Source organism: Takifugu flavidus, chromosome 11, assembly GCF_003711565.1.
Source record: "Takifugu flavidus isolate HTHZ2018 chromosome 11, ASM371156v2, whole genome shotgun sequence".
Classification (NCBI taxonomy): domain Eukaryota; kingdom Metazoa; phylum Chordata; class Actinopteri; order Tetraodontiformes; family Tetraodontidae; genus Takifugu; species Takifugu flavidus.
This window is the reverse complement of record NC_079530.1, coordinates 13,738,568-13,995,376: the sequence shown is the minus strand read 5'-3', so window position 1 is coordinate 13,995,376 and position 256,809 is coordinate 13,738,568. Positions and strand designations below refer to the sequence as shown.

The window sequence follows — 256,809 nt, the reverse complement described above, 5'->3', positions numbered from 1 at the left end:
ACAATCGTAGAATACCTGTGATTTTGGTGCCACAAACAACAAAAATAGAACGTTGGAGTAATTATCCGGCCTAGGGTTTACCCTGAAATGGCAACAGAATCAAACCTCTTGGATATAAACACATCATCCATCACCAGAGGAAGCGACGTGATTTATCACGGCCCCAATCGTTCGATTATTGAAATGAACAAATTGAGTGCAGCATGTATTAAAGGGAGACTTTCTCCATAATGACTGCAATGAAAAGAAAACTTGTCGAAGTAATTTCAATTAAGCACAGACCCTTCTTGGAAGGGAGGGTGATTTATATCGCCTTGATGAATGGGTTTGTCAGATTAAAGATGAAAAAAGTTCTGCGGTGATCTAATAAAGTGGTTGTTTTTAGAAGTCACGCACTGTGCTGTTGTCTTTCGAATCCGCGACAAAGTCTGAGTCACAGTTACAGCTCAATGGGGAAGGAGAAGTGATGGATATTAAGTGTGGAGAAGGTAAAAATAATAATCTTAAATCTATCCAACACCCACTTCCTTCCTGTCACGCACACCTTCTTTTCCTTGTCAGTGTAACTCCTGTTCTGTGGAGGAGGACTCCTCATCTTGTCAAATAAGCTTGGAAGCGATGCTTCTTTCTCATGCCTGGCTTAATACAAAAGATAAAATTGCTCTTACACTCCTTCAAAAATGCTTCTTGGGTATCATCCCAAGTACAACTGTCAAATCAGTCAGATTAAATACTGAGTCACGTAAAACATGAAACCAGGCACATTTTATCACCTTATTATCTCCTAACATGACAACTATTAGTCCAAGGTCACCCAGGAAATCACACCCCAAAGATCCAGGCCAATCCAATCGACAAACTACACAGGACCCGAGGGAGGGGTGGAGGAGGAAGATATTAAAATTAATATTAATGCAGATACTGCTCCCCAGCCCCAAATGTTTCCACTGCATCCCAGAACCAGCAAACATGCCTGACCACAAACCATGATTTTTTTTTTCATTAAAGCCATCGCTGCAATTTCAAATCAGATTTGCAATATAAATGTCTAAATCCAGCTCTGATTTCATATCAAACCTCGACTAGAATAGCATACAGTGCTCACCTGTGGAGAGGACGAGGCCCTTAAGACACCAGGGTTTATAAACTGGGGGGCTGATGAGGGCGATTCAGGACTTGCAGTTTGAGGTCCAACCGGTAGGTGTCGCCAAACCATTCATGTGGTTCTTAGCGCGGTATCTCGACCTACGTTTTATAATATCACGGTCAAACTTTTATTTTAATCGAAGCTAATTTCATGTAAGCACTACTGCAGATTTGTAAAGGCTTTAACCCGTTTTTATTTTATTTTTAACCCGATTAGAATACAAAACTGCCAGGAAATGCAAAGACAAAATCTTAGCTTAACTTTAGCATTAGCACTACACTGGATGTTTTTAGCGGCGGAAATCAAAACATAAACAAAACCAGAACGCTCAGACCTCAGACATGCATGGAGGGCTACATGTCTGCGTGCCTTCAAAGTTAAATAATAACGTTTATTTTCACAAATGTACCTTATATAGAGAATACTGATTACCCGCAAACTTCTCTCGCTAGATAGTCCAGACTCCAGACAGTAAGAAATTTTCGTCAGAAGATGTCAACATTGTCCCCTTTTTTAAAAATTAAACGTTCACGAATTCAAAGTAATTCCGAATAAATAGATCATGTTTTAACTCTTTTTTAAAATGTACTTATTAGTAGTTGCTGTCGCTTTAAGACTTTGCACCTGTGCCTGGAACGGGCTAACGTTCGTGACGTCAGAACAACAACTTCATAGAATTAAATTTTGAAAGTCGCGCTGCGGGGGGGCACAACAGACGAGGACAAACCAAGACGCACTAGTTGCTTTCCAGACAGCATATCACATGGAGCTGAGTAAGAGAAACAACGGGCTGCAGACTGGGAGGTGGCTGGGTTCCTCTCACAAGATAATGCAGATCTTGGGAGAAGGCGCCTATGCGGTTGTTATGAAGTGCCACAATTTTCGACTGAACAAATCGGAAGCTGTGAAAATGTACAAGCAGCACAACAATATTATGGGTGTGGCAATAATGGAAATTGACATCCTGGAACGGCTGAGATGCCTGTATTCGTACAGGTGCAACATCATCAGATGGGATGGCTATTTCTTCACCCAGAGCTCCATCTGCCTCAGCTTCGAGCTGCTGGACATAGATCTGGGCCGCTACGTTAGTGGCCGCTCCCGGACCAGGTGCCTCACTGTGGCTGAGGTGAGACCCATCCTGCACCAGGTGACCACGGCCCTTTTCCACCTCAAATCCCTGGGAATCATTCATTGCGACGTGAAACCCGAAAACATCCTGTGCGTAGACCGCCGCCAGCAGCCGCTCCAAGTCAAGCTGGCTGACTTTGGCCTGGCCCGGGTGGCGTACAATTTCAATCCTGCTATCCCTGCTCAGACTCTCTGCTACCGGGCTCCCGAGGTTTTAGTGGGCCACAATTATAATGAGGCCATAGACATGTGGTCTCTTGGAGCAACAGCCGCAGGACTGGTCTTGGGGTCGCCCCTCTACCTGGTGAAAAACGAGTACGATGCGCTGAGAGCCATCATCAAAACACAGGGGCAACTTTCAGATCAGCTGCTGGACCAGGGCAGCTTAACAGAGTACTATTTTGTAAAGAACGCAAACAGTTCGCAGAAATGGACGCTCCAGACACGAGAGGTCCATGAGCGTCAGACAGGGTGTCGCCCAGTGCAAAAACTAATCACGCTTAACGTCCTTGACGATATCTGTGACATAATGGACATCATGTATGGAAAACAGCGTGATCATGTCCTGTTTGTGGACCTGGTTAAGAAGATGTTACACCTGGATCCCAAAGAGCGAGTTGAACCGCTGCAGGCGTTGCTCCATGGATTCTTCACTGAGGACACCCCTTCGGGTCCAGACCCCTCGACACCACTAGGCAAGGACTGAGGGATGTGTCCAGGAGGACATTCCTGGACATCCCCACATGGAAAACTATTTCAAACAAGATATCCAAGGAACTGTACACATGCACTTCTGCCTGAGATGCTTGGACACTCTCGAATGGGGCGCTATGGAAACGTCCAACAGGCAGTTCTTTTAAGAGGACACAGACTTTTTAGAGAACACTGGAAACATTTGAATAAAGACATGAGGACACCTTTCTTACTTCCATTAAATATGATGTATTATTATTATTACTGTTATTACTATTATTATTATTACGCTACATCATTAAGGCCTGCTGACCTCAGTCCAAAGTGCCGGAATAATAACAGGAAAAGTCTGAAAAGCCCAACACGCTGATGCAGCTCCATGAACTCGTTCTGCCAAAGCTACGCTGCTGCACAAATTAGTCTCCAGATAAGTCTCCTTATATCCTCTGATCTTCTCCACCTCCTCATTTGGAAAAGACTACCTGATCAGACCTGCTCCCGTCTCCTCTGCGACCCACAGGAGATCATTACTGCCACTGTCAGCCTCTCCACCATTCTCCTCTGCTCCACCTTTGGTTCGGTTAGATTGGCCACCGGCTGACCTTTGGACCCGTTCTTTTTAGTTTTCCAGGCAGATTTTAATGATGTGGCGTCATGCGCCGTATGACCGTTACCGCTGTTGGATTGTGCTGTGTTTCGATGCTTGAGAGAACTTTAGATGTTTGTCCTGTGGCCTGTGGTCGGCTCGCGCTGTAATGAATGTGGGCTGTAATGTCGGATTCCTACCCAGGGAGCTAATTTATCAAGGAAAGGCTACAAGTGCCAACCCGTTTCCTCTAGGGAGAAAGACACAAAGTGAATGAATCAGTGAGGCTGAAATGTGCACGTGGAGCCGTCGTCTCTTCACCAGCCACGTGTGGGGTCACTGAGGTCGAACAACTGAGTCAAGCATGTACAGGCCTGCAGGGAGGAGGATATATCAATTACCATCAAGGAATGCATTAATAACATCTAGATTACAGTTAAGTGATCGGTCAGCTGGTATTTTACCATGACAACGGATTAATTTGTTGGTTATTAATGATGAAAATGCAAAGCTGGAGTGACATTTTATCTTTTTTTTTTACAACAAAACAGCACAATTAACTAAAAGAGTGACAATGAGCACAGTCATTCATTCAATTTAGCATTTATTATCCTGGATTATTCATTTATTGTATTGTGACACTTGAGTCAACAGGACTTCAATAAATATTAATGAAAATTCTTGTGGAATATTTTACTAAGTTGATATCTTGGAAGGAGTAATCAAACTTTTACATCTATCCCAACTGCTGCTATCATTTTAGTCTATGTTTTTGCCTTTAGAATATGGTCAGAGCAGTGCGAGCTGACAAAGGTCAGTTTTGTCTCGCAGCTGCACATTTTAAATCGTAACTCCTCTCATCGCAGCGGCTCACCCAGAAGGTCATTTACATTTAAAAAAAAAAAAAAGATTCTCAAGTCATCATTACCATCTGGCCGTGTCTGGTAAGAACAGAACACCTTGTAGATTTCTTTATCTCACTTTCTCTGGTTAGGGTTAGGGTTAGGGTTAGGGTTAGGGTTAGATCTTATACATGAACATGAGCTGACATCACACAACAGCCCGCTCACCCTCCGCTGAACTGCTGATGTCAGCCATGATGGAGCTTCTCTGAGCCACAGACAAGCAGACAGCAGATCCCGGAGCGGTCCCATGAAGTGGAACTGGAATGGACGCATCTCCCGTCACAGCACTGGATTTTCACACCCCCACTGCTGGTCATCTGGGGTCGACTCACGTGTCCTGTGGACGAGACAGGGTGAGATTATCTCCACCAAACCACCCTGTGGGGCAGACATGCGGTACAGAGACGAGTCCCTTATGGCTAAAATGTATCCCCTGACATATAAAGTCTAATCTGACTGCTGATATTAGGAATCAGCTGCATACTTTTTTAATGTTTGCTCAAAGAATCAGGCTTAAAGTCACGCCAGATGTTTGAACATAACGTCCACTTAACTGTCGCAGCAGGAGGAGCGACGACTCAGCCGTATGTGGGGGGAAACAGCTGTTAATGTGTATGAGAGCTATTGTTAACCTCTATAAAAGGCGCTTGAGGCAACTGCTGAAAACACAAACACACAAATCCAAAAACCAAAGAGTTCTAATGATGTGACCAGATAGTTTAATTTAACAGCTCATTGTTCTCAGAGATCCTCATTACAGGCTCGCTGTGGATGGTTTGTTGCTTCTCTGCTGGTGCGAGTGGTGCCCTGGTGAGACATAGCCAACAACCTTTACGTATAAATATGAGAGTCTGGTGCAGGGAAATGACAGCTTCCAGGTTTCCCTGGAGGCGAAACAGTTACATTGGGCCAAAATGTCTCCGTGCGTTCAAAAATGACACGACGAGGCGGATATTTTTACAGATGAAGTTCATCTCTGCAGCAATTAATCTTGATCCTGACACAGAGACCGGAGGGAGATGAGACTCAGTGGAAATCAGAGGGCATTATGGGTGGAGGGCCCCCTTGATTCCATTCATCGCTGATTATTAAATTGGCAGATGGGTGAAACCTGTAGCAAACGGAGGAGGAAGCTCAGGCTGCAACCTTTCTTTGATCTTTCACACGAGCGAGGGTGTGCGCGCTCCAAGCCGGTGACTCATGCACGTTTCTTCAGGCATTAAACAGTCAGGGCATTGAGTTGCATCGCCAGTAGTTGTCAAAATCCCAGAGGAGGCACTGGTGTGACAGCCAGCTGAGGGACTCTTTTGGAGGCGTTTAAAAAGTTCCCTCGCAACAACAGCGATGGCGCGACCTCTTTCATCTCGATGACGTCGGCGCCTGCAGAACCAGACTCCGTGCGTGTGCTGCCAACGTGTGGCCACAAGCTGTATTGCAGCAAAGTTGCATAAAAGCTTTTGAATGTTCCTCAAAACACAAAGAGCAGAATGAGAGAGACAAACAGAGCTCTCATAACAGCAGCAGAGCGAGCAGAAAGCCAGGGGCCATGAATCTGATTAATAGTACGATATGAGAGCTAATGCCCCTTGTGCTGAGAGCTAGCGCATGGATCATTGAGATACGACAGTCGCAAATTGGCTATTAGGCCTATCAAATCAGCTGAACAGATGATCTGTAATGAATGGTGGTGCCTCGGGTGTTGCAGCATCGCTGAGGGCATTGACTGAGTTTCGGGTCTATTTCACTTCTGCCTTTCTCTGATAATGTTAAACAGCAACTTTCTTCACCTATTTTTACCATCAACGCCATTTAGATTTGCTTCCTGTTCCTGGTCTTTTTTGTTGTTGTTGTTGTTGCTGTGAATGAGCCAGTCATTCATCTGTTTGTCTTCTTAATGAAGCCCAAAGCTTTTCCTTCTCTGCATCATCTCTCAGGGACCAAACGATAGAACAGCCATCTATCATGATTTGTCACTCCATGTGTGGATAGAGTCATTCCACCAGCCAGTGTCGCTACGAGATATATGTGTTTCGATGCGAAGATGTAACCTTGCTTGAAATTTATTTATCACAGTAATGGATTCGATAGGTTTGATGAATGAATATTTAATCAGTTTGAATGATAAAGCTCCCAAGAGATAAATGTGTGTTAAGGAAATAAAATCCTAAGAAAAGCAATGATAATGTTGCTGTTTTGTCACTTCAGTTGCAGCAGTTCGCTCTTGGACACAGCTGCAACTTTCATTTGACACACAGATACACATGCGGCAACCATCCAGCGCCCAATCCTCCAAATCCAGCCGCTATTGGTTGTCTTTCCTGCACCGTGAAAAAAGCAAATCTTCCATGCCTCCACTCCTTCTTTTTAGCATTTCAACTTCTAGACTAAACACCCTTCGATGGTGTGTATTTTAGTCCAATTCTGTCTGAAGGCAACATATTGAATCCATATTTGTTATCAACACAGACACAGAGACATAATACAGAATAAGTACATAAACACAGACACACAAACAAATGTGCAGCCACACTCTTTCAGCACATCTTAAAACACACAGAATTCTTAAACACATGAATGTAACATAAAGAACAGTTTAAAGGGGAGATTTAGGAACCATCCAGATATTTCTTCAGGTGGCAAAGAACTGGAAACAATAAAGAAGAATCTGAGGAGAAAAGCTTTACCACGGAACATGCAGAGTTTATGATTAAACCCTCGTTGTTTGAATTCAAAGTTGGGAAAGAAAAACTAAATAACTATTAGGAGCATTCCTTAATAGTACTTTAAGTGGAGATTCACAGGCACAAGCACTGACAGCAAGGTTTACTAGATGAATCTGGGATGGAAAGCAGGAACAGTAACAGTCACAAGCTTTAATAGAGGTTTAGTGAAAGATTAAAGCCTTGTGACGCTCGACGGTCATGTGATCATTAAGTCATTAGATAATATTTTCTTTGGATTAGAGTTAAATTTATTAGACTCAGACTTCCAAAAATAACAATAGAAAAATATACTATATATTCTACATTACTCTAGGGGACAATTAAGAAATTTTATTTAATCATTATTCGAACTATGTGATTTCTCGAGACTTGTTGCAGGTAAGGCTCGATTCTGCCACCTCCTGGGCAATAGCGGGACTTACACCCTAATGTAGCAAGATTACAGTAGGAGAGATTATTGAATAAAGTATGCTATTTGACTGCATCATATGTTGCCACGAGAACAACCAAAGGCCTGTGAAGCAGAGAGACAAACAGTGGATAATTGATTTGATTATGTGATTGGTATCACAAGCTTGGCCTGTAATTGATTTTGTATTTTTAAATATAGAAACGCTACTGATTACCATAAACAACTCGAATTGCTTTCAACAGGATGTACCAAGAATTAATTGGCATAAACAGTTCCTGTAATGGACAGAACCTGGGGGAAAGGGTAAGACAATGTAACATTTAATTTAACAATTTGTCTATGCTCATCCAGAGCTGAACTTCTCGTCCTGCAAACACATCTGTAGTATGGAGCAGAATGATATTTAATGATGATATACACTCTTTTCACAGCATCATGCCAGAGACAATACTCATTCAATTCTCAGCGTTAAATAGGAATCTTGCCTTAAAATCTGTGAAATCTGGTTCCCATGGTTATATGGCACATGTACCTTGCAGTCATCACCTAAAGTTTAAACTGGATTGAGCACAACTCTTCTTTTGTCCCATTCTTGGCATTATTTTCTACTTGTCTGCTGTAAGTTGTAAAATGTGTGTTCAGTGGAGTGTCACATGCAACAATGCAAAATACCGAAGCACAGTCAGGCACAGAGCACAACAATCGAGTTAATGGTGAAAGTTCATCAGCTCTTACCCTGCAGGTACTCTATAAAGTGCAGACTGTTTAAAGTTAGCAAAAAGAATTGCTATACACATTGAAATATAGTTCAAAGGGTTTTGAGAGCTGCATTTGTGACATTCCTGGAAACATAATACTAAATGGCTTTTTCATAACAGTATAAAGTCACACATAACACTTTTTTGTTTTTACCTACTTACGGTAAAAACTAGTAAAAGTTTAATCAACATACATTTTTGATGTGTTATATATTCTACTATACTTACAATATAGTGTATCGTTTTTATTCTAAACTGTTTTTATACAAGTAAAGCTATCTTTTTTTATGAGGGGGGACTATTACGTGAAAATGTAAAGAGGTACAACTCTGTTCACTATAAACGAGCTTTGTCGACTGTAGCTGAACGGCCAACTGCAGCCTAAAGTGCGAGGAGGTAGTAGCTCATCTGTCATTCAGGAAACGATCTTTGCTGCCGGTTTTCCCCCTCCCCTTATGTAAATTCCGTCGGCATCCGGAAATTAACGATCCCGTGATGTCAGGCGAGTATTAGCATAGCATCGGAATGACTCAAGCGTCCTTTAACGGTCGGCCATAAAACCTTTCCGCCGTTTACTGTCAGTCAGCTCTTTAGGAACGCGGTTGCCGACCGACATGGGGTTAACAAGTCTGAAGACTTTCGGAGGGAGTACCGTTCCGTGGGAGCTTTAACAGCGGGAGGAATACAGCGATAAAGCCCGAGGGGATGCCCCTCGATTAGCTTACCTGGAGGCAGTGGCCAGATATGTCCCACTCAAGCTAGTTAATTCGTTCTGCCAGGATAATAATACAACCGAGGCTGCATTCCGCTGCAAGGGCTGGCATCAAGGACTAATGGCGCGGCTGTTTTTGGAGAAAATATCAGATTTCGGAGATTATACTGGCGGCCAGGAGCTAACGGAGTTTTTCCAAGTGACCAGTGACGATCTAAAGGACACGCTGTCATGTGTCCGCCTGAGTCCAGAAGGACGTCACGTCCACGTTATCCAGAGCAAGCCCAAGGTCGGTCTTGTGACTTTTGACAAGTGTGAAAGACCTCTGCTTCTCCAGAACCAGAAGAAGTTGGATTTAGTTTCGAAACGAACTGTGCCTGTGGTGGATGTCTTGTATCTGGGCGACGATGGCGGCGGCCGGGACGCACCGGCGGTGGCGGTGGTGTATGAGGATGGGAAGGCTGAATTTTGGAAGCACCTTCCGTGTAAAAACGGCTGGCATCTCCTGCAAACGTCAGACCTGTGCATCAGTCCTCGAGCCAGAATAGTGTCTGTCTGTGCCTCGTCTAATCTCCTGGTTTGGTGCGAGGAGAGGCCACCCTCCGAGAGCTCCCCTGCCCTCAGCTCCTCGAGGAACAACCTGAGATATTGCGTTTGCAGGCGCGACTTTGAGGTGGACGATGGGACTGTCACCCTCAGGGGAGTGAAAATCATCCTGCACAACAACCCCAAATTCACCGTGGTCAGCTCGGGAGAATGCGTGCATTTTCTCCCTGACATTCGAGCGAGGACCCTCTGGAGCGTCTCCGGGTTTTTTCTCACTTGGTCCCCTCACCGTGACTCCTTTGCTGTCGGCACCCTCTGTAAGAACACCCCCCTAAAAAGGCTTCCGGCCAATGACTCCGATTTTCAGAAACTGGTGATGGACTGTTTGGGCTTTTTGTCCACCCTCAAACTGCCTGAGATCTACAACTACGCACCGTCGTGCCACGGAGGTCTGCTGCTGCTCTTCAACACGGGCTGCGTGTCTCTTCTGCAGAAAGATGGGACATTTCGGCGGTTGTGCACAGTGGCGGACAACAGGTTGATGACGCGCGGTACGCACACCAGCCTCTGCTTGTACGAGGAAACCCTGGCGCTAATAATAGGGCAGAACCTGCATCTAATCGACGTGAGATGTGGCAGAGAGCTGGAAAAGATCCCGATGAAGAGAGAGGGGCTGTTATACATGAACCAGGCCAAAAGATGCACACCTCACCTACTCTTCAAAAATGGGCTTTTTAATGTCGTGAAGAAAGATTGCACTTCTAAAATGAAGCATTCTGGTTCGGAACATTTCCAACCCGGAGCTCTCTTGGTCGAGGCCGTATTCGAGGAAGCCTGTAAGTACTATCAGCAGAGGAGCTTGAGCAGCACGCAGCTGACGGTGGACATGCTAAAGAAAGGAGGCATGTTCCAGGCGCCCATCACTTTAGCCTCCATCCTCAGGAACTATCTCAGCACGGTGGCGAAGCACAAAAGGACCGAGCTCTCTCAGGACAGAGACGTCGAGCTGACAACGGGACAGGCCAAGCTGATGAGCTCTTTGGAGGCTGAGCTGGAGGCCCTGGTCTCCCTGGAGGAGGTGAAGAGCAGTTTAGTGAAGGGTAGCGTGAAGGAGGTGGAGGCGCTGTGTGAGAGCCTGGTTGAGAAGGAGGTCGCCAGGCTGCTGTCGTCTCCAGGGCTGGATAAAGAGGCTCTGCTTTACCTCAATCACATCTTCAGTATGTTTCCATGCCAGGTGTGGAAGGCTACGCAGGCTACCCTTCAGCTACACTACAATGGGGAGGGGTCTCTGAGCAGCAGGGCTCCTCCAGATGTTTGGAAAACTATTCTCGGTCCGGCTGTGACCCCCAGCACGACGACTTCTGTCCCCGTCTCTAACGGGAGGCCCGAACACGCTCGTCGAAATAAAAGTGAGACGGTCGCCAACGGTGCAGCCAAAGCTACGACCGCTCCTCCTCCCGCCGTCCTGCCTGTGTTTGAGCTCCTCTGCCGCTCGGTTTTCCACTTCCAGCCCGGTTGGTTGCCCGGGTTTCTGGAGCTGGCCCAGCAGCAGCAGGGCTCCGCCGGCCTGGGTCTGAGCCTGGCCTCCTCCGCCTGGAGCTTCCCCCGCGGGCGCGGCGGCGACGCCGGAGACGGCAACGTGCCGCTTTACAAACGGGCCCTGTGCGTGGTGTCCGGCCTGACCCGGGACAGAGAGCAGCAGCAGGAGCTGGAGGTGGAGCTGCTGCTGGTCAGCGGCCGCCCCAACGCCGTCCTGCAGGCGTTGAGGATCCTCATGGCCAAGCAGCAGTGGGAGAGGGTGATCCAGGTGGCCCAGGAGTTCTGCACCAAGAGTCCCCTGCTCAACAAAGAGATTTTCACCACTCTGCTGTGTGAAGTGACCCAGCACAGGGACCTGGACCCCTACCTGGACCTGCTGTGGGCGCTGTGCCCCGATGACCTCACTGTCACCACTATCCTGAACTTAGTTCTGAACAACCTCAGCTCCCCTAATAGCTCCCCGTCCTCCCTCCCCTCCTCTTCGGTCTGCTTCCTGTCCACCTCGTCTTCGCGCCCCGCTCCTTTTGTGGACCCCCAGAGTAGCCAGCTGACCGTCGGGCTGTTGAAGCCCCTGCTGAGGAAAGTCCTGCAGAGGGAGGCTAAGCCTAGCCAGCACTACGCCGACATCCTGCAGTCCCCTTCATTCCCACCCCCCGCGCCTCCCCGCCAGCCCACGGAGCCGCCCAGGACCGTCGCAGACCCCAACACGGAGGCGCTCCCGAGCACCAACGGCGTCTCCTCTGAACAACAGTCGGCGGCCCACACCTGACCCAGCAGGAGTCTCCGACCACCCGGGCTCTGTGTGGAGCCAGAGGACATTCAAGTCCTGGCAGTAGCTGATCAGTGCTGAACCACGGGGGGCGTCAGACGGAGGTGCAACTACCAGGAACTAGACTACTGAAGATCTTAGCAGTGTAAATATCCCAGATGATTTTAAGTATTCCTGTGTTATTTATGTCTTAAATGCATGTGGATGATGCCACCATCAGAATAATCAGTGTTCACCTCACCAGACCGAAACAAAGCCACCAACTCCCGTTGGAGTTTATCTTACTGTACGTGTGATAACAGTCGGACTTGCAGCCTTTGTGCAAATCCAGACGCAGGTAAAGGATCATGCTACTGATTTTGTTTCTCGTTTCCAGCGGCTTGTGAAAACTCTTCCTCCTGTAGTTCAGTCCGTCTGTCGGAACTCCGTCTCGGCCTCCCTGCTGTCTTAGAATCCATCCAGAGGACATTCCGGGCTGAACGCAGCACAAGTCCTTCCAGAGTGTCGAAATTAAATTTGGAAGTAACTCTGTTAGGGCTTGTGCACAAATTGGCCACGTTGTGACTAACTTGTGCCCCCGGCTGCTGCTTACAGGAAATCCTCCCGCACTGGTGATGGTTATTACAGTGAGGTTATTACAGTGAGGTTATTACACTTCTGTTTGCACTTTTACACCCAGTATTTATTGGTCTGTTTTTTTCGGGCTGTTTCCTGATCAACTGCTGTAATAAGCTTATTGAAGTGCCTGTTGTCTCTAAATGTAACAGGCCAGGATCTGCCTGGCCGGGACTGACAATCGGACTCTAAAATGCTGCGGAACAATCGGAGGGCGTTCCACCGGAGCTGCCTTTCATTTACAGGGGACTGTTGAATTCCTGCCGCGCGGGGCGAGCGGAGCGGGCAGAGTCGGGGAGTTGGCTTGTTTTGGTTTCGTCTTTTTAAGGACTTTACAGTTTTCAGTCTCTGGTGGTCTTCTCGGCGTAACACTCGGCAACAAGCGTGACCTAACCGTTGCTTTTCAGCTGCTCTTAACAAATTCCAGGATTTGCCCAAAGTTTAACACTCCTGATTTTTGAAAGAAAAACGATGTATTTGAAGTATTTATGAACAAACGCCATGTCATTAAAGCCAATAACAAGCTCATATTTGCTGTCCTGGGGGGGGTTTCCCATCACATTTGCAGATGTTCAGCATAAAATGTCTGTTTCGCTGTCTATGCAGGTTCCACAGGAGGACGTAAACGCCGTGCAACACACGGTAAAAGTCCAGCAAGTCCCTCCGATTTTAGCAGAAGCAGTTCAGACCGGATTCTCTTTTTCAGCCTCATCAGGGTCACGCTGCAATGCTATCGATTCACCGCTCCTAATAATAGACGACATCCTGTTGAAAGAGCGCAGGCTGGTTGGCCTGCTGCACCGTCCTCTGCACGTCTGAACAGCCCGACTGACTGGCAGCGTAAAGGGGAATACACTAAAAAAAAAAAAAGCACCCAGGCGGGAGATTTGGTCCAATTTACCGTCTGTCAGGACAAGCTGTTAAACTTGTCTTGTCATGATCCAGTGAACAAGGAAGGAGTAGAATCAAAACAAATCACCAACCACACACACACCTAAACCCAGTCAGGTGATGCATTTTACCACTCTCTCTCTCACACACATACACGCCTTCATACATACATGGGTATGACCCGTGGGTACACGGGGTCAAACCACCATTCAGCAGAGGTGCTCGCACCAGCAACTGCAGGGTTTAGGGAAGCTTGTCCGTTTCTTAAAGAGCCGCCCTCAGTTATTTCGACCACAGCGCCGTGCGACAGGCTGTCATTAGACCACATGACCAGCCACATTCCTCACGTTACAGAAAACGCACAGCAGCCTCGGTGGAGTGAAACAGTTGGGTGTTTTTAAAACTTATGGCAGGTTTTTCAATGTTCACAATCTTTGAATCGAGCAGGCAAACCATGTAAAGTGCTGTGTGACATACTGGTGATACAAAAGTTTGCAATGTTGAATCCCAAAATCAATACTTATGAAAAAATATATATATGAAAAATGTTCCACCCAGTCGCAGCTAAAACATTCATTCTCTGATTTTCACACAAAATAGTGTTGAAAAGTTCTAGTGCATTTATAATTACATTTCCCAAACAGAGAGGATGGCATGTCCCTCATGCCCGTTGGCACGGTAACACATGGCTGCGATCTCTGGAAAAATGCCAACATGAGCATTTTAGTCAGCGCCGACGGCGCCCAGCAGCTGCTCGCAGTTCAGCGAAATACATCAAATGAATCATCTTTACAATACAGAACATGTAAAACAAGAAATGAAGCTTCCCCTGAGGTCAAATCAACAGCGTGTGAAATGTAGAACCACGGTTGTGCTCCGTTCCCAGCGAAGAATCACCGCGAAGGAGTGGTTTCAGTGTTTCTCTTCTTATTTGAGAGGCGGCTGAGCTCGAGGGATGTGATTCAGATACATCACGTCACTGAAAATACAGACGATTAAATGTAGCCGCCGTGGCGTGAACGTGCTGTGTGGCTCTGGGACTCACTCGCAGATATCCGCATACTTCATCTTCCTGTAGTATTTGGCCAGTTTGATAGAGAAGATGATGCTGGGGATGAAGAAGATCAGGCACCAGCCGAGGCCGAACCAGAACGCGTTCTAAAGGGGGTTAGAACACAGCAGGAAAGGGGACGGATCAACATTCTTTTTAACTTCAGATGTTTGGGTGGATGAAGCGAGTCAAAGGGTCGTTGCTCACCAGAGAATCCACCATCTGTGAGCACAAAATAACCGCGGCAGAATCCACGGTTCCAGCCATCGGCCCACAGTGGCCCACCTGCTCTGTGATCTGGGGGAGAACACGCGGGTCAAAGGTCAGGCACGTGCACAGACACGGGGTTGTGAAGGCCTTACCGTCAGGTTGGCCCAGTCCGCGTACTGGGTGAAGTAACCCGTCTGACAGTCCAAATACCTTCGGCTTTCCTGGAATCAGAACAGAGACGAGAGTGAGACTTCCACACTTTTTCACCCAGCTTTGCAGGCAAAGTCCTGAGGACTCAGCTTCATGGCCAGCCACGCTAGCAAGTGGAATTCTGGGAAAATCCTCTCAAGTGACCCTGAAATAACTGGAACAGCATTAAGAATGCAGGGGATGAGACTTTTCACATTCATAGATCAGATTTCGGCTTACAAATGTAACAACAGTGAATGCATAGTGCCTGGGACAGGAACTGAAGACTGGCATTAACAGGAGACATACAAAATATACATTTAATATAATTGTAGTATGTCCACAGTCTCTCACCCCCCATTTTTTTTAAAAGAACTACCCGTAATTACAAGTAAAATGTAAAAACAACAGGGCATTATCGGCACATAATGTCAATTATGTGGAACCGACAAGCGCGCAGTTTTAATGTCAAGCAACAAACCACCCGACCTCCCCCAGCGCCTGCAGCCAGAAGCCTGAGCGACCCAGAGCCTAATCAGATGAAAAGGGCACCCCTCCCCGTTCCGTCTCATGTGACTACACTACACTCACGGTCTTGACGATCAGAGTCGAGTTTGCGTCGAGGAAGTCTTGTGTTGCTCCCACGCGGTTCAGGACCTCCCCCACAGTGTTCTGGAGGAGCCAGAGAGAAGCAGAATGAGCCTCAGGGAGCTGAAACTGACTGACTCCTGTCCCTCACGGGCCTCTGTACTCACGTTCATTTTCTCCACGGTGGCTCGAAGGCCTGCGATGGCGGAGGTGATGACTTCCTGAGGACGACATCAGCAGATGTTGGTGTAAAAATGAGTGAAACGGGAGAAAAGAACAAGGAAAAAGCAGAGATCAGGAATGGCGAATGACCAGCTGCGGGTCGATCGTTGCTTCTATCTCGGACTGGATCTTCCTCAGGTCCCTGGCTTCGTTCCGGAGCGCCTCCTGAACGGGGACATTTGTCTAAAAATAAACCAACAGCTGATTGTTGAATTCACGGCACAAAATCCCAACGTCTGTCCCGCTAAGACTCACCTGCAGTTGAGCGAGTTGATCAAGTTTATCCGCCGTCGTGGTCAGGTTGATGCTGGAGAGGTTGCTCACCTGACCGAGGAGACCAGGAGCCGTTAGAACTCAACTCCTGCTAATTTACCGGGAGCCGTGCCTAAATCCCAACCAACCTGCTGCGTGACGTCATTGAAGTTGACATCTTTGGTGGTGTCAGAGAAACTCTGGAGGCGTCTTTTGTCCTCGGGGCCCAGGAGGGTGATGTTGGACAGAGAGATGTTGCTGTTCTCAAAGTTCCTCTCGATCTCCTCGCTGTACTGTGACAGAGAGAGAAAATAAAGCTACGCTTCGGCGGCGCTGTTGAATGTGCGGATAACGTATCTGACGCTCACTTTGGTCACATTTAGCAGCTCGTCCAGGTCTATGACCTCATACAGGCGGAGTGTTGTCCACAGGCTTTTGTCCTCTTTACAGCCACTGTAAACATGGTTGTAAGGACCTTAAACAACACTGGTGCATATAAATTCAGTATAGTGACTAAAGAACACGTGCATATTCCCCCTCCTCCAGGGAGAATTGGACTGCTGTCACTCACTTGTATATTTCAGAAATAGTTAGGTTGCTTTTCAGTCCCAAAGACGGACCTATTTCCAGCCCTGGAATTACACCTGGAGTGTCAATGAACTGAGGAGACAAGAGGCGGAAAAATGAAACCAGTTCTTACTATTAAAGAAAAGTACATCCTGAGTTTGTGTTGATACCTGTAGCAGCTCTCCGGTCTTCCAGGGCTCACAGATCAGAGTGTAAACGTTCCCCCCCAGCAGGAAGAGCAGCAGCACAATTATCATGAACAGCCAGGAGAAGAGGAAGCTGAAACCGGCGCCCCTGCAACCACAACCGGGGTCAGGAGATCCGAACAGAGGGTAAAACCAGCAGTGCAGGGCTGCACTCACATCATGAAGAAGGTGCCGCCGCAGTCGGCCGTACAGGAGCGATCTGTGGGTTGTGAATTTGGGCGCAGACCCAGGGGCCCCAGGACCAGGCCCAGGAGGTTACACAGCACCACCAAGAGAACCACGCAGGACACGATCAGAAATATTGCCCATCTGGACAAGCACACGTTGGGAATCATCAAAAATGTCTGGATTTTCTGTATTGTTCACATCCAGATGTTTCACCTGATGTTCTCGACCTTCTCCACCTCTGGTGTGAATGTCAAGATGTCCTTATGCACTTGCTCCAGAGTCCTCAAAGTGTCGTTTAGCGTAGATAAAGGGAGGTCTTTCTCAAACTGGGAGATCTCTGTTCTCAAGTCCTCCAAGACCTTCTTGCTGTCTAGAAGATGAAAGTTAAATCGCTTTAATTTGGTAGAATAAACCAACCAAAGAGCTGGATAAGGGTGAGAGTAATGGAAGAGGCTCACTCTGAACCACATCCCTGGTGTCGTTGGTCACCGTCTGAGGGATGCTGTTTAAATCGTCCTTCACCTAAAAGCCAGGCGAGCAGACGTTGAGCCACATTCTTACTGTCAGACATTTGCTAAGAAAAAACGATGTGACTGCAGGCAACAAGCAGTTTCTCTCTGGCTGCACGCAAAGCCGGCACATATCTTCACGCTCTTCCTTCTAAGTTTACGCTCACTGGAAAATGTCAAACACGAGCGATTGATGTCAGATAAAGCAAAAAGCCCTCAGTACTTCAGACAGAGTGGCAGATGAAAAAAGTTAAAATCTTGTTTTTATTCCGGGTTTCGCATGAGCATGCGTGGTTTCTCTATCACATAAGGATCTAAAGGTGGCTCTGTGTGACTGACACTCACTTCATTGATTTTGGACGTGAGATTTGTTCTGATGATGTCATTCAGTTCATTCTGAAACTCATTCAAACCGGCGCTCTGGGAGAGAGAGAGAGAGAGGAGAGAGAGAGAGAGAGAGAGAGAGAGAGAGAGAGAGGAGAGAGAGAGAGAGAGAGTTGACCATTGTGACCAGATCACAACGACACAAGGGCGAAATACTTAAATCAAACAGCAGGTGGCAGCAGACGCCACAATTGATCAAGAATTAGAGGAACTCTTTCAGCTTTTTCTTACGGTTGCCATGACAGAGATGATGTGCGATGTATTAATAGCCCTTCACAGACTTATTTGACTGGCATGACACGTGCAGTCACGTGAAACCAGGACTTACAGAGATGGAGGTGTCCAGTATCAAGTTCTGGAGCTCGGGACGCAGCCCATCGCAGTCTATGCAGTTTGCATTCGATAAAGTCTGGTTGATGCGGTTTCTGATGGCAGTGACGTTGTCCTGAAGGAGGTTCAGGCTGGACTGCAACCGGGACAGGGATGACTTCAGGTTGTTCAGCTGATCGCTGGTCACTGTGGTATCTGCTCACAAAAAAAAACACAGACGCAACCTTGGGATGGTTTTCTCCAAATCCGTTGCAGGAACTTGGCAACAAAATAAAGAGCAAATATTTGATTATTAATGGAAAATATCATCCACCTGTTTTTATTACCACAATATTTCCATATTGCTAGGCAAATCATGTGCGTTGATCTGATAATGGCAGTGTTTATTACAGGACGGAAAATCAAATGACATCATCTGGAGGTGTTTCCAGGGGCGAGGGCCATCCTGTGTACAGGTTCCTCTTATCAAGCGTGTGGACTGAGACTGCAGCTCGCTGGTGCTTCATACCGTCATTCAGAGTTGTGACTGAGGTCAGAGTCAAGACCAGCGCTTCTTCCAGTGGCCTCTGGATCTCTGCTCCCAACTGAGGCCCAATGTCTGGTTTGGAAGGGGAGAAACACACGGAGGTGGGGAGGAGGGGGGTTATGACAAACACTGCAGCTAAGAGCACACAAGAGATGTTTCATTCCTCCCCGCCCTCACCGTCTAGGTTTCCTTCCACTTCCCGGATGGTTCTGTAGCTCTCGTCCACCACATGGTTGAATTGCTGGAGACAAAGATCAGGCTTAGTGTTCCAAATCTGCTGTGCTTTAGCAAACAGAGCGCAAGAAACGAGCCCTCTGTTGGAGCGGCGCATTGACTCAGCAGAGTGCAGGGCTGCTCATTAACTGGCAAAGTCGGAAGGTGTGTTTGCGTTTCACACAATTGATGTCAACACGCTTGGCCTCAATGCCAGCAAAAATGGATGGGTTTGTTTATTCTGTGACTCCTACCACTTGAAGAAAAGGCCACAGGAAACCAGTATGGATGGAGGGACCCCAGACATTCGCTCCCTTACCTGAGGGACGGAGCTGAGGAAGGTGCGGATGTTGTTTATAGTCCTGTTGAGATTCAGCGGACCCTGGTCTATGTTCTCGTTGAGGGCTTTGTTGCTTTGGAACATGCAGATGTTCCCGATGCTGCACAGGGATAATGTTGTCAGACCGCCGTAGATGCATGCTATAGTGTGTGTGTGTGTGTGTGTGTGTGTGTTTGAAACACTCACAGGATGACGATTGTGGTGAGGAACAAACTCCAGTACAGCGTTCTCCTGCGACAGTGGACGGACGACGTCTGCTTCTGGTACATCTTCCCGCCGCAGTTGCCGCAACAGCGACAGCACGCGAGGAAGAACCCGACTAGGGGCATGAGGACGATGTAGAGGATGCCGATGACTACACATACCAGGAATCCAACTTGGTAGACCAGGGCCTGAAAATGGAAAAACACCCAATAAATAACACAGATATCAATTTCAGGGCGACGACGGCAGGAGAGAGGCTGATCTTTTGTTTGGACATCAAACACATGAGGGCTCATTAGACTGAGGCTTTACGCTATTGTAGTGGCCTCTACCCTGGATGAAAGAGTAACTTTAGGAAGGATGAACGCACACAAGGCTGTTCCAGCCTTCTCATGTTACCAGCTCAGGAGCGCACCAAAGAGGGTGTGCCTTGTTGTTGTTCCCATACTTCATACGGACATTATATGTTAATAAAATAAACTAAAAGCTCTACTCACCTCTTTGATGAGTGCTTGATTCAGCTGCCGGTTGCCATTCGGAATTAGTTTCACGATCAGGTCTAGAGAGAAAGGGAGAAAGAGCTTTTGAAGTTAGACTTCTAGGCTAATTTGTTGCCACCTCATGCTTCTCTACCAGTGGACAAAAGCCCGGCGAGTGGACACGATGTGCCCTGTGGTCCCCGCAAACATTTTAATCTTACTTTGGAGAATTGGAAACCCTATACCTTCATTTGGAAACAAAAGAGCTTTCAGGGCTTGGGAATTTCAGCACCTACACACACAAACACACACACACACCCACACACACCCACACATGCATACAGAGCACCCTTGTTCTGCTTCAAAACTACCTTAATGTAGCCATTATTCACAAAATAAGGGCAAAGACATTTGAGAAGTGGGGAAACCTAAACATTCCTAGGTTAGTGTGTCCTGTCTACTTTAAAATGCTTCATTTGGTGTGTGATAAGGGAAGGGGTGATTTTGCATTGTGTCATTTCGTTTTATCATCTTCAAAAGCACTGATGTAGTTTCTGGGTTACCAGATTAGGAGCCCAGATTAGAAGTCTTGCAGCTGGTGGTTCTGTATTCATCGATTGAGTGAGCCTGTTGTTTGCTTGCTGGGGGGTGGTCAGATTAAAACATTGCTCATTTACCTGCAAACCTTTATTGCCTTGCTGTTAGCAACTTACCGGCACTGTAAAGTGGAGACCAACAGTTACGCCATTTGCCTTATCGCAGCATGTACTTTCAGTGTAATGAAACCGACCGGCTTAAGGGAACAGACTGCAGATACTGCTTATGAACCATCCCAGAATTTACGCTACTAACAGCACCGAATCAGATATGATGACAGCGATGGGGCCTTTCAGATAAACACATATGCTACCTTCTCCATTGGTCTTAAAAAACTGGTACCATGAAGGAAACCACTTATTGATGTTGGCAACACAGTCAGGTGCTACACGGGCGTGAGTATCAGGAAATGCTGCCCACAGGGGAGGTACACAGAGGGTAAATATTAACCAACGAACAAACAGTAATTTCCCTTAGTTTACTGGTTAACCAGTCCTGTTTGGTCTGTAATACTGGAATGATTGGAGTGGATGAGTGACCTTTCCCCTCTGACATGAGGAAATCTGAACCACTCAGATCATGTGAAAGCCAGATGATAGATTACACATAGTTTATGATTCAGGGCCACAGGACCTCTTTGATTCCAGGAAAATAGCCTTGACACTGACCTTGAGGAAATGGATTAGGCTGGACTGTGTTGAGGAACGACTGGACGAAAGCTGTCACGAACCCCGCGACGCCGTCCCCCGTCGTGTTTTGGTAATGAGGCTGGCTGAGGTTCTGGGGGACCACAGCTGGAGGACAGGCAGCATTGGTGGAGGCAGGCTGAAGCAGGCTGAGCAGCAGCAGCCCTCCCAGACCGTAACCCTGCCAACTCCGGCCCACCATTGTTGCACACAAGCTCATGCCTGTACGTGACATCGCTGGGTAAATTCAGGAGAAAATAGGTGTGTGTCTGGGGAGGGGGGGGATCCCCTCAAAGCACAAAATCCACACGATACTCTAGAAACAAGACATAAAAGGATAAGTGCAATTGCAGAGTCATGATGACACATTAACGTGAGTCACAGGAGGAAAGGTTACAGCTCAAAGTAAATGGAAAGAGACAGAACGTCACAGTGGGGCTGTTATAGATGAGCAACCAGAAAGAAAGAGGAAGACTGTTACTTCTTATAAATCTTTCATGTCCTCCTGGCAACATACAGAACATAAAAGGCTTCTGGCACATGAGAGGTTATTGTAGAAATCCGGCCTTTCAGCCGGCGTCACGGTTTAAACAGAAAAGCCGTCTCCTCAGATACCTTCATAACCCCCTGTTTATCCCTACTCACGCAGCAAGTTCAACAGCTTCAACACCAGCCTGCCTAAGATTTGGATATCAACCTCAAAAGCTGTGCCTGAGATCACCTGCTTCCTTCTGTGGTGGAAGAAAGTTGTCAAATTCTGATTTGTATGCGGATAAAAAGCGAAGTGACATTTTGACATTGATGTTTCCTTTAACAGTACCAGCCCTAGTGTGTTTACACTACACACTAGGAACACACTCAGCAGCTCATGTAGACAGGTCCTGGCAGTTACTGGTGAAATTGCCAACAAGTTGAAACCAAAGAAGCGAGTTTAAAGTGAAAAAAAAGCAGCAACAGGAATGCCGAAGGGAAGTCAGTGGAAAAACAGGACAGCGGAGCAAACATTTGGCACTTCTCTCTCAGTCCACTCACCTCCTTTGCTCAGGGAGTGACGGCTTCTCCTGCCAAAAAAGAACGCCTGTAATTCTAAAGCGGCCCCTGCTGAAATGTCACGCACGCGCCAGAGTGAGGAACACGGGCTCTAAGAACAGAAAGACGGATAGAGGAGAGACCAGAGGAGAGGAAGAGGGAGTGTCTTTACGGGGATGAACAGGAAAAGAGGGAGGGAGTAACGTGGGAAGCTGCAGGATGACTTTCCCCTAAAGTGTGTGTTCTCTGGAGTTTGTGACTACAATACTGGGGGCAGAGGTTGCGCAATCTTTGGCTACAACAGCAATAAGTGCAAAGTGCTTTTTTCAGCAGTCTGTATATCGTGTCTAGAAATGCTTCTCTAACTTGCTCTCTAAATGCTTCTCTCAATATTTCATTCCTTGTGCATCTGCTTTAACGTGGGACCGTAAGCAGACTGTGCCCACAGATGCAATGGTTGTCTGCTCTGTGGTACAAAATCTGAAAAATGCACTGAACTTTTGCACCACAGGGAGGTTTGCTCACAGGGCAGCTGTCCAACTTCCCTTTCTTCTTGCAAATCAAGGGGAAGTACTGTTTAAAAAAAAGCAGAAGTTGTGTTTCCATTCAGGTGCCACACCACTTTGTCATTGCTCAGTGTACCTCTATAGATAGTCATCAATTACAGGTTGATCCTTTAATCTTCTACCTACAGGATGATGCCTAAGTGGCTTTAACTTGTGAAGATTTATCAAGCCTGTATCCCCATGTTGTGATAGAGCTTGGTCATAACAAGAGATCTAACCATGAACATGTCCTTGCAACAAATTCCTGCAAGTAGGTCTATCGTTGATAGAAGTGTGTTGTTTTTGATGGGATTAAAGCACCAATGCAGAGGATGATGCTGAAGGGGCAGGTGTAGAACTCTTGCCTTGGACTCTGTGCGCCATATCTCAGTCTTTTTTAGCTGCGATTACTACAATCAAAAGATTTGGGAGAGAAACGTGATCCTACTTTCCTAATTAGGTGCTAATTTAAGCAGCTTCCATCAAGTCACAAAACAAGAGACAGAATGTCCTGCAGACGTCAATAAACCATTAGATCAGTCATCGAGAAGTTTGCCATTAAACTTTGTTATGACCTCCCTGACCAATCACGCCATTAAATAAATATCAATGTCTGGCACAAATTATTTAAATTGAAAAGAAAAAGCACGATTTGCTCTAAAGATCTAACTTCAAAAATCTCAAAATAACAGTTTGGGTTTTTTTTTACACCGCTGGTCTTACAGTGTTAAATCTTACACTCAAAATTAGCAGCGTGCACCAATAATAAAACATAATGTATCAATATTGTTCAAATTACAGAATGAAATAGTATCAAATATGGCTAATTGAAAAATGTTAAATTTTACTGCAGGTTTTGGGGTATTCTATCTTCTTTTATGATCGTACACGACCGATGACTAGAGAGCAATACCGCCCTCTGTTGTGCGGCAGTGTTATTGCATTAATATGGAGCGTCATATGCGCCATATGCCAAGGAAACGGGATTTTTGCCGTAGTCATGGCTGGATTTTGCAGTATACACCGTTGCATGCTCATCAATAGATGTTGTCACTCACAATCAGGACAGAGAGAGACATTAGAATAGAGCCAAAGGTAGCTCAGTCTGTTGGGAACTGGGCTGTGAAACAGAGGGTTCTTAGTTTGAGCCCCAGTTCAGACAAAACATGGTGTCCTGGCAGGAGGGGAAGGTGGTAGAACACCTTCAGGGCACACCTTGAGCAAGGTCCCAGACCATAAATGCTCAAAAGGCCCTGTGATGAACTAGACCCGGCCCATTGTGAACCCTCCCTGTGGCCGCAAGAGGAATAAAGCAGTCAAGAATAGGGCCAGAGTTCAACCAGTCCCTGAGCAATTTGGGACTCAAATGGGAACATTTTTAATGCCAAACTGCTAATTTTTTTAAAATCATTTTAATGTCCAGTGAGTAGAACTTACCGTTAAAGTTTTCAAATTCATTTAATTATATGCAATTAAGTAGCTGTTTACAAAAAAGGGCTGTGAATCAATTCTCAGCAGTGCCTTTCAGAGGTTGTGCTATGGTTCCTGGATAGCTACAACATGAAGCCACAACAGAGAAGCTGGATATTAAATACTTCTTTAATGTGAACATACTGAACACTTGCAATAAACAGGCTGGAATAAACTAAGATCTGTGTGTCAAAGTTATGAAATTACTTCCGCCATCATTGACCACTCACAAACCCCTCCAATATCATGAGAATATCATGAGTATTTTACAAGTGGCTCGGACCTAAACACGGTGTCAGTACATAGAAAAATAAATACAGTTTGCTAAAATGAGGGCAAAATGCTTTTATCAGTGATTGTACAATTAAAAATCACATTTTAAAAAAATTTAAGAGGCTTTTCATCTCTTTACATTAGATTGAGTTTCTCATTGTTCTAGGAAGGAATACGTAGAATAACTTTTACAGAAATTACTACCTAAAATATACAAGCACAGACACAAACATGAGGAGTAAAGCCAACAAAATGAACTTGGTAGAACATAAAACAGCACATTAAAATCAATATCTTAAGAATTTTTACAGTTAGCTCCTTGGTCTGCAGCTTTTTTTTTTTTTTCCTTTTTAAACCGTGATAAAAACATTTCTGGGAGACTTCGTACAAAAGTCTTTTTTTTTTTTTTTAATCATCATTATTTTACAATCCTGTCAAAAGTTGCTTTAAAATATTTTTGAGTAGCAAATTTGAGAAGTTTTCTTGTTACTTTGTTCTCTGAAGAGAGGAACCCCAGATACGGATTTTGAGACAAAGAAAAGCGTCCCCGTAACGACAGGTCGACGGATCCAAACCAGGCGCTCGATGGAAATTTAGGAGGAAGTGGTGTCCGGACAGTGGACCGCACCGGACTCCCACCAGGCGTGTTGCAGCACGTTATTTAAGCAGCAACACTCTGTCCTCCCCCGTCTGAAGCTAAACATCCTGGCGACAGCGTGATGACACAGATGGAGGACGCATCGAGCACAAACGGACATGAAAGTTATTACCCTCACAAGAATGATCTAACAGCAATACTTATACATTAATATACTGCAGGTTTCAGATGTATTACAGCTCGTACATTAGCAAGAATAGAAAATAAAGAAATTACACCATCAATTCATAAGAAAAATAGATTGGAGTTAAGAGTGGAAAACAGTGCAAAGAATATTCTGGGGTGTTTTTGTTTGCTTGCTTGTCTGTTTATTTTTTAGAAATCGTTTACAAAAAAAAAAAATCAAATCAAGTCTAAAACATAGAAAATAAAACACTTCTGTAGAGTCTGGAGCTCTGGTCCAGACATGCTGCGTACCACCTCTCTTCAGTACCTCAAAGTTTTCTGCTGCAGGCGAGTGTGTGTGTGTGTGTGTGTGTGTCATGTATGCACTGGTATGTAGGTGTGTGAGTGAGTGTGAATGTGTGTATTTGAGCAGTGTGTTTGAGACATTAAGCGTAGTGGTTCTCAACTCCGGTCCTCAAGCTCCGGCACTGTACAGGTTTTTGTTCCAACCAGGTCCTACAAAAACAAATGAGTTTCTTTTTTAAAAAAAATCGAACTTTGAATTTTGATACTCAACGTGCACACAAATTTTTCTGCAGCCTGCAAACAAAAAAGTTACATATGAGCATTTCCTCCCCATGACATGAGCAAAACAGAAACACCCGAGATGCGGCTTCAAGGAAACTGCACGCATGAGAGACCCGAGGTTGGAACAAGAACCCACTGGCGTGGTTGCCATGGCGAGCACTCGGACGACAGGATGCTGAAGATGGGGAGTTTTACGTAGATGCACGCGCACGCCGCAACCCTGCCAGCCTCACCCCGTCACTGGGGGAGCCGACTGAGGCCGAGTGGACGAGGGCCAAGGCTGAGCACCACTGGGCATGTGCAACAATGTGAGCGCGCACGTGGGATTCTGCTGACACGGGCGCTACAACAATCTGACCATCGGATATTGTCTCCTTCCCAATCTGCTCTCTTGACTTCAAAATGTAACAAAAACTATTTAAAATTATATATTAAAAAAAAAAAAAAAAAAAATCAAACTTAACAAAAGTGCTTGAGGCCTGTCTGATTCACCAGCGTGTCGGTGCGTCCCGCTAGATCATACGAGCTTTGAAAAAGTAGTCGGCTGGGACCATTGTGCTCTACTGGGAAGACTGGGAGCTGTCATTCTTGCTCTCCTGACTGGAGCGAGCCTTGTTGTTCCAGGGCGAATGTGCTCCCAGTGCAGGCGAGCTGTTGAAACTGTCCTCATCCTCCAGGCCATTCGCCCCATCGAACTGCGTGTTCTCCAGTCGTGTGATCAGACGCTCGTCTTCGTCACCAAACTCCCCTCCCATCAGAGTGGGCTCTCCCACCATCATCACGTCCTAAAGGGGACAGCAAGGGCCGGTACATATTATCCCCATAATAAAGGGGCGGACTGACTGGCTGTATGGGCGAGTTGTTAAAATAGGTGCAATCTAATTTGAATTCAAACTGATTAAATGCATTGAATTGAATTGAAGGGGTCACGGGACCCTGGATATCACATTCTTGAGATATAAAGCATTAATCTGGACTCGGTCACAACACGACAACGTGTCATCGAGAGCCAAGACGAAGGGGCTCTGCAGGGGCTCAGCAGCCCTAAACCCCGAGTGCTGCATGGGGAGGAGGGGGAGGGGGTCATTCCACCTCGGGTCTCATTCGGGCAACAAAGACAGCAGTGCTGCGTGATACATGTGCTCCGATGAGCATAACCACAACCGATATAAAGAGAAACACAGTTCCACTGACCAAGGCGCCGCTACCACGTGGGCCCGCGTAAATTACTTTTAAACCCATCCAGATAAACCTGTGGCCCTAGAGGACCAGGGAATGCCCATTACTCTCACAGTGGGGTCTACCAACTAGTCCTAAGACCGGATGCGTCTACCCCAGAACACCAGATATTAACCCCCACACCCAAAACTCTCCTCTAACCTCATTAATCAGACCTCTCCGTCCGGCCTTAACTCTGCTGGGGCACATAAAGTTAAATAGATGTAATGCTTACAGGTACCTGGCTGGAGAGGGAAAAGCTGTTGGCTGGACTCTTCTTTTTGCTGTTGCTGTTGTTATTGCTGCTTCCGCCAGAGCTCACGGTGCTCCCTCCAGACACCTTCCTTTTCCGTCGCTTGTTTGGAGCTTGTCTCGCCGGTTCAGCTACAAAAAGTCAAAGTGGGCAGTGGAAGCGTTATAACCAAGTTGTTCCCAAGTCTCGACTATCAGATAGCTGGATTCCAAATGCTTGTTTTACCTGGAGGCGCTACCATTCTTTGCCACTTCTGGAAGAGGCAGGTCTTCAGGCAGTCTCTGGGGCTCAGACTGTACGTCTTATGTCTGGACATCAGCTCCTGCATGGGCTCCAATATCACACAAAGCTATGGGGACGATAAAAGGTGAGACAAAGGTTAATGTCGGGCAAATGAATTCAAAGACAAAAGTCCAATTTTGCTTACACGGAGGTAGTTGAGTGTGGAGTTGGACAGCCCACATCTGGTGATGTTTTTGGCCAGCTGATCCAGCATCTGGGGATCCTGCTTGATTTGATTAAAGGGATGAGAGTGTTGCTTTTTGTTTGTATAAATGAGTGAAAAATGGCGATTTGAGTCTGGAACTCACGTGCATAGCCAAGATGCTCCTCGGTAGGATTTCTCTATGTTGTCTGATGCTGAAGTGCCACGTCTTGATCCTCATCATGTCGTCAAACATGAACTCTAGGTACAGGCGGCCCTCCACACACACCTGCTCATTACATACATGACATAACTATTACAACCCAACAGCGAATTCCTGGCGACGCCGTCATGCTATGCAGCGTGAACAGCACCTGCGTGAACATGGGTTTGCCATTCTGGGTCACCATGGTGCACTGGTCGCAGTCGAGTGACACAAAGTTACTGTGGAACGACTCCTTTGGGTGCTTCAGAACGTAGAACAGCTCAGTGGCGCCCCCTTCGAAAATACTCCGAAAGTATCTGGGAATCAGCGTCCTGCCAATGGCTGCAGATGCACACGAGTGTATCGATCGCGTTAGTACATGATGATCAGCGAGCCTCATTCGAAACCACCCAGACACAAACAGAAACATTGTTTTTTTTATTATTGAAAAATTCTTACTGTATCGTTTGGGTCCGTCTTCCAGACAGAAGGTGACGGTGAGCATGGCGTCATCCTCAAAAAACTCTGTGGTGAACGCGTCCCACCACAGATTGTCACAATCCTGGCGGAGGGAGGACGCGAGCAGCGAGTGGAAACAAATGATTTGCAAATTTGAAACCGTAAAAACATAAGAACGATTCTAAACAATGGAGGCATTTGTCACGTGAATACATTCCCAATAATCTCTTTGCTTTTCTTATTCTGTAACAAAATTCTATTTTTTTATAAATCCATAATGCTCCTCTCTGGAGGTTCCTGTGCGTGTTTGCAACCACAGGCAGATTGACAGTGACACAGAGAGAATACGGTTGCCACCAAAGACTCCAGGGGTGGATCAATAATCCTATTATGGCTCCGAATGTTAATGAAATCAGTGAGGGCAATGGCCTCTGTCAACCATTCACTGCTACCCCCAACACGGCAAACGCAAAGCAAAACATTAAATGACGCCTTTAGTGTAGGTTGGTGTCATTCTGAAGGACTGATGGCCTGACTCTCACCTCGGTCCAGTTCTGTAGTCTCTTGTTCAGCTCATATATCCTGTAATCTGTCTGGTTCCCATATGGTGTGGGTCTCCTGAAAGAGAAAACCAGGCGTCACCCCTCTGCAGTCTCGCCGACAAAAGGTGGACATACAGAATAGGAATTAGTCGATAATGAGCTCCAGGTTTTAAAGTGCACTCACCCCATTCCAGGCTCCATGTATGACGGGGGGTACATGGGTGTGGGCCTAAAAAGAACGATGAATGTTTAAAAGGATCTGCAAAAGTTGCTCACGGAAGCAAATCCTCAAAAGTTCCCTCTGTGGTATTACGGTATATATATCACAGAAGTGTACTTTTAACTATTATAACATCCCTTTTTTGATTCTCGAGCCAAAAACCATTATTTATCTAGAGAGATTTAATGTCATCGTTGAATTTTGGTGAAATAAAAATTGGTAACTAAAAAGAAATGAAAAGTGACAGTTTTTTCCAAATACTAGTTAATTGCCCTTGTAGCAATTATGCCACAATAAAAGAGTAAAACAAGTCAAATGGAGGCACTGGAAATGGAAGCTTTAATTATTTAAGAATGACATTGAGGTAAATCTTAACACATCTCTGAAAAGAGCAGCCCAGACCTACCCCACATCCCGGTCCAGCATAGCGCCTGGGTGGAAGGGGGGGAAGCTGCCGCCGTTAGGAGGCTCCTTAGGAGAGTACAGTTTGAACGACTTTGACGAACAGCCTGCGCAGAGCAGAGGAGGGGAGGAAGGGGGATTCGGAGGTTTAGAGGAGATTTAGATTACTTTAGATTTAGCTCATTCAAACTGAGGAATCGAACGATGAGTGATTTTGTCGAGATTAAAAAAAAAAGTCATCCGAAACAATGTCCCGCTGCTTTCATTATCTAATGCATCTTCAATCTGCTAAATGGACAAGGAGGGGGAAAAAAAGCATTTGAGGAGAAATGAAAACCACCGTATACGTATATTAGCCTGAAGACGCGTCAGAAAGCATCTGAAGGAACGGGCTACTGTGTTCTCCCTCATCTGGTACCATCAATACAACTCCAGGCAGCCCTCCTCTCTCCATACGGCCCCCCGAGATCCAAACCACGCACTGCGCTCGTGTGTTTCCCCCTTTAGCCGCCTCATCTACCCATCCCCCCTTTCCTACGCTGGCTGTTGTTAACCCTTGTCTGGCCAAATCAACCATTCATGCTTAAGCAATCCAGGAAGCTAAAAAAAACACCCACACATTTATTCAGTACTTCTCCTTGAGAAGACCCCACACACACGGCTGCTGAGCGTAATTAGGTCTGGGAACGATGAGTTGAACCACCGCTGGAAAATTACGAGAATCGCCCACCACTACGACCCAACAGTTGCCCTACTTTTGGGAGGATGTAGGAAAATGCAGATTTTTTTTGATGATGGATAAACTGTGAGAACAGATTATTAGTGGTATTTTTCCCCTTGGTAACACTGTTTACAGGCATCGCGTCTTCCTGTTTGTACAGACAGCTTTCTGACTGCAAACTGTCACTTTTTTTCCTTTTTGCATGGTTGGCGAGTGTTTCCTGCTCCAAATTTAACCATCTTTTCTCTGTTAATGTTCCAATAGCTTTTTCCACCAGCAGAATCAAGACTCCAAATGAAAAAATAAGGATCACTCGTGGGTTCATGTTAAGTACATCTCTTTTTTTTTTACTCCTTTCATTAAGTAAACACAGCCACCACAAAGGTCACCTCATCCGTTCCTCTAGGAACTGGATGAACATGCCCGGTCGGACCCAAGAATGGCTCCATTTGCATTTGGCCTTTGACCCGCAGGCAAATTTCCCCAAAACGCGCAGCCATTAGTTTGACAGAAACCCCCGTATCCTGTTTGATGCTCTTGGTGCAGAACAAATGACATTGCAAGCCTCAGCCCTGCAGCCTGGTAGGAAACCGTTGATAAAAATGACATTTATGCCTTTATGAAGAACCAAGAGCCTCATATAACCTGAAAAACCTCGAATGGTATGACCCCTAAACTGGTTTAAAAGATGGTCCAGAGAGGGGAAGCCGAGGGGACGGGGGGAGCCCCCACTTGCAGAACCATTTAACAAAGACTACGCTCAATTTCAGAGACTTTGGTGCAGTTTAGTCGGCCTGAAACGTCCAGAGAAAACAATAGAGCTGCAACAAGCGCCCCCCCCCTCCAACATCTAACGCTACGGAGATGGCTATTTGGACCGAGTAATGGCCCAAGTCAGCATGCACGGTAGATGTTAACTTCTTGGAAAGGTTCCCTTAATTACAGCGCAGCACCGGGCGAGGAGAGAGCCGCAGGGCCGCTGTGGATGATGGGGGCCATTGCTAAACTATCAGCCTAGCTGGCTGCTAACCTGCTAAACGCCAGCACTTAGCCACAATCCCCTCGCCGGAGAAGCACCGAGAGGAGCAGCGTGGGTGCAGCTTGACAGTTACCTGCAGAGAAATGTCCACCGATACGCGGTGTCGCTCGGCGCTTCTCGCCGCCTAGCTTAGCCTCGCTGCTAGCCGGAGCGGCGGGATGGGGAAGGCTCCAGCTCCGGCCGCTGACAACGCAGGCTGCCTCGCGGAACGAGGCGGTAAATGGAGGGTTAAGCCGAACCTCCGGATGGTGCCCGGGTTCCTCTCCGGACTGCAAGGGCAGGTGGTGCGTTTAAAATGTCATTTGCTTGAGCGGGACGGTGCTACCCGTCTACTTCTACTCCAGGACCCTTTGTTCCTTCAGTGCCAGCCGGGATCCGAACAAACAAAGGCCCCGCCTCCTCCGGGCTCCTCCGCCCCTCCGAGCTCGCTGACCGGACAAACACGGGCTTTCCTTCCGTACTTTGTCTCGCCCGAAACCCAAACGTGCGCCGGCAGTGGCCCCCCCACAGTGGGACATGGTGGGGCCACCCTGAAATGTAGAGCCATTACCCCATTTTTGGTTCACATTGAGGCTGTTGAGTGTAAAAACATCTCACAGGCTCGACTAATCACTGACTATTCTTAGTGTAAACGTTGTAAAAAGGCATATGAGCTAAATAAATGTGTTTATGGGAGGGGAGGCACAGCCCAAAGAGGAACCGAGGTGACCTTCAGAGTCCCATAGGTCGGTTTGGACCACAGTCCGCTGTGGTAGTCCAAACAATTTCCAGCCACCCTCCCCAGACTGAGCTTTACAGCACATCTTTCCTGTCGTACTTGAGGTTGTTGCTAGGATGCCTTTGCTCACTGGGCGACTTGATAGCACTCTCACCACTGCTCAGGAGCTGTGGAAAATAACCCCCCCCAAATAAAACGTTAGATCAGAGATACAGCAGCTGAAACGTGTTCAGAGATAGGGTAAGGAGAATTAGAACCCTCCCCATACAGAGAAACAGAATCTTTCACTTTTCTATCCGGAAGCTGCCTCTGATCATCTGCTGCATCATTTGATTTTATTTTTTAAAATGAATCAATAGACTCTATGTTTACAAGCAACGTATTTGACAGCAAGGAACATTTTGTGGTCTCAGATTGCCCCTCGGTGATCAATTTGCCGGCTTTCACTTTGGTTGCCAGTCAGTTTATGGAGTTACATAATGCAGAGGGAGATGGGAGGAAAATCCAGCTCACTGACGATGTCAGTGCCCCTCACCAGGCCCTCACACAGCTCGCATACAGCCTGAATTTAGGCTAGATTCTGTCATAGCTTAATGTTTCACATCATGCTATCTGTTACACTACCCTTCTGTTGTGGATGTACAGGTACAATAATACTGATCAGAGGTCAGATCTGACAGAACAGCACCTCCCTCTGCTGGCACATGATACAAATCTCCTGCCATCATGGCTTTGAGCTGCGTCCAGTCATTCTGTAGCCATCAGCAATTTAATATTTCCACTAGTTTGGGATGTTTTCTTTCTGAAGCATCAAAAAAAGGAGGATATATCTCCAGATCTGCTCAGCGGTGCACTTGTTATTCAGGGATGTGACTTTTTTAAAGGAGAAATTTTTCAAAAATAGACTTCACCAAACAGAATCAAAACAAAATCTACAGGCTTGTGAATTTTCACAGCTCCTCTGGGAGATAAAGTAGGTTCAATTTCACATTTACTTCCTTCAATGTGTCTGTAAATATATGATCTACGCACATTTTATGCATACAGATCTATCTGCTGCTCATCCCAGCGTTAAAGCGCACCAGAAGACCGCAGTGACCAACGATATTTAGAGTTTAATTTTAGAGCCGCAGAGTGTGAATAATGAATCAACCTTGACATATTGCTTAGCTTCACTGGAATATTGCCTGTTTGTCCTACATTCAACTGGCACTTCCTTTAATGTCACATCTGAAACACGCCAGCCTGGTAATCAGCCTTCATTTCCGAGCAGAACAACCGGAACAACTCCGCCTCTGCCATCGCTTCACGTCTCCATGTGCAGCATAAATAATAAATAGCCTCAAATCTATCAATTCATCTTTGACGCCCATTCAAATGAGATGGTTAACTCGGCACAAAAGATTCCATCGACCACTTGAAAGATGGTTATGGTTTGCGAGGTATATCGAACCTAAGACGGCTTTGATAAGCTTCTGAGCAACTCTGCATCTGCCTTTTCTCCAGTCCAGACTGACATCAGCATCTCTGCCAGCAGCAGCTCAGCATCCATGTTTGATAGACGCTGCAGCGTCCACAAATAAAGCAGCAGCTTTGTATTGGGGGGGAAATAAACCATTTCATCGTGCATTTACTTTTCTCCCCTAGCCCTCTGCCCTCATCCGTGTGGCACATGCCAGCATCCTGTCGGCTTACAGCAGATGTGACATCACTACAGCTCATCTCCCATTCATAACCCCCCCCCCCCCCCCCGCGGACACAAACACCTCCCCATCTCTGTCTCCCCAGCATCACCGTCTCCCACGCATTCCTTCATTCTCTTTGCCTCTGCACACACAGCCATTTTGATTTAGCAAACAACATCTGAGAGACTCTCTGAGGTAAAGAGAGGGCAGAACAAGGAGAACGGAAATGTCCAGTGAAAAATATGCTTCCAGTGCCGGCGGAGACACCCAAACCTTTTCTTATATAATGACCGCAATCGCAATAAAAAGCCCTTGCTGTTCGGCTGCCATCTTGGCTCGGCTTTAAGTCACTTTTCTCCCAACAGGAGCCATATGACTTTCTGCATGAGGTAACACCAGGGTTACTGCAAAGAGACACCGGGCGAGGGATGCAGAGTGACAGAGGGGGAGGGAAAGAGGGAGAGGGGGTGAGTAAGATGAGGACAGGAGAGAGGGAGGGTATCAGAGAGAGGTGGGTGAGAGACGGAGAAAGTGCCGAGAAGAGGGGAGCACGTACTTGAGTGGGCGCATGAGAGTGTGTGTGCGTGCGTGCGTGTGTGTGAGGCGGTGGTTTCAGCTCAGAGGCGATCTATTTTTACCACTTAGCCTGAACAAAGGATGCGATTGGCTCCTCCGTATTCGTACGGATCTCCAACATGGGGGACGACGAAACGGCCGATCGCAGCAAAGTCACTGAGGGATCAGAACATCAGAACTTTTCCGACCTCAGACAGCAGAATTTTGCGTTTTATCGCGCGGGAGTAACCTTTCAGATTCCTCCACGCTGAAAACACCCTGACCTTGGACGAAAACAACAATTTGCGTGCGCGCGTTTGCTTCCCAGATTCTCACAGAGGGGATGGGAAAGTTCTTCCATCCACCATCGGGGAAGAATGTAAACAAACCAGCCCGCAAATATAATGACTTGCAGCCCCGGCCCAGAGAGGGAGAGAGGAACTTCATTTCATATTAATGCTGAACCGCGGTTATCTGAGGGAACCACCGGCCTGAACTTGTCTTATCAGGCTCTGGATGAAGCCTGCACGCAGGCCTGCATGTGCAAACCCGCACAAGACGGCGCCTAATGTGCATATAGGAGCGTTCCCTGCTCAGACCTTTTCTCTCCTTCATCCTTGGAGCACATGTGGATGCCATTAGAAGTTTCTGCTCCACATTAAAGTCTGTTAACGCAGGGAGCAGAGGAGGAGGTAGAGATACTCAGGAAGAACGAGAGGAGAGGAGAGATAGGGGAAAAGAGAGGAGATCTGAGGAGAAAAACATCAAGCAGCGGTCGCTCTAATTTTATTCCGACTGATAGCCGACTACCAATGAATCAGAACAGCCCCATTAAAATGATACCGACACCCTAATTTAATCTGTCCTCTCCGAGATCCCCTTAAGCAGATTCCATGATTCAATTTGTATCTGTAACTTGCTTCCTTTTGCTGCATGAGGCTCATCCCCTGACGCTGTCCCTCTCACAGGAGAAATTCTCCCAAACAACACGAATCTAACATGAAATACTGGCGTGTGGAAAATGGGTACAAAGACAGGATGAATCCTGTCTGATAATGATAAAATGCTGCTTACGGTCAGACATCGGCTGAGCTGCTGCGAACTTGTCTCATCAGGACGGAGCCTGAAGGGTCAGAGAGTCACAGACAAATACGGCCAAAAACCCAGCAGTGATAAAGCTGGAATAAGCGATTAGACCTCCGTTGATCCGCTACGCCGCAAAGGTGGCATGACTAAGGGTCTGCCGAACGACTCGGCCCTGTGGGGCTGCACCGTCAGTCCATGTTCACGTTCGAGGACATGTGTCGAGCGCACATGCATGCACGTACTTAACTCACACAGCTGTCCCCGGGCAGCTTTGCTGCACTTTTACATAAGTCATCGCTCTGACAGCAACAACGCAGTGGGGGGTGTGGGGGTTAGACGAGAGACGGGGGAGAGAAAGAGTGAGGCACTTACCGGGACAAGCACAACCTCCAACAGACATCTTCTCACATGTTGGGCTCTACTTGGAGAGAAACGGCTGCACTCAGTCCACACACCGCTTGCATGGGCTAACTGCGAGGGAAAACAACACAGACAAAGGGGAGGAGAGCTTAGAGGGAGTGGTACGAAGCAGGGCATGTACACTATAACTACATTCCTCTCTCTCTGTCAGGAGCAGGAAGTTGGCAGCGCTGTGCGCTCGAGCTGCATCATTAATGGCCATATTGCAACACGAGTGGGAGGGAAAATGAGACATGAGTGAAATAGGAAGAAAGAACCTTTATAATGTGGAATAAGTGTGTGTGTCGGTGTGTGTCTGTGTGTCAGTGTGTAGACGAGAGAATACAGGAGGGAGGCAATTAGACCAAAGGAGGAGAAAAGGAGAAACTGTGTGTGTCCGTGCGTGTACATGTGTGTGCATGCGTGTGTGTGTGTGTGATGCATCGTCCATTTTTTTTTGCCTTGTGCTGCTGTGGGAGATAAACAGCCCAGAGGCACAGGGTCATTACCGCCAAACACACACATGCACTCACACGCGCGCACACACGTGCACAATCCCTCTCTCACGTATGACAGTTTTCCATCCCTCCCCGTCTTCTTTTGCTACTTCCTTCTGTTTCACTGCTGCCAAGAAAAGACTGGCGTTAATCACTACAGACAGTATCGATTAAAAATGCAAAGCCCACCTGGAGTGCAGGGACACTGGAGGCCCATGGGAGGCAGGAAGAGTGTGCGCACACCTACGTGCACACGCTCACATCTGACAGGAGCTGCATGTAAACAGTGCAACTGCAGACTGTTTGCCCAGCAGCTCATCTCTCCCTCCCTCCCTCTGTCTGCTTGTGCACTTTTCCCAGTATTTAATCTCACTTCACTGTGTCAGTCTTGACTTTGACCTTTCCCTAGTTTTAAATCATGTGATGTGATCCGGTTTCGTTTTTCAGTTTCCCAACTCACTTACGCCGTGCCTCCCTTTGCTTTGAGCAAAACCAACCTCCCAACAAGTCATCGTAGAATCCCAAACATTGCCGACCCTCTTAAACTGGATGCCTTTTTGCCTATGAGGTCGAACAGTCAACTAAAATGGCTGAAAAATGAGCAAATAGAAGTGGCGATTTGATAAAAGCTTAAGCTATGAACGCTGCATGCAGCTGCTGGGGGCTAATGTGCTGTTTAATGAGTAATCTTCACATGTTCGCTCAACAAACATCACGCCAAAGTGAGTCGACGGCGTGTTCGGCGAAGAGCGCGTCATTGTTGTCTGTCACACACACGACAAACATACGCTATAAAAAGACAAACAAGTGTCTCCGGGAGAAACTATAGCTGACAGGAACAGCACCCGCACATCACAGTGGAAGCATCGCGGCTGGATGTCACGCACTGTGTCAGACATTAGGCAACAATGATTTTACCCAACAGGTTTGCACATTATTCCTTTCCTTCACTCTCATTCCCTTGTTTTCCCTCCATCCTGGCATCCTCTCGTCTCATGACACCGCAGCTCTGCCTTATCCTACAAAATGCATGTACAAAACATCCTGCAACTTAATAAAATGGTGAACTCTGGACAACCCATGCTGCAAGAGAGAGAGAGAGCGAGAGAAGGATGGAAATAGATGACGGGTTCACGAATGTGATTTAGGAAATGGCTTCTGTTTCCAGAAGCGATTAGGCTTTGTAGCTGTGCTTTTCATCAGCGCCTGCACCATCAGCCATGCTCTCACTCTTCTCTTTTCCTCCCATCTTCCCATCACCCATGGCTCAAAAAGCTCGCTGTGGATGACTTAGTTCGCCCTTGTTTGCCTCCAGCAGCAGTTCCGTGGCATGTGACAAAGTACCTGCCACAGCGCCTTGTTTAATGTCCCACATACAGCACTTATTATCGTGGTAACAGATGCTCGCACCCGCCAAAGGCATTTATTTGTCATAAGCTTCACGAGTGTTTTAAATGCTCTTGCTAGCCCGCTAGATGCCTCAGGTGAGTTCCCCCATCAATGCATATGCCTCATTCTTTTGTCTCCTAACTGGTCTGCAGCACCACATCTTTTTTCTCTCCTCCTTTTCTCACCTTTGCTCACAGTCTCGCTTAAATATCCATCTCTGCACTTACCTTTGTCTCTCTTCTGAGCCCACGCTCGTTCTAGAAAGTCTGCCTGGGTCAACCACGCACGGAAAACAAACTGCGCCAGCAGAGAGAGCGAGAGAGAGAGGGAGGGAGGAGAGAGAGGAAGTGTGATGAACAGATGCAGATGCAGACACAAATGCAGGGAGATCTGGCAGTGTGCAAATTAGAGGATGAGAGAGAAGAGCGGAGGAGAAAGAAGGGGAAAAGGGGAGGGGGGCAACTCTAAGCTGCACTGGTATGAAGATGACGCAGGGGCAGTATAGCCAGGACCACCTCTTCTCTCCAGCCCCATCCCTCCATATCCACCAGCAGGAGGAGGGGGGGGAGAAAGGGCACTGTATCCATGGCAACGGCAGAACAGCGGTGGGTAGCAGTCAGGAAGCACGCTGAGGCACAGTGACATGTTCCTCTCTTTCTCTGTCTGGCTCTCAGACATTTGAGCTCATCTGTCTGCTGATTGCACCGACATGTTGCAGCCTGTGATGTGTGGGAGGACCAGCGAGACAAAAGCACAACTGGCCACAACACTCATCACAATGAAGTTGTCTGTTCTTGGTTTTTCAGGAAGGTAAAATCAACCAGCAGGCTGGCAGCAGCAGATAAAGGGAGCACAAAACTAGTGGACGTCAACCAAAGATCATCGTATATGTACTTCTCAAAGCTACATTTAAAACCTTCAGACAAAACCATTTGGGTGATGTTGCCTCAGTGACAGCTACGGTATATTCCACATTTTTGATATAGGTTCCATAAATAATTACTGTCGCCATTGTGAAACTCCAGTAAGGAGCAATAATCTATTGAATGCAATATTTTTTTGGTTTATAAATGTTTGTTTTGATTAATTCACATCATATGATAGATGTTTGGTCACACGTCTTGAGGGATACAAATGTCTTTCTCACTTAAAATAAAAGGTGAAATGTTCTTTATGTCCTTTCAGCGGTTCGTGCATCTTTGGAATGTACAGCGTGTAACATTTAGTGGAGTGATGTTCATTCAACCCCTGACTGCATGTCTGCAGTGCGCAGATAAAAGCGTGTTTCCAAAGAGAGAACTGAAAAGAATAAAACAGAGGAATAAATAGTTAACGTAAATCTTTTAACAGGGCCCTCTTGTGGAGAAATGAAGCATTACAAGAGTGAAAGAAGACGCTGTCAGTGTCTCGTTAAGACATTAAAATTTAGGGCGCCACAAACAAGTGCAAACAGCGGCTTTTAAATAATAATTACGTTAAAGCAGATTCCTAACCTGACTATCACGGTAACTGAAATTTTATGAAGTACATTAAAAAAAATAAAAATAAATGTGTTTGCTTTCAAAATAGGATCACACCAGCTCCAGTAAATTATAATGTACAGCACTTTATTTCATATATGTATATTTCGAGAGTGAATCAGTCATACTAATAAATGTGAGAACAGAAATGCGACAGGTTACATCTCCACGTTTATCGGTGTTAAAGTTATTCTATTATGAACCATGTCTTTATTTTAAAAGAACGGATCCAGCAGCTAAAAATAGGAAGGAAAGTGATAAAGTCTTCTTTTCTGGTCTCAGATGAAATATTTCTGACCACTGCACCAGGTCTATTTATAGTTTATTTATTTGCACATTGCACATCATATTGTTGTTATTTTTGAAACGGATCTTGAGACCTAACAACTTCATCACCAGTGCTTCCTGCTGTAATTATTGTGCAAATGAAAATAGCTAAATCTGGCAGCTTGTGATAAGCAGTTAATTATTACTACTCATTACATCTTTCATTCATGATTAGCACGTTTAAAGCATAAACTATATTGAAACTAGAAAGTCTTCATTGCTAATTAATGTTAACAAGGATTTTGCAGTAAAACAAACATCAAGGTTACAAATTTAAGTTTTGTGTGATGTGTTGCCAGTAATGAGGTGTTTTGCACGGCTGTCAGGATAGTTTTATACCAGTCAAAACGTTGCTCCCCCCCCCAAAATCACAATGGCCTGACACAGGCTGAACAAACAACAAAGATAAAGCCGTAAAATGTATATATTTCTCAGCTAAAACCTTGAATGAGCAGCTCTTGTGGATCTTGGGTTATAATGAGTCAGTTTCCGCCCTACGGATGATCAAACGTATAAAGGGAACCGACCCTCCACCTCGAGGCCCCCTCTGCGTCATTTTTGCCGGGAATGTAAGACCACGTGTCTTTTGCCGGTACGCCATTCCGACCAATCAGCGCCTCCGTTCTTCTCATTCGGAAGCCAGTCCGGAGCTGGAGTACACAAGATGGCGGCGCGGTGGGGCGCAGGCGAAGAGACTTTAACTGCGTGCAATATGGATTTATTTCAGCTGGACAAATTAGATGGGGTAAAGTAGAGGTGTTACCATATTATACGTCGTATGTTCTCGCTGTTAACAGTTTTCCGGGCGTTTATCGAAGCCGAAGGCGGCGTGTTGTGTGTTCGGGCTGTGGACCGCACATGGAAAAGTGACACGTGGATGCGTCTGAAGTATCATTAGTTAGACTTAATAAGAAATTCTTGAGGTTTTGTAGAGCTGTTGTCTTGGAAACCCTTTAATCGTGACTTTATTGAGTAATGCGTAGTGATTAATTCAGAAAGTTGTGTGCATTTGTACGTCTACGTTAACTGATGACTCGGTCTGGCTTGACGTGAACGGCATTTCCTCTCGGCTTTACAAGTAAATGGTGACGTGACAGTCTTGTATTTGAATAATAGTTGGCTTTGTTAATTTTCCCTTTGTATATTGAATAAAATGGATGCGTATTTAAGCCATTTTCCTTGGTTAAGGTGTAAAAGTACGGGGTGTACTCTGAATTTGCACGTGGTAACAATCCCTTCAACATGCTAGCCACCCTGCTCTTGTCGTTGTGGCATATCTTTGTCATGGTGCACATTGACAGGTGCATTGCTGTAACGAGCACGTGTCTGTTGATGTCCCTCACACCTATACGAGTTTTAATCCCCCCCACCGACTCACTAGCACGTTATTCATTCTATTCTATTCATTCAAACTGTGTATACCCACATGTGGCTCGATGAATCACATGTCGGCTTCATTCACACATGCGCAGTTTGTTTTTTTGTTTTTTGCGTCAAGCACGTTTAAATTTCAGTCGACACCCTTGCATGACGCCTCCAGACGGCCTGCTCGTTTTAAATTACTAATATAACAAATTCAACTCTGGTCGTGACATGCTGATTAGACAAATGTCGATCTGGTGCGGAAGGAGAACCCCCCGTTGCATTTGTTGTAGTGTAACACGTGGGTTTTGGATCGTGCGTGTGGAGGGACTGAGGTAAGGCCCAAACACGTCTGCGCACGGGGTGCATGTGTTGGTAGATACACGTGGGGCTGCAGGCAGAGAAAGCTGCGTGATGTTTGCAGATGTGTTGTGTTGCAGGGGACCTGTGTTAGTGAACATTCCAGGGGATCTGACTGATCATGGCACAGTCGCTAGATCTGTGAGGGATCACTAGAACTTGTAACATTTGATTGTTTTCAATGTTCACTTCACCATTCACCCTAGCTTTAAATGCCACACCTGACAGTGTTTTTCTGTACAAACTTTGACAAGTCTTTACAAAATATTTTACTCTTAAATCATTTTCTACAGTTCACGATACCGGTTTAGTTATGTTGGAACATTTTCCTGAGTAAAGTCATGGGAAACTTCACATGCCTTTTTTTTAGATATAGTAAATAGATCAAATGAGATATTTAAATATTTAGAAAAGTTGTATTTGATGTAAGTGCATGTCAACTACAATGATTACAGCAGATCTCTAAAAAATTCTGAGGACCTTAATTTAAATTTACAATGATTAAAATGTGAAGCTCGGTCTCATAAATTTACTTGACTGCAAGTATCTGGATAAATAACTTGCTCCATGTATTGTTGGGTTAGGTCTTCTAGCCTTAACTTTTACATGACTCACGTTCTACTTTTCCAAAAGTTACAAATGATTTTTCTTTTCCTTCTAGACTTCTACTTTGAGTTCTGAGGAAACGCTGGAGGCTCTCCAAAACTGCATAGACCCCTCTATCCTTTCGATCTTTGAGGACGCACCAACAATAGAGGTAAGACTTGTTTCGCGACTAATTTTATGGTGGCTCGTGTCAGCCCTCTAATGTAAATATTGTGCCATTCATTATATTCTGAATTCTTTCTGTGCAGACTAAAGGACTAGATGAAGAGAATGAAGCTACGCTGCTAACAGCCTTGACGGAGATTCTTGATAATGTGGATGATGAGAACTTGTCCCCGTTTGACACACTCCCTGATTCAGACCTGCTGTCGGGTCAGAAGGCAAGGGAACACTCGCCGGTGGGTTTCCAGCTCTCAGAAATAAGTCTACATATGCCTCTCAAATCCCTGCCCCCCCCAATCAGGCCTTAGCAAAGAATGAACGGGGCTGGAAGAAGAAAAAAAAACTGCTGACACATGTGGTTCTTTTTAAGTAGGAGGTATTACTGACTGTTACTCTTTCCGTGTTTTGTCTGCAGTTTAGAAGACTGCTCTGTCTGTCTCGTTCACCCCCAGAAAAAGAAACACTATGTAATGGAAGACCCTCATTAACTGGAAAGGTAGTTTTGTTTTTTCGTGTGCATTATAGACACTTGTTAAGCAGATACATTTTCAGGATTGATTTAGTCTTGTCTTACTTTCTGCAGAGCCTTCCAAGGATAAAAACAGACACTCTCCAGAGGAGTGATGGGGAAGATGAGGAAGATGGTTCCCTCACTTTGAGTCCAATAGGGCACAGTTTACTGCCTGATAATAAACTCCCAGACTGGGAGGGTCTGGCCATCCCATTTCCTGTTAACTTTGAGCAAGAGGGTCAAGATGGTGTTTCAGTCAGTCTGGGAGACCTGGTCCGGCAAATGCACCCATACTGTATGACAATTTCTGTAGAGAATGAGGAGGGGGAACAGATCTTGCCCGAAGGAGGCATCTTACTTGAAGTCGTGGATCAGGGTGAAAATGGAGAACCGATTTTGGCGATCCCGGACATGGATCTTCCAGTCTCTCTTCCGTGTAAAGAACAGTCAAAAAATGAGAAGCTTTCGGATGAAACCTCAAACAGTTCAGAGCGTGTTGTCGATGATAATGGAATCCACAGTAAGGCCCCGGCAAACATTGCATCCCCTTTAGAACCAGTTACTTCAGATACAAAAGCTGAGATGGTAATTCCAAGACGGGAGGGGATTAAAGAGAAAAGCCCCTCTCGGAGGAAAAAGAAGAAGAAGAAGAAGACAAAGACAAAGTGCCAACCAAAACCTGTGGGAGGGAATAACCTGCAGGTACAGCCCACAGAGCCTGAGGATAGCTTGGTAAAAGAAGGGATGAAAGACAATGTGGCGAAGGTGCTCCCTGAACCAGCATTGCCTTTACCTGTGGAACCAAATACAATCCCAAATGTGCCATTCACTGAGCCTGAAATAAACGAGCAGATTCAAACACCTGCATTACCGAGACTCCAGAAAACAGCTTCAAATGCACCACCTGATACGAGTGGGTCCATCACAGTGGCGTGCTCGCAGCAGTCCAGTGAAAGGCCTGGACATCTGGATCCAGTCTCTGAGGAAATGGAAGGCTCATTAGCAGCACCTCTGATGTCCTCAGACACTCCCAGGTCTCCTTCCCAACCTATCTCACCAGATGTGAGCGATAGTCCTCCCCCCGTGGCTCCTTCGTTTACCGAACCAAAGCCTAAATCGCTTAGTTTAGCCGAGTACCGCCAACTCAGACAGCAGAAGAAGCCGACTCCGGTGGAAAAGATGGATGGTAACAACAGCTCAAAGTGGCCCAGCCTTCCAGTACTTCCTAAGGAGCTTCCACCTATTCCTTGCCTTCCCAACCTAAGCACTAGAGATCCAAGGCGCACTAACCCTCATACTGGAAGGAGGGTAGAGGAGGACGTCAAACCAGCTTGGCAGCCAAGGGGCCCATGTGCACCACCCACCCCTGAGGCACTGTTGGTGCCTCCAGCTTACATGGTTTCCTCGACAAGCAAGGTTCCTGCTGTTGAACCCCAGAAGACACTCGAAACTTCAAAATCACCTATTTCCCAAACCTCTCCACATCTCACTGCTAATTCCATTGATAATGTGGCCGTAGAGCAGCACATCACTACAGTCCCATCCGCTCCTTCACATCCTTTAAAATCTGAGAAACCTTACAAATCACCCACACCAGGTGGGGAAAGTCGCCCTGCACTTTTAGAAGGGAATGCCGGGTTTAATCAAAGGGTTTTACGGCTCCAAACCCGTTCTAGAACCACTACAGAGGAAGTTGAATCTGCTGCTGCCTCATCTGCTAACTTGGAAGAGCGTGGTGCTTTGTTCATGAAAGGTCAGGAGATCAGTGTTAGCACCGTGACTGATGAAGCCACTGCAGTGTCTGAAAATAAAGATAACCCTCGTACAGTAGGAAAAGCCCAAAAGCCAAAGACCTCCACACAGGAGCTTATCGAGGCTTTTACCAGTGAAATAGGTGGGTTAGGTTTTAACATCATACTTAAATTTGTGTTCCACATTTGAGCAGGTTTTGTTATAACACCTCCTTTTTTGCCTTAATAATTAAAAATTGTCTTTTCATGTTATTATAGGTATTGAAGCTGCTGATTTGACCAGCTTGTTAGAGCAGTTTGAAGAAACCCAAGGTAATCATTAATTAATTCAACTTTATTTTCTTGCTGAAGTACAAGTGAGGAGATTTTTTAATTTAAAGTTATGTTGGTGCCATGTTGGGCTGCTAGTGTCATTTCTGAGGTTACTGTTACTTGCAACAGGGCATAGAGAAGACCAAATGCTCTCAGCGAGGCTCTGTGCTCCTCCATTTTTAAACTTTATCTGAGCCTCCGCAAGAAATATTTAGACTACTGGAAATATTGGCAGTTTCATTTTTAAAAAAAAATCTAAATAGAAACATCGCCTTTTTAATAAAAGCTCACTGCTGTAGAGTAGGCGCTTTGTATTCATCTGCTCTGCTGGTGGAATTCTGCTCTGTCGGCAAATCCATTTAACTCTCACCCTGCTGTTTTGGTGAATGTTTATGCCCCGAACAAGTGACTTAACTCCATGCTATTATCCATGTCAGTGGACTGTGTAATGATTTGTTATTTTAGCCACATGCTCACCATTTTCAGAATCTTTAAACCAATAACGGTGCACAAGTGATTATATGCATAGTTGGTTCTGCTGGTTAAAACTATATTTATGAAAGTAAAATTATTCCTTTTCCCTTTTCTCATCAGCCAAAGAGGAACAATGTGTGCTGGGGGTCTCTGGTAGAGCAGCAGCTGTAGGAAACTCTGGGTGAGTTACCCTACAGCACTAATGCTGCTCTTGGAGTGATGGAGTTCTGTTTTGCCAAGACCTACCACAAACTGTGATTATTTCAGGAATGGCTGTGTTGTGGTGATAAAGTCTGCTGGGAGCAGAGTTGTATTTATAAGCTTTTTTTACCACCTTTGCAGCTTTGATGCAGTTCCTGAGAAAACTGTTGTGGAACGTGTGAGAGTGAATGACCTTTCAAGCACCGCAGGTAATTTAACATTTTCCTCTTTAACCCAGTTTAACTTTACCAAACTCGGATAATTCCATGAATAAAATTGTGGCACGCGTTTGCTTCAGCTCTGACCCCTCCAGCTACTCCTCCACATCAGATGTGGAAACCACTGGCCCCTGTGGCCTTGCTGGGGAAGGGCAAAGCCACCGAGGTCTTCAAGTCCAGCCCATCTAAGGTTATCCAGATAGAGGCACGGCCTCTACCCTCTTTTAGGTCCCGCAGCAGACCCACTCCCGTTGCTGCACACACTGTCGCCCCAGAAGTGGCATGCATGGATCATGACTATTGCCTCTACAACAAAAGCACAGGAGAAACAAGCAAGCGCTGGAATGTCAAACAACAATCTGTCATCACTATTAAACCCATCAAGCCCACAACGACCACTGTACAGACTCCTCCAGCTGCTCCAGTCTCGTCGGCCCCTCTGATTCCAAATGCAACCAAAGCAGAAAGTGTTCTGGTGACAGCTGCCCCGGATCACAGAACTGATCGGATGGAAAACAGCTCCGTTTTGGAGTCTCCTGATGCTTCACCTACACAGCAGGAGACTTTCACGGAGGAAAATTCCAGGAAAGGCCCATTTGGGAGATCCTACCGTCAGCATGTGGCTTCTCACTCTCTTGAACCTAAACAGACAACCCGCAGCCGCTCGAGAAAAAGATCCCATCGTTCCCCCAGCCCCTTATCCAGCAGTTCAGATTCAGATTCCTCTAGATCTCGGTCCAGATCAAGTTCACCCTCCAAGAAAAGGTGAGGATGCTTAAAGTCTTTTGCTAATGTGTAATCTGTTGTTCAGCGCTAATGTTGTGTCTCTCCTCTCCAGATATCGTCGCCATCACTCCAACAGGAGCTCCAGCTCGTCATCTCATTCTAGCTCTGTGTCCCAGTCACCACCCAGGAGGAGGAGGTACTCGTACTCCTCCTCACGTTCTGGCTCCTGGAGTCGCTCTAGGTCACGTTCTGTATCCCCTGAGAGACGAGTAAAACAGAGCAGAAGGTTGTATAGGTATGTCTTTGGGAGTCGGGCTCATTTAGCTTCTTCTTATCATTTGTCTTGTAGTTATACAAAGGTTTTTAACTAAATACAATTTGTCTTCCTCAGACCCTCATTGAGACCTGGCTTTGTTCAGAGTGCAAAGACAAATTTGGAAATGGTGAAGAAAACTAAAGAGAGAGCAATTGTAAGTTATCGTGGTATCAAAAGAAAATTGGTGAATTTTTAAATGTCAGTGATGTGATTTCGCTGTGTTGCTCTGTTAGGAAGAGCGTCGGGTTGTTTACGTTGGTCGAATAAGGGGAACAATGACGCAAAAAGAACTTAAAGAGCGCTTCTCTTTATTTGGAGAGATCGAAGACTGCACCCTGCACTTTAGGAATCATGGGTAAATACAAAATCACTTTACTTTTGAAATCATGAATTCCTGCATCTACTCTTATGAGCTGTATAATGTGAGCACACTGCACTGTCTTTGAACCTGACCGGTCCTGTCGGTGACCTCTTAGGCCAAGCGACAGTGCTACATGAAATCCAAACTTGTTCATAACTGGGGCAACCTGACAACAATCTCATGTTGCTCTTTTAAAAGCAAGTCACATCTAAATTCCATACACGCTTGACCTCTGACCTTCAGGCCGTGACAATCTGGATATGAATAAAGTGTCCCTCCCCCCCTTCATCTGTCATAGGGACAACTATGGGTTTGTGACATATTACGACACCAAGGATGCTTTTGCTGCTATTGAGAATGGATTCAAGCTACGCAAACCCGATGAGCTGCCATTTGATCTCTGTTTTGGTGGAAGAAGACAGTTCTGCCAGACCAGCTATGCTGACCTAGGTATTCCAAATAGCACCTTCTAGCCATGAAATGAGGTGTTTTGCCAGATTAAAAATACCACAACAAATGGTAAAATGAGCTATGGGGATAATAAAAGTAGAAACTGACATCCAGGAACGCTAAACTAGTTGTATATCAGCTGTAAATGGGGCCTTTGTCTTCCATCATTGGCTTGCAAGGGATCATTCATTTAATCATTGATTTTTGGCTTTGAAATTTTCTGTGACTTGACCTGGTTCACTGACCTGTTCAGTTAAACACAAACATGACATTATTGTGGATCAGAAGCAATTTAATAAATGGTTCAGCAGGATGTAAAAGTGGTCTTACTACAGTATGAAATTTACATAAAATCCTGTCTTGTGTTTCTTGTCCCTCCGTAGATTCAAGTACAGAGTACGAACCATACCCTGCAAAGGGCAAGTTTCATGCACTAGACTTTGACACTTTACTAAAGCAGGCCCAGCAGAATCTGAAGAGGTAACGGGAGGCCTGCAGGAGGAAGCAGCTGACACTTACCTCAGAGCCAATCAATGGCTCCCAGACTGCAACACTGTCTTGACCTTTTAGTTGTTGCATTACTTGTGTTTGTTTTCCCTTTTTTGTTGTTTCTGCAAGCTAACACCTTCTATTGAAGTGAAGATTTGTAATGAAAGTAGCAAAAGAAAAAAAATGGAATAAGTAAAATTAAATAATTTTTTTAAACATTTATTTAAATGTAAAATTCAATTTGAATTGTATTGAGAAACATTTTTAAAAGTGGAATGGGGTAAGTGGAATGGGGCTCCCTAATGACTGGGAGTAGGTGGTAACACAAACCTAAATAAAAAAAACATTGAATGCTGTGTTTTTGCTGATTTATTTTTTTAAGAGTTTATGCATCAAGCACATTATGATTCATTAAAAGAATAGAAAAAGCTGATAGGGTGACAGTCATGTATAAGGGGCACGTTTTAGTTGGAAAACTATCTCCCCCAAAGGAAGAGGTTCTGTGACTGTTATGGAATTTAATGAAATTGTCATTGATCATAAAGCAATGCAACCTACAATTAGATGACCTTGTGTTATTACTGCTATTCTGTGGTGAAATGATGTGCTTTGTGGAGGTCTGCTCTGTATTTTTTTCTAATTGGTCTCAAGGTAAAATGTATTAAACTAAAAGATGTTTGAAAAATATATAGTTGCCATATTATGGCAAGCAGGTTTCAAGGCCTCACTGCTCCTACAGTAGATCTTTAGAAAGATTTCCTACGTTGGGGGTATTCTCCATTTGAATTTATGGTAAATACTTAGTTTCGATGCTACTCTCATGACAATAGTAAAACCTTTAAATAATTTTAAGCCTTTGTGGTTAGTTTAGGTCTTACTGAATGTGTATTCTATTGACTGCATATGCACTAGCGTTGGACGAAATCGCGGCATAAATTTAGCCAAGCTTTATAAAAATATTGAAGCGATAACGGGCCCGTTCTTATGCGCAGCGTGGTTAAAAAAGGGCCATCTATCTCTTTAAATCGGTGACATGTTGGCTGGTGATTGTCACGCAGATCCAGATCTGACTGGTTTGATCCGGTTTCGTGAGCATGCGCACTCGGTGTAAACAGGAAGAACGAACGAAAACTGGGGCAAATCTACTGTCGGGAGATGAACATGAAGCAGGAAAAAAACAACAGTCGTCGTATCCGTTAATATACAAAACAACATTTTTTTAAAAAGTCGCGTTGTTTAGAAGCAAATGCTAATCATTTAATCAGGTTTTTATTACCCACGACGGTTTGATCTTTTTCATTTGTCTGCTAAAGCGCGTTGAACAACCAGCAATACCTGATTTCAGTGGGTTATTTATTGGCGCTAGCAATACGATTTTTAAGCAATGGTTCAAAACGACAAGACGACGGAGGCTCCTCCATTAGGCGGTGAGCAGAGCCCCAACCCAGTCTCCGGAGAGGTTTGTGCCGAGGCCCCCGGCCCGGTGGAAGAGCCCGGCATTGCAGTCGAAACGACGGGCCTTAGAAAATTCACAAGTGGAGTCGTTGAAGGTAAGTTGCATCCAATAAAATACTTTCTTTCATAAGGCTCACGACAAACGATTGAACGGAGATATATATCGTCTTAGAAGTAGGTGGGTATTAATTTGACGCATTTAGTCAGTCGTTATCAGTCTGCTTACTACATATTTGGACAGTAACAATATTTAAGTGACGGCGTCAAAGAAGCCGAGTCACTACAAGTGCATCACAATTTCGATCTAGTGATCTACAGTCAAAGTTGTTAAACCTAAATTCGCTCACATGATAGCTAAAACGAGCTTAATTTAGCTAACATGTCAGCTAAATTAGCTTAGCAGTTATTGGCTCGTTTTGGACCAGAACACTGAAAATGCTATTTTCCACTGCAGGTTTTTACGGTCGCCCATGGACAATGGAGCAGAGAAAAGAGCTCTTCAGACGGTATGAGTAACCATGGACAGTATCTGTAACGTGGTTACGCGTTGTAAGGTGCTATAGTGACATTAAACATTGTATTAAACAGGCAACAGAAATGGGGACTGAACACATACCTTTATGCACCCAAAGATGATTACAAGCACAGGATGTTCTGGAGAGAGCTCTACTCAGTAGAGGAAGCAGGTGATTACAGTTACATTTCTTTGCACAATTTGTCTTGAGGCAGAACTACAAACCTAGAGGTGAAAACCTGTCTTCAGATAAGTCTTTATAATTGCACAGATTTGACTCTTTCCACATTTATCTTGTAGAGCAACTCATGACCTTAATTAGCGCCGCTAAAGAACATGCAATAGAGTTCATATATGCCATTTCTCCTGGACTGGACATAACCTTTTCCAATCAAAAAGAGGTATCTGCACTTAAGAGGAAGCTTGATCAGGTATTGAAACATTAGTGATTCTGTAAATGTGCATTGTATAATATACATCTTTCCATCTACTGTAATAACTATTTATTTCACCACTCCTCAGGTTACTCACTTTGGCTGTAAATCATTTGCCTTACTTTTTGATGACATTGATCACAACATGTGCCCAGCCGATAAAGAGGTGTTCAGCTCATTTGCGCAGGCTCAGGTTTCAATTACCAATGAGATCTACCAATACCTAGGAGAGCCAGAAACCTTCCTTTTCTGCCCAACAGGTACCTGTGAAGTGCATCAAAATCATTTGCATGTTTTCACAGCTTTTTCATGTAACCATGATTTCTGTTGTTCAAATCCAGAGTACTGTGGAACTCTTTGCTACCCAAATGTCGCTCAGTCTCCCTACCTCCGTACAGTAGGAGAAAAGCTACTGCCTGGTATTGATGTGCTGTGGACGGGTGAGTTTAAAACCACTTCCACCTCATGCCCCTTGTAAAAAAAATACCAAATTTTTACCCACATTATTATACTCTTAATGAGGAAACATGGGACAATTCTGAATATATTGCATGAGCTCTGGACACCAAACTTGGTTGAGATATTTTTAATATTATTCAAGAGAGCAAGGCCACGTTTTCTTTGTTCAGTAGAACAAATCTCTTATTCATAGCCTTATGCAAAATTGTTCCCATTAGTCGACTGTGTATCATAGTGAGAACTGTTTGTTTCCTTCTCTGTAGGACCAAAAGTGGTGTCCAAAGATATCTCAGTGGAGTCTATTGAGGAAGTATCAAAAATCCTGAGAAGAGCCCCTGTCATCTGGGACAACATTCATGCCAATGACTATGATCAGAAGAGACTGTTCTTGGGCCCATATAAGGGCCGCTCCACAGAGCTCATTCCAAGGCTGAAGGGAGTCCTCACCAACCCAAACTGTGAATTTGAGTCCAACTTTGTAGCGATCCACACTCTGGCCACCTGGTACAAATCTAATATGAACGGAGTACGCAAGGATGTGGTGATGAGTAAGTGTTAAAATTGCATACAAATACACTGTGTATGTCAGTCAATAATATTCTTTCCCTTTACCAGCTGATGGTGAGGACAGCACAGTGTCTATCCAGATTAAGTTAGAAAATGAGGGCAGCGATGAAGAATTGGAGACAGATATGCTCTATAGCCCACAGCTCGCTCTGAAGCTGGCCCTTACAGAATGGCTTGGGGAATTTTGTGTTCCTCGTCAATACAACAGTAAGCCAAGTATCATTCTATCACACCCTTCTTTAGAAATTGCTTCTGAAGAAGTTACATTTGAGCATAACTAATATTATTGATGCATTTATAATAATCATGCAATTTAACAACATAATACTGAAGCTCAACTTTTTATTTCAGGCAATCAGGTGTCTCAGGGTGGTATCAAAGGCACAGCCATTGATGTCTCATCCATGCCTCCTCCCTCTCTCTGCTCTTCCACAACAGTCACCACGGTATTCCAGCAGCCCATTATGTCTCCGGCCATACCGCCTCTCTGTCTGGATCAACTTCCACACCCTATGGCAAAAGTTCCTCAGGAGGAAGAGGAGGTAAGCTGAACAATAAAGTTCCATTTCCTCTCTACCGTGAATTAATTGGGACAATGCTCGTTATTTTTTTATTTGGCCTAAATAGTTTGCCAATTTTGGTAATGCATTACCTTCAGTTTATAGGTCATAGTTTTTAATCATTTTTATGTGTTTGCAGGTGGAAGTGGAGAAGAAGGACTCAGATGAAGAGCCCATGGAAATGGTGGTTGAGAAGATGACGGATGATCCTGAAGTGGAGAAGCACGTTGGTGTTATCCTAACTGAAAAAATGGCCGAGGACCTGAAGCCCATGGATTTAGACAAAGAGAATTTAGCAGAGTCAAAGTGCCCTGAAGAGATCCTTCAGGAGGACTCTGGGAGCGACATCGCCCCCATGCAGACAGATGACCAGGTCAAACAGGTGCATGAAACATTTGTCTCTTTCCTCCTCTGTATGTATGAAACAAAAATATAATGTTAAAATACCTTAAAAAACTTTATTTTTTAGGATATGTTTGTACCTGGGCCAGATGAAAAGCCTCTCTTCACAGCAGAACCAATCACAATTGAAGACTTGAACCTGTTGGCAGAGCTCTTTTATCTGCCTTATGAACACGGCAACAAGGCTGTGCAGATGCTGCGGGAGTTTAACTGGCTACGAGCTAACAGCAGCGTCGTCAGTGTCAACTGCAAGCGCAAGGAATCTGACAAGGTTGGTTGCTTTGGTTTAAAAATGGCTGTAAAAACAGAAAATAGGTTCTCCATTAACATTTGTCTGGAGTATGTGGTTGCTGGAAACAAAATGGTGGACATGTGTTATCATCTTTGTCCACTGGGTGGTGCAGTTTGTCAAGAAAGTTGTTATAGCGGGTAGTTGTGTCAACTACAGCTTCGCTGGCTTTAATATCTCAAAGAAAGCACAGGTTCTAATAGTACAATCTTGAAACTTAGCACCTGTATAAATTATTTTCACACATAATGTTAAAAGAAATAAGTGTGCTTCTCTTGAAATACCAAATAAAATCCATAAAATTTGAGTATTATGATTTAACTTTTTTTAAATACAGGCAGCAGAATGGCAAGCAAGAGCTGAGAAGTTTGAGGAGATGTGCTGTTCAGTCATCCAGATGTTTGCACGGCTATCGAATTCAGCCAACCGCACCATCCTCTACGACCTGTACCCCTATATCTGGGACATTAAGAGCATCATTTCTATGGTCAAGTCTTTTGTTCAGTGGTTAGGTATGTATGATTGGGACTGTAACACACTTCCTCTGTTGAGCATAAGCAATAATGAGTTTTTTATGCTTATTATTCTCAGAGACTCTGCTTAGTGGAAGAAGTGCACAAATAAGTCAGATATAAATTACAAAAAAAATTATCACTTAGCTGCATGGTTTATATTGTATTTCAATTAGATATTGGTTTATTGAACCAATTTACTGTGCAATTAAATGAATAATTTCTAGTTCAGAGTTTTTGGGCACCACCTTTAAAAAGGTGAAATGTAGTAGTGTCGCGTCCTACATGGAGACAGTTAATCAGTGAACCTAGAATAGGTCTCTTCAAGCTCTTAATAGTTAGAGTTGATCATTTGGTGTTTTCTTTTATTTTGTTCCACGCAATGAATGCTTTCTTTATTTACCAGACTAAATGCCACTTGCACTGGTTCCATCCTCATTTTTATTACGACTGGACCTGTGAAATCTAAATTTGTGGCAAACATCCCAGCAGGGTTATTGCTGCTTGCTGTGTCTCCAGAAACATCACCACTGCGTTCTCTCACAGACACACTTGCTTCCATCTCTCTGTCTCTGGGAAGGGCGAGACCCCCTCCTTCCTCCATGCCCTAGCGCGCTCGCGAGCTTGGAGAGCAAGTTGACTGACTGACTGTGGAAGGCCATTCTGATGCATAAAAACTGAATCTCAAATATGAGAATTGATCTATTTGATATGTGGATTCGAAGGATGGTTACAAGTTGTGGCCAAAATGGTGGATCTAAAATCATTTGCTCATACTCCATCATAGTGAACACTCCTCTCTCTCCTGTTCTCACTCTTTCTTCTTCTCTCTTTCTCACTTCTCTTTTCAAATCCTAATCTTCCAAATAGTACACTGTGATGCAGAATGAGTGAAAATCTGCCCCCTGAGAACCATTCCATCTCTTTTGGGGTGTTTTTTTCAATAGTCTGAAGCACCAGCATGGCCCGTAGGTTACGTTGTAACCCAGTTTCATTCACAGGTTTCTCCCCTGTCCAGCTGGTAAAGCTGAGGATTCTAGTACACAGCAGGCAGCATCTCCATGCTGGCAAAGCCACACCTGAATTCACACTCGCAATTCCCAGAAAGTGACTTGTCTCTGAAACATCTTTGAGAGTGTTGTCCTCCGTTACCCCTAAATTTGATATCCTGAGGTGCCTAAACATCGACTTCTGTCGTATCTACTCAATTGGCTCCTTGTTTTACTGTGAACAGAAGCTGTGCAGCTGGCACCTAGTCACAACCTCCATGGTTATTGCTCTGAGAACACTTACTAATGACTATTTTCTATTGTTTTCTCCCTTCGCTGTGTACAGATGGAAGAATCCACAGTACAAGTTTCTACTGCTATTGGATCGACAGTGGCCGATGTATGCAGTGTTGGCGTTGTCTTTTTCCTCTGTTCGTGTTTAAACAAATTTGTCGTTCTTTTGTAAAGTAGATTTCTAAATTTTTAAATGGATTTGGAGGAAAGGAAGCAGTCTTCCGGATGAAGTCACATTTTGCGCAGCGATATAGCTTTGAAACGATAACTTCCAAATTTCTCCTTGGCAGCAACACTCTAACTTGTTTTTTTGTTTGTTTTTATCAGTAGGGTAATAAAATGGCCCAGACTAGCCGGATGCACCTACTAAAGGGAACTGGCCCTTGCTTATTCCATCCTCTGAACTTTAACCAATCACAAATATCTTTTTCAGTGTGTAGCAATGACAAATGTGCTGAATTTTGGCATTCAGAATTTTGAGGGCTTTGGGGGCTTTTTAAAATTTGAATATGAGAGTTTGGAGTTCCTCCCGTGGGTGCATCTGTTTGCTGTCTTGGGTTGGTTAATCAAAGGAATTTTAGGTTTCAGGGCGAGGTATCCTTTCCACGCGCTGCAATTGTCTAGTCACATGATAAAGCTGTTCATCAACCAGCTAGTCTGCTAGCGCCAGTGCTACTGTTTTTAGAATCGGGGTCCCTTTGAGCTTTAGCTGTAATGTATGGCTCTCCTTATACTTTATACCTGCGGTTGAATTTCATCGGTGGTCCATCTGTTCTGAGTTGAAAGGCCATTGTTTTTGGGAGGTGTTGATGCGGAGGCGTTTTATCCTCCTGGTTTGATGACTCCGTTCCCTGTCATGTGACGAGGCAGACGAGAGAATGTGACTTCACACGGGAGTCTTCGTGGGGTGATGGTAGCTGAAGCTTACTTTGTAGCTGGTTGGAGATTTGTGTTGCAGCTTAAGTTGTCTCTCAACAGAATGGTACCCGAGTCCATCGTCTCTTGTCCTTTTGAGAACATGTGCCTTTCTACTGCATGATGTGACTAATTTTGGAGTCTATAATACGTTTTGAACCAGATTGATATTGAGAGTTTATGCTGTGGAGCACAAAACCTTTTTGAATAATGATTAAAAAGCGAGACTCTAGTAACAGATTTCTTCTTGCAAACATGTAAGCTTTAGTTGCTTGAGCCCCGTTTATATTAGAAAATCGACCGTAAGCGTATAATGACTATATCCTAAGTTGAGTCCTTTTGTGTTTTGATTAGTGGGGAATCATTTATCAATATGACGTATGCCATTAGATACATATGACTCCCTTCTTCCATATCTCCCCACCTGCTTTATCTGTGTCAGAGAGCCCCATCCTTTGGTAACAATGTCCGCTTGGCTCTGCTCCTAACAGGGTGTCGTAGTCAGTCCTCAGCACAATTCCTTAAAGGAGACCAAGAGCCCTGGGCCTTTAGGGGAGGTCTAGCAGGAGAGTTCCAGGTATTCTGATGCACTAAATCTACAGCGATCAAAATGAAAAACAAAATGTCATTGGTAAAGAAGACAAATGGTACATTAGGTAAAGGGGGCTTTGGTCTGGCAAAGGTCAGCTGATTGTCGTGTGCTAGATGTCACAACATCCAGTTTCCCAGGATGCACATGTCTTGTTATTAGTTTGAGACATTGAAGGGACAATTGGTGAATCCCCAGCTTGAAACACCAGCTTAGAGCCAGTTTTGGCAAAGCAGTGACTGATTAATTTGAATTTCTTTCAGCAACTGCCCAAGGAGATGCTGCTTTTCCCTAGCGCATGCAGCGCACGCGAGCACGGCTAGGCTTTCATGACGTCTTATTTCTTTGCAGGGAAGCACAGTGCACTAATTGCCAAGCCTTTGCAAGCGCAAGCGTTGCAGCACAAGCGTATGTTGTGAGAAAACTCCATGATCAAAGACACCTGTCAAGCCAGAAAGAAGAAAAACAATACTCATGATGGCAATTGACATAAAATGACTAAGTTAGCTCGTGTTTATTGGTCAACTGGTAGTTTTTTTCCTGGAGTTCTCTCTGTCTCTGCGCACGCATCACTTTTCTCAACAGGAGCGCAGCGATATGTGGCAAAGGGGGGAAAAAAAGCATCTCCTTCAGCCAGTAAAGCCTTAGTCAGACCAAACCACGACCCTTTTTTGTAACATTTGGAAATGCGTGTGGCTTTGTTGTGGTATGTTCCTTTGTCAATAATGTAAAAATGAGACTGTTGCCAGTGTTGACTGCTGTCAGATCAATAAGGAAAGTAGTTTACCAGTTCTACTATTAGTATTAAGAGCTTTAAATTCAGAAAAACTCTCTTCGCTGTTTCCTTTTGGTTTGATAGTGGTTAAGTGTAGCAAATACACAGCCAGCAGGAAACAGCCTGGTCTCAGTGAAACTGATCGCTCTTCTCGATGCCCACAGAGATTGTTGCCAATAGACGGAGCAAACGATCTTTTCTACCAACCTCCACCTTCAATGCCAACATCCAAACTCTATTCCATAAGACCTTACTTTCCCAAAGATGAGGTGAGATATGCTCATTGTTGCCCAGTGGTTTGTACTGGATGGTGCTCTGCTTTACTGGTCCTCAGGCTGCTGCATATTTGTGCTGAACGCTGCCGTTGTTTTTGTCTTCACTGTTTTCTGTAGCTGTACACATCTATTACTGTCCCCCACAGTAACAACAGTTGGTCTCTGATTGCAGGCGGCTGTTTATAAAATCTGTAAAGAAATGTACTGTGAGGGAATGGAGGATATACCTGTTGTTGAAGAACCTGACCTCATCGGTGACAGGTAAAACACTCTTCAGTCTGGTCCTGATCTGGAATGGACCACTGTGGTTTCCTGCTTAGCGCTTGACTGCTGTTGTCCACAGGTTAGTGGGAGGTCTGCTGACACTGAGTTCAGAGTACGGCTTTGTGCTTGAGGATGAGGAGGGGATCTGTGGCTACGCCCTGGGCACAGTGGATGTCAAGCCATTCATCAAAAAATGTCAGATGAACTGGATTCCTTTCATGCAGGAGAAATACAACAAGCCTGATGATCAGAAGGATCTCACCGAGGCAGAGGTGGGTCCACCCTGCAGTTGATTACATCATCACGATTATTTTTGGTGTAGTTAGACAATAGACAGCATCTAATACCAGGATGTGTGAGGTAAATGTCTTTCCACTAAATATGAATATTTAGAGTCGCTTTTCTAAAAAATCCTTATAGAAGATGATGCTGAGTTTCCATGAAGAGGAGGAAGGACTTCCAGAATCTTTCCTCTCCAAATTCCCCTCGCTCATCAAGGTTGACATTCACGCCAAGGTCACAGACCCAAGTGTGGCCAAAAGCATGATGGGATGTCTCCTGTCTTCTCTCAAGGCCAACGGTGAGTGACAGCAGTCTGACGGTAACCTAACAGATTCAATAAACCCAACATGTTCAAGATGACTTTTTTTTTTTCCACTTTCAGGGTCTCTGGGTGCCTTCTGTAAGGTTCATCAGGCTGATAAGAGAATGTTGGACTTCTATGGTAAACTGGGATGTTTTGAAGTGGCCAAAATGGAGGGCTTTCCCAAGGATTTTATCATAATGGGACGCAGTCTGTGAAGAAGGACCGTGCTACAGTAACCAGTGGGGGTGTTTACTGTCTTGATAAGGATTTTTGTACTTTGTTACTCATCGGGCCACATCGTGGACCCTTTGATCCAGTACGTTCATGCATAGAGGTACAGTCATCACAGATGTGCTGTGCTGCTCCCTCATATTAGCCCATCTAGAATCAAGACCCACAGGGAAGAGTTACACCCCAGCTTGGGTGTCCCGCATCCCATTCATATAGGAGGTTGTAACTCAACCTACAGGCTCATTCTGTTCCGGTCCAATACACGGATTCTGCCTGCATGTCTGAGCACAAAGTGCGTATCTGAAAAGGATGCAGAGCGAAGAGTAAAAAAGAGAGAGCCCTGTCCAGGGTTCCTCTTGTGATCACCTCATCCTGCTTTTCCAGGTTGTCAAGTGCTACATGAGAGCTTTTCCTGACCAAATAAACGACAACACCACAGCAACATGTGAGAAACACGAGAAGAAATGTGAAAGATGTCTGTACATATCCGGAGGAAAATGTAGCTTTGGGGGTTCGGAAGTCAGACTTAAAAGGAGACAACTTTCTAGAGGCTGAAAGTCTCACAAGTATATACCTGAGTTTCTGTTCAAGAATGCAGGACAAACCATCGGTTTACAAACATGGCCCACAGCCTATTTTTGTTCACCTTTTTTGCTTGTTGCCATTTTCTTTTACATATATATTTTTTGTTCTCCCTTTATTTAGGGGGTATTTTTTTCCTCTATGATGCCTTTTTGGTTCATTGCCTTCTGGTTTTGGCTTCATATAACATCAGACAACTTATTTGCGTACACTCAATTTGACATTAGGTTTATTGCTTGTTTTCCGCTCCAGAAAATTACAAAACATTAAGTCATTGACTGATCAGAGTCTCAGAAACCTGCAATAGCAATGCATTTGTCTGCTATAGATCCAATCAGTAAAAACCTACCAAGACTTGGCATCTCATACCAGGCAGTGGTCTTCATTATTGATTTGAGACGTGGCTCGGACTAGGACTGTTCTAAAAATAACCCTTATGCTTCACCACTATTAGATACTCATCTAAGTTTGCTTCTGCCGTATTTTTCAGCTTGTGACGCGGCGTCTTTTCAAATGAATGTCTTATAAGTTGAGCCTTGGTGTCACCACAGTGACTCCTACACTGCTGAATTACAGCTCTTCATTTTTTTTAGGTTCTCCTCGGTCTATTGAATGTTAATTGTATATACTTAACATTAGGAAGCTTGCTTATGCTGTTCAAAATGTGCATGAGGAGTTTGGATTGCTTTGAGAGTAATGTTACACATACGAGGTTTGAACCATGAGCACAATACTGTAAATGTTTGGCTGTAATCAGTGTTTATTATTTTTTGTATGATATGTGCGGCCATCTTATGTTCCCTCTCTACTATGGCCTCATTACGCTGTCTTACGCTGAGCTCTTATCTTGTCTGGTTGTAATTCCGCTATGTTTGAAAACTCCCCTACACAACCACCGGTTTTTACATGTATGGCATTTTATCGGTGTCCCGAACCAACAGGGTTCAATACAAATGGGCTGTGACTGAGAACGGGCTCCAATTATGCAGAGGGGTGATTGAACAGGATTTTTTTTTTTTTTCTGGAGGGGAGGAGGAATCATGCAATTAACCGTTTACTATGTAGATTTGTATGTAAGATAAGGCTACAAAGTAATAAATCATTATAATTTACATTGTCTTCATCCGTTATTGAGTCCTTGCATGAATATTTTATTTTAAACTAATAACCCTATGTGGGGGGGGGGGGGGGTTCTATCTGAAAAACAGATAATTTTGATTGTAATTTCATTTTTTTAATCGAAAATCGATCAGTATTTGCGTTATTTATTAACTATCGGCGCATGGTGATGACGTAAAATGACGTATATAGTCTGCGACCTGCTTGTTTCTTCGTTTGACGGGTTCATTTGCCTCCGGATAACATCAAACCGAGATTTAGTTGTCCAACAGAATGTTTTTCCAGGATGAAGAATCGTCGGAAATCGGGCGGCCAGCTCAAACAAAGTTGGAGAGCTTCCTGTTCAGTAAGATCAATTTAAACATTCTATCGCTCCGCCACTGGTGGCTCACACGTGGGGCTCTTCTATGATGGTCCCACAGTGAAGATCCCGCTTTGGTATTTTTTAAAATCCCCTGATCTTTGTTTATTTGTGTTCATAAAATCGTGAATTTAGGTTTTTCTGTGTTTCTATATTCCAGGCTGTGAACTGTCCTCTAAAGTGCCTTTCTACACTTTCCAAGGAGATGAGGAGGAGGACCTGGAGCATTTCCTTGAGCTCAGAACAGTATGTACATTTACTGTAACTGTCGAGTTTTCAAAAGAGCATTCGCTGCATCGTGTCTGTCAAACTACCGACGCATTTAGGCTACACGCAGCGTAGAAAGATGTTTGATGCTGTTTTGTAGATTTGCCTGGGAGAAGGAGCAAAGGAGGAGAGTAATGTTGTGGAGGTGACGGCCATGAACCACCAGGGAAAGACCATTTCAGTGCCAATCGCCAACCTTCATGTCAGCTGTCTGCCTATGGTACCAACACCCGTTTTTTTTTTTTTTTTTTTTTAACTTGCTTGTTTAAAGGTGATTTTAATGTATCCCCATCCTCCAGGTGAGTCTGGGAGAGTTTGAGCTGAAAGCCCCTGTGACCATAAGGCTGAAGGCTGGGGTAGGACCAGTTAGTGTCAGCGGGTTGCACCTCATAGGTAAGGAACACTGCTGTCTCACACCACCAGTCAAAGGCTCAGACACACCTTGTCAGTTAATGGTTTTCCACTGAAGGCATCAAAATTGTGAATGAACATGTTTGGAATTCAAAAATAAACAATATAGTCAGCAGTTACTCAAAGATTCATGATGTAGTCCCCTCAAATGGGCTTCCAACAGTTGGGACGGCATTCCCAGGGGTGCTGAGCACTTGGGAGCCCTTTGGCCTTTACTCTGGGGGTCAGGTAGCTGCGGAGGCCTCGTCGTCTGACGCAGCGCTCCATCCCTCCTGCTCGGGTGGCTCTGACACAACCTGGCGGCATGTTTGGGATCATTTTCCAGCTGAAAAATGAACGCTGGTCCAACTGGGTGGGACGGAATGTTGCTGCTGTGGTAGCCGGGCTGGGTCCTTTGAACTCTTTGGGGCCTTCGGTACATTTCGGCAATATTAACTGATGAAAGAATAGTGGGGTGTGTCCAAACTTCACTGGTAATTTACATTAGATCTTTCTTAATATTAGGAAAAGATAAACACCTGCCATTTTATAAAGAAATGACCCTGAAATAAAGGATGCGTCTCATGCAGCTTCACAGGCTGAAGACTCGGACATGTCCGACGAGGACGAAGCTGATGAGGAAGACGAGGAGATCAGCCCCATTAAACCAGCAAAGAAGAAACAGAAGCAGTGAGCAGAGGAAGTCCGCCGGTGGCCGTAGGGAGCGGCTCGCTGACATTTTTATGGAAGACAACTTTTTGTACCAGACAGAGGTTTCACACATGGAGTTCTTGGTCCACTCGGCATTGGATGATGTTGTGATGCGAAACGTCATGAGACGCCGATGCTCCGTCACCCAAAAATGTGTTCAGCCGCCACTTGATAACGAATTTGCTTCAAGCGGTTCTTGGAAAGTGGACTCAAGGTGTGTTTGTGTGTTCCAAATGGGATGTTTCTGACACTTGTTCTCCATTATCGCGGTTTTCTTGATCCATATTAAAAAAAAAATGTGAATTTTCTACCTGGATGCAAAGTAAAATTTGTTTTTTTGGTTTACTAATCTCACTTATCACAAGTATGAAAGGATTTTTAATCAATTATCCCCTTTTTGAAGATCTGTCCAGAGCTCGAATCATCACTACTCGTGCAACCAATTTTTTCTGCTCCCTCTTTAAACAGAACAATCAGTTTTCTGTGTAAATAACTACACTTTTTAATGCACTTGGGATTACAATCAGGCAGTTCAATAAAATAGAAAATACCATGAACCATAGCTAAACTTTACATTTGTCACGCTGAATAAAAAAGGAAAATAAAAAGCCGTCACAGTAAAATCCTGCAATTGTTTTCTTGAGTGTTAAATTGGAATGCAATCGCACCTTAAAAAAAAAAAAAGCAGCGCTTTGATGCAGAGATCAAAGCAGCTGTAGGCAGCATCAAGAGCCAAGAGAGACTCTTCAGTCCTTAAGACTCAAGGCACAGATTTCCCAACAGGTCCTTTCGATGCCAAATACACATTTGTGGTATTTGGATATGATGCACAGGAGTAACGATGTGAAGCGAGGAGTCTCAACAACGCAGACTTTGGAAAGATGACAAACATAAAATGTCCAGCATTTCCACAGAACAGACATGATGGGACGAAGAGGGTCATTGTTGGACATCTGTCTTTTTTAAGGTCAATGGAATAAATTAAAATGAGCAATAAGCCAGTTATTGGGTCATTTCTCAAACATGGTACGTGTCGAGCATACGTGACGGTGCTGAATATTCACGCTGATCATCTACTGGGTTGTTTAGCCAAACGAAGCCTTCAGAGCCTCAGAACGCAGTAACGGCCATCATCTTGAGTGAAAAGGTCTCCTGCTCTCCATCATGGGGGCAACCAGTCTGCGTTCTGACAGGGTCCAGAGATGTGTGGTTGAGCTAGAGAGAGATTCCACATCTCACTGAAGAGGATTATCAAACACAGAGTCTGGTAGTACAGAAATCTTCAGCTTCTTTTCTGGCCAACTGTACTCCTTTGGTAATTTGGTCTGCAAAGAGAGAAGGCAAACAGCTAAAACATATAAGCGATCGCCCAGAAACGCAGCAAAAGTGCAAAACCTTTACCCCTCACCTCATCACGAGTGCCGAGTTCCTGTATATCCCCAAGCATCTGCTCCACAAACTCTTCAGTCAAGAGGATCTTTGCAGACGACGCGTTATTAGACACGTAAAAAAGACCAGCAGCAGCCTGAAGCCGAGGCGTGTGCTATAAAATCAATACCTGAAGCCAGGGCCCGTGGGCTGCATACGGGTGCTCCTCGGTGGCAAAGGCTCCTTCAACCCCCGATGACACGAAGGTGATAGCTGTGTCTCCGTGGATACTTTTGTAAGTGAAGTGTCTCCCGTGGAGCAACCGTCCCCTGGAGACAAACCCAACAGACTTGCATCAATCTACCCTGGAGGAGGAGCTCAGGGAGCGACTACAGATGTTGCTGCTCTGACTGAGCTACTCAGGAACTCGTTTCTATGATAAAGGCCGGGTACCGCAGGCAGAGGGGCAGCAGGGTGCCAGACTCTTGGTTAAATTTCAAATGGACGCTCTCCAACTGCCGTGTTCGCACCAGCTCGTGAGGAATAATGGCCGCCGAACTCTCGCTCTCCAAACTGTCCTTCCGACTCCTGAGAAACAAAGAAAGGGTCAAGGAAAATGGGACGTGCCAGAAGAAGCAACGTCATCGGTGCCGTTTGCTTTCATACGAGTGACAAATGCAAAACAATTGTGAAGACAGCGCGAAAGTGTGATTTCCTGTATCACCGTTGCCATTGGAGACGACGTCGCGCAGCTCTGGAACTTACTGAGGTCTCTCCTGAATCTGCCTCTGGCTGCTGATGGGGGGGAGCGTTGCTTTGGTGTTGAACTCTAGCCCTTTTTTCAGGGTCTCCCGGATCTGCTCTGTGTCTGTCAACGCACACAAACCAAACCATGAAATTACACCATCGCGCACAACCTGCACCAGGAAACCCGAGCGGCGGTGTAGGCAATGGTGGGGAACTCCCGGTTCCAACAACAGAGCTGACTGGGACGTTCCGCACCTTTTTCCGAAAGCCTCCGTGGCTGCGAGCCTATGCAGATTGAGCGGCTGTCCTCCTCGTCCTCCGGTGGACGACTCAGATCGTCCCACACACACTTGGCGCTGACCCCACTCAGGTTGGAGCCCTCCGTCTCAATGCCCTGGTCCACTCGCTCCTGCTTAGATGAGCAAGAAATATATGCAATCATCAACACTAGTTCGAGTGAGGACGCGTTGTGGAAAAACAAGCAAAGGCTGCTGAAAAAGCCCAAAGGGGGGCACTAAACACGAGATAAAAATCAATAATTCAGCACTAATTTCCATTTTATGTCTCTGTAGGAGACAGCAGTTTTTCCTGGTACCGATGACCACGAGTGGCTAAACTTGTAACTAATGAATATCCGGAAAAAACACAATATTTTATTTTATTTTATATGCAGGCGTCATTAAAGCCTTACTTGTAGATGTGGATCAATGTCAAAGATGGTCTCTCCTCTCCTCATATCAGTGATAAGCCAGGGGCCCCCAGCCCTGTGCACACAACAACCACCGACTTCATCCCCAGTTAAAAATCAGCACGATGAATCAAACAAAGCAGAGCACAACTGAACTGGACGGGTGCGACTAATGAACTCAGATGACGATCATACGTGAACAAAAATAATTATTTGAAAGCATCGCTTGTTATATTCAGCGGTTCCGTTCACGGACGCACGGCTGTACTCACACTCTGACTCCACGCATCAGCTCCAGAATACCCTGCCCGTTCCACTGTTGCGCCGCCTGCAGCTCCTCTGTACACACACCAACAATCTACAGGACACCGTGATGAATTTGACACATGGACTGCATTCGTGTTTTTAACTTTACACATTTAAGCCACGCTCGTGCGTGAAACATGTATGGGCTGAACAAAACAATGTCCTGAATAATCTTAATCTTCTGGGGTGGTGCTGTGTTAAAAGACATGTTGGAGCTCACCTGAAGAAAGGCCACTGTGCCAAATGGCGTTTGAATTGGCTGCATTTGAGGGTCCTCGGTGAGCAACATATGCTGGATACGAGACTCGCTGTTGTCGAGTGGACTGTGCCACGACACGTGGTCGCCGCTACAAAACGTGTTTTCTATTAAAAAAAAAATCCCAGTTTGTATTCATTTTTAAAAAATCCTAAATATGTGTTAAGTGTTCCTTCTTTCTTTGTTCAAAAGGAAAATCGTGCAAGGAAAATATGAAAAAACCACTTTATTTCATATTTAATCCTGCTGGGAAGGTCAGATGAGGACAGCCTGCACTTATTTAAAAGGAAACACAGGGTGAAGATGGCCCAGAGTCAGCATTCATTTAACTCACTAACACGGCCCACCCAAGAGCAAATTGACCACAGCTGGAAGACAGAATGCAGAAAATACCTTTTCTAAACTCCAACGGTGCCTCTCCTAGACACCCTCTCAATCTCTCTCAGCAGTCTTTACCTATTCAACTTGAAATAGGTTGCATGTTCACAACCTAAGCTAACAGTAGTTTCAGGTAAAGAGGAGACAGGAAGACACATTATCCTGATCAGTGTTTGTCCTCCTCTTTAAAAGATGGCTGGGTAGAAGAAACCAAAAATTGGCTCAATAAAATCCCTCACAGGTAAATCATCTACTAGTCTAGTAACCAAGTGTGACTAAAGGAAACGCAAATCATTGCTAATTAACAGAGCTTTTATCAGTGACAGAAGCCGTACAGAGCTGTGAAATCACCACACTCAGTGTGTCAGGTTTAAACTTTCATTACTTCACACAGATTAACAGTTGCATTTACTCTTAAAATGCTTCATTGTCAACAACAGCAATCCTGAAACTGAATCTTACCAGACTGGAATACGTAACGAGCCAACCCTTGCATGAGTTCAGCGGGCCAGGTCGGTGGTGCCGTCTCTCCAGCCTCTCTTTTTAATCTAAAAGTCAGCTCAAAGCCAAAGCCGCTTGGTCCATCAGATCCTGTAAATCTGACACGCAAACGAACACACACAGTGGGACACTTGAAGCTTTGTTCCTTTGTGACACATGCATGAGCATTGAGAAAATGACAATGATTGTTATGATTTCCAAAAAGGATCATTTTGCGGCGTGCACGTCAGCAGGGTGGCGACACTCAAGTGGAAAGAGACAATGCAAAATCCAGCTCAGAAATCGAGTATTGTCATTTTCTCAACTCCCATGAAAACAAAGATTCGCCTTTGTGTACTTACTCATGAACCCTGTTATCTCCATACAGATCACTCAGTCCAAAACTGACATAATGCCAGTGTTCTTGGACGTCCTGGGATGGACAGCCGACATTCCTATACATGCTGATATAGTCTAACGGGTCTGGCCCCCCTAACCTGTGGAAAGTAAAGAAAAATGTCCACATTAAAGTGACGTTTTCAATCAACTCGTCAGTAAATCTGCAGAACAAACTTCGCCAGGTGCGTAAACCTCTGTCTCAGAGCAGTTTATCATCGTTAATTCACTGGTATCGTGTGTCTGAGCAAGCAAAATACTGTAAGCATGTATGGAAAATATGCATTATTGATGTAAAAAGCCCAAAGGGTTAGCTTAGCCTAGGCTAGCTACTGGTTAGCCATTGGCTAACGAAATCAGCGCCTTAGGGAATTGTCGGGATGGCAACACAGAAGCGGGGTACTTACCAATATTTAACAATAGCAGTGACTTGCAGGGGATTCGCTTGCTCGGGGTAAAGTCTCCTACATTCCGCATAGATAGCCTGCAGTCCGGGGGGAAACAGCGGTGAAAGCCCATGGGCTTGAGCACCACTGCTAGGCCGTACCTCATCCATGGCAAAGGTTAGAAGAAACCTTTATTTCTCCTTAAAACAAGGTGTGGGGGTATTTTCTTCTACCTACCCCCAGTCCAACGACACTGGGCTAACCCTAAATCATAAGAGCGTGACAGAGTTAATATTTCTCGAGGAAATAAACGTAAAACTCCAACTGCTGTTCCACAGTCAGCGGAACAGCCTGTTGCTCATCCTTTACACTACTCCACAAATCTCGACCACCCATTGGTCGGCTAACGGCGTGACGTCTATGATTGACAGCGCCAACTGGCCAATGAGGACCCGTATTGGACGTATCGCGAACGCCCCCGGAATTCACATCTGTAATAAATTCAACCAAGCTTGATGGAAACAAGTCAGTGCTTTTGTCTTCAAATTCAGAATTAGGATTATTTAACCTTCCTCATTTTTTAAAGGATTCTTTGCGATATAAAGTCTGCTTAGTTAAACCTAATTTTTAGAACTGGATTTGAGAGACTGACTAGCTGTAATATTCTTTATTAATACCATGCCCTGTTTTATTGGGTTATATATTATGGAGGCTGCAAACTGAATCACTAACATCTGGCCCATCCTATTCTGCCTTAATAGATGACTAGAGCTAAATTTGATTTCCTTGTTGAACTGTTATATTAATCAGTAATCAGCAGTGGAGATTTTTCTGAATTCCTTGAATAAAAACTAATAATTACACAGTTGCCTCATTTACAGTATAAAACTACAATATGGGAGTGGACCAGCTCTAAATGTAGATTTTTGCCAGTTCTATCGGGTTTCCTGTTGTACAATAATAATCAGTGACATTCCTGAACTGTTCATATTAGATTTGTTGGCTTTGCCCCCTTAGACAGGTGCTTCCTTCTGGTAGAACTGGGGAGGATGTCAGGGAGTTAATGGTTGTCATGGGAGGTTTTAGACAGTGGATGACACATTCTGGAATTTCATTACGTGGCACCAGTTTTATGGGTAAATTTCTCTCCTTGAATGTGGTCACTGACTGAAAGTAATATTAGAGTCACAAAGGAAAATAACTGTTAGTTGTTAATAACTTTATTAAAAACACACGTTATAACAAGTTGCTTCATTTTGACTTTTATTTAAGTGCACATGAACAATATATTCATCATTTTTGACAAACATTTCAGGTGACATGCTGTGAATTCACAATAAACAGCTGGGTTTTCTGTGTGATTAGGGTCGACTGGACAGTACCGAGCCAAAAGAACTGAGCCCATAGATGAAGCATACAAATGTCACCATCTATGGAATTCAGTTCTCATGGCGGAGCACTCTAGAAAATTCAGCCGGATGTTTCCACGCAAACACTGCAAGTTTCATCTGGGTTAACGCAGAACATTTTAGCAAACTGAACAGAATAAAAACAACATTGAATTATTATTGTTACATATGGGTTTATTGAATACATAGAGCCTTGGGAACGTACAGTAAAGCACCGAAAACAAGAAAATAGAAACCTCCCAAAACCGCCCCTGTTTCTCAAGAACTCTGCAATGCTCATATCATTTTTTTCCCCATTGGAAAATGAAGTGATGCATCACTACAGTGGAAGCACAAGTCACAACAGCCATGAATCATTCACGTCCTTCAGAAACCACCAGCCGCTTATGAGGCAGCTCACATAAGTCAAATAAAACCAAAGTGGAAAACAACCATCCTGGTTGAGATTCTGACCTAATGGATGGGATTCTGTGGTTTGACGAGCCCATGGGTGGCTCTGAGGTCATCTGAGGAAACCCTTTGGCCCCAGGAGTCCTGGTCAAAAGTGTTGCTGCGACTGCTGGGCTGATTTAAACACCAGTCACGGCAATAACGCATGAAACATGAATAAAGTGACTTATCAGTTAGTGTTACACACCAGGAAAAGAATTTCGGGACTATTTGATTACCCTCAACCCTCCCAAGCAGGTTTGCCATTAAACTGCCTGTGTTATTTCAGAGGAGCACTTCCTGCATCACAACCCCCCCCAGTTTATTCAAGGCCTGGATTTAATATTGACACAGATGGTAGAGTGAATGTTATCCTGGTCTCTACCAGCATTCTTTTAGAATGTGTGTCATCGGTGAACTTACTGAGGGAGGCCACACCTGAACACGTACGGGAAACTTTTCTGGCTGTTGAGTTGGGAAACAGCCAGTTCTGCAGCAGATAAGACAACCCATTTAAAACAGGGGGACCGAGCCTTTTCAACCCCTGATAAAGACCACACTGCTTCAACAGCTGAAAGTTCCCAACGCTCTAGATTTCTATAAGAACATATGAAACTGGGATGGAAATGTGAACCACATACAGTCAAAATGTAACCAGATTACATCTATACTCACCCCTGACATTTACTGAATGTGCGCCCGGCTGTCTGAAAGGCCTCCTGGGACAGTGAGTCCCTCTTTACACTCGCTCTCATCTCAATACAGAAAAACTCTTGCGTCACCTCAGCAGCAAATGTCTCCAAACTGTCTCCGGTTGTCCTGCAATTTCAGCCCACCCTTACCCGTCCCGAGGAGAGATCCACACCAACTGCCAGACATTCAGAGCCCTTAAATACTTCTACCTTTTACATCACCCGTCAGTCTCCCTCCCTCCGTGCTTCTCATATGCTCCCCCCCTTCGGTAAGTCCGACAGTCACTTCCCAGTAAGAAGGAAACAGTGGGAGTGAAACACACGCCCCCTCACAGTGAATCAACACATAATAGTTTCTGAGGAAAACCATCTGACCGGTCCTGCCCCCCCCCCCCCCGTTCCCATAAAGTAAGCAAGGGAGAGGCTCTTCTCGAGGAAACAGGAATTCCCCCGCAGAGTGAACAGCTGTCGAGTTGAGGGAGGATGACTAAGTTGTCACAGCGCAAGTTTGCTGTCCCAGGATAAGCAATCAGAAACCGTGTCGAGGCGCTTATCACAGTTTACACAACATGTAAATGGAGGATGTCTACATACAGCGTGGGTGTTAAAATATAGGTGTGTTTGGGTGAATAGTCAATTTCTTAGAACTATGGGTTGCTTTTTTTGGTCTAAGACTTTGCTAATTGTTGCTCATCAGGAGGGTCACATTTTTTTTGCATCACGGGTGTTTAGGCTGTGACTAATTCATGGCGCGTGTTTGTGTAGCTGGAGCGGTTCATTGAGAGAAGGTACTTTTATGAGGCAGCCATCATAAACGGGTTCGTTTTTTGACACCTAAAGCAGGGAAGTAATAGCACAATCACGTAAACTGTGGGGAATTAGAAACAAGGAAAGGATACAATAGTATCTGAGTGAAAACCCTCGTTTCCTCTTTACTGATATATGAGAAAATAGGACTTTGAGTTCTTGTGAACTTCCTCAGGAAAAGCCCTGAGAGTTTAAGCCAGCTGATTTCCTCGATCGGGATAAAACGGGGAATCCACCGAGGGGGACTGTACCCTGCTGTATGTGAATTTACGCGTAAACTTTTTCTGCCTCAGCGGAGCGCTTCAGATTACGTTACTTCACCTGAAGGTAAAAACCAACCCATATCCCAAGGAGCCATCAAGTTACTAAATTAAGAAGTACAGAGAGCCCCGTCATGGATGTGCTTTGATTCCACACTGCACTTTCATGATCCGTCCTTGGGCTGGCGGGATAAGTTGCAATTGACATTTTGGGCCTGTATTTAGAGACAAGCCTGGCTTTCATGCTGCTGTTTAAACACAGGGGAAATCACTCGCAAAGGTCACTGATCCCATTTCCCTTCTTTCGTGCATTTAAATACCTGTAACGGGTCCTCAAATGCACTTCATTTACTGGCAGACATTCAAATTTCAATACAGGAAGCAACAAAAGAGCACGCAGGACACGAGACAGCATTTTCTTTTTAATTACAACTCTTTCCTGTCTTATCAGCTACCTGTACAAACAAGCCTCACATACAAACAAGCTAATAAATGAATGATTCATATTAGAAGTATGGCTGCTTTGTCAACCTAAGAACCTTTTGTTATCTTAAAGCGCAGCACCACTACATGTCTCTGAAGGCCCTCTTCCCCGTCCCAGAGGCGATCCAAAGAGAAAATACCCTCCTGCTCCACAAACGTCTCAAACAGGTGCAGCCCACCCCCTACACCAAAGTAGTGGGACTTGGTAGCAAGGTAGACCAGTCCACCTGGTGCCAGCAGTTTTTCAAGCGTCTTGTGTAACACTGGGTAATAATCGGTATTATAGATGGTCTCTGAGGTGAGTATGATGTCAAATTTTGGCAGCGGGTCTTCCTTGATAAGCAAATCCAGAAATGTGCTCCAGTCTCCAGAGAAAAATCGACACTTGGCTAGTAGTGGACGCTGGGTCCTGTCTATGCTTCTCTTCTTGGGAGGGGGGGTGTCCTCTTTCAGGTCTTGTTTTGCCTTCATTTTACCACCCCCTTTGCCTCTCTCCTCATCATCACTGTCGTCTTCCTCCTCATCTCCGCAGTTTAGAATTACATTTGACACTGTGAGCTGTTCAATAACTGTACTGTTGTAATCTTGGAAGTGGACTAGCCTGGCTCCTCTCTTCAGAGCCACTATCCCCAACAGCCCTGCACCACAGCCCAAATCCAGAACCGCCTTCCCCGTAAAGGTCTCTCCTTCCTTCTCAATCAGCTCCAGAAGGTCGTAGGTGCACTCCCACACCTTCAGCCCTCCCTCATACACACCAGAGATGAGATCAGACCTCTGCTCAGCAGTGCGAGTCAGAATCTTCTCCTCGTCCTCTCGCTCAGCAGCCGTTCTTTCAAATACTGTCTCGTTGACAAAGTGAAGCGGAGGAAGTGTTCCTATGGTGACGGTTTCAGTGACAGCATCCAAAAGTGGGAAGCCTGGGCCAGGGAGAGGAGAGTGCTCTTTGGCTGGTTTTACCAGCCCCATTTGTGGGACACAATCCCCAGTCTGAAAGATGGAAAGAAAAGATCCTGTTCATGGAAACAATTTGCTGTTACAAAATGTCAGACATTTCGCATGCTTCTAATCTGACTAATAGCTCGACTGCTCCTCCCTCAGTATAAACTTCCCGAATTCCACAATGACTCTCCAAATGCACGCCTAGATAGCAACAGAATCCCTCACACAGCGATATCTCCTGATTAAATATGTTTATATGCGAATATAAGAGGTTCATGTACAAAATATGCATTGTGATCACCTGTTGCATGTGAATGGTTCCTACCCTCTTTAAGAATTACATTCGCCTGAAATAAAATTGACATCAACCTGATTCAAAATAAACACTACAGTAGACTCCTCTGTGGTTTAAAGGTAATAACAAGCGTGTATTACATGATTGTATGCAACATACGAAACTGAGAGAACCCCAGTATTTATTTAGAACCAAAGTGTTATTTTGTAATATTTTGCCCTTTCCCATATGTTAGATAATTATAATGTAAAAAGTAGATTGAAATATATACATTTTTTAAAGTTGCAGTTAACACGTGAATCTACACAAATTCTGTAAAAATAGACAAGAGATACTTAAATTTTCAAACTGTGTCAATGTAGGGATTCTAGCTCTATCTAAGTAGAAAGTAAGAGTTTTGCACATTTTTCTGCTATGATATCCTAGGTGAGTTGTGTACCATTCTAAACATGTTTTAAAGCATACAGTAGGAGTGTGAGTAACTTTAACCTGCAGTTCGCCGGCTAGCTAACAGTGTTAACTCACAGACTTTGCAGCATTTCCTTTCTTTTTGTTTTGCATCCCATTTCCATCCACGTTCCCTTTCGTTACTGGTGAAATGGGAACATCGAAGTTGAAGCAGAATGACATGACTGACAGTGTTTGCACTGTTACGAAGACGGCAAAATACTCAGAATTTCGGACTACACGACTGTCCGCATGGCTAAAGCGAACCGGCGTGTTCGTGGAAGCGGCGCTGGTGTGTGTGTGGGGTACAAACTACAAACCCCCAGAATTAAATGCAAAAATCAGTGCAAATTCATCAAACGTATTCCAAAGAGTCCCATTCGGTCACTGGTTTAAATCATAACAAGAAATACGTGAGTAGAAAAATGATCGGTACACTATAATCGCCGGAACAAATGCAACTGGGATTTTGTATTTACTTCCGGGCTCAAAATCCCATGATGCTTTTCGCCGCGCGTTTATCTCATGCGCAGTAGCTCAAATCAAGATTCCAGCTCTGTTAACTGTCACTGAAGGTCCCTGATCCCGCTCGTCCTCGCCACTACGTTCCAATAATCTTGCTTTTGTCTTCCGTTTGAAAATGTCGACGGGGGTTTTGGTTTCCACAGCGTTGCTTCTGCCTCCATAAAACAGTGAGTATTCATGAAGAACAATAATCTCCACTGTGATTTCCACTAGTAGCTACATTTAGCAGGTGTCTGACCAGCAACACACTGTCTGACAGACCAACAAAAGGGATTTGGGAGCATTAGGATTGTATGAGGCTGTGCAGACAGCAGAGCGATGTGTATCGGTACAAAACCCGCATAGGGCTTTTGGGGTTTGCGAGGAAGCCTTTGCTTTATTTGCCTTGTGAGAAGCCTGACTTTTTTAAAGCGAACCTAAATCTAAATGCTGCAACAGAAAACCATTCAGACCACTGCTCCGAACCACCTGCAAGACTCCACCCTGCCTGGAATGCAGCAAAGCAAGATGCTCTGACTCGCTGATCCGCAAACTGCAGGAGGATGAATGAGGAGCCGATTAATCACCTTCATTCATATCATAGAAGGTTTTTCTACAATTGGATGTATTTTGCAAGGACTTACTGCAAATACTTGTTACTAATGCAGCCAGGCTGCAGCTCATATTACAGGTGTAGCAACAGCTGGAGGAAACACCCAGTTACAAAGGTGACTAAGGACCACAAAAACACACGAGAATTAACCTTAGCCAAAACAAACACATCAAGGAACAACTAGTAAGTATGCCAAGCATCTATAAAGGTTTTGTCTGGTAATCTTTGATGTGATGGAAGATAAGTTACAAAAATACTTAAAAAAATTATCAGCTGTATCATCACTGCAGTGGTGACGAATATTATCATTTATTGCATGTTTACCCCCCCTATTGACTGCATATACACATATTTTAAACCTCCATCTCCCAGAAAGCTGTAACTATTTATTTTGTGTTCTCTGTTCATTGTTACAGGTGTTTATGTGCAGGTGTGTGTCACAGATGCAGGATGCGCTGTTGTCCCAGTTCTGTGCTCCAACCACTGCGCTGTGTGCGGCTCCGGCCATGCATCAGGAAAGCGAGGAGCAGACTGCCTCTCCGGATTAGAGAACTCTTCACTTACATAAGTGTGCTGGTCCATTCGCTTTATTTCAACTCCCTCACGGACTCCGATGTGGTTTTTGACTCAGTATTTGAACCGGTGTTCTTGACGGTGGATTACATCACTCGCTGGTTCGGAACGGTGTGTATCTGTTTCTGCGGTTGAAGTGGTGGCAGAAAGTGTCGCTTTACATCTTTGAGCGTCCCTTGTTTTTCTTTGGCAGGTGTTTGTTTGTCTGGTGGTCTTTCTGACCAGCTCCATCCTTGCGATAGCTTATGCTGTTCTGCTGCCTCTCATCCTCAACACATACTCCCCAGCCTGGATTGTTTGGCACGTCTGTTATGGACACTGGAACCTCATCATGATTGCGTTCCATTATTACAAGGCTGCCAAGACTTCCCCGGGATACCTCCCTCTAGTAAAATAATTATTACACCGTTATGTGTATTTAAAGCCTGAATTAAACATGAGTTGTAGTTAATTCAGTTAAATGTCCTCCCAGGAAAGAAATAGCAGCCCATTTGTGTCAGTCTGCAAAAAGTGCATCATGCCCAAACCAGCAAGAACCCACCACTGCGGCATCTGTAATACGTGAGTGTTTTTATGTCTTTTTAATGGTGTACTAGGGTAATCAGATGTGTTAATATTATAATGGACACACAGCTTTTGTCCGACTCAGATTTCCTCTGCTGTCTTGACTACATAATAGCTGAAGTATAACTGGAAAATTCACAACAAATCAGCCATAAGTGGATTTATTTATCTGGTTTTCCAAATCTATAGATATTTACACTCATGCAATGGACCCTTAGTTTGTTAGGAACCTTTATTAAATAATAGTTACAATCAGTAACTATTATTTAGATAGTTCTCCAATTCTCCCTAAATCGCACGAGTTTTATATTGATGTTTTCGTCTTGCCAGGTGTTTGGAAGTGCTAGAAGGGAGGAAATTACTCCAAATTGGAGAGACAGGATTTCAATCTCTTTTAAGACTTCTAAAGATCTTTTGACTGTTTTCTAGATGCCATGGTTAGCACAGATGCTTTAGTTACCACAGTCCGGGCTTCACCAGCCCAAAACATGCTCATTAGGGTGACTGGAGAATATAAATTGCCCACATGTGCGTGAATGGCGTTTGTGTCCTGAGTTGAACTGGTGGTGTCTCCAGGGTGTATTCATGTCTCTCCCCAGGAGACTCCTGGGATAGATTCCAGCATCTCCCTGACCCTGGAATAAGCAAATGTTTGCAAAGAAAAAGGATAAAGCTCCAGGCAGCCTATTCTCTGTATTGTGTGAAAAAAATCAATGAAAAATGACCCTGAATGCTGATTTTTTTTAATTAGAATGGCCTCAATACTAAAAACCAGCACGCATCATCGTGTGTAAACATTTTCTTTCTTTTCTGCAGGTGCATTCTGAAAATGGACCATCATTGTCGTATCCTTTGTGCTCACAAATAGCCACCATTTTAACAGGAATTGGGTAAAATGACACTGGAAAGACGAGATGGAAGCTTTATTTTTCCCTTAATGCGAGCCCGCCAGCCTGGTTGAATAACTGTGTGGGTCACTTTAACCATCGCTACTTCTTTTCCTTCTGCCTCTTCATGACCTTGGGCTGTGTTTACTGCAGCATCAGTGGTAGAAACCTCTTCCTGGATGCCTACAATGCTCTGGAGGTGAGTTCCACAGCCTGCTGTAATGCTGGGCTGCTTTGTCCCTCTGGGTCGACTGTCGCGGGTTCCCCGTCTTTAACACTGGGCTCTTTTTCTGGGGGCTGTCCCATCAGCGCTTTAAACACCTGGATGTGGAAAAGCCAGGGGTTCCTGTAACAGGGATGGGAGTCCTTTTAGGTCTCGTTCCCACTGGCCAGGTACTCTTTCAATGTGATGCAAAAGCACCTTTGCCCATTAAGAGATTTGATGCCGATTCAGTCATGTGTTATTCTGCCTTTTAGACCAGCTATCAAACGCCAGCGCCTCCGTACACATTTAGGGATAAGATGATTCATAAGAGCATCATCTACATGTGGGTGCTCACCAGGTAAGATATGCTTGTCGTGCTGCAACCTGTCCTACATGGGACCGAGCGGTGATTCAGAGTATTTGCATATAGCACGTTCACACGAAACTGAACAAGGATTTGTTTTGGACAATTCATGATTCAACCGACTGATGTTTGAGGCCTGTTATTACTGTTTAATAATGACAGCAAGCGTTTAACCAGAAAATAATAGGTCTGTGTAATTTAGTTTTATTGTATTAGTGGAGAACAGACTGCCTCGTCGCATTTTTAGTGGATTTATTTGTCATTATTATTTCTTTGCAGCACAGTGGGAGTGGCTCTGGGAGCACTGACTTTCTGGCATGCCGTTCTCATATCCCGAGGAGAAACCAGCATAGAGAGACACATTAACAAAAAAGAAACGAAGAGGATGGCAAATCGAGGGAGGGTGAGACTTTTTAATGAATTTAAAGTGTAATGACTGGAGGGTTGACAGGAGGGGTGTTGATCTTGATGACGGTGTTTTGCTGCTCTGCCAGGTTTTCCGAAACCCTTATAACTACGGCAGGCTGAATAACTGGAAAGTCTTCCTGGGTGTGGAAAAGAGAAGGTGTGTCTCTTTGGTGTTTGGACTGTTAATTTTGCTTTGTACTTGTTGCTAACTGATTTGGCTCGACTTTTGTCTCCAGCCACTGGGTGACACGCGTTCTCCTTCCCTCTGGACACACCCCATACGGTGATGGTAGAACATGGGAGGTTTTCCCAACGAAAAAGGATTTCATCTCTGTATGACAGACTCTGCTCAGGCCAAAATACAACCGCTGCCGTTTCTAAACCGCGCTGGTCATTTGACGTGGTTGGCTTTAAGGATCCAGGCTCAGAGGCTCCAGAAACCTGGATAATGGGCTCGTCCTCACCTTCAATACCTCAAAACTGTAGCACTGGCTGGTAGCTCAGCAGAATACACCTTCAAACAATTTGCTCTTTTTATGGGCTTTACCTGAACTCTCAAATGGCTCCATATTTTTATATGCCACATTCTCTGACAGTATTTGACTCCTTAAGCATTATTTTTAAATACATGTTTTACTCTGCCATGTTATTTATGTGTATTTTGTATATTCACACTTAATAAATCTATGAATTTCTTTATTTAAATAGTCTATCTATCTAATTTTCCCTTGTGGGTTTGCAGAGAGGCTGCTGGAGCCTATCCTAGCCCCATAACTCAGCTCATCGCAGGGCGTTTTGCTGTAAAATAGGTGATTGGAAGAATGTAATTCAAAAGTGTGATGATATTTAGGGAAATCGGCAAAGTTGGTTATGAGAACAAAACACCACCTTCTTATTTGCAACGTTTAACCTTGGGGGAAAAAAATAATTCTGGACTGATTAATATGTTCCAAAATTAATACCTTGTATTATGACAAGGTAGAACGTGTACTGTAAGTGCTGATTAATATAATATCACATCTTTTGCCCATAGTAAATATTTCAGGAGAGTATTTTACCCTTGCCATTGCACTGCCATGGAGTTCTAGCATATCTAATGTATAAATACTGCAGTAAAATAAAAACTAAACTGGTCTTACCATCGTAACAAACACGCCTCGGTTGAACACCCTTGTTCTGTTAGACTGTGGGGCATGAAAAAGGTATTTTAATTTTTTAAAAAGCATGAAAATAGTAAATGTTAAGGAACGCAATGAAGTATCGAACCAGACCATCATTCCAACCAGGATGTGTGCGATGTGTCTGAACAGAGAGTAAAAACAAATAAATAAATACATAGCTTTTGCACGCATAAACACCTGAAACACATGATTAACATTTCCTGAAAACATCATTCAATTCTCTTCTTTAACTGAGTTATTTTGCAGACAGACAGACACTCAGACAGACAGACAGGCCTAATAGGCTGTCTCTTCCCCTCGTGCGCGCGTCAACGTGAGGGTGGGCGGGGCCAGGGGAGGGCGGGGCCAGGGGAGGGCGGGGCGGGGCCCAACGTTGACGTAGCTCAACGGTTGAGCCCAACCCTCCATCTGCATACCGCAGTCAGGGGCTCCTCCAGGCTCGTTACAGCCCGTCACATCTCCTGCTGACCATCGCATCAGGACCAGGGAAGCGTCCGCCAACATTGCAAGTTTCGGATGTGGCGAGCAAACTGCAGACGAATGCATAATTTAGCAGACTGGATCTCCGGTAGGTTAAAATTAATGCGAGCGGGTTCCGTTTAAAAAATATATACTAAAAAATTGTTCTCTTTAAATAGAAGTCTGTGATCAGTGCGATTGTCACAGGACGACGCGTCCCTGTCCTACCTTAGAAACACGTGACGTTAACTTTCATCGCGAATATAAGTAAAAACTTTATTTATAAGGTCAAATTGGAGCAGCCCGAGGCTCATTGTGGCGCGTGTCCCGGTCAGCTGTCAGTACACGTGACGTAAACATGCCAGCTTGTGTGACCTCACAGGACCGAGAAGTGCTGAGCTGTCACTATCATCCGATGATGCTTTTCATATAAAGCACCCAAACAAGGGTCCCTTTAAAAAACAGTAATAGCTTTTATGCGTAACGTGCCTGACGGTTTTTGTCCTCCTTGTGTGATGTAGGGACAGTGATGGGGGGCTGTGTGGGAAGGAGTAGGATGGACGTGCAAGGGAGTGACCGAAGAGCGACTCAGAGCAAAAAACGTGGAGGTAAGCGGCTGGGACACTAGTTTCACACCCAGGTTTTATTTCTGAGACACATCAGACCGACCGGCTGCCGCTGAATCATGTTTTATTACCCTGGAACACGTTGAGCGTGTGCATGGGGCGTGTGCGGGCATTTATTACAGCGAAAGGATGAAGCTTTAACACTTCATGCATTTATGATGACGTGGGTTGATAGCTGTATTTGTGGCTGCGTTGCGGCTGCACGGACATCTTTCCCCGTCTGACAGCTCTGCATCTCAGCCGCCCAGGATGAGCCCGGCGTCTAATCTGCGCTGATGCCCTGTTCCGACAGGACAGCGTTTTATATAAACACCGTCAATCCGTTCCCTACTACACAGGCGACTGAGCCCTCACAAGCTGTGCTGCTCTGCATTATGTATGGAGCAGCAGCAGCGGGCAGCACCTTGGTGGGGAGCTTAAGTTCGGTGCATGTTTGCCTTATGCAAAAAGAAATCGGCTGTGAATAAGTTCCATTTCTTTGACTCTTTGCAGAATAACTCTAAACGGATGATTTTTTTAATGGAAAGGTGATAACGGGTCGAGGGAGATCTCGATACATTTTGGTGACTTTGAGCTTTGATCTTGTTCGGCTGAGCCTCTCAAAGCCGAGTGCTCGTTTGGATCAGAGGGAGGAAAGACAGTTATGACAAGAAAATAGGTTTATTTGAGTGGACAAAGCTCTACAGAGCTCTGGGTTCTAGAGCTTTCAGTGAGCACAGTCAGATCAGGAAGAAGCCCCAACAGGATGTGTGCATCTTACTTATTCTCTGGGGGGGCAGAGCTTCCTCTTTACTCCTTATCTCACAGAATATATTGTTGGTCACGAGGTGTAGCTATCTAGGGTTTTTCCACTAATTCTCATTCCGTTCTTCTCCTCCTTGTTGACTTTGTCACAAAAATTCTGAAACCTTATTCAGTAGCTTCACAGGAGTCCTTGGTCAACTGTCAGGGACCTTAGTCACGTACACTAGTCAAATGATGGTTTAGGCTAATATAAAACATAACACTAACTGTTAACTCAGTAATAAAGTAATGTTAAATGCAAAGAAAAAACAAATTTCCAAAGATCACAGCCAAGGGGCACCGATCTTAAAGCAACCTCGCCAACCTAAGTTATGTTTTACTACTGCCTGTAATATATTCTATACTATGGGTGTTAGTTGCAGTATGTGGGGAAATTACATGCTTGTTTTGGAAACGTGTTATCTCAGAGATCTATGTATCATTTATACTCTTTCTTTTTTTACCTTCACCTTTGGAAATAGAAGGTCTTTCTTTCGTCCTATAAATAGAGCCTAACTGTTTGCCAGGTTTTCTGTCCAGGTAATCGGTTTAGCATGTTGGTTTTTCTCTCCTGTCTCTAAATAGTTGATAGGATTAGACCTGTTGTGCAGTTCATGCTGCCTCCAAACTAACCGAAGCTGCTTCCATGAACTGAGCTCCAGATATTCTGGAGCCGTTATTATTAGAGCAGGTAAGAGGAAGAGGCGTTGTCACCTCCCAGCATCAGTGGCGCCACGCTTTAGCGAGGAGAAGCAGATCAGTTGTCTGTCGCTTCATCTGTCATCCGCGAACTGGGTTAACACAGACGGCTGACCTCTTCCTGAGAAAGACCCCGCGTGGCTCATTAATGCAGACTTTAAAGTGACCTACACTCAAGCTAAAGGAACAGGCAGCGATGGGGGTTCCAAACTCCAGGGAATACAACTACTATCACACTCCGAACTCACCTTTGAGGATTTTAATGAAGAGTAAGTGCAGCTTTTTGTGTAGTTTGACAAGAATTCCTTTGGTACATATCTCCTCTGTGTCTCTAATAACCAATGTTGGGTTGATTTGTTTCTCTTTTAAATAAGGGTAACTATATTAAATTCATTGTGCTTTGTATAAATCAGGTGTCTTTTTACCCACGATTTCAGATGACACTAACAGCCTTTTATAGTAGTATAACATGACATAACATGAAAAATAACAATCTGTGTTTGCAGAAATAAAGTAATGAAAACAGGAAATGTCTTTTTTAAAGTTGTTTTGTGGGTTTTTTGTCCATTCATATGTGACTTTAAGGCTGCGTTTGTTCTCCAGCATTTTAACTGACTTTCATTGGCCAAAGACTGCTCATCTGTCCTACTAATACCTTATGGGATAGGAGATAAATCCTGTTATGTGGAACCTGATTACTGCCCATAATCTACTAGCCTGTGTGTGTGCGTGTGTGTGTGTGTGTGCACGCATGTGCATATCAGTGCACATGTAGACTAAGCACTGCAATAACCCACCATACACCAATAATCCCAAACTATAAATAATCACTTTGCTTTATTTTCTCTGTGAATCACGTCAATTTTGAGGGGACAGTGAATAGCGTATATCACATATAGGTGTGAGGGTCGTTGTCTTGCTCGTGGTTTTAACTTGCTTAATTTCTCTGTAGCTCAGGGAATTTTAGGACTCGGAGTGTAATAGGATTAATCTTTCGTTTCCCTGACGTTTACGTTACTATTTCGCCTTCTTACACACATTACAGGGGGCATCGATTGCAAAGGTGCAATCCTGATCCTGATCAGTTTTTAAAAAATATTTTCATCTAGGACGAAACGAGCCTCTCAAGAAGGAGCGTCCAAAGTGGAAGAGCCAGTACCCGATGACGGAGGGCCAGCTGAGGAGTAAGAGGGATGAATTCTGGGATACGGCTCCGGCTTTTGATGGACGGAAGGAGATCTGGGACGCACTCAGAGCGGCAGCCCTGGCTGCAGAGTGCAACGATCTGGAGCTGGCTCAGGCTATCGTGGATGGAGCCTGTATCACTCTGCCACATGGTATGGAGCCACCCAAACACACACACACACACACACACACACACACACACACACACACACACACACACACACACACACAGGCATGTGCTTCCACTGAATATAACCCCTAAGCTGTCAATGTTGTGCATCTTCCAGCACAAATACGCCTCTTTAATCATTCTGAGGATGATGGACTGGTTGTTCCGAGATTACTGCTGGAATAGTTACATAATTGTCACAGCAGTGCGTGACCGCCGCGGATGGATTTATGTCCAAAAAGTCATAGCAGAGAAAACAGATGCAGGGGGGCGAAAAGAGACTTAGATGACTTGTTTTCAGATTAAAAAGACTCAACGAGTTGGAAAAGTGCTGTTTTTATTGGTCTAAATTCTTTTCTGTGGACAATTTGGCCTGGTCACGAGGAGTCAGAGCGTTGTATCAGAGTCAAAGTCAGTGTTGTGACTGGATGTGGGCAGAACTGACCCATTTGTCTGTTGTCTTCCCCACATCTTCAGGCTCTCTCACAGAGAGTTACGACGAACTGGGCAACCGTTACCAGCTCCCCGTGTACACTTTATCCCCACCTGTCAATCTAATCACCGAGTCGCCCAGTGAGACCAAAGGTTCCGCGTCAGCACAGAAACAAGCCCAGCCTCCTCCGTGCAGGCAAGAGTTCCAGCTGCGCGTGCGACTGTCCACAGGTGAGAGGACGACACCTAAATAATAGGACATTTCATATTAAGCAGCACTTTTCACGTCTTCTTTTTGCTCATGTCGGGTTCTCAGGAAAAGACGTGCATATGGCCGCCAGCATGGCAGATTCCATCGGCCAGCTCAAGAAACAGCTGGAGGAACAGGAGGACATTGACGTGTCCTGCCAGAGGTGGTTCTTTTCTGGGAAGCTCCTGACTGACAAGACTCACCTGCAGGACACCAAGATCCAAAAGGACTTTATGGTCCAAGTGATTGTGAATACAAACACACCAGTTGTGGCTAAGTGAGAACAGGGGAGAAACATTACGGACACATCAGAGTGGTGCAGGTGTAGGGCTTAGGTTTTTCCAGTTGGTATTACTGAAAAGTGAAATTTGTGTAATTTTTACCTCCGCCAAGGAGGTTACGTAACAGACACTGTTTGTTTTTTCTTCTTCTAGCAAAATGACTGAAAACAAAAACAGATTTTAATGAAATTTCCAGGAAATGTTCCTAATGGGGCAATGAAGAACTTGTTATTTTTGGGTGAGGTTCCATACTTCCAACTATCAATATCTTCCAAATATCAAAGCCGAGGGACTTTGATCAAAAAGAACCTACTATGTTATGTAACCTTGTATCACTACTGCCTGTATATATTCTATACTATGGGTTTGGGTCACTCCCCATATGTGTAGAAATGACCTCTTTGGCGGAGGTTGGCGCTCCCTGAGCGCTTTTTTTCTAGTTTATATATATTTTTGCTTTTTTATGGCTCCTTTTTGTATTTCTTTCCCTGTTTTCCTAAAAAAAACCTCTTAAAAAGCACTGAAACTCTTTAGATTAAAGGCACTCCTAAGATGCACATCCTCACGTTTGTCAATGTGTGTGTGTGGACATCACAGCTCAAATGTTTACACAGATCTGTCCTCGTTGTCACGTCTGTTCCTTTTCGTGTTTTTTCTTAGTTTTTTTTTGATGAAGTGGCGACGGTCCACCAGGGAAAAGGAAAATCCATGCAGTCTTTTGTCTTTTATAAAGATTTTTGTTGTGCAGTTGTGAAAAGCAAGGTGTGGATGACAGAAAATTGACAGATCCGGAAAAAATGTAAATAAGAGATCCCATGTGTATTCACTCATGTATATGTGCTCACTCTAGGTCAGTTAATTCACAAGTTAAAAATCATGGCATGGAATGTAAGAAAGACATCCTCAAAGGAAGTAAAACAGGTTCTGGTTTCTGTAAATGACTTATTTCATCATTCCATATTAAATCTCTCTGTATTTGAAAAATAACCGAAAATATTGTAAAATCAGATTTTTTCCCCTGAATCCTAGAAACTCTGACTCAAATATTAAGAAAGGTTTCAAATTTACAATTTATCATACGCAGTGATGTACGATTGAGAGGATACATCGTGAAACTGTACTAATAAACAGAATATTATGCAGCTGTGTTCATGGCATGTGTGTCTTTTCTCATGTTAATTGGATTTGACGACTATTTCAGAGCTCTTTTTCTCTTGGGTCGGCTTCTGAAGAAAAGAGAAGGCCTATGGCAAACAGCTGGAGTAGCAGGAGGACATTGATGTGTCCCATATAGCTATTTTCTGGGAAGCTTCTGGCTGACCTACTGAACAAGTAATTATGAATATAAACACCAGTTATGACTAAGAAGTGGGAGAAACATCACAGGCAAATCAGAGAGTGGTGGACGTGTAGAAATTTTAAAAAGTGCTGAGTCCGGCACGTATAGGATTTACAGGCAGTGAACTAGCGGATAGGTGTGCCAAGAGTGCCATAAGATAGGAACAAATATCAAAGTCTGTAGCACACAGTAAAGCTCAGAATAAAAGTATTGTCAAGTCAGAAATGTAGACGGAATGTCAGAAGCATTGGGACAGAGAGAGCAATGGTTAACTGTTTTATAATATACAAAAAGGATAAAATGAGAGAAAACTACAAGGAACAGAATAACAAGGAGAGAATATCATATCACAAATGAGATTTGGGTATATATGTTTGAATGGAATACTTTCTATAATACAGATAGATGAAAGAGGAAAGTATGAACATTGTGGGTTCAAAGAAACATATCCTAGGACATATTTCAGCATCAAACACAGAGATTCACACTGCAAGAAACACTAAAAAATAAGATATCGTGTGATTTGATGGATTTATTGATCCGAAATTAAGGAGATTTAAAGGTTTTTAGAAGGGCTCGTTGATAGAATTTAGAACTTTAACACTCCAATCCAAAAGGTGGCGGTAAGTTTTTACCGCTAAAAATGACAGAAGAAGACGATCGAGAAGGCGTCTGTGACGTCATCAGTAGAGCGACTGTGTCGCCTGAAGTTGGACAACTGCTTGGGCAAATTATATGTATTTCTAACCCCAGAAATGGTCAAATCGGGGAAGCTTCGATCGGGGACGGGGTCAAAGCTTAAACGGTGGAAGAAAGGACACAGCAGCGACTCAAACCCCGAGTCAAATCGTTTTCGACAGGCTGCTAAAAGCCGCTTCTTCAGCCGACCCAGCGGTGAGCTCCGCACCGCACGTGGAACTATTGCTAATGTTTCAGCTAGCACCAGTCATTACCTTAGAAGTCTGTAACATAATCTTTACCTATATTTTCTTGTGTGTAACTTCAGAGTTTTGAGTTGTTCTAGTTGTGTCTATAGATGGAGACAAGTGTCGCTAATGTCATCCAGTCTTTTAACGTTTATTAATGATTTATACATTTGGTTGTGCTGGATATCTTTTGCATCATGCATGAGATTATTCAATACTCTTGTGTGGAATATAATGGATGCTTTTAGTATAAATATTTCATTTTGAGCAGTTTTTGCATTCGTAACTTCACTTTCATGAAGGTACACTTTCATTGATGTACAGTCCTGATCAGCAAATCTGCACATGTTGATTTGACTCCATTTTCATCCACTGTGTGTAAATATTTATTAGCATTACTGCTACAAATTAGTACCCAGGTCAAGGCAGCTTTGCTACATTAGAGTCAATACAATTAAGAAATACGTCCTGTCATTGTTAAAGGTTTGCATTCATGTAGTCTTATTGTGCGACGATGTTTATGCCCAGAGTCAATGATACTGGTGGTCCAGTGCCAAATTAGAGAGAGAATTAATGCTAATGCAGATGTGTTTCCATTCCTATAGGAAAAAGTGATCTGACAGTTGATGCTCTTAAGCTGCACAATGACCTGCAGACAGGTTCACTGGAGCTCAGCCGCAAAGATGCAGCCATGGAAGAGGAGCCAAACGAGGCCGTTTCAGAAAGAACCGCGGGCACCTTCCTCAGTGGCCTGTCGGACTGCTCCAACCTGACCTTCAGAAAGGTGCAGCGCTACTGGGAGTCGAACTCAGCCGCTCACAAAGAGGTAACAACGTTATTGCTATTGGAATGTGACACCAAGAGGCATATCTATCAAACTGAACATTATCCAGGGCTTGAGAATTCTCAGCTTGAATTAATCTTGAAATCATTTCTTATGATTTTATAGTTGTCAGCTAAAACTTTTGAAATGTTTTGACAGATCTGTGCAGTGTTGGCAGCTGTTACCGAGGTGATCCGTGCTCAAGGAGGAAAGGAGACTGAAACAGAATACTTTGCTGCATTGGTAAGCCAGTTTTCAGATCATTATCTTTCAATCAGGTTGTTCAGATCTTGCATTAAAACACTTTGTTTTCCCCATTTGACCCAATGTGCTTCAGTCAGCGGTCACTTTGGACAGACCTTTAATTTGAAAACATCTCTGGGTGATTTTTTTGGTTTCCAGATGACCACACTGGAGGTTGTGGAATCAACAGAATCCCAGGCTGCGGTGGCATACCTCCTTAACCTGGTGCTGAAAAGGTTGGATTTTTAGCATCTGAACATTCCCCAGAATAATCCACCAGCAGTCAGTAGATCACAGGGACAGCTCAAAGAAGCTACATTCCCAGTTAAACTTTGGGGCCTTGTTGGAATTTGTTTTTTGCTGCAGTTTACAAGAAAGATGGATAAATGATAGGAAACTGTCCTCTTCAACTCTAAATGGTGATATGCATCTGTTGGGGGATTTTAATATGCCAACTGGACATGCACTTCAGTTGTCCATTTTGGCCAGATTAAGGGATAATTTATTTTCCAAGTGTGAAATGTAAATGACTGATAACGCTGGTGTCATTTGTGCTGTGTTGTTGATTGTAGGGTTCCTGCTCCAGTGCTCAGATCTAAGTTCTCAGACACCTCCAAGGCTCTGTTGGATATCATGTCTAAAGAGGCCACGTCCGAGGCCGCCTCTGCTCTCCGATGGGTGGGTGGTAGGAGTATTTTAGTCAGTAATCATCCGTCATTGGGGCTATGTACAGAATATAGGTTTATCTGTTTCTGCTCTCACAGATCCTGTCGTGTTTTGCCACTTTATTGAGGAAGCAGGATGTGTCTGTATGGACGTATCCATCTACTCTCCAGGCCTACCACGGCCTTCTTAGCTTCACAGTGCACAGCAAACCAAAGGTCTGTGTGCTCAGCACACGTCAGAGCTAATCGCTGCCTCGGTTGACTACTGAATAAAATGAGGTCTGTTTTTCCTTCAGGTCCGTAAAGCAGCGCAGCAAGGTGTTTGCGCCATTCTCAGAGGGAGTGACTTCCTGTTTACAGATAATGCCCCAGCTCATCACCCTGCTGCAGTGTCCACAGCTAAATTCTGCATCAAAGAAATGGAGCACGCAGGGGGTGAGGGCGACCCTCGGATGGTTACATATCCCGCTCTTTGCTTGTCCAGCAAACTTGAACCTGTTTTTTAACTCCTGCCCTCAGGCAGCAAGGAGGACACCACCACTCTTCACGTGCTGGGTCTCCTGAAGGAGCTGATGGCGACATTCCCTCTGGGAGTTGTCAAATCATGTTGTGAGACTCTGCTGCGAGTGATGACACTCAGCCATGTGGTGAGAACAAAAACATTCACAAATGCAGCCAAGACCTCCCGAGTTTATTTTTTTAACCTGCCTGATGTGCTCGTGGCGCGTAGCTGGTGACAGCCGGCGCCATGCAGGCTTTCCATAGGTTGTTCAGCGCGAAGCCGAGCGCTTTGACCCTCTCGGCTGAACTAAACGCGCAGATCATCACGGTGAGACGGGACGGCGGGGCACTGTCACGACGCAGGAACGACCGTTTGGAAACTAACAACTAACTGTCCTCTAGGCGCTTTACGACTACCTGCCGAGTGAAAACGACCTGCAGCCGCTGCTGGCGTGGCTCGCCGTCATGGAGAAAGCACATATTCACCTGGCGAGGTAACGGCCCCGTCATCTGTCGCCTGCGCGTCAGGTTTGTGTGGCAGAGCAGTCAGGAGTTTGCATTGTTGTCTAGTTTGCAGAGTTCTCTGGGTTTGGGTCACCTCCCTCGCTTTTTCTCCGCCGCCATGTCCTGCCTGCTATCGCCACACTCGCAGGTCGTCACCGCGGCTGCCAGTACGTTAAAGGTAGGAACAGCATCTCCGGGTTGAGTAACAGGATTTTCATATATTTTTAAATCATTTTCAAAATTTATACTAAACTTGTGACCAAACAGTGCTGATGATTGAGACAATCACTGAAAAGGTGTCACTTATATGTTTTTTGTTATTTGGAGGCTTGGTCATACCTGAATGTGTAATCACGGCAGGTAAATCTACTGATCAGCTTAACTCATGAAGCTTGTGAGCTGATCCAGATGTTTTTATAATGTCTTCAGATATCTAATGCATGTGTCTGTTTCAGATGCTGTTGACTGAATGTGTTGCCCCTCACATGGAGGAAATGGGCATGATCTCTGCCACAGCCTCTGCAGGAAATCCCGCCTATGTCTGTAAAATATTTCGGTAAGTTCCCTTTACTGTTTTCTGCACTTGCATCTGTTTTTTCTGGTTTTGTTTTTTTAAGATGTGGGATCATTTTGACTGTGTTCCAGCATTGTAGAAGAAGGACTGTCCTACCGCTTCCATGCCTCCTGGCCCTTTGTGCTGCAGATCCTGGGCTGCTTTTATAGAATTGCAGGCAAACAAGCTCATCCCATTATGCTAAAGGTTAGTTTTAATACACGCTGTTGTCTTCCTGTGAAGCGATCTAGAACCGTCTGTCTTAGCTGAAGGTTTTCCTTGAATCTCTTGTGTCCTACACAGTCCCTGCAGTCTCTGGCCGACCTGCGGTCTACCCCTCATTTCCCCTTCAGTGGCGAGGTGGACCTGGCTGTGGGAGCAGCCGTTGAAAGCATGGGACCTGAGGTCGTGCTGGGTGCTGTGCCTCTCGACATCACCGGCGTTGAGTGAGTGCACGTGACGTTGACACAAACGGTGCTGCTGAACCCAGTGATCGAACTGACCGCATTTTCTTTTTTTAAAGTGATGACTTGGAGTTCCCACGCAGTTGGCTAATTCCGGTCATACGGGATCATGTTAAGAACACTCGGCTTGCCTTCTTTACCTCTTATTTCCTGCCTTTGGCATCTACACTCAAACAGAAAGGTAATTGTGCGAAGCACCATTATTTTTTAAAATGCTTTTTTAAATTACTATAGTGTTGTTTTTTTTTTAAATTGTCTTTCTCAGACTCTCCAAGAGGATAATTTCTATTTATAAATGTTATCAATCTCTTGTGTTTTTAGCTGGCGAATTAGAGCAAATGGACCAGAAACTGGAGGCCAAAGTCTACCAGACGTTACAGCTACAGGTAGCTTGAGACGCATTCATTTGGGTCTGCATACTTTCTGTTGATGAGCCATTTAGAAGTTCATGTTTGTGCTCTTCAGATTTGGACCATGCTGCCAGGCTTCTGCACATGTCCCGTAGACCTCCTGGCGTCCTTCAAAGGAATCGCCCGTACCCTCGGTATGGCCATCAACGAACGTCCAGATCTGAGACTAACAGTGTGCCAGGCTCTGCGCACCCTCGTCAACAAGGGCTGCAGCACAGGTAGAAACATGAGCTCAGCAACTTTACACAAGGCTTCTTCAGCAATTTAGAATTTTCCATTCCAACTTTGTTCTGCGTCCACATTTGTGTCTTTAGAGGAGGAAAAGGTTGAGTTGGGCCGCTTCTCCAAGAACTTCCTGCCCATTTTCTTTAACATCTATGGTCAGCAGCCTCCGGAGGGAGAGTCAGGCACCTACAGGATGGCGGTATTAGACACCGTCAAGGTCTACCTGAGTGTGACTCAAACTGAGGTGTGTTTATTCACTGAGCTTTCTGTGTTGTGAGGCCTCGCGTCCTTTAATGAGCCCTGTCTAATATAAATCATGCTTTTTCTTAGATGGTCTGCACGTTCCTGCAAAAAGCCATAGAAAGACTCAGCAGCACAGAGACCACAGAGTTCACACGGTAAAACATGATGATGGACGTTTCCCTTCCGAATACCTGCTACAGCTATTGACATGTTTTCTCTCAGGCTTGCCATGATGGACCTGGTGATCGCTATGACTCCCTTTGTAGACGAGGTCGCGCTGACCAAAACCTTGGAGCTGATCAGGCCGTATTTGGAGGTAAGAAAAATGCTTTTTTTGTAGGATTTGAATAAAGATATCTTTAGGTGACATGATGTCTGTTTTAGGCCAAGGAGCCAGGCATGCAAAAGAAGGCGTACCGCGTGCTGGAGGAGATGTGCGGAGGGGAGCGAGAGGAGTGCAGGTCATTCGTCGTTTCAAATCTGGAGACGCTGAAAGTCGTACTACTGGAAACTCTTAAAAACGCCTCTTCACCAGCAAAGAGGGTGAGAATGCTGTGTTGCTATGAATGACATCGAGCCAAGGTTAGATGGAAGCATCGACTGATTCACTGCACTGTCTGACGGTATCTCTGTCTCTGAATTGGTTCCTCACAGCCGAGACTGAAGTGTCTGACCCACATTGTAAAGAGGCTCGATGAAGAACACAAAACCTTTATCACTGCTCTCCTGCCAGAGGTACCAACACATCGAGCAGATAAATCCAAAATGTGGAAAGCAGTGGTTTTTCTTATCTTCATGAGACTTTTGCCATTTTCAGGTGATAATATGTACCAAGGAGGTGTCTGTTGGAGCCCGTAAAAATGCCTATAACCTACTGGTAGAAATAGGAAACGCATTTGTCCGTTTCTGTGGGAACGCCAAAGGTGAGCAGGGTCTTTTTGGTGCGAGAATAATCCTTTTATCAGGTTTGCAATGTGGCTCAAAAGTGTAAATTAAAAAAAACCAACCTCTTACTGTGTTTGTTATCCAGATGCCATGGAGCAATATTTAGCCTTGGTCTATGCAGGATTTACAGGCTCTGTCACCATGATCACATGCACGGTGTTGGCCCTGACCCGTCTGGTGTTTGAGTACAAAGGTAGGTCACCTGACATCGGCAGGTTTGGAGAACGTTCGACCCACAGCTGCAGCTCAGGGATGTCTTTTGTCTTCCAGATGCCATTGAAGTGACGACCATGGAACAGCTGCTCCACAACGTTTGTCTGCTGCTGAGGTCTCGCACCAGAGAGATAGTCAAAGCTGCGCTGGGCTTCATCAAGGTCATCCTCTTCATCATGGACCCTAAAACACTGGCATCTCACGCCACAGTCATGGTGGGAATCACCCGTATTTGTAAGGCACAGCGTGATAATTGTGCTCCCATTTAACGCAACCATGACTCTGCTCAGATGGAGGGCATTGGAAGCGTTCAAGATGATGTGAGGAGACACTTCAGGACCAAACTAAAAAACATCTTCACAAAGTTAATCAGAAAGTTTGGGTAAGATATGTCTTCACGTCTGACAGTAAAATGGTGCCGCGCCGTCCTTGTTGCGTCTTATGATGTGGTGCGCTACATCATTTTGGCTGCTGCTCTTTCAGGTTTGAGCTGGTGAAGAGCATGCTGCCTCCAGAACACCATAAGGTCCTTTCTAACATCCGCAAGGCCGAGGCTCGCAGCAAGAGGAGGAAGCTGGCTTCAGAAGAGCAGGAAGAGTCCGAGAGTGAAGCAGAGGCGCCTAAAGCAAAAAGCCAAAGGTGGAGCACTGTTCTGGGTATTGGACCACGTTTCGCTCACACTCAAGCGTTTTTTTCATGGCAAACTTTTTGTCTGCTTTAGTATTGAGGACATTCTTGCTGAGTCGGACAGCGATTTATCTGAGGATGAGGGAAAGGCTCAGAAGAAGAAGGGCAAAGTGCAGAAAGGAAGGGCCTGGCTCAAAGAAGGGGAGGAAGACGATCCACTCAACTTCTTGGATCCCAAAGTTTCCCAGAGAGTTCTAGGTAAGACTCTGATTTTCATCTATAAATGAACCCAAGTGTGCATTCTGGGTTTTAATATATGTTGTGTGTTAGCCACCAACCCGGCGCAGAAGAAGAGCAGCAAGGTGGAGCACGGCTTCAAGGTAACGTCAGATGGGCGGCTGATAATCAGAGAAGAGGATGATGATGCGGGAGACAAAGGTAAGAGTTGCTTTAGTGACTCGTGTCTTTTCTCCGAGCATGTTGTGACAGGAAATACCGCATACATTTTCACAGATGACGGAGAGATGAAAGATATCCTAGAAGAAGCTGGAGTCAAGAGTGTGAGTACAGCAGTGCAGCTTTGTAGCTTTAGTGTTGTTGATGACGTATGGCTGCTTACGTTTCAAATTCTTTGGTCCCTCAGAAAAAGATACAGAAAAGGAAGTTCCAAGAAGGCAACTTTGATGAGGACATGGACACTGAACCTCAACTTAAATATAAAGGTATTGCTAACCATGCAGAGATCGCCTCAGTGGTTATCGTGGGCTAAATGTTATTTTCCTACAGCTGGAGGTGCTGGAATCCACAGAGCCCTCGGAGGAAGGGACGAAATCGGCTCAGAGTACAAGTCAAAGGTGAGACATTGACACAAGGAAAAGGTTGAGAGCTTAAAACTATAAAGCTGAACATCTTCTAACTTAGTTACTCAGAAAGGAAAAGGAGACGTGAAGAAAAAAGGAAAGCTAGATCCTTATGCGTACATCCCTCTGAAGAAGGCCCAGCTCAATCGCAGGTACCGTCAGTATGTCCAATTTAACCAGGAACTCGATTGGTTTAAGAATGTGTGAGCTCAGACTTCTTGATTTTTGTTCAAAAGGAAAAGAGCCAAACTGCAGGGCCACTTCAAGGGCATGGTGAAAGGAGCCCAGAAGGGGGCGCTGTCTGGAAAGAAAATGCAGAAGCGGAAAAGAAGGGCCTGAAAAACCTGCGCGTGTCATTTCTAGGACTAAAAATGCATGTGTGCTGAATTACATGCATATCAAATTGGAGATTTTGGCATGCACGTGTGTTTTACATAGCAGCAAGTCCAGTTCTGCCTTGATGGACATTGACAGAACAAAAGGAAACTCCTTCAGCTGCCATTTAATAGGAATCACTTAACTGTGATTTGTTTGAATCAGATAAGTCTTTATCAACATAAAGTATTTATGTACAACATGGATTTAATATCTTGCATGCTTTTTCCCCCCCTTCATGCAAGGCTCTCGGTTGTGCGCAGCCTGTTTTTCCCGCCTTCAATGCAGCTTTTTGTGCAGACGTGAGCTGTAAGTTCTTGGGCAGGAGGAATCAACATACCATTAGGTTCATATGATTCATACGCTGCAGCACATTGTAGTAAAATGTGTGACACAAAACGCTGTGACACAGTGACCTCCTAATTGTGCTCTTTTGTGCCTGAGCTCAGCCTGTCGCTCTGTTCCTGGGAAGGGGGGGCCGGTCATCGTCACACAGCAAGGCGGTCGAATGTAACATGGCTTTAGGTATCAAATTTTATTTAAAAATCCATTACAGTGAAGTCACAGAGTTGTTGAGCCACTAAAATGTTTGCTGTTAGTTTTTTTGCCTAGCGTAAGAACACATTAGTGCAATGATTTGTTTAAGGTTTAAAGATAAATTTACTTTTCTGGCTACCTCTGCAATAAAGAGTATAGATTTATGTCTAGGCAGTAGTCCAAGTGTAATTAGTTTAATTAAAGAGCATAATGAAAGCACATCACCAAACATTACATCCTGCATTACCCAGTTAAATCGTAAATATGTCTCCAGGTCTTCTCGGCTCGTTTGTCAGCGGTTTCACAACGAGACTGCAGGAAAAGGCCTTGCTGCTATAAAATGCCACACTTCTTTAAACATTTTTAATAAACATGACAGAAGTTGCTGCCAGGCAGACCATAAAAAAACATTTTTGTTTAATGAAAACGGATATTAAATGTTGTTAATAAAGAAGAAATGCAAACGATCACTTCAGTCGGTAGAAAGCGTAGGCAGGATGATGACGGATGCGTCGGGCGCAGTGCTTCCTTCTGTCCCCCTCATGATGAAAACCCATAAAACCCGCATCTCGCCAAGCAAAACAATCCAAACAGGGCTTGTAATAAAATAAATAAAAACAGGTGAAACTGCCCTGCAGTTGCAGAAGGACCATCGTATTTCACAAAATGTTAGGTTAGGCTATATAAAAGTTTCATTGGTTGAAGAGATTAAATGATGAGTCTGCTATGGAGCTCCTAGCAAGGCGTTAAACGCAATAACTGTCCTTCCAAAAACATTGCACTTACTCTTACCACACTTAATCATTAACAAAAAACAAAGCTAAATAATAGTGCGCGTCCATGCTGGATCATTTTATCTACGTGCTCGTCTCTCCTGCTGCCTGATCGGATATCAGATTAAATACTTCTTGCTGTCCAGCAACAAAGCACAGAGGTCCTGATCCAAATGGCTCTGTGCCGCCAAGCTTCCCTTTAATGGGATCAATCAACTGCTTCCTTTCCTCGTCATCAGAGCCTGGGCGGGGGTCGGGATGGTGGGGTGCGCGAGGGCCGGGGGGTGCGCGGGCCGGGGGCGGACCCGGAGGGGGCATGGCCACGGGGGGCGGGGCCCGAGCGGGCGGCTCGATGCGGGCCCCCTGGACGGAGGCTTCGTGCGGGGGACGGAGTTGGAGATCAGGGGTATCTCCGCGGCGGCCGGGGGTGGAGGGGGCAGAGAGCTGGAGGTGCGAGGAGGTGCGCGGTTGGTCCTGTTGGCCTCCCCGTCTTTGACCCGCTGGAAGTTAATGCAGCGACCCTGCCAACACACAGAATGCAGATTCAAATGCAGAATAAGCGTCTCTGCCAAATCAAAGAGCCTTTAGGAGTCACGGGCTGACAGAGGTGTGTGTGTTTGAGGCCCCCGCGGGGTGCACAGAGTCCTCTCTGTCCTCTGTCCACACCTGCACAATAATAGCTGCGATGTTGGCAAAAACAGGCATTGATGAACGATCACACTCTCTTCCTACATCTCAGCAGAAAGTGGTTTATGTCTCTTCTGTGCCCGACTTGTCGAATGTAAAGGAGGGATTTTAATATGCAGACAATAGTTAACCGAGGGCCCCTGAGCGTTTAACATGATTTACAATTGTGGGAGAAAAGAACACTTCCTGTATTGTTCTCCCTGGTGTGTTCTGCATTCTCCCGCAGACACATAAGAGGAGCTGCTCTCTTGATCGGGCAGCAAGTGAAGAATGGAGAGCAGGTCAGACCCTTGGTGGTCTGATTATAACACCTTATTAAACCGAGAGGCCCTGAAGTCACACAGGGGCCGTAGGAGGACCCCAGCAGCAGCAGCCTTCTGACTGAAGGGGCTATTGTGTTTATATGTGTGAGGGGTGTGTGTAATTGATTTTGGGGGAAGCTCAGTCGGGTGGGGGGGGGGGTCGGGGTGACTGCTTCGGTCTTGTTGGGGCTGCAGTGAAAGGGCCAGTTTGTGGGCAGCAAAACAGCAGCGCAACACCAGACAGCATATGGACACAATGAGAACACAAGCTCATGAATATGAGGGCGTGTGCGAGACTGTAAGAATGCCCGGGCCAGAACATATGGCCTGAATGAAACCTCGGCTTCATGAATAACACAGACCGACCGGAGGGATGTTTCAGGGCCGTGGCTGCGGGACAGCAGAGCCAAACAAAATCTAGTTACGAGTTTCACACGTTCAGATCGGTGGCCCGCAGACATGTCTGTCGCTGCTTTCCTCCTCGTGGCTGTTGTTTACCTCTTTTTGAGAAATAAAACAAAACCATTAAAGACCCCCAGCACTGCTCTTCCCACCACTCCACTCTGTCTCCTCCTGATTCCCAAGCCTTTGCTCCTCCCTCATAAAAACACACTCACACGCTCCGTATCATAAATACACAGACAGCAGTGTCAATTACAAATGTAAATCTGCACATATGGACGGATTCAATGGACGTCTGCTGCTCTGAATGGTGGAGAGTTGACTCACGACCTCGAGATCCAAATCACAGCAGAAAACAGTGACCATTAAACAGGAACATGCATCATCCCATAACGCTATTAATGTGCTATACCAATGTTAACAATCAGAGTCGGGCAAATGGACGCTAATGTACAGATATGAGTGTACGGAGATGCAGACAATGTGTGTGCTGAGGTCTAAGCTAGGACAACAACCCTCTGGTCGGGTCTGCGGTTCTGGACTGAGGTCATCGGTGCCATCAGCTCGGGGGACAAATAAACGGAATCTCTTCTGTCACAATATGCCTCGCGGCCTTTCAGCTCTCCATCTGTTTTATGCAACGCTCGCTCTTTAGGGCCCGATGTGCGCGGCGCCGTGAATCAGACGCGCGCACGCTCACACGCTCACACTCACAGGCCAGGCAGAGATTAGGAAGCGTGGCAGGAACTGGCAGCCCACTGATGGCCGTTTGCAGAGGCAGTCAAGTGGCAGTAATGGGGACAGAAAGCAGGACGAGCGGCGTCCTGAGCTGCTGGTTAGCACCGATCTGCGCTTTTTCTGGCGACTGACAACACGGGCTTTTATATCCGTGCACGTTCCCCCCACCCCGACGTGACAGGTCATTGTCTCCGTCATGTGGAAGCAGGTCCTCTGCAACAAAAGTTGATTTCTTTGCCCCGGTTTTCTATTCCGCAGTTAATGACTCGTGAAGGGATTCGTTGGGCGTCCTTGTGGCGCGGCCGCCAAAAACTTCTGTCCTGATGACAAAGATGAATTGTTCTGCCCAAAATAAGACGTCCGAGACGGATAAAACAGAGGAACGCATTAGCGATGTCCACTCTGGTCTTCTGGTCTACGCATGAATCGAGGACAGTTGAATCGTGCCTTTCATGGAGCAGATCAATACATATCAGGGTGATAAGGGCTCGGCTATGAGGGGCGACAAAGACGCCATTTACAACGGAGCAGATGTTTCGCCATGGCAACCAGTTTGATGGCGCAAACATGTCTGTGGGCTGCCACACAGGGTCAAGGTTAGATACCAGGGGCCGCTCTTCACTCTGGCTCGCCTCTCTGCTGCCAATTCTCCCGAGGCTCTTCAGAAGCAAAGAAATAGGACTTCCTGAAAAACCAGGCGTTAATGGATAGTCTTACCTGATCTCCAGGATGTGGTCTCATCAGGGACACCTGGTCATAACCTCTCCTGAACAGAGCCCAAATCGCATCCAGCTTCCCCTGGAGAACCCCAAAAATTAAAGTCGTGTCTCGAGGTAACTGAAGCACTCATCCAATTGCTTCACCCTCTCCCACCTTTATGGGGGTGTACCAGCGTCTCTGCTGAGGGCGGCGGCGGGGCGGCTTTCGAGGCTTCGGTTCGTACGGTTCAAACTCCTGATCCGGCATCTTCACGACAGCATTTTTGGGTTTGTCTAGCTTCGCACCTTCCTCGGTGGAGCCCTTCTCCCCCCACCGCACCTGGAGAGGCCAACATGAACCCACATACATATACATGTATATCTATATATATGTGTGTGTGTGGGGGTGTGTGTATTTATATATACACACATGCGTATATTATATTTGAAAAATCTATATTAAAATGTGTGTGAGCTCGCATGTGTACCTCCATGCGTTTGATGCCACCCACTCCCCTCCCACCATAGTAGGACGCATCCACTGTGGGCCACTTCTTCTTGGGCATCCCATCATCGTCATCAGATTCCTGAGAGTGAGACTCAGTTACATGAGGCAGCTCATAGTGGAATCATGAAGTGGATGGTTACCAAAGGTCTTACTGGTTCTGGAGGAGGAGGTGGGGGAGGCTCTTTGATCACCTAACGTGAGATAAACACGCCATTAACCAAAGGCTGGCAGCTAAAATACGGGTGCGTTTGTTTGGTGGTTGACCTACCACGGTGCAGCAGAGAGGCCAGAACCACCACATCAGCAGCAGGGCCAGCAGCAGGAACACCACCAGCAACGATATGAGCACGATGGTGCCGTCGAACTGGGGAAAAGACAAGATTAAGTGAAGCTCTGGGTCCAGCGGGGGAGAAACAAACAAAAAGGTGGAAAGGAAATAGTACTCACAGCCCCCTCTGATGGACAGACACAACAGAGGAGAGCTCAGAGAGGAAGGTGAGAAGACTGAAGAGCGCAAAGAAGAGCGTGAAAAAGATCTGGTTGGATCACAGCGACGAAGGGGAAGAGCAGATGAGCAGACGTGTACTCACACATTCGGTGGTGGTGATGTGAACAGAGCTGGTGATGTAGGAGAGGCCCTCGTTCATGCTCACTTGCAGGTAGATCACCCTGCAAAACAGCCCAACGTCACACACGCGCCCCATCACCGTCCATCACTCCTGTAGCGCCAGAGCCCCCCCGCCTGCAGCACTGCTACGCATTCTTCAATCCACACGGGCCATTCTTGCTTTATCAACATGCTAACAGAGACAACGCCAAAGGTTTTAAAGAGGTCAGCGAGCCCTCCACCCACCAGAGGAATCCATTCTGGATCAGATCCAGGGCCTCTAATATGGAACCCATCTCATTCTGCTCGTATCTGAAACTAAAACGCTGCGCACGGAAGAAGCCATGTTGGGAAGTGTTCTTGCTTTGGTCCCAAATCAGGGAAACGCAATGTAGCCGCGGACGTGCAGGCGGCCGGGGGTTGAAGACTTCCTGCGTTGTTCTTATGGATTGAGGGTGTCAGAGACAAGAGGGGCATTGAGTTCTGGTTTAAGATTTGTGATGGGGGCGAGGGGTGGGGGGCAGGGTGGTATTGGTCACTCCAGAGGGGAAAGGCAGAGACTGGGGGAGGGTAGGAGGAAGGCCTTCCCTGGTGGAGATCCCTTTAGCGCTGTCCCTCCCCTCTGAGACCCCCGCTTCACTTCCTCAATCATCTCCTCTGAGGGCAGCCCAGGTGCCCCCCCCCATACAATCCCAAACCAGCTTTAATATACAGTCAATAGTTATTTCAGGCAGACTGTAGACATGAGACGAGGGTGTTCCCAGCAACCGGAAGGAGGGTTCCCGGTCAACTCAGATTTGGGTGACGGAACCATCAACGATTGCACTTTGACTTGAGCTGAGGAGAAGCTGAGTGGGGGACTTGGGGGGTAATGTAACCTGACATTTAAGGGTGACAGCTGGCAATCCTGTTCCAGCTAAGTTCACTTCTTAGATCGTTCCATGTGATAACTACACTAAAACAAGTGCATTGCGTTGGGTCTATAGGTTTCTGAGGATCCCCCGCAGCGTCGGCCACAGAGGTGCTAAGAGGACTGGTTATAGCGGGAGGGAGACACATACTGACACGATTTCAGTTGACCTTTTACATCTGTTTGTCATTTTTTTGGTTAAGAAGAATCTTTTACCAGTATTTTCCAGGTGTATCTGCATTTTTTCGCTCCACAGCCCAGAACTCATGGGCCAGCTGGTGCCTTCTGCTCTGGGCCCTTCAGCCATTCACAGCTGCCCCCCCCCCCTCTTTAGTAGCACTCAGGGTGTCAGCCAGCACCGACTCTAATGGGCTTCTCTTACATGGAAGAATGGCTTCTTCGGGCACCAGTGCAGCGTGTCCTGGTGCTCTCCGGAGGAGTAGCCCGATCCGTGGACCAACCACAAATTTTTGCCGTGATGTTCTTACATCTCTGCTGCTTCCGTGTTACCATACAGTCTATTTTTTCCCAATCCCTGAGCATTACTTCCTCATCAAAGCAGCACTTTTCACTGGCGGTCAAGAAAAGCTCAAATCACTCTTGAAATCTGAGTGACAGCAACAAGACAGATGATGACTGGAAGGTGTCTGAAGCCGCTGGCAGGAGTGTATAATTATGCAGAGCACTGCAGGCGTCGGTGACTGGGAAGGCTGATGGCTCACCAGTTCTCTCTGAGCTCAGCCTACAGTGTTGCTCTGTCCACCCAGAAAACTTCTGCTCTGAATCACCGCGAGCGGCCCTGGAAGGAAACTTTACAGAGTCCAACCCCACGAGGGTGGCGCAAAACCGTTCAGCTGATTTATCACACACCCAAGTACACTCAGACACAGATGCGATGTTGCGACAGCTCTCTCCAGCAGGCTCTCATTAAGTTGTGTTTCTGGGCTCTCCTCCTGTTGTCCCCCGTGTGATTGGTGTCTGGCTTCGTTAGCTCTGACAAACGCTGATTGATCACAGACATGCAATGACTTTGGCCCTAATTTACTCAAGGACAGGAGTCTTTATGTGCAAAATAAATAAATAAATAAGAAAGCGATTCAGAGAATGTGCCGCCTACCTCCCAGGCTCCTCTACAACAGGAGCAGGACAGAGCAGGAAGGTGTCTTCTATCCCAGCTGGTCTCTCGTCTGCGCAGGAAAAGCCCACATCAGTTCTGATCGAGCATACTTCCAATATCAACCACTTCTTTGAATATTCGAGCCTTGGTCATTACATGCACAGCTTTGGCAAAACGAAAATCGGTGTGTGTACCTACCTACAGAGAGTGTGTCATTTAATTTGAAGCTGCAGAGCACCTGGTCAGTGTTTCTGGCATGGAGGAATCCATTACCTCTCACCACCACCTGGAAACTCTCTAGGGAAAAGTGGAGGCGTCACTGGGAATGTGCAACAGTCTGATACTGCGTGTCGAGTTTATACTTTATTCATTGTTCACCATTCCCCCCCCCACACAGGGCAACGTGTTACACAGTATCTTATAGCATTGCACGTTATTCCAGCGGCAACTTGACAAATGTGTAAACACCTCAGTAATATCTGCTTCTATCTGACCAAATTGAGCTTTAGCAGTGCTAATGCTAAAAATGCGCTGCGTGCGTGCATGACTGTGTGTGTGTGTGATTGACCTTTAGCTTCCCTCGGGCACCGTTAAAGCGTGCTGACAGAAGCTTGCCAGCATATGCTGCAGTGTCTATGTGGCTGCTACCCAGCATATGTTAGAGCGAGGGGGGAAAAACATCGGCGGCTTAAAGATGGGCCTGTGGCGCCGACGGCAGCGACAGTTACAACAGGTCTGACTGTACCTGCGGTGCTGTTGGCACATGTGCAGACGTGGACGTGATGATGTGGGCTGTTTTTCTGAAGAACGAGTGCAGGTATGCGCTCCCCTCGGCCTTCTCGTGGCATGTAGATGCGGGCGTTAGCCGCACCTTTAACATTTAAAGCTTCAGCGTAAAGATCACTGGATATGCGTGAGTGGCTGCGGGTGTATATGTGACAGTGTTCCCTTCAAAGGTCAAACAAGCGGCTACGAAAACATAAATACAGATAATCATAGGCAGAAACTCATCACTCCACAGGCTTCAGCAGGACTCCATGGAGACAGATGCTGTTAAAAATGCTGTAAAATACAGACAAATGGAAACTGAAACTGATCTCAAAATCGCACATCACTCTTTTAAATTTTAAATCTTTTAAATTTACCCAGCCTTTAAATTTTAATTTTGGGGCTACAATATCTCCATGATCCTTCACGTTCTTGATAAGTATTACGAGTGTAATGTCGCACTGCAAAACTAAACTGCGCGTCAAAATTTTAATGTTGTTCACATGATTGTATTGTATTATGTTCACACATCTGGTTACGGCTTGCAGGATTATTTACGATTAAACACACCTTCCGTCTTCCACCTGCCCTCAACACAACCGTCAGAATGTACACCGAAACACACTTTTGGTTTGACTTTTCTCTGCCTGTAGCACTAAAGTGCCAGAACGCATCATAACAAAGCGCCTGTCGGAGAAGGATCTGGCTATTAACTCCTGATTTTTACCAGTATGAACATCTAATCCCACACAAACGCGGGGAGGTTTGCTGGACTAAAAGGTCACCGCTGTCAAACACGGCAGACTGGTGTTGCCCCGCTGTCACCTACTGCACACACAAACACACACACAAACACACACTCTCCTCCGTCCACTCCTTGCAGCCTGCCTCTACGGCCACATGTCCATTTACATCTGCACCTGAACTCCTGACAAGAATTAGCCCAACGTGAGACTGTGTGCGACCGCAACGCGTGTGAGTGCGTGTGAGTGTGCCCGTGTACGCGGGGAAAGTGGGATGCGGCTTGTCCGAACAGCGACTCTTCAATCAAGTTAGTGCGACGGGACAGTGAAGGGCGGGGAGGGGCCGAGGAGGACGGGACATCGGGGAGGAAAGGGTCAGGCGTTAATGAAAGCAGCAATCTCTGCTGTCACCTCGGATCTGAGGCCCAAGTCTCACCGTCCTCCGTGTGTGTGTGTGTGCGCACGCGCGCGTGTGTCTGTGAAGAGAATCGGTGCTGTCATGTCAGATAGTGCGGCCCAACGTTCACTGTCCACTCTGATGGCCTGTTTGCAGGCAGCTCGGTGTGGTCACTTCACATCAGTGTGAGGGACACCTACAGTACGATGTCTGTGTGTGTGTGTGTGTGTGTGTGTGTGTGTGTGTGTGTGTGTGTGTGTGTACGCTGGCTTCAAAAACATCTTGTGCAAAGCACGTCTGTGTCTGTAAGAGGACAGAGAAACTGTCAAAACACCTATGCAGCGTGTCAGCCCGAACCTCAGCGCTCTCGCTGGGATGGATGGATGAGGGGAGATGTTGCGATCAAATCACGTCCACAGTTGTGTTTTACATACAAACAATCCAACCTTGATGATTACAAGAGCTGTATCACAATAGCATCAGAAGAGGATGGACCCATATGTGCACCGTTTAAAGGATTCATAAAATAAGACGAGCCCGTGTTCCGATTGTTGGAATCCCTCATTAATTATGCAAAAAAAATCTAGTCTTTGTTGAAGGGAGCCTTTGGTTTCTTAGTTCACTGACCATTAGGATGCTCATCAATCGAATATTAAATGAGGCTGTTGGAGGATGTTTGGGTGCACGTCAGCAGACACACGGACCGTACACTAATTATCAGATGAGCGCCGATCTGATTTGTTCGAACATCCTTGTTTTTGTCCTTCCAAAGAGTGATTTCATTCCTCCTCTCTCCCTCATATGCCATAATGGATGTGTAGCTTCCATTGGTTGCCCTGGTGACTCTAATGCACTCTCTAAAGTGAGCCCTAATAAGGTCGTGTCAAAGCTCATCCATCCTGCTCGCTGCACATAAACTCTCCCATCTCTTAGTTCCTGTTTCCCCCTTCCTGAAACAGTCCTGCAGAGGAGCTGGAAGCGCAAGGAGGCGAGCATCCATGTCAACATATATGTTGTGGCAAGCCAGGCCAGTAAAAGCAGCCATGCTTGAAGATTTATGGCTAATTCCTCTGACCAACACCCCCCGCCTGCCCCTCCCTTTCTGCTGCACACACGCTGTGCCGAAGCAGCTATGCTAATTTCCCCCGGCCGTGAATGACAATACGCTCTGTGTCACTCCACGCTCATAAGCGTCCGTGTGATTACTCAACCCTGTGTTCCACTCCGGAGGCCTTCGGTGACGGCCATCTGACACAATCGCACACCGTGACTGTGCGCTGTCCTAACTAGGAGGGCGAACCCTCGCTCTTCACACCTCTTACCTCCTGCGCACACGCTGGACGGCTCGGCTGCGAGGATCTCGATGCACGACTTCTTGATGATCTTCGAGGAAAAGCAAACCCGATGCAATCACCATAGTATTCGCACATCGCTCGGGCGTCGTGTGAATATGTCGTACCGAGTCGATGATTCCTCTGAGCGAATGGAAGCCGCCCCAGACAGGAAACACGTGCTCAATGGTGTCGGCAATAGTCGCCAGCTGGAGTAACACAGATCCAATGACCAAAATGCATTTTGGTGTATCCGCATTTATTGACCTATGACCTCTTACCTGGGTCTCGTTGAAATCTTTGACCCCAACACAGTAAACAATGGCCCCCATGGTCCTGGCCCTCTGCGCCTGCAAAAGAGGAGAGCCGGGAAACCTGTCTCAGTCCCTAAACTGATGGAAATCAGCAACGGAGAATCAACGTCCCATCGCTCCCGCCACTCCAGCGTGATGAACAGCAGCGGGCCGGACCCCTCCGGTGGCGCGAGGCCAGTCTCACCTCTTGCTGGGCTGTGTCGAACTGCCTCTCGTTGAGTTCTCCGTCAGTGAGCGCGATGATGACGCTGGCCGTGCCTGCAGAACACAGACGCTTCACGTTCTCTGACACCAACGGGTAAACTTACGCAAAAGGACACGTGATCTCGCTTACCGTGTCGCTCCTGAGAGATCTGCATATTAGCCTGTAATCATAAACCAGATGACTGATGTTTAACATGGAGGAAGCAATTCCTGAGCCCTTCCCAATGTATTTATAGAATTCCCTCACCTTTTGCAGGCCCAAGTTCATTAAAGTGTCTCCTCCAGGGACAACATTTTTTAGGACCATTAGGCCTCCTTTGATGGCCTCCCTGTAGATTAAAGAGACAATCTGATTAAAAAAACCAAACAGTGCACACCCTTATGGTGCACACACTATGAAAATAACCACAGGCACTGTGTAAGACAGATAACACAGGAGGGACTCTCACCTGTCCTCGGTCAGCTCCAAGATGATGTTTCCGTGTGTGGAGAAGACAATGAAGGACATCCGCAGCATGGGGCTGCAAAACATGCAGATTAATAAAGACAAGCAGACACAACCTCCACATTCCTCCACCATCATTCCTGCAGTCACCTGATGAATTTCTCTGCCAGCTGCTTCACAAAGGAGTAAATCTCAGTCCAGTGGTGTTTGACACTTCCAGACCTAAAAAACCCACATAAAAACAGGACCATTACAAAAAAAGGAAGTGTGTTGCAATGATGACCAAACGATCAGCTATGACATCAGTTTCTGGTAATTTAAAACAGGGGAATCTAAAGTTTTTTTTCCTTTTGAAATCTCACTGGTGGTGTAACAGGGCCCGCAGAAAAACAAAAAGCAAACATTTAAAATTGGCAGAGATTCTCATTCCCGAATGAGATGACAGATTTTGAAGTTATAAACAACTTTTGCAGTCCCTTTCCCCCCTTGTGTTTTAAACCACTGCCGACACCCGATCTCATAAAGATGGTGATAAATGATAGCGTGACATCATCTGCAAAACGAAGACAAATATCATCACAGGACTTTGTGCAGGGGTGCGTTGGGACACTCCTGAGGACATTTGCCTATCTATTGTGTATAATTCTAGTTGGTTATGTCATGGATTCTGAATTCTGACGTGAATGCGCCCTTGATTAGAGCTGCTGGTGAGCGTGCGACACTCTTATGTCCATGATGGCCTCTGTTATGAAACCCAGTCCCAGGGGGCTGCTAATGTGGGCTAATTGCTGCTGGGCCAGAGGGTTGAGGTTAGACAGGGACAGATGTAACAGTCTGCCTCTAGCACGGACCATGTAGCAGGCAGCTGGCCTGTGTGTCTGTGTTTGTGTGATCACTGTTTATATGAGCGTGTGCTCGCGAGTGTGTGTGTGTGTGTGTGTTTGAGGGGGAACAGATGGTCCCCGTGAGCTTGGCAAGGCTACCAACAGGTCGAGGAACTGCACGGAGAAATGTCTGAGACGCAGAAGTAACACTCGGCAGGGGGGTGAATGCGTGCGTGTCTGCTGGAGGACGCAACATCAGACATTGTCGAAGAGCTGACTCAGGGAGTGTGTGTGTAACAGGGCTGTAAACAGAGCCAGATCCTGAGCTGGTCCGACTTACAATGGCGCCACGCTGCTGGTCATTTAATCAGTCACTTCTAGTTCCAGCTTGACTCATCTCTGTCTTTGGAAAAGACCAATCCAGGAAGAGATTCTTGAAGGAATGCTTTGATGAAACAACAATAATAATAGAATTGCCAGGTTCAGAGAGCTTAGCACACATGCAAACGACAAAAAAATCCTCTCCTTCCAAACCAGATCAACTACATAACCTTATCTTTCTTTGCTCTCTGTTTGGATCAGAACAGGATCTTCTTTTGTCTACAAGTACTAGCATCGACCCAGGGCCATAAAAAAAATCCACACCTATAAGATAGGGGTGAAAAACACAGTCTGGTATTTATTTGGTCAGACACGAGTGGAGAAATGTGGGGGGGCTTATTAGTCTTCCTGCAGCTAATAAGCATAAGGGTTCAGAATGGGGAGCTAAGGCAGATGTGAGCAGGTTAACGTAAAACATAAGCGGTTGTGGTGCTAACAGGATTTTAGCCGTCACCCCATCACCGAAACATCAGATTAGGTCACCAAGTGGCATTTAAAATCCGTCAGCCAACAAGTCAGTGTCATCACAGGGGGTAAAAAAGAGCAGTGGCCTCCTGGAGGCTTGCTGGAGCACACGCACGGGTCTGGGGAGCCAAACGCAGAGGCATTCCAGAGGTTAGGCCACGTGTGACGCGTCACGCTCCCCAGGCCCCGACTAAACTTTTTGAAGCAAAGGGTAAAGACCAGAGAGCGGCTGACAGATGCTGCCACCCAAACGGCGGCGTCGACGACTCCGGAGTGAAATATCACAGCTCTGCGGCAAAGCACGAGGGCGAGAGCGGACCTTTGGAATATAGATCTGACGGCGCCCAGTTATAACGCTGAAGTCAGCGCATCAAAACCGCAGCATGCACTTTAGGAAGATTATCACCTTTTCTGTCTCGTACATGTTTGAGCACGTCTGCTGGTTCGCAGCTCACCTTTTACCTCCTAGCATAAAAAATGCCGGTAAAACAAGCTGCTCCAAATACATAATTAGACCTTTATGTGTGCTGTGTGGTTGGGGGATCCAAGCAGTAATTTCAGAAGATAAGGAGAGAAATATGGATCAACTGTATGTTTGGTCCAAACTCCATCCATTGAGGTGAGAATGAGGTCATGTTTCTGTGGTTATTTAAGCCTTTAGCAGGCCTTGACCTTTGTGCTAGTTCGACATCCTACAAACATTTTCTACTGACACCCCGATCCGTGGATCACATAAAAGCAAAGGTGCGTTAAAGACCAGTTACCAACCGGTTATTACTAAAATGTGCTTCAAACGCCTCAATTGTTTCAAATTAGAAACCAGGTTATGTCTAATTAAGGTTTTACGCAATGTGCAGCTCCCTGCGGGAAAACAATGAAGCGCGGACCGCGCCTGGAGCTGCGTTGCTGGTTTATTGGACGCAGACAGGGGTTTAAAGCAGCACCGCTGTGGGGCGGCCGCTGCAGCTGCAGCTGCGTCTGCAGGCGTCATCAGCCTGAAACTCTATCCATCCCGCTCGTCCTGCCCACATCCCGTGTTTGACTCTCCATTGTGTGTCGGTCGAAAAGGAGCGAGGCTCCAGCCTGTGTTAAAATCCTAAAATATCCACTCGGCTTCAAATATATTCCTCGTTAGAGTTTAGAGAAGAGGCATAAAGAAAAACGCGTTTGTGAGACTTTTGTTGTGACTTGGCCTAATCGGTCACCTTCGCTAAACAATTAACCCCTATTCAATATTCATGAGACTGTTTAGAAATGCGCTTTCACAAGCTCAAACTCGGATTTTTGGCCCATCTCACGGCCGAAATTTTGCGCTTGACCCGAGCTGATGCGCTCCGCGTTTCCAAACAGCAGGGCGGTTGCATGGCAATGCGCATCGATGAGAAAGTAACAAAGCCGTAAATAATACGGGACACTCACTTGTCCAGGACAAAATAAAGGTCGAAAGCGCCGTGACAGGACCTCTCCTTCTCCTCCTCCTCCTGTTGCTCGCCCTGCAGCTCTCCTTCGACGGAGACACCGAGAAGGAAAATTCCCAGCAAAACCAGAGCGAGGAACATGCGAATGTGTGTCCTCGCCATCTTTCCCGGTGACTCTGAACTACTCCAAACACAACGGCAACTTAAATATCCTCACATTTTCTCTCTGGGAGCTGTTTCCGAACGGTCTATTTACTCTTTTTTTGTTCGATGCCGTCTTTAATTGGGGTGCATTCACACGGAGGGAGTGTAGTTTTGTCAAAGCCGGTCTCGCAAAGTCTTCTCCTTCAGCTGAGGGAAGGGAAAAAAAGGAGTTGGATCAGGGCAGGAAAGGGGAGAGGAGCGACACCCGAGGAGGGACTCAAAACTCCACTTTAACTCAGAAAAACCTGAAAGCAACGAGAAGCTGTGAATCGCGGCGTGCGCAACGTCCACGGTCGTTTTAGATAGATTAACAGATAAATATGCAGATGGCTGTTATAGACCGTCTATGGTTAAAACAGTGGGTCTAAAATCAGAAATGTTCATCATTTCTAATCATTTTAATTCCGCATTCACTACCTCGGTAACGTTTTCAACAAGGGAAGAAAAAGGCTCATAAGCGCAGCCCAGGCCTGCGTCCAAATGGGATGATGGAAGGAAATGACGCTGAAAGGCTTTAAAATGAATTCCTGTCGTGCATTAAAATACACAAACGTGTCCACAGAAGTGTTGAAAATGTTGGCACAGGCTTAAAGAATATTGAATTCAGTCAGCTCTTAAATCGAGTAGTCAAGGATTCAGATGGAGCCCCGTTTGTTTCTCCTCCCTCATTACAGAAAGTTGGCTTCATAACCGCAGAGACATTTAACCAATCCGAGGCTTTTGATGCAGAATAATCCATTAAATGCTCATTAGACAGAAACATTTAGTGGATGAATTATGCATTTGCCTGGTGGCAAAGCCGCGCGCCTGCATCACATCACGGAAAAGCACCCAAACGCACAAATGATACCACAATGAACCCGTTTTTCACCTGAACGTGTGTCATTTATTCCTGACTTTTCAGTTTAGGGCTGAAGAATAAACAGTTAATTACGTAAATCTGGAACTACTGTTAGTAGTACAGGCCATTTCACTGGCCCAAACACTCCTCCACCCCACAATTATCCCTCTCGTCCTCCTGGACTCCTAATCAGACGAGACCAAATTAGCCAGGGGACTAAATTAAAGGGGGTGGGTGGGGGTGGGTGGGGGTGAGCGCGCACGTGTTTACATCTACGCGCCACGCTCCAGTGCGCGATCTGAGGGGGGATAAACGGCAGCGGGAGAGGAGAGAGGCAGCAGTGCAGCGGAGGAATCACTCGGATAAGTAACTTGTCACCAGCCAACTGCAGGACGTCGACGCCGAGGAGCACCTGCTTCAGCATCCTCTACGTCCGGCAGGTGAGTCCTCAGACCGCGCTGGGACAGTAACCCATGGTTACCGGATTATTTGGTCTTCCCAGAATGGCATTTTATTCAGAAGCATTTTTCTTGCGCACGTGGAAATGTCAGCAAAATAAAGGCGACGGATGTGATCCTTGTTCGTCCCCGCGGGAGCAAAAATAACCCTTCATATTTTAGATGACTGCATTCATACTCAACTTGTCCTGCGTGCAGAACGTGCTGTTGTTTTGGTGGCAGATGGGAAGACAAAAGGAGAACCCGACTGAAAAAGCAGACAAAGGTTCTGCCTCTATATACCGGCTGCGCCTTTTTCACAGTTTGGATGTGCCAGAATAATACACCTAAACACAGAACAAAATATTATTTTAATACAGCGGATAATGAATTCAGAGCAACTAAATGCAGAAGGGAAATGGCAGATGAGATGATGAAAACTAACGGCTGCGGTAGAAAAGGAGTATGATTGAAATCTGATGTGAAATCGACGTGACTCGTACATTCGATCATCGTTTTGTTCACCAAACGTCCACTCTCGTGTCCTCTGTATTTCACAGCTCGACGATGGATCACGCTTTCCTGCCTCGGTCCTTCTGGGCAGGTGACAACAGATTCCTGCAGCATCCGGCAGATCTGTGCACCAGTGTGGTCGTTACGCGCAGCGTTCCCGCGGGCGCATGCTTCGGTCCGTGTGCGCCCCAGAACACTTTCTACGACACCATCGCCTTCATCGCCCAAAAATCCAGCGACAGGAGAGCGAAGTGCTACGTTTTCAGGGTGAGTTAGGCTATTCTGGGATGCATCTGCGTCTGACGTTTGACTTGTTCGTCTTTGTTGTCAGCCGCGTCAAATCGAATGAGATTTAGTCGCATAAACCAGAATGACGTAAAAAATGTGTTTCAAACTAAGATGGTAGACATGTGATCCCGACAAACACGGAGGCTGAGTATCGAGTGTGGATCGTCTGTTTGCACCAACAGGTGGATCCGGAGGCCATGCGTAATTCTGCGCTGGTGCTGTCCTGGTTGCGGCTGGTTCAGGCCGCGCGCTGCAGAGAAGAGCAGAACACGGAGGCCTTTCTGAAAGCGGGTCAGCTTTACGTGCGAACCACCCGAGACGTCCGACAGGACGAAGAGCTGCTGGTGTGGTACGACCAGGAGCTGTCGAGCCTGCTGGGCTTCAGGGATGTCACCAGAGGATCGCGCGAAGGTGAAGCGAAGAGATGTGGCAGCAATAATGTCTGTTATTAGATCTGAATACTGGAGTCCTGCCCTGTGTGTATTCCTGCTTCTCTCGTAGTGGATGTCCTATATTTTACGCATTCTTTTTCAACCTTTCAGAGTTAAACTGTGGAAAATGCAACCAGGTTTTCAACAACGAATACCCGTTCGTGGCTCACTGCAGGTTCCTGTGCGCTCAAGGGAAAGCTGACCCCTGCAGCCGTGAGGTGAGCGAGCACAAGCATGTGGAAATGAAGAGGCAGCGTCGAGTGACGGATTTCCACAACCTCGCCAGAGATCTGGAGCACAAAATATCTGGCAGCGGCGAGGACGCCGTCGAGCTTTCACCCAAGAGAAGAAGATACGAAGAAAGTCCGAGCGCCAGAGGCCGCAAAACTGTCCTGTTGGAAAAAACGAACATTTCAAACGATGACAATATCACGCAGCTGAGCAAAGGCTGCATGCAGGGACCTGGAGATCCAAATCTCTCGTTGGGGAAGCTCAAAGCGGACAGGATAAAACTGGATCCTTTGGGATGTAGGAATGATGCCGTTGGAGAAAAGAGGGAGGCCAGGCGTGTGGATGCAGGTGCAGAGAGGGGGGAGAGCTCTGGCGTACGCTCCAGCAGCAGCAGTGCGTTCTCTTTGGTCGTTTCAGGCAGCCACAGCGATCAGAAAAGTGCTTTCTGTAAACCCAGTAAAAGAACTTCCCCCGTTAACCCCCAGGCTCAGCTCAGCGGTCCAACAGCCCCCTCTAGCCGCCTAGAGGATCTGCCAGACGCCTTCACCTCCAGGAGCCTTCTGGGATATACCGATCTGATGGCACCCAACATAGTGAGCGGTGACCTCCAGACTGCCCACTCGCCAGCTGTGATCAGCAACGCTTTCCATTACGCACCGGAGCACTGGCACAGGACCGCGGGCGCGCCGCTGCCGAGCACGGCCTCGCTCACCATCCTCCCGCCGACCTTCACCTCGTTCGGAGTGTCGGTGCAAAACTGGTGCGCCAAATGCAACCTGTCCTTCCGCATGACCTCCGACCTGGTTTTCCACATGCGCTCCCATCACAAGACAGAGTTCGCGGCGGAGTCCCAGGTGAAGAAGCGGAGGGAGGAGAAACTCACCTGCCCGATTTGTCACGAGTACTTCCGGGAGCGACACCACTTGTCACGACACATGACTTCTCACAACTGAAAAGAATAAACGGCCAAATATATATTTATTTCCTAAACGATTGATCCACTTAACAGGTTTAGGCCCTCAAGATCTATGGACAACAGTGAATGTAGGTTAAAAATTACAAATGCACACGCACACGACCGTCACAGCCTGTCCACTAGGTGGCGATAGAGGTGCGTGTTGCAGTTGTGTCCTCTAGTCCTGTAGTGTTTGTGACCGTGATTTGGTGCCTTATGATAGTGGGGAGGGAAGGTGGGAAAACAAAATCGAGCATCTGTTCATGATTGTCCTGGAATCTTTAGTTCTCCCCCAATGATCAGGTGTTTTTGTGTGTTTTGTCTGTGTTTTTTTCCCTCTGTTCTTTCTGTCCCTCCACTAATGTATTGGATGAAGAGGGTGTTTCCATGTTTTCCAACAAGAGGAAGATCAAACATTTTTATTCGTGTTATTTACTGTCATATATGTCTATGTGTTACAGCTGATCAGAGCGATGCCGAGATTAAAGAACAGAACAGCCTTTGTTCCATTTCTCCTTAATTACAAACCAGCCACAGTCCAAAAAGGCATTTTGTCTCTCTCACTCTCCAAATTTGTATATTGTATGATATCATTCATCTGCAGTTGGAAAGAGTAGACTTAATTCAGTCGCTGTTGTTATTTGACGTGATACCATCTTCTACATCCCAGTCAGGTCAGGCGGCCAACGCATGGACATAAATAGCCGTCTCTGTTGCAGGTAAATGAGGCGGGAAGAAGCAGGAGTTCACGGGAAAGTCACGACTGTTCCCTCACTCTGTATTTTCAGCAGAGATGCTTAAATCCACCCAGGTGTCTGCTTTCTACTTGCAACTTGAATAACAAAGGAGTTTATTCCCGGCATCTATTGCCAGAATATCAGAGGACTTCAGCGTTGGATTATAAAACCAAGTTAATAAGTTAATGTTGAGCAGTTTTGATGAAAAAATCTTGGCCATCCGAGCACATACCTCTATAAAGAATTGTTTTCAGACATTTATCTTTTCGTTATGTGGGTCGAATAAAAGTTATACCAATAATGGGAAAGTAGATTTTATCCACTTGGCTAAGGGGAATAAAGACAATGTTTTCAAATAAAATAGCCAGTGGTCCAGATGATTAAAACAGACCAACTCTTTAAAGTCTTGTCCCAATGAACTGAGCTATTAGTTTTCTGCTCTTATAACCATGTGAGGAAAAAGCCACTTATCCTGGACACAAAAATCCACTGTTGCCTAATAATGGCTGTATTGCTCTCCTTTAATTGAATGGTCATTATGTGGAAAATCAAATATTGTTCTTGGTTTTCCACTTGGCCGATTGCACGTTGGCTCTTTTGGCAGTGAACTCTGAGCGCAGGCCTGAGCGCTGTGGTTTACTTCCACTGACCATTGGAAGTACTTTCCCTTCCCGTCGCTGCTGATGTGGGATTCGCTGTGTAACGTCATCCTGTGGGCCAGGAAATGAAAAAAGAGGCTCAAAATATCTCAAATAGAACAGAGATGACATTATAACTGGCCTAAGGATATTGATAGTCATCTTGTGTAGAAACTAGATTCCCTTTTTAGCTATGATGCAATCCAAAAAGAAACAGCTCCAGCAGATCAAACAGCTGAGCCGATAAACCGCATGAAGATATTGCAAAAAAATGAGATTCATCCTTTTGATTAGTTTCTCCTTCGGGGGACTTCTGTCCAGTCTTGGTAAACTTCAGAGCATTCTGTGGTTGCAAACAGATGTGGTGTTCTGTGCCAACGTTTACAGGCTGGAGGCAAAAAAAAAACCGACCACAGAGTAATGGCATCGTAATCAAAGGGTCCTCTCTGTCATCTCACTGTCAGTTTGACACACATTTAGGCGCCACACGGGCCACCTTCTTCTAAAGTGGTTGAACTCTCTTTGTAACCATCCATTAGAGACCAAAAAAAGCTATTGAGGAGAACATCCTGCAGTTTCGGTGGTGGCGTGGGGCTACGAAAAAGGGAAGCGCGCCGTGTTTTGAAGTTCAAGTGGCTGACGTCTTAATAGGTGTGCACCAGCTAATGGGCAAAGGAATTGTACCCCCCCCCCTCCCTTTATTTGTAGGACAACAGACTTTGAACCTTCAGATGCTCAAGTGGCTTTAGGGGGATATCTGAGTGGAGACTTCCTGCCTTTGTGTGACATTAGTAGCTCCAGAAATGTCCTCCCAGAGGATCAACTGTTATTTAAACAGTAACGTTCCAGCAACAACTTTGCATTAAATTACTTTTTTATTCAAACATATAGAAGGCTACTTTCATAATTTAACAATGCACATGTACAAAAACACCATCTAAAATACTGTAATACATAACTGAGTAACATGACAATTTTAACCAAGTTTCACATTCAAAATAGAAAAATATTTCTGGTTTTAATACAATACAAGTGTTATGAGGGGGTTGGTTGCAAATGAATTCCAGATGTTCTCTAAGATCCATTGGATATTTTCTTAGAACACATAAATGGAAAGACCAAAAACAGCCATCTTGTCTTGCCAAACATATTAACCATGTATGTACATTGTGGCACATCATAAAAGTAGTAGTAAACAGCATGAAAAAGTGTACACACATGTCAACAATCTCAGTATGGGAGCTGCCTGATATCACACTGCTGAAGTCTTTGATTTATGGCCTTTAATCCAAATAAACACCAACTGCTCAGTGTGATCTTGTTGCGAAACAATAGCGGAAAGACGAAAAACATCCTTTAAATGCCCCTGCATATGAAACCCACAATGTTATCTCAAAAGCAGAATCAAAACAGCTGGGCTTCTGGGACATGTGGAGCCCTGACTTTTACATGTGTGACTCTGCTCCTCTTGCTAACAAAGACACAGACAACGTGTCTCTTCTAGTCTGAGAGATGGAAGAGATTTCTCCGCAGCCTGTCTTCCTCCAGGAATAACAACAGCCAAGGTGACTTTGAGTCTGGGTATCAAGAAACCACTTCACAAACCACTTCGAGGTATAGTTCTGTCTCCTTTAGTCCCATTTCCTGTTTGTTTTTTTTTGCCGTCTCTGTTTTGTCTCCCGCTCCGGTTGCTTTCCCCCTCCCTACCGACAGGAGCACGACTGGACGGACATATTGGGATAAACCTTGAGCACTGGGTTCCTGGAGTCATCCTGGAAAAGCACGGCCAGGGGAGCCATTTTCTCTGGGACACAACAGGGCTCGGGAATGCCAGAGATGATTCCCACAGCTCGGACAATGCTCTGAATGGTAGCATGGTTTGACGGCCTCACCACCTGAAGAGAACAGAAGCAAAAACACGTTAGTGGTTGTACAAACAGATGAGGCGGTGCAGTTGGGGGGAGGTTTCTGCTCTTACCCGGGGTATGGGGAACCCACACATGCCAGCGCAGTAGTAGGCATCAAAGGCCTTAGGTGCTATGACCCATTCGCTCCAGCCGATGTCGGCAAAGTCCACTTTGAGGTTCCTCCTGGAACAGCCTCTGTGCTGCTCGTCTCCCCACTGCCTCCTCCGGGCCTTACGCATGGTCCGCTCGTCAAAGCTCAGAACAGGCGACTGAAAGTTTGAGCTTCCCTTGTGTTTTTTGCCATCTTTGCGCCCGTGCTTTAGGCTGTCAGTGGCGGGCAGAGTCCGAGCGCCTTTGAGCCTTTTAACCACTGAGTCATGAGTGTTGAGCGGCAGTGATGCTCCGTCTTTGACAGCCACGTGCTCTTTCTCATGTGTTACCCTGCTCTGCTTCAGCAGTTCCTCTTCCTGGTTCTGTCTCCTGTTGTCCTTCTTTTCAGCATTATGTTTGGGTTTGAGTGCCAGGTACCACGTGCTCTCCCAAAGGTCGTCCTTCCTGTAGCCCTCTGTCCGGTAGTCAACCTCGGGCAGCTCATTGTTTTCAACGCGGTCAGAGAAATGACTGACTTCCCTCCTCATCCGACCTTTCGATTCCGGCGAGGAGTCAGTGCGGCGCAGGAGCTCAGGTTCCCCTCCCTCGCCGAGTGGATCGTATCTCTGAAGACTCGCCGCCACGCTGTTGGGCTCTGCCAGAGCTCGGTCTTCAGCATACAGTAGGAGGTAAGGCAGACTGTTCGCAGACTCCACCTCTTCAGGTCTCCTCTGTCCTATGTCCAGCTCCACTGACACCAAGAGGTGACCCTTGTTCTGTGCCTCCTTTATGACCTGGGTCACGTCTTTCATCTGCCACACCCCTCTCCTCTGGGGGTGGAAGGTCATATTGCCTAGAAGCAACCCCATTGGCCCATGGCTGACCTCTGACCCATAGGAGATAGAGCGAAGGATCAGGCTGATGGACGGAGAAGAGTGGACGGTTAAGGAACGGCAGGACGAGCTTTTGAAGCGTTTACAGGACCAGGATTTGTGGTGAGGGCGCCGCTCGAGCAGGAAGTGGAATGTTGCAGAGAGGATGACCTCTGTGTCTTGCAGAGATGTAAGGTTTAATCGGTACACTGTCCCGCGGTTGGACGACTCTGCAAGAACATTAAATCAGTGTCAGGTGAGCAACTGGACAGTTGATCAACCCTATTCTTTCAAACCAAACATTAGTCCTCAAATTCGATAAAAGATTTTAAAATTCGGTTGAAAATAAACTAACAAAGCTGATCATGTTGAAGGGACGTGGGATTATTTAATGCCCTCATTTAGTTGTCGTTACATCACGAAAGTAGTTTCCACCTCAGTAGTGCCGACGTCGCCACAGACTGATGGTCTGACCGACGAGGGGCTATGGGGGAGGGCAGCGGCTACATATTCATGATGAACATTACCTTCAACAGCAGAGTTATTGTTCATTGTATAAGACCTCAGCGGAACTGACTCAAGGGATGTACAATACCTTGGATTCAGCCTCCATATGGAAATGCTTACCTCAGTTTCTTTAAAAGTTTCCCCTTGAGCCTAATACCGACTACAGTGTCTGCCCAGACACCCAGACCAAATCAACTGTTTTAACAGATCTTGTATTGTTGTTCAAAGTCTCTTACATCTCGACTTGGATTACACTCAGCCACTGCAGTAAAAATACACCGGTGTTATGACACGACATCCGAGAGCTATGAGGGATATTTGTGTCTGTGAGTTGTGTTTATAAAAACAGCATCAGATAGAGAGGAGCGACTGTGCTTTAATCCGCCAGGACTCCAGGACCTGGAGTCACACACGTCCCGTAGCCACAACAGAAACACAGAAACCACTACAACGAGCTTCTGAGGTTTGACTGGCGCATCTCTCGCACTGGATCCTCAGCGTTCTTCCGCATGTTGTAATTGATAAGAAGTGACACAGCTGCCGCACACGCAGCCTCACAGAGACATTTAACGTGCATTCCCAGACTGTTCCAAAACAACACTACCAATTTAGAGTGTCAGGCAGAGCCACGGCCATTTAGATTTAGCCCTCTGACTCCTGCTGCCTGACAGTTACATTTTTTGGTATGTGTCCTACTACATACGAAATATCCACGCGCACGACTGTTTTGAATCTTTGGGTTTCATATAAACCGTAATCACATACCTTGATTTGCCCTAAAACTCCGGACAGTGTTTCCCTCTTTAAGACGGTGCTCCCTGTTGTATCTCTCGTACAGTTTGAACATGTGCTGTGAGACCATGTCCTGATCTCGGACATCCGAGTGGAGGTCCGACGCGGACTGGTAGCTTTCGTCCGATGCGCGTAAAGAATCTCCCTCAGAGGTCCCAAGCGACGCAGCGCCCAGGAAACAGCTTAATAGCAGGAACAGGTGCGATGAATTCATGATTTTAATTGTCATTTTCTATTTCGAAGGGTTAAAAATGAGAAGAGTGACTGCAGAAAAAGAATCCAAAGTGTGAAAAGACGCGCCGGACTGAAACGGCTGCGCGTAAAAGTTGTGCGCTGACACAACTCCGCTGCTCTCCGCTGTGGCTCCTCTGTGTCAGACTGTGGATGCTGACGGGGTTGGTCCAGGCAACAGTTGGAGCTGCTACTTTTACTCTTCGCGTCTAAAGGGACCGCCAGAGGCTTAGGGGGTTATACCGGAGCGGTGAGAGGTGCTGACGTTTGTGCTCCTGTCAGCCAACGAGATTTCTGCTATCGTGGAGGGCGCACAGTCAAAAACGGAGGGCACGATGCTCTCCACCCACCAGGATGAAGGCTGATGATTCCTCTATGTTATTTTGCATGTGTATTAAAACTTGTCCAGTTGCTTTTTGAAAAAAAGTTTCGAGGCAGCCCTCATTTGTTGAACACTGCGGAGACAAAGACCTCGTTGGCACCTCACAAGTTATTCCACCTCACAATTTCCAGCTCACCACATTATTTCCAGTAACTGCTTTTGACATGTTCTCAGTCACACATAATTAGCATAGAAGCACCTACAATAATAGCCTGACCAACCACCCAAGGGCTATTGTTAGTGACAGCGAGCCTCATTTCTGCCTGTAGTGTGAGAAAGAGGTTTGCTGGTGTGAGAGGTTCTCTAATCTTGTTCTTCCTGGCTCAAACAATCCTGGCTCAACAGGTACGATGCAGTGCACCAATGTCGCTGCCATGTAGACCATATTTGTGTGTGTGTGTGTGTGTTGTGTGTGTGTGTGTGTGTGTGTGTGTGTGTGTGCGTGCGTCCACAGGAGTTGTTTCCAGTGTGGGTCTCTGGTGTCTGGAGCTCTGTACCAACAATGCTTGTTTTGTGAAAGTGGTGGTCTCCAGCAGAGAAGCTGTAACTAGCTGGGCCTCTCAGGTCACTCTCTGACATTATTCTCTCTCGGTTACTCTCGCACTCTCTCTCTCTCTCTCTCTCTCTCTCTCTCTCTCTCACACACACACACACACACTTAGTGTTACACTCTTCTGGCCCCCACGGACCCCACAGGATACTCCTTTTCCAGAGTTTGACAGAAGCGACAGGTCCTAAATCAGGCGGTATGGCAGCGCTGTGTTTGCGTGTGTGCACGTGTGTGAGACGTTCCTCGTAAACGGCACAATGTCTGCTTTTGCCTGGAGCACATAAGCAGCACTTTTTATCCACCTCTTTCCCTCAAAAAAATCATTTGAATTAAGAATGACTGCGAGATGCGCAGACCCAGACTCTGATGGCAGCTCAGTTCTCTGCTAGTAAAAAGCCATCGTGTCCCTCCCCTTTGCCACCAGGACATGGGTGTATCTTGTTGCTGTTGTGTGAATGACCACATGAAAACAAGCAAGGAGAGGTCTGTATTTAACTCAGATGGAGCTGTTTTGGCCATTGCCTGTTCAATAAGAAGCAAGCCTAAAGTATATTAAAATACCACAGCAGCATCAGGGGAGCAGCAAAAGTTAAAACGACATCTGAAACCTGGACATTAGGTTGATAATAAACAGTCCCGTGGAGGACAGAGAGCCCAATACACACAAGAAGGACAACATGAAATGTCTTTGACCTGTAACCCAGGATATGTGGGGCAGTGTGAGATTAATGTTGGGCATTATCTACAATAATGCTTCTCTCTCCCTAATGGCTGCCAGGACAGCAGCCTCAGATCAAATGAGATAAAAAGAAAAAAACAGCAGGACAGAGGAACTGCTGGAACATTTGTCTCAACCGGGCACATAATCTGAGGCTATGGTTACATGTCTCAGTGGACTACAGAGTTAAATCTTTTTGTTTGAAGGCTATTAGTGACAGCTTAGAGAGCTTAAAAATGGGCTGAGACCTTTCTGCAAGACAAAAAAACCCAAACAGGACAGGAGCTGTCCTGGGTTTCAGTTTACAGTTAACATGTTCTGGTGTGTGTGAGTGTCCGTGTGTGATACAGCATCCTTGTTTAACTGCCAGATTAGATATTAGCTGTTTTGGCTATTTGCAAACTGCCCATTAGAGGAGGGAACACCAGGCAGAATGTTGTGCTCATTAACACAAGGAAGCGGGCCGAGGCCAGTATTTTCCTGTTGAGCATCCTCCAGAATGTTTACAGTACACATAACTGACTTTGCTGTTTACCTCTGGGATGTTTTATGGGTGTACAAAATAACAGGTCATGCTTGAACACAGGAGAGGTCACTTGGGAGTGTCAGTGGAAAATGTCACTAAGAGAGTAGGGGGAGAAGAAAAGGATGTGTTGTATATATGTTTGTTGGATTATATTGACTTAAAACTGTTCAACATGATCTGAAAAAACTAAATGGAGGTAAGCACTGAGTGTAAAACATGTTTTGAGATTCATTTATTGACAGTAATCCTCAGCATTCTATTTGAAGTACACACACAAGGCCAATTAACATGTGCTGAGATGTGAGATTTTATGCCTGGAAATTAACTCCTAATCAAGCCAGTGTGACCTTAACACGGGTTGGTGGGTTACAGGAGGCCAGCAGTCCCACTCTGCCAAACTCATCTGGAAGGTAGGTGTGTGAGAAAGTGCAAGGGTGTGTTTTTGTGTGTGGCTATGGAGACTCCAGTTATGCTAGGGGGTGTAACTCTCTGACCCATTCACATGGTTAATAAAACATTCATAGAAGCACAGGAATGTTATGGTTTTTGTGTGAGTGTCCATGCATGTGCAGGAAAACACGTGTGTATGCGTGCATGTGTGAGTGAAAGAAAGTGTGTGTGTGTGTGGGTGTGTGTGTCTGATGTTGGGCCTCCTGCAGTGACCCCACGGAGTGCACCATTCTGTCTTTTAACAAAGGGCTCGCTGTTCCCCCCCTCTTCAACCGTGGACTGCTCCAGCACCGCCGACCATTCGCCGCCGAGCTAACAAAATATTTCCCTTCCTGCTCCGAATTTGTCTCAATAAATAGTTTTGTGTTTTAGGGTTTTCTTTCTCCTCCGGCTTGTTGCCTTTGATAGAAGACCCTTGAACACGCCGGTGGCCGTGTAATCTCAGAAGGCCGCGTTAAATTGAGGTTCAACTCTGGAGGACGGAGCCTGACCTCACAATTTCCCCCACCGCGCCACGGTACAACGGGAGTTTCGCTTCACACGTAACTGACATGCGACCGGTTCAGATTAATTTCAGTTGACGAAGCGTTGAGGGTATTTTCTGAGGCGCTAACGGCTTGACAGCAGGATCGATCTGTGATTAAGGAAAATAAATGAAAGATGTGGGCGAGCGTTCGAAACCCTTCAGGACTGATGTCTTTTGCCAGGTCTGACATCCATCCTTTCTCCAGTCTCCCTGACGTGTGAAAGGCCGCATTATTCGCAGCCGAATCTGCGTTGTTCTATGCTTCTCAACTGCTATTAATCACTTCGTGCGGTTCATATTCGCGCTGCCGTGTTTTTGTTGCGTCTTGAACCGTCTTCTGTAGCGTTCATGTTTGTTATCGTTTACTTCCTCCCCACAATGCAGACCCCTGTGAGCTTTTTTTCACAGATATTAGCGCTCTGTTCTCACACACTTGCACAACTGTTTAGCATTAGCGCTGAATATCGCAGAATGAGCGTGTGACTGCAGCGCTGAGTGCGGGTGTTGTGTTTACTCTAACGCCCGTGATATTTATTACAGGCTGCGTTGTGCACTGCCACTTCCTCAACACGTCCCATAGGCCCATGACCTTCACCTCCACAGGCCGCCCTCAACCCCCATCGGGCTGGAGCCAGGATGGAGGAAATTGCAGTGGGAGATTGATTGACTAAATCCCTTAATTATTTGGATTTCACAACAGGGTCTGACTGGCCGTGCCTTCAGTAGACGACTGTGTCAAACAGAGACGGGAATGCCGGGCCCTTTCAACACAACATGCCTTTTCTTTTTTTAAATTTTTTAATTTAACAAGGAATTTGAGCCTTTATGCGGTGAGAGTGTGGATGAATATTTCATCTGTGAACCAGATTATTACAGCCTCACTATTTGTGTATTCCTCCTAGGGCCTATTTCCCGGAGACGTTGATCATTATTTTCGTATTTGGAGAAATATGCAGGCAGTATTTTGTAGTAGAAAGTGACTGATGGGTAGAAGGCAAGGCAGTGGAATCAGAAGGTAGCCTGCTAGAATGTTACCTGGTCCTGTTAAATCACTTTCATTTCATGGTTCTGGCGATTGTTGACAAGAGACCATACACCTCGTCCTCTGTGTTTAATAGGATCTACTGTCTGTGACGGAGTTGCAGGTCAATTTGTAAAATAAATATACAGTATTGTAGAGTGAGGGCCCTGTGTTTATGTATATTGACAGCCCAGAGCCTGCTGTGGGGTCAGAGCCGGGGCAGCGGCGGCCAATATCACAGGAATGCAGATCTGTGACAAGCCTTTATTGATCATTTCCTGATTTTAAACAGAGCCGACGTTCATGTTTCAGCTAGATGATAAACATGTTTGAAGGGAGCTGGATAATTGGAACAGGAAACCAGCACATGAACATATGAATGGTGTCTGATAAAAGTGTTAACAGGTAGAAACTGGCTTCTTTCCAGGAAGACATAACCGACCCCTATTTATTTGTGGGTTAAACTGAAAAAGAAAAGTTCATAATCGCCTGATTTTACTCCTCCACGTGTGTAAATGTGTTTAGCAGAGCATAAATGTCAGTGATAAATAGCCTGTGGACGAATGGCGATCTTTGGTGCACGGACAGGAAGCGATAAAAGTGCTGTGATAACTGATACGTCTGCTAATTGTGCGATTAGGGAGCAGGAAGATGAAATGCAGCAGGCTGTGCAGAACATTAGCTGATAAAGTTTCAGACGTTCGGCAATCCTGGAGGTTAAAACGAACAATGTCAAGTTCCGCGCAGCATTCAGGGGAGCCCGCGTTGCCTCGTGACTGATGGTTCCAAGTCTACCTTATCACAGCCTTTGTATCAAATATAAATATTATTTATGAATGCTGGGGATTCAAGCCGTTAACGTTAGGCCTGTGTGTAAACTGAGACCTCAGTTCTGGCTCTTACTGATTCTCAGGGCATTTTTCTGAAATGAATGGACTTCCCCTCTTTACACGATGAGAGCAGCAGGGAAGTGGTGTCAGATGTTACACCGTGTGTGTGTGTGTGTGTGTGTGTGTGTGTGTGTGTGTGCATACATTTTCTGGGCCTGCAGAACTCATGAATGTTTCCAAGGCTTCCGCCATAGACCAGGAGAAGTTCACATGGTGTCTGAATTTAATAACTTCTCATTTTCTACAGGTAAAAGACTAAATTCAAACTCTGCAGCACTGAGAGAACAGCGCGTTCAGGTGTGAAAACATTACAGCACCTTTTTACCCAACATTTTACAATTGAACAAATTATAACCTGCTCATAACCTGGACTCTAAGTGTAAATCTTGTCAGTTCACTCATTCATTATTGCGTATATTGCGGCTCTGACCTCAGGGGCGTGTTTTAATAGAGTTGTGGGGTCCTGTTAGATAAAGCTGTAAGGACAGCACGCATCGGGTCGTGACAGGGCGGAGACATGCGGCACACACCACAGCATGTCAGCTAACACCCAGACGTTTACTCTGCCACACTGAGCAGATTGTTCCACACTCGTCCCATCTCCCATTCAGGGTCCTGTCCTTCCAGGCGCAGAGAGGACGCTCCGCTCGGGGGGCAACTAATGCTAAATGACAGGCAGACAGTGATCAAAGCTGCTGCTGGAAACCCTCCTGTCACAGTTCAGAGGGTGCAAAGAGGAGACGATAGGTGGTGAGACAAGAGCAGTATGCCCGCTCTGGAGCGGGGCCAGATAGCAAGAATCAGACAGCTTGGCTGGACTTTATTAGCTCCATCGCAGACAATACAGTGGACCTGCGCTATTGCCAGATTATCTCATTTCTCTTTAGGGCTCTGGCCATTTGCCACAGCACAGCTGAGTTCCGGAGCCATGAGGGAAGAGATGGCTGGTTAATAGATTTAAGACCTGGTGTTTATATTTCCATTTGCTGTCATTTCTTTATGATTTTTTTCATTCAAGAAAAAGACCATGGCTCTCCGGGGTACCAGTGCCAGAAGAGTTTTAGCCGGCCTTAGAAGCCCCGATGTATGCTCTGTAAAATAACCATTCTTATAAAGCATAAAACCACGAGAAATACACTTCCCTGATTCCCATGACCGTTTTTATGGTAGCTTGACAGAAGGCGCAGGACTTCTTTCATGAACCACAAAGCATGATAGAGTGAAAATCTTTGGAGCTTGAGAGGGGGAAAAAAATTGTAGGGAGAAAGCGAATTTATTCACTTTTGATGCTCTCATTTGGTTTTATTGCGTCTCCTTTGTCGTCTCTGTGTAACGGACATTTTGTCCGATCAGCGACTGAGTAGGGGACCAGGAAGGTTCTGAAATGAACGGGGTTTATTTTGATTTGACGTCGTATTGATTCTGCTGCACGAGTACGGATGTGGAATGCCTCCTTTTAGAAAAATAGGTGTCAGAGACTATAAACCAGCACTGAGCTCATTGTGTGAATCAGTCCCTGGGAAGAAGCAGCTTCTGCAACATCTAAGCCAAAGTTCTGCTTTATGTCTCTCATCATATCTCAAACATATTAGTAGGATTGTAATTATTTCCTTCTTTTGTGGAGCCAAAGTAATAGCTCCGTGCTGCATTTGATGTGAAGACCTTCAAACGGGTCACCATAAATCTTGAAATGGAAATCGTACCCGGAGGATTGCTGCGGTGCCTTGAGGTCTGAGAGCAGTTTTGATGGGGTGAAACTCAAAAAAAATAATCATGGTTTTCGGGGGGTATGAAAACTGAAACCGTGGTCAAGCGCGATCTTCTGTGAAGTGCTTCCGTATGCCTCCGGATTGAAAAAGGCCCATTCATTGTTCGTCGCGCTCAGAAGTCACATAGTTGCCGTGATTGTTCACCCGGATCCACCACACCAGGACTGTCAGCCGGGCCCAAAACATGTTTGTTTGATTTCAATTTCCATGCGAAAACATTTCCCCGAAATGCCCTTTTCCAAGTGTCTGATTTAAGTGCAGAAAATCAGCACAAACAAGGATGTCATCTGGAATTTGGCGAACCGCAACATCCAGCTCTCACAGTGTGACAGTAAATAAACTCTACTGTAGTTATTCCAGCAAAGCAAAGTCATATTTTAAGCGTGCACATGTCGGCAGGGACTCTTCAATAGACAAAAACAAATATTTCTGAGAAAATCTAAGTGACTGATATGATTTTAATGTGACCGATCTGCAGCTGTTATTATGAAGCAACAAAAGAATTTTTTACATTTAGAAATAAGGAAGGGAAGAGTTTGGCGAGGGGCCAGAAGGTGGGGTCCTCTAACCCCACATGGCTTGTATCCAGTTGTTTGGACAATTTACAAAGCAGACAGTAGCATCAAATATGTTTTTTCCACTCAGACTGGCCTCGGTGCAATCTCACGCTGCTCCTGCCCGCGGGATGTGTGACGAGTCCCAGAACGTCTTTCTTCTCAAACCTGGCTGCTGGACGAGGCCTACGAGGGAGGAAGAGGACGACAGCTGACAGATGCATCACACTCGGTTCATCCTGATCATCCTGCACGGGAAACATCTGAGCGAGGGTCCACAGGCCTGTTTGGCCTTGGAAAGCAGAGTAAAAGCGCCCTTCGTTTTAACCCTTCCTCTTTTCAATCTTAAGCTCGTCTCTCAAAGGCTTTGATGGAGGGCAGCTCACTGGGCCAATGTGAGTTCCCATGGGAATGGTTGCTCTGCCCACTGCTCCAGAAAGGTGAGGCAGTTCAGTGGTTTCATTTTCTCGCTTTACCGCAGCCGGGCTCTCGCATGACATGACCCACAGATAATTTGGATGCCTGAAAACCCAAAACCAGCACTTTATTCTTTCTTTGTGTTTTATGTTCCTTTTCTCCTCGGCGTAGAGGCTAATAAGCGAATGAGCTTTGCCAGAATTGCTTGCCTGCTGGGGAGATTTAAAAAAAAGAAATGCAATTTTGATTCCAGTGTGTAATTATTTTACCTCTAGGTCCAAATTCTGAGGGCAGTGTCTCCCTTTTAATTCATCTTTAGGCACATAGGGGTAGAGGCAGCACAAACATTTTCTGTTTTACTCAAGAATGCATACATACTTAAACCCGACTCTCTCCGACTGGCAGCCTTGGATCGTGGAAGAAGAGGCCTTTGTGACCGTGGGCGGCCTGCTGCGCTCGCTCTAAACACACCCACGGTGCTTCAAGGGAAAGGAGCTGGGAAAGGAGAGGCCTGAGAGAACACAGAGGCCTCAAAACAGCAGCCAGTGACCCAGACTGCAGCTCACACTTTACAATATTGCCCCCACACTGTTACAATGCACAAGGGAGGGAAAGTCCCAGTCATTTGGATGCTCCTGAGTGGTACCTACTGTAAAAAAAGTGTTGTAAATGTTCGAAGCGGTGGCACAGAGCCTGCCTCACAAAGCCAGCCGAAGAAAGTAAAATCTACGTGTCATTATGATGAAGGGAGCGAGGGAAAAGAAACAGAACAGACCTCTGTAATGTGTGGGACACGCTGACATCTGCAACTGAAGCCAAATAAACGAAGTGTTGTTCCAAATGTACCAAATGGATTTCTAAATTGCTTTTTCTTACATTATTCAACCATAAAAGAGTAACTAACATTCATAGAGGAAAGAATAATACACTTTCTGCACCCCAGTGTGGTTGCATGGGGGTGAGAGACAGGGAGAGAGAGAGAGAGAGAGAGAGAGAGAGAGAGACTGATGACCTGTAACATTTGAACTCTAGTCATCATCATCCAGTTGTATTTCAGCTTCGACCCAGAAACGTGATGTTTATTTGGTTTTGTATGAATCTCTGGTCCATCCATCAATTTTCTCTGTTTATTCCTGATCACAGTCCTAAACGCCTCCTTTACAGATGTAGAAGGAATGTAGTGAAATATTAAATGCTTTTGTGGCTTTAAGGAAAATGTGAGCAATATTGGAGTTTAATGTAAAGATCATTTATATGAAAGAAACACATCAGTTTTCAATGTGTCATTGAAGGTTAAGAATATTTGTCCAAATTGAACTGGTGAAAACACTATTGCATTTGTTTAGCTACCCATCAACAGCCAAATGATCCATGATATTCCATGACACCTTTCATCCCGCCAGCCGAGATCAGCGAATGTTGCCCTCTGCGCAAATGACATTATGGAAAGTATTAGTGCTAAGATGTTGCTCTTCAGCTTCAACATGTTTCAGCCCCTGCGTTCTCAGTCAGGGAACACCAATCTTTCTGTTGATCTAAAAACTCTGTGCTCCCGACGAAAGTGGTCAAAATTTTGTTGTCTTTTACCCTTCGGCCTCAGAAAAAAACCCCAAAACAAAAACGTGTTCTGCTCCTGCTGCTGCTTTCCAAGTACTCTCCTGGGGCCAACTTTTGTGATTTCAAATCAAATGCAAAGACCCTCCCCCTCCCTCGTTAAACGAGCTTCCTCGTTTAAGTTTCCAGCCTGTGTTCTCTCTGGGGTCTTAATGGTAAACAGGAGAAACACCTAAAACAGTGGAAAATGTGCCTCATGGTGTTTAGGGAGCGCTGCCGCAATTCTGCAAAGATATAAAACATTACAGCCACATCAGCTGGAGACCACAGACGGCACAGCGTTAATGAAACGAGGAGTAAAATGAGGATCTAATGAGAGGGAGGAGGGGATCTTTTATGATGTCATTAATTGTCCTACACTGATTCACCACTAAAATACTGAAAAGATCACCTTCGGGTGTCTGCTGCACTTCAAAGGATGTTACAGAGGTGCAACGACATGACGGACGAGCTTTTGACAGAAGTGAACGTGTCCTGATCTTCACGTCACCGTCTATTAGCACACAAACATCGTTATGGGTGGAGTGAGAGAACGCGGAGGAAAGCCCTGTGAGCTGTTTTCTAATGGAATCCCCATCTGAATACTCCAAGGCTGTTACATTTTCCTGGCGTACAGGAGAAGCGCTGCTATTTTAACACACACAAGATGGTCCTCCAAGCAGGAATGAACCAACAGGTAAGTTGTACAGGCAGTTACAAGACAAAATAACCCCTCTCTCCAGCAAAAATGGATGCTGTAGTTGCATCTTTAGATAACTGAACACACGTAAAGACTCGAACCCAAATCCGCTCATGCAGTCATCATTTCTTTGGGTTGTACTAGATTGAATACACATTTTAGAGTTTGACCTATTCATGGGTATTGGTTGGGTTCATAGACTACCAGAAGAAAAGCATTTATAAAAGTGTATTATTTTTAAATCAAAGGTCTCTCAGTTTAGCTAAAGTGATGTAAAGTGAGAACTGTGTCAAACAAAATGCATGAATAAAAGCCTTCTTATATGTTTTATAGCCTCTTTTATAAGGTCAAGCGCACAGGTTGGTCACAGCTCAGCAACAGCTAAGTGGCTACGCTTCATTTCAGTGGTCTGATTGATGGTCTCCAATAATGATCCCCGCGACATCCTGCTGTGAAGTTCACTAATTCTTTGGGTATATGGCTTTATAGTACCAGCACGGTGGATTTTGGTGGCGAGACGTCCCCCTTCACGGGTGCATGTGACTGTGTGAGACTCTGATACCTGATTTCATCAGATAAACAAGCTGACAAGAAGGGCAAAACAGACAGGAGACAAACCTAAACAGCTGTACTGGAGGAGAAATGAGGAGATGATGGATTTATCAGTGTCCCCCACATGTGATGTGTGTGGGAAAATGTCAAAAACTTAGGGCAAGGTCACACTCACACCCACCCTCACCCCTCCCACTGTCACACAAACTCACACTCAAAATACAATTACATACTACATTTTAGCCCATAGTCACTAATGATCATTAGATGTTCAAACGTCTCTATTGAAGGATGCTTAAGAAAATGAATGATCTCTGCTGTTGCGTACATGTGCCTAAATGGTAATTAGCATTTATAATAAAGATATTTAGCTGTCTACAAAACAACAGGGATCTCACCAGCTATTGTATCTGCCCGCTTGTGGTCTCCTTTCCCAAAATCCACGCGTCACGTCTATATTTTAGCCTCAAAGTAATATTTTCTTTAAAAAGCCATCAGTGCTGCTCTACTCATACATCCTGCTGAAAAGAACATGTTGAACAGAGGGGCCGGCATGCGCACACAGTCAAGATACAAACCGCAGAAAAACACACATAACACAATAGCAACCTGTGCTACAGATATGTACACATCTCTATCTAGAGCAGTTCCCGGCACGGTCCTGCTGCCCCTCTTTGTGCTCTATACAACATCTCTCCTTCCTTAAAGAATGCTTCTGATGGGCCTCTTTGACATGCATTGTTTGTGGAAGGGAATTTAGACCCTCAGCCTGGCCTTGGCCCTCATCAGCTCACAGCATAGGCGGGGCTGCCACTGTGACTAATGCCTCGTAGACGTGCCTCTCTGAATGTGTGTGACTACATGCTTGTGTGTGTGTCAGAGTGAGAGAGAGAGTGTGACTAATGCCCGCAGAATGGTACTCCTACATTAGGGGGGCATTACTAGTTTAGGATCCTGGGTGGAACAGCAGGGAAGTAGACAGGCATTGTGGTGGCCCTCCATCGCCCCATAGCAGTCGGCCGCTGCTGTTTGTGCTGCACGCAGCCATTTTGAGGACGTTGGAGGAACAAACAACAGCTGCCAGTTCACTGAAACCCTGCTAACACACACGCTCAGCTTCAGTCATAACTCTGCTTTAAAGTGCTTTACAATCATTGAAAAAGTGATAGTGAACAATTATGAGGCTTGTCCTTGTGTTACTAAGAATCTGTGGCATTTGCCGCTGCGTTTAACCCCCCTCCCTGTACAACACTCGTGAATTTCTGACGTAGGCGCGTGACACAATGAGGTGTTTACACCCGCAGCTGCAGACGATGGCGGCATGTACAGACCCCAGGTACCATCATCGTACGTCAGTTAATTAGAGCTTGGTCTAGACTCCCACGTGTCAAAGTGTCAGGAGACAGCTCCTAATGTAAATTAGGTCTGTAAAAATACAACCGGCAAAAATCAACAAGCGAAGCTGAAGACGAGTATAGAAGAGTGTGAAAGGTCATTGAGGTAAACTATTCGGGCCTGTGCACCGGTTAGTGTTTATGAGGAATCCATTTTGTTCTCGTGTTAATTTTTTGAATTTTAGCCGTCGACAGTTCAGCAATAAACAGTTGCGACAAACTCGCGGGTGAATAAAATGCTCGAAACGGTCTTAAAGCCACGCCGACCGTGATTTTAATGCCGAAACAAGCGTGTTTATGACCAAACACAAGGTGGAAAAAAATGCCCGTCTAATGAGGGTTGGGCCCATTCCCATTTACATAAACACAAACACCTACGTGGTTCCAGTTGTTCCCTCACAACCGGAGCCTGTTCGAAACCCCTCCTGCGACGCTGGTTCCACAGTTTCGTGCTTTTACAGCCCAGCGGACCCCAGTTCCATCCATATCGGAGGTGAGTTCTTCTCTCAGCTGCGACCTTCTTACATTTGCTGACAGCTAGAAGCTGATGAAAGCATTTCTGTTCCTATAATATCACCATGATTGTGTCCAGATGTCAAGTGCTAAGTTGCCATCTCATTCCTTTAAATAAGGTTTTCAGAAAGTTTAGACTAGCCGGAGAAATGTAAACACCAGGTTACAGTGAGGGAAAGGCCATCTATTCATAAAATATACACTATCCTTCAGCAGATAAAGTGTTTGCATTACACAGAGGAAGTCAGCAGGTCCCAAGTGGAGCAGCTAATGGTGGAGTTCAGACACAGATAACAGATGAGAAGCACACGGAGCTACGGAGCCTTGAGTGGAGACCTATGCAAACACGTACATTTATAACCGTATAGATTCAAAGGCTGACAAACTAAATGTGTTTTTGTCTTAAAGAGTTTTAAATTGTGTATCATTTACCGCGCTGCCTCTGATCCTGACATCTGTTTAAACTCCACAAAGACATGAAACGACGTCTCTCGGGCCTCACTGGTTTGGTCCTATTTTTCCCCCTCCATTTGCACGGGGAGGTCGCACACCAAGGAAAAGGTTAATTGAACGGGGAAGTGCTGGAACAGCCTGCGTTTGTGTGTGAGTGCAATTCTGTGTGTGAGGGCGACGGCGAGGCAATAAGGAAGGTGTAAAAATACCCCGCCGCTCCAAGATAAACCCTCGCTCCCACGGCCTGACATTTACAGAGGGCTCGAGCGTGGGAGTGTGTGAGGGGGCTACCCTGCGAGTGTGTTCTCGTCACGCCGTGTGGACGAGGTTTCCCTCCGCTTGAGAGAAAAGCTCCATTGATATAAACTGGTTCTTCTGTCCCTGTGTTAAGTGTGGACCGAGGTCAGAAGGAAACTGGGATTTTCCACAGGTAGACTGTGTGTGTGTGCACGCGTGTGTTTGTGTGTGTGGGTTTGCATGTGTGACGTGTGTGATTGGTTCGTAATTGAGAGGGAATTCTGTTTTCATGCTGCAGAACCTTAGATGAGACCGTTTTCCCCTCTTCGGTCAAGTGTTGGAAGTGAATTTTTATGATCCCTTTAAATACCTTTATGCTGTTAATGTCAACTATTAGCATGATTACAGAATCTGAAATCCCCCTTTTAACCAAATCTCTATACCAAAGTCTCAGGGGAGTCTGGAGAAAAGCCATTGTAATGTAAAGAAGATCGTCTAGTGAAATATTATCTCATATAATTATCTTCAATGAATTCCCAGGCGTTTGAAGGCAGATAAGATCCTTACCCTTTCAGAAACCTGCACCTCACCTGGGGTATTTTGATGTCCAACAGCGTCCCATCAGCGCTTGCTGTGATTTGTCAGTTTCCAGTAGCCCCTCTACACCATCTTGACCTTTGCCGGTTCCCCTCTGAACGGAGGTGATTTGCACACTTTGGTAAAGGAACGTCAATAAAGGAGCACTCGGCTCCGTTACCTCCTCTGGCTCACTGGTTTGTGTCAGGCGGGCAAGTGGAGGAGCGGCCCAGCCAGTGACCCGCCACGGTTGATGTTCATCACAGTGACACTGACCTACTTAACTGCCACCTCCTCTTCCTCGTCAAAGAAACAGCGGCCTGACATTTGAAGAAGAAAAGGCCGGCTAATATTAGTCAAGCATGAAGAAAATAAGAATGCGCTCTGGTAAGAGACGGACTTCTTATTGGGGAGCACTTATGGGGCGTCTGATTGGTGTTGTCTCCCAGGCGGTGAGCTAATTTGCTTACCGAGTGTCTCCAGAGCGCACACCCGCCCATCAAAGCTAACGTCTCAACTTAAATCAGACACAGATTGATGGTGGTGAGTCAAAGAAGCCTTCTCTACTGCTGCTTAGCGAGAGGCGAATGTTGGAGGCAGTGACCCGGAGTAAAGGTCTCATCAGTGCCTGTCCCCATCTGAGGCCCCTCTGCCTGTCAAAGTCACATTTTAATCACAAACATAATTTGAATCTACACTAATGAATACAAATGACTCCCAGGACTCCGCAAGCTGAGAGTAATAAATTGTTTTCGCCGCTAACGGTCGCAATTCTCGGGCCCTTTTTCAATTAGCTGCCCCCGCGGAGATGATCGTGGAGGGGCTGCTCAAATGAAGATAAACGACGCCTCTCGCCACGCCGCGCTTCCGCTCCTCTCCTTTAATAGCTTTCTAATTCAGGAACATCTTCGCAGTGACGAGGCGCGAGACGTTTTCCAACAAGGGTTTGAGGAGAAAGTCTCTAAATTGGAAGCAGGTGTTCGGAGTTTGACCGAGAGGAGATCGTCACTCGCTGACACAGACCATCCCCTCAGCAAAGGAGCACTTTTACTACAGCCCCCAACTTTGCCAGTGATGTCAATTTCCTGTTTAATCAAATATTATCTGGTGATTAATCTTCATAATGTGGACAAGGTCAACCACGACTATTGTTAGAAAACGGGTAAATACAAGTGTTCAGCACTTCTAAGTGCATCTAAATGTGTTTGGCACATCTGATAGAGTGCTAATTTCAAGAATGTTAAGAAAAAGTCCAGTAATCTAGACGGTTTGTTCCAGGAAAGGTATTCAAATGAGGCTGGTGATGAACACAGCACACAGCTCCGTCCCTCAAGAATTACGAATAATGGGAAAAACTCTCCCCACTACTAGATACTATTTCCAGGGAAAGTTTTGGGGAAAGTTTGGTGGAAACATGAGGTTTTTTAAAATCCCAGGTAAATGATAAACGTTCCTGCAGTGAAAAAGGGACTTTTCGTATTTTGTGCTCCCTAAAAAACCCAAAACAAAAGCCGCCATTCATTTCCTGTATCCTATTGTGGGCAAAATGCTTTGGATGAATAAGATCATGATGACGCTACTGCAGAAACTACGATATATCCAGTAAACATCGCACCAGGCTCTTAAAACTGAGTAGTAAATAAAAATAGAGTTGACACATTAATTACTTCTTTAGAAGTACGGCTGATGAAATATGGTGAAAGACTCATCCAGCTCGTGAGAGAAAGAGACCGTTCAGAAAAACCACAGCTACAGATGTTGTTTTAAATGTGATGCGAAACACACCAGATGATATTAAAAGAGTTCAGGAAATGACACCAATCTAAGATTCTCTTCTCACAGGGCGTCACTGGATGTAATTCTAAGCCCACTGACACCATGGAAGCCCCAGCGGGGAGACAAGCTATCCCTCTACATCAAAACCAACTTAAGATAATTACAAGCGAGCAGACAAGAGGAATCATAATTGGCTTTCTTTGACGAGTCTGTGGTTTTTCGAAAGGCTAGAAAGCCACATTCTGCTCAGAGAAAAGATGAATAGCTCCCTGTGTCAGCGGGCTGTCAACACAGGGGAGCTTATCGGGTCAGCTTACAAAGAGCACAGTCAACAACCCAGAAAAACACGTTAATGCTCATTTACCGTGCTGCTTGAAACTTGACCAAATGATCTGGGGCGTATCAAAATATCCTTAACTGGTACGCGGAGCTCTGTGAAACTGAGCTATTTGCTGACTTTCGCTTTATGTGAAAGCACCATGCAGCAGCATATGGTTTCCATCCAGCGTCTGCTAACGTATGGCTGCTGAGGCTAAAATTAATTTAAAAAGAAGCAATAAATAATAGAAGCGCTTAACTTGTGTTAACCCAGCGGAGGTGGACGAAGGTCTTCCTCCTCTTCGGCTGAGTCGCCACAGCGGATCAACTCTCTGCGTCCTCTTGGCATCCACTGACCTCTGGAATCTCATCGGTTTAGCCTTTGGTCCAAGTTGGTATTTGGACCACTTTCAAAATAAAATCCCTTCAGACAATGCACAAATATATGGAGATGATTGACACCGGCTCACGGTGACCTTTGACCTTTTGAGATTAAGAACATGAGGATGTATTGACAGTGACTGCAAATGTGTTCGACCTTGTTTCTACAAACAGGGGACGCCATCGCATCAGGTGAGGCTCCGCGTGAAAACAGGTTTTCGAAGGGATCTGGGATTGATTTTAAGTGTTGATTAGAAAAGCAACACTGGAATGTTTTTCTGCGAGTGTCAGTGATCTATGTCGGGGGCCTATTTTCTGAGGATCCTGCAGGGTAATAACTCTCTGCTGCTGTGGGAGGGAGGTGCTATCAAACTTAAAAAGTCCTTAAAAGAGAACCGCGAGCGGTGATGCACATCCAGCTTTATCTCAGCCCATAAAACCTTGATCTTAAATACAGATTGAGATTTATTTCATCACGGTTGTAGTAAAGGAATCACGGTTATTATCAACTATATAGTTTTCTATATAGTCTATATAGTTTTCTACTGTATATAGTAATGGCCTGTTCCTCAGTTGCTATGAAACATGAATGTGGCGCTGAGTAGCAGCTAGCTGGCTAAAAACATAGCATAATAGTTGGAGATGCACCCATTTTCCATTTATCGATTTTTAGTCCTAATCAGGGCCGTGGTGGATGTCGGAGCCTATCCCGGTGGTTACTCGGTGAGAGGCAGGAACATGCTCTGCACAGACCTGCAGACAACTTAAGAGTGTCTGACAGCCTGAAGCAGACAAGAAGAAAACAGGCAAACTCCAAATAGAAAGACCCAGAGCTGGGACTGACCTCTGGGATGGAACTGACCTCCAGAACTACACGTACACTATTATGCAAACAAGATTGTGTGTGCGTGTGTGTGTGCATGTGTGTGTAGACAGCAGCACATAATTTGTGTGCTATTTTTGATCAGCTCACAGAGAAAGGAAAAACAGTCTGCGCCTGTGTCACACTGTGGCAGGATTTACTGAGAGCATGTGAGCTCATTTCTACACATTTCTCAGGCTTCTAAATCACCCTGAGCCTCCTCCTGCTGATGACTTTACCACCGGCGGCTCCCCATCCCTTTTACTCTCTCCTGAAGGTACCTGCAGATGGCGCAGCCCGATCCGCCGTTATGTCAGTTATCAGCCATTAAATAAAAAAAGAGGTGACTCTCACACAAGGTGGCGGAATCTAAACGTGAAAAAACCTGGAATAACCGAGCGGCTGTCATTCCTGTCGTAACTTACAGCAATAACAAGGTCTGGAGGCAAGAAGGAGAGAGGAGAGTGTGTGTATGTGTGTGTGTTGGTCACAGAGATAGTGTTCAAGGGCAGACAGTGGGAGTGGAGCGTAAAGACAAGGTGAGGAAGTAAATCTGGCCACTGGCATCATCTTTATATGCGCACGAACATGCGGTGTGTGTGAGGGGTGTCTGTGGCCGTCGCGGAGACCCCATCGGGAGCGACTTATTTACCCTGCAGTAAAACAAGAGAGGGAGTATACCCTACAGTAAAAGGGGAGAAGGGCTCCGCTGCTTTTGATTTAAGGCCACCTCGGAGAACCTTCCGCTCCGACTTTGTTGTTCGGCTTGAGTTACGTCCAGAGTCGAGGGGGGAGAACGCGCGCCATGTAAACAAGCTTCAGAATGGGATTTAATGAGAGCGAGAGGTATTACATTGTTCTCAGATATTGGTTACATACTGGTTTGTACAGTAATATCGATTCAGCATATAAGTGCAGGAGTCCAATTACTACATTAGACAAAGCTAGTGCATTACTGGAGGAGTTCGAACAGAACACAAACATGCACGTATGAGTTGTCTCTGGCTGGAAACCAAGCAACAGAGGCTCTGCAGCCATCCTCAGGACAACAGAGCAGCACTGCGTGGACCTAACTGGAGGGTGTGGTTTCAGTCCAGATTTTGATCAAAAGCTCAAACCTACACATGCATTAAGAGCACTGGTGTGTGTGTGTGTGTGTCTGATATAGCAGCTCATTAGGTACAGGTTACAAGCGCATAAATCCAAAAGTTGAAGTTCAACAGGTATATGCAGAGCATCATCCGGCTGGAGGTGCAGCGCTGCTTACATATTATGTACAGGTCAAGTGGAAAAATGGAAAGTTTGTAAACCTCACAATATTTTTTTCTTTTCTTTTCTTTTCTTTTTTCTTTTTTGCATTTTCTGTAATAAAATAGGTGAAATACCGATAAAGGACGATGTCATGTATCAAAGTGTACTTACACAACTCGTTCGGTAAATGACATTTCATTTAGTTTTGTGCCCAGTTTACAAAAGATCTGTCTAATGACATTCAAATGTTAAATAGGGGGTTGAAGCTAGATGGTTTTATCCAAAAACAACTGATGGTTGAGGATTCTTTTCCTGTATGACTTCTGATCATGTGCGATCACTCACTTTGCTATAAAATGGAGCCACAAAACTAAAAGTGCAACCTTGCCGTCCTCAGCTACATTATTCTAACTACATGGGTTGAGCAGCTCTCCAGTGTGGACAGAATAAACATCTGGTCTAACCACTGTTGGGTGCTCTCAGATCACCACCCTGCTCTTAAATCCTAACCACTTGTGAGAGCAAGTGGTGTGAGTTAATCCAAGGCACTTAATTCTTTTCATTTCCTTAATTAATGAGCAGAACGAAATAAATAAATAAATCAGGTTTCTTTTGCTAATGCCCCACTGTCCCACCGGGTACAAATGCACTTGATTAAACTTTACTCAAGATTCCAGCTACTCCCTTTGGTGGGATACTGTACACCTCTGCACTTGGATGATAATCAATAGAAAGTAGCCAAAACGAATGCGACGTCAAGTAAGATACAATTTAAACAGTGACGCAATTTTAAAAAACAACTAGAGCGAAAAGGCAGATCACACAAAACCCTCAGCGATCTGAATTAAAAGTCATAAAATCACAGCACCGGGAAACACAAACGAGAACAGAAACTGAAGTGACTGTAGCCAAAGTATCAAAATGAAAAAAAGCAGGAGATTTGTAGCGTGATTCCAGGACGAAAACAAAATTTATCAGCAGTCGGATCTGCGACGGCCAGGTTGGAGACGTTACGGCTACTTTGGGGTTTTGGGACTTTCCAGTTGCCATTGGTTGCCGTGAAGCTGTAAAATGCCCTGTAAAACCTCCAACCAGACTTTGTAGCAGAAGAGATACTGTTCCTGAAACCAGAGAGACAAAGGCCACATCAAGCTGTTGAGACCCGTGGTTGCTTTGACAGTGTGAACTTTGAACTCCGCCCCCCCTCCCCAGCTGGCACTGACCTTGGTCTGAATCATTCCATGACGTTGAAGCCTCATCTCTTTTACGATGTCGCTCACATTAATCTGCAGACAGAGAGTGCTATATTATCGCCGCCGCCCTAGTGGACAACCCCGGAACTGCAGCTTCTACTCACAGGCAGATCGCTGTCGATGAGGCCCAGGATGAGGTCGGTGCAGATGAGAACGCCCGCACGGCCGATTCCGGCGCTGCAGTGCACCGTGACGGGCCCTTTGCTGTGCACCAGCCTCATGTAGCGGATGAAGCGGACCAGCTGGTCGGAGCTGTGAGGCACGCCGTGATCGGGCCAGTGTGTGAACTTCAGGTGATGGACCAAATGAGTCTCGCCTGACTGCGGTGAAGACGAGAGCTGAGGCTTCACGCAGACCAAAAAACACCCCGCAGACGCCGATCCTCCCGACCCCTCACCTGTTTCTCCACCATGCGGATGACTTTAATGTGGAAGTACTCCAGGAACTGTTGGTTCTCCAGGTGGAGCTGGTACCCGCCGGCGTCCTGAGACGTCCCCAGCCGCTCCGGCCAGTACTTGTGGCATTTGATCCTTCCTCGCTCCACTTCCTGAGTCATCATGGCCACAACGTCTGACTTGTTTTCCCAGATCATCTGCCAAAAGGCCGTTACGGTGGAGGGCAGAGGGCCCTGGCAGGAGATGTAGAAATACTCCTCGTCTCCCACTTGCATGCGGATGTAGCTGGCGTTGATGTAGTCCTGCTGGTCTCCAATGGCAACACGAGTTTTGTCGTCTTGAAAAATTAACAAACCGAGGAAGCAAAGCAGGCTAGTGAACGAAACTCAGATTTAAAAAAACAACAAAAAACAACACTCAACATGTCCACAAGCATCTTTCCATAAACGGAATGAAACCTGTATTTTTACGTTTGGCGAATCAATTCATCACGCGCCGCTTACGTTGTTGATTTACGCAAATCGGGGAACCGGAGTGCACCGTAAATACGGCCGAGTAAATAGCTCTGTGGTTTGGAACCGGGCTCAACAAATCAGCGCTGTGAAGACATCTATTGATGATGGGATGGGTGATAGACCAGAAGGTAATTAGGAAAGTTTTCACAGTCGGGCCTCCACCGCCACCGCCTCGTTCTCGCCAGAATCCAGACTGGTACTTTAAATAAAACCGTCCCAGGCCTCAGATCTGTTCATAACATGGCTGACATTTCTGGACCTTCAACACAGACAGCAACAGGCTGCGGGGCCATAAAATAAAATGGCTGGAGCAACAGCGGTGTCCCACCGGGGTGGGGGTGGGGGGGGGGGGGTAACTGTTTCATCACATTCATTTATCTCAACTCTGACGCCTAAGTGTGTTTTTGTCTGCATGTGTTTTCCCGCCTGGGTTAAGCTTTGGATTATCCTGCCTGGATTAAACCAAGAACATTTCTGCAAAGAAATGTTGGAGGGATTTAACCTTCCCAACATACAGATGTCTTGCACATTCTTGTTTGTCATCAGTGTTGTTAACCAAAACTGAATCAAAGAGGAATGTGGTTTTCTTGGTTACAGGAAAGTGAATCACTCAAACTAAAAATGAGACGTTGCGCAATAGTTGTGATCTCCTCTACCTTACATAAAGACCTTTTAGTTAAACTAAAGCAAGCACCAAAGTAAAAGGCCAACAGACATTCCTATAAATTCCAACTCTATGACTTTACAAGATGAGGTCGCCAATAAAATATTCGGACAGGTGAACATAAAATGAATTATTGGGGTTTGAACAAAAAAGGCTGCAAATTCAAAAAGGGGCAACGACAAAAGACTTCAGACTTACAAGGAAGGATGTCTCTGTAGCGGTTCTTATCTCTGTTCTCGGGGGCTTTTCCCACCAGACAGTTGTCAGATGGCTTCAAATGCTCCAGAGCCTCAAATGATCAACAAAACCACAATGTTGCGGCTGATTTATTCAGGCCGTCCCCGACCTACATACACCTTCTTTTGTAGTTGCTTTAAATGATTGCGTTTATACATACCATGAACTCTTTGAGCAGATCCTGCTGGTCCAGTTGGTGCTGCAGAATCTGAATGAGAGCTTTGACCCTGGAGCCTGAATACTGGCTGCTCTTAGTGGGACTAACGAGAGCTAAGCTGGCTAGCTGTTCCTCTGTCACAATAGGCGGGCCTGGAGAGAGAAAATAGGATGATAGGGATGCAAATAGTATTGACAGAATTTGTACGTTACGGGAACACATTCAAGGGGATAAAGGTCACCTGTTTGGGCGGAGGCTGTTTCCTCTCCCCTGCTCTCAAACACATCATCATCATCATCATCATCATCATCATCATCATCACCATCATCATCATCTTCTTCTTCTTCTTCTTCACTGCTCCAGAGGTCTGAAGGGTTCTTCTGGATGTTTTTGCAGGACTGGTCCAAGAGTATGGTCACAATTTCTTTCCTGGGGGAGTCAGGGAGGAGGGGTGAGACCACACCATACTCTTCGGTAGGATGGGATGAAATCATGCAAGGCTGAACTTCCTTTCCCTGCGACTTTTCCACCTAAAATACAGTATAAACAAGAAACTAAAATATCTCCATGCTATTCCTACACTCCGAGAGGCTAAAAGCACTAAAATTACTCCGTTCTCTGCAGCAATGCTATGATCTTTTATTGGCCACAGTTCGCCAGCCTGTGTTATGTATTGCTCTTTGCTACCCTCTTGTGGCTAATACGGGAACTACAGTTAAATTGAGCCAAAGTAAAGGAGGAGTGAAGGAAAGGGCACATTAGTACACAACTGTTAAACTTCCAGTTTTCCTCAAATTACAATACTATAAAATGTGTTTGTCTTAAATATCCTATATTAATTGTCTTTTCTGATAAGTAAGCATTGCTATCTATTGGCAAACCCAAGGAAAAATAGTTTATAAAGCTTTTTAGGACTTAGAACAAATTGAAAACAGGCAGCACTGCTATGTTCATGATAATATTTAAGGTGTGGTTTTTAGATTTAGAATCAAACAGTGTTGATGTACATGAGGCAAGCAACTGGTTTAAATAAGGAACTAATCAATTTCACTATAGTGGACAGGCAGGTCATCAAAATGTAAAGAGGGACATTTGGGATGTTGCTACCTGTCAGAAGCTCCATGCAATATGTCAGTGACATTAAGGGATGGGCAGCAAGCTTGGTGAGAAGGGGTGCTCGTACAACTATCCTGTTTCACAAACAAGCAGGCAGGAGAAGCAGGATATTAGTCGTAGTTAGTTTAGCCCCGTAATCAGGGCTGAGGCGATGTGTAATTATCTCTGTATTTCACATTCTTCTGTCAGGTGTGACAATCTGATTAATACCTGAATTACTTCAGCATCGTCCGTTGTTACAACCGTCAGTCGGCGGTGTGGTGGGGGTGGCGGTGCGGCAACACACACCTCAGCGTCAGTGACCAAAGGATACGATGTTTCCTCTGAAATACAGCAAAACAAGAGAAATATGAGCAGTAAAATGAGCAGTAATATCTTAGCAAGTCATTTAGATGCTTCAGTAAAAGACAGTTGTACCAGGCGGATGTTCGGCTGGCTTATCCAGAAGGGTGTCGGGTGAGGGGCAGGTGTCTGGGCTGGACGCAGGAGCAGGCTGCTCTGCTAAAACCCTCTCAGTCTGGGCGGACATGTTGGGCGGGGCGGGCGACTCTGAGTAGGTGAGGGGCAGGATATCTCTGCAGATGGTGAGCTGCACGGTGCCCTCGGCTCTACGCAGGATGTCCACCACCTTATTGTGGCTCAGTCCAGACACAATCACACCGTTCACCTAAAATACACCCCCCAGTGAGGATCAACGTCAACACTAACGATGCAACCGCACAGAGTCGATCAGTCTGATCCAACCTCTAACAGAATATCCCCGACTCTGAGGCGACCGTCCTGTTCCGCGACCCCACCAGAGCAGATTTCCTTCACCCGGAGCATGCTGCCGTTGGTTCCCCCAACTAAAGCAAAGCCGAGACCCCCGCCCTCTGGTTTGGTGAACTCCACCTGCATGATGCAGCTCTGAACCAATCACAGGAGAAAAATATTGAATGGTGAAAAAGACGAAGAGATGCAGTTTCAGTTCGAGAACACTGACGCGTGCGCGGCACAGGGAACGCAGACTCACATTACAACTTGAGAATGAACCAGCACTTTAAAAGGTGTTGAGCTAAGATATCAGGGGGAACCCAGACAGACTGAGAATGATATGGTTGATATTCAGAAGCTTACATTGTGTTCCTGCGCATCGGAGAGATGTCTGACACTTTCAGCTGGCCTACACACAGTTTTGGCTGGGAAAAAAAGAAAATAAAAGACAGCGGCTTCAGTTATTTGGGCTCAAAACGTAGGGCAGTAAAAGTGGAACAGAGAAGGAAAATACGAATTCGAAAAAAAGAGGACATCTTAAATTACATTTCAGCCATTTCCAATTTCGGTAACAAGCAGAGAGTGAAAGAGAGAGCAAGGAAAAAACAAAACACCGTGCGCACAAACCTCCCGCCACCGTGGTCATTTTGAGAGAGACGTGTTGACGGTTGCGTCTGGCCTATGACAGGTGAACAAGGTCGGTCCTTTCAGAGTGACCCTCTACACTGTCCCCTACTATTGCATGCACAGTCACCCGGCAACTGAGCTACCTGCTTGATAGACCACCGCGTAGCATTGTCTGTGCATGAGCATGTGCGCGCATGTGTACGGGTGTGTGTGCATGTGATAGCTATAGTGCTGCAGTCCAATACACCAGTGGAGGTCCAGAGGCTTGCTAATTATTAATCTTGCTGTGTGAGGCCAGCATCTGTCTGTCATCATTTAGATCACACACACATGCACACACACACACACACACACACACACACACACACATGGAGCTACAATGAAAAGAGAACTAATGCAAATGTTTGCAGAAGAGAGGGGAACTTGCCATCATCCGTAGGCAAGTCTCTTTCTGGAGACATGGTCTCTTCAAAACGAGCAAAGAACTTCTTGTCTTTTTTCCAGTCAAACAGACCTAAAACAAATAAATCAGTAAATCAAAGGCGACCCACAAAAACATGTAAAAATCCCCCCCCCTCTGTTGTCACAGAGGTGAAAGAGGTGAAAACACCTCTGCTAATAATTGACCCAAACATATCTGGTTTCCAGGCAGCACACCCACGCCTGTGGACCAGAAGGGTCCAGTTTGTGTCCAGTTTATGAAAACCCTCACTTAAATCCTCACCGTTCCACTTGGCCTTAGGGGTCACTGGCTGGTCTTCTCTGTGACAGACAGCAACAGCAGGATTATTCGAAGCTCCGAAAAGCAAAACCACATCATCTCCTCATCATTTCAGGGCACGCACCTGAGGACCTTTAGTTTAACCTTACGAGGAGCAGCTTCGCAGGCTTTGACCGCATCTTCCAGGGTCATTCCCAGGGTGCACCTGCCACAGATGTAAAGAATTTTGTCGTTGGGCTGGACACTTCCCTCCTCACTGGCCGGGGAGCCTGGCACCACCTCCAGACAGTAGATGCCCTGCCATTTACTGCCAATGCCGCCTGTCAACTTTATACCTACAGGTGAAACGCACAGACGGTCAAATGTCACGGTGGAAAGGTGTGAAAATACACGCGTGCTTGTGTCTCACCCAGCTGTCCTGACGGGGTCTTGTGGAGAACTATGTCAGACAGGCTGTCACAGGAAGCCGGGGCCACGAGATTCGTGACCGCCCTCCCCAGTGTCATACTCAGCCGCCTCGGAGATGACCTGAGGATCGTCATGGCGACATCATCCGCCACACTGGTAACATCGTGTCCATTTACCTGGGGAAAGGGGACAGAAATGGTGGGTCTAACCAGCACATTTCCCCAAGATGTCTTTTAAAAAAGGCGTCTGGTTCTGCGTACGGTGATGAGCCGGTCTCCCGCCCTCAGTCGTCCATCTGACTTGGCTGGGTTGTCAAGGATTTCCTGTATGTAGTAGCAGTTGTCCAGCTTGCTTCTGGTGATCGTGAACCCAAAACTTCCGCTCCTGGACTTGGTCAGAAGCACCGTGAGCTCAAATTCTTTCACCAAACCCTACCGGGTGACAAGCATGACGTCTGTTTTTAAGCGATGGCGAGCTGAGCTGAAATTTCTAACCAGCACAAACTTGCCTTCCTTCTGCTCTCTTCCTCCTCTTCGTCAAGATCATCTTCATCGTCGCGATCCCTGCAGTCCCTGTCTCTCTTTTCCACACCGTCCCTGGCACGTAAATGGCGGTGTGAAGGGGCGGCCAGTGCCGTGGGGGGCAGCGCCAGGGCACAGGGGGGCCTAGACGGGAAGACCTGGGTTGTGATAGGCATCAGTGGAGGAGGAGGCTTAGGTGGCGGCACCATAGGTTTGACTTCGTAGTGACCCGAGTGGAGACCCTGATGGACCAGGTGGTTCGTGGTTTTCGGCGGCTGGGTTGTGAGCGGCTGCGCCAGGGAGCAAGGGGTCGGCGTGTCAGGCGGGAGGCTGAGGGGGGAGACGGTAGCAGCGGGCATGTAGGGACCCAGACCCGGATTGTGAGCGGCGAAACGAGGCACGCTGCCAGAGGGTTGAGCGTTAGGGGCCGTGAGGGCAGTCGTTGGATTGTGAGGAGGGTCCAGGGTGGAGCTAATGGTCAGATACTCTTCGTTCGCCACAATAGACAGTCCGTTTCCCACCAGGCAGTAAGTCACTCTGCCCTCGGCGTCTTCTCTGACTCCACTGTGGAGAAACAGACCAAGTTGGATATTGTGGATGTTTTTAAGTACAGTCCTATAAGTAAAATAAGTATAAGTAAAATCCCATATTACCTGGCATATGCATAATTTGAGGTAGTCTTGGGACACACATCTGTCAGCATTACTGCTGAGCTGGCTGCTGCTACAACCTCCTCCTCCTCTTCTTCATTCTTCTTATTCTCCTGTGTGTCCATCTGCTGTCGCTCCTCCGGTGGAGCCTCTATCGGACCCGCTGGACACTCTGCACCAGCTAAGGTATCAGATGTGGGTGACGCCGGGGAGGCGGGCGAAACGGGGGACGGGGGTGACGTCGGTGAGGTGGGTGACGGTGGCGAGCGGGGAGGAGATGGGAAAGGCGGATTGACCTGCTCTTCGCTGTCCAGACCTTCTTTGGCCTCCACGAGCGCTACAGCCGCAGGAGGTTCTGAGCTCTTCTCCTCTGTGGCAGTCGGGTTTTCCTGGGGCAGGGACGCCACCTGAGCGGCTTTTTTGATATCAAAGTCAAATTTAAGGAGCTGGCTATAATCCTCCCCAAGTTTGATGTCCAGAGAGCGTGAGCGGACTTCACGGAAGTGTGCAGGACTCTACAGAATCCAACAGAAGGCACCTTATTCAACTGGATATATGAGATGTTATACTACAGTAAGGCGTGTATGCTTGTGTGCGCGAGCTCACAAGTGTGTTATCATCCACTTCATACACTATTCCAGGACCGGGTCGGCAGATGAGCAGGCAAACTTCAGGTGGAGCTCCACGTAACATGAATAAAACTCTCTGAAAGACAAAACCAAGCAGCAGAAAGTGATTTGACCCTCGCTTGTGCCCGTGGATTTCCAACCGTAAACATCAAACACTAATTCACTTTGCTAATTCTAAATCGTATGAGATTAAAGGCTTAGTCAAGCAGTGACGTGGTGCTGATCTTAGGGAGGAGCTGGGTCACACACACTCACTGGAGCAGCTCATTCACAAACAACCTTTGAACAGACTTCATCAATAAACAATAGAAGAGTCCAATCAGTGTGCGAAAAGGAGACATTTCTCAAAGAGACGCGTAATAACATCCATATCAAGAAAATAAATCATGAAGTAAGGAACATTTTACAATATAAACATAGAAAAGCGCTTAATATGACCTTCCAGCTTGTCGTAATTACCGAATTAACACCGTGAGGTCAAATGAACATAAATCCAAGAGGAAGGACTGAAAACGATTGTGGACACCCAGACCTGATAGGAGAGATCTTTCAGAGGCTCGCTGTTGACTGACAGGATGACGTCCCCCTCTCGCAGGAGGCCGCTCTCCAGCGCTGGCTGTCCTGGGAAAAGACGTTTAATGCGAACAACGCTGCCATTATCCAACCCCGAGCGAAGCTGGGAAATGTTGAAACTAAAGCCGAGCCCAGACAAACTCTTCCTCAGGACCACTTCGTGAGTATTTTCTAGGAAAGGAGAGACAAAGAAGACGGCGGTAATGTGATGTGTTCGTTGTCATCTGTCATCAGGTGTGTGATATCCATATGAATCTCCCCGCTTGTTTTTAATGAAGAGCAGGAAGCTTCACAAAGATGCGGGGGCCTGTTTGTTTAACTAAGCTCAAATGGCGGCTTCAAGGTTTCAAGCAGACGCAGTCTCGGGGGGACAGGGGGGAGCAGATCAGCGCTGGATGGCTCTGACAGGGACCACAATGTAGCTGTCAGATGACTCACAGTCACCTCTGGGCTCTGTGTGCAGCAATGTGTGTGTGTCGTGTTCAGCAATGTGGCACTTTGTGTCTGCCTTCTCACCATCAGTCACAAAGCTGTAGTCCTTGGCGCGACCACTCAAGGTCGTTTCTATGGAGACCTCAGTCCTAGGGGGCTGTGCATGTGACGAACTGTGGGCCAGAGGGGGGCAGGGTGAGTCGGGCCTGGGTTCCAGTGTTATTGTGGGCTCCCTTTCCAACAGCAGGGTCACCACCTACGGAAGAGCAGATGCAGATACACACTTTTTACAAGCAGCTGGGGGTAACGCAAATGCGTACACTGAACAAAGAGGACAGACGTGCATGTGCGCCGGCATGTGTGTGTGCTTTGCATACCTCTCCAGTCTTCTTGAGGCACTCAACAGCTTGTTGGTGAGTCACGCCCTTCAGGTTAATTCCGTCAACCTCCAGCAGTCTGTCACCTGTCATATGGACAATCACAACTCTCATCATCATTAGCAACATCAATACATCATACACAGTATAAGAATGTGCGTGTGTGTGTGTGTGTGCGGGCGCGGGCGCGTGTGCAAGCATGTGTGTGAAACATGCCAGCACGTGTTTCTGCTTAGTGGAGCAGAAACAGGGTAGAAACTGACACAACACTGTGGATTCAGAAGCACTAACGTATTGAAAAAAACAAACCAGTTGTGACAAAATGCACGGCACAAATCCATTGAACATTTAGTTGTTTAATACCATTTGTTGACGTTGTTTTTATGCCATGTGGAAGGAAGAATAATTAAATTTACCAATCTGAATACGTCCGTCCTGTTCCGCAGCACCTCCAGGTACCAGACTCTTGATGTAAATGCCCCCATATCGCACAGTTGTGTTTATTCCTCCCTTTGGACCAAAAAAAAAATGTTTTTCATTATATATTCTTTCAGTTTATTGCTTTCATATACACTGAAAGCTTGGGAGAACTAAATGATTTACGTGGTTAAATATTTATTTTTAAAACTGCTTTATAGAACATTTGTATATTTTCATATATTTGTAGGAATGTGTGAGTTTCCTCTCACAGCAACACTGATGCCGAGGCTACCGCTGCTCTTCTTCAGCTCCAGAACAAACCGCTCTGCTGTTTTCAAACTTATGATGGATGGTGACCTTGAACACGCGTCCTGAAAAGCAAAGTTGAAATGAGGAAAAATGAACAGATAAGGCTTTTATTTCAAAGAGAATGACGTTTATGATGTCCCTCAACTGTTTAATAAATAGTGCTGCCACATATGAACTATACCTGAGGCTTTAGTTGCTATGAAAAGAAGGCCATCTTCTGCTATTCTCACCTGTGCGTCATGTATCCGCACAACAGGAATGTGAAGTCTCTTGTTCTGTTTTGGAGTTGCCATGCTCGACAGCGTGATGGCCTCCTCCAGCTCCTCCACGACAGGACGGTAGTCGGCTCCGCTCAGCGTGGTCTGGGACCCGAAGCCCCTCTCCAGTGCCAAACCGAGAGTACTTTGACTCAAGGAGCTCCTGCTGTCCTTCAGGGACTCTAAAAGAGGACGATTCTAGGTTGAAGTGTATGAGCGCTGCATTCAGGATGACATGAAAGTTGACTCTTTCTAAAAGATCTCACGTTTGGGCTGGGAGACGATGAGCTCCACCTCGTCCGGGCTGCTTTGCAGGATTGCGGCAGCATCAGTGAACGTCACTCCTTCCAAGCTGATCTTGTTTAGAGAAATGAGACGTCCCCCTGCAAATTAAAATAAACCACTCAAGCCCGTTTTTACCTTTTGCAATGATAAGCTGCATAAACACGAGCCCTTCTATAACAGATTTTTTGGAGCATTGTACCAGGTTTGATGCGTCCGTCTTTATCTGCAGGTCCATCGGGGACGACAGAGGCGATGAAAATCCCCAAGTCCAGTTTACCCGTATTGTCCTCGCCAACGATCACGAAGCCTGAAATGCGGACAGGAGCCTTTTCTTGAAGAAACCTTACACTCACCTGACTCAGGAAACCTGCCACGTCTCTCTTAATAACCTCACCAAAGCCCAGTTTCTGATCTTTCTTCAGGGTCACGCACACGATCTCTCTCTCTGGCGAGCTCCGTGTTGGCGTATCAACTGCACATGTTGTTCAGACACGGAGGAAACTTTTTCTTCTTCAGGTTCTCATGACTGTGAAGTCAAATCCCGGACATACTCACAGCGTGTGGAAGAGGCGTCGGAGTCCTGCTTCTGCAGCGACACGCTGGACATCATTCTGGGAATTATCCCTGGAGCGCTGCAACAGGAGCACAACTGCATTAGCAGCTGGTTGCTGAATGCTCATAGATGGTAGGAATCATCGTCACGGTCATCAATAATTACCTCCACACTCGCTCTTTTTGGTCTCGGAAGTCTCCTGGGTCATGGAGCTCCTTGTGGAGCTCTCTGCTCATCTCCCTCCTCATCTCCCTCTGCTGACGCAAGCGCTCCTCTAACTTGGCAGTCAGGTCATCGCATGACTTGGAGATGGAATCTGGTTGACCAGGCGTCAAGCCGATGTGATTCAGCATTCCCTCTGAGCACGACATCTGCTTCAGGTTCAAACTGGGATCCCGGTACACGGACATGTACTTCTCATCTGATGGAACAGAGGAGATTCCAGTGACCGATCTCTCCTGCCAAGGGCCCAGTATTGAATGCGATTCGCGACCTGGTATCACGGTGTGGTTGAGCTGGCGCGACGTCATCTCGCTGTGAAACTTGTGCTGTGCCGAGCAGAGGTTCAGGAGGTACTGCGCTATTTTGGAGCTTTCTGTCACGAAACCGTGCTTTTTCCCGCTGGGTCCGCCACATTCTATGATCAGCTTACGTCTCTGAAAGACACACAAATGTCTTCCGTTAGGGACACGATCACAAATGAGCTGTGAAGCGTTGGATCTCACGTCCAAGTTTACCCCGGTGGAGATGGAGTCGGTCTCCCTCCAGAGGAAGCGTCTGGTCACCGTCCGGATGTGGTTCTTCATCTCATACACAATGATTCCTTTAGCACAGACTCCCAAAACCAACTCTCCCACCACGGGCCTTTTCTCCCTCCCCACCCGATGGAACATCACCCCATACTCGGGCAACTGTTGGGCAATCTGAAGAGCAGAGTTCAACACATTTGCCTTACATTTAAAGTTATTTACAGTACAAGCAATTGATCAAAAGAAAAAGTGTAAACACCTTTAGATACTCTGTTTCTGCCTCCTCGGGACTCATGTGGACATGGCTTGCATGCAATCTTGGCAACTCCTCTTTAATAGTGGGCAGGGCCAGTTTCTCCAGCATCCTCTTGGAAACATAATGTTCTGGCTGGTAATAATTCTTACCGTACAACTACAACCACACAAAGAACCCGATTAGACCAAGCTGGCGTTTCAAAGACACGCTTTAGATTTGAAGCCTTCTTACCTCTGGAATATAGTCCCCAAATTCAACCTGTAGCGCCAGCGCAACCAAATACAAGCCTGTCTCCTCGTTACAGTAAAGTCTGTCCTCCAAGATGTCCTTACGCAGCTGTAAGTAGTACTGATGGCGAGTCAGTTTGTGCCTGGAACATAGGCAGGAAAAGCAGAAAAAAATAAAGTGAGAAATCTTTCCTCACTACAAGAAGAAGTAAAGAGCCGTGCGATGCTTACAAAACAAAGGAGATGTCATCCACAAAGTATTTGACTCGGAGGAAGACCAAAAAGGAGGACATCTGCCCTTTCTTCCAACTGTCAGGTGCAACTTTGGAAATTTTTGTTTCATGTTCCAAAAAGAAATACTCATCATCTGCAAAACAAGGAGAAAACTCCTGTGTCATTTGATTTAAAAATGCCTCCTATGGTACAATATGAACACTTTTTTTTTGTTCAAATTCCCTCCCACAACTGGCTGTGCAGTCGGTATCAGGACACGCCGGGTCCGGTTTCTCCTTACCGTCAAGGAAGGCAAGACTGAAGTAGAAGTGTTCCACCAGATTTGCGTGAGCCACCACCATGTCAAACACATCTCTGGCCCTGGACTTAATGTCACAGCGAACCACCACATATTGTCCATTAGGAAGCACTACAGTCACTTCTCTCTGAGACGAACAAGAACGTCCTTTTCTGGACTGTGGTGGGTACACACAAACAAGCACACACACACGGACACAAAGAACACATTCACATGCAGGTACACAATACGAACAGTGTACGTGCAACATCACATTACATAAACATGTAGATGAAATAAACTATATCATGTGAAGTTAGTGACTGCATGAGAATGCACCTGCTTAAATATAAGTAATTCCAGGCAACTGGTGGCAATTTAAAGGGGTTAGAGTATAGAGACACATGGAGACAAACCACTTCAAGCAGCTCAGACACAAGGCTGAAAACTAGAGGATATATATTAAAAAGGAAAGATGAACACTGAACATCCTGGTTCAGCTGAATCCACGTATAAAATGGAAGGAATGTGTCACAGCAAGTCTTCATTCCCTAAGATCTTCTTACAGCGAGTAAGAAGGTCTTTACTCTGTTGAGCCATCAGGAAAGGCAGCATATTTGGGGGACACCGACCTCATGCACATCACCACATACACGGCACTGTGTCAGGGTCAGAGGTTAGAAAATGAATGTAACAAAATCTGCTCATATCTAGCTGTCTTATTTTGAAAAGGTTTTTCTCCATTTTGAAATAGTAAATCCATATGCCAGAACATTGAACGGGAAACATTCAAGTTCATGGCTGGCTGTCCACCAGTGATTTCCCCTCATTTAGAAACCGGAGATGAGAAATTTACCACAATTGATCCTGGAAGCTCCAAAAGTATTTGTGGTTCGTCAGACATTCGGATGAACTCCGGACCCAAAGCCTGACAAAAAAAAACAACAACAAAAAAGGTAACAGCAAGAAAGTAACTCACTTTTTAGACAATTCATCACCCTCATCGGGTCTAATTCCTCTCATTCTCAAGCTGAACGCTGCTTTTGAGAAAAGATGCTGAACAATGGTGTTACCTTTGCTTTCCTCTGACTCAGGCTGAGTGAGGAGTCACTGAAGGTGATGGAAGGACTCTGAGACCTGCCTGGTGTCTTGGGGGACATGTCGTGATGGGGGCTCCTACCGAGCCAGCTGGAGTTGCTGTCCCTGTGACGAACCCCACGAGGGATTCTGGAGGGAGCCAGAGGTTTTTGGGGAAGGACAGGGTGTAATAGTTAGTACAGGCAGGAACAGTCAAAGTCAGAGACAATGTCAAGACTCAAAGTTATTACGGACAATAAATAAGCTCCAAATCATGGAGAAATGAGTTCCTGTTCAAGGGGAAACCATAGCTGAAGGATAATTGGGCAATAAATTATGCAGACATAGAGTACAAACCTGTCTAAAGAGGAGTGGTACAACGGTGTTGGAGAACTCCTCGGTCTTTGTTTCCAATGCCTCTGAGATAAACTCCCTACAACAGCAAACACGAACAGTTCATTTCCCCCAGAATGAAGCAGGCACAAATTTGCTTCATTTGACAGACTCTTCCTGTTTTGGCTTCATGTGAATACCTGACTTTGAGTCAGAGTCGGTGGAGTCTCTCCTCCCTTCAGGGCTCCCTTCCCCAAAGTCTGCAAATGGCTTCCTTTTACCTGTCAGGGAGGTAAGAGATAAAGAATGACAGCTACGCCTGATTCCTGCAGTCTGTGCGCCACTGGGATGTGGAGATATTTGTACAGCAGTGAGGCCAGCAGGGAGTTTTACCCAGGAACACAACTCTCTGTATCTGATTATTGGCTCGCGCCGGAATCTAATCCTGAGCTTGCTTTAGGATAAGATTTTAATCCTGTTGTACGCTGGCTCTCCTGTCATAAGAACTTCTTTCTGTAAATGAAGTCTTTAGGGGAAGGGATTTGTGATGTTTAAAGACATAGATACGTACCATGAAGCCTCTCTCTTATCATCTGGCTTCTGCCACTCAAAGGAACATTACTGTCTTGGTGAGACTCTTGATCCACCTGGAAGAAGAAAAAAAGTGATGCGCTCACATACGACAACAGAAGCAGTTACGATGGAACTCTATACCCACCGGTTCACGGAAAACGTCCTCCACCAGCCGTTTGATGACCTTGGTGGGCGAGGGCAGAATGGAGGCCTTGTGCTGAGACTCGCAGGCTTCCAGGATGGAGTTGAGATTGAGTCTCCGGTGGGCCATGTCCTCACACATGCTGAGGAGGAGGCTGTTGAGGTGGTCACTCAGCTGGACGGGCTGAGAGCAAAAAAGAAAAAGAGAAATACCATCATAACTGTGTGATATAGCTCTGATTTTAGATTTAAATATAAAAACACAGAGTTACCACCTGATTTTGAGGTAGTTGAAAATCAACTGCCCAGTAGAGAGTCATACCCAGTGAATAGACCAGCATCTAGGCAACAAAGTGAGTTGTTTAATATATTTTTTAAAGAATGAAATAGTGCTGTGACACATGGCAAAATGACTAAAACGAGCATTGTATACTCTGACAGAAAAACGTCTGTATTCTGTGGAGGGCTACTCCAAATTTATAATTATGTTGCTGTTACGATCCCAGTTATGTTGTTTAGTTGGCTTTTACTGTGCGCTAATATAAATATATTTCAGCTAAATTTCTTTTTAAAAATATTTTGAAACAACATAGTCAGGCTCTCCAATAAATACTTTCTTTTGAATGCCAATAACTCAATATTCAAATACTGAATTAAAAGCATTACGTCTACTCGGCCACTAGGTGGCGTAGTTACACCTTGGAATTTCTTACCAACCAACTTCTGACAATTTTACACGAATGGAAAAGCTGCATTTGGATGTGATTAAAAATCAGAAGCATGGGTAAAGTGCGTGTGTGCGTGTGACCATTAAGTGGACAGATCAGCTTTGAAGACTGATGCACAGACCCTCTCTGTGGCAGGTCTGCTTGAGCTTGCGCGGCCCTGCAGCATCTCAGGGGCGGTGAAAGTGGATACTTCATCCGATAGGCCACAGTTCTTAAAAGCTAAGGTGCCAGTGGCTGACAGCAGCAAGGAGGCGGGGCTTATGATATTAGACATATTATTCACACCTGGGAAAAAAAGAGGTGATATTTGTCCTGTATTCCAGTCAGTGACAGTTGTAATAATCGCAGTTACATTGATTAACATAAAGGAAAAAAGAAGTTGCCCACAGCTTATTACCCTTGTAGGAGACATCCACCAAAGCCTCTGCAGAGCCCAGCAGCAGGGACCAGACCTCCTCCTCCTGCAGGGGTCCTCCTCGAGCCTCCAACACTTCAGCCAGAGTCACAAATGTGCTGCTCATCCTGCACTCATTCCAAGCATGCGCCTGAGGATGAGCAGCACAGGCAGCACAATCACATGCACACAGCTGCACCGGCACACTTTTTCTCATGATCATTCCAAGAAATTGTTTTCGCACCGGACCCAGATTAGATTAGGTTCATGAGTCACACTGCTTCTCCTCGCCTCTGCTTTCATAACGGGCTTACGTCTGACCTGAAGACAGTTCTGGGTTCACCAAAGAATCTGTGTCAGAGCTCAGCTTTGTTTATTTAATGTACACAGAGGGCAGCCATTAGCGTCACAGTCCACAGAGGTGATGCTATACACAGAAAGACAGTACTCAGAACATTATTCATTTAAATTCCTAATCAAGTTGGCATCTATAACACACAATAATGTGTTCTGTATATTTGACATGTATTTACTTAGTTTCCATTTATTTAAGAAAGGTGCAATAATTCAAATAGTTCAGTATAAACAGGTAAATCCCACAGCATTTGTTGTCTCTACACCTTGAAGTTTCTATCTTCTGAGTTATAAATCATTAAACTTGGACCATGACCAGTTAAACCAGACAAAACTACCACCAAATCACTGCATGATTAGCATTTGAGATTTAAACCTTTTAATTGCATTTCTAAGATGTGTATTGGTGCTATTTGACCCCATGATGTAGAATTCCGGTTTTTAAATGTCACAATCACTTCTGCCCTGAGTAAATCTTATAATAATACAGTTTTTTCCGATCGTGTGCCAGCCTAACCAGACAACACACAACATTAAGAGTAAAGTGACAAAAAATAAATAAATAAAACTCAGGCTAAATTCAGGCTCCTGAATCCTTGAATAAGTGCATTCTGCATTATGATTCCTTAGATTGTCCAGCATGTTTGGACTGAAGCAGCGCATGCATGACTCCAAAGATCCGGTCAAAAGCCCCTCTTATTATCCTGACAAACACCCTTCTTGACCCACTAAGCAGATAACCTAATGATGTACAAACAGCTAGAGGAGAGGCTGTTTTCCAGGGAATTAGGCACAAATTGCTGCTTCAGGATCTGCCTCTCTCGCACCTTTCTTACTTCAGTCCAAAATGCCAAAGCATCACTGCAGTCTTGAGGAAGCAATAATGATAGTATGGAAATGAAGCCACCGTCGTGTAGTTTAAAGACACAGCAATAGCATCCTGTCAGTTTCCACACACTGGCTGACACTGAACATGAGGACTGGACAGGACCTTTAAAGGGAATCTCAACAAGGTCCCATTGCGCCTTAAATTAAACGATCAATGAAGAGAATATAAACGTTCGCGCCGGATAAGGGAACGAATTCATCAATCTGTACATAAACCAGTCAGTAAAGGAACGAGCCTGAAAACGGTACCTGGCACCACACGTAACCGATCCTGCGTCTTTTGTCAGCGCTCCCACCACGGATCCGGATCAGTCCTTGTGATCATCGCAATGCTGCGTTTCCCCGTCCTGTCACCAAACGCTGCTCCGCTCCTGCGCCCCATTCATCTGCTCGCTCATCAGCAGCACAGCTCTGAAACTTTTTACTGTAATTGGCACTATTCTTAGCTTCTCGCCTGTAAACGCCTAATTGGATTGGGCTTTAGACCGCGACAGGTCAGAACCACCAATAGCGTGGTGGCGTGAGATCAGATAAGTGAGACCGATTTAACTAATCCGTCTGACGCCCGAAGGTGCAGCGGATCCCAGCAGCATAGGTGCGCTACAAAGAAGCCGGTGAAGGACGAACGAGCGAGGCCGGACGTGCACACCGAGGCTTGCTGTTGTCGAGCTGCTCGCCTGCAATGATCATCACACTGCGGTCTCTCTTCGAACAAGGGGTAAGAAACCGCGTTAGTCGGATCTGCTCACTGCGGGCGTCGATGCTGGGTCGCGGATCCATGCTGGGGTGTAGCGCGAAGGTTCTCTGCAGGGGCCGGGTTGTGCGCAGGGACAAGGAGGACTAAGACCCAGGGCAGTCAGGTGGGTGCAGGGAAAATTTAAACTACTCAGCAGCAAGTTAACATCATTTACTTAATGGTATTAGACCGCGACTTCCTGTTACCTTTCTCTAAACGATGAATAAAGTCCAAAAGGAACGATTTTGAGTTATGTGCCTCAAAATGGACACTTTAGCCTGTTTAAGGAACCTGCCTGTAACAAACATCGCCAATTAAATGAAAAAAAAAACTCTCACAATACAGCATTAATAACATAACAGCCATTTAAATCCGGGTGGTATCCTACTCCCACGGGGACCGAATTCATTCTGCTCACATTTAGAAATATGCAAACTTTGTCCTTAATCTAAAAAAATAAAAATAGGCAAAAATAGAATGCTTTTTCCATTTTTTGCACCAAACAGATAGATAGATAGATAGATAGATAGATAGATAGATAGATAGATAGATAGAGAGATAGATAGATAGATAGATAGATAGATAGATAGATAGATAGATAGATAGATAGATAGATAGATAGATTATGTGGGTGTGTCTCCGTGGGGGAGTGACGCGCAGCTCTTGCGCATGCCCAGTGCGCACTGCGCGCCCCGGCCTGTCAGTAGCAGCCAGATGGAGACGTAGGCAAGTCAGCCCCGTGAGGTCATGTATTTTTAAGCCACAAAGCGGACGAAATTCGGCTTCACCGGCTGCAAAGACTGTTCCTTCGCAACTGCGGGACCTCTCAGCACCGATCGGAGGGCGGAGGATCGACTTTTGTGCGTGAACAGCAGCGGTAAGGTGGATATTCGCACCTCTGCTTCTGTGACGTGCTTATTGTTTGGCCGTGGGGGGAGGGTCGTAGGACCCTCCGTGCACGTTGCTGGTTGATAGAGGTGTTACGCTTGAGCTTCACTGTCCACCATAGTTGTCTTTTCGTGCGCATGCCGCGCTATACGTGCCTTTTCTTTCGGAGCCAGGCGGCAGCTGGTGTCTCCGCGCACCGGCGCGCAGCGCTTCGACAACAGGCCCGCTTCTTCCACGAACTGGGTCTCTGTGCCATTTGGTTCGCTGCATTGTGGCGTGCCACACGCATTGATTCACATACTGCGAAGACGGAGGTCGTGTGTCCAAGGTGATCACGCTGACACGGAGCGAAAAACGATAACGGATCGCTGTCGATTGCACCCTGCCCCCCCTCCCGCCCTGCCGGGCGAACGCAGCGAGCTCTGACCGCAATTGTGGTGACTTTCTCGCCTTGCTGACACTTTGCACGTGTGGACTGGTGATCAGCTCCATAGGCGCGCCTGTGAATAAATGAGACTCTTGCCCCGTAAATATGCGCACGGCTGCCAATTTTCCTCTTCCCATTAGAATTTTGGTCCTCTCTGCTAATAATCTTAAACAGCTGACGAGTGCAGTATGTTTTTGTCGATAGCAAACACGTGTCCTTTGCATTCCTGCAACAGTAATGTTTGTTGGTGCCTGTGAAGTCAAAAAACTCAATTTCAGCTTGTCTTTTCAGGAATATTGATCAAATTGGCTCAGCTAATCTAGAGAAAGCATCATGAGAGGGGGGGAATCATGAGAAGGGGGAATAAGAACAACTATCTGTGCTGTTTAAATAGTTACACGTCAATCTTCATTAGATTCTAGTTAAATGAACACTTATTCCAACTGATGATTTCAGTATGATTGTTATTAAAACTGTAATGCTTTATTAGATGGATCCCAGAGATGTTTTATACAAACAGATGCTCCCACGAACCAGTACACACACCAGTCATTCATCATCATCATTCTGAGTGTGATAGTTCCTTTCAGTCAAAGTTACTTCCTGTGAAGAAAAAAAAGTGACGGCATGTCTATTTTCATGATGCGAGGGTGGCGGACGCCGGCGTGCGTCTTTGTGACGCTGGAGAAACAGAAGGAGACGTGACTCATTTTATTCTGGCTGTTCCAGCCCTCACATGGACCGCGTCGGGGAGAGTGGGAGAACAGAGAGGGCCGATCACACAGCTTACATAAGAACCGCAGAATCAGAGCGTTCTCTCCGGTTTTACAATATTAGCTGAGTGTTATTTCCTGTCAGAACAAACCCTTCCCCTGGAGAACCAGACTCTCCGTGCTGTGGGCGAGCGGTGTTCGCCAGCTAAAGGTGCAACCTGACCTGTTTAACAGCGGCCTGTGGAAGTCCTGCTTGTAGGTCTGGCAGGAATCTTTGGCACGGGCCCAACTCTGCGGGAATTATCGCCAGGCTCGCTTTTGCAGTGTGAGAAAGTCACTCGGGGAGTTGTGTTTCATTGATGGAGCAGACCTCCCAGCGGCCTGCTGTGCTGCTGCGGCTGCTGATCGGATCCGTCCCGCCATGTGTTTGGCCTGTCTCTGAGATAAGGGACAGCAGCGCTCGCCCGCAGTGAAATTCAACATCGCCTTTTTAACTGAATCCTGATAGTTTCTCCGGTCCAGGATTTAGCCTCGGCCTACTCAGCAGCTATCGTGCGGGCTGCAGTTTAGCCCCTCTGGCAGGACTAAACGTTTGTGTCTGTCTTTGTGCGCGCAGAGGACATTTTTGGATGCTCAGAGAGCAGCCTTGGAAGATTTCGCCATGAATAAGAACAAGAGAGAGAGAGAATTCTACAGCCTAGATGTCGGGGATTCGACATTCACAGTACTAAAGCGATACCAGAACCTAAGACCTATTGGCTCGGGAGCTCAAGGAATCGTGTGGTGAGTGTTGGGACCTCAGATAAATTAAGTAAACACCTGCTTGGCGAAATATCACCTTTCTAACATCTAACAAGCCGTTTTAATTTGACACATTAGGAAAGTACAACATGGATCGATTTGTTAATGCTGTAGCGCTCCAGTAGCGTCCGATGCTTTGACCACATTTGGTTTGTTTTCCAGCTCTGCTTATGATCAAATCCTCGAACGAAATGTTGCCATCAAAAAGCTGAGTCGGCCGTTTCAAAATCAAACCCACGCCAAGAGGGCGTACCGGGAGCTAGTGCTCATGAAATGTGTCAATCATAAAAATGTAAGTGTGCAGGTATATTGAAGCATTTAGCCTCCCAGCAAGGCACTAACAGCATTTGTGGGTTGAAACCTCATGTGTGTCATTTTATATCCACAGATAATTGGCCTTTTAAATGTTTTTACCCCTCAAAAATCCTTTGAAGAATTCCAAGACGTGTAAGTAACTAGATTTATGTCTGTAGTTGTCAGGTTCTTTACCTCTTCCTGTTTTTCCAGTGTTTTAAATGCTTCTGTTGGGTCTTTGCCAGATATTTGGTGATGGAGCTGATGGACGCCAACCTGTGTCAGGTCATACAAATGGAGCTGGATCATGAGCGGCTGTCTTATCTCCTGTACCAAATGTTGTGCGGCATTAAACACCTCCACGCCGCTGGAATCATTCACAGGGTGAGCTTCGGCCAGCTATCGTAACTGAGGTCGTGTCATTTAATCGTGTCGCATTTAAAATAATTGTTAAGATTTGCTGTGCCTTCTGCTCCAGGACCTCAAACCGAGCAACATAGTTGTCAAGTCAGACTGCACGCTGAAGATTTTGGACTTTGGCTTGGCTCGGACAGCTGCCACAGGCCTTCTCATGACACCCTATGTGGTTACACGTTATTACAGAGCACCGGAGGTTATCCTGGGCATGCCCTACCGGGCTAATGGTTAGTGATTACCACTCTGCCGTATCCATCAGCTTGTTTATTTTTATAAAAAGTAATGCTGATATGACCACATTAACCCCATGTTGACGATATCTAGTGGAGATTCTTCAAATGGCTAACTAACGAGCTACCTGCTAACAACTAACGCTACTCTTGTGCATTCTCTTGTGTGTTATGCTGGTCCACTTCACTAGTGGACATATGGTCTGTGGGCTGCATACTAGCAGAAATGGTGCGACATAAAATCCTCTTCCCGGGAAGGGACTGTATCCTTGGAGCTGCTGCCGGTTCCTCCGAATGATCCCCGTAAAACGTTTGCGCTTCATGCTGTGCACTCTTGAGTTTCATCTCCAGACCCCACCATTCCGCTGCTGTTTGCACTCTCATCAGTTTGGTTTTTCTTGGTCTCACCCTTTTGTTTGCATGCCCACCTCCCCCGTCATTTCATCTCCCACCTCCAGTGGATGTGTGGTCAGTTGGCTGCATAGTGGCTGAGATGATCAGGGGAAGTGTGCTGTTCCCTGGCACTGATCGTATCCTTCCCCGTCATTGGTCAATCACCGTGTCATCACGCCATTCTTTGTGAAGGTTATCCACATCATTGCTCATGTTCTGGGAAACGTCTCGCGTTGCTCTGCGTGCAGACTACACACTCACCCACACCCGGTGTGTCCGTTGGCTGTTCCTTTAACATTTACGCTTCAGACATCGACCAGTGGAACAAGGTTATCGAGCAGTTGGGCACTCCATCTCAGGACTTTCTCATGAAGCTGAACCAGTCGGTCAGGACGTATGTTGAAAACCGGCCACGCTATGCTGGCTACAGCTTTGAGAAGCTCTTCCCTGATGTGCTCTTCCCTGCCGACTCCGATCACAGCAAGCTGAAAGGTAAAGCTCTTCATTCTTTTCATGCAACTTGAACATATTTCTAAGAATGTATAAGTGTATCGTGGTTGTCCTCAGCGAGCCAAGCCCGGGACCTCCTGTCCAAGATGCTGGTGATTGACGCCTCAAAGCGCATCTCTGTGGACGAGGCCCTGCAGCACCCCTACATTAATGTTTGGTTCGATCCAGCCGAAGTGGAAGCAGTAAGTGGATTTCGTGTTCCTTTAATGAAGAAAATGAGATCTAAAGCGCATCACTTGGGGCAGAACGTAAGCTTCCCTCTCTCATTACTGCCATCCTGAGCACTTTTCTCTTTTCAGCCACCTCCGAAGATCCTGGACAAACAGCTGGATGAGCGGGAGCACACCGTAGAGGAGTGGAAAGGTCAGATGGAGTAACGAAGCGCTCTCCCGGCTCTTGCTATCTACCACAAACTAGTGCCGATTATCATTAAAGACACCGGAACATTAACCAGCGGGATAAGGGGGGAAACAATTCATCCACATCTAAATAGCTTCAGCTTAGCTGCTCGAATGATGGTGTTTATGTGCAGTTCTAAGCTGAACTGAACACAATTTCTCGTAAAGCTATCTAGAATTCATCCAGCTCGGGCAAATCTAATGATTACTGCCTCGTTAGTGCTCTTTTCTATTCATAGAAAGCACGAGAATAAACCACACGAGCAGAAATCAACCGGGACGGCCAGTGAAAGTGTAAACGCAGTCATTTGGTTGCACACGCAGTCTTTCCCGAGGAGGTCTCTGTCTCCACTGGAGCTGCCAGGGGCTGTGTCGGGTGACCTGAACTCCCCTTTTAAAACCTCTTGGTGAATGTTTTCCACTGTGGAGAACTTGACTCTGCAGAGCATGTGAGGGCTGGAGAATCAGAGTAAATACCACTTCGAGCAACACGATGAGGTCATTCTAATCTCTGGCCAGGTGATAAAGACCACCTTACCTTTTTTTGTGACCAACACACGAGCAGCGTTGGTCAAAATTAGAAACATGATGCTGCCGGGAGCGCGTGGTATGCACAGCACCATGGCTGAAAGACGTCCGTCACATTCTTCTCACGCGTGAACCTTAAATAATGCCACCCTAGTTTGAATATTCCTGAATTATGAATAACGTCCGTGCCTATTTTTGACCTCTGGGATTTTGCTGTTCTTTTATTCAAAGTGCTAATTTATAAGGAAGTGAGCGAATGGGAGGAGTGGACAAAAAATGGTGTGATAAGAGGCCAGCCGTCGCCTTTAGGTGAGTCATCGTTGTAACTATTAACTGAGTTATAATAAGAAAAGATGAAATACTGTAGCGATGAAAGCCTAAACCATTCTGTGGGTTTAAAGGTCAAACTTTTAGTCTTTCATCCGGAATTTTTACAGCATTTCTGAGAAAGCACACATGGTTTTGAGTTAAATTATTTAAAGGACACAAACATTTTTTCTTAATAAATCTTAATAAAAGTAGTTTTGCGGGGGAAAAATCAAACATTTGCATTCAAGAAACAAAAGCCAGCCGCAGAACGTTTTTAACGTGCCCACCTGACCTGCTGTTACTGCCACGCGCGTGCGTTTCGCTGAGATCTATCCAGCAACGTGTGTTTCTCGCAGCACAGGTGCCGCAGTGATCGACAGCCCCCCTCAGGCCTCCTCCTCCGCCTCCTCTTCGGCCAACGACGTCTCGTCCATGTCCACGGAGACCACCGACCCGAGCAGCGACCCCACCGTCACGTCTGAGACGGACAGCAGCCTGGACAGCCACACCTCTCTGGGGGCGCTGGCCTGCTGCAGATAACACTTGCAAACCTTTACTCATCACCCGGGGGACGCTTCATTCGACAGAACCCGGCGTGTTAGTTTGTAGAGCTGCGCTTTTAATGTACAGTATGTTTTTAATTCCCCTCTCCTCTGCTGTGAATGATTGTCGTTTGAATGTGCGTCATTCTAACTGTATTTTTGCTGCGAAGAAATGTGTTGCTGTGAACCCGCGGCGTATGTTTACAAAGAGAGGGGCTTGAGTGGACTTGACATAGCTGTTTTGTAGCCATGGCTAAAGTTGGATACCTTAATGTAAACACTGCAATATGATTTCAGTATATTTTTGAACGGTTTGGGAATTTTGTATTTTTGGGAGGTTTTGAATGAATTTACACCAGTTCTCTCGATACCGGTACATTTCGGCAGATGTCATGGTTGATCCAGTTGCAAATGGATGATTTTATTTTGATACTGTTCCTCATCTTTCTTGTAGAAAGCGCCGCTGGGTTTATCCAAGTTTTTGGTAGTATTATGTCCAAGGGTCCGTTACCCTACAGTATATCTATTTTATTCCCCCCCGCCTAAAAACCTCACTGTTAAATAGGTGTATTTTAACATTCATTTTGATGTAAATTCTGTGTAACAGTCTGTGAGATGAGGAAGAACAGGGTGAACGTAGGTGAACAGAAATGTGGCGTAAGGAGGAGACTGTTGGTGCTGTAACATGTTAATAATTCCCCTCACTTGCGACAGCAGGGGCTGTATCTGGGAGTCGGCACCAGTCTGAGCAGGATTATTCTCAGCCGTCTGATATTTATATTTATTTTAAGTGGCCTTATTCATTTGAGTGATTTTTCAGCCCTGGGCAGCTGGTGCCCTCCGCTAGTTCCTTTGTGTGTGTTTTTGGGTTCTACCTCACACATGAGAACATGCTGGTGAAGATTCGTCACGGCACCCCATAATCTGAATGAAACACATCGAAATCCCCTTTTTCTATATTGTTTAATTTATATATTTATTTCAAGCTAGGAAGCGTCTATTTTATGATATGTACATTTCAGTCCGAAGTACTGTATGCAGTTGGGTTTTATTTTCATTCTGTGCAATATATTTCATAGATTAGTAAACTTCAGTGTGGATGTACAGTATATACATTTCTGAGAATCGAGGGGGGGTAAAAGCCAATTTCCATGTTAAGTTTGGACGCTATTGATGGCTCAAATTCCCAGGCGTCACTTCCTCCCGTTTGTTGCTGTTTTCTCCAGGCGGTAATCCCTCACATCAGCCCACAAAATACACTTATGGGATTAGGACTCATGCACCACATCGTCACTGACTGGTGCGGCTCGCTCCTGGTTAATGAACGTGGTTTACCTCTCCTCTGTCTGGCTCCTCAAAACCAGGAAGGATAGAATACAGTTGTTATCTCTGGCTTTAGTGCAGGTAGATGTAGAAGAAAAGAGAAAAGCCTTTCGGGCAGTCACTCCCCATGGAGAGGCGTGTAAGGCTAGTAACAGACTAATCCGCAACATCGGAAATGGGAACTGTTTACCTTCAACTCCAGCAAATAAACGAGTTGAATTCTAAAACCTGGCACTGTGGTTTCTTTCACGTTCGGAGCTAAAAATGAACCCTGGTGTTCCGAGGGAAATAAGCTGCGTTTGCGCGGGAAGACTGAGCCTAAATAAGTCGCTACGTGATTGAATAATTACAGTCGGAAGGTTGTGGGTGGGTTACAACAGAGCTGCTTGGTCTGGAAGAGCACGTTTGGCACCGGCACTGATCAGTAGAGGCACAAGAGGGCTGTACTAAAGAGGGCACAGTGGCTAGTTGTACTGCACTAGAGGTATTTGGTCTTCAAAAAGCTTTGCGGCTGGATTTGTTTCCCAAAAATCCGGTTGCTCCTCCTCTGACAGACCAGATGAAACAGACCGGTTCCGTCTAGTTGGTCTGCGTGGCTCCCGTGGTCAGATCTCCAAGGGTTTTGAAGAACTCCTCCATCTCCTGCTGAAGAAGAACGTTCCTCGTCTCCGCGTCTTTGTGAGCCCTCTCTGAGTTCCTGAGCCGGATCTCTAGCATGTGAAACCTCTTCTTTTCCTGGTCCAGTTCCTCCTCAAGGCGGTTCATTTGCGAACGGTACTGTGAGCAAGATTCGTCTAACCTCAAAGAAGCAAAGCAGAAAGAAATGTGAAATAATTTACAGCCATTTCAGTCAGTTTGATTGGCAGGAAATGACAAGTGGCTCACTCATACTTGCGTATGCAGCTTTCGTAGCTCGACCTCTGCTTCTTCATTTCCTGTTTGAGCTCTGTCAGCATTGTGGCGAGATCTTCATTCGCTAGTACGTGATTATCCTCGCCGCCGCCGTGATCCAGACCACCTTTGTTCTCCATCAGCTCTGGAGTTTTCTCTTGTTTCATGGCCTTATTGCTTCCTTGCGGCTCCGCCAATGAGATCTCATAGGAGGTCCAGATGGTGGAGGAGTCAGCAGGGAGGCTCAGGGTGGAGGGGCCAACGTTGTCATAGGCAGACAGGCGGTGCTGCAGAGCTTTGTGGGACAGGGACATTTTGGGGGAGTCTTCATCCGAGTCTCTCTGCATGTCCTTCAGACTGGCCTCTTTCAGGGAGAGGGTGGAGTCCTTCAGAGATGCAGCGGAGTCTTTAAGTCTTTCACCCGAGGAGGTGGTGCGCCTGTGAGCTCGGAGGGACGACAGGCCATTCATCAGCCAGTTGCTCCCACCCGCTGCTGACACATCTCCCGCTGACCCCCCAATTTTGGCCCTCGGTCCTCCAGATGCTGCGCCACTCATGAAGGAGGTTTTCCAGGAGGGCTGGGCCTTTGTCTGCTTACTGGGACTAACCTCCACCCCTCCTTCAGTTTTACTTTCTGCTTTACCCTCCAGACTCTCCTCTTTCTTTCGTTTGTCTTTTCCTCCACTTTGTCCTTCCTCACCCTTATCCAACACTGTGGCTGAATCAGTCTGTGTACTTTCAGGAAGGGTAGATGATTCTGGTTTGTCATCTGGGGTTTTGGAGCCAGCAGAGAGGGACGGGGGATGAGGGACTTCTTGCGGGAGCCATTCCACTTTGCACCGTTGGCCATTAGTTTGCTGCCGGACAAGCTGAGTATCCGGTTGAGACTCCTCGTCTTGGTAAAGGCCATTATGTTCACTGATCAGCACAGTCATGAGGTGCTGCACCTGTGAACTTCCTGTTTATGATGACAGACACAGATATGTACCCCGAACTGTATCATGCCTCTGTAACCTTTAATATAAAATATTGTGACGTTATTACTGACCCTCCATCATGGTTACTGGGTCTTCCACTCTGGGTCGAAGGATATTGGGTCCAAACACAGTGGCTAGGTTCTGAACACTCATTTTATTGTCATTGGAATGAGACTGGACCTCATCCAGAAACCTGAGCCCACAGCAGCAAAAGCAAGACAGAACCTACTGTAAAATCACAACAACAAATGTAATATATGGCAAGATAGTGTTTACTCACTTGCAGATGTATTTAAGGAGGTTGTAGTTGACCTGAGGAAGAGATTTCACCTGTTTGCTCAGCTCTATTGTGCCCTTGAATAAATAGGGACATGTTTATTGCTGGGGTCAACTTTTAATGCATCGTACAAGCCATTTGTTAAACAAAATAAAGTTACCATTTCTGTGTCCTTGGGAAGAATCTGAGCACAGGACAGAAACTGAGTGTACTTGGAGAATGGGACGATTGGCTCCGGGAGTTCCCGTATGTACAGCTTCAGCAGTGACGCCACCGTGTGGACATCTGTGGAACTGCAAGAGCGTGAACATGAGTCATTTCAGCACGGACGAGTGTCCAGTCAAGCTGCTATGAAGATCCCCTCCTCATGGTGCATCACCTGTCAAACACTAGCTTCTCACCACGGTCAAATGCACCCTGCAGCTCGCGGACATGGTTGTTCTGGCCAGGGGCCCTGAAGAGACCCTCCTCTTTGAGCCCATGCTCACGTATGAAACAGACACACTTCTCCACAAGCGCAGGGACCAGACGCTGAGAGCCACACTGGGCCTCGTACAACATGGTCTCCTCCAGGTGCTGCCCAAAAATGGCTGCAGCCACACAGCAAAGACATGAAGAGGCGATTAACAATTTTGCATGTGTTTCTTTGTCATTCAAAATGACTATAATAAAAAAAAGAACAGGAAAAGTATAAGATTTGCCAAATGGTAAATCAGAGTCATAATATCTGTGTGTATAAAGGAGCAACTGTGTGGTGGCTGTGGTGGAGGCTTACCTCCTCCAAGAGGGGCCCAGATGGCTCTGCGAATGGCTCTGATCCACTCCTCCATGTCAGTCTGAGAGTTAGCCATCAGCAGAAAGGATTCATGACTCGTACCTGTTCGATCCTTTTCTGCAGCCCCCCCAGAAACACACATGTCCCCACATCTGAGGCAAACTGGACCAGTTGAACATAAAAGTTAAACCACTGTTGACTCCTCAGATCTAGCCAGCACAATCGCAGTCTGAGGCGATAGAGCTTATGCAAATGGTTTACGAATACCATAAATTCAGTCAAGGTGTGCTAACTAGAAATGACTCCTTTCCAGATGACCTTCAGCAGGCCCAGCGTGCAGAAACATTCATGAAGCTTTGACTCTCCATCTTCTGACAACACAGCCTGACAGCAGCCAGATTGACATTTCATTTTGACATTTAGCTGTAATTTATCCCCCTTCAATCTAGGACAGATTTAAAAACACTAAACAGGAAGCTGTAACTTTACATTTCAGCATAGACATTGCCTTAACTTGCAGGGTTATGACCAAGACTAGCACAGAGACGCAGAGTGACCACAAAAGACCAGTGTAAAGTAGTTGTTTTACATTATTTGGGGCCTTTAATATGTGATGCTCAGGGAGCTCTATTGATGATGTGGGTTTTGGTACTCGGTCCTAAACAGATTATTCGGCTTTTGTTGAACAAGATGCACTTACACAACAGCTTTGTCGCCAAGCCAACTCACCTGGAACCATTTCAAAAAGGTGACGTCCAGGCTCGTCCTGATTGGCAGACAGCTCATTGACCCGACTGCCCTGGAGAGGAATACAACCCTGTTTAAGAAAGATAAAGAAAGGGACAGAGTGACAGACCGGCATGAGGAAAACACTCGTATCAAAGGCATCCATAGACCAAACAGCAAATCGATTAGTGGTTCTGGACCTGGATGTGGAGCTCATGCTAACACTGACGCTGTCTGAGCACGCTCAGTTCTGGGCTGCCATCCAGCAGAGGGAGGTATTAATAACGGAGGAAGCAGTGACTCAGGGAAATGTCCTTTATTCCTGAGAAGCTTCCTGCCTACATTCTTAATCCTTCCAGCACAAAAGTCAAAGGTCACACGCTGCTAATTACCAATTGGGCAGCGACTGCAGTTACCACATCGTCAGTATCACAACAACAGGAAGCTTGTTAACTCAAAAACACACAACAGATGGCGTCATCCAGCACGTATCAGGCATGCTTGTGCGACAGATTGTACTCGACGGTTACCTGTGCCTTGGTTTCATCCTGGTCCTTGTAGAAATAAAGAGCATCCGCTCTCAGGACAAACCAGCGCAGCTGCCAGTTTTTCATGATACTCCGCTGCCTCTTCAACCAGCCCTCCTTCAGAGGCTTCTCCTGATCCAGAGGAGAGCAGGGCCTGGAGAGCCGAGACAGCTCGCCCAGCACCATGCTCTTGGACCGTGCTAACACACAAACACAAACACACAAACTTAGCTTTCAGCATTGTGAATCAAGGATGTTTTGAGATTTATTTTCTCACGTTATTCCCTAGAAACAACCATCACTTTTTTACTTCTCAATTTTTACTTCCTATTACATTAATCCAGCCACCCCTCGATATTGTTTCCTGGGCGGAGGATCGCGAATTTGATTTCAGTCCATTGGTGAAGTCATGACTTCCATTTTGAATCAGCGGGTTTAATATAAAATCTTCTTTTTGTTATTTGGCCAAATTGGTGTTGATTCAAACCAGGTCGCAGCTTAACTGCTACAACTTGCTAGCAGGCATATATTATGCATTAGCCTACATGCACCAATGTGTAGAGTGAGAACAGGGACTATAGATCGCTCCTTGGGGAGAGAAAAAAGGGGAAGAGATGAACAGGAGAGAGAGAGAGAGGAGAGGGGAATCAATGGCATCTTCTTTCCCTGTTAATTGCATCTTGCTTTCTGCTGAGGACAGCAGGGAAGGTATCTGCACCGGGCCGAGGCGGAAATCTCTCCCCTATTTCCGCTGCCCAGCTTATCATCTCTGTCTGGACTCTCATTTTATCTCTTCCTCCCTTTTCTTTGCCTGCAGTTCTGATTGAAGCGAATTATTTGAAATGATGGGAGGCAGAAGAGGATCTCAAGATATGGCACACTGTGTCACATGTTCTTGAACGATACAGAAATGTTTCAAATAAAATAACTTGGTGCTCTAAACTTCCACTTTAAAAACAGTGGAGGAATAAGGCAACCCAGTGCTCCACATTCCATTTTCCTCTCACGTACGGTTTTCCAGCTCCTTGACTATTTTTCACGGATGAGGATGAGGACACCAGCCATCTCAGCAGGTGTATCATCATCTGCTGCCATTCCTGCCACAGAATTTCCCATTTACATACTTTACTCTGTGTGCCCTGTGTGACTTTACACCTGGACAGACATGTCGTTGAATCACTGCCAGTTCCACAGTATATCCAGCATCTTTTCTGTTTTTCTTATTTTATTAAGACTATTTAACATTTTCACGGGTATAGCAGTGATACATATAGAGGTTAATTTCGCATACAGTATTAAAATAAATAAATTGATGATGATGAAGATGCACTACAGAAATGTGCAATTTGCTGTTCTGGGTTGATAAAATACAGGATTTTAAACTGATCTTAAGCTTTAATGTTAGAGTGCTTATTTTGTTTTTTAAGAATTGAAAAAAAGAAAAAAAACATAAAACCCACATAGATAGCAGCCATTACTGATTCTTTGTATTGTAGGAGTGTAACATAACCTAGGAATAAACCAGTCACAAATGGTGTGTTCCAAGGATGATGGGTGGGACACCTAAAAGGACCAGTGGCTGGTTCGGTTGTCTTCTTACATCTCCCCTCCCATGTTGCATGAAATTGCCCAGAACGATGATACATTAAAGGTTTAGAGAGAGTTGAGCTGGAATCTAATCAAAGGAGAATACCATTACAGCAAATGAGAGATGGCAAAGGCGGGCAAGATGGCAGGAATTCCTCCTTCACTGCATCTGTTATGCTGTGTAGATTCCTGAGACAAATAATATTAAAGCTGCAAGCAAATGTTAGATTTGTTGGGGGGACCAAAAAGGCAACCTGAAAGAGTGTGTGGACCATCTATCACAAGCACCTGCTCCAGAGAGTCTCTTCAGCGTACTGGGATGAAGCGGACGCCAGGGAGATTCATCACCCACATTTTATCTCGTGCCCGAGGATTCATTCTCCGATCTAGGAAATCTAACTCAAATCAGCACTAAACCGATACAGATGTGCTCAGGTGTGACCAGGCGGGAGATCGTTGTTGGAGGGAGCGTAGTGCCTCCAGCAGCCATATTAACAGATTTTCCAGGAACAGAAGGGATTACATCATCTCTGGGACCCTCAATGAGCGTCAAGCACATAATATGAACGGCCCGACACTTCAGAGGATGAGAAAACTCAGGCTATTGCTAACAGCATCTACTTACTGAATGGGTGCTGCACAGATCTGATGCTAGCACGCTGCTGTTACACCCCTTTTTATGTCTCAAGGAAAGCATGACAGCAATATTGATGGTGTTATTACAAATTAGAGACACAGGACAGAAGCAGCTCTGCAGCGGAAGAAAGATAATGAAAGAAAGGAGGGGACAGGACTGCAGGACAGACAGACAGACAGACAGACAGACAGACAGACAGACAGACAGACAGACAGCTAGCTAGCTAAATGAAAAGAAGAGAACTGGGATGATGAAAGAGTAGGAGGGACTGTGCTTACCCCGGCGTGCCTGTTTTATCTTGGGGCTCAGCATGGTTACGGTTGCTGTGCGGCTCCCTCTCACAGAGACATGACTGCATCCCTCTGCTCACACACACCGCTCCTCAGACGTACACACACACACGCACAGGCTCGCTGCCTCTCCCTGCTGCCTCGCCCCGTCACTCTGAGCACCTCTCTCCCTCGCCTCCCCCTCCTCCCCACAGCTCTGGCCACACACACACACACACACACACACACACACACACACACACACACACACACATACACACTCCCTGGCTTCCATCTCTCCCTGCTCGTGAGTGCATTGCTCATATATTTCAATTCCTGCTCTCTCTCTCTCTCTCTCTCTCTCTCTCTGTCTCTCGCTCTCTGTCTCTGTCTCTCTCTGTCTCTCTCTCTCTCTCTCTCCTAGATCTAGGTCTGTCTGCCTTCTCCAGCACTGTTCCACTACCTATAAGAACCTTCACCCCCTATTTCTCAGGATTGATTTGGTCAAAACAGATAAACAAATGGCCGCTGGACTTTGGCTACAACCCACTGAACGCAGTTCAAACTTTCTAAAATCCACCTCTCAGACATATTTCGTAACCTGACTCATCCAGTCTGTGATTTATAGCCAGCAAGGAATTGCCACACTCAGTCACACAGCACTTTAAATGGTGAAATAAATGCCTTCTTCCTTTTCTGAATGTGATAAAGCACAAAAGTGCTGTGAGCCTGGAGGACAGAGTCTACAGCTAAATATATAAGGCCACATTTATCAGCTGAAGGTGAAACACTCTGCTTTGATCCACATCAACACACACACATTACCAAGCAGCTCGTACGACAGCAAATGGAGACGTCAGCTTAAAGGAGCACCGTTAAAAAATAAAAGGGAGGTTTTTACCTGTTAGTACACTTTCTTTGGTGCTGGTCAGAAGAGTCCTGGATAGCTTCATGGCTCTGAAAATGCCCTGTGTATTCTCCACAACTGTGGCCATTCCTACAGCACACACACACACACACACACAGGCTTATTGTTCTGGCTGATAAACCCAAATCAAATGACATTCTGATACACCCAAACAGAATGGTAGCTTCTCTATCTACCAACCTCGACACACAGACATGTGGCTTAAGAATGTTGCTGTGAACAGGCTGGAAAGGACGAGACAAAAGCAGCCGCATTATTTTTACTTGCCATATCATGTAGGACCGGCCAGGCAGACGCTGCGCTGGTCCAGAGAGCATCGCAGTGTGGGACACAAACCTGCTCTCCTCTTTCTCTGCCCGTGCCTCACTAACGGAAGTGAAAGGCCTTCGTGCAGAAGTGAAAACTGCTGATGTCTTCTGTCTGTATTCCTACTGTATTTCGGAGTTACCGGTGACGAATATGCAAATCAGAAGAGAGACATAAGCTTCCATCCTCACTTTGTGTTCATTGTGAAAAGAGAAGAAAAGCCTGTTTTGGATAAATGGCAGCTTTAATTGTGCGCTTAACATATGTTTCACAACAGAAAAATCAACTAATGTCTTTCATGACGATAACGGCTATAAAATCCAACATTTAAAGTATTGGTAGGAAACAAAAACCTTCCGGTTCAAAACAGTAACATTGATCCAGTGATAGAAACAGTAAAATCACTCACAGTGGTGTACATATACTTTAAGAACAGAAGTGTCCATGACAGGTAATACTGTGGACATGAATGTCACTATCCACGATCAAAAACACAGATAAGAAATGAGCATTTTGCAGAAAATTTGGCTTTAAAAAACAAGGCAGGTCCATTAAGAGATGGAAGAGGTGTAATAAAAGTAAAACAAATGCAGTATTCAATCAAAACAATCAACACAAAAATTAAAAAGCTGTATGAAATATGCTGGTGGCCACTGAAGCTGCTGATGAGTCCTTTCTATAGTCAGGTGAGTCTCAAAATAGAATATAGTGCATTTAAGAAACGGGTGGTATGGCGTTATAGCGTTGCTAAATCCAAAGGAGACGTTCTTAAAAAGTTAAGTGCACCTTAAAACTGTAAACTGAGAATGTACATTTGCAAACGGCTGCTTTGTTTCTTTTAAATATCTGTGGGAGTTTTGCCTTCTCCCGTCTGCCCGCCGCTTACTCGTCTTCCACCTTCCAACAGAAACATTATCACCGTGACCCAGCGCTGCCTGAGTGACCTCTGGTGTGCCGAGTTTCCCCCCAGCCTGAAGTAGGTGGTCGTCCCGGTAGCCACAGCATCACACTGCTCCCTCAGCAACCACACCTCCCACAGCAGCGTCAACGCGTTCAAGCTCATCAGGACCGCGACCCAGAACTCCCCACCCAGCAGCGCGAGCCACCCCGACAGGCTGCGGCCACCAGGGGGGATCTTGTCGAGCAGGTAGGCTATTGCCGTGGCAACAAAAAGAAGGTGGGCAATCACCATTGACAGGATGAAGATGAGGAAGAGGCGGTGATTTCCCTGGCCGATGCAGCGGTTGAGGAAGAGGCAGTGGTGGTCGTAGTCCCTGATGCACAGGTCACACAGTTTACAGTGTTTGGTGAAGTCAGGAAGAAACAGCTGGAAGTAAAAGGAAGGAATTTAGAGACACCAAAGACGAATCATCACTGTGCATATTTATCCAGAACATGATAGGACACACTGGAAAATACGCAAATAGCAATGGAAGCAATGTCAGTGACGTACTTCACAGTAGGGACAGAACCTTTGAGGGCTCTGGTTCTGCACCACCAGGTCGGCAATGCAGGAGAACCGCGGATCTGCGTCTGCTCTCTCCAGCTTTCCTGGGTTATGAATCAGAACCTTGCAGAACAAGCCAAAGACCAGCAAGAAGTGGACCACGGACACCTGGATCAGAGGACTGGTTGGCCACAAACATTCAAAGGCTAAGGACAAGTGCACTGGAAGTGGTTCTGGTATTTTAAATCACAGATTAATCAGATGATTTAGCATAGCCTATTAATTCTAACAACCAAAAAGATGAGCAGTAGATGAATACATGATGTTGTTTCACCATATTAATTCAAATCAAGAAATACATGAGTACACTTGGAGAATGACTAAAAAGTCCCGTATGCAAGTCCACATGGTCTTACCACAAGCAACAGTTGCTAAGGATATTGGGAACTATTTGTCCATAGAAGCAGAGCAGAGAATGAAACAAACCAGCTATGAGGGTTCCCAAATAGATCGGGTTTGGTAACCTGGCAGGAAGGTAAAAGACAGTTCATCAAATCTGGTGACTTTCCATAACAGAAAAATATTGTTTTTGAAAACCTTTGGTATGTGGTGATGCGGTGGTACTGTGAGAAGATGCTTCTGGCCAGCCAGGGGAAAAGCAAACAGCAAACGATTCCTCCATAGCTTCCCAACATGGACGCTATCAACAGGATGGCAGCGCCACCCAGGGTTGGGAAGAACAGTGTCCAGTAATAGAGAACTGAATAAAAACAAACAAAATAAAACACCAACAAAAGCACAAGTATCCGTTTTTGATCTAATCGTTAAATTAACATTTGGAGAAATTCTCACTGTTCGAATCTCTGGGTTTGTGGTCTCTTGGTTCATTAATGTATCGATTCAGTAACATGGTGAGTTGCTGATGTCTATAAAGGAAAACATTACATAGCAATGAATCAATCAGCATGATGGTCTCAAGAGAAAAAAGTACACACATACTAGTTTAACTATTTATCTACAAAAAACAAGAGGTATTATCCTGCACACTTCTCTGCTATTCAGTGTTTTAAACAGAATTCTTGAGAGAGGAGATTCACCTAAATGTTTTCCCCTGTCCGCTGAGGTCCAGTGGTGTGAGGCCGCTGTGGTTCCTCTCATGGAGCATCCTGCACCCTGTTCTCTGCAGCAGAGTCCAGCAAACCTCAACACTGCCCCTCTCAGCTGCAACATGGAGCGATGTCGCCCCCTGCTGGTCGACTGCCTCCACATCGCATCTCTGGAATAAGAGGAATTTGATTTACATTTCCAAGTATTGATATATGCTTTAAATAGAAGAATAGAATGGGGTGCACCTCACTAAATACAACATTAGAGTAGCTTTTTTGACAATAACATAATATTTGCTGGTTTCAGCATACATTGGACCCAGATGGCTGGGATTTAATACAAACTGAATGTCAAATACAATGCAAAAGTTACATTTTGTTACAATCTAAAATGTAAAAACCTGCACAAAATAAAAGGCATATAAATACATTTGATTAGACCTTTGGACCATTCGATTTGGAATAATGGTAGAGACTGGATGAAAAATACATTTTGTTTAGCCAGAAAGATGGATCATTACACTTCTTGCTGTTCAATATGATGAAAACCACGCTTAAATAACAAGAAGATTGATTTGCAGTGCATATATTTTTATTTACAATTACTTTTATATAGTTAGATCAGCAAGAGGGAAGACTATACCTGTTCTCTGAGCAAGTACCGAACCATCTCCGTGTTGCCTGTGGATGCTGCGAGGTGAAGTGGCGTCACACGGTACATGTCTGTGTCTGAGAACCGAAACATTCCTGTCTCCCACAAATAATGAACTGCGACACTGGGGGAGATGAACAAATTAGGATGCACGTGCTTAGAATGTTGTAGTCAGAACACCACATGTCAGACATCTGTTCTATTGTATTGTATTGTTCCTTCACTCACATGTTTCCGCCCATCACTGCATGATGCATTGCAGTTTTTCCCTGAAGATCAGTGATGTGTAAATCAGCTCCATGCTGCATCATCTGGTGTATAACGTTGATGTTTCCTTGCCTAAAATGAGTCAGTGGTACAAAACAAAACTTAATGGAGGGGAATCAAGTGTGTAACAAGATAGATGCTGTTGATAATGTTTTTGGTTTAACATGAGAGGCGAAAACTTCAGACACACCTGCAACCAAAGTGAAAGGCGGTCTGGCCCGCATCACACGCTAGGTTTGGGTCTGCTCCATTACTGAGGAAGAGGTTGACTAGCGCACGGTTACCGTGAAGGGCAGCATAGTGAAGTGGGGTAAAACCACCCCACCCTGGATAAAAACCAATAAATCAGGTTTAACATGCAGACCTTGACAGTGCTGTTAAAATATATTTACTGTGAATACTGTAAACCAAAGGCCTGTCTGCCTGGAGATCTTTAATCTCTGAAGCCCAAGTAATAGTTCGTTTTTGGACAAACTTTGTGACTTTGTGAGCATCTGATCAGATCAATCTGATCAGCAGGTTTAGGTTTCCTGTTGACACTGTAACAAAAATGTACATGAAAATATTTTTTGTAAAATAAGGTATCTAAAAATAAATTAACATGATTTAGAGCTAATATTCTTCCGTAGGCATTTTAGATAATACAGAGTTGTTCTGTGTCCGTTAATGAACAATCTGGCTTTATATTAAGCGGATGAAAATAATGCATTGACAGATATAGTTTTTAGTCATATTGTTGGATACTGATGGAATAGTAAGACTGGGATAAATAGAAAAACCTGTGCTACCATACCTTTTAGCTTGAGGATAGATCGATCATTTTGGATGACCTGCAGACACTGCTCAACATTTCCCCTTTGAATGCTGTCAAATATGTCCACGCCGCTGTCTGAGCACACGGGCAACAGATGCATGATGACGAGTGCACGGAGGCGGCCCGCTCCCGCTGACAAGAACAGCGACGATGCTCTACATCTTGATGTAAAATGATAAGATAGATGGAGATTAACTGAGAGAAACCCGAAAGGTTTTTAATTTAAGGCTACAAGCGAAACAGAATGAGGCAGGCCACGCCCTCCAGGCACCTGATTGGGTCCAGTTGGTCACGTGACGACAGGCGACGTCATCACGTCATGAGAAACATGACTGGAACTAATCAGCTAAAGTGCTTTTGTAGAGTCCAGCTCAGTCGATGAAGGTTAAAACAACGCCAATTCTGATTTGTTGTACAAAGCAGATGTGTTTCTGTACATAGAGTGGAAACTACAAGGTTTATGAGTTAGAAAAAGAATAAGAAACACAAAAAACAATCTTAAGCTTATTCCAAAATCCTGCACTACGTTAGCCTTGTGTGGAAGCTGATTAGGTGCCACGGATGTTTTATACTGGCCATTTTCTACTGTGATTTGGAGTTAACGTGCAGATAAAAGTTAACTATTTAAATATCAGTTGAGGGTTAAAAACAGCAGGCGGCGCCATTTTAAAATTAAACTTCTGCATGATGTTTGGGTGTTCACATTAGTCAAAGCAGGAGTTGACATCCACAAGTTGACAGGTAAACCCGCACATTTTAAATCTGTGGTTGGAAATAACTTCATTAACCGTAGAGTTTAGGAGTGTCTCGCCATTTCCCCACTCCTACACCGCAGTAAACAACACGATGGCGCTGTTTAGCTGTGGGATTTTTTTAAGTAGGCCTCTGATTTGTGTTAAGTTTCACAATCTCTGCAGGTATTCTGCACAGACATTCAAACCACACACACACACACACACACACACACACACACACACACACACACACACACCACACACACACACACACACCTACACCTATTTTTTTAATTAAACACTCATTAATTCCCAAATGTTGAGAGAAAGCTATCATATTTGCACAAAAAGTCCATTGATTGTCATTAAATGTCATCATGTGTTGCATTTATGTGCTTCTTCAGTGACTAATGGTCTTTGTCAGTGTGATTCATGTCTTGGCCAGCCTTTACACTCTATTAAAAGAAAAGGAATTTTTTTTTGAGAGCAATGGTGGGAGGTTCCCCCTAACCAGCTAAACAACCGTATTGTGTTTTTTTTTTCACTTCTGCTTCTCTGAGGAAGTAAGAAAGCACATGACACGGCCCGGCTGAGTCGCTGTGCTTGTTTCAAAGTTCAGAGCACAGATTAGCAAGAAGTGGGCGGTTTTACAGGAGGGTCAGTACTGTAGACTCCAGTCATGTCTTAGCAGGTCTCCACTTGTCTTTCCTTCTGACATGGAAGCAGAAAACGACCGCGCAGAATAACACAACACGGATGAAAGCATCTTCATATGGCTCATAAACAAGAACAGGTAAGAATATGGACTAAAATCATATACAGACAAAGTAATGTTTGACTTAACCAAAGTACTGTATTAATAAACTCTTTGCTTCAGTCAAGCTTCATTAATGTTTGTCTCGTGTCTGCCTGAACTTCCCATCTACACTTGGTGTGTCAAAAAATTTAGATAAGGATATTTAAATATTGCTATTATGGGTATTTTAAGAAAGGAGTGTTCTGAATGTGGAAACTGCTGGACAGTCACATTTGTTGGTAAGATGAGATAGAATTTGAAGAAGAACGAGGACATGCATCACTAATTGACATTTTATGCTATCAATTACTGAAATTTGGGCACCAGATATACACCATGTGAATGAAACCGGCACATGACTGCCAGCGGTCTGCTCTTCAGGCTAGTGGTTTTACAGCATGCTTGTGGGTGTAGAGAGAGGGGTTTGTTTTGGGATGAACAGTGGTAATCACATTGGAAGTTTCTGCTTAACTTAAGGTTTATTCCTTTTATTTTGCAATCCAGAGCACTAAGGGGGAAAGAATCAACAAGGAAACGGGAGAGCTTACCGCTTCAGGAGAGTTATTGATCTCTGAACCGAAGGCAGGCAAAGAGGAGAGCTCCTGTAAGAGCTGTCAACTCCCACAAGGGCTCAGCGAACAACTTAAGGAGTTGGGAATTCACGCATGCTCAAGTCCTAAACAAACACGTGACCATGTTCCTTTAGAGCAGAGAGAAGAGCTTCTGGATAAAGTTCTGCCTCTCTACATACAGGTAAGGTGAAGGTGCACCTTTTCAATTAGAAACAAATTGTTCTCCAGGTAGAATACAACAAACTCTCCCGATGACCCCCTAATCAGCAATAAAAGAATCGGGAAGGAATGAAGCCTGTCTACTCTTTAAATAAAAACAACCATTAAAATCTCTTTTAGTACGGATGGATTTGAAAGCGGGGTCACGGCTCTAATTGTTAGCTGAATACCTTCACTCCGCTAGGGCAAAACTATGAAGACGGTTTGAATGGAAATTAAAACGCCATGTGTCAGCAGTCATATGTTTGGCCTCAGCTGATGCATCGCTGTACCTTGAACGAGTGTGCACGCAGTCTTCAACTCAATCAATACAAATCACCCAGCTGTCACATGAATTCCCCCAAAAATGTGGGATCCAGAACGCCAGGCGTCGCTTTAATGCGTTATACATTACAGTAGTGGCTGTGACCACACACAAATGCCAACACACTTCTCTACTTGTGTTGGACCCAGTGATCGGCTTTTGCAGATGTAAATGCTCTTTACTTTCTGTGTGTGTGTGTGTGTGTGTGTGTGTGTGTGTGTGTGTGTGTGTCTTAAATAAGGCTAGAGCCTTTGACTATGGCCTCATTTATGAACTGTGAACTCACTGAAGTGTGATATCCTCTTATGGAAAAGAGCAGAGGGTGTCACTTTCGTTTTTTGTGCTGTATTTTGTCAGAGTAATTGAAATACAACTAATAGGCTCTCTCTATTTGCACCATTTTGCAGACATTCAGACCTCATTGGTGCTATTCAGGGCCTGGAGAAATGTTATTTACCGCTAGTTGGTCACAAGTCCTTTTGTTCCTGATCCCAGGTCTGCGAGGATGGTAAAAAACTTGATGTGAACGTAAAGGGGCTCGCAGCTCTCAGTGCCGATACCATCATCTCTAAGATCCACAGCAAAGTGGCAGAAAGGCCTGCAGGTATGACCTTACTGGACTGTTATTCCAGGTAGAGGAGGGACTTTCTACAGTTTCTTTCTACTTCTGCTTTTTTCGTGCCGCTGCGTTTAACACGATGAAAGAAATACTTCATCTTACTGAACATGAGATGCTGGTGAACATTTACTGCGTTGATATTCTCCCTGTGTTGTTGTCTGGTCTTTACCCCATGTCCCGCATTTACTGCTTTTTATATGTTTTTATTATTTGGAGTTCTGGAAGAGATGAAAAACTTTTCAGGTATTTTTTTTGTAACCCTAACTGTGCCAAACTGTACATACCCAGGTAACAGAAAAACAAATTAGCTTCATAAATACAGAAGTGAAATATAAAAAGGCTTCTCCATTAGTCACTGATAGTCTATTTGAATTCCGGTAACTGCATCTTTAGTATGTGTTCACTTCTGTGCACACCTGCCTGCACCCTTGGTGACTTTAGTTTGTTTTGGATTGTTTTTGGAATTCATGTTTTCAGAGGGTGCTCGTGATGGGGTGGTGCACTTCCTCCAGAGGCGAGATGTGAAGCAGGCCAACAGTGAGGGAAGAGACAATCAAGGATGGCTGCTGTTAAAGTCTCTAGTGTTGTTGACAGCAGACAGCTCAGTGAGTCGTGTGCTTTAATTACACCTCAATCCCTTGCTTGGAATTGATTGTTGGACAGGATTATGTCATGTTCTTTCCTAATATTAACTTTAGAGTGGACTTTGTAATCACCACTTTCATGTTTAGATCCCATCAAATTTTCTCCAAACACAACTTAAGATTGTTAAGTTTACAAATAATGAAAGTGTGGATAAACTAGAAATTGAGACTATTTGAGGTTAAAGTCCTTCTCTTTTGTGTCAGTATCACTTTTTCCATGCTAAAAAGTGAAATTCTAAATATTCCTCTTTGTAGGATGTACTGTCGTGTATAAACCCGGGGCTTCCTGCTGCTTTGGTGAAATGCCTTTACCTGCTGGTGTGCCTTCCAGCCAAAAAGGAGAACAATGCCATGGAAGAAACCTTTCAAGAGCCTTTAACTAGGGTAGGCGTTGCCCCATTTTCCTACTGATCACACACATTCTCATTGCACCTCTTACAGGCTGCATCCTCTGCGCCTCTTCTTCTTCCTGTCTTTCAGGTTCTGCTTCAGCTCTGTAGGCAGCCTGCCAATGTGGAGAGACTGGTGGAAACTCAGGAACTGCAGTGTCTCATCATCGGTCTCACATCTCTGTGGGACCAGACCAGTCCGGCGTGGAGACACCAGGCCTCTCGTGTCCTCAAGGCTGTCTCTGCTGTGGCAACAAGCAACACTGTCCCATGTCTCCTAGGTTAGATAATATCATTTCCCTCCTCTGACTGCCAATAAAGTGAATAATTAGATTTCAGCAGGAATGTATTCATGCTGACAATGTTCCTCTCATGAGTTGATTATGGACTCATGACCAAATATTTCAGCAGAGACAAGTCTGCTGCTGGTCTTTTGATAAATGCGTCCGCACAGATATTAATAGAAGTTCAAATGTTAGGATGCATCTAAATCAAATTTACACAACTCATATGTAATATGAATAGTCAGTAGAGACCAAACTTGCATCATTATTATTGAAACACGAGAACACACACTGGTTTTTATATGTCTAACCAATTACCTTTTTTTAGAGAAGAACTGTGTGCGTATCTGCATCCAGAACCTGTTGCACATCAGGACAGATGTGTCAGGAGAGCTGCTAGCTGAAGTGGCTGTTGCGGTTTTCAGCTTTATTCGAGACACCTATGCCCTCAGTCCAGCGCTCTTCACCCAGTTTGATGGCAACGATGGCTACAGAGCCCTCGAGAACATCCTGAAATGGTGACTTGAAGCAATGACGGTTTGAAATCCATTAAGAGCAACATGTCTAATACCTTTGAACCTTCTTTTCCAACACCACGAGCTGTGAGAAAGGTGTTTCTGTGGATCATTTCCAGCCTGTGGAGGAGTTACTGGCTCTTATCGCATCCTTCACCATGCTGGGAAAAGCTGAGCTAAAAGTAGCTCTTTGTGTCACAAATCCACAACCTCCTGGTTTTAGGTTTGACCCACCTCTCACTAAAGGTATAACAACAATTCACAATAGACAGTAGAATGTAACATACTGATAACGTCTAAAATATTCACAGTTCACACTGTCTGATTATTAAACAATTTCTAATATATGTTTAAATGCAAATATGAGCTCAGAAAAAACATTACTGTAATATTTTTTTTATCTTTTGCACATTTGCCCTCCTTTAATAAGACATTCCTCTATCCGTCCTGATTTCCCACTCATCCCAGCCCCCCCACCGCTACTCCACTGAAACACGCACCCCCTCAGGTTAACAGGAACTTGAAATGATTATGTCCGCGATGATGAAGTGGAGGCGTCCCATCTAACTCTGTTAGGATGCCCCACATCCATTTGCCACTGGCCTACAGCAACCAGCCATCTATCATAGATGCATACACACATGCGCGCCTCCATCCAGCACTCTGAAGCCAAGTGTCCGTAACAAACACACACACCCATCCACATGTACACACGGATGCGCAGTCCCTGTATCCATCCATCACAACAAGGAGTAGATGTGACTCCAGCGGCGGGGCTAGAAACGCTTTTCTGCTAATGTTATTTGGGCTTGATTCAGTTTCGTCTAAGCGTGAAAATGTATGCTATAACTAACCAGGTGCTGTATACATTTATCCACAATGGACAGAAGTGTTCTTTAATTGAATTAAAGAACTCTGATTTTTGAGAGTGCAGCAAACAATCTCAAGTCTGATTGCGGTGCTCTTATTTTATTTTAGATGAATGTTAGTTATTTGTTGGAATCTATCAGTGTATACCCAATCTGCCTGGTGCACTATATTCAGTATGTGATCTTTGAAGGATCTTGAATTTTTGGCAGTTATTGGATTTCTTTTGCATGTCGTACTGTATATGATATTTTCCCCGCAGGTTCTACGGTAAAGAACCTCTCAGCCTTCCACCTGCTGCAGTCCTCCTTGATACGATCCCACGATTCACTGCTGTGCTGCCAACTTCTTCGAACCCTGCAGACAATATGGGAGAAGGATCCGACTAATTTCTTTCTCTTGGAGTGGACCGTCCAGACGATGAGGCAGCTATCTGCTTGTGTGCGACAGAAACCTGCATCAGTACAAAAGCTTTTTTTTTCACTGCTGGAGATGGTATGACTTAATGTTACTTTTATGTGTAACACATCATACAAGGCCTGCTCAAACCCTTGCTATCTAAATCCTTCAGATTGTGTTTAAACTGAACTATATCCCACACGAGACCTTGTGTGCACTGCTTGGTGTGCTGAAGCAAAGCTGGACTGGGACATTGGCTAGGGGAGTGACGGGAATAGAGTTTGAAGTGGGGGCTCTGGAGTGCTTTGACAGGTGAACATTGTCAAGTGAATTGAAAGAGCTTAATGTTAAATGTTCGATTGCAACAATTGGCCAGTTTGTTCCATAAAACTAATGTATGGACTGAAAAAATATCCACCTTTTCCATCTGCAGAATGATAGTGCACAGTGGTTTGCTCGCCGAGGTGCTGAGTGACTGGGGTCTTCTGGAACTGCTACTTGGTGAACTTCGCAAACGAGCCAAGATCATCAGAAAAGCTGGAGTTGTGACTTCTGCCCATTCAGATCTCCAACAACTGCCGTGTGTGGAGGACAGTGAGAGACTCCTCACTGTAAGCATGCTTCAAGTCGTGTCTAATCTGACACTGCGTTCGATCAAAAACACAGGTATGTGATGTTAATAATAGAGATCCTTGCTTCCCTATATGTTGGTATACAATTTTAAACTTAATCTTTGCATCCAAACTGCAGTGTCAGTACGAGACCTTGGCATGGTTCCCTATATAAAGATATTTCTGGATGAGGATCAGTATCGAGGCCCCGCTCTGAGCATACTGGAGCAGATAGCTGAGATTAACCCTGAAGAGTTCATGCGCACTGCTGTCGGAGCCCTCTGCTCCTCTACGCAGCAGGAGGTTGGGCTGAAGCGGGACCTTTTGCTGGTACAAATTACTCTCCAGTTACAGTCACCTTCAGCAGTGCACACATCCAGAAATAGTCAGATATACATTGATTTCTGCTGAACTGTGCATGAAGCCTCCACTCTACATCAAATTGTAATGTGCTTAAAACACTATAAATACTGAATTTATTTCCTGTGCATGTGGGACCCCTGATTACATTATTGACAAATTTAGATTGATTTTGGTAAAGCAGGTTTAGCTTTTAACTCCGGGCTGATATGATTAGGCTAGCAGCCCTGTGCTGTGGCACGGTGAAGATTACCTGCACTATCAGATCAGTGAATAGGACAGAAATCTTATTAGGCCTAACTATGTTACACACCCACAGAATGTGTCCCTCTTTATAGATGGCAGTGTGAACAGCGCTAAAACTGTGTGTACATGTGTGCACACATGTGCACACTTATGCATGTATGCAGGATGTGTGTGTGTGTCAGACTGGTGCTAACGTATTTAAAGCATAGTGCAATCAGATTGGGAATGACCTGGGTGTGCAAGTGTTAAGCGCCATTTTGATTACTCCAGTTTGAGTTAATCATATTTCTCTCTCCCTTCAGCCTCACACATTACCTACCTGACAGATTAGCTCTCTAAATCAAATAAAGCTAATATGATTTTATTCCCCTAAAATAGTTGCTAGAAATGATTTATGTTGCAGCTATTATGACAATTTTTAATTGACCATTGACATGGTTCTAATTGGCAAGTCGTTGATCTAGAATTGTGTCTATTCAAAAGCAGATTTTTAAAGTGTCATGTAAGATTAATTATTGTGATGTATTACAGTCTGTGTTGAAGGTGCTGGAGACTCCAAACAGTTTGGATGCATTCAGGAGAGCTGGAGGCTTCACAGGACTGCTCTCTCTTGTGGTGGATATGGAAGGAGCCCTGTCTGACCCTCCCCAGGGAGAAGTGTGGAAGTTGCTGGGTTATCAACAACTGCTGGACCTCCTCCTGCTCTGTCTCCACATACTGAACTTGGCTGTGCATCTTCACACAGTAAACGCTCATCACTTTGAGACTGGCGGCTTTTATGATAAGCTAGGGGAAGCTCTTCTGCAACTGGGTTGTTTCCACACTGACAAAGACACAAACACTGAAGAGTGGGGTGCCTATTTTAAGACTTCTGAGGACAACCATGCTCCCCTTAAGAGTTTCCACCAGTTTGTTGAATTATCAGAGACCCCTGGACCTTCTTCCTCCTCCTCCTCCTCCTGCTGCACATCACAACTAAAACTCCCCGCAAATCTCCAGACATGTGTAAGGCTGCTGTCCTATCTTCTTCAGTTCGCTACAGGAACCCATTCTCCACTGGAGTTACTAGAAGTTGAGAGTGCCAGTAATGAAGGCTTACATTCAAGATCTTCCAGTGTCCATTTGAGATCTGGTCCACAGTCTGTAGAGGATGTAAACAGGAGGTGCAGAGACACATCACCCAGTATCTCCACAGAAAATCAAGACAGGTAAATATTTGTGGGAAATAAAAATACAAAATGATTTTCCTATTTGATTTCATTATTTTCCCAAAATGTAGTACTAAACATGTATTTGCTTTGTGCTTTTTACCATGTAGGTTTACCCTTGATCATGCTATTCTTCATCCAGGGGCTGTCAGGGTGATTATGACTCTTCTTCCATCAGTGTTTTCTCCAGAGGACCCACAGGTACACAGGTGGAAACACCCCTTCAATTCTTTATACAGTATATTATCTAATATGTAGCATTTCTTTCTTTTTTCTCAGCTTTCTGTGGAGGTCCAGTTCTCTTTGGCGCACCATATCCAGGCTATGGTAAAAACGGAGCGAAACCGGCAGGTATTGTGCAACGGGGGGCTCATTTCCACACTCCTGAACCACTGTCAGAGTATGCTGCTGGAACCAGATCACATGTTGCATCTACCAGTGACACGGATTTTGGAAAAACTCACCTCTCAGGCCATCAGTCATACAGACTTGAGGTAAATTGGCATGTAATTTTATTTATTTATATATTTGTCCATCTACAGCAACTGAAATGTGTTTAACTTTCATTCTCAGAAAGTTCTTGTGCTTAGGACACCCTCTGATGTGCTTGGGAGAGAAAATATCCAAAAAGTCGAAAAAGGACACTGACCAGCCTGACAAGGATTCTTTTTCAGATGGTGCGTTTTTAAAAATGATACTCATATCTTGTTTTTAGTGTAAAGTTCCTTCTCGTTGTTTCAGATAATCGTTAAAATACAAATATGATCCAGCAACTCATGGAGTTTTGTGTCTTTGAATGAATTAGGTCTGAATTCACAGGCAGATGCCCCAGCATCAGCAACACACACACTAAAGCGGGGCTTCAGTTTGTTAGAGTCTGCAACTCAAGAGGAATCTTCTGTTGGTTCTGCAATCCCAATCCACCAGATTATCAGTTTGGTGTCCATGACATCTCCACGCACCTTCAGACCTCACAAAGTCTCCACCTCTCCTGCTTTTGTAGAGTTCAACACAAGTGAGAGTGGATATGGGTGAGTCCCTCTAGAACAGTGTTCTACTGTGAAAGGTGGAACAAAATGATCTCCTGGTCAAGAGATTTTGAAATGAAATGTTAATAAGAATTGCTGCATCATGTGTTGACATGCTTTAATCTCTCTGTGTCATAAGGTATAGTCTGGTTCATCCTCAATATTAATATGAGTATGATCTAGCTCTCGAGCAGCTAAAATTCTTTAGACATTCTTGTCATACCACACTAACAAGCCTGAGAGAACAGAATGAACTCAACCTCTGGCACCGAACTCTATAAAATGTCCTCATTTCTTTCTGTCCGCAGCTGTCTTTTACTGCCATCTTTGGCCACAATAAAAGGAGTGTCTGCTGATTCAATCTCAACAGGTGGTATCGGGGCAGGTAAGTGATCAGGCACTCGCACATTAATGAACGAAGCTGAAAGGAACAGGCTGATCATCTGTTTCCTCTTAGACTGCCGGGGTTTTCCCCCAGCTGCAGGGCTCTCGTTTTCCTGCTGGTTTCAGATCAACAGGTTCACCTCAGCCTGTGATTCCCATCCCATCCGGTTGCTGTCGGTGGTTCGCCACATGTCCCGGACGGAGCTGCAATACATCTGTCTATCGATCTCATTCTCAGCTTGTGATGGCTGTCTGGTTCTCTCCACAGAGGAGGAGGCTTTTACCTACCTGGGTAAGAGTGACATGGCCTCTGCAAATGGAAAAACTACTGTAGTTTAACTTTCGAGCATTCCTCATATCTTAGAAGAGTTTTTAAATCAAGGTAGTTAAAAGTCAGACTGGTGGATATCGATTCAGGCTGCAGAGCTTTGATTGCATCATATGCTGCATGTGGGACAGATATAATGGAGCCAGAGGTTTCCACTCCTACATCACTCCCTACGTCATTGAGATTTCGATGCTCCAACATGCTGGTCCCAGGTCAGTGGCACCATCTGGCTGTAGTCATGTCCAAAGATGTAAAGAAGAGCTGTGTGACCTCAGTCTATTTCAACGGCAAGGCATTTGGGTCCGGAAAGGTATGAACTAAGATCAGCGGAAGAGCTGTTTACTACACTTCAAATGTCTGGCACTCATCACAGCTCTTTCCATTTTGTGTCAGATGAGGTATATCCAGCCGTTCCCTGGCCAGTATGTCTCCATGGACCCCACGGCTGTGATCGATGTGTATGGAATAATAGGAACACCAGCTTTATGGAAGGAATACGCTGCTCTTGTGTGGCGAGTCGGTCCTACTTACTTGTTGGAAGAGGCTTTGAGCCCTGAAGTGGTGGCTGTCCTATACAGACAAGGCACCACCTACATTGGCAATTTCCTTGCAATGTGCAACACATGTGAGTATAAAAATGTTGTGTAAGGTTTAAACCAGTTCAGCTCTTAACCTCCAGAAAATATGTAGACCTGTTTTGCAATATTCTTAGGCATATAAGGCATATTTCTTCTTTTAAATTGACATCATTTTTATGATGCATTTTATTTGCTAACATCTTTGGGCTGCCTTTGTTGCATCCCTTTTCACTTTGATCTAGACACAGAGATGTTTCCTCACAGGCTGGTTCCTGAGGAAAGAATCTCTTTTGGCATCAACCCAGCAATTTCCACATTAACCAACGTCATGAAGATCAGGGAGGATTACAACGAGGTGGACTGCAGGCTGATTGCTAAAGAGGTGAGGTAAGTTCATACTGAAATCACGTGTTTTTTGCAAGAGACGGGTTGACGCTTTTTTCATTTTGTAGATGGGGATAACGTCTCGAGATCAGACTACGCCTGTGCTCCTGCTTCGAAACATCAGCCAACACCTGAGTGGCACAGCTCGCACAATAGGGGCAGCCCTAGTTGGACGTTATGGTACCTTATGTCTTACTTAGTATACTGTAAATACGCTGTTTCTAGCTGGAATAAATATGAATTGTCTTCTTTTTATTTTAGGTATTCGTACATTTATCCCAAATAATGCATCCACTGGTTTCCTGTATGTGGGCGGGCCTGCAGTCGTTCTCAGTTTAGTTGCAATGGCACCAGATGATGGTTATTTGTACGCAGCACTTAAAGTCCTCCTTTTTGTGCTGGAAACAAATTCTACCATGGAGAAGGAAATGAATCGCATCGGAGGATACCAGGTCTGTTACGTCACTGGAGTGGATCTGTGCCATTCTGTTTGGGTCCTGAGTGTAACGTCCTCTCCATGTAGCTACTAGCCTTCCTGCTGAAGATGAAGAGCAGCCTGATCAGCAACAGACCCTTTCAACTGGTTCTGCAGCTCTCAACTTCTGCGGACCTGATCTCCGGTTCTGGTTACCTGCAGAACACAGCTGCATTCCAGGCCTTGCTTTGTAACCTAGAGGTAAACAGCCACATTTTTATAATTCTCAGCAGATACTGGGAATAGTATTTATCGGTTCTAAACTGGTTAAAATTAATGTGTGTGGGTTTTTTTTGTTGCTTTCTCATACCACATTGTCAGGTCTGGCAGAAAACAGCAGATAATCTGGAGCTTTCAGTTCTGAACCACTTTGCTGATATCCTGAAATCCTCAAGGTAATGTCCACATATTCTCAGTGTGTGACTACACAGAAACCTAATTTACTATTAACCCAGAGGCCTTGATTGCTAAACTGCATTAACTCTACTGTAAATATTGATCTGTTTTTCAGCTGTGTTAGCTGTTCTGTAGCCCACAGCAGGCCACAATTAATTCTGTGAAAGAGAACAGTGGGAATATCTCCATTTATTTTGTTCTGAGTGTTGATTGTGATGGATATTACTCAACTGTCTGCTGCTCTTTTTTGTCTCTTTAACTAGCGACGGCAGGAATGCGGTGGTTTTGCACACTATTGGACTGTTACCAAAACTGATTTTCAGACTGTCTGACCCTGGAATAACTGTCCAAACTGTTAAGATCATTTCTGAGGTCATCACTTTCCTCCTAAAAGCTGTAGTCACTCCTCGGGACATCAGCAGGTATGTTCTCAGAATACACCACCAAAGACCACGGTAAACAAATAGCTCTGTACTAAACTTGTCTTTTTTTATGTGGTCAGACTTGGGCTCTTCTTGGTGTACACGCTCCCTCCTCTTAGTTGTAGAAAGACTGGTGACGGTACATGTGAAAGTGACCTTATACAGGAAACCTCAGGTATATGCACACGTCTCACAAATAAACACAGAAGGTGCTACTAGTTACTGACACATTTTCTTCTTTTCTCCAGCTCAGGGTGTTGATCCAGTCAGCGTTGTTTGGATCCGCAACCAAATGCTACTCCTGCTTCTTGAAATCCTCAACTCGGATGGCCTTAATGTGAACGAGTACGTACTCTGTATTCCTGTCGTAACTGAAATGTCATTCAAACAGTCTTTAGTGGTGTCTGCTATGAACAAACGTGAATTATACTTGAACTTAATCAGTCCCTCGTGTTCTTGTCCTTCACTAGTCAACAAGAGGCCATATTCAGTGTCCTGGGTCGTGACTGGTTCCTGCTCTTCCTGCAGCCCCATCTTCACCCCTCCACCGTGAAGCTTGCTCTCATCTTCCTCACACACTTCCTATCGAGCCCCAGCCAGAAGAGCAGCTTCAGGGAGGGGGTGATTCCTGCAACATTCATAGACAGCATGGAGGATCCTCTTGCTGTCATTGGTACACGTTTTCATTTTTTTAAATGAATTTCTGACTATGATGCTCATAGATGACATAATAAAATAGTATAATCTGTATAATTCAATTCAATTTTTTAAAATTATTTTATCACAAAAGATACATTTGATAGTATTTGGAAGTAAAAGCATCTCAGAATAATAAACATCAGAACATTAGTTAAAAAGAATTTGCTTAAGAAAAATAACATTTATAACTTGTCAATTAAAAATAAAATTGAATTCAAACTCTAAAAAAACAACTGACTTTTCTTGTCAGACAACCTCCGGGCCCATGCCTGGTCTCAAGAGTGCTCCAGCACCAAGTGTCCAGGCTATGATGTTCTGCAGTCGTTGCTGATCAGACATTCTCACCTGCCTGAGGTGTACGAAGCCCTGGCTGCTTTACTGTTGGGGCAGAAGACCAGTCTAAGAGCAAAGGAAAATGTGAGACATTCGTCATCTCGTCAATGGCCTGTTTCATCATTCCTGGCTTGTTACTACCATGACTACATGGTTTCCATCTTAGGTGCCGCTGGATGATGTCCTGCAGTCACTGATTGACAGCCCTGAAGATGCGCCTGCACAGCAGCTCTGCGTGGAAACGGCAACGATCCTGCTGGAATTAGTCAAAGCCATCATCACTAAGGTGATTAACGAAAATATCCAAATGTAACTGCAGTTCTATTAATCCCAGGGGTCAAAGGTGACATCATTGGTATAAATACTCGAAGTATGCATGCAGGAATGGAAATATTCAGTGCTTAAAGCGTCCCCTCTGGTGGTCAGCAGTGGTAAAATAGAGTGCAAATTCCAGTATTTTTTCTATGTTTTTAACAATTTTTAAAACAAAATTCTTTTTCTTAACAGCCACTTTCTTCAGCGTCAGACACAGATGCACCATGGGAGATTCAGCTCCCTGCAAGTGTGATGCAATTCCTTTGTCTACTCCACAACCTCCAGCCTAGAGATCCCCTGTGGACATCAACAAAGTTCCTTCATGCACTTGCTGGAGTAATTTACCCTCCAGACACTTCAGAGGTTTGTTTGCTACTCTTGATTGAGAAGTCCAGCCAACAGTACTTTATTTTAAACGCAGTAATATTTGATCAGATGAATATCTTGACTCTCCTCAGACGTTTAAAGCATCTTTCAAAGGCCAGACGAGTCAGAAACCAGTTTGGGATTTTATCCAAATTCTCCTGATGGACTGTCTCCTAAATGTGCCTGCCAATGGCAACACACATCCATTTATCCTGATGATAGAGGTGGAAAATACACACACACACACACACACACGTTTGTATACATCTATACATGCATAGAATTATTAAAGAAATTCTTCTTATAATACTGTAAAACCACAATTTCTCCAGGAGGTGTCATTCTTTGCCTAGTAACTAACTAGGATCGCGTTAGAGAGTGGCTAATACAATCGTTGACCGCTAGGAGGGCGTAAACTCCAATAGACCTGTAATATGGGATAGAAATATAGATTTCCATCAAGATCAATTTAGTGACATGAGTTCAGCCTATACTGACACTTGCCAACAACTGTGCTGAGGACATTTGGTGATCTCACTATCAAGGATATTACAGTACATGAAATACCAGGCAAATGTATGTCTCAAGTGTGCAGGTATTAATATCTTGCTAATATTTTGCAGTTTTCCCCCGACGATGCAACACTGGAACAAAGACAGCATTTCCAGACTGAGCTGCTGGAGTTCATCATGAACATCATTTGCATGTTTAACAATGATCTGGAGAACAGCACCCATCTGAAGCCACATGGTAGAATTTTGCTTTCATCACAGCTATAACAGGCCATAACATGTTAATGCATGAAGGGAAACCAAAAACTCATTTTGACGCATCTCGCAGACAGCCAGAGTGAGCAACCTGCCAGCCAGATGGGCATATTTATGAGGAACATTGTGCTCTTTAGTTCGTCCCTGCTGCGAATACTTTACAGCGGAATATTCTTGGGAGATGCTGAAAATTTGCTCAGTTTCCTTGCAGATCAGATTGTGATGGTGAGACAATACTCGCAAAGAAATGTATACATACATTTTTTCCTCATAATTGATACATAATTACTTTAACTTATATCCAACCTGAGTTATATTTCTATTATCCAGGCTCTGGAGAAAGGCCAAACTTACAAAGAGAAGACAGTGTTGGCCCTCTACTCATGTACCAATAAAATCCTGCTTTATTTGCTGTCTCTACCGCGACACTCCCAAGAAGAAAAAGAAGAGGTCCTCAGGGTGTTACAGACCTTAATGGTCCGATGGGACATTATAATGGCAACATACAATTCCAACGTGAACTTCATTACTTGCCTTCTTCACTGTTTGTTACTGATGCGATCTGGCAGGTAAAGGCAGATAAATGTGATTGCAAATGGTTAAATGCTCATTTTAAAAATGACACCAGTATTTTTTTTGTAGCCACCCAAAAGGTTTTGGATGTGCAGCTCAAAAAGAGCACGAAAGAAAAGCTTTGTCTTGCGTGTTTGCCACTGAAACCAGAGAGTCTGTACATCTCAGCAACAGGACAGACACTACCTCAGGTATGAGTCCAAGTGGCACAAGCTTATTTATTTATTTATTTACACTCCAGCCTGGAGTCGACAGGCATTCACTCAGAAGTTAAAATATGTTAAAATTGTTTCAGTTGACAGAGACCTGTCGTCCCTCGTGGAGGCCTGCTGGTCAAAGGTCATAACAGAGAGGCAACAGATGCTTGAAGAAGCCTATAAGATGGAAATGTCTGCAAGCCACAGAGCTCCGACAGGACCCGTCAGTATGAGTGACATCAGCCCACTGTGGGAGGAAATGGCACACAAAGCCTGGCTGTTGCACATAGGTTGGATCTGTAGATAAACAAGTGCATGTCATGGTTTAATTCTGTTGATTTGAACATGTTCTGTCTACTCTGCACTCAGAGTCTCAGAAGAAGTTGCTATCCAGCAACTTTCGCCGGAAGTCTGATATAAATAGTTCTAGCGCTGCTCCATCAGACTTGGGCAGACAAGACAAAGAGTCAGTAGAAGCACAGGTAAATACACACTCACCTTTTTTCCACCCACAATGAGACATTTGTGTGACTGCTGTCCTCTTTGAGGTGTCCCTGCATCCCAGAGCACAAACACCGATTCCATAGTGGATGCTGTGTTTGCGCTGTGGGCCGTCCAGCCCTGTGGGGGTGTTTGATTATTTCTTTAAATGCATTTGGACGCTCACAGCTGATTACCCCTGAGTGGGCAGAGTAATTGATATCTGTTAGGCCTATCCATGAGAACCCTCCAGAACACACTGTTAGCTGCTGAAGGTTAAAGATGCGTTTATTGTTGTTTTTCCCCTCCTAAACACGTGGCTCACATCATTAGTTCCCCCACAAGGCTTAAGACGTTGAGCCATCTGGAGCAGGGAGCGGAGACATATTACTCAGGCACACAGGCATGAAATTACCGAGTCTGTGTGTCTGTCTCGTCCCTACAAAGTGTGCGTTCTTGTTTGTGCACGCGTCACGCCGACAGAAATCGGGTTTGCAATTATAGTGGTACGAATCTGATGAAAACATTATTCATTTGATGTTATGCTTTATCATATCAGTGTTTGACAGGCTATCAGAGAGGGTGATGAATCGTTTTTCCATCTGAGAGGCACAGAGGAACTGGGAGGGATGCTCGCCTTCTGTTGCAGCATGTTGCCGGTGCTTCTAAAGCCAATTTTCAAATGATCACTAGTGGTCAGTTGTTGAGCTTATTCAACATTCATCCTCACCAAGAGTCATTAATTAATTTCTGGATCATCAATTTATGACCTTTTAGCTGGTGGGTCACGAGCTTGGGAGGAGTCATTTTTCTGTCATAATAAATCCAGAGCTAAGTTTCCAAGTCCTCAACAGGAAAAGAACCAAGAGTTTTAAAGGTATTGGATGAGAATAGAGAGCCTGATAGACAGGCTGTGTCCTCAGTCAAGCTTTAGAGCAATCCTTCTAGAGATTTATTTCATCAGCGAATGCAGTTCCCATAATCATATCTGTGTCCTCATATTAGAAAGATAATTAACAGCACTAATGATCACGTTAAGTTCATTACACATTCACTGCCAGCCCAGAATGAAGTTGACATAATGTTGCCTTATCATCAAAGGTGGCGTATTGTTGGGAAGTCATTAAAATGGAAATGAGTGTGATGTTATGATGTTAATTGCAGAGGGAAGCGATGAGTTATGTATTTAATGCTGCATTTAAAAAGCCAATGAGGTTCCTATCTGCTAAATAGGGTAATTAATGCTATATATTACTTATGTTTGTCCAAATGAAGGAATGAAATTAGGAAATGATGACGGCTTCGTGCTATCTGTCGCAACACGGCTCTGGTTTGCAAACTTCATTATTACTCTTTTTGTGTCTGTAATATTTGTATAATCTCCCCTCAAATTACTCCTTTATTTCTTTCGCTGCGCAACTTCTCATTTGGAAAGACAGTCAGTCAGTTTCCATCGCCCGGCGCGCTCGTCAAAGTTCGCAGTCAACTTTTCCATGTTGATTTCCACGCTGTAGTTTTGCATCTTGCCAGAAGTGATGTCGTTCTAGCACCGCTCAGAATCCATTTTAGCATTCATAGCAACCAACCACAGAATTAGCATCGGTAAATAAGACTGTATAGAGAATTACTGCATGTTCATTCACTCAATTAAATGGCTTTCTTGGGTCAGCAGTGAGGATGGACACATGTTGTTTCACTAGTCTCTCAGCGAGCACTGCTGTGATGATGGGCTTAATGAAGCAGTTAACAGTCAGAATATGATCCCAGCATGTCTGATAAACTTGTGCATCCTGCAGTGTTTCTACAGCATGGTTTTTGGTTTTCCTTTTTTTTCTGTTTTCTTTTTTCCTTAATTGACATATACACACATTCATCCCCATAAACACACACACACACTTGCCTTGCCCTTCACCGTGGCATTGCTTGGTGATATTAATGTTTATGTTAATTAGATCATGCCGAAGAAATTATTACATTTCCAGTCAGGGTTATTGTAAGATTGTAGCCACTAGCTTAACCTGCACACTGAATGCCATTTATAACAGATTGAATTCTCTAAATGCATTGTAATTGCATGAAGAAGCAGCAATACTGTTATGAATATACAACCTCTGTGTGCTGTGTGTTATTTGTGTACACGATTAGCTGGAGGACTCTGAGTGACTCTGCTCCCTGCTCATTTTTTTTTGTTTCTTTTTACACCCATCGGGTTTTGCTTATTTCTTTGTAGAAATTTCTGATCCACATGGAGGCACATCGGCAGAGAGGCCACAGCATATTTGAAAATATGAGGACAAATTACTTGCAGGTTTGACATAAATATTTTCCCAAAGCAGTAATATCAAGGCTATAAAAAGACGCGCTTGTAATTGTAATAATGTGTTTCACATATTCCCACTGTTCCGGGACTGCTTCTGTGCCTCAGTTACAAACCACTGAGTGGGAAATTCTGAGTGCCAAGTGGATGAAGCTGGAAGCTGACCTGTTAAGAGAGAGAGCTATCTTTGGACCTGGCCCCGGTGTGATGCTGACCCAAGACTGGGTACAAGATGCTGCTGAAGGGCCCAACCGGACAAGAGCACGCATCCGCAGAAAGGTTCTGACAAGATCCAAACAGGTACATTCGTGTGGTTTTGAGCAGGAGCTAATTAGCATGATTGTAATTTAGTATTTAATGTCACACCGTTGTCTATTGTACCTTATAACAGCTACAGAGGTTACATTGTTTGAGAACTGGCATGTCTGAGGAAGACCAAAATAAAACAGAAGGTGACACAGGTAGGAAAATGGGTTGCCCAAAGAAATCTTTTTTAAAAAAAGCCTGCAAATATGTTTTGAATATAAACTCACTTGGCGGTTGTGTTTTATTTACAGAGCCAAAGATCTTGTGTGAAGTTGGAGCAGAGGCTAAAGAGGATGAAGCTGTGGGAGGACAAGACTGTGACCATCTGACTTTCTTCCCCGAACTGAGTGACACTCCCCCCGTTACTGAAGATCAACACAGTCCCCTCACGCCTACATCCTGCTCCAATGCACCAGACTGCCCTGAAATACGCATCATCCTGCAGGAGCTGCACCCCCAAGAGGAGGTACTGTTCAGCAGCGCAGAAGGATGTGTTAGTGTGTCCAGACAAAAATCATCAGGCATGGATGCACAACTGGTAATCTACACCATCATAATTATCTGATGTAGACTAAGGGATTCCACTAACCCAGCTCGGCTATCTGAATTTCATTTTTCCTCATTAGTGTAATGCTTTAATGTCAGTGCCCAGCTCAGCTCTCCCTGTTCTTTCGGTGGATTTCGAAATCTGAAGAACATGACAGGGACTCTCCTCACTCCAGTAGCCAGCCATGGCTTTTAATGTTTCTGACAGAAGTATTAATAAAAACAGTAGGAGGTGATGCAAGCTGCCTTGTACCCGCTTAGCAAGTGTGTGATGTATTCAAGTGTGTCCTGTTGTCTTGCCCTAGTTCAGCATGTGCGTCCTGCTGTGCTTCCTGTCAAATGAACAGTCATTAGTTCTGAAAAATACACACACACACATGCACAGAGAGAGGGAGGAAGAGAGAGCACGAGAGAGAGAGAACACACAAAGGGGGACCCTCTCATAATTAGCTTGCCTGCACCAATAGTGTGATTATGACAGTAATGTGTATGGGGAGAAATCAATGGGCTGACATTAGCCTCTCAGTCAATAAAAGTCTTCCTTTTCTCTCTCCTCCTTCCCATCATCAGCTAAATCACTCCCAGACAGATAACTCATATCTGTCCACAGCACAGTCAGGAGATAAGGAAACAAGTTTATTGTTTTATTCTTTATCTTTGATAACAACAAATTTAAACTTTTATCACCCCCCCACCAAAAAAAAAAATTACTAATTGTGAGGAACATTAGACTTGATACTATTTTGAGGAACCCGTTGGCAGTGAAAACAGACTAGCATGGGCCATTAAAAAGAGCTATACGCTGTGTATTAGCCTAAAATAAACCATGGCATAAGTGAGTCTAGGATTTCTCTTCTAAGAGTCTGTCCTCCTACATGTCAAATATTATTCATCAGTGAATATCTGTACGTGTGAATTTAGACGTGAGGCTGTGATCACTTAGCAGGTTTCCTATTGTGTGCGTGGCAGTGATTAATTCTCCTAATAATGGTGAGGCAGGGCCTTCCCTGCACCAAGCATGTGACTCCGTGTCTGGAGGGAAGGGAGGCTGATTTGATTAGTATAAATTGTGAGTGGCCTGCGGGTAAGTTGGGGCCCCATATGGTTTTTTGGTGCCTTATCCCAGAGGACCTACAAAGCGGCCAGTGCGGAGACGGCCAGGTGCACACGATTGCTGTGAAATGAGGGGAGACAATAGAATTAGCCACGCACTATCACAATACAGTTAGCATTAGCTACAGCAGCACTGAAAGGGGACGGCGGAGCTACCTTGGTGCTGAGTGAAACATGCTGGAAAGGAGGTTGGCCCATCCCCTCCCCATCAATCAGGCCTGATAATGAAGTATTCGACTGTGTCGTTTTAATAATGATTAAGATATGTGATTAAAATGATCAATCAACTAAAGCCTGGAGTGTCTGTATTGCTGCCATGTCACGTCCCGAGAGAATCCTGCCAGCATGTCTCCCTCTGAAGCTCTCTCTCGTATTTTTGTAGGTGAAGGCCAGGATGTGCGTCGTGATGGTGAGCGGCCTCAGAGTAACGGAGGGCATTCTGCTGTTTGGGAAGGAGAGCCTGCTGTTGTGCGAGGGCTTCACTCTCAGTCCCACAGGAGACGTGTGTTGCAGAAAACACCACCCCAGCAGGTACACTTGCACTGGAAACCGTCACGGGTGACTTTTCCATGTTTTCAATCATTTGTCGGTGTCTGTTCCCCTCCGCCAGTGTGAGGGATGCCTTTATTTCCACGATGCTGGCTAAAGGGCCAGCAGGCAAATGCAGACGATGGCTCTACGATGATATCAAGGAGGCCCGTTTCATGCGTTTCCTTTTGGAGGTAATCATACAAGTGCAAACCACAATCTAGATAAAAGTGATTCTTTATTGCCGACATGTCATTCTTTACTGCGCCTCTTTGTATCAGGACAATGCCATCGAAGTCTTCATGAAAAACGGCCATTCAGCCTTCCTGGTGTTCCTGAACAGAGATCATGTCTCTGCATATAAAAGGTACAGAAGCATTCACACAGATTGCATGTCAAAACTTCGGCTGGCTTCTGTATTCTGCTGACATCTATCGTCTCTCTGCCTGCAGGCTGTGCGCTGTAGTACCAGCATTAAAAGGCAGATGCGTCACCGAGGTCATCGCAAACGCCAGGCAAGCGACCACAATCAGTTACTGTCTGCTAACAGCTATACAGTTACATGTGATGAATTATTTAAGCAATTACAACAAAAACGTTACTCATAAACAGATGATGCATACTGTAATGTGGGTTTGTAAGGCAGCAGTACAAGTTCTCACACATGAATTTAGTTTAAATTGTTAGTCCTTATTCTCCATTGGTCCTGATTGCGTATGGCCACTGAGTTTGGCACCATCAGTCCCGGGTAGGTCTCGATCTTTCTTCCCTCTAGTGTTTCAGCTTCTCCATCTCTCCTTGTTTTGACACACCTTGTAATGCATGTATCACACAGACTGCTCTCGTGGACCAGGTAAACCTCCTCTGCTGGTGCAGACTTCTCTGTTGTCTTCTCACTGTCTTCCTGAGCACAGAGTAGATGATTTCCTTTGAGGTTCACCTTAGTGAGATTGCGCAAGTCTTTCAAAAAATCCGGCAGGATGACGAGTTGGTTATCAAAGAGTCCTAACTCTTCGAGGCCGTCTAGAGCCACTAAAACTGGAGGCAGGCTATCCAGCTGGTTCAGCCCCAGATTGAGACTCTTCAGGTTGGTAAGAAAACCCACGCTGGAGGGAAAGCTTGCTGAAGTTAGGCGGTTGTTGCACAGGTTAAGATGGGTCAATCTCACCAAACTGCCGATGGATTCAGGCAAAGATTCTAGTTTGTTGCTGTGAAGATCCAGCCGTCTTAGCGACAAGAAGCTCCCAATGTTATCGGGGAGTTTCTTCAGCTGATTGCAACTGAGGTCCAGCTCAGTCACACTGGTCAGTTTGAAGAGCCAGCTGGGGAAGTTGGTTATCCCCATATTCCTTAGATCCAGTCTGCATCTCCCATCTGGCATTATCCGTATTGCCTTTTTCGCTGTTTTCAGAGATACATTTTTCCTTCTGGGCATAGCACTGCAAGACAGAGTTGTTGAAGAGTTTAGATTTGAGATCCAGCTTAAACCAACCTTCATGTCACTACCATACTCGATAGCCAATAAATGCCTTGTGTGGAGCTGTGTGTGTGTGTATGATGATGATGTAATTTAGTCAGATCTGAGGACTTATGTACGGCCTCAAGCAGTAGAAGCAGCCCGCTCTCTGAGGTATGAGAACTTGAGCAGTGTGAGTGTCTGTGTCTCAGTCCATGTGGATGTCACAGTGTTCTCTGTCTGCACCATAGCGTGCTTACCCACCGTTGCCCATGGGGATGTTTAAGAGCACAACTCTCTAATTAAGGCTAATGCTGGGGAAAGAGGAGAGGCAACAATGGGTAATACAGCAAAAACAAATAACGCCTGCTGTTCTCTTACCATTCGAATTATCGAGCTATTCTTATGTCAGGACTGTAGGTTTGTAATGTGTTGACAGATGTGGAGTTTTTAACACCACTGTATTCCCGTACAGAGTCAAATCAGGACTTTGATAAATGATAGTTAAAGATTGTTGGGAGGATGATGAGGATCTTGCTCTTCTCCCCTCCCTGTCGAAGAGAACAATGTGTGTGTCTGTTTGGGTCTGTGTTACACCCCAAGGCCCTCTTTCGCCTCATTCATCATCCTCAAGATGAGAGAGGTTATCTACCGGTGCTTGTTCTTATTATAACCTCCTATAGAATCCTATTGCATGAAATTATTGCCTGCAATTAGATAACACATACTGGGACAAATGCAATGATTGATTTAGTGTAGTTTTACAAAATAATTGGTCAAGAGTTATTGAAGAAGGACAGTAGAGACTGGTTTAACTTTAAACAGCCCTTTCCTCTATATAACTGTATTCTGTGCCTGCTCACCTGACTCAGATGTTTTCATGCTGTATTGCTGTTTAAAGTCTGTGTTTACAGATTTATGTTTTGTCATCTTTTTACAAATAAAATCCCCAAAGCACTCACTATAGCTTAAAAAATAGATTCAATTTATCCAACAGAGAACTAACAATGTTTGGCCCTGGATTATCCTGATTATGGCAAAGATAAAATCTCAGCAGCTCTGGTTTCACACGTTCGGAGCTCTGATGAGTCAGGCGAGCTAAATTAAAGAGTTTTATTTTTTCTTTAGTTTGCTGCTGCCCATTTTAGTTCAGCCTTTCTGCTTCCACGTGCAAGCCTAGCTGCAGAGGGTTCGTCTCAGTTACATCTGGTGGACCTACTGCCTGCAACGCTGCAAAGGTGTTCCAGCTTTACGTGGTACAGACAAAGGCGTAAGTGAGCTCTCATCATCCTTCAGACTTCCTCCTGGCGAGGGAAGTTGAACCGGATGGTGGTGGCTCACATATGGAACCGGTTTGGTGAAGTGGAACTGATTTCTTTTGTCTTCCATAACAAACCAGAGCACAGAGCTTTATGTGGAGGCAGCGGTGCGTCCACGGTTCAATCTGCTCCAACATACATTCCCTCTATTATTGCCAGTCACCCAAGGCTTGATGTGATTCCCGTGTTGAACACTCATTTGTGTATTTGTCGCACAGCTATTATGAGTGAAAGCTGTGTGTTCCCATCAAGAATGTGACGTTGGCTTCTGTGGGGAGGGGAGCTGTGGAAGTGGCTGCTTTCTCACCAGGGGCGGGGCTACAAGAGCGTATTGAAACAGAACCAGTTTTCTTTCATTTTACACGGTGCTGAAAAAGGTCACGTGAAAACATGGTAGCAGTTTGAATTTGTTCTGTTCAACTAGCAAACTGAGATCAAAGGAACACAAACTTAGAGTGAAGACTCCCTTTCATTACTTGTGTTACCTAGCAACTGGTCTGCTGACTTTATGGGGGGGTGACTTTATTTCTGTTACTGGCCACAGAGGAGACAACACTTTAAATCTGTTTTAAAAATAGATGATGAAGACATGAGCAAAAGAAGTTATTAGATGTCCAGCAACATTGTCGTTCATAGAACTTCATTTATCCAAAATTAGTTGTTTTTTTTCTTTCACAATCCCAGAGTTAAAGGACAGTTACACTCAACATTACAACGTTGGTTTGATTTGAAGCAAATGGTATTTTTCGCTCCCTTAAAACACAGGTGCAAGGCACAGTAAAAGTCTATTCTATTTGAAAATGTTGCAGTGTTCTCACTGTGCTAATGTTTTTACCAACCAAAGTACTTTATATTCGACGCGTTCTCTGCATCCGTCCTCACTCTCCATCTAATATTTCCTAAAATCGGATTATTTTCCCCCAGATTATGTCCAAGTTCTTTTTTAGAAACACTCACCTGCACCTCCTCCGCTGCTCTTCTGCCCCTTTGTTACTATTCCAGAAGTGGTTACCAGGCAACAGGCACCACAAAAAAGTGTAGGTTGACCCTGCTCAGTGAGCAGCCTCTGACATGTGCTCGTTTTCCTCCTTGTGCTTTAGGAAGACTTCAGTAGTTGAAAAGGCAGTTATTCTTAAATGGCAGGTAAAAAACTTTTATTATTTGTTTGCACAACGACATTTATACTATTATAACATATAATATACAATTTTATGTATTTTTTAAGTATAAATATAACTTTCTTTTGTTTTCTTCCAGAAAGGGGAAATAAGTAACTTTGAGTACTTGATGCACCTGAACACAGTCGCTGGGCGAACGTACAATGATCTGATGCAGTATCCAGTCTTCCCCTGGGTCCTTGCTGACTACCAGGCAGAAGTGAGACCACTCACACTTCTGTCTTTCTCTCGGACTTTTAGGTTCTGCTTTGCATTTGATTGATTCATCTCGTTCCACGATAGACCCTCGATCTCTCAAATCCTGCGACCTTTCGTGACCTGTCGAAGCCAATGGGGGCGCAGACGGAGAAAAGGAGACAGATGTTCATGGAGAGATATGCAGAGGTGGAGAAAAGTGAGGGCGAAGGTATTTATCCAATTTCTTTAGCTTTATCCTGCAATTGTGCGGCTGTTTATTTGAAGGAACACATGTTAATCTGCAGGAGACCTGTCAGAACGCTGTCACTACTGCACCCACTACTCATCGGCCATCATCGTCGCCTCCTTCCTCGTCAGGATGGAGCCCTTTTCACACACCTTCCAGACTCTGCAGGTGAGGCAACCAAGCTGACGACAACAGGAGTGACACTGAAGGCGAACACGGCTTTAAAAACAAGCTGGAGTGAAGGTCTTCTGAAGTTCAGAGTCGTTTCTTCAACATGGCTTCAGCTGTTCTTTAAACATGAGATTTGTCACTTGAAGTCATGATCAGGCAGAATTGTCAGCACTTAGTTTGATCTCTGATCTTACAGAAATTTTGCGGTACCATTTCTAATACAAGCAGACACTCAACAAAATTACTAAAACATGTACTTCTTTCTTATTTTTCTGCGCCCAGTTTTACCAAATCAATAACAGAGTTATTTTCAACATCCTATATCCTCTTTCAACACTATTTTGGGTTGTAAAGCAGACTGTGGAGGATTCAATATATATGCAAATAATTACAGAAAGCTTCCAAAAGAAGCTAATGCAAATAGCCAATATAACCAATTTACAATCCAGCATCCAGCTGATTGTAATGAAAAGGCATGCATATTTGATAGTCAGAATAAAACAATAAAGATGTTAGTCTGGTGAATTACAACGCCTTTTTTGTCTTCCGAAGCAGATAATGGGTGTGCAGTAATATCTATAACTGGATTTATGTCTCTAACAGAATTTACCATTGTACATGTATTATTTTCATTCATTGAGGTAATTATTTTAGTTTAAATTACATTGTCTCTCAAGAGATTTCCATTGCAGATTATGGAATTTTATCAAAAGATGAAAAGCTCCCTTCAAATGGCAGCAAATACATTTTCTGGGTACATAAGGCAATAGAATTATATTCAGATGACTACAGTAAGCCGGGTACAATATGTTTATTATTAATAAGTCGGTTGCAAAGTTTGGAACGTCTGTGCACTGAAGGTGTGATGCATCGGCTCTCGTCTCTGCACAGGGAGGCTTCGACATCGCAGAGCGGATGTTTTATAACGTAGGGAAGGAGTGGGAGTCGGCCTCCAGGGACAACATGGGTGATGTCAGAGAGCTGATCCCAGAGTTCTTCTACCTGCCCGACTTCCTCGTCAACTCCAATAACATCCACCTGGGTCAGACTTAAAAATACCTTCTGTCTATGTTAAATGAGTCTATGCTAAAACATTAACACTGAAGATAATTACTATCCCAGCCATTATTCTCTGCTCACCATCATCATCATCTTCTTCTTTCTATTTGTTGTTGCCCACTGTTGTATTGTCATATACTGATATCTCTGTAGGTTGTATGGAGGATGGCACTGCTCTGGGAGATGTGCAGCTTCCTCCATGGGCAAAAGGTGACCCCCAGGAGTTCATTAGACTCCACCGTGAGGTCAGTGACCCATAACCTCTCCAGACCAGTCTGCCTTGGCCATTCTGGACCTTTGCATGCAGGGTTTTTTTCCCTTAAGGGTTCGTAATAGTCGCTACGACACACTTGTGTGTTTACAGAAAATGCACTGTGTGTATTTTAAACAGTAGCAACCCTAAAGAATCAGTTACTGTCAGTCTGATTTCTTTAGGAGATGGATCTGATTCAAAACAGACAGAGTCTCATTCATTCTAGACTCTAAAAGCCTTTCGTCACGTTGAATTTTCTCCCGTCTTTTGGTACTGACTGTTTTCGCAGTTGTTTTTTCTCATCTGTGTAAAAGGACCAGTATCAGAAGTTTAGATGCCAGATATTGAAGAACAACAAGCCTATTTAAGACTATCCAGGGCACGCTCAAGTCGGTTGATAATGCATTTATTTCTCCTGTGTAATGGATGAATATTCTCTATTTTTGTGCTGTTCATTTTGCTGTTCATGTGTGGTTATTGTATATTTCTGCTCCCTTCTTCTCTGTTGGGCTCATTTCAGTGTGACCCTCCTGTTTCTTTCTCCTGGGGCAGTTAGGATGGTTATAACTCTATAATCTACTGAACTACTCATATTGCCTACCATTGTCATAAAATTAGTGACTTTGGAAGATTTTTTTCCCCCTTCCAAAGACAAACTAACTCACAATAATACATCACTGTTATTGTGTCCTCTGATATTCCAGGATGGGTTTATTAAGCTTTTTTTAGGGGGGAAACACTCGCACAGTAGCAGGATAACAGAATTGGTTGTGTAACTTGTGAAGTTTTTACATCCTCAACTCTTGTATTAACAGTGTGACTGATGGTGATGTTCCCACTGTATGAACGGCACCATTTTTGGGTTTTAGATTGTCCGTGGAGAGTTCTTTATCATGTTACTGTAAGCTTGGTTTATTTTGTCTCCTGCGTCTCTTCCCTCAGGCTTTGGAAAGTGACTATGTGAGTTCCCATCTCCACCTGTGGATCGAGTTGATTTTTGGGCACAAGCAGAAAGGACCCGCTGCAGTAGAGAGCATGAACACCTTCCATCCTTACTTCTATGCTCAGAGAGACCGGCAGAATCCCACAGACCCCGTCATCAAGAATGTAATTCTAGGATACGTCAGCAACTTTGGCCAGATCCCCAAACAGGTACAAAGGAAAAAGTGACGCGACAGTTGACACAGGGTTGGGAAACAGAATCTGTCAGTCATGAGGGTCTCGTTCTCAGCTTTTTACCAAACCTCATCCCCCCCGGAGTGGCTCTAAGAAAGAGGCGCCGCCAGTGTCTCATCCCACCCCGTTTTTCTTCAAACTGGACAAACTGAAGACCACTGCACAACCTTTTAAAGGTAAATTATATTAATATGAGCATTTAGCTCACTATGTTTGTCACAATTTACAAATCTAACCATGGCCATCCTTTGAGGAGTGTTGTTAGTCTTCGGATTGTGCACTTAAATGTCCGCATACCGTGTTAATTACTGGTGATGGAAGTTTGATATAATGGGACAAGCTGATCAGCTGCAGAAGGGTTCGTCCATTTAGGCAAAACCTCTGTCACAACATGATACTCCTTAAAAGGAATTGCATTATGTGCTGGGCAAATTCCATTCATTTCCTCTTTTTTGTCACACCTTTTGTCAATTATTATCATTACAAAATGTGTCCGAGTCTCAAGGGAATCATTGGAGAGGAGTGCGAGCTTCTATACATTAATTTACACTATGGAAGGCTGGAAGCAGCTCTCTGTTAGAGCCACAATATGGAGATGACTCTTTCACTGAGCCCTATTTAATAATCTGAATATCCCACAGGCCCACTGAGGGAGATGAGATGAAACTGCGAAAGCTCAGGGAGAGATTCCTGCAAATTACATTTCATATTAAATCTTACAGCGTCTGATCTGATCAATAAGGAGATAGAGATGAATAGAAGGAAGGGCATTAAGACTAATGCTCAGGCAACTTCTACATAGCAGAAAGGGCTATAGGATGTAACGATTTGTGGCCGTTCTGTGAATAGGTCAATTACAGGCACAATTACAGTCTCCTCTCTCTCACTGCTGCACCTTCATACACAGACACACAACCAGTGTCATCCAGGATACAGGTGCCCCCACAGGACAACTCAGTTGGTTGTAACCTTGGAATAACTGTTTTAATTGCCCAGAAATCTGGCTAGTTTAAAGAAAGTCTTTATAATGAGACTGAACATCCACAAAAGCTGCGTCCTCTTCAAGGTGATGTTTTGAAGAGATGTTTCCCATATCTGACTAGGCAAATTTATTCATCTGGATAAGACATATTTTTAATATATATAAAATAATATATATGATAATGAGATTTATCGTTGATTGTGCCCTCTATGCAACCCGACAGAGCTGCGCCGAGGCCCCATCGGGCAGATAGTGTGTCTGGAAAAAGAGGTGGTGGTTCTGGAGAGAAACTGCCTCCTGCTGTCGCCTCTGTTGAGCTGCTCCTTCAGCTGGGGCTTCCCTGACAACAGCTGTGCGTTTGGAAACCACGCCACAGGAAAGGTATGCTGGTCAGCCACAGTATCCCCACTGTAACACTGAGCTCCATCCATACAGAAAAAAGGATTGCAAATGCTGCCTGGGCCCCAGTGTCTCTGCATCAAGTATATCTTCGTATGAATCAGGCAGTCCGCCGAGTTTAAGAAGATAAACTTTAAATCTTGTGCAGTTAATCTTTCATATGTAAAGAAACATTGGTGGTCAATTGTATTTATTCAAATTTAGCAGACAAATTAGAACTAGATTTCACAGATGTCCTCAGTCTTGTGCCACTAAACAACGTCCTCATAATGATCTCATGGTCCTCATCCGTCCACAGACCTTTGCTGTGTTTGAGGGCTTGAGCGACTGGGGGGAGACGCTGTGTGCCGCCTCGCCAAATCCGACCACCGTCGTCACGGCAGGAACCAGCACTGTGGTGTGTGTCTGGGACGTAACGGTCGACAAAGACAAGCTTAACGGCATGAAGCTCCGACAGGTCGGTTTATAGGGGAACGATAACCCAGCTTGTGTTTGTGAGCCACAAACATTTGCTGATCCGGGTTTTCTTCGCAGCCGTTATACGGCCACACGGACTCGGTGACGTGCCTGGCCGTGTCCGACGTCCACAACGTGCTTGTGAGCGGATCCCACGACCTCACCTGTATCCTGTGGGATATGGAGGAGCTAAGCTACATCACTCAGCTAACAGGACACACAGCTAGCATCTCCTCCCTGGCCATCAATGACCTCACCGTGAGTTTACCACACGCTCTGCCACTGTTGCCATGGTGCCATAGACTGTCACTGTTGACAGCTTGCACATCCTCGTACCATAGTTACTCTGCTGTTGCTCTTCTCTCTGTGCATCTCTGTAACCCCTGATGTTTGTGTGAAAGGGGGAAATTGCGTCATGCGCGGGCCCACACCTCTACCTGTGGAACATGAAGGGTCAGCTGCTGTCACACAGCCATTCTTCCTGCGGGCCTCTTCCAGACGTGCTGTCCATTGCCTTCACACAACGCCACGAGTGGGATCCCAGGAACGTGATCATCACCGGCGGTGCAGATGGCATCATACGGGTGAGGTTTCATGGTTACTTCGAGGAGCCTAACTGACTCTCAGGCTGTGTGTTTTTGGGCGCTCTCTTACAGGGAGAGACTTTTATACATTTTCAAATGCAGCTCTCATTACTTTGGCATTAGCGTGGCAGCCGCTGGGATGTCCATCAAGGAAATAATAACCACATGTTCATTGTGTGTGTGTGTGTGATTGCACATTCTGCTCCCTTTCTACTATCAAAACTGAACTGTAAATTGGGCTTTACTCAGGAGTGGGCACCTATACCGCATGTACACCTCACACACACCTACAAATGATATTATTGCTGTATTATTACCTCGTGTTATGGGATGTGCGTGTGCGTCGTTGCATATGCGAGTGCGCTTGTTATTATGTTGAATTACATCTGATTTTTCCACTCGTTATGTGTCTCTCACACAGATATGGAAGACAGAGTACACCAGAACACAATTACCTGGCCCTCCAGAAGAGCCCGTATCCCCAGGGCAAGACCGAACAGAGAGAGACGGTAATGGCACAAGCGGTAAGATGGGAATATTCATATAGGTTTTGTGTTTATAACGGCACGGAGGGAGTCGGCGGTCGTGAAACCGGGACGACAATGTGTGGAAAGGAATGCTTTGTGCTGGAAAAAGGAATCCATTGCCATCTAATTAGATGAATCCTTAAGTGTGAGGTGATTATTTTTAACCGCTCGTCTCCCAGCTAGAACGCGTGGTTTGCAGATGAGAGCGCGTAATGCTTACCCCATCCCTCACTAGCATTAGGGCTAGCAGGAATTATATTGTTATAAAGTTATTAAACATTGAGGCAGTAAACACTGATGAGTAATTCTGCTGACGTGCGTGTGCTTGTATAATTTAGAAAGCAATAATACCCAGATCCAATTTGGCATACGTTGGTTACAGCCTCGTGTCACCTCATGCAGTGGGGGGATTGTGCTCTAAATTATATAGACGTGTGTTTTCATGTGACGCTAAAGTGTTTTTAAAAAAATAAAAAAAATCAACCAAAAACGAGGGGGCGAACAAAAAAATAATAATAAAAAGCGTGTTAAATTAAATTCATTTGTTTTTGGTGGGGAGATGTGGGTCAGGGTTCCAGCGCAGCCTGGACGCCTGCTGTGCGAGTCAATAACCGATGGGGCTTGGTGAATTCTCTAAATGCATCCACAGCGAGCGAGCCGAGGCAGCCGGAAGGATGGGAGAGACACCTAGTGTTATGTAAAGAGCTGAACCGGAGGCAGAGCGCGTCGCACCGCCACTACAAGAACAACCCTGGCGTCACGGCTTTGGCCATTTCCAGGTAGGGTCAAGGGTGGGGGGGGGGCAGGCCCGTTTGGTCCGTTCACAACAGGAAATCAACTCTTTGGGCTAAGACGAGTATTTTATGTTATTGAACAAATACGGCAGAACTGATGGTCATCGTGTTTGTGACAGGAGTCACGCCACGCTGGTGGCGGGCGATGCCTGGGGCCGAGTTTTCACCTGGACCTGTGAGTGAGCGCTCGGAGCGCCATCGAACCTATGAGCAAACACAGAATATCTGCTTTGTCCTGCCAGAAAGACTCTTAACACACAAACTTGATCGGTGTCTCAGGACTGACGGCAACTATCCACTGAGTTCGGATGGATTTCAGGTTTTTGTAATTCAGGGAAAAACTATGTTAAATGTGTGACACCTTTATATTTGACCTAAGACAATATTTCCCCGTGTAGATATTTAATTCCACATGTTTGTCTAATTTAATTTCTATACAAGGTAATAAAAATGTACGACAGACGGTTGTCTTGTTTTTGGTTAAACTGAGATTCGGCACTAAACTTTCGGTCTTTTTGTTTCATTTTCTTTTATTTATACAGTATTTTAATGTGGGCTTTTTTTTGCTGAAACAATTTGGAACCTCTTCATCCATCTTTTGCCAGAGGAACATGATGAAAATGATGCCTGTTTTCACACAAAGTAACAAACTGATTGTGCATCCTCGTGTGTTTAGTACCACACACACAAGTGTAATAAACACTTCCAGAAACTGGATGATTAACTTGTGTTTCGGCAGCTCATCAAACATCCATTAAACAGTCTGACGCGCTCACGCCAGGGTTTTACCCAGCCACTGTCACAGTCGATTCCTTTAAACGTTGGCGGGTTGAGCCAGACAGGATGTTTACTTAGTTGGGAATTCTTTCCTGAACTTTGTTGGTTTGTAGAACAGATTTCTAATCTGTTCTGTGGTGATTCACGAGTCTGGGAGTGATTTTTCCAATTTAGTGGATAAATGATGCAAAAACGCCTTGTTGAGGTTTCCCGTCTGCCTGTTTTTTTACCCTCACTCCTGACTAAATTTCGATGCTGTACTCCTCTGAACCACTCCAATCTCAACACACTGATATTCCGATTAAGGCCGTGGTAAATTATGGGGGCTCTTCTGTCTATTTGCCTTCTCTCTCATGCACATGTGCCACTCCTGGCTGCTATAAAGAGGTCTCTCTCTTTAACCTTTGTGTGTGTGGCTAATTGTGCTAAGTGGAGTAGCTTAATAGAGTGGAAAATAGTCCTCATAATTTTCCCATGGAGCGAGCAATGACCTTCTCTAAAGACAACAGCCATCTCCATTCTCTCTACACGGCTGGTTTTATGATATGAAATGTCAAACCGTTGGGTTCCTCAGAATAATTAAATCAAATAAATTATTGCACCTCGGCAGAACCATCTTGTAGTCTAACCCAATTATAATGCACTGTAAAGCTAATTATTAACCATGATTACAATTAGTCTAATTTAAATAAATGTAGTCATTAGCCGGTTCATCGTAGTCATTGAGTCTGAGCTGTGGGGGGAGGACGGCTGCTCTCTCTCTATTATTCTCTCTCTCTCTCTCTCTCTCTGAGATTTTGTAGATGTCCATTATGTTCTTTCTTAGTCTTTTCTCCCTCACTCACACACACACACACACACACACACACACAACACACACACACACACACACACACACATTCCATTTTGCTCATGATGACCTTCACAAAATGGCCTTCACCTTTCACCTTTCATTGATTATAATGGCTGCTGCTCTCAAGGTGCATGAGTTGCCAGGCTCACACTTTAAAATGAGACGCAGGAGCCTCGACAGGCTGCAGAAGGAAATCTAAATCTGGGTGCACAATAACGCCACTGTTTTTATTTTCAATCTCTAACTTTAGATTTTGCAGTGGGAAATAAATACGATCTATTCACGTGCCTCCAATTGTTTCCTTATCAGAGACCAGTACGATACTTGGTACTGTACCACTCTTCAGCTCTGGGTTTTTTCACTTTTTTGGAAGTGACCGAGCTGCTGACAGTACTTTTGCCCCGCTAAAACAACCGTCTGTTGCTGATTTTTGGGGAAATTTCCCGCCAACTAGAGCCAAAAGGAGCACATTCCAAACAGGAGTCAAAATATTTTGGAGCTCATTTACTGAAACAAAATTTGAGAAATAGTTTTGCTTTCTGCTGCTAAATGTGTCTAAAATTTCACAATTTCAAAAGAAACATACAATCATTTTATTTATTTTTTTCAAATATATCCACATGAGTGCTACTTTATTAAAACTGTTAAAAACATTAATGATAAACATCAAGTTTAATTAATTACATTTCCTGACAATAAATATACTTAAAAATTAAAAGCAGAAACAGAAGAATAACATTATTATAAAATGTATTGGAGGCTCATGTTTTCTTTTTTTCCTCTTGAATTGCCATTGCCAATTAAAATAAATTCAATCGATCTGCTGGAACAAAATTATTAATTAAATATAATGTCAAAAGCAGGAAATCTGCCTCCAAATACTGTGAAAAAAGGAAATTCACTCAAGTGAAGGAAAAACACTTAAAATGCAAGTACCTGAACAATGTGCTAAATTACAATACCTGAATAATTGTTCTCCGATCCACACTTACGTCATTTACAACATCATTCATAGCAATCAAGAAAAGGCATCCTTTATTTTCAGACCCAGGCTTATGTGTTTATCCTTGGGGGGTTGGACCTGGAATTCAAAATGCAGTAAGAGTATTAGATTGCCTCGTGGCACTGCGGCAGGAGAGCCTCGACGACCGTTTCTTGGTCTCCTGAGTTTCTACAGGAAAGTTAACAGTGAAAGCATTCTTACAAACATCTGGCCGGCAGGCCGATGATGCCAACAAATAAAACAACAGAATTATAAAAACCAAAACTGCTGCGCTGGAATGGAACTGTGCCGAAGAAGCACAGAAACCTCATTAGACACACGTACGGCCATGCAAGTGCCAAATACAGTCCTCCGGATGGCGCTCTGTCAGCTCTGCCCTCACCGGGAGGTAGCTGCCGCATCCACAGGCTTCCACATTTACAGCTGTTTTTCCTGGAAGAGGATCTGAGCGTAGACGGTGTCGGGGCTGCAGGGTGTGGGGTCAGTTCTGGAGGAGGCCGGGGGCTCTGGCCTGGGTCTGACCAGCTCCAGTTCTGCATATGTCAGGCTCTCCTCCTGCGACGCCCGAGGCTGGAGAAGGAAGACGTGGTTATGGCGTTTGAAATAACAGCCAATGACTAATTAGATCAGCAAATGAAACAATGATTCTTCTTAGATTCTTCTAATTTTTCTACGGTCTTCCGAGACATTTTTATTATGGATATAAAAACAATAAAGCGCTCTTAAAAGTAATTTGCTGTCTCCATCTGAGAGCCTGCAAAAAAGTTAATGAATATAGTAAAACAGATGTTTAGCGAATAATTTTACGCAGGAAGTGAATGAAGGTCTTTTGGGGAGACTCACAGGGGCGGAACTCCTGGGATTCTTTAACCTTCTGGGTTTCTGGGGTCTTTTTGCAGCAACTGGGACTGAAAAAAAATGAAAGGGAAGATGTCCTGATGGACTTAAAGAACACAACAGGCTGAGCTTCCAAAACATTTTGGTGTGCATGTGTGCATGCGTGGGCGCGTTCTTGCTACACAACAAGTACCAACATCTGCATTTTACTATAGAAAAGTTAGGACTTTTTGGGAAGCGAGGACATTTTGGCTGGTCCTCACAGCTTCAAAGGACAATTTGAGGGCTAAGATGTGGTTTTAAGGTTGAGGCAAGAGTTGGGTTTAGGTCAGGGTCAGGGTCAGGGGCAGGATCAGGGGCAGGGTCAGGGTTGGGGGTTGGTTGGGATGGCTAAGGCATTATGTTTATGAAAGTCCTCACAATGATAGAAGTACAAGGCTATCTGTGTGTGTGTGTGTGTGTGTGTGTGTGTGTCAGGGGAAAGAAATAATTCAATATTTAACAAAAATAAATAGAATCTGAAGTTTGACTGATGTGTTGTACAAATTAAAAGAGCCTTTTTCCTTTTATCCTCTCTCTGACTCCCCCACCTGCCTGCTGAGGCTCTAATGCTTCCAGGGTGTTCTGAAGTGCGACTGATACCTGTTATCAGAGCTGAACCGGATCGCTCCTCTGACCACTTTTGATCCACACTGTTTTTTTTAAACATCTGGTTTCAGAGTTTTAGCATCAGAAATCTATTAAACTTTCCAAATACCCTTGCTTTGTTTTTCCCCCTCTTCTTGTGCTCTAATAAGTCATGTCTACTGATGGGGGCCCTGTGATGAGGAGGGGAAGGGGGACGGGGGGACAGAAATTTTCAAAAGAATTTAACAAGGGTTACAGCCTGCCCTCATAATATCACTTTACCTTTGACTGGTATGTGCGGTGGGGGCTCCTCCGGGGGCTCAGGTGGTTTTACAGCGGGTCTCCTGTCAGTTTTCCTACTTGTGTCTCTCCTCTGGGCTCTTGGGGAGGAGTTGGAGGAGCTGCTGGAGCTGGTTACCGTCTCTCCAGAGCTGCATGCAACAAGAGACGATTGCTCGCTACAGCTGCCGCTAACCCGACTTAAAACCATCATATGTATGAATATATTTTATATTTAAAAAAAAAAAGATTTCTATCACCCATGAAGCTGTCAATTGGACTACTGTACCTGCTTTCTGGACATTTGACCAGAAGGTAACTGGCTGTACATGAAAGAAAAAGAAAAATGGTATGAAAGTGGGTCCAGATCTTCAAATGTGAATCTGAAAGAACACAACGCTTCTACCTTTGAGCCGGTGTCTTCTGTGTAAATACTGGCAGGCGAGGATGAGCGTGAAGAGGAAGATGGACAACAAGCCCAGAGAGCAAATCAGCACGGCGCACAGATACACATCTGCAACGTAAACACACCGCACGCCATCAGGGAGCAGGGTTCATTCCAAAATAAAGCAGGAGATGGGCCGCGGATTTAAACTGTACCTGCAAACAGGCGCCACACCCCCACGCCGGCCCCGTCCTCGAGAGTTCTGTGGACTGGAGGAGGAATTGATGGAAAAGTCAACACAGACACTATTGATGGGAGCGAACCGCAGGAAGCGGCGCCCAGACAAAGTATTTCTGTAAATTGCTGTTGTCCGAGGGTAGTGACCCAGTACAACAAACAGTCTCAGTGGTTTCCAGAAATATAATAACTGCTGTCATGGAGGGAGACTTGCGCGCACGCTCGCACATGCGGGCACGCCTGGCTCCGGCGTTTGCACCATTCCCACAGCTCTCCGTCGCTCTCTCCCCCTTTTCCTTCTCTGGGTTGTTTCAGGACTGTTTTGTGATGCAGAGGTTTGTGTTTTTGGATTCGAAGGTCGGCAGCGTTTCCCCGTGAATGATGGGTTGTGTGTAGGTCAGGGGTATTTAGCAAGAGGTGGAGGAGAGTGAACACAGGCTGCGTGTTCATAAATTACTTAGCCTCCGTTGCAGTAATGAGTTTTTAATATCTTTTAAACACAGTTTGATAAACATATTAATAAGAAATGATAAGATATTTACACCTAATTGACTTTTAGCCCGTTCCTAAACTGCTGCACCTGCCTGCAAAATTGTCAAAAGTGCTTATTAATTAATCATGAGGATGAAACTTGGCAGCAGAAATTTCCCAAATGATGAAGAAGATGGATGAATTTTTAAATGTGCTTCTGCCTGAGCATTACCAGGATATTAAATTCAGATCGTTTCCCCCAGAAGTGCATTCTTTTGAACTCTATTAATAACCAATATCACGTTTCTGATCTGATCAAATCATTTCTCTTTACAGATTCCGGGTTATTGGCCTGGATTCCTTGACCTTTGAGCCACAATCTAAAGTCTCCACCAGATTTTGGGGTATTTTTCTCTATAACAGAGATAATCCACGAACCACAGTACGTATTACATAAGATAATGTACGAAACTGCTCCAACTCAAGGTAATTCAGGACTAAAATCATCCCAGACACAGTGGGGGGGTTGGGGTATCCCTGCATTCATTTTTTATCTTAGTGTTTTCTTTGCTTACTGTTTTACTATCAGCTTTCCTGCTCCTGGTTCTTTGGTCAGTGGGACTGGGAGATGCCTGCGGTTGTGTGGCTTCCTCTCTGGGGCTCCGGCCTGAATATGGGAGGCAGGGCGTTGTCTGACGTCTCTGTTTGACTCCGAGGTATTTACGCCAGGTCAGATGTAGTCGCACCTACAGCTGCGTCTTCAAACATTAACCAGCTAACTCAACAGGACAGCTAATATCTTCTATGGAATTCCACTGATGTTTTATTATATTAATGAGCTCATTGCAATTTGGATGTTTTAATAATAAGAGATAATTGCACGGACTGGACTGGACTTCCCCTGCAAAATCATTCTCCTCTAAATTTTCTCCTGAGCCTTGCAGAAACGTAGACCCAGAGTGCTGATGTCATGCGTTTTGGACTCTTTTTTTAAACGGAGCCGGCTCAGCAACACTCTACCTTTTTATACCCAGCACTCGCACACACGGAGATATTGTCGAGTGTGGTTTGACCGTGTGAGCTCATTGTTTGGACATGGAAATGCCAGCGGACTGGGGTCACCCTTAAACACGCGACACAAATCTACAGCAAATGGTGAGTTCCAAAAATACAGGCAACACTTTCGAACGTGCCCTTTTGTCCTTTCGACGCTTCTCTCCCCTTTGAACAGCTCCGCTTCCAAATAGGAGCATATCTCCAAGGAATGTAAGATAAGTCCATGGAGAGAAGTCCCACCTCACATTTTAACTGACAATATAAGTTGATGAATGAGGCTCCTGCTCTGCTTCAAATAAATGAATTTTGCACTTTAAAATAGAAAATAGATAGATAAACGGAGCTGCTAACCAATGAGCTGACGTGGTCATCAGTGGGCTTCAGTTAGGCCTACCTGTCAGCTGCATGGTGCTGCTGCCGTTAGACGACGCTCTCCACGTATTCCTGTGCTTGCGAATCTCCTGAACTCTGCAGCTGTAGAAGCCCTGGTCCACCCTGGTCACGTTGAGAATCCACAGCCGATACGCTTCCCCCTCCGTCTCCTCAAACAGACGAAATTTCGGCTGGGGGAACCGCCGGGTGTAGTTCCCATACAGCTTCAGTTTCTTGATGCCCAACTTTGCGATGAGAAACTGGGAGGGCTGCTGCGGAGCGGGCGTGGGGGAGGTGGGGGGTGGGAGAGTGGGACCAGCGTGAGGGGTGAAGAACCAACGGAGGATGAGGACGCTGCCGCTCCTCTTCCTCTGAGATACCAGGCAGGAGAGGGTCAAGTTGTCCTTCTCAGGAACCATCACGCTAGGCCCCGGGGTCACCGTCACGTTTAGGGTGTGACATACCTCTGCTGGCAAAATACACAATCAACATCAACTAAACTATTGGGATAATACTCAGTTTAGCAGGATGAGTCCCACATTCCCCCCCATGCCCCAGAGATATTTATACTTCTTAGTCATGTTTTACGTCTCCCTCGGGACTGGCTTTATATTTTGCTGCCAGATAGGTCACATCTGTGTAGAAGGGACACAAAATCTGGATGCAACATGTGCGGAGCAGGAAAACCTACAGGTGGGAAAAGTTCAACCCCAGTATGGAATAAATGCGAACAGGCAAAAAGAAGCATAACAGACACCATCTGGGCTTTTGGTTGTCCTTTTAGTTGCTGTTTACATTCGGGTATCACCCCAAGGGTCCCTCCTACACTGAAGCCACAACAAAAGCAGCGAGACTCTAATATCAGAACCTACAAAGAAATCAAAAACACACAGTTTCCTCTATTTGATGGGATGGCTTGCAGTGTTAAGTGTTCTAACAGAAGTAATTGAAACAACTTGGCCTAAAAGCAACTGCAGAATGCATTTGCTCTGCTGCAGTGTCAGATATTTTGGTGCAGTTAAAACTTGTCGCTGTGAAAACCATGCCAAGAGCTGCCCTGTCTCCGGTATTTTCCACATTATTTTCCACACCAAAGTTCCACAGTACACTCAGAATGCATGGCTTCCGAGTGAGCGGATGACCGCTCACTTTCTTGTCTAACTGTGCGTTTTGTGCTGGTTTCTATTGCTGTAATCAAGGTAAGCTTACCTGCCACCAGAGCCTTAGTCAGGACAAGGACCACTACAGAGAAGAACATTTTCCCCGGTCAGCGAATCCATAAACCCAGACAACTGCACAGCACTTACACAAGCAACTGCACTGGAAACAGAGCCCGGCTGCACAGCCCACCAGAGCCCTTACACACATTAACTCCTCTCCTCTTTCTCCTCTTTTCCCTGTAATATGAAACAGTAAATGCTCTGTTCCCACTTAGAAACTCCCACTCACTCTCCCTGCACTCTCTCACTCTGTCTTTCTCTCTCCATCCCTCACTCTCTCTCTCTCCTTCTGTCCTAAAAACCTAGGAAATGTCATTTCCTGTGTTTCTGTGAGGCGCCTTGGCTCGTGGCCCGAAAGTCCAGACCTCTAAAGCGATGGTCAGGTCTTGTGGTTCTCTGGCGTGCGTGTGCCTGACACACTGTCATTTTAAGAAGCATATGGGAACCAAGTGCTGAGTGTGCATTTCCAGCACAAAACAGCATCATAAACATCGATGTGAAAAAAATCTCATATCATATCATATTAAAAGTCAAGCAAATATCAATGCTGACAGCTTTGAGCTGCATGTGAGCGTGTTTGCTTGCGTGTTTGCTGGGACCTCTCCCTGTCTGCTGGGCACAGTGGCATGGGCTTGTCTCTGGCTGTGGTTGTCAGACTGCCCCAGAGGTATGAAGCCTGCTGCTTTATTGGGCAGGATAAACTGCTGAGGCAGGCCTTCTGCTGGCGCTACGACTTCTGCCAAAGCCAAATGGAATTACACAACACATTCACCCTTCAGGTCTTATGTAGGTTCCCTTCAAAGGCTCTGGAGCAGCGAATCGTGCACAGTGAAGCTGTTTTCAGTTGTTTTTCAAAGTTAGATTTAAAAAAATGTTGTTTTTTTTGGGGGAAGGGGGGGTAGAGGGTGCTTTTTAAATTCTCATCTAAATGTCAAACTTTCCAGAATCTGTTGGGTTTTTGGTCAAGTGTCAGGTTCAAGTCTCACACGCCTCTGCCCTGCAGTGGTGGCACCATGCAAGTGCTTCTCCAGCAAATCCAATCCACGCGATTTCCAATGTGCCTCACAAATATTTAAATAAAAAACACATCAAACACCATCTAAAAACCTCAAAAAGGGGCCATTTCAACATGGGTTGTTTGGGGACCACAGCTGCAAAGGTGTGGGCTGGCGTTTGGTCTCGTTTTAGGTATCTCCAGTGTGGAGGTTGACACTTATAGATCATTCAGTCAGAGTTTATGAAGCAAGGCAAATCACAATGCAGGCATTTAACTAGTGCAATCTCTGTAATTTGATGCCAGTAGGAGATATGAATTTATGTCACCCGATCTCTTTATTTTTGTCCCGCAGGAGTTTTCGCTGTACATTCAGTTGTAATTTGTTTGGAAAGATTGTTTTCATTTCGAGTAATTTACGCCAAGGGTACATTTTATGAATCGAAAAGATGGCGATGAAAAGAAATGTGTAAAATGAAATGAACCTGCAGCCACACTGTTTTGTATTGCCACTGTTGTTTATTTACTTAACATCGGCAAAGGGACTTTGAGTGACACTGAGGTGGGAAACGATCTGCTTGAATGAAGTGTGCGTTCATCGTCCATGTCAAACTGTTCCATTCTCACCGCAACACAGATACATTATCACAAATCTCCAGCTTTAGAGATGGACTAGAATCAATCTTTAAACTTTAAAACAGCAATAATCCAGTTGTCGGTTTCACCATTAGTATTAAGCTGCGCGTAAAACTCATGCATCACAAAGAATGAGAAACGTAGGATTTCTCCAGCAAAGCAACGATAATAACATCTAAAGTGCAACTGCCAGTGTTGCCAACTGTTGTTCTATTACATCTGATAGCATCATTTCTGCTGAAGTGACCAAGCAATAGTCAAACACAAAGGAAAAAGCTTCTAACATTCAAAGTCAAATGGAATGGTGAACTTTTCTGTGACAAAAAGTTTTAAGTTACAGCAGCAACTTTACAGCACAACACAGCTTCTACCTTGAAAAGGTCCTTTACAATGTAGTTTCAATCTTTTATTGAACTAGATTTACATTAATTGTAACAACCCTCTCACCAGTCAGATAGCTCCATAAAATCCTCCAGTTCACTCATGGTTATTATGTCACGGGACCCACACTGAGAGTGGGCTGAGTTATCGTTTTTGGAAACCAAGCTTCCTGCTCTTTGGCTGTTTGCATCAGACTCTGGGAACCGCTCTAATGTGTTGTAATTCCTGTCTAAGTCATTAACGGTGTCCATGTATGGCGTCTTCTCTGATCTGTAGTAATGCTCTTCGGGGTCCTGTCTCATTTCGCCGGCAGCAGGCGCGCAGCTGGTGTTGTCCCTGATAGGCTGTTGGTCCTGGTAGAGGGTTCCTGGTACTGAGGACCTACTGTGTGGCACGGTGCTGATATCTGCTGGTTGATAGCCTTGTGGGTACCGATGGTACCCTTGATGAAAAACACCGGTCTCCACAGTGGGAGGGTCCTGATGGTGCAGTTTGACAGCGTGAGGTTGGGGTTGAGGCGGGTTATATGGTTGCTGGAGCTGGGATTGGGAAGGCCTCCTGGCAGACTCACGGACCTTGAGCTGAACATACCTTCCCGTCTCTGGGTCGAAAAACGTCTTGGTTCTCACTTGAACGGGCATGTCCACCACGAAATACTGACCTGACCCGACGTCTTGTAACACCTTCCGCTGGGTGAGCGGGTAGGAGTTGGGGTAGCTGGACTCAAACTGATACTTGGCCACTGGAGCTTGGTGGCTAGTATGATGGAGAGTGGGAGAAGATGGAACATTAGCAATTGTCTTTGGAGCATTAGCATGAGTCACAGTTCCAATAGCATGAGGCGAAGCAGCAGGGAGGGAAACAGAGGTAGCCACATGGGACGAGGCAGCCGGCACAGAGATGGGACCAGTGGCATAGGCTGTAGCAGGGAGGGAAGACTGGGGCTCTGTGTGGGAGGAAGGCAAGCTAGATCCCTGCTTTGGAGCATAAGCGAGGGAGACAGGTGGGGAAGAGTGAGGGGTAGCTACAGCAGTCCTGCTGGAGGACTGTACCTCAGTGGAGGAAGCGGAGGGCATCACAGAGCCTTCAAGAGGATTGTCCACTACAACTTTGGACAACTCCTTCTTGATCCTCCGAGTAGTCAACCTTTTCGCCCTGCGTAGTGCTTTCTCGCTCTTTGGAGGGACGACTGGAGGCTTCCCCAGAGAACGAGACATATCACTGCTGAAGCTGCAGGAGGATTCCGGTCTCTCATATTCATATAGCGTTCTGACATCAGCCAGGTCTGTAGCGCTGGTGGCAAAACTCTCCACATCCTCTGACATGATGCTGACGACAGAGCGAGAGTCATCTTCGTCCAGGGCAACGCTCCTCCTGCTGTAAGGTCTGTAATGTTGGAGAGCACCTGAAGAACCCTGTGAAGAATATGCTGATGGGAACGAGTCTTTTATTGCTGTGAGTCTGTTTGACCCGGTGTCAAGATGGAGAGGAGTTACTGTGCGGCTTCTCAATGCATCCTGCTCCTCCTCCAATTTCTCTGAACCAATGGGGGAGACACCTCTGAAATCATCTCCAAAGCTCTTATGGAAACGAGGCTTTACCGACTTGACGAATGAGGACCCTCTAAGAGTGTTATCCTTTACCCTAAACATTGACGGCTTGTTTCCTAGAGCAGGAGAGGAAGTATTTGACCGAGGTAGCGATGGAGCAGGAGAGGACGGGGCCTGCTGTCTATAAAGCTTAACATGATGGTCCCCAGTTGATTCAAGAGCTGATAAATGGTTTCTGCGTTGGGGAGGTCCAGGGGAACACGAGCGCCTCTCTCTGGCTTTCCTTTCTGATTCTGCTGAGGCGATGGTGTAGTACTGGAGGGCATCTATCAGCTGTGAAGCTCTTTTCTGCTGCTCCATTTGAGCAGCTCTCTCTTTTTCTATATAAGCTGCTAACATTTCTCTCTCCCCGTCAGTCTCTTTCACAGTGATCTCATGATTTCTTTGATCTGACATCTGCTCTTGTTCTACTCTCTTCTCGTCTGTCACTGCTGAGTGCCTCTCTCCAAGCATGTTGCTGCTGTCCACTTTGGCTTCCGCTGCTTCTCTTTCTTTAATTATTGTTTTCTCTTTATGAGCAACCCTCCGTTTGTCCTCTTCCTGTGCTCGCAGCCATACTTCTCTATTTGGTCTACCATCTGTCTTCCCTTCAATTTGGTGCTCCAATTCATTCTGAATCTGTTTTGTTTTCTTCTCTGATGTTTGAGCACTTCTTCCCTCCTCTCTCCCTTTTGTTTGATTTTTCTCACCAACAGATATATTTGGTTCATCCTGCCTTTGTTGCTTGGGAAAAGCAGTTATTTGCTGTTCCTCTTGTGCAGATCTTTGCAGTTTCTCCATCTCAGCAGCTCTCCGTAGCTGTTCTTCTATCACAGCTTTTCTTTGTTGCTCCCCATCAGCTTTTTTACTATGCTGCTTCTCAGGTGGAGCACTATCTAGCTGCTCTTCGATTACAGCTCTTCTGTGCAGTTCATCCAGATGTGCTGTTTTCATCGGATGCTCTTCTTTTACAGCTGTCTTTTGCTTCTGCTTCTCCTCTACAGCTCTTCTTTGCTGCTCTTCTAATTCTGCCATTCTCCTCTGATGCTCTTCATTTGCAGCTCTCTTTTGTTGTTCCTCTTCAGCAGATCTCATTCTTTGCTCCAGTTGTGCAGCTCTCCGCTGCCGTTCCTCGGTAACAGCTCTTCTTTGCTGTTCCTTAAACTCAGCAGCTCTCCTTTGCTGTTCTTCTTGAGCAACTCTCCTTTGCCGAGCCTCAGCTTCAGCAGTCCTTTTCTGCTGGTCTTCCACAGCCCTCTCTTGTTTCTCTTTATCTACTGCAGCTTTGTTTCGGTGTTCCTTTTGAACATCTTGTCTTTGCTGCTCCTCTGACTGTTGCTTTTTTGTTGCAGCTCTTCGCTGTTGTTCCTCATAGGCAGCTCTCCTCCTGCGCTCCTCTTGAACTGTTCGTCTCTGAAGCTCTTCCAGATGCGCAGCTCTCCTCTGCTGCTCTTCTTGAAGAGCTCTTCTTTGATGCTCCTGTTCTGTAGCCTTTCTTTGTTGCTCCTCTTGAGCTGTTCTCCTTTGATGCTCTTCTAACTGTGATTTTCTTAACTGCTCCTCTTGAGCAGCTCTCCTGTGTTGCTCCTGTTCTTCAGCTCTTCTTTTCTGCTCCTCCTGAGCAGCTCTCCTCTGCTGCTCCTGTTCTTCAGCTCTTCTTTTCTGCTCCTCCTGAGCAGCTCTTCTCTGCTGCTCCTGTTCTTCAGCTCTCCTTTTCTGCTCCTCCTGAGCAGCTCTTCTCTGCTGCTCCTGTTCTTCAGCTCTCCTTTTCTGCTCCTCCTGAGCAGCTCTCTCTCTGCTGCTCCTGTTCTTCAGCTCTCCTTTTCTGCTCCTCCTGAACAGCTCTCATCTGTTGCTCCTGTTCTTCAGCTCTTCTTTTCTGCTCCTCCTGAACAGCTCTTCTCTGCTGCTCCTGTTCTTCAGCTCTTCTTTTCTGCTCCTCCTGAGCAGCTCTCCTCTGCTGCTCCTGTTCTTCAGCTCTCCTTTGTTCCTCTACTTCAATAAAACTTTGGTGCTTCTCTAATAGTGTGTCTTGTGCTGCATGAGCAGCTCTACCCTCCTCATGCTTTTTCAGCCTGCTCCACTCCTCGTTCTTAATTTTTTGCTGTTCCTCCTCTTGTAATTTAGCTCTTCTTTTGGCTTCCTCCAGTGACCTAACTGCTTCCTGTTGTCTTATTCTCCTCCTCTCTTCCTCCATCTGCTTTGCTCGTCCCTCTTCTTCAGCTCTTCTCTCTGCTTCCCTCTGTTCCTCCCACCTCTGTTTGATCAGAATAGCTGTGGCCTCCCTCTCTCGTGCTCTTCTCTCCTCTTCTCTCTGAGCAGCTCTTCTTCCTTCTTCCTCTAGAGAAGTTCTGCTTTCCACTATCGTTTGCTTAATTTTTATCTCTTCAGTTTTATCCTCCACATTTTTTCGAGGAGCTTGCACTTCCTTTGGGTGATTTGCTCCTTTCTGCTTGGTAGTAGTTTCTTTCTCTCCCCCCCTACATGTTTCCTGCCTTTCTTCTCCACTCTTAGACGGATGACTTCCATTCATCTTGTCATCGTTGTCCATTTGTTTCTCATTTGGTTGTGGGTGAAGATGTTGGTTTAATTTTGGTGGTGGTTCAGTTTTTGACTCACAGTCATCAAGATTCCGAGTTTTATCAATGTGGTTTTCTTTTGTCACAACTGTGTTTTTCTCTTGTTTTTCTTTGTCTCCCAGTTTAAACATGCCGGTCCTTTGGTGTTCTTTTTCCGTGATGGGAAACACCAAAGGTTTCGACTCTTTCTTCACTTTTGTTCTGATCTCTGTCTTACTTGGCAAAGTTCTCTCCTTCGCAGCAGGCATCTGTGGCTCAGCTGTGAACACTGGACGTCTGCTATGGCGAGACTGTATTAGAGGAAAGAATCCTTCTTTTTTGTGGGGTGGGAATTCCTGGATAGTGTTTTCCCGTTCTTCTGAAACAATGACTTTTAACCTGGCGTAATCAGCAATGGCTGATATCTCAGGGATTGTGGAAGTTCTCTCTTTTGTTTTAGGTCTGACTTCTTGCTTTTCTTTAACATTTTCACTTGTGGCGAATTGACTTTGCGAACTCTGTCTTTCCTTTTCTGATGAGCTGGGTCGGTGTTGGGCTGAGATGGGAGCAGACTTGCCCACATCTGCCCTAGTATTTCTGACGCACTGCATCTCCGAGGGACTGCCACCCTGCTTTAATGGCACGGTGTAACTTGTTTCCCTCATTTTTGTTTCCATGTTTTCATCTTCTACGTTTTCTGAACTAGATTCCACTGTTTTCATTTTAGCTTGTTCCAATGCAAACGCTTCATGTTTTCCTTCAGTGCTGACAGCTGCTTTCTTTAATCCAGGAAGATCCCATTCACATACCTCTTTGGGATTTTGGCTACTCTGTGGTTTGACATTTGTTTCTGTGACCCTTTCTATTTGAAAATAACCCCCCTCCATCGGTTGGATCTTTGATTCACTCACTATTTTCTCACTTCTTCCAGCGTTTTGATCAGTGAAGCTTTTCAGTAAGTCGGGCATGTTCTTCACACTGGATGATATGTTCCCTGATTCTTGACTGTCCTTGATCTCCACACTGCTTGTGGGAGTTCCATCGTTTGTTTTGTCTTCAGTTTTTAAACCGTTCCCCTTTTCTGCGTAGCCACGATCAGGATCATCCTTGGCTTCTGCTGGCACCACTCTTATGGCGATGCTGCCTATATGCACCTTCTCCTCTAGCTTATTTTCTTTCATGGGCACCTCTGGACATTTGTGTTTGTTCACTGTCCCTAATAACTGATTAGGACCACTTTCCTTGAATGATGTCACTGTTGCTACGTCGTGTCTCTGTTCGGCCAGTAGGGGTGATATCTGGCCCAAGATGTGGAGGCTCTCAGATGGATTTACGACCATTTCTTCCTTCAGAAACAATTGGGAGTCAAATTGTTTTTGAGTTTCAGCACGACAGTTATCATTTTCATGGGCTTTTTGAGGGAGATTTTTCTCATCGTGCTTTAATTCATCTCCCCCCTTGGTTTCTCTTTCTTTGGTGTCCTGCTTGTAAAGGTGGGATTCATTTACATCTATAACTTTAGTTTTAGTCAGTAGAGAGCAGGACGGCCCTTCCTCAGTTAGCAGCTCTTGCAATTCTGTTTCCATTTGGGGTCCTACAGAATTCCTCTGCTGCAGGTTAGTGCATTTCTCCTGGACATTTTCAGACACAGTGCCTGATGTATCTTTCACAGTTTCAGGATGATCATTCGTACCAGCTCTGGTTTGGTCTGCTTTCATCCTAGAATGGGCGTCCAGTGTGTCGTCACTTTGTACACTTTCATTCACTTCTCCTCCAATGCTGGGACGGTCGGGACCTGTCTCTGCTGAACTGGGCTCAGTTTCAGTGTTATTCTTCCCCTGCTTGTTGCTCATAGGCGGCGATGTTCTTTCTCTCACCGTCACCATTATTCCCATAATCTGCAAACTGTCGTCAGTCGCTGGTGTCTCATCCTGTCCCTGGACAAATTTAAGCGAAGGTCTTGAGTCCTCCTCAGCCGTTTCTCTTGGCTCAGATTTGGAGTTTTCAGCTTCATTTGTCTTTAATTGATCCACATTCTGTTGATTGGCTGCTGAAGGAGAATTTTGCACAAGGGCCTTTTTCTCTTCTCCAGGTATAGCTCCATGAGTTCCTTCCTTGATTTCATCCTTGTTTTGCTGCATGTGCGCTTCACATTTTACTGGTGAATCGATATTAGGCTTGTTCTTTTGGAGTTGATTTCCATCAAAGCCTTCTTTGGTGTGAATGAAGTCACTGTGCTTTGTCAGGATTGGTGTTTCAGACAATTTTATGTTGCTGGTTTTGGCTTCTTTGGGGACCTCTGAAGGACTGATGAACTCACTGATGGGTGCTGCAGACTGAACTGGAACTGGAGCAGAGCTGGTCGATGAAAGAGACCTGAGCGGTTTCCTCTGTGCTCCTGAAGCCTCCATCTGTTGCATCCTAACTGTATTACTGTCATGTTTGTTAGACATTTCTTGTGATGGGGACCTCTGTGCCTCCGGGTTTTGACTAACTCCCGTTGACTTGGAAAAGGCTATGGATAGAAACCCATCTGGCTTGGCTAAGCTTTCTTTAATGGCTGAAATCTCTTTTTCAGCATAAGCTTTTATCCTGGAAGTCAGAATCTCCTGCTTGGTTTGGACTCTCTCTTTATGGGACAGAGATCTGGAGGGGGTAAGATGTGGGTCATTAGCTGGACCTGAACTGTGTTCAGCAGATTTATTTTTTCTATCTAGAGGCACTTTAGCCAAATCAGAACCTCCCTGCTTTGAAATGTGTTTTGGAGAGTTGCATTTTTCCAGTATTTGAACACTGCCATCATTCACTTTGTCGACTAATAAATCATAATCATTAGACAATTTGAATTCTTTGGATGACTCACTGTAAACATAGGGAGTTTCTGTCCCATCACTGGGTTTTAAGCTGTCTGCTTGCCTTTTATTCTCTGTTTTAACTGATGCAAATCTGGTTTTAGGACTGTCTTTATCTTTTGAGTCATCATCTTTCCTCCTCTCAAATTCATTAGGAGATAAAGATCGGGTTTCGCTGTTATCAGTGGGCAATACATTTTCTGCAGCAGACATTTTATTTTTGTTCATTGAAGCTGTATTTGTAAAGCCGTATTTCTGTCTAAGTCGCTCATAATCATCAGGCCCAGAATCAGCTTGAATTTCCCTGCTCACAACAGCCAAGTCTTGGCTCCGTTGATGATTTTGTGCTGCCCCTTCCTGATGTTTCAGCTCTTCCTTTTTATCAAGATTCGCCTTCGACAGATTTTCCCCATCATCCTTTGTAGGAGCTGTGTTTCTGGCTTTCTCCTTTTTCTCTTCTCTCATTTTCTCCTTTATTTTAGCCAGCTCTGCTTTAGCTTTAGCCAGCTCCGTCTTAACTTGCTCAACTTTATCCGGCTCACTTTTCAACTGGGGTGTTATTTTCAGTTTTACTGCAGGTTTAGTGCACATTTCCAACATGTTCTCTCTGTTTACTAGCAATGCTTTAGCCAGCTCCAATTTTCTATGCTCCAACCTTGGACTCTCAGCCTTTTTCGCCACTCGGTAGCCTTTCTGTGTCCTAGGTTGTTTTACTCGACCCTCAGGAATGAACTCGCCCTCATCTGCTTTGGTCTTCTCATGTTCTCTAGTCCCTGAAGTGTGTTCTATTTTTCTGCTCTCTGCTGCAGCTTGTCCTGCTTGAACATTTTCCAGTCGAATTAGTTCCACCTCTCCTTGCTCTCTTTCCTGTTTCTCAATGACTTGCTCTGCTTTTAGAGTTTCTCTGCAGGAGTGCTCAGTTTGAACTTGTTTAGCTCTTGTCCCTTCAGTCATCAGACGCTCCTCTTTCAGCCTCTCTGCTGCAGGATGTTCTGGGTTGACCGTTTCACCCTGCAGCTCTCTTCTGTGTTTGGCTCCTGTTTCCCCAGTAACATGTTTTGGCTCCTCTCTTGTCTGTTCTGCCTTAGTCTGTTGCTCTCTGGAACTTTCTGACTGGTTCTCTTTCATTTTCTCGTCTAGAGCGTGTTCTGTGATATCTCGTTGTACTCTCTTGTGTTCCTTCAGTTCCCCCTTTGTCTGTCCTGCTTTGACTTTGTCTGAACTGGCCTGCTCTGCTAAAATTATCTGATCCTTCTCTGCTCTGCGCTGCACCTCTTGAGCCGTGTTCTGAGCCTCTGCCAGCTCTGCTTGGGCGTGTTGTGCTTTTCTGTGTTCTGCTGTGGCCTGTCCGGCCTGACTGTGCTCTGGCTGGTTTGCAGTTGCGGGGGCAGATGCATTGTCCGGGTTAGATAGAGGCTTTTTCAGCGTTTCCTGTTTAAACTGTGGTCTACTTACTGTAGCCTGGAGACTCTGCATTTCATTGCCCCGTCTCTCATCTCCCCCGTGCACGAACATGCACTCGTATTTGCTTAAGTCAAAGTTTTGTTGGTCTCCACGGTCTTGATAATTCTTCATCCAATCTTTACTCTCATTTTCATGTGGGGTGTATTGAAGTGCCTGCTTGTCCTCAAAGATTTCATGTTGCTGCTGCCTGTATGGACGTATGATATTTAGAGTATTTTTCGCTCCATTCTCCCGCAGCTCTTTTTTCTCCATTTCGTGATTTCTGCTTTGCTGATTTTCCCCACTCCCTCTGTCTTTCTGTACTTTTAATTCTTCCTTCATCACGGCTGCTCTTTGAGACTCTTGTGCGTGTTTGTCTTTTTCCATTAAAGAAGTTATCTCTTGTTTCCATGGAGAGATGGCTGTTTTCAGGCTGATATTTTCTGCATCCTGGTTGTTTGCCTGCCTCCACCTATTCTGCGAGGACACATTACTGTAATTATGCTTCACCTTGGTGGATTCTCTTCCCACTGTTTCATTAAAATGTTGCTCAGGATTTGCTTTACTTATTAAGTATTCTCCAGTTTGATTGTTGTGAGAATTTGCCCTTGGTGTTTCTGCGGACGTATAAGAAGGTCTGAGTCTGTATCGGTCTCCTCCCTGAGCTTCTGCATTGTTCCTCATTGCTTGTTTACAGGGAGTAAAAGATGAGAAGTCTTCATAGAGATTCTGTCCATTAGGCAGCTGGCTGCTGGTGCAATTTTCCACCGTGAAGCCAGTAAACCCAGGGTGATGAAGCAACTCGCCTTGTGTCTGATAATAACCTGTATTTTGCAAAAATTGACCTCTGGGTTCTTTGGGAGCCTGGGAATTGAATGGTGTACCAGAAAACCCAGTGTTTTGACCCTGCTTTACATACTGCTGTAATACAATATTTGCCCCGCTGAAGTGTTCTGCTGAAGACTGCAGGACGTGTGGTGGATCATCTGGGATGTCGATCACAGCGTCTCTGGGCTCGTAGATCACCTGCTGTCTGTTTTTCTCCAGTGTCTCCGAGGCCTTAAATTTGTTTGGGCTGTAAGTGCTTTTCACTCTCTTCCTGTTGTCTTTGAGGTTGAAGAGAAGACTCGTGGCTCTGGATTTGTAGCTGGACATTCTGACATCAGGAGTGGCTCCCCTGCTTTCCGCTCGCACTGGAGGGTGTTCCACGGGCTGCGGAGAAGCTGGGTGCTGCGTTACCGTGGATGTCACCACTTCTTGGTGTCCGGAAATAAAAGGTGTGTCCAGCTGATTAATCCTGAAGGGAGTCGTGCTGGTGTGGCCGCTGACAACTGTCGGCGCCTCTGTTTGTACGTCGTTGCCATAAATTAAACTATTATGGCTGATGAATCCATCGTGTTGGTTTGTCTGCATCCCGGCTGCGATGCTTTGCTCTGTCATCATTTTGAGTTTTTGCTGGAAAGCTTTGACGGAGCTGATGGTGTCCTGGACGCGCCGGGACATCTCCGTGGCAGGTGAGGCCGTTGATGGACGTTGTGGCGGGAGCCTGTTCCAATGAGGAGGGTGACCTGCCAGCTCAGATTCACAACGTTTCTCCACAGACACAGATTTCGGCGGCATGGCGGTGTGGAAAGCAGTGGGAGGAACCATTGGTGGGAAGTTATTCCTCAGATATCCGATATCTCTCTCCTGAAAGTGATAGCGCCCTTGAGGTCGGGATTCCATCGAAAGATTTCTGTACATGGGCGTCTCGTACCACTGAGAGAACTCTGAACAGTTCAAAAACCCAGAGACGTCTCCGTGTTGGAGGGGAAAGTGGTTACGATCCTTCCAGACTCTGAACGGACTGAACTCACTGTGAATAAAGACATTAGAATTACAGTTGACCTGCGTGGACACGCTGTGTTTGCTGTGGGGGGATCTGGTAAAAGGGGAGTCAGCATTCCCGCGAGCCACGGCTGCCATTCCAGACGAGTAAAGGGTTGGATCTTTGAATGAAAACGGGCCCATTGAGGGGAGCTGACCACTATGAAAGGTTTGCTGGTGCGACGTTGACAACTGGGCGAGATCAGTTTGGATGCCGATCAAAGCTGACCTGTCCCAGACACCCTGGTCATTCCACTCTCTGTATTTACCATCGCTTCCTGCCCCGTCCATGTATCCTTCAGTGTTGAAAGCCTGGATGAGAGAGGAAACCCGAGACCGGCTCCTCCTTTGCTGTACACTGAACTCTGTCGCTCCATTGCTGAGGGATGACGGTTCCATGTTCCTCGGGAGTGCTTCCTGTTGTGAGGGGTTCACAAAGGAGTGCTGGAATGTGGCAGAAAGCGGTTCACTTTCCCCATAGAGGCCGCACTGTGGATCTCTGTGGACCTGAGCCTCGTACATTCCTCCCCGCATCCAGTTCTGTTCATACTGCTGCATCCTGAGACTGAAGCTCTCCCGTGCGGCTCTTTTAATCTCCTCCATGTCTCCGTCTGGGCCGCCCTGACTGAAGGCCCTCTGCCTTTCGCTCTGAAAGCAGGGCGAAGACAAATTGAGGTCGGAGTCATTGTAAACAGCCTCGTCTCCGATGCAGAGACTTCTGAATGCTCGATCTGTCAAATTGCTGACTTCGCGGTCAGTTTCATCTGGAAAAGAACCAGTGCTCGAAGCATCACTGAGGGCTCCGTTGCTGTGTTTTCTGCGTCCGCGGCTCTTCCGGCTCGAGCGCCGCTTCTCCACTGAGGTCATGATAAATTGCGAACGACGACCTCAGTCCTCAGCCGCTCAGTCATTCATAAAAAACAGATGTCAAAATTATACAGTATGCTTGGTGGCGATTGGCCCAGAGTTTGGGGCAACAGTCAGAAAACTGTAAAGATTCCTAAGTGGTACTGCGTTCACTTTGACCTTCTTCCAAAAAATCCTGGAATTTTCTGCTTTCCTACGTGGAGAAAAAGACAAGAATCAGCCCAGGCCTCAAAGGTAATCACATAACTGACAAGTAAACATGTTTATTTTATCTGTTTATCTATCATCAGATCATTTGTTGTGGGGCTTAGCTTAAAATTGTTGTCTTAAGCAGCAATGTTCTGTATGTGGTTCTGAAAACAGTCCTGCAAATCCTCCTTCTCCTCCTCCTCCTCCTCCACACTGACCTTCACACACATGTTGTGCATAAAACTACTGGGTACAGCAATGATAGACTAACGGGAATTCTTTTGGGAATAACACACACACACACACACACACACACACACACCAGCGCATGCACACAAAGTGTGCAAATATATTCATTGTGCATATTCCATGTAAAAATCTTTCCATCAAAATCAACAATAACAGGGTCATTTTTGCTTGTTTCTCATTTATCAACACTTGACGAATAACATAAAATGACTTGTAAATCTGACGCCACCAACAAGTGTTGTGTGTTGACAGCGCTCCGTTTTCCAGCGCTACCAGTCACACTCATCACTCGCGGTAACTGGACTCCATCTGCGGAGGCCCTGCTGAGGTGCACTGGTCATCCAATGCATCTAAATACACACTGCTGGATATAAAGCATCACCAAAATATAAGCTTATAAATAAAATATTGCTCACCATCTCTGTGATAATCTTTCTTCCAGTAAAGGGAGAGTGGCCCTCTAATTGACTGCACTCCCTCTGCCGCTTTTTAAATAAATCATTTGTATGTTTAGAGACGATAAAGTAACGTCATGGCTGAGATGGCTCATCACCTTTCTCAGGATATCCAGTAGTTCAATAACAGCTTCTGGAGCACGCTTCTTGTCCTTAAAATGATTCATTTATACAATATATATTCTGCAAATATGAACTTCAGGAGCTACAGAATACGCAGATCTCGGTGTATGGAAAGAGCCGTATTCTGGTGTCAGACTCTCGGTGTGATTTCTGAGTCTTGTTGCGTGTTTATTTTTGTCCAGTGACTGGCGCAGGACTCTAACACCTGACACCAAGAGAGGCCTCACTTTTTAAGGGGTCCTGTAGTTTGAAATGAAGGGTGAGCAGCACCAAATCCTTCACTTGTCACAAATCAGGTCAACAGAGAGGATACGGTTAAATACAAGCGACCGCCACTTTGATTAAATGGAATTACGTCAGTTGTCTCTTGCAGGATTGATAAAAATGTGTATGTGCACCTTCTAACCTGCATATAAAAGATTTTTCTGGAGCTCCCACTATATCATAATAATACCATAAAAGTGGGTCCTTACCTTCCAGGTTTGCTATCCATAATTGAAAACTCAGAGAACTTCCTCTCTCCTCAAAATCTCTGCTGATCTGCCCCTTTCCGCTCACCTCATGGAAGCCTTCTTTGGCAGCTCTGCCTCTTTTTATTGACATCAGTCCAAGGCAGGAGCATCTACGTAGTCCACTGTCAAGATTTTGAGCATCTGACCACTGGCAGGCGGCAGGACACGGGGCAGGGGACCAGACAGAAATAGAGGAGTCGTCCCAGGGAGAGCGTCCACCATGCTGGACAGAATGAGGTCTTCAGCAAGCATGTAGATCTGTGGAGATCCTTTGGTGTCGAGTGTCAGGCGGATGAAACAAACAGCCTCTCAACTATTTATAAATCTGGACAGCAAACTCGTGGCTCTCAGTGTGTCACACTGGGAAGGTTTTAGAGCCAGCAGAGGAGGTGGATGGGGTCTCAACAAGGACGGATGGTTGGGCACTGAGGAGTTGTAGTTTGAGTAGGCATAAATAATGACACTCTCAGCACCAACAAGTGGCTCCTGGTCACCTCCCATAAGTTCTGATCCCCACACAATGGGAGGCAGCTTTTTGTTGGCTGCAGAACTTTGTAACCTTCACCTCAGTCTGCCTGGTGCTTTTCAGCATGGCTGTTGCACTCATGCATTAGGGCAGCACGTCTAATCTCCCTGGCTACAGGCCGACTGAACCCCCAACAGAAAAGGCCATAAGGCAGAGAAAGGGGAGGTGCCCATTTCAGCCCCCCATCCCCCCTACACCCCCCCCAGCCTGCTGCTATAATAGGAGATTGCTGCAGCAGATAGTTTCCTGGGAATCTCAGTGGGTGCAGGGCAGGGAGTGATGGACACACACACATGGGCCTTAATAGAGACACATGTGCCCACACAAACAGACCCACAAATACACTCAGATGGTTTTTTGTGTACGGCTCGCTAAACTATGGGAAAGGCTGAGGTAATCCCTTTCTAACTAATCTCTTTCCTCTTCTCTAAACCTCCAACCACACTCCCAACTATTTTTTTCCAATTCCCCCCCCCCAACTGGACTCTTCTCCACTGCTCACATCCATCGCTTGTTTCAGATCTCAGACCCTTAGCACTCAGTGCTTATTAAAAATGTTTTTTATTAATGAAATTTAATTTGCACAAGCCTCCCTCAGCAAAAATAACTCAGTGTGCGTTTCTCCGGAACACTCAATTTTCCCCGTGAAGTTTGAATCCAGCTGTGGACAGTCTGATTCATGTTCGCTTGGTCCCTCTAGTGGACGTTTAAGGAACTGACTTTAAACAAACGATTGGATTCACTTTTGACAGTTTTGTTTTGACTCAAATTCTATGATCATAATTGTATTGTGAAACTAGTATGGATTGTCACATTGATCACACTGAGCAGGCTCTTCTGAGTGCTGAGTAAGGAGGAGAAGAGCTGTGGTAATGTGGTGGACATCAGCTGCATTAAGAGATGCTCCTCTGTGTTGTCTCCTTTTAAAGATTTTCCTCATTGATTTTAACTGATTGAGCTATTGGTCAGCTCTTACAGAAGCAAAGCTGCATGTCACAGCCCCTCATTGGACAGGCACTTCCTGTTTGACTTTAGGTCTTTAAAAAGTAAAAATATATATATATATAAAATTAAGCGTTGCCCCCAAAGTCAAGCAAAAGAATTGTGTTTAAGTCTCCCCCCTCCACATACTGGCTCTTTCTATGTGCCTCATATTGTCTGTGGATGAGTGTATGTGCACTTCCTCCTGTTTCAGGACATATTTCCCCACATCCCTGCAAAATATTTCATTACTGCAACAAAAGAAGCCCATTAACTGCAGTGTAAGAACAGAGTTCAACTGTTGTCCCCTCATATTCACCGTGTTTGTCTGCTTTTCTGGCTGCTCTCCAGCTAATTTGATATAACAATGCTCCACAAAACCGCCTCAGGACTTTTTTTAGGTGACAGAAATTTATCAATGATGCCACATGCACAGCTGAATGTCAACACCAACTTGACTTGTTTATCAAATATTAAAGCAGCGAATTATGGGCACCATGCAGAACTTAATGATGATCGGAGTCATTATAACTTCAGCTTCCTTTGTTTTGGCTAATGATTAAATTCCACAGCTACTGTATTCAATTTTGGAGGGAATGAATGTGGGGTTTTTTCCAGGGCTTTTGTTTGAGTTGGCTGGATTCCCCATGACAAAATTGGCACTTTTTGGGAAAAGGGGCCGATTTGTATAAGGATATTGTGTTATCACTGGTGAACTTGTGTGGGGGGGTTAACATCTTTATGCTCTCCTGTTTGCTTGAAGCAGAAAAATTCATCATTTTAGGGGATTAGAATTTTGATAATGTTACGTAAGGTATGTACCTGTTCCTCAAATTCATTAAAAAGGAGCCATAATTGCTCCATTTGGTACATTTTGTCTCTATTTTATGCCATGAACGATGTGTGTTTTATGAAGAAATTTGATCTCAAAGCACAGGAGGTACTGAAAGCATCACTTTATTGGAATATTTGTACAGTACGCATAACATGCACACAAATTGGTGTAGAAAATAAGAGCAAGCTGTACCCACGTACAACCTGGCACGACTTCTGACATTATCTCTCTCTCCTGTGTCACCGGGGTGTCGCCTCATCAATTATTGAGCCAGTACTTCTTGGTAATACATAATTTCTTATCAATTATTCACGATAATGTGTGTAGTTTACTTAATTGTATTACTGACTATCCAAAGTAATTTCCTGAAAATCCTCAAGGACACAAATTGAATCAGCCCAACTACTGGTTGTGTGCTCGGCAGTAATGCTTCTCAATCTGATCCGCTGATTCCCACCGATCGGGGATCCGTTGATACACGTAGTACACGCCGTAATAAACCAGTATGGGAGGAATCCAGAGGTGATGAGGTCATTTTGAAAATGGAAATTCACTCATAATACACGTAAATTGAAGGGTTTATTTAAAAAATATCCTTGAAAGGAGGAAGAGGAGTCAAAAAAGTAAATAAATAATAAGATTCGTGGCTGCTGCCCCTCTCCTGGCTTTAAGGGAAGTGATCAATAATGTATCAGAACAGATGGGTGCAGCATGAGTCAACATTTAATTGTTTTAAAGAACATGTGACAACAGGGCCGGTGTGTTCCCTGTCTCTCCATGCTACACATGTGCTAACAGAGGGAAGAGGGCGACCGCCGTCGCCGCCACCTCACCAGATCCGCTTCAGCCTGGACATAAACCCAGTATTCTGTACACATTTACACTCAAAATGGCTGATTCACATTAAAGTGCACTTTCACTTTAGAACAGAAGTCAATGGAGGAGTGAGCGAACGATAGAAACGTTACGTTCCCCTGAATCCTCGCAGTCGTCCTTTACGGAATGCATGCATTCATGTTGTCTTCTTTTATGAAAACTAAACCTCGGGTTATTTCAATTCACATTTTTAAGCAAGTCCATAGACTCAAAAAAACACACTTGTGCTTCTACAGGAATATGAAGCCCCAGATGTTCAGCCAGGATCATAAATAATAATTTACTGTTGCATCCATACAGGCAGAAATTAGAAGAGTCCTTCCCAGGCTGGTCTGGGGTCAGTCTGTAGTTGTGCTTGGTTGCTCAGGGGTTGTAAAGCAGGAAGAACAGGCCCGACCACACAGATTTAGCGTCCGTCCAGGTTTCTGTGCACGGCTTCATTTTTTCTCCAGTGTGTCCTTGGAGCAGTGAGGGTGTTTGTCAGGAATGCTGCCCAGGACTTGGACCTTGGCCGGACTTGGACTGGAGCTGTCCATCGCTCTTCCGACAGCTCCGGGCAGCTCGATGGGAGGACCCAGCGCTGACCTCCCCACGGTGGCTGCACTCACGCCTACTCCAGACAGGACTCCGACCCCGGCGCCGGGCCCAGTCGCTGCGCTCAGCAGGTTGGCGGACTGCAGAACCGCCTCGGAGTGCTCGCGAGCCTTCATGCGCAGGGCGGCCACGCTGGCGGTGCGGTTGCCCTGACAGCCGTAGGGGGGCAGGAAGGACAGACCCATGGGGTCAGAGACACAGCAGGAGCACAAACCATTACCTGGAGATGAACAAAGATGGGTGTTTGGTGAAGGAACTGAAATGAGCTTAAAGCTTTTGTCATTATCCTCCTCCTTACTGCTCTATGAATACACACCTTTGAGAGTGGCGACTTGCGACAGGGCCTGAGCGTACGTGGCAGAGTTGAGGAGGGTTCCTGGGATGCAGGAAGGGAAGAACGGACCACTCGGACCCACCGTCCTGTTGATGCTGTGGACCGCAGACACACTTCATTCAGTTATTAAATCAAAACGCGAATCCTGCGATCGTACCAGCGCTCTCAAAAATGCCTGCGTCTGCTGTGGGACAGCGTTTGTGCACCGAACAGTCGTTTCCCGGCTCCCTTCAGGAGGAAGACGAGCGCGAGCCACAGAGCCGTTGGCATCGTGGCTTCCCAGCATTTCCTCTCTGTGTGCCTCCTGTCCTCCGCTCACCTCTGCTGCATCTCCAGCGGCTCTTTCTGCTTCCTGCCGTGGTCCACGGGAGACTGAGAGTTGATGCTCCGGGACGGAGGAGTGCCCTCGCTCATCGGCTCCTTGCCTCCCTCTGCGTCTGTGCTCCCCCTCTCCGTCTTCCTCCACTTTGCTCTGCGGTTCTGAAACCAAACCTGCGTTCAAAGACAATTGATTTGACCAAACGGGACACATTTGCACCTCTAATCTGTTTATTGGATGAAAGCAATTAAACTTCTTTTGCCGTTTAAAGGCATCACTTATTTACAGCCGTCCCAAAAAGTTCACCGCTCGCACAGCTGAGGATACGGAACCGAGTTCCAGCGTCTTAATCGAATGAAGGTCACCGCTTATAACAACATTTAATTGAGCTATTTTTCATTATCATATTTTAATGACTTCCCACTGACAGTTGTGCTGCCCGAGAGAGAGGCGGCCATGATGAAGTCGTTTATTTCCCTATTTAGTGATTGTTTGACAACATCAGATTCGATTAGGACTGGGTTCTCGCAGGCATTAATCATGGTGTGTGAATAGAGGTTAGACTCTGCATGTGCTCCACATCCTCCGCTATTGTAGCGGAGGTAGAAATGATGTCAACAGCCAAACAAAACACGTGCATTCATTCGGCATAAAAAGGACAACATGTCGGTGGCTGGACAACAATGCAGCCAATGGACTTATCTCACCCCTGCACCTTCCAGCTAGAAGTCGCGCCCCCCCATACACACAAGCCTCTCTGAATGGGCTATAATTGCTCCATTAATCTCAATTTGCTACGTGCTCTTAATGCGGGGGAGGCCCATTGACACTTTACAAAAAAGAAAAAAAGAGGGGAAAAGAGGGAAGGGGGGCGACAACACTACAACAGGAAGGAAATTTATTTTCTAATAATAATGTAAGTTTAATATCCCTGCATACTGCCGTGGATTCATGTTCAGATTTAATAATAGGAATGTGGTAATCGGATTAGGAGGAGAATAATTTGTTTACAATCCCTAATTTACAGCGCAGAATTCCATTATCAGCCCCGCCATTGGGTTTAAGCGATAGTAAGATGACCCTGGGGAACAAAAGGCAAACTATTATATTTCCCACAATTAGATCTGCGCACACAACAAAACCCAAAAGCGAATCTGGAATGCAGGAAATTACATACAGGACACATAACTTAATTACATCTGGCCAAGTTTATAACGGCGCATATGTGCGGGGCAGGAGCGGAATATAAATTGGCAAATTTAAGGTGTTTTCTTTTCCTGGTTTTGTTAGAGGGGGGGATGACAGAGAGAGCTGGCCTGCAGAGTTTTGCCCTCTTTTGGTCAAAAGCTGCTTCGAGCATCGCGGAGATCCGCCTGGATGATGTATTCTCGCTTCCTACCTCTGAGACGCGGACAAATTAGTGCAGAACATTATCGCTGGTTAATTATGAATGACCGATTAATCAAGCTAATCTAATATTCACCATTACGCTGATGTTATTAAAGTGCATCGCCCGGATGACAGAGTGGCTTCATTTACCCTCTCTCCTGTGGTCAAACGTGCCCGGGACGCCTTTTTGTGCGGCCGCCTACCTGCACTCTGGCCTCGGTCAGGTTGATCTTCATGGCCAGCTCCTCCCGGGTGAACACGTCCGGGTAGTGGGTCTGCGCGAAGACGGCCTCCAAAGCCTCCAGCTGCACCACACACACGCCAGAATGAACCTCTCTTTCTTTCTTTGAAACGTTTGAAACGTCATAAATAAATTCTTTACAAGCACAACAATATCCGAATGATCTTCAACCTGACATTTAGTTTATATATAAAACTTAATCTCATTTTACCTTCGTGAGATCGTATCTGATTGTCTTTTATTTTCAAAGATGTATTTAAAAAAAAAAATCTGCTATTTAAATGGAAAGCACGCACACATCTGTCCAGGCTTTTTTTCATTTCCAAACTCTGTTTTGTTGGACATGGTTTGATTTTCTCACGCGTGTCTGCGTTATTTGTGTGTTTTGAGCGTCTTACCTGTTGCAAAGTGAACGTGGTTCTGTTTCTGCGTTGTTTCCTGCGCAGAAATCCGTCATCAAAGTCCGCCGGGGCGTGGCTGCCAAAGCCGCTGGAATTCACTGGAATGAGTTGGTTCCAGAGAAATTAGGCCACAAACAAAACCATGTTTGAATCAAAAGAAATATACATAAAATCCCGCTTATAGACTTTAAAAACTTGTCATATACATATAAATTCTAAAAAAAAAAAAAAGTAATAAAAATAGCGCATTAAAGAGTTGCACGTTTGTGTGTTTTTGCTTTAGTTGCATGAAACATTTTGTCCGGTTGTCTGAGTGGAACCAGGACGCACAGAGAGACGTGACATGTGTGCCTGGGATGGAGCGCGTAAAAGCCCCGGAGCCAGACCCCCATGCGCCTTTCACCACTCTGACAGGCAGGACCAGGAGGCAACACATCCAAATCTTTAGAGTAATTTCAGACAAGGTGAAAATATCAACGTCACTAATGCAAATATTTCCGTTGAGCCTTCAGCGCGCAGAGTTTACGCTTTTATAAAATCGGAAATGTTCTTCTGGTATAATAAAATCATTTAATAACTCGGATTCGAAATTTCACTTTCTAGAAACATATTTGGCAATTAGTCTGCATCACTCCTGTTTTATTATCTAGAATTTAAAGGGGAAAATGTCTCTTCGGGCCTTTCCTCCGACGTGAGCGCTCAGTTCACAGCGGCAAAATGGAGGAACTTTTACACCACTGAATGAGTTTAAAATAACCGCCAGATATAAAGCGAAAAGCTGCTTCTTGAAATGCAGAAAAGAAGACTTACACGTGTTCGAGCGGCAGCACTCCCCGTCGAGCTGGGGCGGACAGTGAAAGTAGAACATCCCGGCGCGTCTCTGCAAATCCGAACCTGCAACACACACAAAAGTTTCAGTCCGACGCCTCAGATCGAGTGATCGAGTGTAGAATCACCATCAAGATACGCGGAAATACACACTGAGAGAACTTCTCCTGCCGCAGGACTCAAAGTTGTGAGACGGAGGGCGAGAGACGGAGAGAGAGACATAGGTATAGAGAGAGAGAGAGGAGAGAGAGAGGAGAGAGGGAGGAGAGAGGAGAGGAGAGGGAGAGGAGAGAGCATCCGTACCTGCAGTAAAGGGTGCTGATGTGAGAGAAGAGGCTGCTGCACACTTCCTCTGTCTGGGAGTGTCCACATCTCTCTCCTCCTCCTCCTTCTCACACACACACACACACACACACACACACACTGGGGTTGGGGGGTGACAGAGACAAAACCATGATAATCCGATTAGGACCAATTACGCATGAGATTCTGCCACATCATTTGAAAGCCTTAACACTCCGCAGACAGTTATACAGTTAAGAGACATATGGACATTCCCGAAGAGGCAGAAGGGTGTGTGTGTGTGTGTGTGTGTGTGTGTGTGTGTGTGTGTGTGTGCCCATGGTGGCAAAGGCAGCGCTTCTCTAGTAAAAAAAAAAAAAATCATCACAAAGTGATTGTTATTCCAGAGTCAGACATATTCCCCAACCATAAACACGCGCACATCGCCGCTGCACTTTTTATTTGGTTCTTTCATATATTAAAAAAAAGGAGGATGACTACTTTTGGGTTTTAGATTGACTGTCGGGCGGGTTAATTGCTCGTCAGGGTGTGTTAGGGGATCCACTTTACAAGGGCTTGCGCATGTTGAACACTCACTAGGCCAAATTTTTGATTTTGTTCACAGCAAGGGGTCCCGCGATTTATTTCGCTTCCTCAGATAAATGATCTGCTGCGGGACCCTTTCAATTAGTTTTAAAGCGCATCAGGGACGTCAGAGCGCAGACGCCATGCGTCTCTGAGGTGTAGGCAAAATGAGGCTTCGAGAAGCAACTGAAATTTAGAAGAGGAGTGCGGGATTGGACTAAACCACATAAAGTGCAGAAAATCCCTTCTAATGGCGCGTAATTGGTTCTGTAATATCATTACAGGCGGATAATGGCCAGTTACAGGGCCCCGCGCTATTAAGGGTTTCCCTGGCGTGCAGCGTTTATGTTATTAAAGGGGGAATATAATGATATTTTAGTTATTAAATGCGCGTAATTAATTTATGCACCGCTGAAAATAAAGTTGTTATTATGATCTCGGCGAGGTGCGTGGAGAAAATTGAAATCAAATAAGGGTTGCTAACTTTATTCCAATATTTGGTCTGGACACGTCTGTGACAGGAGCGCGGGCCTGCAGAGGCTTCGCGTCCGCGCCTCCCTCTTCTGATGGCTGCTCAAAACCCCAAATGGAAGCGCACCCTCGTCTCCCTTAGTGAGAAACACTTTAAGTAGACCGAGAGCGTTTCAGATTTGATCCGGTGTTTGGATTTCTGCAGGGATCCACACCTGAAATTAGAACGCTGGACTGAGGCATCCTTTTATTTAATTCATTAAAGACAGCACATCTTCCTATTTATGTTTATTCACCAATTGGATGGGACTACATTTCAAATATGACATCAGCTCTTTTAATTTATACAACATATAAAAACACTTAATGACGAGGTAGACAATATAAAAAACCATTTGAAGAGAAATTGCACCTTAAAACAAAACAAAAAACGGACTTAGAAAATGGTAACAATGTTGTGGTATTTATCTTTAGAAGCACCTGCATGTGATATTAAATTAGAACACTTCAAGTAAATATGGAGTACAAGAAAACAGGACATATTCGAACCCAAATATTATATAAGTGATTTCAATTCAAACGGTTTTAAGATCCTTAAGATGCAACGGAAAATCAGAAGAGTTTCAGACAAACGACGGCCTCTTGATCCTTATACAGTAACCTGATGACGTGAAATAATCAGTTGGACGACTGATTAAATGGTCAGTATCAATTCTGCTAAACGCATCGTAGAAATCAAGTATTCGGACACGCGGAGAGAGATTAACGGAAGTGCTCCTTCAGCCTCCAGATGCCCTCCTGCCCCGAAGTCCTGCGGAAGTCGCAGATGCTCCTCAGCAGCTCTCTGAAGACGGGCGCCTGCTGTTGGCTCAGTCTTGGTTTGAAATACTCCAGCACTTCCTGGGTGGTGGCCTGACCGTCCACACCGGCCTGGAAGGCTACGAAGTTGCGTAAATCGGCCAAAAGTTCATCGTGGTCGGTGGGGGGAGCCGGGGGGGAGCCGCTCCTCACGGCTGAAGAGCGCTCCTCCTCTTCCTCTGCTTCGTCTCTTTGGCTGGGGGGCAGGCTGAGGTAATTGCGGGCTCTCATCTTGGCCAGCAGGGTGGAGGAGGAGATCTCAGCAACCTCTGACTCCCCCTCCAGCCCCTCCCCGCTGAAATGACCTCTTGAACCAGGCTTTGTTGACAAGGATTTCTTTACCACTGCAGAATCCTGGAGAAAGCATAAAGTTGTACCACCTGGCATCATCAAAGAAGCAGAACACACATGTGACCCAGACATTACCTTGCATTTGCTTGACATGGCCGCACTCCGAACCGAAGGCGCAGCCAGGAGAGAGTTCTTCTTTTGCCCGAACCGTTTTCTGAGACAAAACAATCCAAAGTTTAGATCTGAGTCAGCGAAGCGGTGCTGGACGGAGAGAGGCGGTGTGTGTACCTGGCAGGTGGAGGAGAGGTCCTGGCACTGGGCAGCCTGCACTGGCGGCGGGATATTTTAAGAGCTTTCAGGGCATCGTTAGCGACCCTGTTGGCTTCAGCCTCCACAAGAACAAAGTCGGGGTTGGACGACTCCATGATGGTGTCGTGCTGCATCACACTGTGGATACCTGAACACCACGACGCACAAGTTTCTTAAAAAAACGGCAACATCGGACTTGCTAAACCAGCCTGTGCAAACCAAACCTACCGGATTTCTTGAAGAGTTTCGCCAAGACGTAATCGTCTGATTTCTTTGGACCCTCTGCCTCAGGATCTTCTTTGTTATAGGTCCGTTTCTTCACCAAGTGCGGGATGCGCTGGCCCTCGAAACGGGCATCGTGGCTGCGTTTGCGTTTCTTGTGTTTGTGTTTGTTGGGGTCAGTTTTGTCGCAGTGCTTTCGTTTTTCCCTGCGTTTCTGCGGGCTCGTCAGCGCAGAGCTTGAGGTTTTAAAGTAATTTTGTGCCATTTGCAGCTTATCGGCGGCATTTTGGTCCACGCCCCAACTGTGGGTCAGGACGTCTGTGCTGGCCTGAGAGGTCTCGTGGAGATCGGAGATGTTTCTTACTGCAGGTGTGTTTGTTGAGGAGTGTCCGCTGTCTCTTCCAGTTTCATGATGGTTTAAGGAGTGCTTGTGTTGCTGGTTGCTGAGGTTTGCGGCCTGCGATGACCTTGGCCTCTCTGCTTTCTTGGGTAACCTGACATCGGAGCCCGTGCCTGTGTCGAAACCAAATGTCAAAAACTGCGAGCGGATTTATCGAACGAATTCATCAAACTCCTCAGACACCTGCGAATATGGCGCTGGTCTCCGTTCCCTGAGCCCCATCAGGGGCAGACAAGGTGAACAATTCATAGATGTCATTAGACTTAAAGAAGCGTCGCTGTTTGGGATCCTTCAGAACGCGGTTGGTCAGGAACTGTTTGAAGATTTGCCTGATAGGTGACATATAAAACACAATTAAAGACATGACACAGTGCCAACAACAAGAACGGGTAATTTAGCAGAAGAATGAGAAAATGAGTTGCAGAGACTAAAAATAGACTCCCAGCCGTTCTTTCGATGGTTTTTACAGCACTTTACAGAGCCAAACGAAACAGAGCGATAGTTTGGCAGTCCTAAATTGGCCATTTAATAATGCAGGAAAGCTTTTCAATTACTGGGAACTAGGATAGCGTAGTAGTTATTACTGCAATTATTTGAGCAATTATTCATGTCGTTACTAACATTCATGAACACGCAGAGTCAGAAAAGTAACACATGCATGACATAAAGCACAAGCCTGTTCACTTTTAATAGAACTCTGGTCTATTCTCTCAGGATCACATGCACGGACCCCTGGGGGTCACGACCTGACCTGTGGTAGATTTTCTCCTCAATGGTCCCAGCAGTCAGTAATCTGTAGATGGTCACTTGCTGTTTCTGACCGATCCTCCACGCGCGCTCTCGTGCCTGGAAACAGACGCAAAAGAATAAATTGGGTCGCATAAATAACGGCGGTTGTGGCATCTGTCTAACCTGTGTGTCGGTGCTGGGGTTCCAGTCGGGGTCGTAGATTATTACTCTGTTGGCTCCAGTCAGATTAACGCCAAGACCCCCGACTTTAGTGGTCAACAGGAAGATAAAAATGGATTTGTCCTATAAAAAATGAACAGATGTTACTCAATAATGAGAATTGGTTCAGTCTACCCCTCCACATCATCATCATGTCTGGTATGATTCCCACAATACTTCTGAGAACCCTTAACTAAATTTAATATGATATCAATTATGTAGAGGAATAAATGTAGTTTTCCATCTATTTAATTTCCCTTAACTGAAGATAATCAAACACTTTGGTCTAAATGGTGCAGGAGAAAAGTAGTTCTTTCAAACTGCCATAAAAAAATCTAAATTGGAACACATTACTTATGAGAAATTAACACTTTAATCTCGCATTTAAGGTCGCAAGATCTGGTTAATTTATTCGTTTTTATGTCACGCAATCTGACAGAGACAATATGGTCCCACCAGTAGGAACAACAGATTGTGTCCAATTAGTGTTCCCACCTCGGGGTTAGTGAGGTACACTGAAATATTTGCTCCCCCAGGACAGGATTTTCCAGGGAAACACTCAGAGCCATTAGGGATGGTTAATCCTTACCTCGTTGTAGCAGGCTATGAGCGGCTGTCGGGAGGAAATTGGAGTAGTGCCGTCCATTTTCACGTACGAGTACTTATTTTCTCTTACAAAAACCTCCAAGATGTTCAACATCTGCACAGATTTTTAAAAAAAGCGGAGACTGTGAGAGAAGCAAGACAGTGAATGCAACACAGAGGAAGAGAAAGTCTGAGGTTTGGATTATTGCTAAAAGGATTAGAGCAGATTAATATTACATGGACAGAGATACCAACAAGGAGGGTCTTAGGTTTCCTCTGAGGTATAATCTCATTGGTATTGACTGCAACAGCTGGGGCCTCACACACACACACACCACACACACACACACACAGCATAACAACGCTGCGCGACAAGATTTTCAAACAAAAACACATCACTGCAAAAACAAAGACGGATCAGAGGGAAGGACGGGTTGCAGACCTGTCTAGACTGAGTGAAGAGCAGAACTCGCTGGCCCTGTCTGAACCACAGCCGCAGCAGAGACTCCACCACTATCAGCTTTCCCGAGCGTTTCCAAAACCCAAAGTGTTCCTCTTCGGTGAGCTGGTCCTCTGGGATTCCTCTCAGTAACCGCGGGCCACCTGAAAAAAGGTCCGGGTGGTTGCAGATCTTGCGCAGGGCTATCAAACCTGAGAAAACCTGAGCAAGCGGGAGAAACAACCGTGACCATACACCTCAGCGGGTGGCAAAACTAGAATGTGAAGTTGGGACGTTTTTACAGTGTTGCACCTTTAAACAAATAAACGCATTTACTTTAGTCTACAGGAATTAGTTACATAATTTATTTACGGACATTAAAGGCTGTGGTGATGAAGGCCCAATGGTCTCTGCATTAGTAATGGTGTTTAATGGACTGAGAGTGACCACTGTGTGTGTGTGTGTGTGTGTGTGTGTGTGTGTGTGTGTGTGTGCACGCGTTGTGGCCTCCAAACGCGTCCATTTGGTCAGTGGTAATAAATGGTCGAGTCTCTACAGGATCTGGCTAATATGAGAAAACCAACTGGGCGGCTTCTTTAAAGGATAAAATCAGGTTTAACAAATTTATACTGCTTCAACGTCAAGGTTGAAGTTGCATCAATTTTCTTTATGCTGCACAAGAAGATATAAACGCCTGTAAGCAAAAGAGATTAACCGATATGAACAACTTAGCAAGTTAAATAATGTATAGGGAACATTTGTTCCTGGAAGTCTTAACCCTGTTTGTCCTCACAAGGATAGGTAAATGTAAAAGCCCAACTTTAGAGATACACACATGGCACTTTATAGCAGCTAAAATTAGACCTACCTGCATATCTCCGTTTAGAATCTGGTACACCTCTTTGGAATCTAAGAAGCTCTGATACACCTGCCGTTGTTCTTCTGTTAATTTGCAAAAGAGAACCTACAAACACACAAACATTGTAAAAGGGAGTAATGAGCACGGTTTGAAGCCCTTTGATGACGTGCACGAATGTGAGAGGAGAAATTAGTGGTAAAACTGTGTTTTTGGAGCCACTGCTGTCCCGGGGGACTGATTTAATGAGCGGAAGAGGACGGAGGAGTCAACCAGCATCAGCTGTGAGGACAGACCAGGGAACGGCCACTGTAATGAATACCTGCCCCTTTTACTTTACCAGGACTTTATTAGCTGGCTTCACCTGACACAGGCCACGCACATTCATCAAAAGTCCTTAGACGTGGCACATGCAGTCGCACCCAATCAGATAAACACGTCCCCAGTTAAGAAACGGTGGTGGGAGAGACGGTTCGATACGCAGCAGGAACAGGGTCAAATGTTGAATACCTGTTCATTTTTGTCAGGTAAGGAGAGGTTAGCCTTCACATCTGCCTTCATTCTTCTGAGCAGGTAAGGGTTTATGGTGTCCCTCAGCACACACGCACACTTAAACGCCGTCTGGACCTGGAAAATGACAAAACGCCCCTTTAAACATGCTAAATTCGGTTCAGGGTCTCCAACAACCATATCAACCCTCACACCTATTAGTCTGGACGTTTCCTGAGGCCACATTATTGTTAAGCTCATCTTATGTCCTGTCTCCCTGAGACTGTCCCTTGGAGCGCTCCAGGCCATTAAACATTGATCGTTGCTCGTCTCGAGAGACAAAGCTCCACTCTTTCATCTACCACTTTATACTGGCCAGCTCCGCTGGAAACACTCTGACCCTCCCCGCTGCAAATGTGATGCTACATCTCGTCCAGCGCCAGCGCTAAACGCCCGTTAGCTTTTTAAACATCAACTCGGCGGGGGTTCACTGAAAGATCAAAGACACACTCCACAAAGCTGGAGGGGGTAATAAAATGTTGGGATTATGGGGGACAATAGTTGCAGAGAGGGGGGAAAATGGACAGACCAATGCACTTTGTAAATTATGATGACAGATCTGGCAATCCTCACCTCACCTGTATATGTTTTAAGGTATGTCTGCATATCCAAGTGACCCTCAGCTGAGGGCTTGTGGTGCTACTCTGACAATTTCTAAAGGAGGATAAGGCAGCAGAGCTTAGTCCTCTCTGACCATTTAATAACATTAATAATTAGTAAAGGTTTTTATTATCGACAGCGGAAGGAGCATCGATAGAAAGCTTAAATAATTAAATCCATACAGTCAGTGGGTTATTAACGACAGAACGCTAATGACAGAGGGCTACAATTTAGCTCACTGGCTCTCCACTTTAGCCTCTCCCTCTTCCTCACACACAAGGGATTCTCTGAAGTTCCTTTGCATAGACCCACATTATCTTAATGGTTCTGTTGCTCCGGTAGTCCTGCTTCTGTCTTGTTCCATTTATCTTTTTGAAACTCTGAACATGTCTGACTGTGACTCTCGCTGACAATATAATAACACCCTCCACCCCATATATTACTGTTAACTACAGGGTTTTTATATTAACTTTGGAGTTATTCATTTACACTTTATTCTTTTCTTGTCTTTAATTTTTAATCTTGTCTTGTCTTTTATTATTAACCAATATCTGAGAGTAAATATATAGAGAATGTGACTATCTGATCCACTTTTGATTGAGTATTTGCGCATTTACCTGTACAGGTGAAGCATTGCTGTATCCTCCCATGGTGATTGGCACAGAAAACTGCTCCATAAAAACAGGCAGAGTCCCTAACTTGCCGGGAAATACGAAGTCAAAAAGAGACCACAGCTCTTTCAAATTGTTCTGCATGGGCGATCCGGAGAGGATGAACCGGTGGGGAGTGCGAAACTAAAGAGGAAAAACATTTTAAAGTTCTGAATGACCATTTTTGGTCTAACTTGTTCTCACATAACTGCTATAAGTGAAAGGATGCGATCCTACCTGCTTACAGGCTGTTGTGATTCTAGCATTAGGATTCCTAATCTTGTGACCCTCATCCAGTATTACGTAATGCCAATCCCAGCCTTGCAAGGTGTCCTGCATGATCCTCACGGCTGAGTAGGAAGTTATTAGAATACCATGACAGGATGCAATCTCTGGAATCAGCTTTTTCTGCAACGGAGACACAGAACCACATACGTCGATCTAATGCCCTTTTTAACATTGCAGTTCTAATTAGCACCTGAGTTAGCATCACAATAGAGCATCTTCTATGGCGTGAACGATGGGTGGAGAGGTTAAGACAAAAAGCTGCATAAACAGACCTCTAGTGCCCCCCACAGGAAAAAGCCCCCGGTGAGACAGTTACCTTATTACTGGTGAATGAACCGGTTTCATGCAGGACAGCCACTCTGAAGGGCGGCCACCAGGTGTGAAACTCCTTGACCCACTGGTGCATGACTGTAGCCGGGCACACGATGATCGTCGGGCCCAGACCGGCGTACCTGCAAAGGGAGACGCGTAAACTTCAAACTGCTAATAAAACAGCAACGCAGCCAAAAGACGGGGTGGGATGTGTGAGCCAAAACATAGGTCCTTCCCTCAGTTTGCACCTTAGAAAGAAAAAATACAAAACACAAACACATGGTTGCATCCTCAACGCTTCTATGAGGAGTTGGACAGACGCGCTACAGAGTGGATTGGCAAAAAACGTTAGCTATTGATACTCAGCCCTAATTGAGTTTGCAAACAATCAATTTGTGGGCATCTATAGCAGACAGAGTATTGACCATCAGAGAGAAGCGTTTCCTCCTAAATGCACCGCCACAGCATCCTATTTCCCTCGGCTGCGCACTCGTCCCACACCTGCTCTGTGCCAAGATTTTGACACCAAAATTTAGTCACCATGACAATAATATAGCTAAGACACAGACACACACACTCAATTATACACCCAGAGTGCCAATGTGTTCTCTGATGTCTGCACTAAAAAAGTGAAGAGCCTGATAATTGAAACATGTTTAATAATTCAGAAGAACACTCTCAAGCAGAAATCCCCCTAATCAAATATTCATACCATACAGACACACAGTCTCTGGCCACAGTTTGTTGTGTGTGTGTGTGTGTGTACCTGTAGTTGGATCCCCTTGTTCTCAGTTTGCTGTAGCTCAGTCCAGCCAGAAAGCTGATGACCTGAATGGTTTTTCCCAGTCCCATTTCATCTCCCAGGATGCCACCTGCCTGCTGACAGTGGAGTTCCCACAACCAGCGCACACCTGTCTGCTGGTACCTGACCACACGGGGGACAAATGTGCAGAAGTTTTAAATATCTCCATGAATAAATACGGGCGGCTGAATTCCCATGAGAGGGTCCCGAGCAAAGGACGTGCTTAAGAATGAACTTACTTAAAGAGCTTTTTCCAGAGGAACCCAGGGACTTTAAACCCTTCATCAAATTCTTCATCGCTGTCATCCGTTAGCTCCTCCCCTCTTTCTCTCTTCTCCTCCCTTTCTCGAAGACGTTGTCGCTTCCATCGCCTAGTCAGAGGATCGGAACAAACGTGTTCAGATGTAATTATGTTTTAATTAGGTCAGAAACAATTATTAAAAAAATCTTGGAAAAACTGTTACATCCGGTAGAAATGATGAGTAAAGACTGTAACAAATGTCAGACAGATGTCAGATATCTGTTTCTGGACAAGAACTACCTCACAGAGCTACAACAGCCTCTGAACTTCATCACTTCTCTTTTGAGGATGCGTTTAAATGCTGCTATGGGAACGTGGCGCAGCAGCTGTTAGGTGACGTAACGATGCATCTTCATCACTACAAGTTTGGCCAAATGTTTTCAAGCCCAACGAGGTTTGCAACTGCACAGACAGAGCGGTTTACACACATTTTTGCATTTCATTTGCATCCCAGGTATGAATAACCCATGTCGAGTTTCCCTCGAGAGGTGCAAAAAAAAAAAAAGCAAAAAGTGAAATGTAAAGGAGAAGAGCTTTAATGGTGCTGGTGCAGGAGAGAGGGCAGTTAGAGGCACAGTCGTCGCGCAGCAAATGAAGATTGATACAGACAATTAGTAGTGTGAGTTCCCCAGAAAGGTGTGAGGTGGAGAGGATAAGAATCCATCTTCATTTGGGCCTGGTCCTGTCACCCTGCCACGAAACCGGTCCTTTAGCCCGGCCTGGGAGACCACACTCTCTAATTAAGTCAAGACTAAGCATTGGTTCAGTTAATTACACTTTTCTGCACCCCCCCCAACCCCACCCAACTACAAATACCGCCTGCCTAATAGCATCATCGCTAATGCTAGCCTCACCAACCACCTATGCTGTTGATTTGACATTCAATCACGGCAGTTTAGAAAAAGGACACGTGCCAACACAATTTATTTGGCAGCTATAAATATGAAATCTCATTAGGGCTGCTCTTCCATTAATTTGAGCATTAGAGTGCATGAGTGTGTAAAACCATGTGCGAGAGGACAATTAGGCCAGCGAGAGAGCAAAGAGAGGGAGAGAAAAGGAGCAGGGAGCGAATTTGCTTAGTCAAGAAACAGCTGCCAATCTCATCTGGGATTAGCTCTCCTGCACTATGGAGCCAGCAGAAACTGAATGCTTTTTTTAACTAAAGGGAATAACAATGGCGCATTTGCACCACTGCCGCTGCAAATGTGATGCAAGGTTAAAAGATTCTTCTGGTTTTTTCACAACACATCATTTGCTGGCATGGATGTAAGGATTCGGAAAGTTTTTTCTTTGCTTCGCCTCCAATAGCAAAAACTGAAAATAAGTCGGTTTTAAGTAATAAAAGTAGTCGTGCGTGGTCAGCGTACCTTATCCGCCGTTTGTAGTATTCCACATCTCCGTCATCTTTGTATTTTTTCAGTTTTCCCTTGTCGTCGTCCTCCTCCTCCTCTTCATCCGAACTCTCAGGAGTGTATTCTTCCTCACTTTCCTCTTTTTTCTTAACTCTCTTCCTTGCTTTCACGTCAGTCTTTGTCTTGTATGGCTTCAGTTTGTATTCTCCATCATCATCATCCAGCCCAAAGCCCTCCTCTATGGCTTCCTGAGCCTCTTGATCGGGATCTACACCTTCATCACTCGGCAGATACTCTGATCCCTCGCTCTCTGTCTCCTCTCCTTCACAGCGTTTCTTCCTTGGCTTGAATTGCTGTGGCTCAGTCTTTGGACGAGCCTTAGGGTGGGCCTTCAGAGCCGTTATCTGGAGTTTTTGCATACGCTTCCTCATTTTTTTGTCTTTGTGAGAGGACTGAGGTCTTCTGTTCTTCCCAGTGGAGTCCCTGTCCGTCAGTCCAGAGCGCTTCCTCTTTGGAAAGGGGACTCGCTTCCTCTCAGTGGCCAATTTTGCTTGGTCGGCCAAGTACTGGTCGAAGGCTGAGTTTTCAGCAAGCATCACTTTTCGAGGCTCCTTCTTTACCTCCTTCTGTGGGATCCGTGTTCCAAAGGGAGTCATCTGCCCCAGCCTAATGAGCTTCTCCCATTCTGTTTCTTGAGAGGGCATCAGCATGCTACCCAGCGTGGAAGGCCCTGGTTCTGCAACAATACGTCCAATTCAGGACAGATTTAGATATGCTAACTGTAAAATACGACTTCCAGAAGAATAATTTCTATTTGTTTAACACAAAATCAAATGTAATATCAATTTTTGATTTCTGTCTATATATTGTTACAACAAAGGAACACAAGTTTCATTTAAATAAATATAAACAATAGTTATCATTAAGCTTTATATACGGGTCTACAGTTAAAATGACCATAAATATATTAACCGTAAGGGTCTGTGAATAACAAGCTGTGACTTCCTCACCATCCTCATCCTCATCTTCTGCTAAGAGTTCAGCTTCCACTCTCTGGATGTCCTCTCCTCCCAGAATAGCCTGTAACCGCTTCTGTTTGGCTCTTACTTTTTTCAGTTGTTTCTCCTGAATATGACACGCGTTTGTAATGGCAATCAACACCCAGTTAAATGTTCAGCTGTTGCGTTTGTGATTTTTACCTTATTTTCTTTCTGTCGTTTGACAGACTCAATCTTCCTACTGATATCTTTACTGGAGGCGGCAAACGGTGTCATCTGCTCAATGATCTTATTGATATGTTTCAGAGATGTTGTCACAGACCTGTAGAAATACAATAATCACAAACATATAAGGAAACTCTGTACAGTAAATCTACCTTTGTCATGTGGCATTAATGGCCATTTTACCTTATGTCATCGAGAACTGAGTGATATTCCTTCTCGGCCTCAGCTTTAGCAGCCGCCTCATTGGCCTCATGGATCGCCTCGTCCACTTGCTGCATGACTCCTTGTTCCAGGACATCCTGGTCATATACAGCCACGCCAAGACCCTGAAGTTCCTCGGCACCTGAGCTGGCAGATGCTGCCTGGATACGTTGTCGGTTGATCTGCACCATGGCTCCGCACTTCTTACCACCTGTGCCCACGAGATCATAATTGGTGATTAGTTTTCAGGTTTTCAGTAATTCCTTGTCTGTCTTTTGTAGTAACTTTATTTCAAAGCTCACCACTAGTTCCCTCCTCAGGTCCAGCATTGCCAGGATAGACTGCTGTAGCCTCGAAGCTCTGACAGTCTTTGGAGAAAGAACTATTTGCTGAGCCGCCTGTGGCTCCATCCTCATCGAACCCTCCCGGTGTCAGGGCAGCACTGGCAGGACTGGAGAGAGAGGGGGATCCCTGGTCCTCTGACCTTTCCACAGGCATCGTGATGTAACTGCAGCTGCAAAGTTAGTTAAAAGAGAATCGTATTTATATGACGGTGACAAGTAATGCGATAAGGTTCAATTGTCCAGTAATAAAGACCAGTGTATTTAAAGGTAACATCATTTATGTAAACGAAAACAATGTAAAAGAGAAAAATGTGTACATCTGTTATAGCATTGGCTTGCTGAGTTTAACTCCATAGTGATGGACTTGCAACAATAACAACTGAGAGCAATAAATCATCACCACCCTTTGAAATACACACAGAGATAGTAGATTAATTCAATCCATTCTCATGCCGCATGCATTGTTTACGTGGCTAGGGTAGTCAGCTAAGCTAATATTAGGCAAATATTAGTTGTGGCGAAAACCTTTTGATCACAAATACCGATTTGTACATCAGGTTTTAGAAAAAATTGTAATGACTAATATAATTGAGGAATGTGGGTAGAGTGAAAGAAAGTACTCACAAGACGTGTAGTCGGTAGCCTGTTATGTCATTTTACGACCGTTCTTATGTTTGGACTTCCGGTGCCGGGTCAGTGATTAACTTGCCAGACAGCGCCCCCTGCTGGTACAGTGTCACCACACCTTTTGCCCTCTAGATGGCGACATGAAACCACTTTATAACGTTAAGATCTTTCACTATGGAGTTAAACTCAGCAAGCCAAATTAATTGGCCGGATATTGTCGTATAAGTCAAATGTTTGGGTATACAAATTCCTTTATGATATTGTATTGTTTTTAATGCTTGCAGTAATTTGAAAAGTAAACGTTTTCATAGCCTGCTGTTCATTGATGTAAAAATTGAGAGCAGTGCCAAAGACTAGCATTTTATATAAGTTTATTTTAACTGGCTTGCAACAATAAATGAAAGCCTTAATTAAAATATCATCTTATCCACTCTGTATAGTGCCTGAGCAAAGGCTACCAATCTTTCTAAGCAGTGTTATTTGTGTAAGCAAACATATCTATATGGGGATAGATATTGGTGTCATGCTGAGCTCAAAAAGTGAAGGAAGCTGGAGACACTTAATTTATTTGTAAATGTAGGTTCATTTTCGTTGGAGCCTTTCCAGAGATGAACTGAAATGGATTTATTTTAAAGAAAAAACAAAAACTGGGACAGTGAGACGAAAGCCTTTATATTTCTATTACATTTCCATTGCTTTTTTTTCTTTCATTTTTGCATGGGTAAATGATAAGAAGCATACATCAAGTTATGCCAAACAAAGCATAGAACTGCTGATAAATTGGCTGTGGAGGAGAAAAGAATGCCACACACCAATGTTGTGACTGTAAGGTTCAGTTGGAAAGAAGAATGTCATCCCTGTTCCACATCGTCCTCCAGCTCTAGTTTATTTTAATAGTAGAAAAGTTTATCACACGGAGGAGTAGAAATTGTTGATGGAGTGTATGACCAGAATTATTTTAAACATAAAGCTGCAGGATTTAAGAGAGATTTGATGAAATGCAAACGGTCCGTCCTGACCTTATGTATAGGCTTCGCTGAGTGAACGGCATGAACCCTGTCTCTTAACTTGCAAGGAGTAACAAGATTTATAGCATAATGGAGGGTAAAGTGCAAATCTCAGATGGTATGGGGGATAACATTGTTGCCCTGTGCCGCTTTGTATTTTGACAGAAGGCAGAAGTTTAATGATGTGTTTAGAATGATGTGTGTTTGCACGTGTGATGCTTCTGATGAACATCTGAAGGATAAAATATTTCTCACCAGAATTTGAGATTTAAAAATTCCTTTATGTTTATGTTCTATAGGTTCTCTGGTGCATTTATGAGTCATAGCTGTCATCTGTCACGGACCTGATAGTTTTCCTACCCTGAACGTGACAAAATTCCTCTTCTGAAGTTCATTTTGTGTCACCTTGCGTGTTTCACAAGTGAAAAGGCGCCGTTTTCGTTCTGAGGAAGACAAATCATATAGATAGTTATAAAAAGTGCGACGTAAAACTGCGACTGAAGGAGAAAAAGACAGAAAAAGCAATATTTTAAGTACACTCCAGCAAATCATATGATCAAATATATTCTTCTATTGAGATGAAACAGCCAACATGAGTGAAGCGTCATCATGTCTTATCTGATTGCTCTTAAGCTAGACGTTTCTTATTTTGCATGTGTGTGGTCATATTGGGGTCGCTAATACCTCCCATGTGTTTGCCTGTCACAGGTCCTACACGTCTGTGAGTGTGTGTCTGATAGTCATTAAAGTGGTGCTCCGGGTTCTGATTCTGCTGCATCAGAGGGCTGATACATGATCCATCCGCTTATGATTTCACTCAGCAGCAAGTGTGTGTTTATTGGAGAGCCTCAGCACATTCTAATGTCTGTTTACTTATGGTTGGAGGTTGCACATTACATCATATCTCAGTAACAAATCACCAGAAACATTCAGGTTCAGGCCTCTGCGTTAGAGTGACACGTTTAAAAGCAGTTAGTGTTTATTTTTGCCTGCTTGGCTACGATAAAAGTTGTGCTGTGGCTTAGAGGCTCCGACCGGTGATAAGTGTTGACCACAATGGTCCAGAAAACATGCTGACACAAGTAGGGAGAAGCAGAGCAACAGATGTGGCTACAATGATGACTTTACATCCTAAGTCGGGCTCGCGAGGCTCGTTTTCCAGTGTTGTTTCACAAACTGTTACTGCATCATTACATGCGCCGCTGCCAAGCTGCTGATGGATTTATTCTGGACGAGCGTCCTGTGTAAAAACCTCAGGCAGGGTCCAGAAGTCAACGTGACAGTGACCTTGGCTGTTATCCTCAAATAGGAACTGGAGCGCAAAGCAGAAATTAAATTAACTGGTTCCCAGTCTAAATAGTGCTCATGGCCAATCTGTTTGATTCTGAACGGTGGATTTGCACCTCTTCCAATACAAGCATTCAGATTCTTCACATGTCTCTGTGCTAAAACCCGGTGGAGCTAACTAGTCTTGATAGCTGCATATTTTACATCCACGGAGCGCTTTCAAACAGGTCTATGTTTGTTGTGTTTGTTCTCTAATAGGAAACATGTGTGTCGCCAGCACTGAAGTGCTGAACACACACAACGGTAAATGGTGGACCCAGCACACTGGGGAGTTTGCCAACTAAGCAATTATCTACACAGGCATAATAAGAGTAAACCTCAGTGCTAATGCACTCAGCAACGGGCTTCAGTAGAGGTGATGTGCTGAACCCACTTCCAGCACATAGAAGTCTCTCAGATAACATCGGGAGATATTAAAACAATAGCGTGAGATGAAGCGCTATTTAAAACAGATTGGTTTGGACGCATTTCCCGACAGCGGCTGATTTGATTGTGATTAATTCTCCGTACCTCTCAAAGGTTGGAACACAATGGTCAAAGTCAAAAGCATTAGAAGGTCAGGCAGAGCTGGGTGCCAAAGGTTAACTCAAGCTCCAAGTTCAAAACACTCACTTCCTGTTAGTGTGTCGAGAAATCCTCTCGATGCTCTGGGAAAGGGACGTAACCCAACACTGCAGCATTTAATCATTTTTCAAAGGGTTTCTTGAGCTCAAATCTCATCAACTACTCTCCGCCTAAAGAAGACACTGATCTTTCTAATAGCAGATGTGTTTTTTAAAATGCGTCCATATGTTTAGCAATAAATTGCCGTATATTAGCAGGAGATGCACCTGCATCTGGACAGGAAAATCAATCCACTGTGCTTCATCAGAAAACAGCATCTGTCTGGAAATGTCTTTTATGGACTGTCCATGAAGAAAAGACAGGCTCACCAGCAGGTTTTGGACTGAAAGAATGCCTGGTGTCATGCTCACTTAGGTTTAAAGGAATTATTATTTTACTATGGTGATGTAGCAGTTAGCATAGCCAGCTCAGAGTTTGCGTGTTCTCCCCGTGTCCGCGGAGGTTTCCTCTTGGTGCTCTGGTTTTCCCTCTGCACCCAGGCTGACAGTCTTAGAGGTGAGGGAACCACTACTAGGACAATCTCCAGCCTCCTGTGACTCTGAGTAGGAATAAGTGTCTTATAAAGTAAATGGATGTTTAGCTAATAATAGAATTTTCAGATGAAAGTCCTCAGTCCTCACCATGTTATAACTTCCCTCCAGGGGTGTGGAAGGTGCTTAGACTGCTGGCAGCGGGGGCAGATCCTGCTTGTTTGGGAATGATCACCACACATTGAGAACAGGCAGGTTGCCCATTCATGGCCCCCTTCTTGGACCAGACCTTCATCAGCCCTGGAAGTCATAAATTAGCCAACAGCTTTATTAGCTTTGCTGGTCAGCCACTCTTACTCTGTGTTTGGAGTGGCTCCTGTCCTCCCTCGGCGTGATGGTTAGCGCCACGTAGCAGTGGACAATAACAACGAGGCCTGACTGGTTCCAGTGGTGGATTACTATTTCAGTTGTCCGCTCAAGCTACGGTGCAGCGAACATTTCAAGCGAACCCTTTCAGACACCCTCGGTTGCAAAATCCATTGGAACAAACCTACCAGGAATCTGCAGAAAAACAGAAATGATGAATGAGTTCATCAGATCTATTCAATGGATAGAGAGAGTTTAATGCTGCACACATATCATGTAAAACAATCCGATGCATTGGGAGAAATATATGAAGTGCATCAGCAAATCCCTTCTTTCTGCATCAAATCCCTGTTGAGTTATTTGAGTAGATAATGAGCATTCTGGACGTCATCGTGTTTTTTTTTAGATCGACTCTTTGGCAGCATGTTCTGCTATCCAGCCAGTCTAGTCTTGGTTTACATCCCATCCATAACTAATGAACACACATTAGGTCAGTCAGGTTATGAGGAAATGAGGGTTTGACCATCATGTGACTCTTACTGATAGAATTTGAGGCCGCTCATCTACTGCCAGAGCTCAGCATATTTATGCGTGTATGATATATTCAAGAAAGAGCATTTTGAAAGCGAGAACAGGCTTGGAAGAGACCAAAATGCCCCACATGAGAGCCAAGATTCTATTAGGTGCTGTGCAACCCAATCTGATGTCAGTTGTGAGCCAAAGAATCAGCAGAAGAGTCGTATCTGTGTGGATAAATGAATGTTTTCTGTGCATTACAGGTCATCAGGGGACGTTTGGAGCAGGAAAGGGAATAAACCATCATCATAAATGTCGTTTTTCTTCTCCATCTCATTGTGTCTATGTGCAAACAGTTTCTTCCCAAGGCATCCTGTGCCGCTCCAGCTCAAGTACAAACACAGGATCCTTGCATGGAAAGTACTGTTCCCTGCTGCCAATGATGTTCCCCTTCCTCCCATTGCCCACAACTGTCCTTCCTTCCTGACTCCACACTTAGAGCCATTAATTAAAGAAGGAGAATGTGTAGCTTAGTCGGCTTTTCCTGCCAGTTGAAACTACTTTTATCTTTATGGCTGTTTGACATTGAGGATGTTCAGCTCTAAGTCTGCCTGGCAGTGATGATTTCAGTCCACGGGTGGGTCACAAGACACACACACACACACACACACACACACACACATGGCTACAGCAGGGCAGTCGTGCCCTCCTCTTCATTGTCCACCTAAATGGTGAATTATTTGTCCCATTGATAATTGTATGTATACTGTGTACAGCAGTTTCATCTTGAAAAGAAACAGAGGCCAGCAGCTTCTTCATCATCATCATCATCATCATCATCATCATCATCATCATCATCATCATCACATCATTATCACTGCCCCTCTTGAGGTTCTCAAATACTTTTCTCTCCCTCGGTTTGCTTTAATCCCATTTAATCGAGCACTGAACTTTCCAGTGTCAGGCATCCTGACTCTAAAACCATTTGAGTCTAAGTTTAGCGGCAAAGGTTCAAGTTTGTGGCATTTTTATTGTCACCTTTCAGCATAGGTTATTCAGTTTCCTGTGTCAGGACATTTTTATGGCCCAGAGAGTGTTTTGCCTTTCCCTGCGATACCCTGAGAGGGGTCACGATCTCAGCTAATGATGCAGTTCTTGTCATTTTGCCACATGGGTTCTGTTCAAAATGGACTTTCCAAAGAACTCTAAGTTGAGGAAATTGACACACAGTGCAAAGATAAACAGGACAGACGAGAGCACAAGAAGGATGCTAGACGTTGTCCTGCAGCACAAACAGAAATGGTGATTTTAGTGGGGCAATTGCTACAATTCCAATAATGTGTATTTTGGAAGTGGAATTGTTCCTGACATCTTTATTTTGCAGCATTGACATATTTCTATAAAAACATTTGGATTATTTCCTGATTTCCCCAAAGGGAAAACTGAGGGTCCAAGTTCAAGAGCCAAACAAAGAGAGCTCGAGAGACAATTGCAACTGTATTTCTGTTACATCCTACAAAATTAGTATTTTTTGGTTTATAGGGATGAACATTAGAAATAGATTAAATGCATTAAAACACCACTAGTTATTAACCTGCTTGCAAGTTTAAATTGTTTACAGGTGTAATACAAGAAATTGTGCAGCCTGCAGCTATAAAATCCAAAGAATATTAATTTTTTCAACATATTCTTTTGGTTAAGGATTTTAAAGAAAGCTGCACTGATGTCAGAGGTTCTGCCAACAAAAATGAAGCATTGTGGTGAAGAAAAAGAGAACTCAATTCATCTCCTTTCTTTTCTGGGACTAATTTAAAAGCAATCACAAAATTTAGAAATCTCTCTTTAGAGTCTCTCTCTGCAGAAGGAAACAGAAAGTTCCTCCACAGGAAAATCAGGAATCTTTCTTCTTCTCTGCCTGTTGGACCGTGACTGTGTGAGGTCTCATCTGCTCATCATCCCTTCACATGGAACTGTGTTTGACTGACAATTACCGGCAAAAAGAGAAGAAAAAAACAGCTGCTTTAACATCACTAACGTCTGTTGTTTGGCTGCAGAAGCTTCTAGCGAAGCCGACACCTTTTTGGCTCCCTATGAAATGAAACGCAGATGCACATATTTCGTGTTTGTGTTCAGTGTGATCGAACTACGCTCGCCTCGTCCTGTTTGTCAGATAACGAGGGAAAACTGTAGTAGTTTGCAATGATAGATGGGGCAGTTGTGTGTCGTTGTGTCTCAAGCTGGTTGCAGCCAAAGCTTCCTCCATCAAAGAGAAACACTGAGCAGCTTGATAGAATTAAAAAAAAAAAAAAAGATCCTGAAAGGAAAAAGAAGCCCAGACATGTCCAATGTTCCGATATTCCTGTGGCAGATGAAGAAAACATTTTTTTTTTTTAAAGGTAGAATGAAAAGTTACATGTTTGAGCACCAAAAGGGTCAACAAAATCATGCTAACTCCAAACCAAGAGCCCAAATGTTTGCTTTCCAATTAACAGCAATTAAGTAATTTGGGGCAGTTATTCTCATTTTTGTTTTAAATCTGTCAAAATGTCCTTTTGTTTACTGAAAAGGCACCTCCAGTTGGAACCGTTCATTCATTAAAAGCGCAATAGTCATTCTAAAACATGATTGCTTCACCTAAATATGGCTTCTCTGGCACATCCCTGGATCCCCCCCCCGCATTTCTGTGAAACCAGATAAGGATGATGTACGAAGGACTCTTGGTTTTGTTTTTCCCATGAATACATCTCCCTCTGGATCGCTGCGAGTCCCCATTAACAGTGTAATAAACACCACAATAATCAACATTTTTCTGTAACCACAAGGTATTTTAACACTTGTGGAAAAAAAACAAGCCCCTCTTGAATCCAGGTAGTCCAATTTCCCGTGGCTGTTGTTGACGCAGCTGGGCTCAGTCAAGTGCTGCTGTTAGAAAGGATCTCTCATTTGTCCTGCTGTTATCCACCAGCAGCTTTTAAAACCTCTTAAGCCTTTCTTTATTATCTTTCACGCCTCCTGAAGACCACACTCTGCCTTCCTGTGTTCTTCTCCCTCTTCCCCTCCACTGCGTCGCCTTCCCCTCATCACTTCTTCTTTCTTTAAACTTTATGGCTCATCTTTTTCCCCCCTTTTTTTAAGGA

General features: G+C 45.2%; 24 protein-coding genes and 1 non-coding gene across 51 annotated transcripts; 11 read left to right on the top strand and 14 right to left on the bottom strand.

Moving 5' to 3' along the window:
* Positions 1 to 8,826: 8,826 nt before the first annotated feature.
* Positions 8,827 to 13,064, top strand: LOC130533662 (BLOC-2 complex member HPS6). The gene has a single exon (XM_057047263.1). The coding sequence runs from the start codon at positions 9,189 to 9,191 to the stop codon at positions 11,919 to 11,921; it is 2,733 nt and encodes a 910-aa protein (XP_056903243.1). The 5' UTR covers positions 8,827 to 9,188; the 3' UTR covers positions 11,922 to 13,064.
* Positions 13,065 to 13,801: 737 nt separating this feature from the next.
* On the bottom strand, positions 13,802 to 22,340 carry prom2 (prominin 2). Its single transcript, XM_057047274.1, has 24 exons — positions 22,181 to 22,340; positions 21,131 to 21,464; positions 19,884 to 19,945; positions 19,369 to 19,574; positions 19,162 to 19,282; positions 18,807 to 18,870; positions 18,612 to 18,701; positions 18,102 to 18,298; positions 17,735 to 17,809; positions 17,339 to 17,402; positions 17,094 to 17,250; positions 16,869 to 17,021; positions 16,677 to 16,800; positions 16,511 to 16,599; positions 16,308 to 16,392; positions 16,089 to 16,232; positions 15,943 to 16,011; positions 15,778 to 15,870; positions 15,633 to 15,686; positions 15,469 to 15,549; positions 14,841 to 14,909; positions 14,686 to 14,775; positions 14,473 to 14,585; positions 13,802 to 14,406 (listed from the first exon to the last, which is right to left on the bottom strand). Exons 2-24 carry the CDS (start codon positions 21,381 to 21,383, stop codon positions 14,355 to 14,357), a joined length of 2,505 nt encoding a protein of 834 aa, XP_056903254.1. The 5' UTR covers positions 21,384 to 21,464; positions 22,181 to 22,340; the 3' UTR covers positions 13,802 to 14,354.
* Positions 22,341 to 24,303: 1,963 nt separating this feature from the next.
* On the bottom strand, positions 24,304 to 38,132 carry ldb1a (LIM domain binding 1a). 5 transcript variants are annotated; one of them, XM_057047340.1, is made up of 12 exons: positions 37,856 to 38,126; positions 35,716 to 35,814; positions 29,544 to 29,646; positions 29,102 to 29,146; positions 28,918 to 28,993; positions 28,376 to 28,478; positions 28,086 to 28,258; positions 27,878 to 28,000; positions 27,715 to 27,795; positions 27,513 to 27,636; positions 27,270 to 27,418; positions 24,304 to 25,744 (listed from the first exon to the last, which is right to left on the bottom strand). In XM_057047340.1, exons 2-12 carry the CDS (start codon positions 35,741 to 35,743, stop codon positions 25,691 to 25,693), a joined length of 1,059 nt encoding a protein of 352 aa, XP_056903320.1. In that variant the 5' UTR covers positions 35,744 to 35,814; positions 37,856 to 38,126; the 3' UTR covers positions 24,304 to 25,690. The 5 variants fall into 5 exon arrangements, with proteins under 5 accessions (XP_056903320.1, XP_056903321.1, XP_056903317.1 ...); XM_057047341.1 differs by having other exon boundaries at positions 27,276 to 27,418; positions 37,856 to 38,123; XM_057047337.1 differs by lacking the exon at positions 24,304 to 25,744 and adding an exon at positions 25,751 to 26,601 and having other exon boundaries at positions 37,856 to 38,132.
* A 1,938-nt stretch (positions 38,133 to 40,070) lies between these two features.
* On the top strand, positions 40,071 to 48,130 carry pprc1 (PPARG related coactivator 1). The gene is made up of 14 exons (XM_057047242.1): positions 40,071 to 40,220; positions 41,859 to 41,954; positions 42,052 to 42,201; positions 42,381 to 42,461; positions 42,549 to 44,370; positions 44,486 to 44,539; positions 45,134 to 45,194; positions 45,356 to 45,423; positions 45,513 to 46,197; positions 46,271 to 46,453; positions 46,550 to 46,628; positions 46,708 to 46,829; positions 47,134 to 47,285; positions 47,669 to 48,130. Exons 1-14 carry the CDS (start codon positions 40,140 to 40,142, stop codon positions 47,767 to 47,769), a joined length of 3,735 nt encoding a protein of 1,244 aa, XP_056903222.1. The 5' UTR covers positions 40,071 to 40,139; the 3' UTR covers positions 47,770 to 48,130.
* On the top strand, positions 46,906 to 47,045 carry LOC130534385 (small nucleolar RNA SNORA50). Its single transcript, XR_008952890.1, has one exon. It is a non-coding gene; the product is annotated as a small nucleolar RNA SNORA50 (small nucleolar RNA).
* Positions 48,131 to 48,867: 737 nt separating the features above from the next.
* oga (O-GlcNAcase) lies at positions 48,868 to 59,578 on the top strand. Of its 3 annotated transcripts, none has more exons than XM_057047256.1 (19): positions 48,868 to 49,324; positions 49,684 to 49,735; positions 49,818 to 49,915; positions 50,044 to 50,174; positions 50,266 to 50,437; positions 50,519 to 50,617; positions 50,900 to 51,184; positions 51,252 to 51,410; positions 51,642 to 51,745; positions 51,903 to 52,145; positions 52,233 to 52,436; positions 52,792 to 52,966; positions 54,302 to 54,355; positions 55,656 to 55,741; positions 56,693 to 56,797; positions 56,976 to 57,064; positions 57,147 to 57,339; positions 57,488 to 57,647; positions 57,732 to 59,578. In XM_057047256.1, the coding sequence occupies exons 1-19, from the start codon at positions 49,159 to 49,161 to the stop codon at positions 57,866 to 57,868; spliced, it is 2,712 nt and encodes a 903-aa protein (XP_056903236.1). In that variant the 5' UTR covers positions 48,868 to 49,158; the 3' UTR covers positions 57,869 to 59,578. The 3 variants fall into 3 exon arrangements, with proteins under 3 accessions (XP_056903236.1, XP_056903234.1, XP_056903235.1); XM_057047254.1 differs by having other exon boundaries at positions 48,869 to 49,324; positions 51,555 to 51,745; XM_057047255.1 differs by lacking the exon at positions 54,302 to 54,355 and having other exon boundaries at positions 48,870 to 49,324; positions 51,555 to 51,745.
* Positions 59,579 to 59,751: 173 nt separating this feature from the next.
* On the top strand, positions 59,752 to 61,937 carry npm3 (nucleophosmin/nucleoplasmin, 3). The gene is made up of 5 exons (XM_057047407.1): positions 59,752 to 59,931; positions 60,107 to 60,192; positions 60,314 to 60,433; positions 60,513 to 60,606; positions 61,194 to 61,937. The coding sequence occupies exons 1-5, from the start codon at positions 59,859 to 59,861 to the stop codon at positions 61,295 to 61,297; spliced, it is 477 nt and encodes a 158-aa protein (XP_056903387.1). The 5' UTR covers positions 59,752 to 59,858; the 3' UTR covers positions 61,298 to 61,937.
* On the bottom strand, positions 61,792 to 66,709 carry sufu (suppressor of fused homolog (Drosophila)). 2 transcript variants are annotated; one of them, XM_057047317.1, is made up of 12 exons: positions 66,341 to 66,709; positions 65,900 to 66,034; positions 65,520 to 65,656; positions 64,644 to 64,786; positions 64,390 to 64,475; positions 64,121 to 64,193; positions 63,685 to 63,838; positions 63,448 to 63,550; positions 63,136 to 63,270; positions 62,873 to 63,011; positions 62,723 to 62,791; positions 61,792 to 62,639 (listed from the first exon to the last, which is right to left on the bottom strand). In XM_057047317.1, the coding sequence occupies exons 1-12, from the start codon at positions 66,487 to 66,489 to the stop codon at positions 62,550 to 62,552; spliced, it is 1,413 nt and encodes a 470-aa protein (XP_056903297.1). In that variant the 5' UTR covers positions 66,490 to 66,709; the 3' UTR covers positions 61,792 to 62,549. The 2 variants fall into 2 exon arrangements, with proteins under 2 accessions (XP_056903297.1, XP_056903295.1); XM_057047315.1 differs by having other exon boundaries at positions 63,685 to 63,841; positions 66,341 to 66,708.
* Positions 66,710 to 70,325: 3,616 nt separating this feature from the next.
* mettl18 (methyltransferase 18, RPL3 N3-histidine) lies at positions 70,326 to 72,537 on the bottom strand. Its single transcript, XM_057047361.1, has 2 exons — positions 72,159 to 72,537; positions 70,326 to 71,386 (listed from the first exon to the last, which is right to left on the bottom strand). Exons 1-2 carry the CDS (start codon positions 72,261 to 72,263, stop codon positions 70,448 to 70,450), a joined length of 1,044 nt encoding a protein of 347 aa, XP_056903341.1. The 5' UTR covers positions 72,264 to 72,537; the 3' UTR covers positions 70,326 to 70,447.
* A 68-nt stretch (positions 72,538 to 72,605) lies between these two features.
* zdhhc16a (zinc finger DHHC-type palmitoyltransferase 16a) lies at positions 72,606 to 76,897 on the top strand. The gene is made up of 11 exons (XM_057047349.1): positions 72,606 to 72,772; positions 73,614 to 73,881; positions 73,964 to 74,158; positions 74,243 to 74,331; positions 75,151 to 75,179; positions 75,287 to 75,420; positions 75,531 to 75,614; positions 75,699 to 75,784; positions 76,070 to 76,193; positions 76,285 to 76,355; positions 76,435 to 76,897. The coding sequence occupies exons 2-11, from the start codon at positions 73,648 to 73,650 to the stop codon at positions 76,535 to 76,537; spliced, it is 1,149 nt and encodes a 382-aa protein (XP_056903329.1). The 5' UTR covers positions 72,606 to 72,772; positions 73,614 to 73,647; the 3' UTR covers positions 76,538 to 76,897.
* Positions 76,898 to 77,762: 865 nt separating this feature from the next.
* Positions 77,763 to 83,405, top strand: ubtd1a (ubiquitin domain containing 1a). Of its 2 annotated transcripts, XM_057047381.1 has the most exons (5): positions 77,763 to 77,947; positions 78,360 to 78,446; positions 81,056 to 81,283; positions 81,778 to 81,963; positions 82,049 to 83,405. In XM_057047381.1, the coding sequence occupies exons 1-5, from the start codon at positions 77,896 to 77,898 to the stop codon at positions 82,261 to 82,263; spliced, it is 768 nt and encodes a 255-aa protein (XP_056903361.1). In that variant the 5' UTR covers positions 77,763 to 77,895; the 3' UTR covers positions 82,264 to 83,405. The 2 variants fall into 2 exon arrangements, with proteins under 2 accessions (XP_056903361.1, XP_056903363.1); XM_057047383.1 differs by lacking the exons at positions 77,763 to 77,947; positions 78,360 to 78,446 and adding an exon at positions 78,466 to 80,215.
* Positions 83,406 to 84,282: 877 nt separating this feature from the next.
* On the top strand, positions 84,283 to 92,385 carry rrp12 (ribosomal RNA processing 12 homolog). Its single transcript, XM_057047241.1, has 34 exons — positions 84,283 to 84,496; positions 85,134 to 85,354; positions 85,511 to 85,594; positions 85,754 to 85,830; positions 86,167 to 86,272; positions 86,359 to 86,475; positions 86,556 to 86,694; positions 86,779 to 86,906; positions 86,990 to 87,088; positions 87,163 to 87,254; positions 87,331 to 87,442; positions 87,720 to 87,820; positions 87,910 to 88,024; positions 88,121 to 88,263; positions 88,341 to 88,462; positions 88,603 to 88,667; positions 88,747 to 88,909; positions 89,006 to 89,160; positions 89,247 to 89,314; positions 89,382 to 89,475; positions 89,544 to 89,702; positions 89,814 to 89,894; positions 89,977 to 90,082; positions 90,190 to 90,297; positions 90,375 to 90,532; positions 90,608 to 90,699; positions 90,801 to 90,956; positions 91,039 to 91,202; positions 91,275 to 91,382; positions 91,458 to 91,504; positions 91,588 to 91,666; positions 91,731 to 91,798; positions 91,874 to 91,956; positions 92,041 to 92,385. The coding sequence occupies exons 1-34, from the start codon at positions 84,358 to 84,360 to the stop codon at positions 92,141 to 92,143; spliced, it is 3,852 nt and encodes a 1,283-aa protein (XP_056903221.1). The 5' UTR covers positions 84,283 to 84,357; the 3' UTR covers positions 92,144 to 92,385.
* A 310-nt stretch (positions 92,386 to 92,695) lies between these two features.
* Positions 92,696 to 107,130, bottom strand: antxr1d (ANTXR cell adhesion molecule 1d). The gene is given in 19 exon segments (XM_057047296.1): positions 92,696 to 93,855; positions 93,858 to 94,010; positions 96,336 to 96,416; positions 96,492 to 96,656; positions 96,805 to 96,903; positions 96,977 to 97,015; positions 97,093 to 97,188; positions 97,415 to 97,493; positions 99,459 to 99,528; positions 99,657 to 99,755; positions 102,689 to 102,749; positions 102,826 to 102,906; positions 102,979 to 103,047; positions 103,196 to 103,269; positions 103,346 to 103,376; positions 103,463 to 103,544; positions 103,665 to 103,736; positions 103,811 to 103,882; positions 106,750 to 107,130. Coding segments are annotated over 19 exon segments (1,866 nt in total). The 5' UTR covers positions 106,911 to 107,130; the 3' UTR covers positions 92,696 to 93,573.
* A 965-nt stretch (positions 107,131 to 108,095) lies between these two features.
* prdm8 (PR domain containing 8) lies at positions 108,096 to 111,148 on the top strand. Its single transcript, XM_057047306.1, has 4 exons — positions 108,096 to 108,233; positions 108,791 to 109,010; positions 109,214 to 109,442; positions 109,574 to 111,148. Exons 2-4 carry the CDS (start codon positions 108,798 to 108,800, stop codon positions 110,644 to 110,646), a joined length of 1,515 nt encoding a protein of 504 aa, XP_056903286.1. The 5' UTR covers positions 108,096 to 108,233; positions 108,791 to 108,797; the 3' UTR covers positions 110,647 to 111,148.
* A 1,731-nt stretch (positions 111,149 to 112,879) lies between these two features.
* Positions 112,880 to 116,879, bottom strand: gdf10a (growth differentiation factor 10a). The gene is made up of 3 exons (XM_057047305.1): positions 116,165 to 116,879; positions 114,002 to 115,122; positions 112,880 to 113,918 (listed from the first exon to the last, which is right to left on the bottom strand). The coding sequence occupies exons 1-3, from the start codon at positions 116,418 to 116,420 to the stop codon at positions 113,727 to 113,729; spliced, it is 1,569 nt and encodes a 522-aa protein (XP_056903285.1). The 5' UTR covers positions 116,421 to 116,879; the 3' UTR covers positions 112,880 to 113,726.
* A 17,518-nt stretch (positions 116,880 to 134,397) lies between these two features.
* On the bottom strand, positions 134,398 to 152,820 carry ptpn20 (protein tyrosine phosphatase non-receptor type 20). The gene is made up of 46 exons (XM_057047413.1): positions 151,676 to 152,820; positions 151,400 to 151,563; positions 150,826 to 150,891; positions 150,555 to 150,734; positions 150,408 to 150,483; positions 150,037 to 150,117; positions 149,861 to 149,936; positions 149,500 to 149,653; positions 149,283 to 149,354; positions 148,430 to 148,604; positions 148,147 to 148,282; positions 147,920 to 148,058; positions 147,692 to 147,844; positions 147,421 to 147,606; positions 147,177 to 147,339; positions 146,849 to 147,104; positions 146,686 to 146,762; positions 146,525 to 146,602; positions 146,330 to 146,437; positions 146,112 to 146,228; positions 145,819 to 146,027; positions 145,549 to 145,650; positions 145,276 to 145,369; positions 144,860 to 144,945; positions 144,567 to 144,738; positions 144,010 to 144,221; positions 143,455 to 143,553; positions 142,852 to 143,363; positions 142,186 to 142,762; positions 141,938 to 142,108; positions 141,679 to 141,853; positions 141,394 to 141,604; positions 141,273 to 141,310; positions 140,976 to 141,062; positions 140,285 to 140,346; positions 139,913 to 140,074; positions 139,586 to 139,835; positions 139,379 to 139,491; positions 139,160 to 139,242; positions 138,294 to 138,481; positions 138,056 to 138,204; positions 137,857 to 137,947; positions 136,482 to 136,816; positions 136,189 to 136,404; positions 136,055 to 136,117; positions 134,398 to 135,952 (listed from the first exon to the last, which is right to left on the bottom strand). The coding sequence occupies exons 1-46, from the start codon at positions 151,893 to 151,895 to the stop codon at positions 135,848 to 135,850; spliced, it is 7,239 nt and encodes a 2,412-aa protein (XP_056903393.1). The 5' UTR covers positions 151,896 to 152,820; the 3' UTR covers positions 134,398 to 135,847.
* Positions 152,821 to 153,457: 637 nt separating this feature from the next.
* On the top strand, positions 153,458 to 161,650 carry mapk8a (mitogen-activated protein kinase 8a). 3 transcript variants are annotated; one of them, XM_057047319.1, is made up of 12 exons: positions 153,458 to 153,632; positions 156,295 to 156,461; positions 156,642 to 156,771; positions 156,868 to 156,926; positions 157,019 to 157,157; positions 157,252 to 157,417; positions 157,879 to 157,950; positions 158,123 to 158,305; positions 158,381 to 158,505; positions 158,623 to 158,686; positions 159,481 to 159,558; positions 159,920 to 161,650. In XM_057047319.1, exons 1-12 carry the CDS (start codon positions 153,597 to 153,599, stop codon positions 160,096 to 160,098), a joined length of 1,398 nt encoding a protein of 465 aa, XP_056903299.1. In that variant the 5' UTR covers positions 153,458 to 153,596; the 3' UTR covers positions 160,099 to 161,650. The 3 variants fall into 3 exon arrangements, with proteins under 3 accessions (XP_056903299.1, XP_056903298.1, XP_056903300.1); XM_057047318.1 differs by lacking the exon at positions 157,879 to 157,950 and adding an exon at positions 157,612 to 157,683; XM_057047320.1 differs by lacking the exon at positions 157,879 to 157,950 and adding an exon at positions 157,612 to 157,683 and having other exon boundaries at positions 159,915 to 160,071.
* arhgap22 (Rho GTPase activating protein 22) lies at positions 161,045 to 169,428 on the bottom strand. 5 transcript variants are annotated; one of them, XM_057047284.1, is made up of 11 exons: positions 169,285 to 169,428; positions 168,991 to 169,086; positions 165,600 to 165,796; positions 165,073 to 165,160; positions 164,344 to 164,460; positions 163,948 to 164,158; positions 163,729 to 163,861; positions 163,572 to 163,645; positions 163,363 to 163,484; positions 162,315 to 163,272; positions 161,045 to 162,217 (listed from the first exon to the last, which is right to left on the bottom strand). In XM_057047284.1, exons 2-11 carry the CDS (start codon positions 169,082 to 169,084, stop codon positions 162,175 to 162,177), a joined length of 2,037 nt encoding a protein of 678 aa, XP_056903264.1. In that variant the 5' UTR covers positions 169,085 to 169,086; positions 169,285 to 169,428; the 3' UTR covers positions 161,045 to 162,174. The 5 variants fall into 5 exon arrangements, with proteins under 5 accessions (XP_056903264.1, XP_056903260.1, XP_056903261.1 ...); XM_057047280.1 differs by having other exon boundaries at positions 161,045 to 162,222; positions 169,285 to 169,427; XM_057047281.1 differs by having other exon boundaries at positions 161,045 to 162,222; positions 165,073 to 165,142; positions 169,285 to 169,427.
* A 120-nt stretch (positions 169,429 to 169,548) lies between these two features.
* Positions 169,549 to 173,873, bottom strand: si:ch211-223a10.1 (uncharacterized). 4 transcript variants are annotated; one of them, XM_057047302.1, is made up of 11 exons: positions 173,589 to 173,873; positions 173,271 to 173,334; positions 172,986 to 173,121; positions 172,757 to 172,867; positions 172,520 to 172,652; positions 171,868 to 172,046; positions 171,623 to 171,696; positions 171,368 to 171,530; positions 171,187 to 171,294; positions 170,777 to 170,951; positions 169,549 to 170,650 (listed from the first exon to the last, which is right to left on the bottom strand). In XM_057047302.1, the coding sequence occupies exons 2-11, from the start codon at positions 173,287 to 173,289 to the stop codon at positions 170,162 to 170,164; spliced, it is 1,587 nt and encodes a 528-aa protein (XP_056903282.1). In that variant the 5' UTR covers positions 173,290 to 173,334; positions 173,589 to 173,873; the 3' UTR covers positions 169,549 to 170,161. The 4 variants fall into 4 exon arrangements, with proteins under 4 accessions (XP_056903282.1, XP_056903283.1, XP_056903280.1 ...); XM_057047303.1 differs by having other exon boundaries at positions 173,188 to 173,334; positions 173,589 to 173,872; XM_057047300.1 differs by lacking the exon at positions 173,271 to 173,334.
* A 1,015-nt stretch (positions 173,874 to 174,888) lies between these two features.
* On the top strand, positions 174,889 to 206,151 carry wdfy4 (WDFY family member 4). 5 transcript variants are annotated; one of them, XR_008952633.1, is made up of 63 exons: positions 174,889 to 175,136; positions 175,644 to 175,892; positions 176,730 to 176,838; positions 177,331 to 177,458; positions 177,753 to 177,881; positions 177,978 to 178,167; positions 178,499 to 178,688; positions 178,771 to 178,931; positions 179,815 to 180,047; positions 180,124 to 180,263; positions 180,385 to 180,617; positions 180,702 to 180,892; positions 181,700 to 182,376; positions 182,487 to 182,577; positions 182,656 to 182,870; positions 182,950 to 183,053; positions 183,182 to 183,407; positions 183,713 to 183,789; positions 183,862 to 184,080; positions 184,248 to 184,426; positions 184,510 to 184,741; positions 184,937 to 185,076; positions 185,147 to 185,258; positions 185,340 to 185,530; positions 185,602 to 185,754; positions 185,875 to 185,948; positions 186,213 to 186,371; positions 186,452 to 186,546; positions 186,620 to 186,716; positions 186,842 to 187,044; positions 187,321 to 187,487; positions 187,570 to 187,689; positions 187,911 to 188,081; positions 188,177 to 188,308; positions 188,708 to 188,834; positions 188,925 to 189,076; positions 189,182 to 189,420; positions 189,494 to 189,615; positions 189,720 to 189,911; positions 189,991 to 190,103; positions 192,332 to 192,409; positions 192,527 to 192,718; positions 192,810 to 192,879; positions 192,976 to 193,190; positions 194,766 to 194,914; positions 194,994 to 195,105; positions 195,193 to 195,278; positions 195,364 to 195,426; positions 198,787 to 198,829; positions 198,944 to 199,063; positions 199,147 to 199,270; positions 199,347 to 199,456; positions 200,351 to 200,501; positions 200,672 to 200,763; positions 201,714 to 201,923; positions 202,003 to 202,123; positions 203,153 to 203,310; positions 203,627 to 203,785; positions 203,863 to 204,042; positions 204,186 to 204,368; positions 204,790 to 205,045; positions 205,545 to 205,674; positions 205,809 to 206,151. XR_008952633.1 is itself a non-coding variant. In XM_057047221.1 (63 exons), exons 1-63 carry the CDS (start codon positions 175,116 to 175,118, stop codon positions 205,870 to 205,872), a joined length of 9,651 nt encoding a protein of 3,216 aa, XP_056903201.1. In that variant the 5' UTR covers positions 174,889 to 175,115; the 3' UTR covers positions 205,873 to 206,151. The 5 variants fall into 5 exon arrangements, 4 of the variants coding, with proteins under 4 accessions (XP_056903201.1, XP_056903199.1, XP_056903200.1 ...); XM_057047221.1 differs by having other exon boundaries at positions 204,790 to 204,877; XM_057047219.1 differs by having other exon boundaries at positions 204,790 to 204,877; positions 205,455 to 205,674.
* On the bottom strand, positions 195,133 to 198,682 carry lrrc18a (leucine rich repeat containing 18a). Its single transcript, XM_057047384.1, has 2 exons — positions 198,644 to 198,682; positions 195,133 to 196,350 (listed from the first exon to the last, which is right to left on the bottom strand). Exon 2 carries the CDS (start codon positions 196,344 to 196,346, stop codon positions 195,582 to 195,584), a length of 765 nt encoding a protein of 254 aa, XP_056903364.1. The 5' UTR covers positions 196,347 to 196,350; positions 198,644 to 198,682; the 3' UTR covers positions 195,133 to 195,581.
* Positions 206,152 to 207,902: 1,751 nt separating the features above from the next.
* On the bottom strand, positions 207,903 to 214,033 carry vstm4a (V-set and transmembrane domain containing 4a). Of its 4 annotated transcripts, none has more exons than XM_057047354.1 (8): positions 213,894 to 214,033; positions 212,609 to 213,055; positions 210,666 to 210,719; positions 210,472 to 210,579; positions 210,355 to 210,388; positions 210,069 to 210,217; positions 209,166 to 209,230; positions 207,903 to 208,892 (listed from the first exon to the last, which is right to left on the bottom strand). In XM_057047354.1, the coding sequence occupies exons 1-8, from the start codon at positions 213,952 to 213,954 to the stop codon at positions 208,740 to 208,742; spliced, it is 1,071 nt and encodes a 356-aa protein (XP_056903334.1). In that variant the 5' UTR covers positions 213,955 to 214,033; the 3' UTR covers positions 207,903 to 208,739. The 4 variants fall into 4 exon arrangements, with proteins under 4 accessions (XP_056903334.1, XP_056903336.1, XP_056903337.1 ...); XM_057047356.1 differs by having other exon boundaries at positions 213,796 to 213,999; XM_057047357.1 differs by having other exon boundaries at positions 212,609 to 213,052; positions 213,796 to 213,999.
* A 1,266-nt stretch (positions 214,034 to 215,299) lies between these two features.
* On the bottom strand, positions 215,300 to 228,961 carry LOC130533641 (microtubule-associated protein futsch). Its single transcript, XM_057047217.1, has 3 exons — positions 228,482 to 228,961; positions 219,403 to 227,185; positions 215,300 to 219,185 (listed from the first exon to the last, which is right to left on the bottom strand). The coding sequence occupies exons 2-3, from the start codon at positions 226,990 to 226,992 to the stop codon at positions 215,880 to 215,882; spliced, it is 10,896 nt and encodes a 3,631-aa protein (XP_056903197.1). The 5' UTR covers positions 226,993 to 227,185; positions 228,482 to 228,961; the 3' UTR covers positions 215,300 to 215,879.
* Positions 228,962 to 230,968: 2,007 nt separating this feature from the next.
* Positions 230,969 to 236,115, bottom strand: drgx (dorsal root ganglia homeobox). Of its 3 annotated transcripts, XM_057047373.1 has the most exons (7): positions 235,998 to 236,115; positions 235,827 to 235,910; positions 235,014 to 235,114; positions 234,578 to 234,679; positions 232,986 to 233,158; positions 232,649 to 232,761; positions 230,969 to 232,552 (listed from the first exon to the last, which is right to left on the bottom strand). In XM_057047373.1, exons 2-7 carry the CDS (start codon positions 235,882 to 235,884, stop codon positions 232,176 to 232,178), a joined length of 924 nt encoding a protein of 307 aa, XP_056903353.1. In that variant the 5' UTR covers positions 235,885 to 235,910; positions 235,998 to 236,115; the 3' UTR covers positions 230,969 to 232,175. The 3 variants fall into 3 exon arrangements, with proteins under 3 accessions (XP_056903353.1, XP_056903352.1, XP_056903354.1); XM_057047372.1 differs by lacking the exon at positions 235,998 to 236,115 and having other exon boundaries at positions 235,827 to 235,988; XM_057047374.1 differs by lacking the exon at positions 235,998 to 236,115 and having other exon boundaries at positions 232,986 to 233,146; positions 235,827 to 235,988.
* Positions 236,116 to 237,457: 1,342 nt separating this feature from the next.
* ercc6 (excision repair cross-complementation group 6) lies at positions 237,458 to 249,401 on the bottom strand. The gene is made up of 22 exons (XM_057047234.1): positions 249,340 to 249,401; positions 248,674 to 248,885; positions 248,354 to 248,582; positions 248,147 to 248,267; positions 247,958 to 248,072; positions 246,963 to 247,683; positions 245,531 to 245,662; positions 245,256 to 245,414; positions 244,494 to 244,629; positions 244,127 to 244,297; positions 243,857 to 244,033; positions 242,601 to 242,717; positions 242,103 to 242,198; positions 241,238 to 241,456; positions 240,800 to 240,910; positions 240,175 to 240,294; positions 240,014 to 240,108; positions 239,446 to 239,591; positions 238,869 to 239,375; positions 238,620 to 238,788; positions 238,467 to 238,545; positions 237,458 to 238,394 (listed from the first exon to the last, which is right to left on the bottom strand). The coding sequence occupies exons 2-22, from the start codon at positions 248,867 to 248,869 to the stop codon at positions 237,945 to 237,947; spliced, it is 4,266 nt and encodes a 1,421-aa protein (XP_056903214.1). The 5' UTR covers positions 248,870 to 248,885; positions 249,340 to 249,401; the 3' UTR covers positions 237,458 to 237,944.
* Positions 249,402 to 256,809: the final 7,408 nt, after the last annotated feature.

Excerpts from the sequence above, each read along its gene's own strand:
- mettl18 (XM_057047361.1), bottom strand. The coding sequence starts at position 72,263 with ATGTCATTCTGCTTCAACTTCGATGTTCCCATTTCACCAGTAACGAAA. Across the intron at positions 71,387-72,158 it reads AAGGAAATGCTGCAAAGTCT|ACTGGGGATTGTGTCCCACA; the intron begins GTGAGTTAACAC and ends TCCATCTTTCAG.
- gdf10a (XM_057047305.1), bottom strand. The coding sequence starts at position 116,420 with ATGACAATTAAAATCATGAATTCATCGCACCTGTTCCTGCTATTAAGC. Across the intron at positions 115,123-116,164 it reads GAGTTTTAGGGCAAATCAAG|AGTCGTCCAACCGCGGGACA; the intron begins GTATGTGATTAC and ends ATGTTCTTGCAG. Across the intron at positions 113,919-114,001 it reads GTGGGTTCCCCATACCCCGG|GTGGTGAGGCCGTCAAACCA; the intron begins GTAAGAGCAGAA and ends TGTTCTCTTCAG.
- ptpn20 (XM_057047413.1), bottom strand. The coding sequence starts at position 151,895 with ATGATCATGAGAAAAAGTGTGCCGGTGCAGCTGTGTGCATGTGATTGT. Across the intron at positions 141,854-141,937 it reads CGGGAGACCGGCTCATCACC|GTAAATGGACACGATGTTAC; the intron begins GTACGCAGAACC and ends CCCTTTCCCCAG. Across the intron at positions 141,063-141,272 it reads CCCTAAGGCCAAGTGGAACG|GTCTGTTTGACTGGAAAAAA; the intron begins GTGAGGATTTAA and ends TATTTGTTTTAG.
- prom2 (XM_057047274.1), bottom strand. The coding sequence starts at position 21,383 with ATGTCACGTACAGGCATGAGCTTGTGTGCAACAATGGTGGGCCGGAGT. Across the intron at positions 17,810-18,101 it reads TACTGGACACCTCCATCTCT|AGCGCCGGTTTGAATGAGTT; the intron begins GTAAGTCCTGGT and ends TCTCTCTCCCAG. Across the intron at positions 16,233-16,307 it reads AGCTGCTAAATGTGACCAAA|TACAGCGAGGAGATCGAGAG; the intron begins GTGAGCGTCAGA and ends TCTCTGTCACAG.
- LOC130533641 (XM_057047217.1), bottom strand. The coding sequence starts at position 226,992 with ATGACCTCAGTGGAGAAGCGGCGCTCGAGCCGGAAGAGCCGCGGACGC. Across the intron at positions 219,186-219,402 it reads AGCACCAAAGTTTTATTGAA|GAGGAGCAGAAAAGGAGAGC; the intron begins GTAGAGGAACAA and ends AGAGCTGCTCAG.
- LOC130533662 (XM_057047263.1), top strand. The coding sequence starts at position 9,189 with ATGGCGCGGCTGTTTTTGGAGAAAATATCAGATTTCGGAGATTATACT.
- prdm8 (XM_057047306.1), top strand. The coding sequence starts at position 108,798 with ATGGATCACGCTTTCCTGCCTCGGTCCTTCTGGGCAGGTGACAACAGA. Across the intron at positions 109,011-109,213 it reads CGAAGTGCTACGTTTTCAGG|GTGGATCCGGAGGCCATGCG; the intron begins GTGAGTTAGGCT and ends TTGCACCAACAG. Across the intron at positions 109,443-109,573 it reads CACCAGAGGATCGCGCGAAG|AGTTAAACTGTGGAAAATGC; the intron begins GTGAAGCGAAGA and ends TCAACCTTTCAG.
- zdhhc16a (XM_057047349.1), top strand. The coding sequence starts at position 73,648 with ATGCGCTGTTGTCCCAGTTCTGTGCTCCAACCACTGCGCTGTGTGCGG. Across the intron at positions 74,159-74,242 it reads CCCCGGGATACCTCCCTCTA|GAAAGAAATAGCAGCCCATT; the intron begins GTAAAATAATTA and ends ATGTCCTCCCAG. Across the intron at positions 75,421-75,530 it reads ATGCCTACAATGCTCTGGAG|CGCTTTAAACACCTGGATGT; the intron begins GTGAGTTCCACA and ends CTGTCCCATCAG.
- drgx (XM_057047373.1), bottom strand. The coding sequence starts at position 235,884 with ATGTTCTACTTTCACTGTCCGCCCCAGCTCGACGGGGAGTGCTGCCGC. Across the intron at positions 234,680-235,013 it reads CCACGTTCACTTTGCAACAG|CTGGAGGCTTTGGAGGCCGT; the intron begins GTAAGACGCTCA and ends TGTGTGGTGCAG. Across the intron at positions 232,762-232,985 it reads CCGCTGGAGATGCAGCAGAG|CATCAACAGGACGGTGGGTC; the intron begins GTGAGCGGAGGA and ends TGCGGTCCACAG.
- si:ch211-223a10.1 (XM_057047300.1), bottom strand. The coding sequence starts at position 173,709 with ATGCATCTGTTGCCCGTGTGCTCAGACAGCGGCGTGGACATATTTGAC. Across the intron at positions 171,295-171,367 it reads CGCATCACCACATACCAAAG|GTTACCAAACCCGATCTATT; the intron begins GTTTTCAAAAAC and ends CCTTCCTGCCAG. Across the intron at positions 170,952-171,186 it reads CTTAGCAACTGTTGCTTGTG|TCCTCTGATCCAGGTGTCCG; the intron begins GTAAGACCATGT and ends GTGGCCAACCAG.
- arhgap22 (XM_057047280.1), bottom strand. The coding sequence starts at position 169,084 with ATGGCCACAGTTGTGGAGAATACACAGGGCATTTTCAGAGCCATGAAG. Across the intron at positions 165,161-165,599 it reads AGGATGAAACCAAGGCACAG|GGTTGTATTCCTCTCCAGGG; the intron begins GTAACCGTCGAG and ends TTTCTTAAACAG. Across the intron at positions 164,461-165,072 it reads CCTTTTTGAAATGGTTCCAG|AAAAGGATCGAACAGGTACG; the intron begins GTGAGTTGGCTT and ends GGGGGGCTGCAG.
- oga (XM_057047254.1), top strand. The coding sequence starts at position 49,159 with ATGGTTCAAAACGACAAGACGACGGAGGCTCCTCCATTAGGCGGTGAG. Across the intron at positions 51,746-51,902 it reads TTCCTCAGGAGGAAGAGGAG|GTGGAAGTGGAGAAGAAGGA; the intron begins GTAAGCTGAACA and ends ATGTGTTTGCAG. Across the intron at positions 57,340-57,487 it reads AGGATCTCACCGAGGCAGAG|AAGATGATGCTGAGTTTCCA; the intron begins GTGGGTCCACCC and ends AAATCCTTATAG.
- rrp12 (XM_057047241.1), top strand. The coding sequence starts at position 84,358 with ATGGTCAAATCGGGGAAGCTTCGATCGGGGACGGGGTCAAAGCTTAAA. Across the intron at positions 86,695-86,778 it reads AGAAATGGAGCACGCAGGGG|GCAGCAAGGAGGACACCACC; the intron begins GTGAGGGCGACC and ends TCCTGCCCTCAG. Across the intron at positions 88,025-88,120 it reads CTCATCCCATTATGCTAAAG|TCCCTGCAGTCTCTGGCCGA; the intron begins GTTAGTTTTAAT and ends TGTCCTACACAG.
- wdfy4 (XM_057047218.1), top strand. The coding sequence starts at position 175,116 with ATGGCTCATAAACAAGAACAG. Across the intron at positions 186,547-186,619 it reads CCTTATACAGGAAACCTCAG|CTCAGGGTGTTGATCCAGTC; the intron begins GTATATGCACAC and ends TCTTTTCTCCAG. Across the intron at positions 186,717-186,841 it reads GATGGCCTTAATGTGAACGA|TCAACAAGAGGCCATATTCA; the intron begins GTACGTACTCTG and ends GTCCTTCACTAG.
- pprc1 (XM_057047242.1), top strand. The coding sequence starts at position 40,140 with ATGGCGGCGCGGTGGGGCGCAGGCGAAGAGACTTTAACTGCGTGCAAT. Across the intron at positions 42,202-42,380 it reads AGGCAAGGGAACACTCGCCG|TTTAGAAGACTGCTCTGTCT; the intron begins GTGGGTTTCCAG and ends TTTTGTCTGCAG. Across the intron at positions 46,454-46,549 it reads CAGAGCAGAAGGTTGTATAG|ACCCTCATTGAGACCTGGCT; the intron begins GTATGTCTTTGG and ends TGTCTTCCTCAG.
- vstm4a (XM_057047354.1), bottom strand. The coding sequence starts at position 213,954 with ATGTGTGTAAGGGCTCTGGTGGGCTGTGCAGCCGGGCTCTGTTTCCAG. Across the intron at positions 210,580-210,665 it reads GGTGTGGCGCCTGTTTGCAG|ATGTGTATCTGTGCGCCGTG; the intron begins GTACAGTTTAAA and ends TTTACGTTGCAG. Across the intron at positions 208,893-209,165 it reads ATCCCAGGAGTTCCGCCCCT|CCTCGGGCGTCGCAGGAGGA; the intron begins GTGAGTCTCCCC and ends TTCCTTCTCCAG.
- ubtd1a (XM_057047381.1), top strand. The coding sequence starts at position 77,896 with ATGTGGCGAGCAAACTGCAGACGAATGCATAATTTAGCAGACTGGATC. Across the intron at positions 81,284-81,777 it reads CTGTATCACTCTGCCACATG|GCTCTCTCACAGAGAGTTAC; the intron begins GTATGGAGCCAC and ends CCACATCTTCAG. Across the intron at positions 81,964-82,048 it reads GCGCGTGCGACTGTCCACAG|GAAAAGACGTGCATATGGCC; the intron begins GTGAGAGGACGA and ends TCGGGTTCTCAG.
- mapk8a (XM_057047319.1), top strand. The coding sequence starts at position 153,597 with ATGATCATCACACTGCGGTCTCTCTTCGAACAAGGG. Across the intron at positions 156,927-157,018 it reads TTTGAAGAATTCCAAGACGT|ATATTTGGTGATGGAGCTGA; the intron begins GTAAGTAACTAG and ends GGTCTTTGCCAG. Across the intron at positions 157,158-157,251 it reads CCGCTGGAATCATTCACAGG|GACCTCAAACCGAGCAACAT; the intron begins GTGAGCTTCGGC and ends CTTCTGCTCCAG.
- ercc6 (XM_057047234.1), bottom strand. The coding sequence starts at position 248,869 with ATGCCTGTGGAAAGGTCAGAGGACCAGGGATCCCCCTCTCTCTCCAGT. Across the intron at positions 248,073-248,146 it reads AACGACAGAAAGAAAATAAG|GAGAAACAACTGAAAAAAGT; the intron begins GTAAAAATCACA and ends TGTCATATTCAG. Across the intron at positions 239,376-239,445 it reads GACCAGCGCCATATTCGCAG|GCACGGGCTCCGATGTCAGG; the intron begins GTGTCTGAGGAG and ends GTTTCGACACAG.
- ldb1a (XM_057047337.1), bottom strand. The coding sequence starts at position 35,743 with ATGTCTGTTGGAGGTTGTGCTTGTCCCG. Across the intron at positions 27,796-27,877 it reads GGAGCATCTTGGCTATGCAC|CAGGATCCCCAGATGCTGGA; the intron begins GTGAGTTCCAGA and ends AATCAAATCAAG. Across the intron at positions 27,419-27,512 it reads AAGAATGGTAGCGCCTCCAG|CTGAACCGGCGAGACAAGCT; the intron begins GTAAAACAAGCA and ends GACTTTTTGTAG.
- lrrc18a (XM_057047384.1), bottom strand. The coding sequence starts at position 196,346 with ATGCCCAGAAGGAAAAATGTATCTCTGAAAACAGCGAAAAAGGCAATA.
- npm3 (XM_057047407.1), top strand. The coding sequence starts at position 59,859 with ATGTTTTTCCAGGATGAAGAATCGTCGGAAATCGGGCGGCCAGCTCAA. Across the intron at positions 59,932-60,106 it reads GTTGGAGAGCTTCCTGTTCA|GCTGTGAACTGTCCTCTAAA; the intron begins GTAAGATCAATT and ends TCTATATTCCAG. Across the intron at positions 60,193-60,313 it reads ATTTCCTTGAGCTCAGAACA|ATTTGCCTGGGAGAAGGAGC; the intron begins GTATGTACATTT and ends GCTGTTTTGTAG.
- sufu (XM_057047315.1), bottom strand. The coding sequence starts at position 66,489 with ATGGATGAGGTACGGCCTAGCAGTGGTGCTCAAGCCCATGGGCTTTCA. Across the intron at positions 66,035-66,340 it reads ACTGCTATTGTTAAATATTG|GTTAGGGGGGCCAGACCCGT; the intron begins GTAAGTACCCCG and ends TACTTTCCACAG. Across the intron at positions 63,842-64,120 it reads ACATTGATCCACATCTACAA|CAGGAGCGAGTGGACCAGGG; the intron begins GTAAGGCTTTAA and ends TGCTCATCTAAG.